Here is a 229,416-nt window from a genome sequence, read left to right as displayed (position 1 = left end):
TTGATGTGTGTGTGTGTATGTATGTAGCTATACTGTATGTACATATTCTGTGTGTTATTGGCATCTGTCACTACTGTGAACACATAATCTGACTGTTTATGGCCTCTAACAGGTGAGACACATTACGCGCTTTGCTTCAGCCAATCTCGAAGTGTGACTACCCAATAAATGAGTCATAGTGTTTCACCAGCTGTGGAAAAAGACAAGGCAGGAAAGAGGAAGAAGTGGGATAAGGAGAGCAGGTCCTTAGATGCTCAGATGGAAATTGTGACAATAATTTTTTTTAGCATCAGCGCTGACACCTCCTCACATCAGCTCCTTGACAGACCGACAGACCAACAGCTGGCCCGTCTGTCAACAGAGACAGAGTTTAGTGTGAGATGATAAAACGGATTAAACTCCAGCAATGTTGAACCGACGTGTTGTGAGAGTGAGGAATGCCCTGGTGCGAGAGTGCCTGGCTGAGCTCTTAGGAACCTTCGTCTTGCTGGTAAGTGACAATCAGGTTTTTAAGTTGCCTTTCGTAAAGGAACAGTTTCTAAAATATATAGATTACCACCCCATAGCACTTTTAACTGGTGTACAACTATCAAGTCACAGTGGGAGAAAGAACTAGAGGTATATTTTACCTGAGACCAATGGGAAAAGATTTTGCGATGTACAAACTACTGCAAATTGTGTGAGCTACAAAGTTATCCAGTTAAAAATATTATTTAGGTCTTATATAAATCCACAAAGATTATTTATGTGCGGTTGTATTTGTTGTTTAGTTGTTTGTGTTTGTGTATTTATATATGTGTGTAAGTATGCATATTTGTAAAATGTAAATACAATTAAAAAAAATATAAAAATTAATTTTGATGATCAATTAGAATATTACAACGGTGTTGGTAAAGTGGTCATGTCATCGTTTCACCGGCACTTTTTTCATCCAACTGTTTCCAAAAACTTTAACTGCCTTGGCATTTAAACGACTTGTTATGATACCATAACTCACTTTTATGTGACCTTGGCCTGAATATATAATAGAACAACGTTAATTAGTGATTAATAAGTCATAAAGTTTTATAAGATGTTTACTGCAGGTGTGGTTTTTATGAGATGAACACATACAATACATGTGTGTGTTTACCTCTTTTCATCTGTGGCCATTTAGATAAGAAGTGGACAGTTTCATTGCAAAGTTTACGATAATGAGAGGACATACACAAGATTGTTTCTTGTTTTCCGGACGTTTAAAATATTTCTCTTGACGTTTCGTGCCTCATGGGTTTTCTTTCCATCTTCTGTGAAGCTCTTTGGCTGCTCTGCTGCAGCCCAGGTAAAGACAAGCAGAGACACTAAAGGCCAGTTCCTCTCAGTCAACATGGCCTTCTCTGTGGGTGTGATGTCAGCTATGTACCTCACCAAGGGCATCACAGGTAAATTAAATGGAACTCAATACTATCACACAACCAAACTGGCAGCCTTGAAAGACGAACATACAGTGAAATGCAGCAGTATTCCGTTTTATGCCTCACACGCTGAGTTAAGACTTACTGCAGCGATTCAATGATCCGAGCACTCTAGATTTATCACACTGATATCTGGCGCTCTCTGAAAAGAGGCCTCGTCAATCTTTTCAAGGTCCTCAGTCTGATATATACCAGTTAGTTGACACACTATACGACCACAAATAATCTCATATTTAATTACCTTCCAATCTCTCTAACTGTAATTCACTTCTGTCTTCCTCCTTCCTGTCTTTGCTCTATCTCCTATTTTTCTCTGTAGGTGCTCATCTGAACCCGGCGGTGACTCTGAGTTTCTGTGTGTTGGGCCAGGTGCCCTGGGGAAGGCTGGTGCCCTACTCCCTCTGCCAGGTGCTGGGGGCTTATCTGGCATCAGGCCTCGTCTACCTAGTCTACTATGGTTTGTCTTTCTGGCACTTCAAACACTTTATCATTGACATAAAGATGGGTGATTAATTAAAGCAAGACCTTAATAAATGTGTGCAGAAATATAACAAATGCAGAAGCTTTTTACACATTTTCAGTCTCTTTGTTTTCTTGTTTTCTACATTCCTCCTGTGTCTGTCTCAGATGCTATAATGGAGTTTAGTGGAGGAGTATTGACTGTTTATGGCCCAAATGAGACAGCGTCTATATTTGCCACATATCCTTCAGAGTACATGACTTTGGGCAGGAGTTTCCTTGACCAGGTCAGTTGGAGGATTTCTGTAAACTTTAATCAGGACTTTAACAGCTGGTTCTTTACTCAACTCATACTTTGCTGTCGTATACTTGTTCATTTTATTAGGTAGTGGGCACTGGCATGCTGATGTTGTGCATCCTGGGTTTGAATGAAAAGAGGAACACCCCGGCTCCCTCAAAGCTGATTCCTGCTATAGTGGCAGCGATCGTCCTGGGGATCTCCATGTCAATGTCAGCCAACTGTGGTGGTGCAATAAATCCTGCTCGGGACCTGGGACCACGCCTCTTTACACTGACTGCAGGCTGGGGCACTGAGGTCTTCACGTAAGTATCTTATCAAGGGCACATGCCCACCACCAAACACATACAACTTTCCAAGTTGATAACCTAAGATTGCATATTTCTTATCAATCATTTTAGGGCCTGACTGATGGAGCTACACAATTCATTCATAATGTTCAAAATGACACTCTAGTGAGGACATTGTTTGCCATTCTTACAGTTCTTTCACCTTGTGTTTCTCACAAAATCACATATGTCAGGGGTTATCAGCAGCAGGATCAAAGGAACAAGTGTCAGCTTGTTACAGAACATCTTATTACGACCGAGTGTTTGTTCCACGATGCAACCCGTTGCTCTACCTCATGATCCCATGTTTTTACTCTGCCTCTACAGCTGTTAAATACTCTTTGTGCTTAACTATTATTAATGCTGCAGTAGTTGATTCTGGCCCACTAGGTGGCAGAATATCTCCAAAAAAGTGCCGGACAAATGGGAAAAACACACATCTCTAATATATGAATGCTTGCGAAGCTGTTTTGAGTAAGGTCTTAGGAAATAATTGCATACTTACACATATACAGCAGACAGAGAGCAATGTTGTCATCCCATCGCGTTGTGTTTCTGGCCACCTGACAGGTGCAAGTCCAATATTCAGTGTTTTTGTTTTTAATAGCAAACTACCACCAACTGCAAAAAATAGCTGCTTGCTAATATTATTTGATATTAGCAAGTAGCTAATTCAATATTGTTTCTGTATTTAACACTAAGTCAGTAGTTTGTTTTGTAGCTTTGTTTGGTGCCGGGCAGGTAGTGCACACAGCTTGTTTGCTGAAAATAGCTGCTTCTCCCTCTGGAAATGTGAAACCTGAACCAAAACATTGAGCTGAATGAGGCAAAAAAGCTCTGTAGAGCTGGAAGGCTGGGTAGTGGTTCTCTGTGTGTTTTTTAGCAATCCCTTTTATATTACACATTCAGTGTTAATATAAAAAATATTGATAAACGCCAATTTAAATAAACAAACTCTCATCTGAACTCTTTGTCTGCTCTCCAGGTGTTACAACTACTGGTTCTGGGTGCCCTTGGTGGCCCCACTTATCGGAGGTGTTATAGGTACTTTCATGTATTTGATCTTCATCCACTGGCACCTGCCTGACCCAGATCCCCCTGAGAGCCTCTCCACTCTCCCCACCATCAGTGACACAATCAAGCAGCCCAGCATCACGTGGGACAACGGAGTGGAGTTAAAGGCTGCACATCTCTAAGTGTTACTGTCATGAAAATATGTCATCATGACCAATACTGACAGTTAAAGATGGTTCTCTGGTTGTGAATTAGGATGGAGACAGAAAATTCTGAGCTTCGCCACTGTTGGTATCTGTCTTCTTCTGTTGGAGAAAAAAGAGGAATGTCTTATTTATTTACTGCATGCGTGAGCTTCTTTGACACAGCCAGTAGACTGGGGACAACTAGAGATATTGATTGTATTATAATGCTGTTTACATTGATGTCTGTATTGTTTATAATATTGATTTTTAAATTATATTACTGAGTTGTATGTACTTTTACTGAATATCATTATGACTATTGAGCATGTGTTAAACTGATTCAATGAAACTTTACCCTAAAAAAACCCTCTTATTTACAATTATTTTCAACTTAGTGTCCGCGGTCAGTCCAATATCCTTTTACATTTATAGGTGTACAAAATCAATATATATATATATATATATATATATATATATATATATATATATATATATATATATATATATATATATATATATATATATATATATATATGCACTATGAAGTGTTGATTTATTTCTCTATTATTTCTATAGAAAAATTACATTTCATTGCTTCAACCTAGTTGGTAGTGCACATGTTTATTGTTAAAGGTCTCTTAGGATGTTTACTGTACGTAAGAAGAAGAGGGTCAATTCAGGGAGCCACTACAGAATACACAAGTCTCCATTGTGAATATGTGAGTCCTCTCATCATTGTTTTAGATTGGTTTTGTCTCTTGAGTCCATCTGGAATACACTCAACAGAAGATTGTGAAATAGATTCATTACAGAGTAATGATGTGTTTGAACCTTTGAGGCCTGTTCACAAAGGTCAAGGCTGTATTGAATGGGTGGTCTGTATCATTGACAATATCACAAACCATGTGATAACAATTCACAAGCAATAATGGAACAAGAGAGCAGAAAACGACAAGACGACATGTCAATGTCAATGGTGTTTGGTAGCCTACTTTTTTCTCAAAATCATTTTTTTTAACCTGGTTTTATGTGATCTTTTTTATGAGACCATCTCTCCATCTCCCCTTCTTCCACCAGTAAAGGATTGTCATGTATGAGCATATAACTTATACTTATTATTTGAATTCTGATAGGGATCTATGGGCTACACAAAATCCTTGATCTAATATATAAAAATGATTTTGTTTACAATTTAATTGTTGAATCTTCAATGTGGTGTAGGTATAAGAATGTTTCAGTGATTATTGCATTATGTTGGGCATAATACAGATGTTGCAGTGAACAGATGCTGGAGCAGATAATGCTGACAAAGCAGTAGAGGTCAGTATGACACAAAAGGACATAAAAACAAGGCTATTAATAAATGGCAAGTGTGTGTTAAAAGGTGTTAAAGCAGTACATATCTTTATGTGTAGATAAAAACAGAAACATACATCATATATTTGAATGCTAAAACTGTTTTCTTTGTTTTTTATTAAAGTTGTGTTTCCAAACAGTGGGCATACAATACTAAGAAAACACCACCAGTGATGGAGAGCAAATGTCAGATCCTTAGTGAATGTTCTTTAAGGTCCATAGATGCGGGAGGTTCAGATGGAGGTGGAGAAGGAGCCGGAGGTGCAGCCCCTCCTCCCTCTTCTCCCCTGGCCGAAGCCAAACCCTCCTCCCTCACCTCGACACGGTGTCTCTAGCGCATCCCGGTGTCTCTACTTCACCCTCCCACCTCAGTGACCGCGTCCCATCACGGGGCCAACGTCCAGCTCAAGCCCGAAACCTCACCATGACCCCGGCGAGAGAAGCAACGAGGATGTCTCCACCAGAAACCTATTTATAACGCCAACTTGAAAAGGTAGGTGTCTGTTTCCTGAACTGTTGTAGCGGTAGTTAGCCGCCTCCATCATGCATGGCCAGCCGGGTTTGCCATGCAGTCCAGTACTTAATCAGCTGAAAAAATATTGATGTTTCTCTCGGTTTTCAATGTGGAGAGTTCAGCTCATATTACTGCGCCAAAGCAATGCGATTTACATTAAAGCTGCCCAGTTCATACAGTAGATATACAGTTCTTAGTTTCTGGGGATTTTAAACCTCTCTGTAGCCTGATATTCGTCAGAACATTTCCCAAAGTCAAAGTGAAAGTTAGACATGTCGTTGTGTACTAACCCCATCATCACCGCATGTCCTGTTATGTCTAATGGAGCATTTGGACTAATTGGGGTATAATTCAATTACATGATGACTTAACTTTGTGAGAGGCATTAAAGTATTTCATTATCTTCTTCCTTAAGAAAGTAACTATAGGGACCAACAGTAAACTTATAGTTAATTTTAACAAGATGTCCTGCCGATATAGCAACACAAAACTCCATTTGTATATTTTGGTAGTATATCAAAAGAGATTAAAAACTCTCCTTAAGAAAAACACAACTCTTAGAGTGCATAATGATTTCACTTTGTTAGAGTCATCCTTGTCTGTTGTTGTTTTAATTTATTGGTTGGCTTTCTTATGATAGTAGCAAGTATATTCTTTGGGTTCATGTAAATAGGATTTCATGTAGATATCATTGAAAAATATTCGGTTTTTTTTAGACGCAGATATTAACAAACCTGTAAAGAATCCTGAGGTTACATAGACAAACGTAATATTATGAGGACAGACGCATAAATGTGTGTTTTTCTGCTCAAGAAGACTTACACTTGCAGGGAAATGATATAATGACCTAACCAACTGACGACAGGAATATTATATATACAGTACATATATGCTTGTTTTTTGTAATGTTTGAGATGTGAGGAAGTGAGTTTCGGTGTTGCAGTTTACACATTTCATCAAGGATGTTTGCTGCTCCAAATCCTCGAAAACATCAGCCAGACTCCAGTGAGATAGATGGAGGGAATTCTCCACAAAGGGCAAGAAAGGTGCTCAGATATTCATTGTGTCCCCGGTTTGCCAGCTTTATTTCATAAGGGCACTGCAGGACTATAGGGTTATACAAGACGGCAGCCACATATGGAGAGCGAGAGATGTAACACCTAAAAGACTGGAGAGAGGCAAGAGGTCATGGCAAACTCTCATTCCCCAGTCTCTATTCGATTCATAAAGAGGTAGTGTACAGTGTAGAAAGTGAGTAGAAAGCATGCACTTAAAGAGAAGAGTGTATGACCGGGCATGAGACGATGCTGGAAACTGTAGCTGAAAGCTGATCGGCCCAACTCACATGGAGAGAGGCTGAGCGCTCTTTCTCAGGAGTATTGATTGGAAGTTTCGCTGCCTCGAGCCCCTGTCTGCCATACTGTTTGTACCTGCTATAGCATGCACTACAAACCAGAGGCTGGGATGTATAACACCTCGCCTCTGCAACCTCATCTCGCCCACCCTCATCTTCTTCCATTACTTAGCCGAGATAAAACAGTGAGCGAAAGCATCGAGGTGTGTAGTGTTAACAGCTCAGCATAAATGTTGGGAAAGTGAGAAGAGAAGATAAAAGTGCTGGGAAGAATACCGCTCCGTTACTCTCATCCACTGTAGGAGGAGACTGACAGTGGATCTGGCCCGAGCCACCAGTCCCCTGACACTGTGTGAGCCACAGAGACAGATGCAGCTCTCTGCTGAATGTCATTTCCTCATTATGGCTCTAACAGACCAGAGATCGTCTGGTGTGTGTGTGTGTGTGTGTGTGTGTGTGTGTGTGTGTCCTGTGGTTGAAATGCCTGATTGAGTTACTTTCTCTCTTCTATGAGAATATTTTTCACACCCCGAAAACAAAAAAAAGACATGAAATAAATAGAGTGCATCACTTGAATACAGGCACGAGCCCTGTTTGGTTTTAAATAAGTGAGTCAGAAGAAAATATATGTTCTGTTTCTCACTTCAACTGTCCTCGTTCCTCAGCACTCTTCACATTTAGTGCTGCTTCTCTTTTGCGTTCTTCATTTCCTCTTGTTTCCCTCTGCAGACAATCCCATGGGCCATAGTAGAAGGACGGCAGCAGAGTGGAGATGTTCAGAAAGAGGCCTCCTCCGGGTCAGTACCAGACACTCAACACACTAATCGTTTGTGCATTCAGGTAAACTAGTTTGGTGAGCGTCAGTGGTCCTGAAGGTTTGATGATGGTGAAAGAGGTGGGAGTATCTGTTGGTAGGAAAGCTCACAAAGCCTCTCAGAGTTTTGACTTTTACCTGGTGTTAATACGTGTTGTTAGTGAATGGATTGTTGTCAGATAGCACTTAAATGCACACAGGATGTACGGAGGATAGATTCTAATTTGATTTAAGGGTGTTCAGCGATGCATTAAGAGCATGCTGAGCAGACTATGCTTATTATATAGGCTTGTATGCTGTACATTGGTAGATGTCCAGATAAACAGTGTCATCTCTGCTGATGGATGAAAACATTGAATGGAGTTGCAATTTATCCCTGCTGATACTGCTGTGACCACCTTCTCTTCAGTTTTAAAAAGAAAAAGACAAAGACAACAGCATAACTTCATGTTTCAAATGCCTCACATGCCTCGTGTGTCTTTAAAAATGTAAACACCAGGGAAATATGCACATGTTACTGAAGAGTAAAGTTGACATGACAAGCTCAAATCAGATGTCAGAGAAGACTACAGACATACTGCATGATAATGCCAGTTGTAAATTTAATCTTGCAAAATCCAGTCAGTTTGGGTACAAGATGCACATTATTGCCAAGTGCAAATGGGACCACAGTTAGATGGTGATGGTCCTTTACGTAAGGTGCCCACGCAGAGTTGAAGGACAGAGCCTCATTTTCACTACACTAATTGGTCTGTGATTACCTGGGGGAATTAAGGCTGATTGGGACATATAGTGGGACAGTATAACTAAATAGGATTTATTTTCTTGGGTGATAAGTGAAAATCAAATTATTATTTTTTGCCGAGCCCTAGTTGTGAAACCGGGTTAAACCACACTAACTGAAATTGCATGCGGGGCGGTGTGTTTTTTAGCTGTTTAGCTGTTTTTGCTAGCTGGACTAACTTTAGCCTTGACCTCTTAACCCATCCCTAACTAATTATCTATAATAATCTATTGCCGTTTAGAATGCCACCATTGAGACAAAGTTTTGGACTTCAGACATTTTTACCTAAATTAAATGTGTTAAATACATTTTGGGGGAAGAGAACTAAGAGGAGGAGGAGGTTGTGACAGCGAGCAAAGGCATGCATGTTGATAGGCTACTGGATGTATTTATAACTTTTAGTAATAAGGTTTAACAGAAATGAACATGGAGCCTAATTCATAATGATGGAGAGAAAAAGGAAAATGTGCATGTGAAATTACATCAAAGTTTAAATTTGTAAATTGCCCTATAAATAGCTTATATTAGCCTAAATCAATATAAGGTGTGTTTTAGCAATCTTGCAAAGGTCCTGTCCCAAACACCAAAATGTTACAAAGAAACGTTTTTTTAATTTTAAACAAAAGGGCATGCCAGACCTGATTGGAGTATCATATAACCTTATTTCTTCCTCAAATTGATATTTGAAATAGCCTATCATGTGTTTGTGTTCTTTTTAAAAATAAGTAATCACCCTTAATTCGCCCTATCCAATTACATATCTGACTCTTACAGGTAGGCTTCCTGTCAATACTTAACATGGTGAATATGTCAGCCATATGTGCACCTGTAGAGCTGAGAATGGAAGCTTTAGCTCTCTCACCTTTTGTTAGTTAAGTATACTTATGCGCGTGTGTGTGTGTGTGTGTTAAATAAGTATTCAGCATATGTCCACAAAGCACGATCAGGGAATGCATATGAGAAGTGTGCGTAAAAGCGTGTGGTTGTCAATCTATAATGTATCTGCACGAGGCTCACCGCGCAGCACGTGCGCAGGCACCTGTCTGGCCCTGCCCACTGCAGTGCACCGTCTCCGTTAAAGCATGCAGGAAACTGGGCAAGTGCACGAGCCACTTTGGCTCTAAACGCCACAGCTATGCTGCAATGTGCTCATGCCTAAAGATCCAAAATGGCGGCCAGTTTCCTCATTCGGCGACTCGTCTGTAGGGTCCCTGCAGAACGGTTGCCGTGGTAACTGCAAACCAGAGCCTCTGTGGTTACGTAATGCTTACAGCGGACAGTGTCTGTGTTGTGGAAGAGACTGAAAAGATGACGATGCAGACTTTGCACATGGTGCGTCAGTTGATTGATGAGGCTGCTGTGCAGCAGAATTGATGAAACGCATTTTTTTTGTGTGTGCGTCATCGAGACAAAAACTTTACAACCTTTAGCTTAAGGATATAAATAAGTCTACAACCTACATGTTTTATAATCATATAACTCTTAAGCAGTCTGAGCCTATAGCGACAAATTCGACTGTAAAGTTGCTGAAAAAAATGACCTCAGTGTTTCTGCGGCAGGAGAGAGAGAGACAAAACAGAACAAATGAGTGTGAGTGCGTGCGTGCGCGCATGTGTGTGTGTTTGGGGAGGCGAGAGAGGAAGCTACAGAGAGGCAGGGATGGGACGGTGCGCAGTTAATCCAACTTGACTGAAGTTGGGACCTGAGCTTCATCCCCGCATCCTTGCGGAGATGCGGCGGTCATTGAAAGAGCGCACATTTGAACAATAATCTAGACGGTCACTGTTGGAAAAGTCAAGATGACAATACCGAAAGACATCCCGGAGAAATGGTTTCCACTCGTCCTTTCCCTTAAAAGAAAGAAACAGAAAGGACTAAATGGAGCCAAATCGAAAAAGAGGTGGACAGGTACGAGTTTGTGTGACAGTTAAGGCTGCGTTTAATTGACATTGTTATTATTATTATTGTGCCACAGTCTTCACTGTCATCATCATCATCATCATCGTCATCATCATGATCATCAGGAGGTTGTTGATTGCACAAACTGCATCTCAAATAAACATAATTCATCATCCTCATCCCAACTGAGTCCAAGTTTCATTCCTGCTTCTTCATCTCGCTGGCCCCATCTTTTACTAAACAGTTTTTATGTGTTTGTGTGTATACACTGCTTACACCTCAACATATTACATGGGTGCGTATTACAGACCTAATTGGCTTATACTATATTATAGCTTGTACTTATACTACATTGAACTTTTTCACTGTGTTTATTAGACATCAGCATCCAACATTAGTCAATTAAATAACAGGGAAATAACAATAATTCTCATTCTTCATACTCATAGTTACTGTTAAGTCTTCACTGCCACTCAGTGTTTTGGATCATTTTCTTCTGTTATCAGTTGTATATCCATATATTAAAAGACAACCTGTATAATGTGCCTCAAAGTTTTCAGCTGTTTTCCTGATGTTTAGAGCTGGTTATAAATCTGTGCATGTGTAAACAAAACGTGAGTTTATCTGAATCTGAATTTTGCGTAAATAAGTAGGATGATGTCCTTGTTGTCTCTGCTGGCTGAGACACCGATCAATCTTCCAGGCGCCAGCCTCCGCTGTCATTGCACTGCCTCATCTGTATCCTTATTCCTTTGCTTAACTATCACAAATCCCACTGGATGTGCACCTTGATTTGACCTCCAGCCCACCAGTCTGTCACTGTGTCACCCGCATTGTTTTCCAACTAATTAGATCATTGTGTATGTGTATGTGTGTGTGTGTGTGTGCGCATGCACGCGCATGACTGCAGACAATTCTACCATCCCATCTTCATCGAATTAAATCAGGCACAGTGAGTGATGATCACGTCTGTGCAGAAACTGATCCTGCCTTAGGTTCAGTCATGGCAATGACAACAGCATTTCCCATAGCTCAGATATCTCTTTGCTCATTATTGTGAGGGCTTCAGTCTTTGTCCACTGTGTTGTGAGAGTGTGCTGCTGCTTATGGACACATAAGGAGGTTGTGTGCTGTTGCACGTGTCCTTACATGTCCAACCATAGGGGGAAGAGTGTTAAAGAGACAGGAATGAAAGAAAGTGACTCAGTTAGTCATTCTGGTATTAAGTATTTTACTTTGAATCAATATTGATGTACTGCTTTATGTCCCAGTTGTTTATGGAAACCTTACCCTCACAGCAGAGTAAGCCTGCAACTGAAAATTTCTCAGTAATGGAGCTTTATAGATTTATACAGACTTGCTGTGTAGCAGCTACTCTGCGTCAGGGCTTCTAGTGCCCTTGAAGCTGTCAGAGACATTAAACACTTAATGGGCAGTTTGCTAAAGATGCTCATGCATTCAGCTTGGGTTGGTCAGCTTGCGCAGCTGGGACAGATACCGCCTGGTCCTGACATCAGATGCTCGGAAGCCTCAGTGTCTCTGTGCTTACCTTGTACAAGCATTGTGGCCTCTTCATGGAGGGTTGCAGGTTTTTTCGCTGCCTGTCAGACAGATCTGTCTGGTGAACACTTCCCCCAAAAAGCAACCTAATGACCTTCAGGTAGCTGGAGAGGTGCCAGAGGGAAAAGGAAAGAGGAGGTTTCAACAGAATAGACGTGTACTCACAAGATCAGACAAATCTGATATTGTTATGCTAATCAGAGTAGCAAGCTAAGCTAAGTTATCTACGGCAACAGAAAACACACAGTGAATATACATAAATGCACTAGAGATATACTGTATAGCTATAGAATACACAACATCAAGAATATATTAGAATACACTATAAATATAAATATAAAGAAACTAAAACAGCTAGAATAAATAATACCAACATAGGATAACATACTATAATAGTTAAAAACAAGACTATTCTAACTTATTTCTAAGAGGCCGATTATTTATTGTTAGTTACATAAAAATAATAATAGCAATACGTTGAATTTGTTTTACATCAGTGTGAGGAAGTACCTTGATTTGTCATGTAATTCGCATGCTTGTTAAGTTACAAATGGACTATAATATATAAACTAAAAGTATATTCATAGCAATATATAATATACAGTATATGAAATACATTACGTGTCAATATTGCAATATAACAAACACTGTGATAGTGTCCACTTATTTGGTTATTCTTGTCGTAACTCTAGTTAGGTATTAGCGCTTGATAGCAACTTAGAATGTTAAACACAGAGAGAAATAATTTGTGTTTTCTAAGTTATCTAATCCACTGTGACAACAGCCCAGCTGGTCTCAAGTCGTCTGGAGTTGTGACCAAATCTGTCTTGATCATAACCTGTAACAACAAAGAGGAGCGCTACGGTATCTCTTTAAGAGGTTTGTTTGGTAGAGCACAGACAAAGACAAGACCAGGCTTCACAGTGCTGCAGAAACAGGAAACCACATGGTCTTTGTTTAGTTGTGTGCATGTGATTATAAGGCCTCTGTTGTGTGATGTCCCTTCCTGTGGAGCCTCATTGCCTCTCAGTCAAAAGTGTGTTGAGGACTTTGTGGTTTCAGAGCTACAGTACGTCTTTGCAAAAGAGTGTGTGTGTGTGTGTGTGTGTGTGTGTGTGTGTGTGTGTGTGTGTGTGTGTGTGTGCGTGCATATGAACTGTGTACAGTCCTGTGCAAAACAGGCCAGTCATTTCATTTAAAAAGCAGTCTCATCAATATTAGAGGAGCCAGGCCTGGTGAAGGAGGAGGGGAACTCCTAAAATACCTTGCTTCAGCATAAACAGAAACCTAAAAACAGCAAGAGGATAAAGAGCAGGGTCAGGAGGGCAGACATTTCGCTGTTTTACTTCTATTCTCTGTAGATTTAAGTTATTGTTATGTTATTCTTCATCTGTGAATACCTGTAAAGGGTCTCGGTACTCCTGTTGACTCATACAGATGCACATCTGTGGTTTTGTGTTGCGTTTCTGCAGATCATTAAGAGACAGAGGCAGCAGATAATTAAAGATCTGACATAATCTGACGTGTGTGTGTGTGCGTGTGTGTCAGAATGATTGTGTCTGACCCATTACTAATAAAACAACCTCCAGCAGACTACTCCAGCTTCATTGATTAATACATATCTGCACAAACATAGTGGACTGTCTGTCTCCTTCACTCTCTTTCTCTGCAGGTCTCCGGAGGATTTAACTGTTGTGGTTATTAAGGATTTACAATTGGTCCCTTTATCCACTTTGACACACAGAGATGCAGTGCTTTCTGTATATTTCAGTTGTGATATCATCCTCTAATGACTGATTTGGTGCCTTGTTCCTTCAGAGGAGGAGAGGAAGGTCAGAGCCAATGACAGAGAGTACAACGAAAAGTTTCAGTACGCGGTAAGAACATTCTCTTGTCCATGATATAAATTATGTTCATAAAAGATGAGAGAACATTTTAATCTTTGAAGCAATTCAACTGAGATATTGTGAGAGTCCATATGATTGTTTCCCTCCTCCTCATCCAGAGTAACTGCATTATGACATCCAAGTACAACATTGTCACCTTTCTGCCCGTCAACTTGTTTGAGCAGTTCCAGGAAGTAGCCAACACCTACTTCCTTTTCCTGCTCATACTGCAGGTGAGTAGAGGAGGTCAAGGAGGGATGTAAAGAGGGATGTAAGCATGGGAGGGAGGGAGAAAGAGAGAGAGACAGTGTGTGTGTGTGAGTGCAGCTGGAACTTCAAAGGCTGAAGAGCTACTGGTTTTACATCTCTTAAGGACAGAGATGTGTCAGAAAGTGATAGTTGGTTTGAAACACGGAAATTCAATGAATGGTTGTAGTCAGTTGTACAACCTTATTGCTTCTACGCGTTGAGCGGTCTGTGTAGCTTGGGTGAGATGTGGTTGTCTCTGACTGCTTTGATGTCCCTTTTCAAACTAATCTGCAAACCCACCTTCTCTGTCTCTGTCTAGCTAATACCTCAGATCTCCTCCCTCTCCTGGTTCACTACCATTGTGCCTTTAGCTCTCGTGCTGACCATCACCGCAGTAAAGGATGCCACAGATGACTATGTGAGCATGTTTTCTGATCACCATATACTCACTTAATTTTGTGAAATCACACAGGGGCACCAGATTATTTATAGCAGAAACTCTTGAATATGGTCAGCTCGACTCGGCTCCTGAAAAGCTCATATTGATATTTGTCACCTGCAGTTTCGTCACAAGAGCGACAACCAAGTGAACAACCGTCAGTCTCAGGTCCTCATCCGTGGCTCGTGAGTTCCCTGTCATGCAATGGCAACTTAGTAAAGTTTTTCTTTGCAAGGTTTCCTAAATCGCAACAATTTCTTAGCTTCTCTAAGTCACTGGTTTCTCTCTGTTTCTCTGTTTCAGGCTACAGAATGAAAAGTGGATGAACGTTCGAGTGGGCGATATCGTCAAACTGGAAAACAAACAGTTCGTGGCAGTAAGTGTCTGTCCAACACATCGATATTACATGCACAAACACACACACACACACAGTGATCAGTATTCTTGCAGGGCCCATTTTAATTCAGACTACTTAAACAGTACAGTACTGATACTGATACAGTACAGTCTGTGCCTTATTAGGGGACGCTACCTACTGTTGTTAATTACTAACTTGTTTGCAGATGCAAATACTCTGTCAGTTCTATCATTACTGTGCCATCTGGGCCGTACTAATTATGTTCCTGTGCCGTCAGTGCAGTGGATGCTCTGATATTGTATCTTCTTTCAGGCTGACCTGCTCCTGTTGTCCAGCAGCGAACCTCATGGACTCTGTTACATTGAGACAGCCGAGCTGGATGGGTCAGAAAACACACCATATTTTACCATCGACTCACAGTACCTCACAATCTGCAGAAGAAACGGGACACGACATCTAAATCGCTGTGTGCTGTATTATCTTGCAGAGAGACCAATATGAAGGTTCGTCAGTCTGTCTCAGTGACATCTGAACTTGGAAACCAGAACAACTTGGCTTCATTCGACGGTGAGTCTTGAGAAAACTCCTCCTCTTATTTCGATTTATGGTTTGGTTCATCTTCCGCTCTTGATAATATATAGGTCAAGCAGGTTTCAGTGTTTAACTCAAACCTTATCCACCTTCACATCCTCGCACATGAACACAAAAAACCGCACACAAAATGTACACGCACACACACTTTCTCACTGCCGTCCCCTGCCAGCATTAAGCAACAGCCTATCATCTCTCGCCCACTAGTCTCACACAACGAAAGACTTGTATGTGAGCACAGCACAGCACGCCCACACCCACACAGACACCTCACCTGCTGTGGAAAATGCATTACTGCAAATCAACCCACACTTTATCAACTTACGAAAGGTGTGTGTTTCAGTCTTTGGGTGTGTGTTTATGTGTGTGACAACGGCCTGATGTCACATGCATGATTAATTCAACACTATATCATACAGCTATAGGAAAACAAACCTAATAATGTAATTGGATTTGGTGGACATCTATGATATAGCTTATGATTTATATTTGTGTGTGTGTGAAGGTGAGGTGGTGTGTGAACCCCCCAACAACAAGCTGGATCGTTTCTGTGGGACTCTGTACTGGAGAGACAAGAAATACACCCTGACGAACCAGAACATGCTGCTACGAGGATGCGTCCTCCGCAACACGGAGGCCTGCTACGGCCTGGTCATCTTCGCAGGTCGTGTGTGTCCGTGAATATTTGTGTGTGAAAGTATGTATATGATGTGAATAACAGGTCTAACTTTCCCCCGTTTTTTGTCTCAGGCCCAGATACCAAGCTAATGCAGAACAGCGGTCGCACCAAGTTTAAGCGTACGAGCATTGATCGCCTGATGAACACTCTGGTCCTCTGGGTAGGACACCCCAAACCTCTCACTTTCATGGCTCACACCGTCACTATTTCAGGATATGAGCTCAGTGGCTTGAATCTCGTTTCCTATATCTCCTCAGTCATTCTATCCTGATTTGGGTTCAACTGACTAAGAGATCCAAATGTAAGGTATGATTGTACTCCTGCTTACTCTGACTGTAACGTTTCTCCATCTGCATGTTTCTGTCAGATCTTTGGCTTCCTGGTGTGTATGGGTGTGATCCTGGCTGTGGGTAACGCAGTGTGGGAGAGAGAGGTTGGCTCCCTGTTTCAGAGCTATCTGCCCTGGGACCCCCCTGTGGACAACTTCCTGTTCTCGGCCTTCCTCTCCTTCTGGTCTTACGTCATCATTCTCAACACCGTGGTGCCTATCTCTCTGTATGTCAGGTGAGGAGAAGCCCAAGACATACTGTGCAAAAACAGCATTGTGTAGAAGAGCGATGAAAGACAAATATGAGTAATAGAAAACAGAACAGAAGCGGTATTAATGCTGATGTCTTAGCAGACTGTTGTTTCGACCAAATATTGTGTTTATTACACTGTTTCCTGTATTACATTACTGCTTATATTACACATTATTAAGCTTTATTTGACATTGTTTGTATATGTTGTCTACAGTGATTCCCTCTCAGGTAAGAGAGCTGCAGATGAAGCCCTAACAATTGTTTCCTATGCTCCCCCAGTTCCAAACCACTGCTGTGGTCCCTGCACCCCTGATCTAGTAGACTTAAAAGTTTTTGCACTCACTGCTTCCTGACTAGCGCATGGGTGTGTGACTAATTGCTCTGCGTGAGAATTTTTTTTTTGTCCTCTCTCTCTGTTGTCAAGGTGTACTTTACTGTTGTAATCATGTCCCTTTGTCACCTGTCTGTGTATCAGTGTGGAGGTAATAAGGCTGGGTCACAGCTACTTCATTAACTGGGACCAGGACATGTTCTGCTCACTGTGTAACACAGCAGCTGAGGCCAGGACCACCACTCTGAACGAGGAGCTGGGCCAGGTGGGCATCCACACTGACAATACTGCAGTCTGTGTGTGTGATATTGATATTTCACGCATGTTTATTGATCGTGTGCTCTGCCCATCCATCCCACAGTCATACTAGCACAAATGAAATGCACCTGCAGACTAAAAAGGATATAAATTCAGAGACGAGAACATATAATGGACTGAACGATGTTTCACTCTCCTGGGCTTATAGTTCATAATAAGTAGACAAAAAATCCCCGCCCTAAATCCATTTCATGCATCTCAATAAAGAATATATTTTTACCCTGATTACAAGTAAAAAAGATCTTTTTTTTTTATTTCAGAATATGAAAATGGTTTTAAAACATAGCTTTAATCTTATTTCTAGATTTACAATATATTATATTTTATTTTGTCTGTGTAATTTAAGATTCAGTGTAACAATTTAATGTTTCCTTTAGGTTGAATACATCTTCAGTGACAAGACTGGAACTCTCACTCAGAACATTATGAGCTTCAATAAGTGCTCCATCAATGGACAGACTTACGGTTAGTGCATCCACACACACACACACACACACACACACACACACACATATATACACTTGGTGGTCACTTTATTAGGTACACTTATATAGTCTATTGTAATTCAATACAACTGTTGTGCCATAAATTATACTTTATAATGTTCATTTTTAGATGAATTCAAGAAAAGAGTGCTGTTATGGACTACGTCCTTAATATTTACATACATTAGGGCTCCGAATATTAGAAACACCTCTGAATATACTGCAGTCCAGTACAACACCATCACTAACTATGACCTGAACGCTCTCGATGACACCTCTATGACAGCGTAAAAAAAACATTGGTCTCATAAGATCTGACTCTATGGACTTTTTGGCAGTGCAGTTGAATTGGATTGCATTCGATTGTACAGGTGTACCGTATAAAGTGGCCAATGTGTATAATCACCATACACACACCGACACAAAAAGTACACAACAAAGTCTTACACTTCTGTGTGTTGCTGTCAGGGGAAGGAACGGACCCGTTGGCACCTCAGCCAAAGGTAAGTAGCCATTACTTTTTTGTTTAACTGAAACACTCTTTCACACTCATTCATACACATGCATATGTGTGTACTGCTAGTTTATGGCATATTATCAGAGTCCCTGACTCGCTATTTATCTTCAGAGATTGGACTTCACCCTCTTCAACCCCCTGGCGGACCTGGACTTCTGTTTCTATGACGACACCCTGCTGGAATCAGTGAAAGTGGGAGACGCACACACTCACAAGTTTTTCCGCCTGCTATCCCTCTGCCACACCGTTATGAGTGAGGAGAAGAGCGAGGGTGAGCAAGGGAAGGGGAATGTGGGAGGTCAAATGGCGGCAAACATTGAAGCCAATCTGTATTTTCTCTCCCTTATTTATCATCATGTTATCGGTCTGCCTAGGAGAGCTGGTTTACAAGGCTCAATCGCCAGATGAGGGGGCTCTAGTGACAGCAGCTCGAAACTTCGGCTTTGTGTTTCGCTCCCGAACACCTGGGACGATAACTACGACAGAGATGGGACGACCTGTCACCTACACTCTGCTTGCCATACTGGACTTCAACAACATACGCAAGAGGATGTCTGTTATAGGTGTGCAGGGATCATCATGTTCAGTTTACAAAAAATATGTTTATTTTAAGTCAAGAAAAAGTGGGTAAGAAATATGATAAAATATAATAGATCTCATATTAATCTGGATGAAATAAGGTTTGAAGAATACTATCTGCAATTTAACCACTCTGTAGTTAAAGCATTTTCCACACACTATTTAGAGGGACTCTGGTGCGTAAAGTGTGTATTCTCCCTATTTTTCTCTTAAAAATGATTTTGCCTGAAGACTTTTCGTAAAACAACCTTACTCACGATAGGTTACAATGATGAGCACCTTGTTGCAGCAGAGAACACAATGTTGGGTGTACAGGGACTTAAATATTATGTGAAAATCACTTTAAATCTGGGGTCTTGGACGATTTGCACAATTCTTTCATACTTTGGCTGCCACTAACACAACGAGAACTGGCCTTTATTGCAGCGGACACATCTGATGAGTTGAGCTTTTTTTGTTCAAATCAAAAATATGTATTTAAACAGACAGGATATAGGCTATTAGTCATGTTGACATTTTATCCCTCAGTAAGGTTTCACTGTGTGTTCCTAAGATTGGTCTTGGCTGGAAAACTACCCAGAAATCACTGGTCATATATCACCCTGGCCTTAAACACCTTTGGTCTTGCCACAGTGCAGCGGGACCGTGAGGCACTGAGCTCACGTTTAAACCTCAACAGTCGGCTGATGTCATGACGTTTACTGAAGATGAAAAAGAGGAGGGTCTGAAGAATCTGATTATTTGAAGGTGATGGAAGAGTTGTGTGGATTTCTTGAAGTTTCTTGTCTTCATTGTACTCAGTGCGTAACCCAGAGGGTCGAATCCGTCTGTACTGTAAAGGAGCTGACACTGTGCTGCTGGAGAGACTCCACCCCTGTAACCAGGAACTGACCAATGTCACCTCTGACCACCTCAATGTGAGTAAACAAACAGGGATGGATGCATGGATGGAATTGTACTGCCATCTAGTGTCTCCAAACTTGGAAACAGCTCAAACAAGTATTTAATCATTTACTCAGATAAAGTATATCAACTTGACACGTGGCACACGCTGATATTTTTGACCTGTATTTGGACCTTGATAGTGAAATAGAGTGCCATCGACCTTTAAGACTTCATTGTTTCTCCCAATGTGTATCGTCGTGTCAGAATGTGTGTATGTGTTTATGTTTGCACATGCCTGTGTGTATACTGTGTATTTGGGTCTAGGAGTATGCAGCCGATGGATTGCGGACGCTGGCGCTGGCCTACAGGGACCTGTCAGAGGACGAGTGGGAGGCATGGTCAGAGAGCCACCGCTACGCTGACAAGGCCGTCAGCTGCAGAGAGGAACGACTGGCAGACGCTTATGAGCAGATAGAACAAGACATGATGGTTAGTGACTTGGCCTGAGAGAGTGTGCATCCATCCAACCAAGCTTCCTTCCGCAAACGGAATAAAAATAGCACTTTAAAAACAGAAACTTCAGGTTTCGTTGGATGTATCGTCTAAACTGGTGAGGGGAAATTCCTCTTTTTTACTGTAGCTAAACAACACATTTTCTCAGTGCAGGATGTTAATTCGCTGATTGTCGATTTAATGAGTTGAATTGATGGTAAGCCATTTCAAGTTGTTAGACAGAAATTGCATTTATGCACTACTTAAATTTCCGGCTGGTATGATAACTGGAATTAATGTGTGTGTGCCCGTGTGTCTAGCTCCTGGGTGCCACAGCTATAGAGGACAAGCTGCAGGAAGGCGTCCCAGAGACCATCGCTGTCCTCTCTCTGGCTAACATTAAGATCTGGGTTCTCACTGGAGACAAACAGGGTGAGACACGTACACTTTTCCACACACTTTCAGAGCTTACTTTGCACACTATTGTTTCAAAAACACCATTTGCAAAGCTCCACACAAACAAAGGGTAACTCAGCAGACCTGAAAAACACACAAAGCATGCAGGCAGTGAAATTAGATCACTTTTCTCACATTAAATGAAAATATTAGCATGTTCAGCTCAACCTTTGATCCATCTGAGCTATCAGTCTGTCTTTATCATGAATCTTCAACATGTTCAGCTAAAACGATGAACTGCACTTCAGTAACCCACTCCCTTTCTCTCACAGAGACAGCTGTCAACATAGGCTATTCCTGCAAGATGCTTACAGATGACATGACCGAGGTGTTCATCATCTGTGGACACACTGTCCAGAGCGTACGGCAGGAGCTCGGGTCAGTCTGTCTGTCTGTCTGTCTGTTTGTCTTTCTGTCTGTCTGTCTGGTGCCTCTCTACACTCTAGGATTAACACAGAACAAAAATAAGAAAAGGCAGGTGTTGACCAGAAAATAACTAAGAAGTACTGTATATGCATGATTGGAGTGAGTAGGTGAGGTAGCAGTTTCCCCAACTACTTTACATGACTTACTGAACAATATCCAGTGGTTAACCCAAGCTTTCATTCAGCCTCTGCAGTTAAATCAACACATTAAAACCACCAAGCTGGTTAGAAGTCTCTAAATGCACAGCCCTGCAAATGTACTGCCTCCTCCAAAATGTGTTGAGTCATAAAATAGTTAGTAGTTTAAATATGTAGATGTTCCTTTCACCAAGAAATAAATCTACCATCTTTAGTGTAAAACCAGCATATGTCAAAGATTTTCTCTTGTCAATGACGATGTCATTCAATGATGCTAGTGCTAGCGACAGACAGTACAACACATAACAAAGCATAATGACAAAATGTTCCTTAAAGTGCCAAATGTTTACCATTTAAGAGTCAAATAGCCTGAACATATATAGCAAAGAAACACATGACGCCATCTTTTTTTGTGAATGTGGCGGGCGGTGATACATAGCTGTAGGCCAGAGGCCTAAACATCACCAATAACTTCAGGGTCCTTATTTCTTCAACTAATGTTAGATTTGTTTTCTCAGCTGTGTCTGTTTTGCCAATCTCTCCTGTTTTCTCTTCAAACACAGGTTGTGTTTTGGTTCTGTCTTTTTGTCAAAGACAAGCCATGTTGATGTTGAGTTTGTTTGTCTTCCTCTCCAGGAGGGCGAGGGAAAGGATGATCGAGCTGTCAAGAACCCGAGATGGAGGGAAGGAGGAGGGGATGGAGGGATGTTTCATGGGTAACGGGTTCAGAGAAGGACAAGAAGGAGATGGTACGGGAGGAAGAGAAGGAGGGAAACAGCTGCAGTGCCCTCCTCCTTCCTCCAACCTCATGGACAACATCTCTGGAGAGTTTGCCCTCGTAATCAACGGACACAGTCTGGTATTAATAACACGCCCCCACACTCACATTTACACAAGTTAAACCGCCAACTCTCGTCAATGTCTAACTTGCGTCAACAAACCATATTCTTCTTAAATAACTTTTCTTCCACAGCTCCAACTCTGACCCGTTACCATTTACCCGTAAAACGTCTCGACTCTTTCTTGCTCTGTGATAGGCCCACGCACTAGAAGCAGACATGGAGACGGAGTTTGTGTCGACAGCGTGCGCGTGCAAAGCAGTGATCTGCTGCCGAGTCACCCCGCTGCAAAAAGCTCAGGTGGTGGAGCTCATCAAGAAACACAAGAAGGCCGTCACTCTGGCTATAGGAGACGGAGCTAATGACGTTAGCATGATCAAAAGTGAGTTGTGCAATCATGGAGGATAAGACTGAGAGGAAAGAGAGAAGTAGGGTTTGACCACGTCGATGTCAGTGTCTACCTTTAGGCAATGGAAAGTCTCAGCAGAAGTGTGGTAGAAGTTGTTTATCTACATGGTGTTACTAGTAGTGACGACGGTGGTGTGGAAATGTGTCTTACTTTCGGTGTGATGTCCTCATTAATTGAGGAACTAATTTCTTAGTGTCTTCAATGTGATTAGTGTCCTTTTAAACTTTTTACTGACCTGCAGGTTTACTCATTACGCTGTGCAGAAAAAAACATTTGTTCAAACCCACAAAACTTTGTTTTTACTTCTATTAGAAATCCTAAACATACCAAATATGTCAGACGGAACTTCGGGGAAATATGTTTAAAATTATAAACAAGACATCTTGAATATTTCCATTTGATGAAATTGTGCCGCCATACATTTATTTTTTTACTATTTCACTCAGTGCAAAGAGCAAATAGCTTCATTAACAGTTGCAACAAGGGGGCACAGAATGATACTAAGATGTTTTTGTAACAATAAAGCTGCTTAAAAGGGAAACAAACAGAGAGGTTTGGTTAAGCCATTGTTCTGTTTCTCTAAGTGTGTTTGAAATAGTCTGTGTTTTGTAATCGTTGCATCACCTTGTGTGTTTTTCCCCTTATGGATGTACGTCATGTGAACATGTATAAGTACATGTTTCTTCAAATTAATTTATGCACGTAAAAAGCAGAAATACAGCCAATTCAGCAGCGATGGGTGGGGTTGATTCACATCCTGTCATTTTAGCTTTTCATATCTGAAAAATAGCATTTGTTTTATTTGTCACTTTAGCTTTCTTTACGAAGGCATAATAATTGATTATTTATTAATTCTTTATAGATGATTTATTAGCTATTTTTATTTTTTAAATACACAACAAGCAACATGCACATTACATATACAAAGGGTTATTTTTTCCCCGCAGTAGGCCCTATTTTATCCACGTAAGTTCAAATGCTTTCTTTGTTTCTTATAGTTATTTGTCTTTCACTATTCACTATCAAAAACCCTACAAGAAAGCCAAAACAAAAGTCCAGTTTTTCCTAATTTATGTGGCTTACTTTTTAAAATCTCTTTCTCTCTCCACTCCTCCAGGTGCTCATATCGGAGTTGGTATCTCAGGTCAGGAGGGGATCCAGGCTGTGCTGGCCAGTGACTACTCCTTCTCCCAGTTCCGCTTCCTACAGCGCCTGCTGTTGGTGCACGGCCGCTGGTCCTACCTGCGCATGTGCCGCTTCCTCTGCTACTTCTTCTACAAGAACTTTGCCTTCACCATGGTGCACTTCTGGTTTGGCTTCTTCTGTGGCTTCTCTGCACAGGTCAGAGAGTAGAGCTCATGAGGACATCTTAATGTCAACAATCGGGTTCGGAAATTGTAATTATGATTTTCTCTTTGTCTGTGTTTTTGTGTCCATCTCCTCTCTCTTGTAGACCGTGTATGATCAGTACTTCATCACTCTCTACAACATTGTCTACACCTCCCTCCCTGTGCTGGCCATGGGGATATTTGACCAGGTCTGTTCAATCATAATGTGCATGTTGTATTCTTTCCATTAAATTGAAGAACACGCATGTAAGTGAATTCTCTGTTGCTGTATAAATTGTAATCAGCCACGACAACAGGACAATAATGATTGGTGAAGCTACATTTTTGCTTCACTAGAGTGAGATAACAGTGTTGGTCTGTTGGTTGGTCATTCCACCACTTGGGACCACACTGAAATATCTCAACAAGTTATTGGATGAACTGCCATAAAAGTTTGTACAATTCATGGTCCCCAGAGGATGAAGCTTACTGACTTAAAAAAATCTCCAGACTGCCCCTGTAGTGCCACAACAACTTAACTTTTCACCCAGTGCCATCATCAGGTTGAACTTTTAACTTTCATGAACAAATACCTCCAAACTAATGGTATTTCCATCAGTATCAGCTGTATTTTGTGTTAAGTGCTGCTAACATGCATGCCAAACCAAGATGGGGAACATGGTTCATGGTAAACATTATACCTTCTTGGCATTGGCATGTTAGCGTTGTTATTGTGAATATATTGGCATATATGTTGGTAAACTGTACATTCCAGGTACTTTTATAATTACGACCACAACCAGATAGAGGAAGTCCTCAAGGAGGCTGATGTTTACCTCAACCGTGTTAAGCACTAAACACTAAAATGGTGTTATTTAGTAAATGCAGCGCCTTACACATCTTCTCTTATTTTAGGATGTTCCTGACCAGAGAAGTCTGGAGTATCCTAAACTGTATGAGCCGGGGCAGCTCAACCTCCTCTTCAACAAGAGAGAGTTCTTCATCTGCATCGCCCAGGGCATCTACACGTCAGTGGTGCTGTTTTTTGTCCCCTGTGCAGTTCTGTCCGACGCCACTCAGAGCACCGGAGTGCCCCTCGCTGACTACCAGACCTTTGCAGTCACCACAGCAACAGCCCTGGTCATCGTGGTCAGCGTACAGGTGAGAGAGGCCTGTGCGGCTTTCGTCACAGCTTGCAACCTCAATGTTTAACTACTGTCTGTACCAGCATTGTGTATTAACTGTGTTGTTTTTTTGCATGTGTGTCTGTGTCTATGTAGATCGCTCTTGACACAGGCTTCTGGACTGTTATTAACCATGTGTTTGTGTGGGGCTCTCTGGGCCTCTTCTTCTCCATCATGCTCGCTCTGCACAGTCAGACCCTCTTCATGATCTTTCCCAATCAGTTCCACTTTGTAGGTCGGTCCCCTCTTCTTGTTGTTTGTCACACACGCAAACACTCACACACGGACAGACAGACTGACCAATACTTAATTGTTGTAGCCAATATAAAATATTTCGGAATATAAAATGCTTAAAAAAATGTATTTTCTAAGGATGCTTCACATTTGTCAAGTGAATTGTAATAGATTACACTGAGGGAGGATCATTTAGAAATGTCAATAAACCAGTATTACCAAATATATTTGTGTATTGCCTCTATAAAATATAATACTTTAATAATCTTTGCTGTAGTCACCTGCTGAAATCATTTCACGCCACCATATAGATCATCATGTAACGATGTTTAATATCTGTGTGTTCTTAGTATTTGTGAAATGCTGTAAACTCCTAAAACATATTTTCTAATGTTTGTTTGTTTGTGTGCGTTTGTGAGTACAGGTAGTGCCCAGAACACATTGTTGCAGCCAGTCGTGTGGTTAACTATTGCGCTGGCGACAGCAATATGCATAGTTCCAGTTTTGGCATTCCGCTTCCTTAAGGTGGACCTCAAACCTCAGCTCTCAGACACGGTGAGAAAACACACACAAACACAACGTTGTCTGACCCTGATGTGCCCATCTTCTTCTTTGCAACATGTGTCAATGTCTCGTCTTCGCAACAGGTCAGTTTGAAACTGGTCTCAGCTAATGATTAACTGCACGCGTACAAACAGTTCATCTGTGTGTGATGAAGAGTTCATGCTTACCGTCACTGGCCTCATGCACTGAAAGTACTCTGCAAATATTGACTTAATCAGTGTACCCTAATGACTCAAGTTACTTTATAGTATACGAGCTCAGTGTGTGGCCTCGTCAGTCAGTGTCTCAAGCCAGTGGGGCCTCCAACCAAACCTGCTGTGGTCGACATTATGTAGCAGTCAAAGACTGGTTCGGGACCCATCGGTGGGTTGCAGCTGATTTTATTGGGGTCCCCAAATTCATTTGCAGAATCTCTTCCATAGTCTTTTATTAAACATTTATATCTGCAATTCTTATAATTGTAGTACTTATAACATTGAATGTATTGTGAAAGGCCTGCGTACATTTGTTTGTTTTACTGAAGGTAGGAAATAAGAAGAATAATGTCGCTTGTTAACTGAATGTATTTATTTGGTCTAATTTATGAAGTGTTTACATGTGTATATGTTTAAAATAACAAATTCATAAAACAAAGTTGTGATTTATCAAACGTATATCTCTTTGAAATGGCTGGTTTACCTATTCTAGATAATAGGTAATAATAAAGGTGATGCCGAAATGGCAGTAACGTTCATTTAAGCACGAATCTGCTCTTCTCACGATTTATAGATGAGACCCAGGAAACACTGATATAACATAGGACTGAAAAATGTGCAGGAAACGAAATATAAGGCACATTGGTGGCAAAAGAGCAAAAACAGAAAAATAGAAGAATTTAGCAACTTTCAAGACATAACTTCCCTTTATGAGAAGTTCATTAGCTTAGCTTGGCTCAAAGAAGGAAAACAGTGCCAAACCACCGAAACTCAAACCTCTTGTCCATGATTCTTCTCCAGGTGCGCTACACTCAGCTGGTGCGGCAGAAGAAGCGAAAACCGGTAGATCGTAGCGAGGGAGGTGCCTGTCGTGGGTTGGGCAGTGTGTCAGAGGGCCGTCTGGGTGCTCGTGGCGGTTCTAGGAGGTCAGGCTACGCCTTTGCCCACCAGGAAGGATTTGGAGAGCTGATCACTTCAGGAAAGAACATGAGGCTCTCGTCTCTGGCCCTGGCCAACTTTGCCTCCAGACACAGCTCCGGCTGGATCGACACGCTCCGCAGGAAGAAACCTACGCACGCTCACACAACTCCCAGCGCCTCCGGGGAGAGCAGCCCAGCACCCAGTTGTGTGTCTGGGTCAGTTCCGGCGCTCTCAAACTCCTCCTCTGTTCTGGGCGGCTCACAAGATACACCCATCGAGGAGGAGACAGGTGCAGCACCAGCCCAAAATACACAGACTCTTCCCGCTTTATCCACACAAACCCCACCAGCTTCAGAAGACGCCACACCTCAGGGTTCAACCCAGGCCGTGGATGCTGGCATCCTTACCCCCGCAGCAGTGAGGTCCCGTGGGGGAGACTCACCTGGAGGCTGGACGATCACTCTGGGCTCCATGCAGGTGAGCTGCTGTTTTTTTTTTTTTAATTCATGCATCAATAACAGCACATCTAAAATCATACACATTGACACAACCGTTATTCTCTCCAACAGGAAGCTCTGTTTGGTTGGAAGGCTCGGGCCACTGCATCCAACAGCCCCCGCCCTCCCTCTGTTCCCATGGAAAGCAGCCAGATTGAATGAAACATTCAGAACGAATGGAGGAATACCTTGTTCACTACTGTCCATCACATGTTTGCACACACATATAGGATGTGTTGCGTGCTTTCCTGGAGAGATACTGAGACATAGAGAGCAGACTGTTGTAAAAAGCTGCCCAGTCAGTTTCCCAACTGAAGCTTCGTTAATAAGTCAAATAAATCTAAATCATAGGCAGAAGTGGCATGGACCTTGTCAAACTATAAATTGGGATTCAATGGTGATATACATGTTCCCACGCCATATGATTACTGTTCATGAATGACTAGAATATCATGAGATTTACAGTATTTCAATAAAGGAAATCAGCGGGTGCGGAAACAGGTAACTTCCTATTAATGATGTAAAAGATTGTTTCCACTTATAATTTCAAGTTAAGCCTCGCTCACAACCAAGCTCCCCTCAAAATCAACAATGGGTTGTATGAATGAGCTGAATAACAAGACTTTTAACCAGTGAAGTGCAGGCATTTTTTGTAAAGGTGTTTTTGTTCACGATAGTTCTCAGTGAGAACGGTGCTTTATGTTACAGGACACTGCAAAACTGGTGCAGGACTTGTGTCCTTTATCTCCCATTGATTTTGTCTTCCTTGTTATACCTTTACTTCAAATGTTTTCCTTTTCTTTTTGCATCATATTGATGTGTTTTATAATGGTCTAGTTGAGTTGCACTTTAAGCAAGCTGTCAGTGCTTTTTCTCCTCTTTGCAGGTTTTTTGTTTCGTTTTGGTCTGACAAAGGGCCAAATCATGTTGACAAACTGCCACAAGCTTACTTTAGGTTAGACCTTGGGCAAAGTGCAAAAGAAAAGGCAGTAACAGACTTGTCAAAACCGTCATTTCAATGAAGTGCTTTAAATTTGTCCATGCATAAAGGGAAGGTGTTTGTGGATGATTATGCCTTAACAATGCCTCCATTTTGGTCCTCTAAAGCTCTTCTGGTTCCTGATCTATCAATCAAGTACAACATCCCGTCTGTGTTGCAAATGCTACTGTGAATTACGGACCCTTACCCAAGTTGGAGTGAGATAATAAGTAGGTAGGGTAACCAGAGGAACAATATAAACGTGCTCCAGGATCAGTCCCTTCTATTGCAGTCTTCAACAAAGTAGCTTTTAGACTGAAAACACCACATTATGCTAATATGAGCTGCAGAGACAAGGACAGAAATGAATGTACTGTTGAACTGGTGGTCAATAAACTTGTCATCTTTCTTTCAAATGAGAGAATCAAACTGTGTCCATGCAAATGTTATTTCAAGTAGCAACCATAGTGTAAGGTAGAGATGACCACGCTGCTGTGGGCCATGAAATGAGGTGAAAAATAGCCGGCAGCTTTAAAAATGTTTGTACAATGCAACAACAAAAAAATTGACCTGTGGTACCTTGTGTGGCAAAATCACTCTTTAGTCGTCTAGTTTATCACGATGCACCATCATTTGTTATTGGCAAATATGAAAATATGTGTGGAAAGAGATATTTTGAGTACTTGTCAAGACTTGTCAATAAATGCAACTTGTTTACAACTCAATACTACAGAAAATCCATATACATTCCTACACTTACAGTATGTCATTAAAACCAAAGTGCACCATGTGTGACACAAAAAAATGAAGGATATCAAGAAGGGAACTTGAGTGTGACAGACTTCCTGAGTATGACCAGTTTTAGATATTAAAATTAAAATAGCAGGCCTATTTTCAGCTTTCACAGGGGTTTTATTTTGACGCTGGGTAGGATTTCCTCTTTAAAGTACTGAACAACGGGAAGAGAGCTGGGATTTCACAATAACGGGTCTTACTGACAGCAGACTGCTGCAACCAGAGGAAACCGGTAACTGTGCTTTAACAACCCCGTCTGTGCAGGAGGACCTTCAGTTGTTGTTGCTCGTGTGAAGAGATTGATGAGAACCACAATAATCTCCAACTGGTGCTGTTTGCACGTAAGTGATGGTGTGAGGACCCGGTGAGGGGAGACTCATGCGCAAACATGCGGGGTTTTCTCCCTTTGCTGTGCGTTCTGTGCGCCGCACAGGTCCAAGGCATTTTCGACGGAAAATGTCCGAGAAAAGGTAATAATCTTTGTGATTGATCCATCCTGCCATGTCAGTAAAAACAAGCCATGTTCTGACTTACTTTTAATTTATTACTTCAAAAGCAGATGTAAGGTGTTTTGTTCGCTTATGGGGTCATTATTGTCACCCACAAGAGTTATTCAGACTGTTGTCAATCACAGTAAATGGATCAAACCGTGCTCTGTAGCAGCCTGCTTTGTTTGCAGTGTAAGCACAGTGCTACATTGTTTCGCAAAAGTTGTTTATTTTTCGTATTTGACATATTTATAATATAGATCATTAAGAAATTATCTTTATTGTCATTCTGTGTTGTTTAACATCTAAATTGTTGTTTTGTAAAGCTTTTGTGGAAACTCAGATAAATGTTATTCATATTATTTGCTTAAAGTATTTACTCAGTTGTTATTTTCTCCAGATGTTCAGTTATTTTTTCTTAAAGGGAATAAAGTTCCTTTTACTTTGGTGTCAAAATATCTAATTATCCAGATTATTAATGCAGGTCAGACAAATGATGTATATACTATGTCAGGCAAATTCATATGTTAGAATATGTGTAAATGTATTAAACCTAAATCCTGTCCACACACAGTAGCAGATGTGTGGTTTTGCCTTCTCTCAGCTGCAGAGCCTCTAGTTATATCCATATCTTTAGGCTAGATAGACAGAGAACTGGGAAACTGGGAGTAAGGGAGAGAAAGTATGTTTGCAAGGCCAATGGACAGGAGGGTGTAAATACTTCTCAAGTCATAATTAATTGAGTTTTGAGTGCAATCCGAAAATCTGTGTAATGTCAGAAATGTAAATAAGTGAGAGGGCATGATATAAAAAGAAACAGTAAAGAAAAGATGACTCTTAAAACAGGAAGTTAAAAAAGAGTTGGTAGTTTTGGTTATGTAATGTTCTATCTGTGCCGTGCGGAGTCGACAGCAACCGATGCTCAAGAACTTGTCATTTTGTGCAAAATACTGTCTGAATGTACAGTAAAAAAAGTCTTTCCCACACATAGGTCAGAACAACCAGCACACCTGTTGATTTATAAACTCTATAAATTATGTTTGTTTTTCTGTCCAGACCCTCCCCCTGGTTTGTTGGTTGTATCTCCGGGCAGTAAGTTGGTTTTGACCTGCAGTGGTGGTGTGGAGGTGAACGGAGTGAAGGTCAGCATTCACACAAACAACAGAAGAGGGAGTTCTTTTAATGCAACCCCAACCACTGTAAACATTATAAGCAAAACTGGAGTTTTGATGAAAAGCAAAACACATACTGTGAAAACTCCTGTAAGTGAGGGATACCAGTCTAACTCAGAATCGTCAGGGGAAAGCAGAAGCCCTGGACGTACAGAGACAGGATATACAGCTTCTACCACCACTCACACAGTCCGGCCAACCAATGCGAGCAGACTGCTGAAGGTTGAATCCGACCGGGAGGCTGAGGAGATGGACGGCGTCGGCGATTATGAGGAAGAGGAGGGAGCGGAGGAAGGGAGCAGAGTAACAAGAGGCATAAAGTCAAGGCTACAGTGGAAGCGGAACGGTAGGACAGTGGGAAAAGGAGACGGAGACTGGGGTGAAATCACATTTGAGAGGAGTGGGGCTTCACTGTCTCTGTCCTCGGTAAGACTGACGGACTCTGGGAGGTACACCTGCCATCACAGAGGCAGAGAGAGGTTCTCCTTAAAGGTAAACGTTGCAGGTGAGTCAGAACAGCAGGCAATTGGATATTTATCCTTCGCTCTTTCATTTGTCCTAACATATCATGTTTTTCAAAACAAAAACCTTAGCATTAGCGTTAGGTTTTCTGTATAAAATACAGTTTTAGTAAGACGTTGCAAAGTGCATTATGCTACATATTCAGAATGTAAGTGTAAATGAAAGATGTAATGCATCAGTGTGACAATAAACTGAGTAATGATGTAGGGGTAGAACAATGAGATGCTACTTCACATTTAATGCTTTAATGCATACATGCTTATGGTATGGTGCCCTGCTTTTCTCTGTTTTACATTATTATTGATTCAATATTTTTGTGATTTGGATTGTTGGTTGGACAAAACAAATATTTAAAATTGACTTATTGGACTCTGAACAAGCATTATTGCCATTTTTTTATTGTTTTTAAAACCACTCATTAAATTGTAGTTGTAGTTGTCACTTTCGGTGATTGGTTGGTGGTTGATGTCGATATATTTAGTAAAGACAACAAATAACTAAGAGATGAATATACAGTACCACTGCATGTCTTCTTTATGTGTTAGATCCTCCAGAGAATCCCAGCCTGTCCTGCTACAAAAGGTCACCCAGCAGTAAGATTCGCTGTGAATGGGTGCCTCAGAAGCCCGTCACTGTATGGCCTAACTGTTACCTCTTACTCAATAAAAGGTAAGGACAGACACTAATACCACAACTACCCAATGAATAACTTGTACTTGTGTGTGGAGATAGTAAATACTACTTTACAAACAAACCTTTAACAACATTATAATCTATGATTGAGATGCAGTTTCTTTTCAGTCTCTGGGTCAACTGACCTGTCAATCACATCAGGTCTGTTAGCAGGTCTCAATTTCACATATACATAGATGTACAATAAATAATTTGAATTATTCTCCTTTGACACCTCGTCATGGTTTATCCCTCCTATACCATGCCATACATTTCAAACTAGAGCATTTGATGCTGCGTTGAATGATTTAGACTCCAAATTCAAAAGTTAACCAGAAATGATGACGTTTTGGGAAGAAAACTGCTAAAGTTTTGCAGTTGAGACATCTGAAATAGCTGAATGGAAGTGCCCGGAGAAGTTGATGTTTCAGAGAAAGCATTGAATGAAGTATTGGTTGAAATAAAAAAAAAATTGCGCTTTTATTAGACATGTGACAGTAGAGAAATGACAGGAAATGAGGGGAGAGGGAGCGAGAGAGTACTCAGCTGGACTACTAGACCACCTTGGCACCCCAGAAAAATACTACATATGGGGGGTGAACAAGGTTAAAACTACAACAGCAATACAAATCATGTTCTTTTTTTATCTCACCCATCTTCCTGTGAGTGAAACAGTTATTTCCTTGTTGTTCCTTCTCTCAGCCCGACAGATGCATTTCTTCGATCGCAGTGCTCATACTCATCTCGGCGCTCCCGCTGTTGGTGTGCTCTGGAGCACAATGAGGACGAGCAGAGAACCCTTCACACGGCCTACCTGTGTGTTACGAGCATCACGGGAAACGCCACCAGCGCCCTGGTGCACTTCCTACCTCTGGGCATTTGTAAGTTTGTGTGTCGAGCCGGGTGTGTGTCCGTGTCACGTGTGCGTTTGGTCTGATGGATAACGCTTACTATATTCCTTCCCGCTCCCTCAGTAAAGCCAGACCCTCCATCGTATGTGACAGTTCGACAGGAGGAGGGACAGGAGATGAGGATGACCGTCACCTGGGGTTTGCCGAACTCCTGGAAGCCCCAAGACAACTATTATGAACTAATCTACGAGATCAAATACCGACCTAATATATCCTCGTTATATCATGGGCAGGTGCGTGCTGGTGGACAAATGCTTTCTGAGCATGCACTGTCGGTGTGAGTGTGTTTACTTTTCACAGTTCAGTCGTAGTGTTCTGGCCTGAACAATAAGGTTTTCCTGGTTGCCTCTCTGTATGTGTCCATGTAGATACAGACGATAAAGAAGCGCTCCTACACTATCACTGATGCAATGCCTGGTGTTGAGTACTTGATACAGCTCAGAACCAAGGAAGAGTATGATGGTCAGTGGAGTGACTGGAGTAAACCTGTCTATGCCAGCAGTTGGTTATTCACGACAGGTAGGCACACATGCACACACTCATACATGTAGAAAGAAACGTGAACAAAATCAAGCCATTTCAAAATTGTGTCGTGCGTTTAGTTGAAGCTGTTGTTAGTGGAAACTTCAAATTAGCACTTTTTCTTGCTCAGGGGCCAGCAGGCAGAAAAAGTGTGTTATTGGTTTTAGAGACGTGGAAGTGATGTGGATTAGGGGAACCTGTAAATCATTGAGCTTTGCCACCTTCGTAATACATGACCCAGCCTGGACGCAGACAAAGGTAGCCATGACGACCTGAGCAGGAGGGCCTCCTGTTTCCTTCCCGTATGATTGGGTTTTCCAAAGAAGCTCATCATAATCACCCTCTCATACGTACCTACTTTTACTCCTTCCAACTGTGCTTAATATGCAGCTATATCACAGAAGCAATCATCAACAGAATATCTTTTCTCTTTAAAGAACTTTTCACTCTCAAAAACGTCTGTAGATCAAAACATTCGATGCTTAAATAAGTCTTGAATCCAAAGGTAATGATTTTTTAAAAACGAAACATGACTATATAAAAGAATTATACAATAACAGAACTCCGTCTAGATCAGTGGCTCCCAACCTTTTTTTCATGTGATGAGATGAAAGACTTTATTTTGTGTAGCAGAAATTGTTTATTTCTGGTTCCTGTCTTGCTGGTCTTTCTTGTGACCGCTTCCCAACCTCCAGATGTGAAACACTGGTCTAAACAAAGCATTATATACAATACAGTATGTTTTTACTGTTCATGAATGTTATATTGTCTAGATGAAGGGGCTGCCTTTCTGTTAAAATTGTTGATAACATGTCATCTGCATGGGTTTCTTTCTCCTCAGCTAAAGGGTCGTTCGGGAAGGATGATCTCTCTGCCACAATGGTGAGAGTCAAAGAGGCATTAGTGCTATACTGTAATATATATATGTAATACTGTACTATAATGCTGTACTCATTGTTGTCCTGCCTCCAGTATCTCACCACGTCTCTTGTGTTACTTTCTCTAACTTGCAGTTCCCAGTATACACAGACAACGAAGGCAGCTCCGATACAGATGATGATGTGTTTGATGGTAAGACAGCTAGCAGACAGTGAAACATGTTGGTTAATTTGTTCATGTGTGTGTGTGTGTGTGTGTGTGTGTGTGTGTGTGTGTGTGTGTGTGTGTGTGTGTGTGTGTGTGTGTGTGTGTGAGAGACGAGGGGGGAAAAGACGAGAGAGAGGGAACTCTTAAGTGTTGAGTGCTGAAAACCCCCTCTGCCCCACTGGGTTTCAACAGGAAGCCATGTCATCATAATAACTGAGGCTTAACAACGAAACAAGCCACAGGAAACATGGCTCAACACAAATCTCACACACACACACACACACACACACACACACACATTCAGTTACACCCATACACGTTGCATGGATGTTATTCAGCTCTATTAGGATTTCCCACTGTCTTCTCCTGTCTTTACTGCAGTTCCTGAACCAGTCGAAAGTGGTGCAGAGGTGTTACGTCATGTCATGTGGATATCTGGTTCACTTTCTCTCTTGTCGGTCATTTTGGCTGCCTACATATTCAGGTAAATTATATCTATTTCTATCTATATCGAAAATATAGTATTTCCTGCTGTACAACAAACATGGATACATTAATAACCAGTCGATGGATGTCCCAGTCTTCAAATCTCAGCAAATTATTTCAGTCAAATTTTCTTCTTTTCATTTCAGACACAAGGACAGATTTATGCCTAAACTCCAGAGACTGAGTGTCGTCATACAGTGTGATGACTCTCCGCGGCCTCAGCCTTCTGCACCAAGACCTCCAGAAGGACAGTCTCTGGTGACCTTTGCCCCTCCTCGTTACAAAAAAAACCCACAGAAGGAAGTGGAAGAAGGGGAAGACGAAAATAAAGAAGAACAGCGGCTGAAGGAGAGGGTAGAAGCCATGCACTTCAACAACACAAGTTATTTCTTTCTCCATAGGGACTCATGAGCAGGCAGGAAAGGGAATAAGACTAGCCAGTGTCACAGATGACTAAGGATAATGGACTTAAAATTGTTATCATTCTCCAATGAGCTTCTGTTGGAAACAAAAATTCTACTATTCTTTAACTAATACCTAAAATACCTCTCATAGACTTTTTGTTGCCTTTGTCTCAAAACCAGCCTTTTACCTGCTCTTTCTCAAGTCTGTGCCAAGTGTGTTGATGAACTGTAGACTAGATGTAGGCCTCATTATAGGCCTGCGTCAAGCATACCGCCTCATCTTCTGTTTGTATATAATTTCTATTAAGGTTTATCAAATATGTCACTTGCCTCCTGCTCTTTCTGTTTAAACATATTCTTTACAAGGTTTGACAAGAATTGCCAAAAGTTGCTGACAAAAGCACTGGTTGTTCATCAGCTGTCCTCCCTTTTAGACTGATTAGGCCAGGCTCATTGTCTTGTTTAAGGTTCTGTGTTGGCCCCTGAACTCCAGGTTGTAGGACTATTTACAGTACCTTGTAAAAATAACATCAACTGATAAGACACAGGCCTTAAGTTGGGTCCTGCTTTATTATCTGATCTTGAGCCTCTGTCTTGAAGGGAACCTCTGTGACAAAATATAGTTTTAAGACCTCCATTACCTTAGTTTTGTGTTTATGTGTCATATTGCAAAATTTATTTAATAAAATCAAATTACCACTCAGCAAATCGGGTGCTATGTTGCCTAGTATTCTAAACTGCACACATTGCACAGCGAAGGAGGAACATGGAGTTAATACAAACCCGAGCAGCATGTTGAGGTGGGATACAAAATGTCAAAAATCGAATTGGAATTTTAAACAGTTTTCAGTGTCTGTACAGCTAAATCTAAACAGGATTTAGCTGTACAGGAAGTAATTCATCAGCCAAAACCTCATCAAATATGATCGTTGTGGTCATATGTGGAATGTGATGGGGTATAATTAGAGAAGTTAATGAAATGAGTTAGTGATGAAACTTCACTTCAGCCACCGTGGTGGTTTACCGCTCTTGCAATACTACAGAAAAAAAATCAAAAAGTTGAAGGATTCTTGAGTTTTTTTAAGAGGCTCTAAGTAGACAAAACAGTGCTGTTTATACCTGCCATGCGATTCTCAAATGATTCCTGCTTCAAGACGTGGATTCAGTTCAATTACGACACAATAATATACTGGGAGCTATTGTCCTGTCACATGCTGCCACCTCGCGGACGCAGCCATTATTGATGGAGGTCGTTTCCATAGCAGCACTTCTGCCCAAACCGTATCAAACGTTTGCCGGTCAGCGGACACAGTACGGTAAAGAATTAGACGAACACAGATGATGGCTGGAAATGGAGCTTTAGCGAAACTGGACGTCGGAGTATTAAGTGCTGAGCAGCAAGAGAAGCTGCGACGCTTCAAGGTAACACCGCTAACGAGAGAGCCGCAGCTTGATCTGCATGCTGTTGATCAGCGATCCTTAAAATGCATTTTCTCATGATTGTCAGATCAGAACGAGAGTCGACAACGAGACGTATTTGAGATCGCACCCAGAAGTAGAGGTATTGATAGGGGGCTTTCTAAGGTAACGTCAGCTAGATCAACTTCTTTTGCTTTTAGACAATAAAAAGGCTCGTGGTGTGCGTGTTGGTGAACTTTACTATTGCTAGTTGTGTTGGAGACTGAGATCCTGATGTCACACAGACGTAAGCTTGCTCTCATGGACAGATAACACTTAACCAAACCAAGGCCAGCCTTTATAAGCACATGTAAATGAGCCTAATCTTGTTTCTCCTCCTAATGAGCGTGGTGGCATCCTTAATTAGTTGTATTTAATAGTATTGTCTGATAAAAGACACCAGCAAGTAAACAATATAGGCAACCTAAAGAGAATTACAGATAGTTACAGTATTACTATATTTAGGCTACATTTGTGATAAAGAGGATTTCCCCTTTGGAAAGTTATATTACAAAGATCTCAGGTACAAAATATAACAAGACTAGAACAATTACATGATTAAACAAAATATGAATTAAAGCCTAAATATTTCAAATAAAGGTTTGTGTCTGAAAAGATGTAAACTGAGCTTGACATGCACATATCGTCAGGCAAACGATTCCATGTAGTTCTAACTTATCTCCGCTTGCTTTTGGAATACATTTAGCTCTGAGTTTTCCTGGTGAACATGAGCTTGTCTTTTTCTTTTATTTGTTTGTATTTTCAAGGATGATAAAAGGTCTGAGTTTGTCTGTATGTGCAGCCAGTTGTTTCTAGAAAAAATGCCATACTTTAAAAAGCCTATTCCAAGCTGCTCATACTTTAGTTGTACAGTTACTATTTGTATTTTCTGTCCTCCTCCTCATAGAGATGTAATTCTTAAAAGGCCCGCTGATATCCGTGAGTTTGCTGCAGGTAAGTTGCACACACACACACACACACACACACACACACACACACACACACATAATGTTTCGTATGTCACATGTTTGGGTATGATATCATTTTATTGTGCTGTCCCATGAAAAGACAACAATCCTTTGATCGTTTAGTTTGTTTTTTTCCACACAGAAATAAGTTCCTCAAGCTTTGGCTATACAGAAAATACTAAAGTGAACAACTGTTTTAGCATTATTTTTCTGAGCTTTTTTATTAATTCAAATGTTGGGCATTTTTAAAGCTTTACTCAAATTGAATAGGCATGAATGGGAGTGTGGTTGAGTGCCACTGACATCAGAAAGTACGAGAGATCGACAAAGTCATTGTTCGATTTTGTTTATTCGTGGGATTTGTTGACAAGAAGAAACATAAAACAATACCATAAAAATACTGTTAACACACAAGCTTGATATCACCCACTAACCAGTGTCAATGGGCTTTTTCAGATCACTTCTCCAACCCAAATCTTCATGTGGTTATTGGCTCCAAAGTGGAAGGAAACATGGAGTGAAACAAACCCAACAGTCACGCTGCTTCTCCTTTGTGTCTTTGTCTGTACAGAGCAACACACGGATGGACTCTATTTTAGAAACGACAAAGACACTCATACATTTGCTTCAGTCCACTAATTGCTCAGTTGACAACATTATTGTCAGATTTCCAATCACGCATCATACACAAATCAAAAATGTGTACATGGAAAATATAGGCAAACTTGTAAATGTGTACATAGATATTGGCTGTAAGTGTTTTGATTTAAAAGCTGGAAATAAAAATGTATTTAAAAAAAACAACTCCTTAAGTATTTCTTTCTTTTGTGACATGCAGTATTATATTTTCCTGCCAGTTCTACTGTAGTGCTGTCTTTTTTCTCTCTCTCACTCACTCACTCACACACACACACACACACACACACACACACACACACACACACAGACATAATTAAATAAGATGCACCTACTTCAGGAGAACAGGTTACCACCCAGCCTACTCACATTAGATGTGAGAGAGGCAGAGGAACAACACGCACATCTTTACTTTTCTGTTTTTAAATTGCATTGTTTTAAGATTCTACCTGGTAGCGGACGCAGATTATGTAAGTAAAAAGTAATTTGTACATAAATCAATACGTTCTTTGTTTCCCTTTTCAGTCTGTGTGATGCGTTGATAGTTTCCGGTATGTAATTATGTTGAAGCCATTACTTTGCTTAAACGTACAGGTATAAATGTGTTTTTGTGTTTTATTTAATTTTTTTAAATTCTTGATATATGTGATTATATAGCCAGCACATAAAACATTGGGCACTAAAACCTTATCAATTTTTATTTTTACTCTACCATTTTTGGTAATCGCGTATTTTTAAATGAGAAGTCAAATCAATGGAGAGCAAACAAATTGAAAGCAAAGAAGCAACATGCAAATGTTTGAGAGGGAGCTCCAATATGTGAGAGACCATGTTGAATTCAAAGTTTGTGTTTATGCAAAAGTGATGGCGGAAGAGACCAGAAGCAGGCAAGCACATCATGTACTTTTCCAAACATGTTTTTCACAGCATGTTATCCTCCAAAGTCCATGGAGCCTCCTGTAAGATGGGTAACAAGGGTGGTAACTAGATCACAAATCCTCAGAGGAGGAAGCTTGTCATAAAACTGGAGGTGGTTTGCATGGAGACAGGTTCCATAACAACTAGAGACTGAATAACAAAACTGAATAAGTTTCTGTTATGGAAAGAAATACATCGTTACATAATGCAAAGAATACAAAAGTCAAAATGACTGGTAATATGTGTTGACATGAATAACTTCTTTGAATTCTGTCCTCATGTTCAACAGACAGGCAGGCAGGTCTTTTCACCATGGCCCCGAAAGGAGGAACATTTTTCCTTCTCCTCATTGTGGCCTGTGCAGCCTTGGGTAAGCAACACCATTACATTGATGGTCTTAAGAAATGCAAGCCCAAATGTATGCATGTTGTTAATGTGTGTCTTTTCATAATTATTCATTAAGCTATACCACCAGATGGGATGCCTAAAAATAAACGTGACTTCAGAGACATGGCCAAAAAACTGGTATGTCATTTCTTGAAATACTTGTTAGCTTTGAAGGGGATTCTTATTTTCAAGTAAAGCTTTCATTGTCAAAGAGAAGAGATTTTATGCGCACACACACACACACACACATTCTAGTTTTACAACTGTATGGCCTACTTGTTGCATATCAGAACCTTCATCATCACCAGGCTTTTCAGGTCCATGAACACTTTGTGCCTTTCATCTTAATTGTTTTTTAAAGATCACAGCTTCTTGTCAGCATCTACCATCAGTCTATGAAACTTTTTTTTGTTCATATACTGTATATAAAGTATATAGAAAACCCCAAAAGTACTGTAATTAAGTCTTGTTCACATGTTTTTTCAGTTCAATAAGTTTTTCTAACCATTAACAGAGAGTAAGTTAAAGAATTACATATCATACCTTAACGATGACCCTGATGTCTGTCTTTTTTTCATCAGATGAGGAAGTGCCAGACTAAGGGTGAGGGAACTTTCTCTCTCTCTCTCTCTCTCTCTGTCTCTCTCTTCCTCTGAGAGAGAGAGATTCATAACGCAAGACACAATAATACATGGCAAATAATCAGACCAGTCCTGATGTTGTTTAACTGTGCAACATATAAATATGGAGGGTTTCTCTGTTACAGGATACCCCGCGCCTGAGATAATGCAGCTGAAAACTGTCTTCAATAACAAGTAATTCTGTGTCTGTGTGCGGGTCCCTGTTCTGTCTGGTTGATTTCCCGAAGAGGCAGAAAATGTCAGATGTTCAAATGTTTAGGTGCCTTTTTATGAATATACATGTATTGGCTCCTGACCAAAGTGTAGGAAGCAGAGGGCTGCTAAGAAAAGTGAAAATGGATGATTAAAGGCTAAAATTAATCAGAAAATTAAAACGCAACACTTAATATTTAAAACCATTTCTACTGACCAAACAACTGTTTCCACTTTCAATCCTCTTTCAGTGACTTGCCTATGACAGACATAAACTCTGAGCAATCTGACACCCTCCTACCTACTTTTCTCAATGTCCTGCATTCTGTTTCTACCGACGAAGAAATGGTGCGAATACACACACACACACACACACACACTCAAGCACTTAAACCACTGTCAGTAATTATTGATTATTGGTTATTTTCGGAGCATTCCAATTGTTATCTTACTGGTTTATGGGTCATTATATTTATTATTTGTTTAACTGCACCTCTTAGCCAGAAGACATTAGTTGTCTATTTTTTCTCTATCTCGTTTAGACAACCAAGATGTGGAATTTCAAGAATCTTCCAACCATGCTCAAGCTGATGAGGAACTCCTCTGTCAGTACTCCAGACCACACTAATGCCAAGATCTTGAGAAAATAAAACCTAATCCATTAGCTAATGCAGCTTTCTGGCCCTCTATTGATTCCTGCAATCTCTCTCACTCACCCAGGTGGCATCTGCATGTTACATGCAAGCATTTGTGGCTCCTCTGTGCTGGGCGACTTTGACCTCACGGAGTGAAAACAACATGACTTCAGACGAGTATGACACACTGCTCTCGGCTGCCAAACCTGCGCTGCGGAATATGCCTTTTAACCTTCCCACTGACGTAGGAAGACGCCAAAACCTGAAAAAAATGTGAGTGTGCCATTATGTAATTACTTCCTCTGCTGTCTCTCAGCAGCTTTTCCTAAAATTGTAAAATTGGTCGTTGGTTCCAGGATGAAGGTGCTGATGGAGGTGCATGATCCCATGTCTAAAGACCAAAGGACTCGGGTGGTAAGATGGGTGAAAGAGCAGATCACACAGCAGTACTTCAACTGTACAATGAGGCCACCATCTGACCCAAGATCAAGTAAGAAATTAGTTAAGACCATCAGAAACCATTCTCTACGATAAAGTCAAGTCAAACATTCTGATATATTTATCATTAACTATTCATGAGAAAATCTGATTAATTCATACTCCTATGTGAAACAGATAAAAGATGAAAAATAACAGAGACTGGAAAAGCGGGAGGTAGACGAGCCTCTCGTATGTAGATCCTACAAAGCAAGTGGACAATTGTGTCATTAAAAAACCTTTTTTTTAAATTAAGCAGGAGAAAATCTGTGATAAGAGCAAGGACAAAGGACAATGGGGGATTGTTTGTGTCACAGAAACGCTGCATCTTTTGTGTGCGTTTCTTAGACACAGTAAGTATGCTTGCAAATGTATTTGTTTAGATGGGACTTAGATGTAGGGAATCATGCAAATCAAAGATAATATCAAGTGCTACAGGAAGGGGACAGTCTCCAGCACTGGTGACAATAAACACTCATCAGTACAGCAAACAGCCAAATCTTACCCGGCCATAAATCCTGAATGGGTTGGTGTGACGCCTTGTTTCCTGCCTCTTTCCTGTTGTCACTTTTCTGTTAAGTATGAATGTGACTTGTAACAGCCTCATTTACTCTGTAGTGCTGATGAAGAGCTGCAAACCTTTACTGGAATGGCTGAACTTGGAAGCGTTGACCATGATGGGACCTTACGTCTCCCGTTTAGCAACAAAAGACGTTGATTCTTCTCCCAGAGAACAGGTTAGATGGTGTGCAGAGAAGGATGAAGAGCCAATGCAACCAGCAGCAAAGGACACGATTTTAATTTGTAGCTCTGTTGCTTTGTTTCCTTCATTTTCTCCTCTAGCTGTGTGAATTTTTCCGCTCAGCCCAGTTCACATCCGCTATGAATATGACCTCTAAGATCAATCCAAGCCTGGGCAAGAAGTTTCTCCAAAGATTTCAAGAGTGCTTCCGTGGAAAGAAGGAGTTTGCTGAGAATGTGGACAAGTATTTATGCATGAATGTGCTTTACAGTTAAAAACTAATGACAAACTTAAAACATAAAGACTCTGTATCCGAATCTAGATCTATACTTACATAACTTGTTTTCTAGGTTCAGGTTTTTCTGTCTTTCCCATGTCATGTCATTTCTTGGTAAAACTGAAGAGGACAGATGAAACCTTCCACTCACTGTTTACCCTGAATGTGGGAGCTTTAGGGTTTTTTTTTAAGGAAGAAAGGTCTTAACAGCTAAGAGAGAAATCATGATACATACATACAGTCACTCATTATATGACAGAGAATGGGACATTAGTATTATGATAATTCTGTATATAAGTGAATGTACTCAACATTATAGAGAGCTGATTCAATTTCAAGGTTTAAATAATTACTACTTATCCACTTCCTCGTCAGGCTCGGCATACTGGCCTGTCATTTTTCCGCTGCTCCAGACTTGACTCCTGACATCAGCAGGAAACTCCTCTCTGAGCTTAACAACTGCGATGACTTCAGCAACCCCAAGATCAAACAGGTAGCAATTACTTGCTTAAACTTACCCAAACTTCAACCCATGGCCCCCTCGGCCAGAACAGAAGTAACATTTTCTTTTTCTTTTGTCTTCTTACCCTCTGCTGACTAAAGCTGAAGACGACTCTTGTCAAGTCTGTGATGTCAAATACAAACAGCACTGAAGCACTTGGCAAGCTGGGCATAAGTGTTGCCTTGCTGTCTCCCAAACAGCTGTCTGAGATTCCTGACAAACCACTCAAAGAATTACTCAAAAATGTGGGATCCACCGTCCAATGGACACGGGGCCAGCAGCACACCCTGTCCAAGAAATTGCTTTGCAATAACGGGAGCTTGCATGACTGCTGGAAGTCTGGCGCTCTTATGCGCTCACTTCCTCGCTATCTTCAGTCAGTTGCAGGTGGTTTGCCAAGCAGTGTGCTCAAGAACGTCAAGAACATACTGCCTGATAAAGAGGGCCTGAGCAACATGTGCATGCAGATGACAAAGGGGCAGCTGATGGCTATGCTGCAGGGGGTGAGTAAGGAGAGAGCAGCAGGAATTACTTTATTTATTACCACCAGCTATGACTCTGATGCCTACAGATTTATATGAAAATCCAACTCTCATTCTCAAATAAACAGTGATTTTGTTCATATATGTGATTTAATTTAGAAACACTGTGACTCAGAGATGGTGCGGAAGTTGTCCGGCCGTTTGCTTCACAGGCTTTCTCTAAACAAACTGGACAAAGCAAACATCTCTTTGGACCAAGTGGTGGATACAAATTGGTCTCAGCCACAGGTAATGTCCCTGAATACCTCCTCTGTCAACAGCAACGACCTATTAACACATTTCATTACACATTTTCAACATATTTTGAATTATCTGTCTTATTATTGTTGTTCTTAAAACATTCACTATAAACCAATGTGGATTACAGTTACTTTCCTAATGTATCTGTTAATTGTTAGTTAAGTAATGAGTTGTATGTACTAAAAATTGGTGCAATCTTTCCGACTTATAGGCAGCTCTCTTTGCAAAAAACATGATGCACGATGGAAAGAAGTTTCATTGGTAAGATACAGCAGTGAACAAAAAGCAGAACTTCCAATCAATACAATGCAATACAAAAGCCTTACAATAATACGGCTAAATTGTTTCTGTTGTGACTGGCAAGAGGTGTTAATTCAAATTCGTGGTCATTTTCAAGATCATCAAAGCAAACGATGATCTCTAGTATGTCTCTATAACATTGAACATTGGTCATCAACTGAGCAAGTAACATTGTCAATCCTCTAAAACATCTTTGATTATCATATATGAAATTATTATATATAAGATTAACACTGAAAAAAACAGTGTCTCCATGTTGAGAAAACAATGACACTTGACTTAAATCATCACTTCTGACATGTAGTAGAAAAAAGCTCGTTAGCTTTACCAAATTCCCGTTTAATGCAGGCATATGTATTGTTTCAGTTATTTGCATGCTCTTGTTAGTTTGTACATTTTTGCCATTTGCCTAACATGCTTACATACTAAACATTATTGGCCGAGACAGGAAGCTACATTCAGTCTTTCAGGGAGTAACCGCTGAGATGATAGACGACGTAGCGGACAATGATATGCAAGACATGGCTCAGGCCATAACAGAGACTCCGCACTGGCTCTCCAAAGCGCAGGTATGTATTTACTCACACATAAAGTATGTACACAGATATGTAGATTAATTATTTTTAGAGTATACCAATTGACAACAAATATACCTTTTCAGGCAGGATGGGCAGCCAGAAAGCTTTTTGCAACTAAGGAGAAAGAGAGAGTTGACTATTTCAAAAACGTCACTGTGGAGGAGATGAACAACATTCCCACATACTTACTTCTTCACCTGCCGTAAAGAAAGTAGTTTCTCTAACACACTTTATCTTAAAATCCATACCAAAATGTAACAGCTCTCTATGTCATTTACACTGTCCCAGGCCTAGGAAGGTGGGGGATTTGCCTGACTCTGTGTGTCCCGTCTTACTTGAGAAGATAGAAGAGGCCAACCTGAGTTCATTGCCTCATCGTTCCCCTTCTCGCCCCGCACTCACCCAGAGAGCTCTGCTTTGCCTGGCCGAAGTACACGCAAGGATACAGACGGGTGATAAGTTAAAGGAAAAAGCTAACAACAACTATCTCATCAAGGTGCTGAATCATCTAGAGCTATTAGAGCGGCAAAAATGCTCCTTGGCGTAGATGGTCCAAGTTTCCTGAACTCTGCCAAAATATATTTCCTCATTTGGTGTTTTAATGTCCAACACATTGGTCCAAAATGTTTCATAGGTGTTCAATTTGGAATTATTTATTATTCACTTTTTCCTTTAAATTGTCAACTGCTCCACACCTATTATTGTAACATTTTGAGTCTATCGCGTGAACATCAGCCTAAGATATTCACTATGTATTTGCAGGGGCCAGACCTATCTGGACTGACAAATGAGACTGTGTCCAAGCTTGGACCGCTTTTATGTGAGCTTCAGCCTTTCCAACTGCTCCAAATGGCCCCAGATGTCCTCAAGTTCAGCCTCCAGGAAATGGCTTCCTGCCAGCACATTCCTCAGCGCCACAGGGCAGATATAATTCAGCTGGTCGCGCAGACTTTTGGGTAGGACAGTTTCCCTGTGGACGCCTGAGTAGCTGCAGAGAAAGCAAGAGTCATGCATTTTTTTTAAATCTTTTGCAGGGATCCATCTAATTGGACAGCTGAGACTATGGAAACACTGGGTCCTCTCCTCCTTTTGGATGACAATGCCACATCTGCTCTGCCCTATAAGGTGTGTATCTTTTGTCTTAACCATCACATGTCATCTGACCACTGATGCAGCTCATAATGTTCCACATTTTTATCAATACATCACTCAAAACCAAGAGGGAGTTCAGCACCGCACTCTTCTTGTCGCAATAATTTGTGCATGTATTTCTTATAATACCGTTTTCTTTATTGTTTCCCTCTCTGTCTGTGTCAGCCCTGGATGAAGGACGTTCTCTATTTCCTGAAGTCGGGCATGCGCCCCTCAAAAGCCCTGGGGAAAAAAATCTTCGATCTCACCACCACATCAAATGCAGCATGTAAAAAGAGACTTAGTGATACCGCGCAAAAAAATGGTGCACTGTACTTTTCTATTTCTCACCTGCTATGCGTTTCTCTCTTGTCTCTCTCAGCCACCAGTAATGATGATGAAGAAGTCACTGTGGTGTTGATTGAAGAACTTGGAATGAACAACGTCTACTGGAAACCTGCACAGCTGGCTCAGATGTCAGACACAACCTTCCTCGCTACTTTAGAAACACTTGGGGCTGTGTCCGACTACGGGGCAGACCAACTGGCCGTGCTCAGTAAAAAAGCAACTGAGGTACAATAGAGGCACTGATCCTGGTTCTGTTCATTCAGTGAACAGAGGACTCCTCTGGTGCATTGATATAGGGAGAAAGTCAATTTATAATTTTTTCTTGTTCTAACATTTCATGGGGTTTTCATTCTTTTGGTTTGATTGTGGAGGTTGGCAGTGAGGTCACCACAATGAGGGACTGTAGGAACACTATTTTGGAGGGCAGCTGAACCTTAACTTTTTAACAAAATTTTGAAAAAAATCTCTCCCACACCCTCCCTCCTAATATCTAAAAAAGAATGTGTTTAATCATCGAAACTGAAAGTGCATGAAGAATATAATGAATATAAATTCAAGTTCAAAACGTATTCAAAATGTGAATCAAGAACTTTTTTTATGCTGTCATTGCATGTTTTGATATAGACACCCAGCATTTTGTGTTCATCACAATCATTTTCTGATTAAAAGCTTGATTCACTTGATTGTTTCTGTGTGTTTCTGCAGGTATTGGGCCCAGTGTCACAGATGACTGAGAGTGTGGTGATACAGATGGGATGCATAACTCGGGGCTTCTCCAATGCAGACCTGGAGAAGCTCCCCTTCTCACTCGACACTCTGGAGGAAATTGCCAAATGTGGCTGGAAGGAACCACAGGTGAAGAATAAAACCAGCTTCATATGTTCATGACTGCTACTCGTGAATGTATGAAGAAAACAGGAAACAGCGTTGGATCCAGGATCTCTCAGCGATTTTCAGCCTTCTTCCACATCTATGGGCCCCGTAGAGCATGCACACTAGCGTTTCCTTTAAGTCCGGCTCCCAGCTCCCGTCAACCTTGTTCACAGGCTCAGTCACATAAACCGAGGGAGAAAAATAATTCTGGATTTGCCTTCATAGTTAGTTTGCCTTCATAGTTAGTTATACAACTTTTAGGACCTTATGATTCAAATAAGGGCTATTCAAGTGTTCGTACTGGAAAGTTGAAAGTTGAAAATATCCGTTGATTTACATCCATCTCTTTCCAAATATATAAGTCTATTGGAAAAAGTATTTTTGGGACCCAGAAGTTGTAATTCCACCAGTTTGCCACTATGTACAAATTTGCTTCCAACCCTGGTGCTCTTCCTGGGGGCTTGCTACGACTCGTATACTGATTACCATGATGTTCACTAATCAAGATAACCTGTCTCAATAGATGGAGGCGGTGTGGAAGGGTGTTGCTTTATATAACAACCTGACAGTGCAGCAGCTGGATGCTGCAGACATGGTAGCACTGAGCCAGTTCATCTGTGGCCTAAACTCCAGCGAGTTCGGACAGCTCAGCGTCACCGCCTTCAAGTTTGTGCACCATACAGAACTCACTACTAGTAACTTTAGATCAGTCAAGAGAGAGATACAAAAATATTATATTATACAAACTCTGTATTTCTCTCATGCACCTCCACCATATGTTTTAATCTCTGGTCTTAACGTCCAATTTGTAGACTATTAACCAAAAGAATTCTGGAAGCTTAAATAGTTTTGAACCAAATATGGTTTCACAATCAAAGGTGAAATTTCTTTCAAGCTTTTTGTTAAGTTCACAAAGTATGCATTCTTTAGAGAAGAATCAAATATTTGTACTATGTCATGATGTGTCTGTGTGTGTCACAGGGACGCTGTGGGCTCAATGGATGGTGTTCAATGCTCCTACAAGGCTGCACAACAGTTGAAAAATCTTGCTGTGTCTGCATTTGGAGAACCCAACACCTGGACTGAAGCACAAGTGTCTGAGCTGGGCAACATCGTTGGTTAGGCAATCACCTCTACTCTGTGTTCTTTGCACACAAAACCCAAGTGTATTATTCTCCGGAAGTACTGTAAATTGTTGGCTGGTGCAGAAACTCGTTTTCGTTCTCGTTCTGTGTCGAGCAGCTTTTAACAAATATACTGACAAGCTGTTTCCGTCTCCCTCAGGTGGGTTGGATTCAGCTGAGTTGGCTTCTTTAGACCCGGCTGTCTTCTCATTTATCAGCAGGTCCTGCATCCGGCACATACGACACTGGGCTGTAAGTAACTTTCTCAAACTTTTGTTCTTGATTTCTATCGTCTTTCAGCTTGGAGCCAAATCTAGTTAAGTACATTTTATCAAGTACTATACTTAAGTCGAGATATTTGGACTTAACAATAGTCTTTTTAATTTTTTATTTATGACTATGATTTATATATACTATCCTCTGACTTTTTCTTGACAAACTATACAATTGCTTTTTCCTAGATTCATTACTATGACTTTTTCATGACTTTTTTGACATACTATACTGTATTCTTTTTTCAACATACTGTACAAAATATACTATGACTTGTTCATGACTTTTTCCAACATACTATACTATGACTTTTTTCTGACTTACTATACCATTACTTTTTTGTATGACTTTTTGTATGACTTTTTTTGTCATATTACACTATGACACTACTTTTTTCGACATACATTTTTTATGACTTTCATTAAATATACTTTACTATGAATTAAACTATAGGCCTACAATGACTGATTTTTTTTCCGACATAAATATACTATTTTTTTACATGCTATGACATTTTATGACTCTAAAGACATAATATAGTCTGCCCTTTTACTACAACTTTAAAAATAAATCTGTATATAATTTTTAATACAAAATATTCAACTTTAAAAAACGGGATGTGTTGTTTAGTAAAGAAAAAGAAATCTTGCTCGTATCCAGTAATCTTAATAGGATTGTATTTCTATGCTATTAAAGTGATTTTGGTTCTGTTTCCCCCCTCAGGCTCTCTCAGTTACTCAGTTGAAAGCTCTTGGACCCGACAACGCTGCAATGGTAACCAGTGAACAGCGAGCTTCCCTGAGTGATGAGCAGCTGGCCGCACTTGAAAGTGCTTTGACCGGGTCACCTGACCAAACACGGCAATCTGGCATCTCAGGTAACAACATACATGTCCGCTGCTGTAAATTCATTCAGTGGTAGAAAATAGTGCGTTTATGTAAGACCCCATCCTTCATAGTAAGAAAATAGGTTTTCATGGACTTTCAAGGCTCAGTGAGAAATTCTTTGCATTCAGTCTTCATATCGCTCTCGTGCAGGTACTCCATCGCTGAATGTTGAGGGGATCTCAGCTCTCATCAAGCCCTTTCTGTTACTCTTCATGGGGTTCCTGCTGCTGTGAGAACAGAAAGCCACCACATCCAACTGCAAAACCTAGCGGGGCTTTAAGCTAACCACACACCCGGCCTTATTAACATTAGGTGCTCTTGTGACATTTAACTCTTCAAGTTTGTTATTTGTGATGAAGACATGTTTTTCATAGATAAGCTAAGTCTGAGATAACTTGTGTGAGCATAGGAGTGTGCCTATTCTAAACATGAAGTGCATAATCATATGATCTGTTAATCTGTGTAAGGAATCTCTATTATTGCTTTTAAGTACTCTGTCACTAGAATGAAGAGGAATATTTGTGTCTTTATTTGACACTGCACTGACAAATGAAAAGTGATTCAACTCAATAAAGAATATTGATATATACGTACTCAGTTACTGTTTAAATGGTATTTGACGACAAAAACAAGTTAAAATAAGACAATGTGCCAGTTTTTTTTTTTTATTTGTTTTTTTTTTAAACCTTTGGATATAAATCATCTTTTCAATGCAAGAACAGAAAAGTTAAATAGAACAACGAGTGTTCAAGCATTGGATAATCTCCTGAGAAAGTGAGCAGAAACAGGTCACTGATGACAACAGATCATAAAAACTAAAACTCAGACGGGGATGCATAGGCTCAGTCAATTGATCCTGTGGACATGAAAAAAAGTGCCACTGAATCAAAACACATCCTCTATTAACATATCCTCTCAGATCTCTTTGTATCAAGCAACTATTTAGTTTAACAGTTCTGAAATTAAACAGATTTCTTTCTGTGTTGATATGGAAGCTAAGTTTACACATCAAGAACAACCTGCTGACAGTCACTGAGCTATGCTGCAACATCAGATTTTCAACAGTGCAAAGCATGAAAACTAATTTAAAGTACAGAGTTCAACATGTTCTTCAAAACATCAGAAAAGCACAAGGAACAGACATCATCGCATACGTACTGATCTTTTGTCTCATAAAACAACATTTAGAAAACGCATCACAGAGAAGGAATAACTCACTTAATCCAATGTTCATTAACATTCATTCAGTTTTCTCCATTAACAACAAATTGTTTACACTTCAGGTTTTTGCTGACCATTGCCCAAAGCAAAGTTGAAAATTAAATTGAAAGTTATTGGTCACTGTAATACTGGCAGTGAAGACATTCCTTCACAATATGATGAACTATGGGGGTAAATCCAGGGATCATTCTGTGAAGAAATATATTCAGAAATTTAGTTTCAGCAATCTGAGTTAGACAAATGAAGTGGGTCCAAAATTTGTCTTTTTAGGACCAAATTTCACATTTGTATAGAAGCCAATGACTGCTTTTGGAGGTGGCAATCAATATACATTGTTATTGTACGTTTCTGAAAATGGCAATAAAAAAAGTATACATATTTAAAGGTAACCGAGTTAACATTCTAAACCGCTGCAATGCTCATTTAAGAATATGTAATAAAAAATAATAAAAAGGACTTTGCAGAAAAATACCTGGGTTGCCGTTCATACGTCTCCTCAGTAAGATGAAAATATAGAAATCAAAACAGACACATTCCATCACTGACTATCAACATTTAATGAAACATCCGTCATCATCACAGTAGGCTCACAGCGACTAGTCAGACTAGCTGTTCACCGACAAAGAAGCAGCTCTAATCCTGTTAGTCATCACTACTGACCACAGAAATGCAGCATCAGATCCTGAGTGTCAAGTAAAAGGTTAATCTCATCCTCACCAGTAAAAATCACATCTGATTGTTTTACAATCTATTCACATGGGAACTCTGTTATATCACCTCTCTTTGGTTTAATTCTTGCAAAAGACTGCTAACCCACTCTTTGATAACAAGTCGACAGTATATAAGGCACGTGTAAATATTCTGTCATCACCAACCGACAGTGCTCTTAGCCATGTATTTAGGGATTTTTGCCGGCGTTCCTTGCATTGATAAAAGCCATACCGTGAGTTCTGAAGTGCGTAGTCAGATCTGTTGCCTTTTCGAATTGTTTGTCACACACCCTGCAGGCCAGTGTGCCCTCCTCTTCCCTCCCCTGAGCTATGGAGGATTGAGAGGCGGGTGATGCTGGTGCCGAACCGTCCAGGGAACTCTTATACTCGTGGTTCCTGTTGGTACCAGGGGAAGGTGCTGGGTGCATGCTGATGGATTGCTGGTTATCAGTGGATGCGTCTCTCACTTTGTGGGTGATGAAGCGATGGCGTGACAGGGCAGAGGTGGATGTGAAGCAGGCGCCACACTGTAGACACTGCTGACCGCCGTTGCCGCCCTCTGTCCCTCCTCGTCGGTGCTGGCCGATATGCTCCAGGAACAATGCCTGGTCCTCTGTGGTGAAGCCACAGGGGGAGCAGCGGAACCCAGACTCGAAGGGGGCAGAGGAGTAGGTCCGCAACTTCTTCACTGGACTCACTCCATCAGTGGACTCGTCTTCCTGCTCCATCCTCACAGCAACTTTCCGTCTCCGGCAAGACCCCAAACTACCGTCCTGTTCTGAGGAACTGTCGGCCTCATCTCTGCCTCCCTGCGACCAGAGGAAATCAAGCTGCAGTTAACAACATCTTAGTTCAAATAGTTTCCTGTTTGACTTCTGGAAAAGAGAAGAGTGGCTTACTATCGGTGTGTTCTTGCTCCCTGGGTCCATGCTGTGTCTTTGCTGAACATGTTTCTCCAACATTGCTCTGCTGCTGAATGTTTTCTTACCCTCGCTGCAGAACCTACACACACACGATTTATTAACTTGATGTAGTCATCATTTTTGGACCATCGCCTATTTCAGGAATCCCAGTTAAAGTAAGGCTGACATTTTTATTTATTATTATATAAGCATTACCCCTAAAATCACAAATAGCCCATGGAATAAGGAATAATTAAAAAATAGTTTAGTCCGTCATAAAAAAGGCATAAAATGTCGTAGTATAGTAGGTCATATATAAATATATAAATGCTATAAACAAATCATAGTACATTATGCCAAAACAAGTCAGAAACAAAACAGAGTATTCCATAAAATTTCATATAAATAACATTTAAAAAGTCATAGTTTAGTATGCAAAAATATGTAATAAAGAGTAGAGTATTCCATGAACTTTCATAGTATAGTATGCTATAACAATGCCATTAAGAAATCATAGTGTATTATGCCAAAAAAACAAACAAGTCATAGAGTATTCCATAAAATGTCATAGCATGTCGTATAAAAAAGTCTGAGTATAGTATGCCAAAAGAAAAGGTAAGTATGACGCTCTTATAGAGGAGGTTCTCTTTCACTCTCTCCCCCCTTCTCTATGTGTGTCTTTGTAAGCGCATATACACTATGCATGCAGGCCCCACTGGAGTCTAAGCTGAAGGACTTTCTGGTGAACCCACATGGTTTCATCTGATTTTGCACGAAATCCGGTGGCACCAATGACCAGCATTAAGAATAGCTACATATAAACAGCCCGATGGTCTTGTTTACTTATGTAGGTCATATAGAGTCATCAGTATTAAATTACGACTGTTCCATAACCCGTGTTGTGAATCTAGGGTTGGCTTTAACCCGCTGACGAGCCCCGTACACCTTGTTAAACCAGGGAGGAAGGGCCAACTTTAAAAAGTGGTGTTTACAAAAAGCAACTGACAAATCCTACTCATACTCACGACCTGAAATCAGTGAGGTCACCACCTGGGTGTTATAAACAGAAATGCTCTTGATAATAGTTTCAACTTTTGGACAAAGTGCCAGCAAATTCAACTGCGTCACAATCAGGATAAGGAATGCAGAATTTGAGATACTCACTCGCAGCGGAAGCGGTTCATGACTTTGTGTTTGTCTCTGATGTGACGTCTCATACTGGAGGTGGTGGTGAAGGAGCTCTCACACTTGTTGCAAGGAAACTTCTTCAGATTCTACATAACAAACACAAAAACATCTATTCATTTATAGCTGTATCTAAAAACTAAATCTATTCAGTCAAATGAGACATCTTTGACAGCAGGGGGTATGGCGGACTTCCAGACCTTGCTATGTTGCTCAGCCATGTGGGTAATGTAGTCTTCCCGGTCTGTGTAGCGTGCATGGCAAGGTGCACACTTCCATCCGGAGGGGGTCTTCATCCTCTCCGTCTTCACCTTCTCTTCATCCAGCCACTCCTCTCCATCTGAGCTCTCCAACTTCACTGAAGGCCGTGAATGAGAGGAAGCAGCTGGAGGTGACGGCAACTCTTGTTTCAACGAGGGAGTCTTATGTGTCTGAGGAACAGAAGAAGAAAAAAAAAAGAGTGGCATTATAAGGCTGTCTTAACACTAACTGAATCAAATTAGACACAATGTAAGCATACAGGTACCTTGAAATGATCCAAAAGGGAATTCCTCTGAGAAAACAACTTGGTGCACTCAGGGCATTTAAACACATGCACCTTTTGATTGGTTAGATGAGTGTCAAAGTGGACGTGCAGCAGAGACTTGTTTGTAAAAACTGTGTCGCACATGACACATTTATATATTGACCTGTAAAAAGGATAAAGAACGGTGTTAATTAATTGAGAGGAAACATTTATTTTCATGAGTTAAAGCACATCTGTGTGTGTGTGTGTGTGTGTGTATTGTAATATATACATGGTCTGTCCTTCAGTGAGCGTTGGATGTTGGGCACTGATGTGGTTCTGTATGCTGGGAGCAGATTTAAAAGCCATAGGACAGTTAGGGCACTTGTGGAACATATCACAATGAGCCTGTTGAATGTGAGCCTTCACCGAGTTAAGCCCCCCAAAGACTACCAGGCAACTGGAACATCTGCAGAGAGAGAAAGAGTTGTTAAATGGCAAGAGGAAAGAGGGGGAAACACGGGCATGTAAACAGAACTCCTGTGGCTACAACAACGACATCACACCTGTATCCAATGCGTCGTGCAAAGTGTAAGCAGGTCTCGTTAAGGTGCGTTTGAAATAGCGGCTGCTTGGCCGTGCCCCCACACTCTGGGCAGACGTGTGGAGGACAGCCTTGGTGGATGCGTTGATGAGCTGCTGCACTGCAGCTGTTGGGCAGAAGCATGGGAGGAGAACACTCTGTGCATGACTAGAGAACAACAGAAAAAACAAAGGAATTAAGTTAATTCTCCTATTGTTGGAAAACAAATTTAAAAACAAATGTCCTCACACTGAAAGGGACTCACAGAGGTTTGTGCTGGTTGGATTTCTTGGAAATGCGCGGCCACTTCTTCTTTGCTATGGAACTGAGCCTGACACTCAGAACATGTATTACTGATGTGCTGCACTGTGTCGGCTTTCTTCTTGGACACTGCTTGATGTGGCATCGGTGCTGGGGTGGCCGATGATGGTCCTGAACAGGGTGACAAAAGAGAAGGAGAGAGGAATCAATGAGGAGTATACAAAGAGAGACATAACCACACATACGAATAACATCCCAAAAAAGGAACAGTTAAGCAACAGTGCTGAGACAGATGTTAACCAACCAGTTGCCTTGGGTTCCTGGTGGCCAATCATCTGCTCCATCGGAACAGGTTTCATGATCAGGTGTGAACACTGCATGATCAGGCCTCTCTCCTTGTGTTCTCTGGCGTGTAACAGCAGGCTGCACTTGTTGTAGAAGGCTAACCGCTTGGCGCAGTGATTACAGGTCACCTCGATCCTCAGCGAGCGGCGATCGTAGTGCCGCGCCAAGCTCTGCTTCAACGCAAAAGCGTCGCCGCACTCCAAACAGCGGTAGCCCTGCACGGGATCAGACGTTCATCTTCTTAGATATTGACATTATTATTAAATAGAGCTACGTGAAACACTGCTGTGAGCTCGTCATGTCAAATTAAGACCAATGAAGCCTCGTTCTGTTGGAGGAACGCTGCCTGCAAGGATCATTATGTTACAATGAAAACAATTTACCTGTGACACTGTTCATAATGCAATATCAGATACTGCACACATTCTCTTCCCTTTTATTGCTTTTTTTATTTAAATAAATGAAAACCAACAGTCCAAAATCCCCAAAAATTCAGTTAACGAACATATATTCTAATAAATAGTTGTTTCAGCACTGTTCACAATGACAGCTTACCTGTGCAGGTAGAGGAAGGCCCCACTCTGCAGGAAGAGGTGAGCTCAGGTCTGGTTTATAACTGGGCAGGAGGTTCTTGTTGTTGAGGATCTTATTGAAAGCTTCCACCAGGTTGGTCTGAGTCTTGGATATGATCGCCCCGGTGCTGTTAACTATGGAGGCTGGTCTGCTGCTACCATGAGGCGTAAGCAAAGGTGAAGGAAGTGTCATCCCACTGTTCAGAGCTTTATGACCCAGGCTGCGAGGGTTGATCCCACCCGGGCTGACTCTCGGAGTGGAGACGGAGATGGTGGGCAGTGCTGCAGTTTTGGTGATGCTAACAGCTGTCGGGGAAACTTTAGACTTGGTGTCCACTGCGGTTTTGTCTTTGACCGTACTGGCACCTTCCAGCGTTGCGGCACAGGCATCCTGGAGTATCGCCATTGCAGGCAACTGAGATTGCTGTGATAACTCCCTCTTGGATCTTGTGTTGTGACGTTCTGGTGAAGGTTTTGAACTATTCGCCCCCTTGGGAATGGCTCTTTTTTTAGGGGCAACACCCGTCACAGTCCTTGTGACGCTACCTGTAGGCATTTTGATTTTAACTTTGAGGGGACGCAATTGAGATGAAAATGTGTCTGCAGCGCTAGCAGACCCAGGATCGTCAGTGCCAGCACCACAGCTCTCCTCGTTTGAATTTTCCCCATCTCCGGCCACCTTTTCACTCAGCTCCTCAGGGTCACCTGGCCTGTCCTCTTCTTTGGGCTCACCTTCCATGAGCTCCTCTTCGTGACCTAAGTCCTTGTGGTTTGCCGTTGCTTGGGCCGTATCAGGGCTTCTGCATCTCTTGGGGATTACAAAACCTGTCTCACTGGGCGGTGGGCTCTCAGGTGAGTCCCTTTCATCAATCACATGCTCTGGGTATTTCTCCTCTTGGACTGATGCAGAGCCCGCGCTGAGAGAGGGGAGGCAGTCCTGGAGGCTCTGTGGTTGAGGAGCTGTGGAGGCACAACTGAGGGTGGTAGGTTGCCCTTGCTCCTCAAGTTTGGGTTTAGGTTTTGCAGGTGCCAGAGAAGGCAGAGGACGATGAGAGACAAGACAGGGATGGGATTCAGGAGACGCAAGAAGTTCAGACTGTATTTTTGCTCTGTATTTAAATTTGGGAGGGGAGGACATTACAGATTCTGGACTCTCCTGGATCACAAGCGGACTTCCTAAGTCAGGCTCCGAGTCATCGTCATCTGAGTGCATAACATGTTTAATTACAGCCTTAATACTCCCATTTTGTGGTGAAGGGGAGGACGATGGATTACTGAAGAGACAAGTTTCCTCCTTCTCAGGTGAGTGACGAGTAAGGTGAGGACTGACTGAGTGTAGGGAAGGGGGAGTTGAGGAGTTAGGACCAGCCCTAGTCGAAGACTGGAGGTAGGGGAGGGGCTTCGGACTGGTTATGGCATCAGTCGCATGTTGGACTAATCTAACCTCAGCTCCTTTAACGCTTTTACTCTCAGTAGCATTCAGTGTGGACCTCAATGGTGAACAAGGGTGCCATGGCTCTGTGTTGGACTGTCCCTGGTCCCTGGGGACAGATCCCTCAAAGCCATTGGCAATCTGTGGCTCCACGGGGGCATCAGCAGCCATTTGTGGACCAAGTTGTGAGGTGAGGTCACCCACTGTGACTGTGACATCACTGTGAGACTTCTCCTCCTCTTCCAAAGACTCAGATCGTACTGTGTTCTTCACAATAACACTGACCACGGGGAGGTCACTGTGTGAGGCAGGAGGGCAGGGAAAGCATGAAGGAGACCCACTCTCTCCATCATCTGAATTAGTCCCCACCTCATCCCGTTCCTCCTCTGGACTTGATTGAATGGCCTCTTTGGCATCAATGTCAGGAATGTCAAAAGCTGCCAGCAAATCATCAAAATCAGGGGTCTTCATGTCCCCCATTGCCAGCACAAGGCTCGAGACCTATCGGGGCAACACACGAGTCAGAACAACGTTACATATTAACGGTAGCTTAATCGTGACACGTTGACACAGTTGGACTGCGACAGCTATACTTGTATCTAATTGAAACAAAATATGTGACAGATGTTATCACAAAAGGGTCGCGATTGTCTGGTTAAATAAAAAGAATAGTTGGTTATTCTGCTCCAGACTACAGATAAACAGGTCTAAAGAAACAAGAAAGTCGCCGTTTCGCCTGTCAAACTTAACTGTGGTGTTGCAACAAGTGGGTCCTTCTGCTAACAGCTAACGTTAGCTAAACGTTAGCATTTAACTAGCTGGCCGTGCTAACGACAAATAGCCAACTTTCCTCACGTAACGTTCGTCAAAAACTACAATTAGCTAGAACAGTGCAACACTCAGCTAATGCGGTCCCAATATATAATACTTCATGCGTGTTGTATTTGCTCTAGCTGAAGCTAACATTAGCTTCTATTTAATTTGAATTACCTGCTAACGTTAGTTTGCAAAGTTGGTTCCTGACTTTCTTCTCGGACGCATAAATCCCTCGTCAACACATTGTGCGACAGTGACTTCCCAGGTGCCTCAAAAAGGTTGTCCACAACATTAAAGCGCTGTCATTCAAAAACATTCGTAAAAATTAACAATTTAAACACTATTTCATGAAGAACTTTTCCAATACGAACTGAACATTCTGCACTTTTCTCTACAATCCGTGACTTTTGGAGAGTGGTGGTAGAAGCTCTCCTATATTACGTACAATTACAAAAGCAATGGCATCAAAACATATTTAAACTACCAGAAGTAAAAGTACTCATTTGGTAGAATTTACCTTTTTTTTACTGTTTTGTGATTATTGGTGTATTAATGGGCACGTCACTACAGGCTCAATTTATTTATTATTGATATATTTATTTGACTATTACCGGACATGGGGTGACAGAGCCTTCTCCATATCTGCCCCCTCCCTCTGGAACTCTCTCCCCAAACACATCCGAGACTGCACTGAACTTTCCATATTCAAATCTCAAATGAAAACCCACCTGTTCAAAACTGCTTTTAATGTGACCACTATTGTGTATTTTATGTTTTTAGTGTATTGCTTTTATATATGATGATTTTAATGTAAAGTGTCTTTGAGTTTTATGAAAAGCGCTATATAAATAAAATGTATTATTATTATTATTATTATATCTTTTAATCTGAATCTGGAGAGTGACTGGTACTTTTGGTTATCAAAGAAATTTAGTTGAGTAAAAAGTACAATATCTGCCTCTGATGCAGTGATTACAAGTATAAAGTAACAGAAAATGGAAATTACAGGTACCTACAAATTGCATTTAAATACAGAATTTATGTAAATGTTCTTATTTCTACTGGTTTTGGTATTATGAATCGATAAATCTAGAAAGATGTATGTACATTTTAGTACTTGCTGACACGCTGTTATTATAACATTTGATTTGTGGTCTCACATACTATAGTAACACGACTGCAGATTATTATTAAATAATTCTGCAAGAAAAACACATTAATAAAACTGTATTCATCTGCTTTTTAAGTTACATACTAAATATAAGTTATACACTGATGATACTTCTCATTCGAAGTACCTGTGATGTTTGTAAACATTAATGCACATCCATTGAAATTAAATTAAATTGATAAGTAGGTGTACAAATTAAACTGTAAATAAATTTCAAGTACCACCTTGTATTATGTCAATTTATTGAGGACATCTGCCTTCTTACTGAGTAGTTATATTACAAAAGATTCAAAAGAAAGCATTTCTGCTTGACACAAAAAATGAAATCAGAATAGGCCTTTAACCTTAAGTTGAAAAAAAGCAAACATTGTTTCCAGTTTACACAGCCTGTACACAGCCACATAAACAAAATGGTACCTGTACGGAGGAGGGTAATAATGTAACTGTGAATAACACATGCGGTGCAATTCTCTGGTCTTTTTTTATTCATATCATATATTAAGTTCTTCTTTAGGTGTTCATTTCTTTTTCTCCTCGTCCTTCTTGTTGTCGGGTTTAGAGCCCGTCTGGGAAGCCAGGGAGCCCATGGCGCTACGGATGGCCTCGTTGTTTGGGTCGACTCCGGGAAGGTTTTCCAGGACGCTCTGAAGAAACTCTGGATCCTGCATAACATCATAGTCCTCTTCATCCTGGACAAAGAAAATGACATATTGTAAAGATTACCACGCACATTTCAATCTGGTGAAAAAGACAAATGAGAACTAATAAAGGCTTGTGCGTACCTTAGCCTTGCTGGTGTCAGCTCCTGTGTCCATGTCCTCTGCAAGAAAAATGGAACAGAAATGTTGTTCGATTAGGAAAAATGGGGTTTATGGACAACTGTGGTCATTTTTAACCTGGATTGATGATGTGCAAAATAATTATTGCCAAAGGTATTGCATCCGTGTGTCTTATCTTAAGTAACGAGAGCAATACCATGCTTGTACTCTCATGCTGCATTTAGTTTGAATAGAGAACTTTGTAAATATGGACCTTAAACTGTAACAAACTGCTCTTGCCAACTGTTGCCAAAAGTCATTAATCACAAGTAAGATATGTGGGAATGTTTTCCAATACAATTTATCATGCCAGGTGTAGTAGAGTAATGAATTGTATTCGAGTGCCAGTACAAACAAGCCAATAACCCTTACAGTAGCATCTCCAGGTAATCATTAACCAAATTGGCAGTTAGATATATACACTTCTACAATCAATCATACCTTTTGTAATAAAAGGTTGACATTCCATGGCTTATTTCAGATTCTGAGATACAAATAGTACAAGTAAAACACATAAAGGACACCCACCAACTACAAAACAAAACGTTCTGCTTCCTCTAACATGCCGTGAACATGATTTTATATTGTTGATGTGATGCATACTGAATCTCAGCTTGTATTAGAAGTTATCAATTCTCCTAGTAAGGGAAATTCAGAAAAGTCAAAATCCGTGTTTAACCTGCTCCTTCTCCCTGCATGGACATCTGCAAAGCATAGGCAATCTGTTCATCCTCAGTCATGCGGCTGAAGTCTGGTAGAGCAGGTGTGGCTGACTCTGTTTGGGGAACGGACATCTTCAACAGGGCATCATCAGACTCTGCAACAGAAAGAGAGAAAACACACTATGTGAACTCACTCAAAGTGGGAGCAATATATCCTCTACTGAAAGAAGATGGGCAGAAATTGGCATCTATGATGGCAAATCAAGTTGTTGGACATTTTTCTCACCATCTGCAGCAGGAGAGGCAATACCAGCTTCAGTAGATGTGACAGCGGCTCTGCGAGATTCATCCTCCTGTCGTTGTCTCTGCTCCTCCATAGACACTCTCAGAGCCTAGAGAGAAGAGAGGAAGAAATCAGCAGGTAGCATAATGCCACACACATACACTGAAGACGACAGATTAAAAATGTGGTGTAGAAGGTAGTGGGGGAAAAAAACAGCAGTTTGGACGAATAATCCAGAAGATTTTAGAGTCAAAAGACAAGAGAAGTTGTAAGTTCAATAAACTACACAAACAGTGACCCATTTTTACCCACTTTCCCCTCGCTTACCAAGGCAAGCTCTGGGTCTGCACTGGGATCCACTCCAAACTCAAAGTCACCAGCACCCAGGCCCAACACTGCACCTCCCTCTCCAGCCAGGATGGGTGAGGACAGCAGGGCATCAGCCAGACTGGGGCCTGGAGGAACAGTGACCAGGTGGGAGCCTGCTCCCTCTTTGCCATTCAGTGTGTTGATGAAGACCGTCAGCTTCTCTGTGTTCATCTCCTGCAGGGGTGAGAAAGAACGAGGGTCAGCACGTGGACCAGACAACAGCGTAAGAAATACATTAAGAACATTAGATATTCAAGATGAGTGGGAAAATACCTCCTCTCCAAAGTTAATGATATCCACATTGACCTTTTCCTTCTTTAGACGCTTTGCCATTTTGACGAGCTACAAGAAAACAAAAGTACTTCAGTGACACATACATATTTTATCAGAAGGCTGTAATGAAAAAAAAAATACTAACTCAGCTAGAACACCACACATTTAACTACACAGCTGCCCATTTCAATAATAATGTAGTTTACATTAATGACTTAGTCAGTCATTTCTTTAGATAAGCCAAGTGTGAATAATTATGTGTTCATATCAATTTGGTGCATACAGGTAGCCGTGTTTAAAGTTCACTCCGTAAGAGTCCGATGAGCAGCTTTTCCAAGATGTCGACCATCCCGTCCAAAGACAATCTCAATTGTCTGATATTGTTGAAAGTATCCTCCCTGGTTATAAATAACAAAATCCCAAATACATAAACACACGTTGACTTATTTCAGAACGTAGCTCACTTCTTTTTCGTTGTCCTCCACTGGGCTGCCAACAAACGCAATAATGCGCATCTTGTGGTTTTTGCCCTGTCTGTGCTTCAGTGCCAACTACAGAGAGAAACACAGCAAATTGGAAAAAATAAACTTTATGAACTGAAAAAAAAAAGGTTTTCTGTGACGAATAGGATGATGGATCTTTTCACCACAGACATTCTGGCATGTAAAGTACAGGTGTAATTAATAACATTTAGATGAGGCAGTTCTTTCACTGACACAATAAGTCCCATTGTTCCATAATTTGACTTTCCATATCTCTCCCAGCTCCGCTATTGGTTTTCCTGCAGGAGGAGCGGGAGAAGACTCACTTTGTAATGAAAGTCACAAACTCACGTGTGCAACCCTGATGCCGGTGCAGAAGCAGATATTTCCAATAGGCTGCACAGCATGCAGCTTGGACAGTATCCTGCCCGTGTCTGGAGTCAGTGTGGTCAGCACCTCACAGTTGCTGCACAGGGAGACACAACACGTGTGTTATTTTATCTAAATATTTTAGATGTCAGCACTCTCAGTCAAACACATTGCCTCTTACTTTGCCATGGTGATGAGGCCCACGTTGTTTTCGGGGTTGGTGCGGGTCTTGGAGTGACAGACCATATTAACTGCGTCCTGCTGAGCCTGCAGCCGGGTGGGCAGAAAGTCTCCATTGCGCATGTACTCACTATTGTCCACACTAAGAATGAAAAATAGTGTCAAGAATGTAAACAATGTAGAGTACACTGATTGGACTAATATTGGTTATAACCAACGTACATCTCTAATAGGTACTCTGTATAACATGTGAAGGGGTGGACACTGAAACAATCAGTTCATTAATCAATTCAATGATGGAAATGACTGCAAACAGTTTTCATAAGTGATTCCAGCTTCTCAAAAGTGAGGATTTGCTGCTTTACGTTGTATATTTTAGAGAAACACGTTGCTTTGGGAAAATGTCATAAGCATTTTAAACTTCTTTCTGACATTTAATAGACAAAATGATTAAACTGTCAACATATTTCACATGACGATCATTGTTGTAGCCCCAGTAAACACAATAACCTGATCTCATACAATGTAACTTTGAGTCCTGCAGTACTGCTACCTGTGAAAAAACATATTGTTTAACAAAACAGGTTTCTTAATATGTGTTCTCTCCCTGAATGTACCCAGAACTGAGAGACAGTGTCTATTTGTGATAGCTGACTATTGTTTGCTAGCTAATGCTAACGCGTTAAACAAGAGACATTTCATCAACTTGAGGCTCAATCTGAACTTAACAGCTAAATTCTCTTAAACGTAAAAGAGCAACTTCACACAGGCTAGCGTTAGTAATCATATAACTTGTTAAAGTGCATAACGTGACTAAACAGCCCTTTGTTAGCTGTGTGGAGGAAGCTCCTCCCGGCTAACTTTAGCTAGGTGATGGAGTGACTCAGGGAATAGCTTGAGCATCTTAACACAGACAAAACTAAATAAACGTACGAATGTTTCAGCCAAACGACGTAAAAAAGACGAATATTTATTTTTATCAAACAACAGCTCATTTTGAATAAAGTTACGCTTCTCCATTTATAACTTTAACCATATTTCTTATTCCTTACCAGACCATAGTACTTTCAAGCACCATCTTGATGTCCGTGGTTTACAACGTCATCGTGAGGGTTTATGGGTAATGGTGTTTTCTTTGTTTTTCTAAAAGAAAAAAAGAAAAACACCGTGTATTTCATACAATGTTAAATGTTAGGATGATCAACTATTTAAAAAAAGTTGGATACAATAAGCTCTAAAAGTTTGCTCTAATGCTCAAATATAATGACTAGCCTATAATGACATTATCCTCTATTTCTCTTGCTCTGTGAACCAGTGGTATGCTCACTCTCAAATGCCAAGGACACAAATGTAAAAGGGCCACCTACTGGACTGTGCATGCAACAACAGATATCAATGAGAATAATAAATAACAAAAGACACATGTGCATATGTGTACACAGTGCTATCACAGGTGTGTGCATGGAAGCAATAATGTAGGTGCCCTATGATAGAAAAAACTGCTTCCTTTGTAGGTAAAAAAAATAATCATGCAAGTGTCACATTAAGAAATAGTTCCACCCTTGATTTATTCTCCACTTGGGAAATAGTACACAGTCTTCCATGATGAAGCAGATCAAACATCCTTAAACTGGGGCATCCAGGACAAGATGCTGACACGGATAAGTCACAAGGTAACGGATAATCGAAACATCTTAGACCTAATAGTTCCACCGTCTTCAAAACAAGGGATTGATGCTTTACTTTTTTTTTCTTCAAACCTAAAATTTTTCTCATTCATTTTCAAGCATGTGATCCTTTATGTTTTTTGTTGATTTGTTTGAATTCACTGTTATAATACAAATAACCAATTTAATGAAGTGACATTTACTGAAAACACTGTCTAAATTCACTTCCCTTTGTAAAAACTAAAACAAAGAAAAACATATAGTACTTGAAACATGCAGATGCTGCGAATGCTGCAAAAACTGTTAACTATTCTAACTAATAGGCCAACTAAAATATTGACATTTTGAAATCTCAGATGGAGAAACTCTTACTTTTGATGGTGATGTTTGCAACATGTTGAGCACCCCGAGGTATGTCAACCTTTCGTCAAAGAACAAAGCTTTGTGCAGAAGTTTGTGTTCACACAGTAGCAGTTAAATCACATCTCTTCAATACTTATGTTTGTCTCAATCACAGAACATTTTAGTTCATGTAGTCAGTATTCTTGCTCACTCTCCACCGCTGAAATAATTTCTTGGTTAGCTTTTCAACCTTTGCAGATTTATCAATCAAAGTCTTTGTCTTCCCCAAGCAGACCGATATAGATCATATGAATCTCAAACCAAATTCAGCTCTGTGACCCGCTGTCTCTGGTGACTGGTTTTGTCATAAGAAAGCGTCTATATTCATTTTAATGTTTGAAGAACTGTTTGCCCCAGATCTCACCAGGAGCAACGGGCTCTTCTCTTTGTCTACTCCCACGCACAGCAATGACTTTGTGCTCTATAAGATCAACTCAGAGAATGTCATAAGAATGCATGTCTGCAAGGGGTACAGACGTCCTGATGCTGCTATTTGCTCCAAACACCTGGCACTCTTTGTGCACCACCTGGCGCTCTGACAATATGTTGGCTCAGCTGTGAGTGGACCATCAAGAGATTCATCCAATCTGGGCCCATTACTGGAGCACCCATCACCATCCTGGGCCAAGAGCAGGAGTCCGTGTGGCGGGGGTTTGGATGAGAATCAATCATTCATCGATACGATTACTAAGGTCCACATGTAGGACTACGTCATCCCCACCGCTGATATCAAACGCTATATCGATGGCATGTACTTCACTCCAGGCAATGTGTTCAAATGATGAGCTCTGGAGTATGAAACAAGGCAGGTTTTGGTGGATGGGGAGTCTGATCTTATGTAACAGAGCGTAAGACATTGAATTAATGAGACAAAACGCAAATCAAACGCATTATACTCTCTCAAGATGATTAGTCTCTTCAGATACTTAAAAGATGGTAGTCCATTTAGTAAACATGCACTATTATTCACAAACCCGTAGCTGGATAACACATTCAAAAATGGACCAAAACAAAGATTTAGAAAATATGTTTAATCCTTTAAAATCAAACATGAAAACATCACCACCACATAACTGAAACATGGCAGGAGGGACAGGCAGCACATATTGCATGAGAAGGCATTTCCGTGACTCCTATGTACATATACACATTTTATACACAGTAAAAATATAGTAATTGAAGCATTATAGGACAACCAGCAATGTTGGCTCGTAAGCCTTGAGAAACATTCATGTAGAAAAAGTTTGGGAGATTAAGAACCCAGAATCATGGTGGAGCGAATATATCCATATTACAATCTGAACCTTCAAATATAAAAAGTGAAATTGTCAATAGTCTCCCTTCGTAGGCAATACACGCTATAAAGTTTCAGACATTCTGTCAGTATACAGTAAAGTTACAATCATCTAAAAGGTACATAATACAACTTTTATCATTCCAGCCTGCAGCAATCATATTAATAAATATACTTCTTAGAACTGAACTGTGGCAGAGTTTGTGGTTTGTATATATATTGCATTACTTCAAATATCTTGTAGTGTCCGCACTGAGTGCACCGCCCTCAAAGCACCGTAGGATGTTTCTATTGTGCCATGGTGAAGTACACAACAACTGCGACAGAACTGGTCTGCATCCGGCAATTACTTAGTACCACCCATCAAACAAAAGAAAACTACATAAAACCTCAAAAACAAGGGGACACAAAACATAATCTGGATTTTTCTAATGACAACGAATTTCCTGGAGTTTTTTCTTTGGTGGCCGTTTGACTCTCAACCAACTAAATACAACTTTAAATTGACCTGTTTGAAATAATCAACATATTACACTTCAGCATATTATCAGAAACAACACATTTCAAGTACATGATCCTACTTACACAAAGGGAAACCACAACTGTAGTCAATTTAAACTGAATTTCACAGGAATGTGGAGTTAAATCTTGAAACGTCTCAGGCCAAAAAGTAAACGGATTCTTCGATAAAGAAACAATAAATTGATGTCAGATACAGCTTATCAGACGAGAAATGATGTAGCAAAAACAGACATCCAGTTTAAAAATAAATCCTTAAAAACACAGGTCAACCCAGTGTTATTACCATGTACAACGTATCAGTCCAAGCAGGTATCAAGGAGTGTCTGATTTCATTTTCATGTCAACTGCACTGGATCCTGAACAATCGCAGGAACTCCCCACTCTCTTCTTTGGTGCCACGACTGGCTTATGATACAAAAGACTCAGTCCTAAATCATCAGCTTAACACGAGTAGTTTTTCCTTTCTTCTATATTCACAACTCACATTTCCCCTTCTCCCTCTCTGCTGCATAGACCAAATGTGCCTCCAACACATAAATAGTAATACCTTAAATGAGATGTCTAAGATCTAGAGTGTTGCTACAGTCACTTTGTAGTGATTTGAATTTCTGTATTAGAAATACCTTGTGGGGTAAAAAGCTTTCTGCAGCTTGTTTAGTGCCTTAAATAACCACATCATAAACACAAAAAACATTTTGTGAAAACAAAGCACAATTGTTATGAACAGCCAAGTAAAAGCTGAGATAGACTACATACAAAAAAAAAAGTACAAATATTAGTTATACACATGGTTATTAATTGGTCCAAGAGCAGATGTGGGCGGGAGTCACTTCTGTAACCAGCAGAAATGACTAATAAAGAGATAAGACATCCTTACTGTCCGACATCCGGAGAGTTAACAGGATTATCTGAGCTGATGAAACACAGCGACTGAGCACTCGGCATACACATAACCAAAATGTGTTGTATTCAAATCTGAAATTCTTTTTAAGCCCCGACTGTTGGTCCAGACATACAAATGGCAGTTTGACCACTTCAGCTGTAGTGATAAGGCAGGTTTCTCTGTGTGACCACAACACTAACCTATACAAAATGTCAGTTATACGTCACATGTTAGGGAAGGGACATAAATGTAAAAGGCACGGACATGACAGACGAATGACAGCAGCTGGAAAGTATTAATATTCTACGAGCTTAATACCATGACTTCATTTAACAGCATCTACTGGCCGGCAATGCTGCCGGCAGCTCTTCTCTCTGTATACATTTATAGCACATATGGTCACATCAGAGGGGGAGATTTTCCAGGTTGTACAAATGTGGTCTGCTATGTTAATAAGACACATTCTATATAAGAAAAACATTGTAGTGTACATTCAGCAGTGGCAAGATCCAGCTGGACCTTTTGCAGCACCACTGAGGCTTCCAGCAGAATAACTTAGAACATGAAACAAAATGGCCGTATAGGTCTGGTTGAACCCATTCCTCCGCTGTTTTCAAAATCCAATTCCAAACAAATACTGTTCATCCACAATCAGTAAGAAGAAATGCATACACGATTGCAGAGTCAACAGCAGCAAGTGTTGATTTGAACGAGGACCGCTCAGAGCGCTTCTGCTCATGAGTGACGAGGGGGGAAATGGAAGTGCGGTGACGGGAACACTTCAGCGTGAACCCAATTAGACTCCGCATGAACACAGAGGCAAATATTCACTCCTACAAATGCAGGCAATCCCCTTTATGTGCTCTTAAGTGGGTGCGTTCCCGCTGAAACGCCGTCCGTGTCGTCTCCCAATCGCTTCATGCAGCGAAACACAATGACGTCTCTTTGTGGATAACTTGACTGCCTTCACCATCCACTGGGGAATGGGGCTTGGGCTTTTAACAATATACAACTAATTATTTTGTGTATTATGTCATTGAAGCATCCTTCATTTTGTGAACGTGAAGTAAAATGTTTTTTTGAGATTAGAGAAGAGCTGCAAATTCAGGGCCATTAGTCTTTTCTTTCCGTCCAGGTGTATATAACGACAGTTGGGCTTCGGGATGTCGATGGCTGGGAAAGCAAAAGCCTTCCGCATATCATCTTCTTCTTGATCTTCCCCTCGACTATTTAGCAATGACTCTTTAGCCTGACTTCCGCCCACCTCGGCTCGTCCAGAAACGTCTCGTCTTCAAATATCTATTTTCTACTGTGAAGATGAAACGAACGTCAATACCAGGAAATGTACAACTAATACTTCCCGATTTAAAATAAGGTCAGAAATAATCGGCATTATCCTATGTAAGATTTAAACGTTTAGACTTACAAAACTGATGTTGGTCTCAGGGATGATGTCAGAGAGTGAAATTGCATCTTCGTTTCCAGACAGGTTGCCCGAATTATCGACCGCCCCTTCTGCCTCCAGACTGGAACAGAGAAAAGGGAATTCATGCAAAAATAACACAAGCAAGAAAAGAATATATATATTTTTCAGTCTGTAATTTTATGACCCATCATTGCCTTCTGTACCTTTGATGGTCAACCTCTGTGTTTGCCGATTTGTGCACCTCCACCCCTACAGACCTGCGGGAAAATAGTCAGAGCAAAGACACTTCAAACAGAGCGTGAAAGTAAGGTGGAAGAAAACAGTCACGCATTATTAACTTGGTGATGCTTTACCATAGGGGAGGAGAGGTGGAGGCGACTCCTGTGCTGCCTAGTGACGAGGTGGACAGGTTGGCCTCATAGTCAGAAGGGTTTTCTCCCAGCGGAGGGGTCCTCGGAACAAGATCTGGTCTGCCCAACTGCACACCTAAGAACAAAGTACCATTCAGAAACCAAATGTCAACACCAGTATCTCCAATCTGAGCACAAATGTGACGACAATAGATCTACTTGATGTTCTCACCACTGTCTGCCTCTGAATCTGTGCTTTTAAAGTGGCTGTGGTAGACTAGTCTGCCGTCAACAGCTGACTGTCCTGTTGAGTGGGAGAGCGAGGTGGGAGCTCCCAGGGTGGGGGCCCTCCTAAGACCTCCCTGACCTCCGCCACGACTCTTCTTAGATGGAGATGGTTTTACTGCGGAAGATGGAGGACAATGATCAATACGGGCACCTAGAGTTTTCACCCCTGGGATTTCTATCCAGGCAATTAACTTCGGTGCGTTTGAAAATACACACATATGCATACTTACGTGGAATTTTCTTGAACGCCGTGTTGCACATGAATTGCTGGAAACGATCTGCATAGAAGCCAGGTCTGTGAACTGAAACTGTGTCCTAAAATGGTAAAACAGAAACGGAGCCATGAGATCGTCAAGTCTAAATGCACTCAAAAGCAAACAGCAGTATCTACTACTTCATTTTATGTTTGTTAACAATTACCGATAAGTCTGATAAGAAAAAGGCCTTTTATCAGTCACTTAGCAAAATGATTTTTCTGTCAATCGACTAATCAATTAATTGACTAACCGTTCCAGTTCTGCATTATTTACTGCAATTATAGCCATGAGTGATATATATATATAGTACTCTTTGTCATTCTGCTCAGTTTCTCTGCTTAACAACACTTTGTTTAGCTTTACAGAACATTTAGTGTGTAGGCGCTTACCCCATCATGGACTAAGGCCTTCCAGGAGTGCTCCAACTTCTTAATAAACCTAAATAATAAGACATCATTAAACTAATTACTGGGAGTTACATAAATGGGTGATGTAGGTGGGAAGCTTGTCAGGGAATTAAGAACAAATGTTGAAACAGGGAACTGATTCGGCTGCTGTGAACAAACCTGTAGGACTGGAGAATGTCAATGATGCCGATGTAGATCAGCAGCCTCTCTCCTTTAGTATTACGGGATGGAATACCGCCCATGCTGAAAGGAGAAGGCCAGAGAAAAACCAGCGGATCATTTAATTGTCATGTCCCAGTCACAAATGACAACACACGACAGATAAACACGGGTTGAAAGACTCACTGATCTTCCGAATCCAAAGCTCCCTTCCCTCGAGCCTCCCCCTGAATGGACTCCATGGCTGTACAGTACAGACTTTTCTGAATTTGTGGCCGGCGCTGATCTGGGGTCACTGCTCCCTCCGACCCCCCACTGTCACCCGAGTTTCCGCCGCTACGTTCTCGCTCTCGACTGGCCTGGTCCATGTTGTGGATGCTCATCAACAGACTGTAATCCATGATCTTGAAACTCTGCAAGAGCTACATAAGACATAGAAATGCAATAAATGCACTTGCACAGTTGTAGAGACACAATGGAAATAAAAACTACACAGAGCGGACATGGTAATTGAGATACCAGAGAAGATAATAAATGTGTGGTGAGAAGTCCATTTATACCACAGTAGCGTAAATTGAAGTGGGTTGGAAAAGCATAGTAACAGTGACCACAAAGACAGATTAGCCTCTAATGGAAAGTGATATTTAAAAATTCGAAGCAGCCTCTGTTACATAAGTTGTTTGGCGTGTGAAGGCACAATGATAATGTATTCTGCTGGTGTACAATCTGAGCTTGTTTAGGATTTTTACACTTGCGCGTATTGTAACGATGCATGTCCTGTAATCCCCTGTGGGCTGAGAGGCTTGAATAACAATCACGTCAACGAGAAACAAGTGTCTCTGTGACTCACCAAACAGTCCCTCTGAATCGTCTTGCACAGGGCATTGTAGTTGTCTGCTTCCAGCAGCAGACCGTCAGGCAAGTCCTGGATAAAGTCCAGGTCTTTGTGAATGGGAACAGCCTTTTCCCTCTCCTTAAGGGAAGCTCGTCTCTTATAGGTGGAGCCCTTCAGGTCGTATTTGAGGTGCATGGGGATGTTCCGAGGCAGAAGATTGTTCATCACTACGATGCGGATATTCTTGCCTCCTGCCTGAACGCAATAGAGTCCGTAGAACTTGGGCAGCAGGGTGCGCTTGTTTTGGTTTATGTTCTGGAAGGGAGTAGGAATATGGAAACAGATATATGACACACTTCAATTTAAAATAAATGATTAGTAGTCTCACTCTCATAATAACTACAGTTGATGCAATAAAATTCACTCATATTGAACATGCATGATGATTACACTCGCACACTCAAGGCTCACCATGAAGTATCCCGGCAGGAGTTTCTGGAGGAACTCTGCCTCTTTGTGTTGAACAGTCTTGATGATGAACTCGTCATCACTGGAGACATAGAAGAGGGACCCGCTGGCTCCGGGGTTAGACAACTCGATCAGTGGCTCGTTACACAGAGAATACTTCAAGAAGAAGCGGAGTCTGCATTAGTATCCAATTGAAACAAAGCAAATATGTTGGCATATCCAGAGCTCTAATTTAACTAAACCAGTGGTTCTTAACGGGAAGTTGAGTATTTTTTTAATTGACTGTTTAAAATACTTTTAATGGTACTACCTATAGGCCACTTCATATTAACAACGACAGACTTCTGACAGCGACTCGATTGCTTAAGTTACTTTGTTGGCATAGTTAGACCACGGAGAAATGTAGTGATTTGTAATCAGTGGGAGTGTGAAATTCTGATATTACAAAACAGCCAGCTTTGAAAGAATCAAAAGAAAAAACCCAAAAGCAGGAAATATGACAAAAAAGTATTTTGATTAAGGCTGTACTCAGACCTGTGATGGCAGGGATCCATCACCGTGTCAACAATTTGTGGTCATGTGTTGCCGCTGATTTGTAAACAAGACACAAATGATCGCAGATAGGGGCGTGAAGATTAACTGATACAGCTTTGGAAAATCGACACAAGAGTCTTAGGTACGGCTAAATGGATACAAAACCCTGAATCCTTGAGAGGGAAAGATGTACACGCCTAATTGCAGGCATTACTAGATTGGCAAAACTGGGAGCCTCACAATTTAGGTGACAGTGTTCATCCTCAGAAGGGGGCACAGGTTTAAACCTCTGAACTAAACCATTCTACAAAAGAAAGACTAAAACAGTGATTAAAGGCATCACATAGTTAACATGGCAGTGTGTGTTTGGTGTAAGTACTGACCAGGTAGTCATCTGGCCGAATGCCAAAGAGCTCTCTGAAGTAACGAAAGGCAATAGGAGCGTAGGTCTTAAAGCGAAAGTCACTGTAGTGGTGAGCAGGAGTCAGGTTACTGCCTTCACTGAAAACACACGAGAAAGAGACCCAAAGGCAATAAAACTACATGAAATCAAAAAACACAAATTCATAATGTTTTTTCGACTACAACTTCAGTTCCCAACCTGGGGAAGAAGATGCTTTCGACCACCACGAAGTCCTGCATGAGAACGTCCCTCTCCGCCTTTTGGCTTAAGCTGCCAACTGTGTGAGTGATGCCCAACTGGATGGCACCTTTTAGGGCCGATGACGTGGTCTAGAGGGGTCAGAGAGGAAAAGACAGTAAGCGCTGGAACACACTCGATTTTACCTTGCTGTTTCTTTCACTATCTAGTGAGAGGAATCCCCCAAACTAATTTTAGACTATGCACACCAAACCTTTACACTGTTCATCAATGCTGCTTAGTGCTGTGGGTGTCAAAAAAGCACTGGTGTCACCACAACCCCCACCCTGTTCTAACCTTTTTATAGGTGGTCTCTCCTGTGGTGGTCTCAACCCCCCGGTGTCCGATGGTCTTCTTCATACTCTGAGTTGTGCCTGAAGAACCCGGCAGCTGAGGAGACGGACGGAGAAAAAAAATGTAAATATGGCGTCTGGCGTGTGTGTTTGTGAACACAGAAGACAAAGAGCAAGCTGTATGTAAACACCTTCACATGACAACCATATCCTGAGACGTTGCTGAACTCTCAACTTGTGTGGAGGAAGTAGGGAGCGAAACCAATGTCAGTTGGCCTGGCTCCATTTATGTGTGACTGATACCATTGTGTCTACTGCAATTAAATAAGTACCAAAGAAATTGACGTTAATTTGTAATCTTTCATTGACAACATTTCTGACTTCCTTACCTCTGAAGGGGCCATTCTTCGGATGCCACTGGTCCCTTAAGACAGAAAAACAAGTTAAAGTGGGATTCACAATGTGAGAAAGACACTGAATCTCGAGAACCGAAAAAGGAAAAACACGAAAGCCTTAAGGAACGGCTAGTTCTCTTGTTCAGACTTAACTTCATGAGGCCTGAATGTCAACCCATGCAGTCAGTGTAAATTTGATGCTTGCAATTATTTGAAAATACATTACGTTCACAGCTATTGAAATGGAAGAATTTGTTAATGACTGTTTAAGAAACCCTGTGCTGGTTAATTAGCAGGGCTATTTCCAGTACTGGCTGATGACTCTGAGCCAAGACCTAAATATGGCCACAGTAACTTGCCCGACTGCTGCCCTCGATACACCAGCTCTACGTGAACTGGAACTACTTCTCCCCTGAGCTGGCTGCTCCAGATTCATCTGGTCCCTGAAGATGTGTGTCTTCACTCACAACCTCCTTCTGCAAAACTACAACGTATAGCTCTGTTTGTAGCATCTCACAATAACTTTGCATTCTTTGCAATGCATCATCCTGGGCAGGCATGATAACAACCACAGCACACAGTAGTTTTGTAAGAAAGGCACACACTCAACATGATTCCCCTTATATAAACTTGCTGTTTAAACTCGCCCACTCTGCAAGCACCTCTAGCCTGTAACCAATGGCAACATGTACTTCAATGCTGCAGTGTCATAGGTCAATATACACAAAAAAAAAGGATGTTGGGAAGATTACACACCTGCAATAACAATCCCGTGTGTGGAAATGAAGCTACGCCCAGCAAATTAATTTCCAGAATGAGTGGACACTTCCCAAGAAAGGTGGGCGTGTTAATAATAAGACAGACTCACTGAATGCCATGCATGTCTTCTCAGTTAACACACGGCAATCCTCAAACAATGAGCATCATTCTGTCCACGTTCCCTCTCTCATTATGTAAAACATCACACTATATCATTACTACTCATGCAGTTTCTGCTTACTCGCAAAAGAACACTCGCACAGACCCATGCGAGTACCTCGCTGAAACGCTCTCCTCCAGAACTGAGTCCTAATATCTGTGGAGTAGGAAACGGTCAGCCTCAACGGCTTAATCTAGTAAACAAGCAACACTGAACACGTTTACTGACGGTGTACGGGTACGAGAAAATGTGTTTCATGTAGAGCTGAAAAGATCCATCAATTCAAGGAAAATTATACAAATAATTTTTGTAATTTTTAGTCTGCTCAAGCTTCATAAATATGAGAATTCATATCTTTGGGTTTTGGACTGATGGTCCAAAAACAAAACGATGCCTTTGGCTATCTTTTACTATTTTCTGCCATCTTATTAAAGACAAAACAGTTAATTGATTGATAAAGGAAATAATTAGCGGATTAACCGATAATGAGAATAATCATCAGCCGCATTACTCATTTCATCACATTGACTTTTTTTTTCAAGAGCCAAAGTTGAACTAGATAACACACACACACACACACACACACACACACACACACACACACACACACACACACACACACACACACACACACACACACACACACACACACACACACACACACACACACACACACACACACACTGCAGCAGATTCTGGGTAGGAATTACCCAACTCAACCCAATTACGTTAAGAATGACTTTAGCTCATCAGCCTTACAACAATAGGCAAACCATCTGTTCCTCTCTGTATATTAAACAACTCCCTGCCAGCCCCATTCACTTGTAGCCTGCAGCCTACACAAGGCAATAATATGGGACACGCGCACTCTCCTAACATCATTCACTGCCTATGAAGACTCCAGAAATATACTGGTTCTTGCCCCGATGAGAAAACAAGGCCAATACGGGCTAGTATTCCAGATACCACATTATGTTACTGTCACTCAACTCTGTGTGTGTGTGTGTGTGTGTGTGTGTGTGTGTATTTGACAGATCGCTGTATCTTGTATTTGTACACTCTGGCTCTCAGCCATGTGAGAGACACTATTTTTAATTCACTGATTCAGACTGGGTGGTTACCAAAGGCAGAGCAACTCCTCTATACACAGAGAAGCTCATAAGTGGCACACAACTTAATGGATTAGCAGGATGCAACCTCCCCATTAGCTGTCCTGTCTACAATATAAGACACATCAACTCACATCACCACCACCCATCTGTGTGGGCACTGAAAACTGAGACAGACCAGTTCATGAGGGACTCACCATACAGAGATCTGACATTAGAGATCCTAGATCAGCTGAATAAGGATAGCAGAATGGTTTAAGCCTGTTTATTAACTAGATAATGATGACAAGCATGTGTAATTGGTTTTAAGAATGTAGGAAATCAATAAGATCAATATTTGCTTTGATATCAAATCACCTCGACTGTGAAACTTTGGAAAGTAAACTAACTGACATGGTGCTTGTGCTGGAGGTACAAAATGGAAAATGGATTTGTCTGCTGGCTTTACCACAAACCTGGACAGACAGAGGAAGAGGAGGGGTATAAGGACGACTAGGGGATAACAGCTAGTTTCCATAGATGTAAAGACCCATTTCAAACAGCAGCCACTTAGCGCGCCCCATATTTAGGAAACAACGGACCGTTATCTATTTGAGCTCATATCCTCCTCCTCCGGCTAACTCATTAGCATAGAAACTACAACAAAATTGCCGGCTTGCCAACGTGGTCCGGGGAATTATTTCTTTACTAAGTTATTCATCCCAATATATAATTTGATGTAAATACTGGCGGCTAGCTAACTAACGTGATTAATACCAACACCAACTAAGGTTCATCAACAAGGCAGCTAAACAAGCTAAACCAGCTAGCCATCGCCTGATTCATTTGTTAGGTTTGAAAGCCTCGATGCTAATTAGCTAACTGGCTAACCGGGGGACATGAGAAAGCCAGTCACCGAGTCAAGACGTTATCATCGCGACAAAATGCCACATAGTTATGTTTGTACGTTCGTTGTAAGACAACAAAGGAGGAAGATTTATCATTTAGATACCTGTCGGGGCTGTTGATCCACAGTCTGCTGTTTCAGCAGTCGCCATTACGATTTGACTGTTCTCATCCCAGACAGTTGAGTTCTGATGCTCGTGCCGCAGCCGCACGACAGCGCCCCCAGTGGACGCACGTGTAACAGTTTCAGTTTCAGCTTTACTGTAATACTACAAATAATCATTTATTTACACCAAACTTTTTAAGTATAGAATAACAGGCGATCTTATTCCAGTAGTTTTGAATATTTAATTTACAATGTGATATGTTTTAACTATTTAATTAATAATCTTACCAAAGAAGCTGGACTATATTTTCAAATGTGTTTATTCGGTGTTATGCTTCAGTTTTATCCATAATACCTTGTTTGAGTTACATTATGTATAGTTTATATCTTTATATTTTTAGTCTGTCTTTACATGTCATTGTCCTAAGCTTGATTGAATCTGTGTTACCTGTATGTTGTTTATGTGAAATATCATCAAACCAAATCATTTATAGTTTTATAGTTTTCATCTAATGTCACTATGCAGACGTTAAAAATCATGAGTTGCAATGTTAAACGGCAACATCTTTCAAATGTCCACCTAATAGACGCCCTTTCATTACATATTTCATTGACTTATTTGTGTTCAACCCATTAACATTTGCTTCCCAAAAACTCGTCATCAACTTTTTAACATGTCAACTCATTGTAGCCTCCCAGGCACACCAGTGCACACTTAAACGAACAACACAAGCCTTGCATGTAAGATGAAAGTAAACCACACGGCAGGTACATTTAAAAACATTTTTATTAGAACTTTTGTAGATATGACCACCACAAAACCATACGAAGAAGAGAACTGATCTTGCAGCTTCAACTGAATCAATAAAATGCATTCATACTCAAATATATAATGAGCAGCCTATAACAAATAATGGTAAAGTGACACAGACAACAGTCTGTTTTCCAAACTAAGCATTTATCAATATTTTTGTTTCACTATAAATCTATTCTTGTGATAACAATGCTTCTAATGTGATCTCAGATGTAAAAAAAAAAAAGAAGCCAATAACATTGGCAGTCAGAAGCCTATAAAGCTAGAATTTTGACCACATTTTCTTACAGACTTCTAATTGTTCCTGTTCAGTGATCTGAGGTCAACTATGCTGCTAGCTTGCCATTGCCCTGAAATGCCCAGTGCCAGTAGGGTCAGCAGCAAAAGGTCATAAGTGTTTAGGAGAGAGGGCACCTCTTCTTCTTCTTCTTTTGGGGTGAGACGGTGGTTGCTTTGGAGATGGCATCCATGATCATTTTGGAGAAACACTGTGCAGACTCTTGTGAAGATCTGCGGCAACAGCGATGGATAGCTAAAAGAGAAGCCTTCCTTGAGTAACACACCCGTGCTATTTCCTCAAGCTGATTTCATGGAGAAAGAACAAGATGACAAACAAATGAGTAATAGCATTAGAAAATCTGAATATTGGGTTAAAAGCAATAGCTCCTAAACTTTCATTTTCAAATATTCCATTTGAAATTTTCCCAGCCCAAACTTTGTCTTCTGATTTGTCCACCTAGATTTTTGTACAGACTCACTTCCTTTTTAACTCACCTCCTGCTCAAAACAAGCAGTCTTGGATTCTTCAGAGAGGGGGCAGCATTGGTTCACAAAGCGCTTGAGAGGAAAATCAACAGGGAACCTAAAGCACATTGACGTCGTTACTGTTTCTAACTTGACATTGTGCACAGATTGTGACCATGTGTTAAGATCCATGACAACACTCATAACACAGAGAACGTTGTGAATAAGTGGCGACAGCACATTTCATAAGAGATATTCAATTGTTTTCTTTGACAGAAAAAAAGAAGGAAAAGAGAAAAGAGAAACTGTACCAAACAAAAAAAGAACATGAAAGAGGAAGAGAATGAAGGAAAAACACAGACAGATGTCGGAAGTTGGGTCTTACTTCTTCTTGACAATCTTGTGAGTGTCACAGATGTTGTGAAGTGAGAGCTCTTCAGTGGCAGAGGTCATGTTATAATGTGGGTCAGGAGAAGCATCTTGGAAACAGTTGTAACGATCAATTGACAAATCGCCGAAACAACAGAAGAAATCCACCTGTCCACCGTTCTTGTCAACACAATACTTGTTCAGCTCTTCACGCCACTAAAATACAAAAGGACAAAGGACATGGGAAGACAACAACAATGACTAAATTAAGCAAAATATGTAAGTATGTAGGTTTTTTTCCTTACCTTCTGATCAGCACAGTTGAGCACACCCTGCTTCTTTTTGCAGCACTGTTTGAATCCCTTTTCTATACGATTAATGGTCTTTGCCTGACGAGCCAGCCATTCGTACCCGACACCTGTCAGGCAATTTATTTTATAGAGGGGGCGCTGTTTCCGGTCACGACACAGTGTCTCAATTGTGTCAGCGGTGGGTCGTCCAGGAGGAAAGCTCATGTTAACTTTCTGGGGAGCAGATGGTTTCTTCTCTATCTTTCTTCTGTTTCCTCTGACCCCCAGCGAAGTCATCACTGTCCTGTAAAGTATGAGGCATAAGGTCAGAGCCAAACCTGACCTGCTTCAGCCTCTAGGATGCATTTACTGTAGCACAAAGGAATTGTGTTTTGCAATGTGATGTGCTCTATGCTTTGATTCATTAAAGGATAGGTTGGCCTTACATTTGCCTTATTGTCATCAAATCCCATGAAAAGACCCAAACCAATGTCTTAGGTTGCATTCATCTGAATAGGACCACTACACTGATGCAGCTGGCTCAATGCAGACGGTTCCAGCAAAAACAAAATTATACATATTTTGTGTTGTGGTGTCTGATAAGCCTTCAAACTTATGGATCAGTCAACTGGACCTCCTGGGTCACATTTCATTGTCTCGCTGGTAACTGAAGAACCACAATATTTTCTGATTTCCCAACCCTATCTCTTTCAGACCCGTTTCCAACTGAAGATGTAACTCACAAAAATATATATTGTTAAAAGAAGGCATGGTAATAGAAGCTGGGCACAGCAGGTTTTAGCAAATGTTATTCAAAGAAGGGTATATTGTGCATTTGTTTGGTACTATTTTCAGCAGTGGATTTATACACATTTGGTGCTCTAGTGATTATTTACAGCTCCAGGACAATGTATGTGGAATTGACTCAAAATAAACTAATGTCAATGGTCATTGTAAGGAAGGAAAATATCGGCCAGTAAAATAGTGTGGCCCATTAACACTTTTAATAGTTTCCTGAAAAAAAAAGTGTCAAAATGTTTGTCTTTGTATGGGATTTATTGACCATAAGAAAAGTATACAATTTTGCAGGTCATATTCTTCAAGACATTAGCAGGTGTTAAAGCAACTTATTAAAAGCTGGAACTAATTTTGTCCTCTGAATAAGAGCATACATGTTAAGTTCCATTTGGCAACTGTTAGGTGGAAATGTAGAAATATCATAGAAACTTTGTGATGCTACTTAACCAAGACTAGATTGTCAATATCAACATTTTTATTGGTGCTCATTTGACATCTTTCCATGCATAAACTACCTCTGGCAAGTGTTAGGGTCAAAGCTGAAGTTCTCCTTAGCGGGAAGCGGTGGCACCGGTAGCTCCTCTGTTGCCTCGTAGTTTGGGTTTGGCGCGTCGTTTTGGAAACAGTTCAGCACGTCGTTGCCCCTCAGTTTGCAGCAGTGATAAATACGATGCTTTATTGATACGTCTTCTTCACAGAAGGATTGGACTGACAGCTCCCACTGAAGTTGGCACAAAACAATAACACAGATACAGGGTGTATGCATTAAATCATTTGATACTGATATGAAGTCTGCATGCCTGAGGCTGCATGTTGAGTGATTTGCCACCTGCAATTATGTAGATTATTTTAAGACACACTGAACCAAATCTGGAAAACAAACAGTGTAAGAGGGACGTAAGACAATGCTTAAAATCTGAAGAATTTGAGACATGTTGTTTGGTTGCCTTCAGTCAGCTCCACTGGTGCTCATGCCAAGGCCTGTCTGATATGTCACGCTGGGCTGCATATAATGAACTTATCAACTGGGAGTGCCAAAGGCCTTTTAACAATGTTTAAAAAATGCAAGTACCATCATCTCAGCAATGCGAAGAATGTTTCATGCCCCTTTCATGCTTGGGGTAAGACAAAACATGCACAAAAAATACAGTGCTTGACTTGAGTATATGACACAAGGTCTGCTACATTACAGCGTGAGGAATTAAGTTATTATGAATGTAAAGTTACAAAGGTTTGCAATAATATAACATCTATGATAGCCTTCCTCCACATGAGGTGGATAACATTAAATGTATCTTGATATTTACCATTAAATCATTTTGGTTTGGGATCAAATTGTATCTCCACAGTGCATACTCTCACTGTGTCTCTCATCATGCTTCTTTAGAAAGTAATTATGTTGAGACTAATGAGAAGAGGCTGCAAAAACATAATCAACAAAGTGGAATGAACCAAGAAGAGCAGAAATAGAGGCAGAAGATACACAATGTCATATCATCATTTTATATTTATACAGAGTAAGAAAGTGCTGAATCGGCTATAGGAGCTGTTGTGAAAACTTACTGCCTGTGTGGCGCAACACAGCGTCACTTCCCTCTCCCACGTCTGGTTCCCTTTGCAGCATGTGCGAAACCAGGACTCGGCCATATTGACAGCACTGGCCCTCTCCTTCTCATAGCCAAAGCCAGAAACAGGAAAGTAAGACGTTGGGTAGGTGGGACGATGTTCTCCATTGAGACAGATGGCTTGGAGATTGTCGGAGGTCGGTCGCCCGAGAGGGAACTGAACTGGGTAGTTCAAAATGGGAGGACCACCAAAGGAACGAGGCACAAAACTCGGACGACCTTAGACGAAAAGACAGGAATCATACTGTTATTTGGTACTTTTACAACAGTAGCACAGATGAAGTTAATGAAAACTCTAAAGAAAGAGAGGAACATAGATATGAACGTCCTCTAGGTGTCAAGACTCCCGGTCTATAGATTATATTACTAAACAGTACTTTTCAAGTGTTTTCTTTATATAATTGCTGCTTTATTTTACAGGATTCAGGGGAGTAAAACAGCTCCATCGTTTTGTCAAAACAAGAAGAAGAAAATAAGTAAGAACATTAATAGTACCCTTTGGATCAGGAATGTATGCCACCGGTTTCTGCAACATGTAGGAATCTGGGTGTTCCATCTCTGAAAGACAGGTTTTCAAAACAATGATTTACAAAAAAAGTTATTCAAAGAAGGGTATATTGTGCATTTGTTTACTATTTTCAGCAGGGGATTTATACACATTTGGTGCTCTAGTGATTATTTACAGCTCCAGGACAATGTATGTGGAATTGACTCAAAATAAACTAATGTCAATGGTCATTGTAAGGAAGGAAAATATCGGCCAGTAAAATAGTGTGGCCAATTAACACTTTTAATAGTTTCCGGATAAAAAGATGTGTCAAAATGTTTGTCTTTCGATGGGATTTATTGACCATAAGAAAAGTATATAATTTTGCAGGGCATATTCTTCAAGGCATTAGCAGGTGTTAAAGCAACTTATTAAAAGCTGAAACTGATTTTGTCCTCTGAATAAGAGCATAAATGTTAAGTTCCATTTGGCAACTGTTGGAAATGTAGATGTGTTTTCTTTATATAATTGCTCCTTTATTTTACAGAATTTAGGGGAGTAAGACAGAAAAGAGGAAGCAGATAGATAGATAGATAGATAGATGGATGTATAGATGAATAGATAGATAGATGGATGGATGGATGGATGGATGGATGGATGGATGGATGGATGTATAGATGTGTAGATAGATAGATAGATAGATGCTTACCTCTGTCATTCGTGCTTTCAAACTGTTCTGGTGGGGACATCATTACCAGCTCTCGGAAGGCTATGAAAAAAGAGAAAACAATATGTGACAAATGTTTCATGTGGACATGCAGCTCCGTCGTTTTGTCAAAACAAGAAGAAGAAAATAAGTAAGAACATTAATAGTACCCTTTGGATCAGGAAAGTATGCCACCTCTTTCTGCAACATGGAGGAATCTGGGTGTTCCATCTCTGAAAGACACAGGTTTTTAAAACAATGATTTACAAAAAAAGTTATTCAAAGAAGGGTATATTGTGCATTTGTTTGGTACTATTTTCAGCAGTGGATTTATACACATTTGGTGCTATAGTGATTATTTACAGCTCCAGGACAATGTATGTGGAATTGACTCAAAATAAACTAATGTCAATGGTCATTGTAAGGAAGGAAAATATCGGCCAGTAAAATAGTGTGGCCAATTAACACTTTTAATAGTTTCCGGACAAAAAGATGTGTCAAAATGTTTGTCTTTCGATGGGATTTATTGACCATAAGAAAAATATATAATTTTGCAGGGCATATTCTTCAAGGCATTAGCAGGTGTTAAAGCAACTTATTAAAAGCTGAAACTGATTTTGTCCTCTGAATAAGAGCATAAATGTTAAGTTCCATTTGGCAACTGTTGGAAATGTAGATGTGTTTTCTTTATATAATTGCTCCTTTATTTTACAGAATTTAGGGGAGTAAGACAGAAAAGAGGAAGCAGATAGATAGATAGATAGATAGATAGATAGATAGATAGATAGATAGATAGATAGATAGATGGATGTATAGATGAATAGATGAAAAGATGTATAGATAGATGGATGGATGGATGGATGGATGGATGGATGTATAGATGTGTAGATAGATAGATAGATAGATGCTTACCTCTGTCATTCGTGCTTTCAAACTGTTCTGGTGGGGACATCATTACCAGCTCTGGGAAGGCTATGAAAAAAGAGAAAACAATATGTGACAAATGTTTCATGTGGACATGCAGCTCCGTCGTTTTGTCAAAACAAGAAGAAGAAAATAAGTAAGAACATTAATACCAGAGACAGAAATACTTGCGTTGTATTGAACCTGACCTCAGGTACATCAACCATAGTCATGCATAACCTACAATCTTATCCTAACCTTAAGGGAATCTCTAGTGATTTAGTATGTCACTCAAGCGCCACAGAAGACATTAAACAGTTATTTAAAAAAACGAAGTATTCCTTGTGACAAGCAATCTGAACTTCATGCGTAAAATGAGTAGAGAGCTCCTTAAACCTCAATCTCAAACTGAAGTCCTAACCCTTAAAATAGCGTCTTGAAGTAGAGAGAAGGGTCAAATGCCACTCTGAACACTCTAAAATTCTAATTGGTCCTTGCAGAGATACTGCACTAGCATGTGAACACACGCACCTTGCATTTTGTCAAAGGTGACCTCACGCTGCTCCCAGTCGTGGTCATCTGGAAAATTGTACACACAAAGAGAGAAAGGCAGAAAGCCAGACAAAGTTATACAAGTCTTAAAGCACTAATTCGATTGAGAGACAGCCAGTGGTGAAATAAGTATTCCTTTACTTAAGTAACAGCAGCAATATTACAGAGTATAAACACACTCCATTATAAGTAAAAGTCCTACATTTAAAATATTGTAAAATTTGGAAGTATTATCAGAAAAATGTACTCACAGTATTAAAAGTCAGTAAGTACTCATTATACTGCCAGTGTTGCATCATTGAATATTACACCCTATATTTGTTTCACAATATTACTTTTAATGATATTAATGTTGCTGGTTGGGGTGGAGCTAATTTGTAAGACATCATATTCTATTACCTCATATGCAAAATCATAATCTGCAAAGTAGATGTAACTATGAAATAAACGGAGCAATAAGTAAGCCTATTTGCTTTTGAAATGTAGTGAAGTAGAAATAACATAACATACAAATATTCAAGTTAAGCATTAGTAGGCTACCTGAAAGTTGTACTTCGGTAATCAATTAGTTAGATTTCATCACTGGAGACATAAGAACAGTCATGCTCGGTAAAGGTATATAAAAGTCCTTTAAAGTCAGTTTGCTATGGGATTAATGTCAGGAGGGTCCACAGGCGAAATAAACGCACTTAGTCTGACGAGAACAAAAATGGAGTCAGCCAAGAAGCAAACACAACAATTTCTGACAACAACAAAAATAAGTGTGGAAATAACAGAATAACAGTACGAACCATTGGATGCTGAGCTCAGTAAAATGAAGACAAACGCGGTGGAGCAGACTAGAGCCCCAGACGACCCCATTATAAACGTGGTAGTGTCGGTCCTGAGCTGTTCGTCCCGCTATTGCTTCTGACTGTCCTGGCACAGTGAACAGAGGCCGCCCAGGAAAACACGCTCGGCGGGGCTGCGCTCAGACGGGCCCGGTAATTGGTCCAACGGAGGCTGCTGTGCTGTCCGTCTGTGAATGCGAAACCCCGCATAAACAGATTTTATGGTTGTTGTGGGGTTTCAGGGGGGATGAGGCGGAGAGAGGAAAAGAGGGAGTGGAGGAAGTTTTTTCAACATGACTCATAGGTGATCTGTTAAAATGCTGGGAAAGATAAATTCATCTGTAGTGAAAGGTCATCGAGCCTGAGCGCATGTGTGAACACGAATCTCATTTCAATCTTTTTTTATTCAGACATTTAAGCAATTGTCTCTTCACTCATTGCTCTGCCATTAAGCCCAATTAGCATCGATTGGAAAAGTAATCATTTGACTAATTGCACGATTATGTCACGTGGGATTGAAAGTGAGTTATTGTCATTATTATTAGTAGTAGTAATAGTATTATAAATATTTCTTATAAGATAGTTTACAGTCCTCAACAGTTTGTATTAAGTAAGTGAGCAATATCCAAGCTAGAAAATAAACAGATATACATGTCTATTAACAATCTAATTGTATTCCAAATGTTGGAATTCCCCTTTAACAAAGATATGCTATTTTATTCTGCCCTATACTCACCAAGGTTGTAAATGCATTTTTAAAGGATCAAACAAAGGAAACTGTTACTATTTACCATGAATCATATGTTTACTTGGCCTTAAAACCATGACATATGGATGTGGACATGCATGTGGATAAAGGTTCCTATATGTCAAAATAACTGATTGATTACAGTTTTACCAAACTCTTTCACAGTTTGAGATCTGAAAGGGAATACTTCAGCGATTTTGTATTGCAATCCCATGGACTGTGAATATTTAAAAAATAATTATTTTGAATTATTTTAATCAAAGCAGCAGAGCCTGATAAACCCTGTCAAGTATAGGTCAATAAAAGACAGGATTCAACATTTGTCATATTGCAACACAGTATTGCATTTGACCCTCCCTTCCTGGTAAATGCTCATGTCTTTCAAACTGCACACATGTTTGTGACACAGGATTTTTGCCAAAGAAATTGTAGTCCTCCCATCTGAACAGGTTTTGTTTTTTCAGACTTAAGACTTTAAACTGGATGTGTAAAATTAGAGGAGTGCTCTTTTAAATAGTAGAACCTTTTTTGATAACTAGGATTTAGTAAAACATTGAAAAATGTATCAATATAAAGATAATGCTGTTTTGTTACCTCGATCTGAATTTTGTCCGTGTTGGTGAGTAAATGTTTGCTTGTCAAGAGAGAGAGATATGAAAGTCCTTAAATTCCTTGTTATCTCACACTGGGTTTGACCCAGGGTTATTGTGACCTCACAGATTCCAGTCTAAACAGTAACCTCTTCACTATCCCTCCCACCGTGTTCTCGTGAAAAAAAAGAAGACACAAAAGCCAAATCAGAACAGAGAAGAACTCCCTGTGTAGCTGTGAACTGTAATGTAGAGTTTCCACAGTTTTTTTCTCTATAGGCCACAGTTTAAACTGGAAAGAGTATCCTGCCTTTGCTGCTCTCCCCACAGCTCTTTCATTTCCCATCATAAACAGTAGATTAGGATCAAAGTTTGCAGTTGGTGGTGGTGAGTCCGGAAACCGTACAGAAGTGTTTGTCCCGGGTAAAAATTCCCCCGAGAGGTCGGAGAGCAAACAAAACACAGTGCTGTAGTTTTCCAACATGAGAGAGAGAGAACATCACAACAAGCAGTGTTTACCTGATCTGATGTCTTTCCAAACCAAACTGAAATATGAAAACAAAAACTACTGAATGTAGAAAGTTGCTTTCAGCAAACTTTCTCACACAGGAGATAAAAACACAACTAGCTTTCTAGTGTAAGTACATTTGACATAAAGTCTTTGTGGCTTTTCATAGGAAAATGTCATATTTACCACATCCAATTGAGTCTTTTAATTTGCTTCCTCTTAACTTGGTTAGCAACAGTTTTTTGTCTATGACAACCTGACAACTTTCCACTGCCAGAGTCTGCTGAAGGGTCACCCACAATGACTAACATTTCCTTTGTTTTGAATGCATCAGCAACAACTCTACAGTACGGTGCAGGGACTATGCTAGGATCTTCTTATATGCTACTGAGAATGATAAATCATGCTTATCACTTGTGAGCTATGTCTGCTACAATTAAACTGTGTTTTGTTGAGTTAAGGACATTTCTTATCGTACCATAACAGGATCTCTTTCTTTCAATCTTGCATGTCTCAGTCTTACACAACTGTTTATATTATACAATCAAATAAAGTTACCACATCTGCTTGGTATCGCAGCCTCAGCAGTTTATTAGCAGATTTACATTGAGTTATGTTCATTATAATCTCAGCCATTCCAGCAACAGAGAGGACTACATCCGGATATACAGTACTTAATGCTGAAACATCTCATTGTTTCCAATTTACTCATGGCTTTATTCAGAGATATGTTAAGAAAGCAAAACATATGCAAGTTAATCTGGAAAAAAAGGGAAAGTTTGCACACAGAGGAAGAGACTTCTACTGCGTCTCTCACATTTTTTATAAAATTTCTACTATTAATGCAACATATTTTCAAAGCTCAAAAGATATAAAAAGCCTGTGAGGATATATTCAAACACAGAGGATAACATTTAAGAGGTACTGCTGCTTTGTCTGATTTATTCGTCAATCTGACAACATCAACCTGAGGAGAGACATTTCTCTAGACATACAGATGCAAAGAGGCAGGTTGTCTACTATGGATGTGTTTAATTGATACACACCAATATTTCATGTTTTGTCGGGAATACTTGTTATGCAATATATTAAAGACACACTTAAATGTGTTTTTGAGCTGTAAACTAAATAATGTGACTGTACTGTGAAGAAGCACATCAATGCTGGATTTAATTGGGTGTGCACATATGTTTATTATTCTGATTGCTTAATGTTGCTATTTTGCTCCTGGAATGTGATGTTTACTTCTCAAGGGGAGACGTGTGGTAATAACCTTCTTGCTTTTTCGGCTCTGCCAAAAGAATTTTGTGTGGCTTTTTATATCTTACTTTTCTATCTAGCTTCGTCCAGGACCATCTGCAAAGTCACCTTTTAACTCTACAGGAGGTCCGCATTTTAAACTCCAAAGAAAGATTTTGGATGGACTTACATTTTAAGTTTCAATTGACAACGATCGGTACCCTGCGTCTTTGAATTTCTATGTCCAAACGCACTGCGACACACATTTACTGTGACTCACAATAGCACGTATCCAGAGAAAATGAATGCTGTGCCTCACTGACAAGGAGCTGTCAAACAACAACAACAAAATGCATGTTTCCCTGGAATAATAAAAATAGGTTTAAGCTATCAAAATATTAAAATTCATGTTTGACACAATCTACCAAAAAGCTCTTTTGTCATTTATTTGAATTATTAGAAAAATAGATTCTGTCAGGATATAATGAAGAGACTTAAAATAACATGTGTGTATGACTTTGCGTATACTGGTTAATCATCATTGAGTGGTCCCCGGCAGCAGCTCTGCCTCAGAGGCGAACAGCTCCTTGTAGAGTGGAGGGAACAGCGAGTGAGCAGTGAGCGGATAACGCTGACTGAACCAGTGCAGCTTCTCCATATGCAGACTGCATAGTGAACGCAACACTGACATCCTCTGGTACAGCTGCAGGGAGAACACAAACAAAGTTAGAAATATGCTGTCTGCAGTGAGGAACATGCAGGTAAAAGCATAATGTGTTTGGATAGAGTAAATAAAGAGAAAGTATCTGCTCTGTACTGAGACATGTACCTTGGGCATTAGACTTTCTTGGTTGTCTCGGTGTAGAATGTGTGTGAGTCCAAACTCCACGCTTCTTTGCACTCGCTGAACTCTGCCTCTGTCCTCCAGACACGGACGATCTGCACAGAAAGACAAAAAAATAAGCTAATTTGTTTTAAAACCTTACCATACACTCAAATCATTCAACAATCATGTGAATAGTCCTGGCTCACTGTGTGGCCTGTTATATTACCTTGTCTGCCACTGGGGGGGCAGAGAGGCTAATTGTGTGGGAATGAATGAATGAATAAAATATGATGGAACATTTTATAGTTTTGATTCAAATGGAAAGCTGAGAAGCTTCTTCAAAAAGCAGTATTTTCAAAAATGTTAACGTTTTGGTCTTAAAGATGATCATGACACTGACACAGACTAGATAAAGCTATAAATAACCATCAAAGTAAATCTGACACGTGGACCAGGGTAAATCCCGCAGAACAAGGAAAGAAAAATCTGCTTCGTAAAGTTAAACAAAATTAAGTGGATGTTGCCTGATTGAGATTGCAAAGCATGTTGCTTGTCCTGCTGGTAATCAACTCCTGCTATAGTGTCTTCCCACTATTTTATGTAAATGAATAACATGCAACATAATGGAGGCACAGGTGAGTTGATCTTACCTGTGTTGATCAGCACGAGAGCACTGAAGAGAGCAATCTGCTGCTCCGTAAGCTTTAGATCACACATACCGTGAGCAAAGTCAAACACCGCTGTGATTAAATCACCACAGGCTGCAAGACAACAAACCACAGAGCATTGATAAAGCACCATATTTATGTATTCTGCTCACTGCACGAATGGTTTCAGAACTGCCTTTGCGTGTAGAGAAATCCTCACCCAAAGACTTGAAGACTTCAGCTCCAGCAAATTTCCCATCAAAGAAGATGGTGTTGTTCTCAGTGTTGAAAAAGCGACTCATCCTGACCAGAACTACCTCCATCGAGCCTGAGGGAGGAGGGGGGGGGGGGGGAGAATGCGTTAAAAGAAGGTAAAACAGAGAATAAAAGCATGTTAGATTATGATTGACGGTGACTTTTTGTAAGTGACAGGTAAACTCACCAGTCTTCAGGAGAGCGATCTGGTCGTTCTGGTTGAGCAAACGGAAACCTGGGATGTGTTTTGCAAACTCCACCACATACTGCACGGCATCAGTCAGTCGGATAGCGCAGTGCTGCCACATCTCATCCACCGACTGGGAGAGAAAATATATTGAAGGGTGAGTGTATTTGAACATAACATTTAAATCAACCCAAATAGAGACTCAATTATTTTACTCATCACACATAAAGTCATCCTCACTGTCCAGTCTACTGATCTTTGCTTGGAGGTAGCACAGCATGTTTCTGTATTGTATCTATTTGTCAAATGCAATTAAATATTATAACATATGTGCTGCTGAGAAGCATTAGCTTCATATGTGATCAAAGAGGAAGAAGAAGAGGAGAGGGAAAATGACAGTTTCTCTGTTTAATGAATCAAATGTAGCCTCAAGATCATTTGAAATGACGTGTTTTCTTTTAAGGGCACACAAATGTGAGAGGGAGTCTGAGAACCAGAAAACAGTGGTCAGGTTATACTTTGCTCTGGTAGGCTTGGATCTCCTCTCTGCTGAGCAGCTTCCATCTGAGAGCCTGCAGCTCCTCCACTCTGTACTTGCTGGTCTCTCTGTGGGAACGCACAATGCTGGCACACAGCTCATCTGAAAATAAAAAAGAAACACTTGTAAATATTTATATTCAACACACCATTTTTCACGTTAGCCCACCGTGCTGTTTGCTCACCTATATTCCTCAGAGAGTGAGGATAGAGGCTGTAAGAATCCTCCACGGGGTTGTAGGGATGAATCCCCACAAGATCATGAGATGGCTGTCTGGAGTCAAACCCTGACATGAGGAATAAAGAAGAGAAATGAGAAATAAGCAGAAAAGGACAACGTACACAAGTGTGATGTGTGTACACACATGAGAGCCGTACCTCTTATGTCAAGGTGTCCGCTGTTGTCCCCCCTCGCCTGGGATCTCGATGTGGGAGACACACCGGAGCCTCGGTAGATCATACCCGACACCTGCGACTCGTTCGGGGAGCAGACCAGGTAAGGGTGAACATCAGCGGTGTAGGACAGCAGCTCGGCCTCCCCGGTGAAAGAGTAGGTTGAGGCCATGGGCTGAAGGAGCTGTGGGGAGCGGTCTTGACGGGCCTTGGTGGAGAAGGACAAGAGAGACTGGGCCTCTCCCTGAAGCTGCTGCTGCTGCTGCTGCTGCTGCTGCTGCTGTCGATGTCTCTCCACTTCAGCAATCAGAGAGTCACGCTGACGTTTGGACATCCGTCCGAACTTCACAGCTGAGGAGGACAAAAACATGAACACAAGAAAATAAACAAATGCTGTGAGTGGAGTATATATTTTGTCTGTCGGTCTGCATGTCGGTGTGTTTGTGTCTCACCATCTCTGCTCATGCCCTTTGCTAAGCACTTCTGCAGGCGGCAGTGTTGGCAGCGGTTGCGGCTGGCTCTGTCGATCTGACAGTTGTTCTGCCTGGAGCAGGAGTAGGATACGGTAGGCAGCTGGCTGCGCCGGAAGAATCCCTGAGGGTTAGGGTTAGTATGGCATGATTAACAAAGCCCAACAGAAACTGGATTTTTAAGGCAAATACCAAATACTGACATTTACGACTTACGAACACGTGATAATCGACAGGGTTGTATTATTTAAGATCGGTCTTGGTCTCAAGACTTTTCGACCGCATGTTTACTCTCGGTCTCCGTCTCAGACAAAGAGGACTCAAGATTTTATATCAAGACCGGTCAAGACCACAACTGTGGGGATATCTCTAAATTGCCTGTGCATTGTCTAATTTATTTGGTGACATCATTACTGTGATTGCTCAAAAGAAAACAAAAGAAAATCCCCACACGTAAAATTCACCTCTGCAATGCCTTCTGATTATTTTATCAAGATATTTCTCATGGTACACTTATACACTGAGTGAAGACCAAGACTGGACCAGTGTGAGTCCCACACTGCATGACACACTTACAATAAAATGTGGAACATGCAAAGCATAAGCACTCCTCAAATTTACATGCAATATATATATATGACAATATACAGTAAGAGGTGAATGAAAACAAATCTTTATTTGTTTTCTGTGGGTGTTTTTATGGGAATGTGGATCATTCACAGCTTGAGGAGTGACGATGGGCTTGTGGGACTCACACTAGTCTGGTCCTGGTCTTGACTTGGTCTCAACCCATTCAAAGTCTTGGTCTAGTTTCTAGTCGAGCAAAATTATGAAATGCTCCTTTAATACCGATAAGTCTTGTGTGTGTGTGTTTGTACAGTGTGTGTTGGATGCGGTCATCTCACCTTGCAGCCCTCACAAGTGATGACTCCATAATGCACTCCAGAGGACTTATCCCCGCAGATCTTACATGGAATAACCTCAATCTGGGCTAAACAAACACAGGAGTAAAAGCAGTGTTAACATTTTCAAGTGCATTCCACATCTACTTTCCTCCACGCGGGTACCACTTCACACTCACTCAGATAGCACACCAGGAGGGACGAAGCTACTGAGCCAACTCGATCTTCAGTATCATTCATGCAGTAGCTGAACAGCATATGAAAAGCTAAAATTTCTCAATGAAATTAAACAGTGCAATAGTTCATGTTCTTGGAATAACATTGAAGAATTCCACATGCTGTCTGTTTCATAAAATCATTTTAATATCCATGAAAACATCAGCGCACAGCTTCTCACAGTTGAAGTAACATAAGCCAACACGCATCAGAATGACACATTATATTTTTACCAAAAGAAGTCATCTGAGCAATTCCCACTGTGAGAACTTCTGCTGTACTTCCCCCTTAAACATCTATCAATTGCTGTGTGACCAGAGTGAACCAAAGGTATTTTCCTCTCAAACACCTCCTGCCTTAATAATAATGAAGAAAATAACATCAAATACGGCAAGGAGAGGAGTCTTCTGAGGACGTGGAATATTTGCAAATGGAGAAAGGCGAAGAATATGAAGGTGTCAACCTCAGAGTCCTTTCAAGTGGTTGACTGGCTTCTCTTCCACTCTGACTGTCCCTCTTTCATGTCAATTCTTTCTTTGTGAATCCATCTCTGTCTCGCTCATAAAGGACACAGCTGCCAGTAATGCACTCTCTCTAGCTTCATCACTGCCAGTAACGGCCCACCCCCCTCTCACCTCCCCCCCTTCGTGCCCCTGATCTCTGGGAGCTCTCACGCCCCTCAATCTTTTGCTTAGTGGCGATTTTTGTCAGAATCAGATGTTATTTGATGCATTAAAGTACCAGAGAAGTCTAAAAGTCTGTGTTGGTGACAGGTGTGAACAGTTTTATAGTATGTCCTGACAAACATATCTCCAATAAAATGATAGAGTACTGTGTATAATTACTTGATATAATGAATTTATAGTAATATAGAATGACACACAACCAGAAAGAACAGCTTATAGCATTGCCATTCTTTACTAGATAATCTCCTTTTATCTATTCCTGTCATCTTCTCTCTTCCTTCCACAAATGCACATACGGCGTGTGATTCTTTTCGGCGAGACAAGCTCTTACGTCTGATACACAAGTATTTGCATTTCCGTGCATAACTGTGTCAGATTTTCTCACGAGTGTGTGTTAGTGTGTCAGTGTGTGCCCTCTTTATCTAGTGCCACAGGGATTACCTGAAGGCTCCCGAGGAGGACAGCCGGTCTGAGGTAAAATACACTTTTTTAAATGCACACGTAGAGTACAATGTGTAACGAAGCACAAACACTCATGAGAGTTTGCTGCTTCTACCAATAGCTGATTGATTGACCTCAAGATTCCCCATGATAAAGATTCGAGTATTTCACAAATACAAGAAGTTACGGACACTCCAATATGACTGGATGATTTGGTTCAAATAAACACAGCAGAAGCATTTCCTGCAAGCTAAACATCATATACGGTATATGATAAAATATCATTTAAAGTTACTGAGCTGTGACTATGATTGTATTTTTTTCTGTCGCGCAAGATAGGCGGAGGGAACATGAGTGGTCTCTGGTTTTTTTTCTCACTATTTCACTTCTGATTATTAACCTCAAACAACAGGAAGTCCACCGTGACCCACAACCTTTCACTAATCACACACGTACTTACACACACACACACACACACAGACAGACAGACACACACACACACACACATTCATCACATATACCGCTCGTCCATAGCTCTGATAATTCTTAATATATCAACCTAACTACAGAGCGCGGTATCTAAAGCAGTATCAAGTTAAATCATGAATTATTTTTGGGCCTTTTTATACTTGCAAAAAAAAAAAAAACACCTGCAAAAGAGGGAATCTACATCACGACACCAGTATATGTAAGTGGAAATTAACTTAAGAGCGGACAATACTGAAGCTCTTGTGAGCTTTTTTTTTATGTCTTACATTGTTATCTACAGCCACAGGCTTAGATCAATCACACCCAGCATCTCCTGGTGTGTGAGACAGATGGAGAGATAAAATACTGAACTAAACCACCTTTATTTCTTCCATTAGTGTCTCTGTCAGTGACAGAGAAGAGTTATTGTGTCTAGCAGCCAATACAGACAAAAAAAAGACTTGGAGTGCAGGGAGCACTCCTGAGGACCTTCTTTGACTCTGTGGTGGCATCAGCCATTTTTTATGACTTAACAAACTTATCAAGAAGGCCAGCAGTGTGCTGGGGTGTCCACTGGATACGGTGGAAGTGGTGGGAGACAGGAGGATGAGGGCTAAGCTATCATCCCCGATGGACAACACCTCCCACCCCATGCAGGACGCCCTAGCAGGTCTGTGCAGCTCCTTCAGCTACAGGTTGATTCACCCCCCGCTGTGTGAGGGAGAGGTACCGCAGGTCCTTCCTTCCTGCCGCTGTCAAACAATACTTGTTTTGATCTTGTTTTTACTATGTCTCTTGTTTGCACTATCCACTATGCTGCTGTAATCCTGTAAATGTCCCCACTGCAGGACTAATGAAGGATTATCTTATCTTATCTTATCTTACATGTAAAGATTAATCTAAATTAGCTTCTTCTTTTTTTTACTGGCAAATGCCTAAAGCAGATATTGGTTTACCCTCATGTGGCATCTCTGCTCAGCTGCTCAGGTTATGAGCCAATTAATAATGTTAAACATATATCTTTACTATAGATCTTGTGTGCTCATGTGCTCAATCATTAATGAAGAAATATTTTAGCTTTTCAGTGTGCTTTATCCAAGCAACGCTATTTACTTTTGTTGCATCATGACTTACAGTATGTCTTGACTAACATTCAACATTTTATATTTCCACTACGTTCTAGTAACAACGTACAGTATGAAACCAACCATAAATGCACCACATAAAGCTATATTTCCATATTCATACTGAAGTGAGATCATTTAAACAAAACAACCACTCCAATCAATCCTAAAATTGATTTTGTGTGAGATGATGTTATCAAGTGAAGATGTTTGAGTACAGTAGATGAGCAGTGGTGGAAATGTTCTGGTTTGTCTGTCAAAATAAAAGAGCGCCACCTCCCACGCTTCCGCATACGAGACGCCGTGGACTGATTTATGTCTTTTGATCAGGATTTAGAGTTATCAATGGCTTAAAAAGTACATTTATCATTGTCGTCATATACAACGGAAGCTTCCGTGTATAAAAGCAAATAGACATTGCGAAACATTCACAGGTTTCTTGTGAGTTTAATGACTTCCTGCTGAATGCTGGACAATAACTTTGGTTCTCAATTTTTGTGATTCTTAAGCTTGTTGACAAGACAAAGTAAAGTGAGCTACCTCCTAATATGATAAATCACACTGAACAAGCCTGAAAAGGCAAAAAAGAGTCATTAATATATGTATGACCTTAAATATACTGAAAAAAGCCGGAGAAAGAAAAACATAAAGAAAGTTTTGATCTCTGGATTTCAACCTAGAAAGAGTGTATTTCAGTACGCTCACCACTTTCGTGTCAAACGGTGTGCGTGTTTGTGCGTGTGGGTGGTGGGGTGGCTGAGGTCATGTGTGGACGATCTCTTGCCTAAAATCACTCCGTCAGCAGTCTGTTCTTAGACTGTAAACGGACAAAAAATCTAAAAAACTTTCCTCTGACGGAAGCTTCGGTACATGCGTAAGCAAGAGTGCAAACAAAGTTTGTATGCAGCTCACACCCTCACACTCACACACACACACACACACACACATACGCTACTTACACACAGTGATGAAAATATCAACTACTAGAGCTTTGGCATCTGAATGCAGATGCCAAAGTTTTCAAACAACACGTTATTAAACCCGGGTTAGGAGGAATGTCATTTAACTGATCTACAACATCCCTGCAAGTTAAATGTTTTAATAATGTGTGTACCATGATTGAAAATAGTTTAGATATTTATTTTACTTATTATTATTAATAATAAAGACAACTTTTTTTAAGTTAGTGTCGCAAGTAATTCATATAAATTATACTTTAAAGATTTGAATTTAAAAACTTGCTGAGGCAAGACGTTTAAAATATTCATCATTACTTGCGTAACAACCACAATCTATTTTATATTGTTAAAAAATATATATGGGGGGTAAAGTAGAATATGTCATCTTTGTAGTTAACAAAATAAAATAGCATCATATCTAAAATGCATGCTTTTCTCAATCAAAAATAATCATTCAAAATCCAACTTTAGATTCATTGGTCCTGCCGTGCAAAGCAGAAAAAGATCTCTCTGACTTACTGACACAAAATTAAAATAAGCAATAATTCATTTATTTTAAAAGCCATGATTTCTAACTGTATTTAATGATCTTTAACAAAACCTTACAAAAAGAGAAAGAAACACATTAGTGCAAATCATGACAAACTAGGGTATTTTAATAAGAACTATTTCTTACCACTCGTCTGTATTGAATACTTTGTTACTTGACATTTCTGGTTACATTTATTGCAACGCTGACTGCAGATTTAAAGGTGTTAAATACCTTTACGCTTCAAACTGTGTTGGTTGTCACATTTATGTGAGAACTACTGAGTTTCATTCATTATTTGACACCAACAAAGTGAGAGCAACTAACCACAATACCTTATCTGAGAAAATGTGAACTAACAAAGCTAATCTGAACATCAATTAGCACCAGATTAACCATATTTTACTTTGAAGTGCAGGCTGAATTTGGGGGTGTTTGAAAGAAGTAATGTTTTGACAGTTGCAAAGTGTATGAATCAGCCCAAGTGTTCTTTTACCATATTTTGGGGCGAATGTGTCACCTGCGATTTTCATGTTAGCTTTGATCTAAAGCCAACCGCTTTTGCCGCTTTGGAAGTGCTGCACAGAGGCACAAGGAAATCCTTTCTGATAAAGAAACTGTATAACAATTTACGTAGGAATCCCCCCGAACAGAACAACAAAGCCATATGACATTTGTGTGTGCGTCAATTCTGACGGCATCAAGCCCACTGTAAGATTGAAACCAATGAATTAGATGAATATATGTTCATTGATGAAGTGAAGACACAAAAAGTTCTGTTTTCGGCAATGGGAGCCTTCTCTCTCTTTCATGCACACATCATCCACACACAGCTGCAGGGCTGAGATATGCTATATCTAGGCGCCATCTAAAAAGCAGCTGCGGATCTGTGTGTGCTTGTGCATCTACACGTGTGTGTGTGTGTGTGTTTGCAGGTTGCAAGAGAGAACAAGTGTGTAAGCAACTTGCATGGAGAAGATTATTCATTTCTTATTGTTTCTTCCCTTCTGCGTGTTGTGTGTTTTTATTCTATTCATTTTAAATTAATTCGTATAACAAATGTGATTTTCTTTTATCATTTTCACGATCACATTTTCACAATAATATCAGCATTTCCTCTGCAACCTGTCTATTGTATGTGTGTGAAGTTAGTCCATTCAAACTGATGCACTGCGGTTGTGAAGCATCCTGTTTTCCTGTCTCTTTCGTTTTTACTTTGATTACAATTCGGTGAAAGTGTTTGCAAACAAGTTTGTAACATTTCAAATGTAATTTTAGAACCTGGTCCCTTGGGCCTTAATAAGTTTCATGTGTTAATTATATTACTTATCACGAAAATATGATGAGTCTAAACAAAACATGTTTTGCAGCAAACTCAAAATGTATGGAATTTGTTTAAAAACAATATACATTTTAACTTATTGCACTCTGGTTCTCAACATCTTACATCAGCTCAGCGTTCTGAGGTGTACGTGGGAGGGAGAGAGTGAAGAAATATCTGAGACATGATTCAAATCTTAAATGCATCAAAGGAAGCTCAAAATTGAGTCATGTAACCAAAATCCTAAAACTGAAACACATATATTGATGTGAACATACACAACAGTCAGCCAATCAAGAACTCTGGAGAGACCCAATTACGTTTCAAAACAAATAAGAACATCTGCCTTCATTAAGGGTACTTTAAACAAGTTGAAACATCAAATTAAACATTCAAATTAGTTTGACGTCAGTGCAAAATTGTCACACTTTGAACTTTTTGTTTCACTGTTCAACCTAGTGTTACATCAAAAATGAAAAATAGAAACCTGAACTGAAAAACTGCCTTAAACCTAAAAGTGACAATATTGGTCCGGATAACAATACGATGCATCAGAAGCATCACTTCACAGTCATACAATCACTTTCAATAAATTCTACAATCAGGGTTGATGAAGAGAAACTTTGAACACTAACATACAATTGATCTAATTGATAAAATATCTTTGATTAGACTGCCCACACACGTATACACACACTTACATGCGCACACACACAGACACGCCAAAAAAAACTTCATCCCTACCTCGCATCATCCTCACTCCTCCACTTGTCTCAGACGTTTGTCCCACTTTCACAAACTCACTTGTCCTCTCACTTTGTCTAACAATACTTTCTTTTGACACACTTTTTCGCACCGTCTATCCTTTCAGTCTGTCTTCTGTCTTTTTTCGTTCTTCCTTCAGCGAGCCGTGTCTGGTGCTCACTGCAGCTCTAAGCACACTTATTCAGACTTTTGAGTAACAGTCACCGCCTCACCTTCCTTGTTAGCGTGTGTGTGTGTGTGTGTGTGTGTGTGTGTGTGTGTGTGTGTGAGACGGAGAGAGAGAGAGGAGGCAGAGAGAGAGGAGACAGAGAAAGAAAGGGGGGGGGGGGGGGGGGGCTGTCCCCTGCCCTGGCTTCTTTCTCAAGGTACTTTTTCCTTATTCCTTTGTTGTTATCGTTCACCCCCTCACTCTTCACCACACGTTAAAAAAATCTGCTTTATAGTGTCTGGCACCTTTAGGACTCTCTCTGAGAATTTTAACTAAACTATTTTCAACAGGAATAAGCTAAGTAAGTTACAAAAATATTTCAGTAAAGTAAGATTTATATACTGTTACTCACACATGAGTGTAATTGAAGTTGTCTTGTTGATGTTTATGATGCACATGGTTGTTTATTTACACTGGCAGAAATAAGATAAAAGTATTGAGATAAGCAGAAAAAACATTCTTTTACAGTACTCTCCTATAACTGAATTATCTAAATTGTACTTATCTAAATGTGCAAATGTTTTGCCGGCAAAATGTACTTAAAGTGTACTTAAAGTAAAGGAATGGCCCCCATCACAGCACGTTATCACATTAATGGATTATTATTAATGCTGCATTAAGATGTGAGCAGCATTTTGATGTTGCAGCTGGTCACGGTGGATTTTAACTACTTTGAATACTGTTGTGTCGTTTAATCTATAACAATGCATCATAGTTTGTTTGGTGATCATATGTTTGCATGTAAACTCTTCAAAGTCAGATTAATGTAGAAAAATATTTCCATGTTGAATGTAGTCGAGTAGAAAAAGAAAGTATCAGCAAATGGAAATACTCGGGTACAGTACAAGAGCCTCAAAACGTATAGTTAAGTGCAGAGTATGTACAGTATACATAACACCTGACTGATGCACCGAACAACACAAGACTACCATGGCTATCTTCAATACGTACATGTGCTCTCACTCACAAGCAACAATCACAAGAATCATCATTGTTTATGATCAATATGTTTATCGTCACACCGCTCAACACAAAGGTTGGCGTGTGTTACACAGCTTCTCGACGCTTGATAACACACCCAGGTGTGCTAAAGTTGTGGCAGAAAGTGTTAAACCAAAGAAGTTAAAAAAAGATGAGACGTTATCTCTGTCATCTGCATTCAGATGCCAAAGCCCTGGTAGTTGATATTTTCGTCACTGTGTGTGTGTGTGTGTGTGTGTGTATGTGTGTGTGTGTGTGTGTGTGTGTGTGTGTGTGTGTGTGTGTGTGTGTGTGTGTGAGGGGTGCAGCACAGGTGCAACACACAGCACACACACTGTGTTGCTAATGCAGCGACACTACACAGTGTTTGTGTGTGTGTGTGTGTGTGTTTGGTGTCTTGCTTGTCTTGTACAGGTGCAATGTTGTATGTTCACTAACTATGAAGTCAACCGCAATGCATGCACAAATATCTAGCACAAACACAAGCAATGTCATTACCACATTCAGACACACATACATGCCAACACAACATATTTCGTAAAGCACTTACTCAAATGAGTCTTCTTGGACACAACTCCTCCTGAGGGAGAAGAAATGTTGTTAGTGATTCAAAACTACACAACACTTACTGTGAACCTAGGTTTCACTACAAGCTGCACTAAATATGTGCATCTGGGTGAATATTTTAGAAACAGAAACACAACATGCAGTGTATTCATGAGCTTTACAGACTACATTTAAACTCAGGCAAAACCCCAAATTCAACCCAGGACTAAACAGCACACTGGTACTTTTTAAAAAGGGTTTTTTAATCCTGCCAGTGGTAGAAAAAAGTTAAGTATATTTACTAAAGTACAGTACTCAATTACAGTTTTTACATGCAAATGTACCAAACAACTACAACACCACCAACTACAACACAAACGTACTGCTTACATGCTGATGCACCAATAATAATAGTTTGCTAATATATATAAACACTGCCGGTGGGGGTTCTGCATAATGAGTACTTTTATTTTTGAAGTACATTTTGTTGTCAATACTTCTGCTACTTCAGTAACATTTTAAATACAGGACTTTTGCTTATCCTAAAGTTTGTGTTTCTAAATGATCTGAATACTTCTTCCACCACTGAAACCTGCATTGTAGCAGGGTTAGCTTGGCAGTGACAGATCAAGTTTACAATTTTGTAAAATCATTGTGATGCTGTAACAAATGTAACAAAACATATTAAATATGCAAATTAGAATATAACTATGTAAAATCCTGAATATTATATACACAGGGTTCACTTTTAATCAGGGGAGTAAATACAATTTGCATGAAATGTGACAGAAACTAACCCGGGCTTCAAGTTACAGATTCAGCTGTGATAAACTCTTCGTTGTCAAATCCTTAGTGGCAGTTTGATACAGGGTTTTCAGAATGCACTACTTTTTTTTCAGTATTTTTTCCAATGTACAAAGGCCTGTGGTCAGATAAGAAGCCTTACTGATAGGTTAAATTAGAGGATTCCTATTTACAATGCTGCGTGTCTATGTTATGTTCGTGTGACTCTTCGGCACCCATGCCCACACACACACACACACACACACACACACACACACACACACACAGACAGACACACACACTCACACACACACATATGCACACACTCACAGGAGATAAAGGCAGAGAAGGTGGGTGTCTGTGAAGCAATAGGTCCTCTTTTTTTCTGCCTGTTTGACCGCAATTGTGAGAAAGTCTGAATTGCAGTGAGTGTGAGTAAACGGGCGGAGGGACGATTCTGAAACAAGGGGTTTATTTCTGGAGTTGTATGTGTGTGTGTGTGTGTGACAGAGAGGTTTGAAAGCAGCCGAGATAAGTATCAATGGAAGACGTAGAGCCAGCCGGTCTTTGTCTGACACCATCAGTCCCTCTGTGGTTTCCACTGTTTTCCTCCCCTCATCAAATCAGTTTTGCTTCATAAGCAGAAAGCATGGAATGAAAGCAGAGCATTGCACACACAGGCGGAAAATGTGAAGACATTTTAACACTAACTGTGCAAATGGTTGAAGGGGACTGCTAAATAAAATGTATAAGATTCATCTTCAATGAAATCATGCTTTAAAAGGAACTTTTAAGGTAAATATAAGCATAATTTCCAAATCAAAAGCAATACATTTTCTTTTATTCTTTGATGGGATTTAAATGTTTCCAAAGTTAAAATGTTAAATACATAAGCATTGTGTTAATATGGTTTCAACGGAGCGTAAGGACTGATTGTCCTTCTTTTCATTAGACAGTTATAGAAATGCACAAATCTAAATTATCATCTGATTACCAAATTATAAAGCAGGTTTTATGGATATATTTATTTCTGTATTGTTATTTGCATATATATATTATTCTTGTTTAAAAGTTTCTACTTGTGTATATAGATTATTTTGTTTCTTCCATATGTATTTATCTGTGTAATGTGTTTTTTATTACTGTTTTATAAATATTTCCTCTTATCTAATATCTAATTACTTGCTTACTTATAATTAATGTTATGTTTGTTAAGATTGTTTTGGGGGGATTGGAGGGATGTTGTTTGTGGATGTTGGTTCTGTTTAATTGAAAATGAAAACCAATGAACAATATGTCAGAAAAAAAGCTGTTGCTTGATGGTTGTTTAAAGTCATGAACTTGTCAACAGAAATGAGCCAGGGTAAGTGATTTAAAGTAACCTGCAAAATACAGAATTCCAGGCTAAATTCATGTCATTTTTTAAATTTGGTAAAAAATAATAATCTAACGTGATCACCAACATCGGTCTCTGTACAAACTAAATGTGACACAGCATGTACAAATTTAACAACTTGTCATCCAGGCCAAAAACCCACCACCATGTCCACACACGGACACACATACACACGGACACAAACAAACTATACAAGACTACATGATTACAGAGGCACAAATTGAAACAGCACTCATCAGTCAAAACCTTACTAACGTCCCTACACTGACATCTAAGCTGACTGCTGAAGTGACAGTTGCTGCGTTACATAACAGCACTGAAGACCACTGAACCCAGAGAGTAGGTCGACTCCTTCGCCTGAATACAAAACCATGAGACATAATACAAAATGTACATATATTAAAGTCAGATTAGCTACTCCATTACCTTCTTAATAATCTTCAACCTTATGTCAATGTAAAATAATGTAGAAGAAGTGAAAAAGGCAGATAGTGTTTAAGTCTATGACAATCTGTATAATTAACATAAGTAAATCCGAAAGAATTTGACTTATTTACAATATAATGAAATTAGTCAATATATGATACCATACTGAATAATTTAAACCGAAACACACATGTGTAAACTCAATTAAAGCCGGCCTGATGAAGCTGGTTTGGATGTTTGTCCAGTTTAGACTAGGTTGTTGACTAAAATGAACAGTAGAGTGCTGCATGGTGCATGGCTGAGTGTTTTTGAAGGCCAAACCCAGAAGTTAGCATTGCACTGGCTCCCAAGACAAAAACCAAATGGGATTGTTTCTTTGGATTTTGGATTACCAGGAGAGGTTGGAAGGAGACGTAGGATGGAAGGATATACAAAAATGTGATAAAATAAAAGCAGGATTCACAGTTTTGAGGTGAATTAAAAGGATATTTTGGAGTTTTTTTTAAAAGAAAGCAATTCATTTCTGTATGATGTAAGCATGTTGGCCTATAAGTGACTGACTGAATGTTTAAAAATGACTTTGAGGAGTTTCAAAATACATTTGTAGAAAGGCCAAATATGGTTGTGATTTTTGTAACCGAAAGTATTTTTGGTCCATAAGTTAAGATTTATTGCAAGAAATGATCATGCTTGATATCACTTTGGTTTAGAGAAAGATTCTACTGGCTGACACTATTGTGTCAATAAACACCAATACATTCACAAATGACTGCAGAATAACATAGAGAGTATGTAGAGAAAATAATCGGACCCACAACAGATCCCTGAGGGACACCACAGACAGCAATTGAACCAATAATGAACAGTAGCAGAGTTTTAACCTGGCAGGAGGAAATGCAATGTGGAGCAGTACCAAAGACTCAAACCCAGCGCTAAAGAATAGTGAGAAGACACCCACAACCGCCACTAAAACCAAGACATTTGTCACCTTAAGAAGGGCTATATCAGCAGTATGAAAAACTGTACGACCACACTGAAACTCTCTTAAACCAGATTGAAACGCCATTACAGCAGTTCCAGTATCTGAAGTTAGCTGATGCTGCTCTTTTAAGAAAAAATGTAACCACTAAATCTTTATCCTCTGTATCGTTATTGTTATCGTTAAGGTTGTTGAAATGGTCTTTTTTTCACTCCGTCTGACAATATTGTGCATTGTGTTCCAGCTCCAGCTGTTTTGAGCATCATTTAGACAAGATTCCTAAAAATTGATTTCAGTCATATCTGGTATATTCCAAATATAAAAACTCACTTTCTTTTCTTCACTCTGCACTCTATACCCATTGGTGAAGGGTTAGGATGTAAACTCTAGCAAAAGGTGTCGAATGAGAGTAAGGTGTGCAGTGTGTTTCTGTGGCAGAACGACAAGGTGTCTTATCTCAAGTGACAGTCAACAGTTTGATTTTAGCCTGGAAGAGGCTTTGAATAGTAAAGCATTGACCAAAAACGGAAGCAAAAATAAGAACTAATCCTTAAGGATTACTCCGGCTTACTGCCATTCTTACCCACTCACAGCACCTTAACCACACTCCATGAAAGGGATGAGGGGGGTTAATGGGGATGGATGAGAGGGGAGGGAAAGAAGATAATAGTGAACACTTGTCAAAGGGAAGACAGATACTCAGTGAAGGAAAGGTGAGCAGTACATGAGATAAAGAGTGTGAGGGAGGAGATAGATGTGGGTGGGAGTGGGCAAAGCATGGCATGCTGAGAGACAATTGGCTTAATTTGTGTTACTGAGAGAACGACATAAAGACAAAAAATAACACAATAGAATGTAAATATGAGACTAAAAATAAACTATAAGTAGCTCAAGCAAGTTGCATAATACTTGTAGAGGCACAACAGTTCAAACAAGCTGCAGAATAAAAGCTCAGTGATGGATCCTCTTACCTCTTTTGAGGGGGCTGTCAGCGGGGGACACGTCGGGCTCCTCATATTCCATTACTCTCCTGTCAAAACACTGGGTGGCCCTACACACACAGACACACAGACACACAGACACACAGTCAAACGACAGTCGGTTTTGAACTCCACCTGTCGCCATAAGACTTAGACGTTAACGTGACAAAACTCGAGCTCATACCTGTTGGTTGTTCTAGCGCCCGGGCCGGCGCAGGCATTTGACAACATGCACTGCCATCTCGCCTAATTCCTGTCCTTACAGCGGGTCCCAAAACTCAGTCGCCATCCCCTCTCTGTCTGCCTCCCTTTGTTAACACAGCACACCTCCTCTTGTGGGGTTGTTTTGAAATAATTGAATTCCCCCCGAGGCAGCAGCAGAGAGGAGAGAGTGCAGCTGGACCGGCCGGCCGTTCACAAGCCGTGCGCCTCGGTCTTTCCCCCAACCCTCCCTCCCTCCCTCCCTGCGCTCTCTGTGCGCCCTGGCCGTCCCAGGCTGGAGAGAGTTATGTCACCGGCCGTTACGTAATAGCAGCGGATCGGGTTTTGCTTTGTAGTGCTCAGTTGACAAATGTAATCCCATGTTGCTGTCACAAATTTCCGCCACACTAATCGAGAATATCCAATGCATAGAGGAAACATTAAACTCCAATGCAGGTTTGGCCTTTCACTTCATATTGAACAAACCTACTTCCACAAAATCTCTCTTCATATGCTGGTATAACTCTTGCGGTTTGTTATGACCACCTGCAGGACTCTGTACATGCAATTGGAGGGGGATTGTTCTAATAATGGTATGCAATACTTCATTTTATCAGCGGTAGGAAATCAACTACAGACACAAAGAAAACGATGAATAATCGATGTCTTCTCGGTTTACAACATTGTGCTAAATGCTCCTTTAAGACAATACACTGGGTCCAGACACACATGCTGAATAGTCATTGGTTGCATTTACTCAAGTGTTGTGGGCTTACTAAAGTACAACGTTGAGGTATTCTTATTTTACTTTATATTTCTACCTCACCACATTTCTGGAGGAAATATTGTACTTTATACAGCTAGAGTTACTAGTTACTAAGATAAAACCCCTTAAAATATGATGAATTCAAAGTAGTTCAAATCTGTTCCACCTCAACATTAAAATGGTTAAATTTGTATGCATTAATAATGTTACTGTGTGCAATGTATGAGTTACTGCTACATACTTTCAGTTAAGTAAGATTTTGAATATAGGACTTTTAATTGTATGTATTTTTCCCGTGTCGTAATGCTAGTTTAAGTAAAGGATCTAACACTTATACCTCTTCAAGCACTGCAACACGCTAAGAGTCAATCAAGTAATCCACAGCTACTCTGTCCAATGAAGAGCATGCCTGTTTAATTAAAGCTGTTGGTGACCATAGAGGCGGTGGAGAGGGCCCACAAAAATCCAGTATGATAGGTCATGCAATAAATACTTCAAAAAACATGACCATTACCAGAGCCCAGTCATTTCTCTAAGCTGCTCATGAGTCACCAAATCCTCACAAGAGAGCGGTGAAGTGGAAATGTTTAGTATTTTTTACTTGATTGACATTCACAGTTGCCTCTGATTAATTTTCTGTAAAATGACTAATTGATAACTGTTTCGACACAATATAGTCTGTTGTTAAAGAAATGGACCCATAGTAATATTTATTCCTGGATGCCAATGCTCCGATGCCAAAGGTGACAATCAAAAAGATAACTGCCTCACTATTCTGTCAGGTGATTCCACTTTTAGCAGGAATTTAGATCAAAGGTCAAAAAAAGCTTTCCAAGCATTATCTAAAGTAAAATCACTTCTGGAAGTGCTACAGTAGACAGAGCTTGCTGCAGGTGGTTTTAACTGAAAGTTGAAAACAACTGCCCCCACGCACTTCCTCAAACCCAACTTGACCACATGAGCCTTCAGGGGAGAAGAAGAAACTGCTGGTGTTCATTTGTCCTGCATCCGCCGCCACCACACACACATTACTAAGGTACACAAACTAGCATTTCCATCTGCACTTTTACTGAGGTTAAAGATGTGAGGGGCCCTCAGAAGACCACCAGGCCTGTACTGTGATGAGCCCATACACTCAGAAACCACACATCAGACAAAACAGTGTGAGAACTGAAGTTATTGCGTGCAGGGTTCACTATACTCATAACCAATGATTTACTGAAAACAAACACTTTCAGCAGCATTGGCTAACAAGCAACACTTTTATGTATATTAAATGGATGTAATAGGAATAGGAATTTGTAAGTGTCACATTAATTTAAGGATTATTCAGAGCGTATTAGCCATTTACTTAAACATCACATAAAAGAGTAATATTAACAAATGCCAGAGACTATTATAAGCTGCATTTCAAAAACGTCAGTGGATTTTAACAGTTAATAATTTACCGATATAACAAGTAGTGACTGAACAGAACAGCAAACATTAATATAACTGATACATTTCAAGCTCCTTTTTACTAGAATCCAGCGTAATTAATTGACATGCTTGATGAACACCAACATCAGATGCTACTGTCTCTGGAGTTGCAACTCTGTCATCTGATAGTTTGTAAATAATCAAGAGGAGGGGGGCTTTGCTCCGAGTTGTGAGTAGTTGCTGGCTGTTTGTTTAGGTGACAACAAAATGCAGTTAAAAATGGTCGGATAAGTAAAAACACATTGGGATGTTAAATTTGCAGAATGAAACAACTCCCTCTTACAGAAAATATAAACTAAACTATTTTCTCTTTTTGTAATTTGTTTTTGTTCCACGATGTAGAGATATTAACATAACATTCACATTTAGATGTTTCATAGTCCAATATAAAAATCAAAGAATGTAGTGTCTTCAACATATAGGCAGTGCAGTATATGTTTAACCCAAAATAGTGCTCACTTATTCACTTTTTCAGCATCGTGGTCCGCAGTAGCTGCCTGAGCAGCACACATCTCTGTGATGTGGACAGGGTTACTTTTTACGGCATATCGCGGAGACGCCTCAGTCATTTTTGATTGTGGAAAATGTTCAAAGTGTCACGAGTTGCGTGAGACAAACCAGCGTGTGAACAAAATGACAACTGCTATGATTTTGGGTTTGGAACCCCTTGTGTCTCCATTTGAAGTCATGATATTCTCATGACATGTAAATTCCCACCCCGTATTCAAATACAACCACATCCACCACATGGTGGGGTAACAGTTAACAACCCACACCTGAACATCTAAATTAAGACTAGTTAGAAGCCTGAAAGTCTGGTTAGCTGACATGTAGAAAAGTAGATCTCCTTGATTGCACCAATGTATCAAAGTGACAGCTAATTTCTTTATTTATTCATCCTCTATGTGCACAACTTAAAGAGAGACAAAAAACAGCACATGACATTCTGCATTCATCTGTTTGTTTCTACAAAATCCTGACCCAAATATAGCAATATCAGTGTCAAGCAAACCTTACTACTGTATGATGTTGGTTATATTAGCGGTCAAACCCTGATCAGGGGATTAATTATAAACAAAACATTTACAATAATATGTTTGATATAAAAAAAAACGTATCACACCAAGAGAAACTTTAAATGTTATTTTAATTGTAAGTGCAACACATCCAACTCAAGTCTTTTTCTAATGTTCAGAAGCAAATTTCTAATGTTCTAATGTTATTAATCAAAATTAAAAAAACAATGCAATTTTTATTCCCTGCTGCAAACAATTCAACTTGTTGACAAACAAATAAGCACATGCTTTGCTTAAATCATATAATACCAATAGGTAAGGCTTTATTGTAGGAAATCAAATATTCACTTCAGTACACTTTGAGCAATACTCTCACGTCCTAAGGCACCAGTGTTACTTAAAACCACAAATATTGTATAAGTTACAATAAATAAAACCTAACATTTACTTTGCTGAATAATGCTTAGATATGTACCGTCTATGTGTTAGTAACACGAAGCAGAGGTAGTTACGTAAAGGAATTTCATTACTAATAACATATTAAAGTGTAGAGAGCGTATAAGTATTAGGATATGAATGTATCTGATATCACCTTGCAAATAAGCGCACACACACTCCCCAAAAAACACTCCAAACCAATAACGCGCGCGCACACACACACTGTGGCCTCAGGTTGCCGACAGTGTTTGGGGAGATGGCAGTCTGGTGTGTTTGTGTCACGATCCCAGTAGTAGGTTGCTGAAACTGATTGACACGAACAGCGCTGCATATGAGGCATGAAAGAAAAGAGGACAATGACAATACAGAAGGTTGACGAGCAGAGACGTGACCAACCACAATCTTTCACACCGACATGGCTCATCAGACATGTTATGCGTGTAAAAATGTACCTGTTGTTTCTGTGTGCAGTTTGGAGCCATCGCTGCTGGTCACTTTGGATGTAATAAATATTTTTTTGCCTTCTTTCTTATCCAGAGAGGATTCAAGCAACAAGGTGCTTCCCAGTGGGATAGGCCTGGGAACAAGACAAGTGTTTGTCAGTGTAAACTGGACATAAATGATAATAGTCATACAGTACAACATACAACATATGCCCATAAGGCCGAACAGACACGCAGACCCTGACTGCTCATCCTAAATATACATTAAAACTGAAGTAAGACAATTAGGGTATAATCCTAAATACAGAGTGTTATAGACGCAAAGGTCTTCAAAATGTACAAAAAACTATTGTCATTACACTAACCAATGAAAAGGTGGCATATTCAGTATATTTAAACAAAGCTACAAACATTAATTCTGCTGGACCATATATGTCATAAAACTGAATCTACAAACACAACTTAATTAAAGTCTAAAAATATGTTCTTTCTGTACTTGCGGTAGTTGATGTTGAGGTTGGCAGTCACAACAGGTCCAGACAGTATGAGAGCGAGAGCCCCCATCACAGTGTCGATCATGGTGGCTATTGCCCCCCCGTGGACATGTCTGGAAATACACATAAGTTCTATTAGACACCAAATACAAAGTCTAAAAGGTGCAGTTTTGTAAGTTCTGAAGATTTAAAGATAGCCTTTTTCTTTTTTTATTATTATTTGGAGGCATTTTGCCTTTATTGGAAAGCTGATAATAAAGAGACAGACAGGAAATGTGGGGAGAGATTGAGAGGTATGACATGCAACAAAGGCTTTGAATCTTTTAAAACAATAAAATGTAAAAATACCTTCAAGGTAATATTATTGTGTTGTATGGAGTACATTTAAGTATGAACAGTATGTAAAAATACAACAAACACATCCATTTAAAACACAACCAACATGAACAGTTATCTCACCCTGGCGGCCCCTCCAGTAGGTGTCCAGCCTGGAAAATACCCACACACTTCTGCTCCTCTCGATTGAAAAATAAAACATACTCAAATGCTACCCCCGGGTCTCCGGTGTTCCGGGTAAAAATACGAGCTTTTGACTGGATTATCTTATTAAGATAAACTCCACCTGATGGGAAAACACACAAGTGAACTGTCAGCAGCTTATCATCATCATAAGGGGGGAAAAAACATCAGAAGTACCGGTGCATTTACAGATTTCTATGTGTTCATATCAGCACATACCTAGTTCCAATCTTTATTCTGGTTTAAAATATACTATGTAATATAATTCTACGATACCTTGACAAACATGGAAGTCATATTGCTTCACTGGTCATATATAGCTGGCTGATACAGTAGAATCTGTGTACGGCTTTAAGTTACATGATAGTTATGCCTTCAATTGCACCATTGTGGTGTTTTGCTCAAACCTGCAATAACTATTTTTTTTTGCCAATTGGGAGCAGCAGAAACAACATGTGACATTTCATCACCTTTAAAGTTAATATGGCTAACATGTTAAAACAGTCGCTTATTTAGAGATCCAGCAGTTGCAGACTTTTATTCATTAGTCATTTATTTGGAGTCATGTTTTTGGCCACATGCATGTCCAATATTCACTCAAGCTTCTTTTCACTGAAAACTGCTGCAGCCAAAAACGACGCCATGAGAGTGAAGAGAGTGGACCAAATGAACAATTTGATACATCGGTATTATAAAATCATTGAGCATAGCCTTTGAAAAGTTGTTAAAGTACAAAAAAAAAACGTTTAAATCGAGTATGGGATAATATCAGGTGATAAGTCATGTTCAATTTAAACAATAAAATACAACAGTCAAATAATGCAGTTTACCCTCTTGTCCCATCATTTTGCTTATATTCTATTTCATGGCCAAAACAAACAAGCAGAAAGACAGACAGTGAGACAAACGTCACAGTCTGCACGTTTACCTGGAGCATACTTGAGGACGCGATTGTAGCTCGGCAGTCTCCGCCACGGCCCTTCCTGTTTCTCTCCTCCTTCCATCTCGACCTCACACTGGCTGTTATAATGTTTATACAGCCGCATCATTTCTGAACCCCAGGAAGAGTTCGGCAAGCTGAAGTCCCGGGACTTGGAGAAACAGGACGATGGCAGCCCCTGATGAACAAGGAAATCCTTTACAACAACACTGTGAAACTGGGTCTGGGTCTAGCAAGCTCTGGGCAAAGTTAGTGGTGGGACTGTGTGGGTCATACGATGCATGTCATACACTGGAGGTGTGGTTTGAAACCATTATCTTGTCAAGCACCACTCTCTGAAATATAGCTTAAAATCCTTGTAGTTCTGCTCGTAGAATTAAGTTTACTTACTTGTTTTTGAACGTTAAATGTATTTTTTTCAATGTACAAAAATAGGAGTTTATAGAAAGATTTGTCTACATTTGCTTGATCTACATATTAATATGATGCAAAAATGTGTCTTAATTTATCAGTAGTTGTAGATCGAGTAGGGTATTTTTATCAGTGTACAATTTATGGCTGAATTGTTTCTGAACTGTGTTTTGCATTGCATGAGGTGTTTCCCAAAAAAAAAGAATCAAAACAGATCGTTGCTACCTACCAACATGGTCCTGACTGAACCGCTGGTGGACGGGTGAATGAGTTGAGACTGGACAGACGAGAGTGAGCCGAGGCGTTGAACGCCCTTGCATATTCGACCGAGGCTCCATGCCATTTGTACACTTTAAAGTGACGAGGATGGAGGACAACGTGCCTGTACTCTGAGGTAACGTTGGCTAACGAAAGTCAAACGCTTTTGCGAGCTAACGTTTGCTAGCACCGTATCAAAGTATTATCGCTTTAATAAACACTGATAAACCGTATACGCATATGCTATATAGTCTACCTTAAGCATGTTCAACACATGTTACTGTTTCGCTACCTCGAACAAATAGGAATGCAACGAGCGATACACTGTGATGTTTTACCGGTGACTTTCAAGTGTCGGAAGACAAGCAGCTGCTAACAGAATGACAACTTCCGGGCACAAGAGTAGGTCACGTGGTGTGCACCTTGCACTCTGATTGGTATCAACCTGTTCTTCAGGGCAAATACCTTCTTCACAAATGAAAGATTTGTGAAGGTGAAACCCGGCATTACATCCATTTGTAACTATATGGATTCTTACATCAAGATTGTTCATCACAAAACACTAAAGCGCTGAGGACTTGTGATCTACCTCAGCAATATAGTGTTTTAAGTTGAGATGCGTTATTTTATTTTATAATTTTACTGTATGTATTTTCCCATATTCACCCCTGCTAGTGTTGTATTCATTTTATTTGACTATATATGTCTATATATCACTCCCTGGCAGTGTTATGTGTATATTTTCCATGTCTCTAACCCAGGCAATGTTGAACTTTCTATTGTAATGTACTGTATGTTTACTGTGCTCCTTATTGTTAATCAATAAAGCACTGAACAAAATAATGGTGGTGGAGGAGAGCTGGGTTCACATGGCAACAATAAGTTTCTTTATTACAGTTTTTTTTACATGCATTTCTCAAAACGGAGCTCACACAGGCATCACAACTGCAGTCATTGTGGACTTCACTGTGGATAACATCTCAATGCTTTGACACAAAATGCATTTCATGACAAAATATTTCATGAGGAACAATTTCACTCAACACCAGCTAAATTAAATATGACTGTGGAAGACACGGTTATTGTTCATCAAAAGTGTCACCTACTACTTAACCCACTTACAGTATGCTATTTCCCAGAAAGGTGTCTAGCACTCTGAAGGCCTAGAGTGCTCAGACTTAGACCGGCTGCACCAAGACTGAATATATTTATAGATTGAGCTGAAGCGGTAGGACAGGAAGTGGGAGCGAAACTATGCACAGAGGTTGATCTTAATCATGACTGAAAATTGCAAAAAGCCTGTCAGTATCTTTAGTTCTGCACTAGGGGGAGGTAGAGGAACATGGCATTTAAATGCTATCATTTACTATATTTTGATTTCTGATGAATACAAGAACATAACGTGTCATGAATTTGGGCTCATTACATTCATTTTCAAATTGTCCATCCCCAGACGGACAAGAGTGAGCTTTTTAATTAACTGACAGTTTTCACACTCCAACATGTGATTTGAGGGTTTTTACAGAAAGGATAAGCAATTCAAGGGGTTATATTTGGTGAACAAATTCTTCCACAGACACAAGGCCTTGGAAATTAAACAGATGCCCATTTACTTTTGGGGTTGCTGGTAGTCACTAATGTTTCATCAGGAGGCAGGTCAACAAAAAAAATACCATATGCCTCAGACTGGCTAGCTCAGGTGCTACACAATGTAGCTTTACCAAGTCAGGGGAAGCTGAAGATACACGAAAAAGTCAATTTATTTGTGAAGGACTGTAATCCCAAATAACTGACAGTGTTTTACAGAGAAAATAATGCATCATAGATCTAACCGATACACAATCACATTACAAAATGATATAAAACTATACACCATATTTCCTCATTCCCTATTTCTGTGCCATTTGTCCAATGAATGAATGTATAAACAGTGTGTTTTTTCTCTAAATCAACATAGGACTTTCTCATAAGGAATGAACAGAGCCATACTCACATCTGTGATAGTACAAAATCTATCCTAATTTGCATGGCATGCTTCTTTTATTAAAAGTTCACATTCAATGTTGAGGGTTTCTGAGTTAACTTTATTTTGGAGCTTCAGGGATTCCACACAGCTTCCTGCGAAATGGAGAAAAGGAAAAAAAGAATGTTACTTTGTTGTCCAGAGTCCTAATAAGATAAGGTTTCCTTACATCTTTAGTTTTACAGCCATACTATGTGGTTCTGCTCTGTAATGATATTGGTTTTGACTGTTGAAACTCTGATGTTCTGGACCACATATCTCAAGATGCAAGTCGGCATTTCTGATCTTACCTTGCTTCCTCCTTAGTTGTATCTGCAAAGACACAAATAGCTTTGTCTCTATCCAAAATCTGTTTTTTCAAATTCTGAATGTCCCCTTCAGCCTTGGTTTTAGCCACTTGGTGATCCGCTGAGGAAATGTATAACAGAGAGAAACAATGTTAAAAAATGTCTGTATTCAATAAACAATAAAAGAGTAAAAGTGGGAGTTGCTTTTGCTAAGCTCAGTGAATAAAACGAATGAACCGTGTGGAGCCCTGTAGGTTAGTGCTGGCACAACTAGTTCTACTGGTTTCTAATTGTCAGTACACAAGATTGACAGATCTCAGCAGCTCCAAACGAACCTCTGTCTTTTAAAAGGCCAATAGAAAGCCTGACTAACTTGTGTAGAGACACATTATAGTTTGTCACATTCTCTTATCTGGCTCAACTTAGAATTGACCAATATTAGTGTACATAAGCTCACTTTAACGACATGCCCAGAGCTGATACCAGACCAGAGGTGAAACACAAAGCTGCCTTACCTTTGACTTTAACAATGGCTTCTCCCGTGCTTGCCTTCTTCTTCTGAGCATTTTCCTGATAAAGGCACAGGTGAAAGTATTTGTCAGCAGTTACAGAAGGTACAATGGCAACATAAATCAAATATTTAGATTTAACAGAATACTGAGCGGATCCTGACACGCCAACCCCACACAGTCAAATAGTATCATGTGCATCAGGAAGAGTGATACTTTCCTGTCAGTAATGGTATAATTGTAGTGAATGTTAAATAACTCCAATTGTGAGTAAAACCACGGATGCGTGTCTGTGTGTCCCTTACCGCGTCCGTGCTACAAGTCTGCAGAGCTTTAGTCAGGTCCTGTGCTGATTTTACACTTTCTTCCTTCCTTTTCCTCAGCTCATCTACCTTGGTGTTGACGGACACCAACTCCGTCTTCATGGCCTTGTCCTTGGTTTTCAATTCGTTAATGGACTCCTCTTTCATCCTGACCTCTGCATAAGATTCCACGATGCGGGTTTTCAAATCATGAAGTTTGAACTCCTGGTCCACGGCCAGGTAAATCATTCCAACCATCACAGTCACACTGAGGCTGACCAAAACAATCACGAGCTTCATCCTGATCGAGACGAGGAATAGATTGGATCAACGTGGGAACAAGTGGTGGTCAGTCGTTGTTCATTCCAGGTATCTTTCAAACCGTGTGCCCTCCAGGCTCCTTCGCTCAGTGAGACACTAGTGTCTGCTGTACCTGCTCCACCTGCTCAACAGGATGGGCGGGGCGACACACGTATTTTCTCCCTGCGCTCTTTCGGGAATAGATTTAAGCCACGATCACTTTGCTTCCTGATATCTTATAATGCCACATACTGCTTAGTTTTAAGAACAAGTTAATGATTTACAAATAAGCAACAATAAACGATGTGATAGCCTACCATTTGTAAAATATCAAAACATTTGTTTTCGTAGACTGTGTATATTGACTCAATCTCCTCCTTAAATAATTACGATTGATATGTGCTCGTTTTATGTTTTATTATGACACCTTTTTGGTTTGTTGAACTGTGACTCTAATCATACCTGAAGCACATTTACTCTATTGTACTTGAGTACAAGTTTGAGATATGTGCTTAACCGTTTTTTGCCATTTTTTAAGTACTTTTAATTTCGATATTTAATTACCAATACTTCAATACTTTTACTTAAGTAAAGATTCGATTTTCCCCCTTGTAACTGAGTTTATAAGTCAAAGTCGTACACTTTATTTATTTTGGGTTTGTGGTGTTGTATTCACTGTTAAAATGAGGTAGCCTATTACACAAATTATTTGTCATATCAGCTTCAGCTTATCAACAGACGCATAGTAATAAAACACAAGCTTGCCTGCTTACATACACAGGACTATTTGTGAGGACATTACAAGCACCGGGTGAAAGCAGAGCGTATACCTGTTCTCGCTGCCGTAAAAGAAGAGGGCGTGTTTCCAATGACACAATAGAGCAGCTCATACCCAACTCATGTGAACGTCCAATCGGACAGCGCAGGTGAGTCGGGCACCTTGGTTGATTTTAATTTGGCAAACGTAGAGAAGTGTAACCAGGGAGACACGGATAGCAGCCTTGTGTTCAGATTTAGCACTTGCCGAAGTTTTTCCATCATCAAGTATAAACAGCTCACACAGCTATGAGGGTCCAATGTGTGCTACCTGTGACATTAGTCATCTCCGTCGCTCTGGTGGGGATCATGAAAATACGGAAATTGCAGCACGACAAAGACGAAAGAGAGAACAAGTTTCAGGATATCAAGCTGCGGGTGACCAACGATGTGCTGCAAGGCTATGAGAGTATGGCGGTGGAGACGGAAAGCCTCATGCGGAAGACCCAAACTGAGCAGAAAGCGCTGGAGGAAGAAACGGTCAAGCTCGAGGCCGAAGCAATTGCGGCAAAGGGTAGATCGGACATCTGCGAGTCGGGCCAGGTGAGGAGAAACTGAGAGACACAAGCAAAGAGAGTGTATGAATAGTTTTGCGATTCCTTGCGAAAGTTATGTGGGATTTAGTTTACACAGAGAGCCATGTAGTAGGCTGTGTCATCTTAACAATGAATTCAAAGCTCACGGTTGAAAGAGGAATATGAACTTGAGGGGTTACATAAACTATAAAAAAAAGCTAAATTCAAATCTTTATATATGATTAGACTTGTTCTGCCAGTGAAACCCAAAGAACACACATAACCGGTTAGGAAGGAATTCATTATCACCACCCAGGCTTGTCTTGTAGCTATTATCAGAGCAGGGACTGACTATAGACCTATAGACACAAGTAAACTTCAGCAATAGTGTACTTTTTTCCTGCATTACTGTATAATTTGTAAACTATTTATTGTTGAAATTATTAAAACTAATCTACTATCCCTGCCTGTATATGCAGGCCTTCGCCTTCAGGATTCCATAGGCCATTTTCCTTATTTTACTACATACTTATTTTTGCTATAATACTACAGATATAACAGTGTTTTTTTATTTTAGAACAAAACAATTATTTTATGAATTGGAAATAGGACTTGTCTATGCCCCTGTCACCCCGTACTGAAATTTGGGTCCTGTGCATAGATGGGTTTTTTATTCATATTTCTAAAAACTAAACTTCTTAAAAGGGCAATACATGCATGAATATGTGTATCACATAAAATAAATGTTCCTCTGCTCGGTTGTCTCACATAGCCAGTAGTATCTCTGGAGGAAGACGAAGTAGTTCTTTGAATCAGAAATCAGAAATCAGAATTTGCATTTACATACGTTTTCCATAATTTCCACTTATTTACTGCCCTTTATGAACCATCTCTGCAGATCTAATGGCCTCACAGTGGATCAAGGTGATTCCTCAGTGTTGCTCAGAGCATCTAAGTAAAACATCATCATAAAAAAGATTTTTTTAGGGCACAGAAAATGGTGTAATGTGTAAGGAACCGATAACATGTTGGGAGAAATAAGCTTGAGACGTGACTTCACAAGACTTCATTAAAACATAAAGTATATCCTTATAGGCTACTTGATCACGTAATACTGAGGAATAATGATAAGACTGTGTTGTGTGCAGATCCGGTATATGTTATGAAAGAAGCATTCAAATATTTACTTAAGAAGTCAAAAGGATGTGGCTGCATCAAAGTCGAAGATGTGCAGATGCAGGATTTTAGTCTGTGTAGAGAAGATTTCTCCAACAAACTGAAGTTTGCGTCGCTGACATTCTCGTTTCTACTTGCAGAAATCTGTGACAGATGAGCTGACATCACTAGAGACGGAATTAAAAAAACTCCAAGGTAGGCGCCGATTTATGTGCCTCAATGCCAAAAAGTGGTCATGTATTCAATATCTGAGAGAGGACACAAAGAAACCTTTCCCTCTTTTTCTGAGCACCGGTGCTGATTCAAATGCATTCAAATTGATTTCTCTTCCAGTTGAAAAAAAGGAACTTCAAGAAATGCTCCTAATTCCTTTTAATTTGTAACACTTAAAATTCCACTTGTCATATGATAATACCTACAGATGAATTTGAGAAGGAGAAGACCAACTTGAAAACAGAATCGGATACACTGAACCAGCAACTAGCAGCAAAGAGCGCAGTGTGTGGCTTTTTGAAAGCAGGATCAACCCCAGCAAGGTATTATTAATACTTTACTCGACTTATTATAACGTAAAAACTTTACAAAACAATATATATATATTGATAATGATAACCACTGTATGCATTCACTGCATTTTCTATTGTTTAACTTTTTTTTTTAAAGCCAGCTGTGTGGCATCGTAGAGGCCCCGAAACCAGAGGAACCAAAGGCAGAGGCCCCCAAACCAGAGGAGCCAAAGGCAGAGGCCCCCAAACCAGAGGAGCCAAAGGCAGAGGCCCCCAAACCAGAGGAACCAAAGGCAGAGGCCCCCAAACCAGAGGAACCAAAGGCAGAGGCCCCCAAACCAGAGGAACCAAAGGCAGAGGCCCCCAAACCAGAGGAACCAAAGGCAGAGGCCCCCAAACCAGAGGAACCAAAGGCAGAGGCCCCAAAACCAGAGGAACCAAAGGCAGAGGCCCCAAAACCAGAGGAACCAAAGGCAGAGGCCCCCAAACCAGAGGAACCAAAGGCAGAGGCCCCAAAACCAGAAGAATCAAAGGCAGAGGTCCCCAAACCATGAAAACCAAAGGGTTAGGCCCCCAAACCAGAAGAACCAAAGGCTTAGGCCCCTAAACAGAAAGCACCTAAGAAGAGATGAGATGTTTCAACCTGTGTTTTCACAGCACATTGCTTCACTGGGCCAGTATGAGCATCAAGTAGGACTTGGTTCATGACTGGGATGTTAATGAATATTCCATCTTTTTTTGTTTTTATGCAACAAAATGAGGATTTAAGTAACATTTTGATGTGGACATATGTTTTTGTGTTGGTGCACTATTTTTTGTTATAAACAGATTGTGTACTAATGTAAATATTTTTGCACTGGCCAGATTCAAGAGTTCTCTCACATTTGTTGGAAATTAAAGGCAATTAGAGGATTGATTTATACAAAGCTTTCTTTGCGTCATGTTGTCTGTCGCTTGGTTTTCTTTCTCAGCAGCAACAGTGTTTGTCTGCCATAATTCAGTTATAAATGCACAGCTGTAAGCCAATGTTGTTTTAAAAAATTGGGGTGATATGGATACAGTAACTTGTCATTAATGTACACACTTTGAGTTTAACTTAAATAAAAACATTTTCATTGACGACTATTAAAAATACGCAGCTTCTCTTGATTAACTGTGGTATTCATAGTGGCAGTGGTGGAAAACATATTAAAATCTTCTACTTAGGTAAAAGTAGAAATGCCAAGATTTAAAAATTCCTTCATTGCAAAAGCACAGAAGTATTATCTGCAAAATGGACTTCTGAAAAGTTAATGTACTCATTATGTAGGGCAACCCTTTCCAAGCAATATGTTCTTGTATTACATTAATGTACAAACAGCATTAAAATGTTTTTTACTATTTTATATTCTTTTGTGTAATTATATCTTATATGTATACATCTATTTTTTGAAATCCATTATATTCTTTAAGATGATTATATCAATTGTATTGTAAATGTGAAAAGGGAACTTGTTTGTTCTTTGAAGGTTGCCTTAAAATGTAACCAAACAGGAATTATTCTGGAGCATTCTGGTAAGATTGTAAGATCTACACTGCCACTGCACATGCATCATGTCGTTTCTGGATCACTTTGTCAGAATGCTCCTCTCAGTCATAAACACACTGTACTGGCTTTTGAGCTTAATGAACGTGAGCTTGTCAAATACTTGCCCACAAACATGTGTCTTGGTTGCACAAGTCATGATTAGTGTGTGCAAATTCTGTCTATGTGTGTGTGTGTGTGTGAGAGAGAGAGAGAGAGATAATAAAGCTAAATCTATCATATGATGGTCAAGTATCTTTATCACCAATAAACCCCGAAGATCTTTATGCAGAGTTATTTGACTGAATGTAAATAGGGGATGCTGGGAAATACAAATAAGTCTGAACCAGGAAGAGAAAAAGCAAGGGACAAAATTCACCTCTGTCTGTTTAACTTGCACTCCAGCTGTACCTGTTATTCATCTTTTGTTGCTGTACATTATGCTTTTCTGGCCTTTACTTTTAAGCTTTTTTTCCCCCTCTGTTAGATAATTCCTCCAACGCTGAAAACACAGAAATAGGTATTGAATAATCGTTGTTAACCTTGTCTGCCTCTCTCTTTCTTAGTGACCCTGCCTCAGGGTACGTGTGTGTGCGCGTGCGTGTGTGTGTGTGTGTGTGTGTGTGAGAAAGAGAGAGAGAGAGAGAGACCAGAGCACTGACCAATCAGAGAACACAAAGCCTTTGTCTGTCTGTCCCTATAAACTTCACTCTGTTATCCCGGTGAAGCTCTGGCTGTGCAGATTGTATTCTGGCTGATCCTAAAGCTTCATCATGTATTTAGAGCTTTCAATAAAATGTTGTGCCTGAGTAGTTATTTTGTGAATTATATTTGAAACCTAACAAAACAGAACAATCTTGATCATAGAAAAAATACTGAAAATGCACTTTTGTTTAGTTGTGCATTTTTAGTTTATGGATTAATTCCAGAACAGCAGCTTTGAAAAGTGTTCCTGGTGGATAATTAGCATATGTTTATCGTTCTGGAACATTTTCAACACAAATTCAACAATACAGGGTTCATAACATTAAAGCTACTAGGAACTTTCATTTTGTGATGATTATGACGGTTCCTGTGGACCAAAGTGGTAGTGTTTCGGCCCTGGTTCTCCCGTGACTTCCTTTCCTACAGCTGGTCCAGCAATATGGCCTGGGCTTCCAGCAGCGTGGTGGCGGTGTTAGCTGCAGGTCGAAGGCGGCAGCGAAGCCAGATCTGGGCGTCCACGGCAGGCTGGTTGCTGCCAGAGGCAACACTGAAGTCTGAGCCAAAGGAGCTACATGATATCATCTTATTTTGGGTGGAATCCGACCCGGTGGCATCGATGACAAGCATTGAGAATAACTAGAAATAACCAATCTTCTCGCTGATGGTCTAGTTTACTTACTTTAGTTTAAATGTAGGTGATATAGAGACATCAGTAATAATTTGAGACTGTTTCATAACCAGTTAAAAGTTCCTCAGAGTAACTTTAAGTTAGTTTGTACTGCAGGGCAGTTGTATTCATTATAGGTTGAACAGGTGTTTATTTTATTTTGACCACCTGAATGGTGCCAGATTAATTATATTTGATTTATTTAAGCAGCATAATATTGGATTAATATATAGTGGCCATGACGGTATTCTAATGTCCTGCATGATCTGATTTATATTGTCATTTATGTTCAATGTTTTAAATTATTCCAGTGAAGGGTCTTTTTGTATTTGTGGTCAAATTCGTTGTGTGATCTAATTGTGTAATGATGTAATTCCCTGTTGTTATCAGATTGTTTCTATCAAGAGCAAAACTTTTGTCATACTTAAATATTCAAATTCTGAAATTCAACCTTTTCCAATTTCAAATGAGATATTATTGTTTTTTTAAGTTGATGTTTTAATGCTGTATCCTGACACACAATTGGATGTCAAAATATATTCATAAACTGATTAATACATCATGCTCCAACAACTTTATATGTTCAAACTGAAACTAGCTTATAGACTTATTTGAAGATTTTGATCTTTGGACCTTTAACAGCAGAAACGATGATAACTTCGACGCTTGGACTGAATCAGAGGGAAGTTATTTTGCTGTGTGTATTTTAGAAGGAGTGACTCGGACTGTTGAAAGACTTACAACATTAGACAAAATATAAATGGTTAATTATTTTCAATCCACATTTAGTTTCTTTTTTAATCCTTTTGCCCTGTCATCTCTCACTTTGCCTCACACTTGCCTTCCATCTGTTGGAGATTAAAATACTCGCCCCAGGCTCACAATTAGGCAATCAGAGGGCTATCATTCCGCCCCAATAGGCTCACAAGGTCAGCTCATACCAGGAGAGGATACAGAGACGGCAGAGGAGGGACTGATGTCATAAACGAGGGCTGCTGTTCATGAAATGTACAGTCTAATCTTACAACATAGCATACAATAGACCGTTGTGTTAAAAATAGTCTGACGCTGACATTGTTTGATGTTTGCAAACAAAGGAATTACATGATGGTTATATATAACTCATATAACTCATATAATTCAAATACACAATCAATGCCCATTCTCACAATGTACTTCTTATCAGCTCCACCTCTGCTTCTTTTTATTTTAAAGTGCTGTAGTCTTCAAAAACCACCATATATTGCAGATGATGTGAAGTCAGCATATTAATAATTGTGTCCATCCTGTCGGAGATACCAATGTAACCTCACACACACAAAACAGCAGGTTTGACAATAACTCACACACTTTTATACCAAATATCAATGATGGAAGAAGTATTGCAACAATTTATTTAAGTAAAAGTACAGAAATATTAGCAGCAACATACACTTTAAGTGCACAACAATAAAAATAGCTGATGCTGAAACAGGATGGCATTCACATTTACACATTTCATTTCTGTTTTTGTTACGCTTCTCTCTGCTACGCAACACTCTTTTTTTATTTTCCTTTTCATCCAATAAAAAGATTCAATAAACATCATTGTAAAGAATTATTATAAAAAACACTGTAACTACATTTGATACATGCGTGCATCCCTTTATAAAGGTCGTCTTTTGAGATATCAGCCATATGATAGTAACAAGATACAACTATTGACAATGAAGTGACCGCCATGTCCTCCCTACAGGCAATAACTGAAAGTTATTTGACTTTGCATCTGCGGTCATGTGTGTGTGTGTGTGTGTTTGTGCATTCGTGGGAGCTCACAGTAGGATGGACATCACATCTATTGATCAGGCTAATGTGGGGAGGAAAGGCTGCAGGCCATAGTAGCTGATCAATATACCTCTAATTACATGGGACACCGAGTGTGTGTGTCTCACAGCATTGTATATAAACGCTGCCCCACTGAGGAATAACTCATACACACAGATCATAGCTCACATTCACAGTTAGTTATGAATCACTTTTTTAATCACTTTTTTAAAGGCACACACACTTAAAGTAAACACGTTTTTTACTTGTTTTACCAAGATTTTTCACTGACAGTACACAGGGACGCTGTGTGTGCATATAGGGAATTGGTAAGTATCCTCATATTTGTATTTGTGTGTGAAGTTGGAGTTTACCTCTACTCTGTTTTCCCTCAACCCCATCATCCCTGAAGCCAATAGTCACCGATAAGTGATCTCAAATGCCAACAGAATCTCTTATTCCTGTTGTGTGTGACTCCCTCCCTCAACACCTTTCCTTTGTCAAATCCCTCTTATGTTGGACTGGTTCTTCAGGTCTTTGTCCATTATATTGTACTCATTGCACACTTTCTATGGAATAGTTTGTGAACTACATTCAGTCTGAAACAAACTAACTGACTGTGTGATGTTTCCTGTATTTATCTGTTCCCTCATTCATTCTCGCTGCATTGTCTCTCTTATCTACAGGCTTTTCCAGCCTGCTGAGGCTCCGACTGGCTGGAAGCTGTGTGATATGTTTGATATTCGGTTGTTCTTGTGCTTCATTGTGTCAACTAAATATCAGACATATTCCAACAGAGTCTGGCATTGACTTCTGACCTGTGTTGTACCTCTGAAAAAAAGACCCATGAAGTAAAGATGTTCAGGTAAATGGTTTTGGATGGTAAACTTTACCCAATAGGTGTATTATCTTCTATTGCTACATATTGTAGAATATCATTGTTATGTTTACTTGTATTCCTTCAGTTTAATAGCAGTTTCTTTAATTAAAATCTGTGAAGAAAGTTTGAAAATACATTACTAGTGTTGTGGTGCTTTAGCTAAATGTAAAAAATAAAACATTAACAATGATTTATTGTATATTAAAATTATTGTTATGTTGTCAATAAAAGAGTTTTGTTTTTAAAAGTCCTTCAACATCAACTTCAATGTTTGCACATTCTTTCATTCGCTCTTTCAAACACACCCATATACACATTGATGACAGATGAGGGTAAGTACATCCTGCTATGTGAGCAAACAGGTGTGTTTACTGGCACAATGCAGGTTTGTGACATCAGAAAGACAACTGACAGCAGCCTTTGTTATTTCAGTCCTGCTTTATTCTGTCTACTGACTAAAGTCTTTTATCGATAACGCTTACATTTGTATTACCTCACTGCTCTCCATGAGACTTTTTTGCTTCTTTTTCAGTAAGAATGTACAAGGAATGTTTTTTATGTCACCATCTGTGATGAGGATATACAGTAAATAAAGCCTGATTGAATATTAATATTGACTTTCTCCACATCTCGGATTCACACCCTATTGCATCAGGCGTAGCGAGCGAAATGCTTCAGATACTATTTTTATACTTAAATTAACTGAGGGAATGTGCTTTTGGACTTTTGGCTAATGAAATGTCCTCCCTCCCAGTCAATGAATTCTCCAAAGGGCATTTTATTATGTAATAATCCGATTTTCTAAGGAAGCGTAATAAGCTACATCCTATTGTGCACAAGCCTGTGAGAGCACTGGCTGGAAAAATCAGTGGCACTGATGTGAGAGATAAAATGCTTTTTAATCAAATCAGTTACTGTATAAGAGTACACTTTGTGAAAACGCAGCCAACAGGCGGGTACCACATATGCACAGAGCTACATTGTAATGTAAATCCCAGGCCATTGAAGGATTGTCACGGGACAACAATTGTGAAACAGGATAGACAGGTCGGGGTGCACTGAAACCATCTGAGACAAAACACATCAATACATCAGAACAGCACAGGGAGGGAAGATGTCAGGAAGATGTGTTTGTTGCAGCCCTAAGACGTCTAGTTTGAGTGCATGACCACGTGTGCGTGTCAATGTCACTCATCTGAGTCACATTTGAGGATAAAGTTCAGGTTTGATTTTAAACCCGTGGTTCCTGTTTTGGATGATTGTCAAAAGTGTATCCTTGGTTGGGTGTCACTGCAGATAGGTTGAGGTTACAAAAATCCCCTAATAAAATCTCCTAAAAGTGACAAACAAATCTGTGGGTGTGTGGGTGCGCGTGTGCGTGAGTGTGCATGTGAGAGAGCGCGTGGTTATGTCCACATGAGCGCATGTTATCCGAGAACTCAGAGTGGTTTGTTCAAACAACTAAAAGCACAAAGACACTGAAACCCATCCTCCAACACAAAATAACCTCCAACTTAACCAAGAAATTCTTAAATATCATGCCCGCTCTCCTGCTCCTGACAAAAACTCAAAAACATACTAAAAGAGACCTGTAACAGGAACATTTTATTTAATTTCAGTAAATCCAGTAAAGCAACATTTGCTTGATGATTCATTAACAACATGATATGAAATTGAATTAAGCAACTGATGCGCATCAATGAATTTGATCATTAGTCGGCTGTAAGAGAAAGACAATTATTAAGGACTACAATAGAAGCAATAAAAGATTTTAACAATGAAAACAATAACTGGGCCTTTTTCAAATGAGCTTTTCAGTCATTTTTTTTGGATGTCACAATAAAATATGTTTACATGTGGCTGGATGTTGAGCATGGGTCAAGGGGTCACACTGTGTGTAGGACAATAGGCCACTGGCTAGCTGTCCTATGGATGGTGTCACCAGTGAGATCTCCTGATAAGGTCAAATGGCACCCCATGAGACAAATGTTATCTGAAAGGGTGCACACTGTATACTCTAGGGCAATGTCTGTGAAGCAGCACAAGAGGGAATGACGAACATTGTTTTAATAATGCTTGTATGAGTGGGTGTTTGTGTGTCTGTACACTGTATGTGTGCGTGCAGATAGAAGGTAATTAATGAGTGTGGGGGGGGGGGGGGGGGGGGGGGGTTGACAAATAGCAATGAAGAAAGTAGAGATAAAGACATGCTGGTTCAGTATAAATATTTGAGCCCACAGGGAGAGAGAGCATCAGTTCAAGAGTGGCACTGAAGAGGAGAAGGAGAGAGCCGAAAGGGGAAACGAGGAAATAAAAAAACAACAAGAGGGTGAATGAAAGCTTGAGGAACAGAAAGAGAAGAAAGTGAAGGTTTTTATTTTACATTGTTGAAACTTTGAAATTGGTAAGACTAACAATCTGACATTTTTCTCAATGGGTTATTGTGTTTTTTGGTGTATTTTCTACCTTGTGCGGTGCTTCTTTTTAGAAATGGCAGACAGAGCAAGAGGAGTACTTTTGGCTTTGCTGTTGTTCCTGAGTGCCAGTGTGCCGTGTTTCTCTGTGTATAACAGCGGCGAGTGCTTCTTCAACACTAAAGGTGCAGTAAGTGTGTGTGTGTGGACATATTGATTCCTATAGGCTTGTATGTGTACATGTGGCCAGGTAAGAAGTAATTCATTCATATTTTTGAGGTACCCATACTTTACTTTTATGCTACTTTATACTTCTCCACTATATTTCAGAGGCCATAATTGTACTTTTTATAATTATCTTGTTGTCTATGAAATACAATGCCTATTTAGATCATTAACAACCCAACAATTAAGTGGTCAACATTAGTTCGACCCAGATCTGCTGCAGCATTTAAATGATACTTAACGCATCATTAATAATAAAACTATAATATAACATGAATAATTATTTTACAGTATTCCTCGTACCACTGCTTGTACATATGTATATACTTCCACTTAAACTTTAATGTAGGACTTTTACTTTTGCGCAAGTAAATCCACTGCTGCATATGTCACAATAACTGATATTTTAAATTGTCAGGGAGCTGTGTACACATGGGGAAGTTGTACGGGATAGGAGAGAGCTGGATAACCAGTGACTGTTACCAGTGTGTCTGCATGGAGCCTTTTGGAGTAGGATGCTGTGACCAGTGAGTTTGTTTTAAATTCACAATCACCCCCAAAACTCATTTGGATGAGTTTACATATAACTTTGTTATACTACACCACATTCTACATTTACAAATTACATATAACTCTGATCTTTCTTTACAGTGGATCTGACCCTGTGGACTACCCAGACTGGTGCGAGGTCATCCGCAAACCTGACTCTTGCACGAGTGTTGTAGTGATGAGAGTCAATCACAAACTACCATGCCTCAGACCAGCTGCAGGTCAACCTTGGAAATCTGACAATGATCCTTTATTTTGAGTTCAGCAATTAATGAAAAATAGCAATATAGCAATGTGTGACGTTAATTTTGGATTTAATAAATGAAGATCAGGCGTTTTATTTTATCTCAGGGTTTGTCAGGGACTAAACTATGTTGAATTTTGTTAAAAAATCTTTAAATAACTATAGGAATTATCTGTTAACTCTCTTGATGTATAATTCACATTTTAAAATTGTGTCGTGTATGTTTGTTGTTGATGACTCTGTCTGAATTGTTTCTGGTTCATGTTTTAAAATTTAATTAAAATGTACTGTATATCTAATTTAAGCTATGTATAATTTCTGGTTTTGTTAAATGTGATATATGTTATTTACCAATTTACTACAACTGTCATTTGTTTTATTACTTCCTTGTTGAGCAACAATTGAGCAATGTCATACAGATAGGGAATTCACCCCAAAACAGAATATATATTGTGATGTTCCAAACATATTTTGCAGTTCAATAAATATCTGCAAACATATAGAAGACTTCATGTCACTTTAGGTGGAATTCAGAGCATCAAGACTGGAAGAGACGATTAGGTGACATTTTTAGCTCATTGACACAGAAATTACTCTTAATCAAATCACTGAGGCTCGGTGATTTGTAGCAATTACATCAAAATAATTACAAATTTTTAATTGTTATTCCATTATCCACAGGTCATGATTTATATACAGATAGCATCACCAGGACATACTTATCGGTCTGCTGTTCAACTCAAATAGTTTTGTTCAAAACAAAACAGAGCAATACAATTTCAGAATAATGTACATTGTAATGAAATTATTAGTTTATGAATGCCACCCAAGGGGGATTAAGTCTTATCTTAACCAAAAATAGTACATTATAATTTATTTGTTGATTGCATTTTGTATTGTCTGAATCTGCAAAGTAACTAAAGTTATCAGTTAAATGTAAAAAGTACAATATTTGCTTTTGAATTGTAGTGGAGAAAATGTATAAAGAAGCATGAACTGCTAATACTCAAGTAAAGTACAAGTACCTCAAATTGTACTTTGGGAGTGTACAGTACTTGAGTAAATGTTCTTTTCACCACTTTTCCTCTTTGATTTATTTTCTCTTGTAGAGCACAAGTGAGTGTTAGTTACAATATGACCAAGCCTATTACCTTTCATTTCTGCAGAAATGTACAATATTACTTTAATTACAAAGATTAATTCTAATCTGCAATAGATTCACGAACCCCTGATGAATGAGGGTTTATACTTTTATTTTGAAAAGAGAGCGGTGGCGCAGAGTTTACACGTCACACTTAATAAGCGCGCTGAGTGTGTCCACCTTGTTGATAAGTTGTAAATGGACTGCCTGACTTTAAATGTTGCTTTACCTCTGACTTACTAGTGGTTTGCATACATTAAAAAGCAACAAGAAACAATACAATGTGGATACTGACACCCCTGGAGCCTGGAGGTAACTGGTTCTCTCGTGGTTGATATTTTTGACGCTAGCTTAACAAATAACGTTAGCTCGCGGGTGAAGTTAGCTGTGTTATTGAGTGCGTGATCAAAACCACTAGCAGCTAATACTAAAGGCAGAACATGAACTGATCTTAACTGATCGAAATGTAAGTGAATACGGGATTTGGTACAAGGGTCTGATGAACTTTTGGTTTGCCAAGTGATTATACTGCAGTTATAAGTTAGTACATGTTTTCATTATATGGCAAACACAACGGTACACGTGCAGTTTAATGTTGCCTAAACATGCCACTGGGGGATGGATTGTTCAAAATTGAACTTAAATTGATTGATTTGTTTACCTGAGTGTCCTACACCAAATGGCGCCCAGGGCGTACACAGATACTGGACAGCAACAGCATCCAGCGGGGCCACGTGACCAGACATAACACACACGCACACACACATACTACAATTGGTTTTCTACAATTGTAAACTGAATGTCTTTGCTTTTTGGACTGACTTAAGATTGGACTCTTAAATACTTTTATTTGGCAGATTAATTGATGTTGTAACTAACATAATTGAGCTTTTTCCATTGCATTTTGCTTCTTGGTTTAAGTAATGCAGTTTTGGAAATTGACGACACTGATCTAGTGTTTGAGCTCATTCACATACAAACAGCCACTGCTGCAGAATGGCCATGCATGCGGACAATCAAGAGCAAATTGGACTTCAGTGTCTGGATTTTAACAACCAGCGTTAGCCGCCCCGATCTACCAGCTCACATTATTGATATATATATATATAACTCAATATTGTGGTATTTATTTTGTCATTATTGGCCTGCTCTGGCACATAGTGAAACAGATTCATGCAATGAGGATTAACATCCATGACAAAAAGTCACACATGTAGTATTCTTTTCCACCACAGTTGGGTTGTCTGTTTGTGATCTCTACATTAGAAGGTCCATATCATGCCTCCTGTCACTCACAGGTGAGACCCACTATCTCCTCTCCAGTAAAGAGTATGTGGTGGGGCGCAAGAACTGTGACATAATCCTACCCAACGACCAGTCCATCAGCAGGGCTCACGCTCATCTCACTGCTACTGATCAGGTAAGAGGAAGAACTGTTGTACAGTATTTATGTCTTTACTTTCCTCTGTAGTTTGACAACCCTCCAGACAGGTTAGAAGTTAAAATGATCTTTTGAGAATCAAACGCTCACCTCCCCTCGGCTCTAAAGTTGAATGTTATGATCGTACAATTATTAACAGAGGAAGTGTCCAGCCGGAGTACAATGTATTACCGAAAAGAAGAAGTAAAAGCTCCATAGAAATTGCTCAAAGCAATGCATCAACATAATCCAGAAGTGGATTATGTTGATGCATTGCTTTGAGCAATTTTGTTGATCCATCCACTCAGTATGTAATACTGTATTACCATGCAGGTCTGTGCAATAACGATGCATACAGTTTGTATACTAGCCTCATATTAGTGTGAATATTTTGCAGGATTATCAAGTTATTCATTTGACTACATCAACAAACCCAGTATTGTCCCAAAGAGATGAGATTTAATTTGGTGTGGGGGCACGTCTGCTCAGAAGGTGGTGCTATGGCTTCATTCCAGCAGGACTGAAACAAAACACTCGATAGTTCACCCGGCTCCGACTAATAGTTGCTTCTGCACTGCCACAGTTTGTAGCTCATTAACCTTGTTGTTATTGCATATTAAAGCCAACCCCTCTAACATAGATTTTCTTTTCATCCATATTTATCAGCATCCTCTGGGTTTTCTGTCCTGTTTACTTTGTGCACTTTGATTCTTCAGTTCATAATCTTACTGGACCATAAGAGGATCTAAAAGTAATTATCTATCTGTCAATACTCAGAAGAATCAAGATTTCTTCTTATTTTTAGTTCTGGATGTCACATGTTTAGCATGTCGACGCGGCTTTATTCCTCGCCACATTTTCTTACACTTAAGATTAAATAGATTTTCCAGGCCTCGGATACATTTCCATTTTAGGCTTATTTGAAAGGATGGATTTCTTGTTGAGACGTGAATAACTGAACAGAAAGATGTAGGACGGTTCGTTTGACTGATGGACACTTTCACGAGTTGCTCTTATGAATTATATTCCTAGACGCTGACTTTAAGAGACACCTCCAAGTACGGCTCATCTGTCAACAGCCAGTGCTTGACAGAGAACACGCCAGTGGACCTAAAGTCAGGAGACAATGTTATATTTGGGGTTTTTCAGAGCAAATTCAGGTAAGTTACTGAAACAAAACCTGGTTAGTTATGTTTTACATCACATAGTCTCTAAGTCTGGCATCATTTTTTACTTTTAATTGCACTCGCATGTCACACCTAGTTGTATTTCTCCTTAAACTTAGAGAATGCTCAATGTAATGTCTTGCATATGAATTTCACGTTGCATCATGAATCTCGTTACTTCTTTATCTCAGTGTGGACCACCAGAAGCCAGTGGTGTGTTCATCATGTTTGGACGTTGATGGCAAGGCGTCGCTCTCTCAGGCCCTGTTGGCTTTGGGTGGGAAGCTGGTCAACACCTGGACTCATGACTGCACCCACCTGGCCATGCCCTCTGCTAAAGTCACCATCAAGGTCACAAAACAGACTTTTGTATTCTCATTAGGTGGTTGAATGGGATGTGTTCATCTCTGAATATGTCTTTGATGTGCTTCCTCTTTTCTTAATTAGACTATTTCTGCTCTGCTGTGCTGTCGTCTCATCGTGAAGCCGGAGTTCTTCACTGAGTTCAGCAAAGCCGTTGAGCAGAAACTACCGCCTCCTAAAGCTGAGAGGTACAAAACAATTCATCCTTATTTCTACACATTCATACTTCGAATGAGCCGAACACCAGAGGCCACACTCAAGCAAACATTATCTTGCTAAGTGCTGCACATTGTTTTTAAGGTTCCTCCCTGAGATCGATGAGCCCAGCTTGAGTAAAGAGGATGTTAACCTTGCAGCGATTCCAGTTCGCAAACAGCTCTTCAGTGGAAAGACCTTCGTATTTCTCAATGCCAAACAAGTATGTCTACTTCTTTCTTTGTGATGACCTAATATTGTTGTCATACTCTTCAAGCCACTAGGCCACAGAAGAGCAGGGTTTCAGGTGATCCGTTTATATAATAAGGCTGGTGTGTTTCTTAAGCACCACAGCACCACAGAGAGGATGTACGTGTATTATTATTATAATAGTTATTATTATTGTTATCTCTAGCAGAGCAATCTCTGCTCGCTGTAAATTGTTTGCATTCCTGCTATAAAAAGCCAGCTGAAATGTAAATTGTAGTCGACAATTATCACATTATGAGTGAATGTTTCTACATTTTCCAAGCTTGAAGTTGCAAGTGTACATGAGTACAACTGCATTATAGAATATCCTCTGGAACAAATGCTTTTACAATAACTAAAATATTTATGGACCGCTCAAAGGCTTTAGCCTTCAATCAGACTGACATGAGGGGAAATATCAAGTAATGTTATTGTCAGTAGACACACAGTCCCTCCTGTGTCCTTGATCTGCTATTCTGATAAACAATCAATAATGTATGTATGTATGTATGTATGTATGTATGTATGTATGTAATCAATCCCTGCTCTTTATGTTGTTTGCAGCTCAAGCGCCTGAGTACAGCAGTACATTTTGGAGGTGGCAAGAGCCAGCTGCTTGAGGAAGGCTCTTTGCCCCGGGACCTGCTGGAGTCTCCACAGAGCTGTGTGGTCAATGTTATGACAGGCAACTCCCAAACTCTGCTTCCTTCCTCTACCACAGAGTGGGCAAACTCTGTGAAGAACATTGTTCTAAGGTTTGCACAAACTCCTGTAGAAAAGCACTTACGAGTGTGTTTTGCCGATTTTATTTGTCAAAGCGATGATTTGTGAACACTGTAAAACTCTCTCTGGCATTTGTCCTTTTTCCGCTGACACAGAAACGGCCTCAGAGTCATCCCGGAGTCAGAAATTGGTTTGGCTGCCATCTATGCTTCCTGTGATAGGTACTGCAATCCATCCAGTCCAACACCAGACGCAGGTGGGTGACCAGACAGAAAAGCACTGAATGCTGTCGTTTTTAAATACATTTTATGCTATTTTATTTGTTTATCTTTCTCTTTGATTTGTTTCTGTGTTTGTTTCTGTTTTAGAGTCGGCACCAAGAGTGGCACCCAGAATCCCGAGTGCTTCGCTGTCGCAGAGCGTGGCGGTGGAAGAGACTGTGCTGCCTGCAGCATCTCAGAACATCACAGCGTATGCCGTTAACACAGAGCCGTCACACGGGTACTGACGAGCACACACCAGACACGCGTCTTTTCTGTGTTAAAGTTGTCCAAACTCTTCATTTTTGAAAAGGCTTTCTGATGTGTGTAATTGTACTTGTTTATCAGGACAGAGCTGTGTGAAGGTACAGGGGTGATGGCGGTCGGGGAGACTCCTGAGAGGCAGCTAAACCAGACCAGCAGCCGGCTCCGTGGATCCAGACCTGATGCTAAGAAGACGACCACTCAGTGCGTCGTGCCTGATACAATGAGCTTATCATTCAACACGGTAGAGAACACGGACTCGCAGACGATGAAGTCCAAACCGACAGGTGGATGCACCGATCTGTCTTTTTTTTTATCTCTTGATACCTGAAGTCTTAAATTGAAACTGATTGGATTTTGATCTGTAACATAACATGAAGGTTTACTGTGTTCTACACATAATTTTGTTTAAATTAGGTCAATTAAACAACAGACACAGTTTAGAGTTCCTCCCTCTTTTTCAACACTATACTTAGGCTCTAACAGATTTTAAATACATTGTTTGTTGCTATTACAAATAATATAACGGCCTTGATTAGGAAAAAGTGTGCAATTTGGATCAATCACACCCATCCCGTACATATCCATTAGCCTAGTACAGAGTGTTTGTGTTGATACCGATCTGATGTGTTGAACTGGTGTATCCCCACAATGTGTTTGGCTCTATATGTCAGATATTGTGTGAAATATACTGAATAGCTATTCAGTAACTTATTACATAGTTATTTAGTGAGCCTAAGAAGTGCTGGTAGGTGGATTGTGTTACATTTGGACAGAGCCAGGTTAGCTGTTTCCAGTCATTATGCTAAGCAAAGCTAGTGCAATGCAGGCGCTGGTGACAGATATGAGAGTAGTTTCAATCTTCTTATCTGCCTCTCAGCAAGTAAGCAATTCACTCGTGATCGGAGCATCAGCTTCATGCTTGTAATGCTTTAACCAATCAATCAATACGTTTGCAGGTTCAGGTGCAGGCAGCAGTGGCATCAGGTCCCAGCCAGCCCTTCCCAGGACCAACGATGGCACGAAGACATTTCTACACAAGCAATCTCCTCAGAAACAGAAAGTCTCTGCACAAGCTTCCCCACAGAAACAATCAACTCTGACCACATTCTTCCAAACTGTCAACAAGAAAAGGTAAACATCTGCTCTTTAAAATAGGTAGAGGCATAGCATGTTGGTACGAATGTAGTGCATTAACTGTACAACTGATTTACCCCAATGCCAATAAACATGCTTTGAGTGGCAACAATATAAGATTGAAGTCTTATCTTATCCTTCTCTTTGTCTTCCTGTCATCAAGGCCTTTGGAGGAAGAGCTCTCCTCTGTCGTGTCGGAGCCAAAACGGCCTTCACTGGAATCATCCTCGCGTTCGGACAGAGCCCCTGTGGCAACATCCCAGACTCCACTGGGGTCCGCAGCTGATCTTTTTGTAGGACGGTCAGAGGCTCAGTCAGACAGGGTCTCCCACGCTGTCCAGGAGGAGCCACGTCGTAGAAAGAGAAAGGAGATGGAAGCAGAGATACAAATGGATGAACTAGAGTCTATTATGTCTGAGGATATGGACTTCTTCGATGAGCAACCGTCAGGGACTCAAGGCCAGCCAGCACAGCTTATAACGCTCAGTTCAACCGAACAGAAACAAAGTTTAAATACTGTGGAGGCTTCGTCTTCAAGCAAGAGGCAACGGGTGCACCTAGAAGACGATGTAAAGAACCAGAGGCCACAGGCGGGCCTGGAAAAAGACAAGAAGCAAAAATCTGACCAGCATATCGTCGCCATCAAGACGGAGCCGGTTCATCTCTTAGATTACAAGACGACTAATAATGAGTCCAGCACACGTCCAGAGGTGTCGTCTGCCAGTACAAGTAAAGACATACAGCCTTTTGACGATGATGAGGCGTCTTTCATTGAGGTGAGGATTCGCTGTGTGTTATTTTATTCATCCAGTAAACTGACTCGGCACACATGATTGCTTCACTGCTCAGTTTTCACTGTTACCAGACATTTTCACCCTTTTATTCCTACAGGACTTAGAATTACTCAAAGTAGATATCTGCCAGCCTAAAGAAGAGACTAAGACTCCTCTGAAACCAGTTTCAATAAAACAGGAGGTCCAGGTAAGTTCTGTTATAAAGCTCTTACTGTTAAAGTTTGCTCTTTCTCAATATGCTATATTTTCTAGCTGTAACTAGATGCTTTATTCACTACATACATATATTCATTTGTGAAAGTTGGCCTTCCCGTGTTCAGTGGTTCTAAAGCTTGGGACAGATGGGAACCATTTGACACATCAAAGTCAGTAGATGCACTATTTCCCGTGGTTGCAAGCCAACAGTATTAGATGTAACCTCAAACATTTTGATGTGGCTCCAGCTTCAATCTCAGAGCATCAACTCAATATTCAGTGTTTATAAGAGTGGCTCAACGATGTATTTATTGGGCTTTGTTGACACTTAAAATCTCCCATATGCAATGTAATCTGTAACCAAATAATAACCAAATTCAAAAGATCCTTGTTGTTGTAAATGTTTATTTATGTTATGCATTTATGTCTTAAAACTGGCATTATGTTATGCTATTCTTTATCTCTTAAATGATGGTATTGGCCTCAAGGATCCAGTGTTTGTCAGCTACCACTCAGGATTCACAGGAGATTGTGTATGAACTGCCTGAACACCAGGTTGTTTTTGTAAAATCTGCAATCCCTTTAGTTGTCTTGAGTTGTTTCTCATTAATTAAAACAAGGAATATTAGCTGTCCATCAGACAAAAGTGACTTATTAATGTGCTGTTTTGCAGGAGTCAAAGATTGATGAAGATCTTCCTAAAAAGCTGGTGTTAGTGGAGTTTAGATCTCTGACTGTGACCGCCCCTCCCAAAACCAAACCACAGAGGATGCAGAACAACAGCTACGCAAAGAACTTCAAATGCTTCCGGAAGGTCAGATTGAATACGATGCAATTTACACGACAGATACAGCACAGGGAGCCGTGTGTAGGATTTTGTGGCATCTAGCAGTGAGGTTTGAGAAGTGAATACCCCAAAATCAATACCCGTGGATGGCGGCTCTCTTTTCCTTTTTTTTTTTTTTTTTAAATGATCCCTTTTTTTGTCTCCAATGACGGGATACAATACAGTATGCTCAAAATCGGAAAAAAATTTCCAATAAAGTTTGCCTAATGTACAGAATAATATTCTTTCTTCGTATAAACACGCTTGTGTGCTTGTGACAGATCTGCGTGCCGGGTGTAGAGGCCTCACCCCACGTCATCGGAGGACCTGATCTACTGGTTCACAGCAGGGGCAAAAACACTGATCTGGATGAATGGCTGAAAGATGCAGTTCAGGTACTATTGTCTCTCTGACTCGCTTATCTGTCTGTGATCCGTCTGAGGCTTGCTTACATAAGTTGAGCCTTTTGTTTGTTTCAGGATGAGCGTCAGAGCAGACGGGACGAGAGTGTGGGAGATGACCTCTTTAGGTGAGAAACTGAATCCCATGTTCTGTAAGATGTGTAGGGACTGTGTTACCCCCTTAACTTAAACCCCCTATGAATCTAGTACAATAAGAAAAGCCAAACCATTTCATCTTACCTCTGTTTTGTTGTCAGGCCAACTTTTACAAGTAAAACAGTGGCTCATTCTTTTATGTATCATGCTGATTTTATTGATCATTAGTGATGATTTGGGACCATCCTGCAGCTTTAGTTACTTTTATTTGTTACCGCTGTCTTGAAAAAGAGACAACCCTCGGCATGACTTACTTTATGTAGTATAGGGGAGGTCAAAAATATTAAACGCCATCCAAAATGTTGACCGAGAATAAACACCAGCACGGCAGCAGCATTCATTTGCTGTCAATTAACAAGCAGCAATATCATGATGATGTCAAAAGAAAGGTTGTAAATAGAAAGTAATGAGAAAAATAATGAATTTATATACTTTAAAAAATAATTGAAAGACAGAATATAATCCATAACCAATTTAACCCAAATAGTGATAAATATCAAAGTATCGACAGTTTATGTTGTCGCGCTACGTTAGTATAATGTCATCTTCTTTGTGTTTATTGTTTGGCCAGAAGGGTGCAGGTTCTTGTCTCTTTGCCGATAGCATCCTCTCTGATTTAGACCTCATGGGAGGTTAGGAAAGAACCACAATATGTGTACTAAGTGGTTTGTTTCTCTTGGACATTAAAATAAAACCTTTTTAAAAACCTTTTAAACTGAGTCTCTTGTCGTAGACGTGTCTGGTTCCAGTAAATATGCTGAAGCCTCAGTCATTTACAATCAGGTGGAGACGTTCTATAATTAACTGAGAGTTATGTATGTGAGGTCGCTGTAGCTTCCGTTCAACCAATCACAACGTAGAGTTTATTTCCTGTCACAGCGGTTGCCAGGGTAACAGAGGTGACGTAAGCTGTCGCTGCCGTGTTTTCGTTGACTAAGCAGAAAAGAGACAGTCCAAACTGTTTGATCACTGATTCATGCTCAGTCAGTCAGTCATCCAGGGAACAGACTCTGCTGCTAAGAAAACAATCTGCTATTTATTAATTTTTTTTTGGGTCTAAACAAAGTTTGCAGACGTGGTTTACAGGAGGCCTGTTTGCTTTAAGCTGTTCAAACACCATCCTCGTTTTACAGCGCTTAATTTGCAATGTTTTATGGTTTGTTCAAAATGCCTCTAAGGACATTGAGGAATGATCCACGAGGAATGTTAACAGCCCATCCTGACATGGACGGACCTGTAAGATAACATCTTTTGTGTGTCTTTAGGTACAACCCCACCAAACAAAGCAGGAGAAGATGAAACGCCGTCATCTTAACGTCCTATGGAGGGAATTCATTTCAACAGGCACAGGAAGTTTGTCAAGCTCCATCATCAAAGTATAAAAAGGACTCCAGATTTAATTCGATAGAGGACGCCTGATATCTGCACTTCAACTATAACTGCTTTATAACTGCTAAGATGATCAGACATATCTTCCAGTGTTGTGTCTTGCTGTTCTTCCTGTTCTTTCTATATATAATGTACGTAATGAAGCCACTGACAGCCAACAATGTAACAAAACAGTCTCATGTTCAGAGATTTTTGTCAAAGTTTTATTCGTCAATAATAATAATAAAAAATGCGCCATACAAAACATTAAAAACTCTTCAGTTGTACAAGAGAGCGTTCAAATTCTACATGCTGAAAGCAGCTATTCCTCAAGACCAAATGTGTCCCCTGCTTTTAGCTGAACTAGGAACTGAAGAGAGATTCCGGTTGCTGCTTCTCGAACAATCTCCGATGAGCCTACAGGCACTTCTACAGATCTGAAACTGTTCAGATGAGTCGTCGTCATGCCAGAACATTTATGGGCCGTTCTGTGCGGATAGTTGAAGCCCACCCGTCTATTCATATTCAAGGCAAGTGCCGCGTATGAGTTGAGAGTGTTGACTAAGCAGTTGACATGAATTGTGCTGTAAATAAACGGGCAGCAGAGTGTCAAAAGGAAGGAGGCTGGCCTTTAAACAATTCTTCTCTCTAAATTGCCATGCGTTTATTTAGCGTATTACTTAATGAGTAAAACCAAATGTTCTACTCGGTACTCGCAAGTTGCTTTCTAAAATCCATACAAATCTGTACTAAAATGTGACGTATGCGAATGGACACACAATAAACCTGTTGGTGCTTCATTAAGCGAGCAGGTTGCTCTTGGAGTTGAAAGTGGTGGACAGAAGTGTCCGACTGTGATCATATTTTTAATTTTCCTTTTTAGTAAATTCAAAACGGTAATAATTGGTTATCTTAAATAGTTATCTCCTCTTCTGAGTCACCCAGTCTCTGCAGTCCTTACATGTACTTTTACATCCGAAGTCTCTCCGAGCACTTTTCTGTCCTTTGCTTACAGCAGCTGCTGCGAGGCAATATTTCATGCCTGCATGCATATACTTAATATTCATATCAAAACAATATTCAGAAGTCAGTGAAAAAAGCATCAAAGAATAATTCAGCTGAAATGTAATAATTAACACGAGAAACATTTTCACTAGTCAACCGTTATGATTACCAAAAAATTCAGTAATGTGTTAAACTTCTAACTTTGTTAGTGTAAAAAGTAATATAACTACAGTAACGTGTTATTTACGTAATACATTACCCCCCCCTACCCCCACCACACTCACACACATTAATTCAGAGTACCATATTGCATTGAAGAAAAAAATGAAAATCTCATGTTACAATAAACAAACCATGAGTTGTGCAAAGAGCAGCACACAAACAGATTATGCGTACTGCATAGGAAGGAAGGAAGGAAGGAAGGAGAATAGAGAGGAAAGGGAGAATGTATTGCTACTGTTTCTGCTCACAACCTGTCTAAACCGTTATTTGACACTTCACAAAACAATACTGGCTGTTTGTTGTGAAGCTGTACTAAAGAAAATGGAAGAAGAATTTTATATACACACATGTAGAGTTGGGCATTATGAAAAAACAAAATATCTCATTTTGATCATGTGATTTGGGAAATCAACTGCGTTGGTGTATCACAAATGGTTTTGGGAGAAGTTTGACTGTAATTTCTATGTAGTGTTAAGTTAACAAAGTTGTGTGCCATGTTTTCTCAATATTAAGATAAACATGATATTACTACAGTGATGGACAATAACTAACTGACATATTGCCCAGTCATGCACACAGGTAGATTGAATAGTTGTAAGATGGAGTTTAGCTGTTTGCCTTCAAGGAGAAAGCTACAACATGCTAAAAAACAAATTGCACAATGTAATTCTAACAATACAAAGAGGATGCTAAGATTTGGTTTGCTAAGATTTGGTTTGCTAAAATTATAAAAAAGTAAATAATTTAGTTGGTATGAAGTGTGTCTTTCTGTTTTGTCTTTTTAAAAAGCCTGTTCTCTTCATGTGCATCTATATTGGTTTAGATTCAGATGAGCTGCCACTAACTGGCCAAAATCAAGATGACAAGAAAATGTGCAGCAGATTGTGAAGGCAAGAATTGTATAACTTTGTTTTAGTCATAATGTAATTGTTAATTTAAAGGACCACACTGGTGTTTCCTGTTTTATACCATTTTTCTAATATTTCTTTTACCGCTAAAGAACCCTCTCATTGAACACCATGCCCATCTATATTCTGTCTAAACGTATCTTTGTGGGGTAACACAATTAAAAGCATGGTTTCATTTGATGAGAGGTTTCCATGTCTCAGAAGTCAAAGTCGGCTGCCAAATGAAAAAACATTCTCAATCTTTCTGGAAAAAAGAAAAAGCAAGCATTATCATCGGTGAAAAAGACGATGTGCATTTAGTTTTCTCTTGTGCCACAAAGTTAGCTTTTGTTATGAATATAAATCTAGTACCATCTGACGATGTTCATATTGTATGGAAATAAATTAAAGAAGAAAAATGTAAAACACCAGAGTGATCCTTTAATGATCATATATTTTTGCCAGGATACTTGAATCCAAACAGTAGAATTGGGTTTCCAAGAATACATTCAGATCTGCAGGTGAAATTGTTTGCATAGAAAGCTTTTCAGTAGCACTATAACCAAACCAACTTTTTCTAACTTTTTTAGGTATATGGCTTCAACTACCAACAATGGCAGCTAAACAAAGAATCCTCTGAAGTTAAAGAAAAATGTTAGGCTCAGAATAATCAGGAACATTAAGATTGCTTAGCCATGAACTTGTTGGGTCACACGTTCTGAGATAAAGCTTGTGTGCGTCCAATATGGCAATTACTCACCATTCCAGTTTGGAGTTCGGATGATCGTAACTTTGAAAGCGGGACCACAGATTGCTCTGCGAGTGTCAGTCACTTCCACAGCTATAGCTGTAAGTTGCATGGAGAATGAGCGCAATGGCCTCTACTTTTAACTGCTGTTAGTAAATGGATTGAAAGACACATGGTGAACGAATAAATAGCCCTGATGAAAATAAGGTCCCATTCAGTTGTGAGGTTACAGATTTACTAGAAAACATTGGGACATGGTAGCTTGGACTTCTGGGTACTTCTTATGAAGTCAGACAAGACTCTTGAAAGCTGTCTTTTGTTTCTTTAGAAACTAATTAGCGTACATCCACTGTCTTTTTGGTCTCAGAGAGTTGTAAGCCTTAGCTTTGATGAGAGAAAACAACTGCCTAAATGATTAAAACATTAAAACTCTTGTTTTCCCCTTCAACTTTTATATCAGTTGGTGAGAGAGCTGGAAATCTGTTTCCTACGACCTTCGTGTATTGCTCTTTTCTCCAACATGTTTTCAAATGAAGTTATTCCCTCCATTGCTGATGAGCGTCCCTTTCTTCTTGAGTCTCTTCAGCAGACACGAGGCGATGCCTAAAGCGCCACCCTTCAAAAAGCGAACAAAGTTGTCTCCCACCAACGGGCCCATGGCAAACAGACCTGGCTCCTTGGTACACTCAAAAGTGTAGGGATGGATGTCAATGGGGTTCTGCGTGCAGGAGATGGGTTTTGTTGGATCCTGACCCAGGTACTGGCCCTGGCCCTTCAAGAAAAACAAGTTTGGGTTTGTCCCGATCAGCACTAGAGCCATGGAGATCTTGAATGCCTTGAGGGAGTTGTTCCCCTGCAGCAAACACTTCATGTCAGACTGGAAGGACACCAAGCAGTGTTCAGGGAAACTGGTGTAGTCAGGAAACAGGCTGACGCTGCCATTACCAGCCATGTTACCTGCGGCAAGTTGGGGCTTTGGGCACATCTTGGCACACACTGAAGAGGCAATACTTACTGCCTGGGGTCTATTTAAAGCAGAGGAGGGAGCCACGTTTGTGTAGGTCTGAGAACACATCATGTGGTAGACTTTGTGGTACTCCGGGTACAGGGTCTTGGGCAGCTGTTTGAAGATGAGGTCTGAGTCGTCTACGCTCTTACGAAAGACATGCAGCACTCTGATGTGGCTGTTACAAGCGCACAGAACTGCATCGGCAGTACTTAAACCGGCACCTACAATTAAAACCGGATCAGAGTTCATATCCAGTTTTCTCTGGCTTACGGCCAAACCCAGGTCTGAGATGCTGTGGAATACAAATGGTAGGTCCTCCCCCTCTGCGCCTAATCGAACTGGCGAATCGGACGCACCAGTGGCCAGTACTACATTCTCAGCAAACAGAGAGAAGGGCACATGAGTGTTGTTCTGCACCTGCTGGTATCCCCTTACTTCCCAGAGAGCCCCCCCTCCTCCATTATTTAGACACTCAACTCCATTTCCCTCAAACCCTTCTCCCACCCCTCCATCTCCTTGATCACTGTGCCTATTTTCCAGACCTTCCGCCTCGTGCCCCCGGCAGAGTTTCTGGACAGAGGTCACGTAGGTGTTGTCAACAAAATTATTTTGAAGGCCCTTTAGCTTCACATAGTTACGGTAATAGGATGAGATCTCCTCTGGGGTGGCTCTGTCACTGGTTACATCCCTAGAGAGAAGAGATAGATGGTGAGGAAAGTGGTAGCAGAGAACTGAGACTTTAGCCATGTCTTTGCTGTCAACCTCTCTCAATACCTGTGTTTCCCGTTGGTCAAGTCCCTGTAGTTAACCCCGGGAAGCTCCATCCAGATGCCAAGACTAATAGTGAGCATTGAGCCCTCCATTGCCTGAGGGGGGAAAAAGAAGGGTAGGGGAGAATGCAAAGTCAGAGAACAAAACGATTGATAGAGAAATATGGATAGGTACAAGAGTACAGCAGACTAAACCATGTATCTTACATGCCAAGCACCTCCAGGCGTTGCCCTCCCCAGCACCAGATGTGGGATGTGTTGCTTCTTGTCCCTCCTCCACTGAAGGACAGGGGGGAACTCGTAGCCAAAGTCAGCATTGGGGTGCAGAAGTGTGTCAAAAAGCACAGCTACAGGGTTCCTTGACCTCCCCTCGAGACCTTCACTTAAATATTCCAGATCCTGCAAAAAACAAGTTATTATCATGACACACCTGAGTGACTGTGATCCTATGTGCAAGGAATTAATGGGTGTTTTTACCTGTTCAGTGATGGATAGGTGCTTGGTCTCCTGCAGTTTCCTGTAAAGTATTGGGTTTGGGTGCACAGCTGCTGTATCTAGGTAGGGCTTGTGTCCACTCAGCAGGTAGGACAAACAAATGCCTGATGGGCCGTTACCTGAAAACAGATCCAGGTTTGGGTGGATTAGCATCACAAAGGATCTCCATTAAGTTAGATAAAGAAAATTGCTTTTAATGTTTTATGTCTGCAGGATTTGGGCTAAATTGGAGTAACAACATGAAACCCTTAAAGGTCAAGAGGTTAAGAGCAAAATATTTACCGATGATAACCACAGGGAAAGTGGGTGGGTGCTCTTGTGGCAGAGTGGTCTCTTCCAGAAGAGGCATGGCTGCAGCCTGGGCCAGAGCCGGCACTGAAGAGGAATGATAGAAATGAGAAGAAAGTTACAGACATTTCTGTAGCTATCTATTTGATACTCTACTAAAAGCAAAGGCTCATTTGTGCTTTGAACACGTTCAAACCGGCTTGCTATCTTTGTGTCTGCCAATGGTGTTGTTGTTATTTCATGTTAGCTTAGATCCTGTCTCCATCCACCATCATCAGCTGACTCACACACCGAACGCGAGGAAAAAACGTTATTCATCCTGTTATTGTGCTTCCACACACAGCCATGACCCTCACGCCACAACACAACGTGCCCCCTGCTTTTCTCTTTGCTGTCCCGCCAACGTCCACACCCCCCCTGTCCTATCAAACATGGCCTGCGGCGAGGCTAGTCTCTGTAAACCCTGGTGCCGCTTCCCCAACAAAAGGGAATTCTAATCAGATTTATATAGGCTTGGGTCTGTTTGTAAAACGTTGCCATTGAGCATGTGTAGTGTGTGTTTGTGTGTTACGCGACAGTGCCATTGTGTGCCCGCCGGGCAGCAAATCCCCCCTGATCACTCCTCCGAGTGGGCTCTAATCCCACTGGGCCTGTTTATGTCTTTACCGCCCCTTTCACCAGCAGCAGGGTGAGAATGTGGTCCTGGCATATTGACAGAGCTCCTCCTCCTCTCATACCCATCCGCCACTACCACACACACACACACACACACACACACACACACACACACACACACTCATAGACAATCCCGCCAAAACTTTACCCACCTGCCACAGCAAACAGTGCCCACTTGCCCCAGATTCATAGTTCATACTATCCAAAACACTGCCCACACCGCCTTTGTCTTACATCCGAAAACTCTGGCTCACTTCCCTTAAAACCCCCATGTCTCCCTGCTACTAATAAAGTCTGTCTCATTTCACAAGCACCCCTCCCTCCCTCACTCCCTGTCTGACCTGTGTCTGTAAACTATTGTCTTTGGTCGTTGGCGTGTTTACCCTTTTCATTGAAAGCACTGGGATTCAACACATTGACTGCCCTGTATGGAGAATGTCGTGCCCCCCAGTTGGCAGGCTGATACTGGTATTTCCATTCCACTGGTCAATTTGACAAACCCCACAGTGTTTACAGTCACAACTGTTTTTTTGCTTGAATTTTAAATCATTTTAACTGCACACTTTTAAATCAGTATGTACCAAAATAAAACTCTCTTACTGTAAGTGGATTTCAGGAGATCCCATCTAATCCACATGCTACTGTTTACTGTTAATACTGTTGTAGCACCATGTTGTTTCACAATAAGATTTGATATTTTTTGAGATAATGGTGACAAATGCAGAATGAATTAATTAGCATACGTTTCTGTACTTTGTGTGCTTTTTGTCATTTGATTAAGCTGTTTTTAATACCAAAGTAATACACAGTTAAAACGCATATCATCCGAGCTACGTGGGAGGAAAACACTACATCCATAGCTAAAATATGAGACTAATAGAAATGTTGACTTCACTGTCGTTGCTAGTATTTTGGTTTGTTGGCTTCCTGCACTTGCATGCGCCTACATGTGCGCGTTGTGCCGCATGTGTGGAGAGGACAGACTATACTTTTCTAGAACATAGAGTCCGGAGTATGTGGAAGTATATGGCAAACAGATTAAACTAAATGACACACATTTGACGTTTAGAGTTGTCCATGGAATGCTTGAAAATTGCAATGCCTTTCAATCAGGTTTGCTCTTTTTTTTCTGATTTAGTACAGGGTCTGTTTGAAAGGTGCGTTTGATTTCCGCAGTCCTACAGCTACACTCTCATCTTTGCAACTTGTGCTAATTTGCATGGAGCAGCCTGCAGGTCAGTTACAAAACTTCAAACCAGCTCGATATTGTATATATTATATATATTTGACCTGTGTGTGGTTGTTGCTGCAGTAGTAGCTACTGGAGAAACTGGATGATGTAGCAGTCTGATTCAGCGCCATACACATCATCCTTATGGGTTAAAACCTCCCATCATATACTCTTGACTCCGAGCAGCGGTCCTTGCAGCCTGCATCCAATAAGACACAAGGAGCACATGCGGCAAGCGGCTATGTCACCATTATTGCATAATTTAGGTCAAACGCACACTCACGGGCATCCGCAATACTTGTCCAAGAACACGATCTCTTACCTCGTTGTGATGTATCTCTGTATGTCCCAGTTGCGTCCTGTTATCACGACCCACGGCTGCGTTTGTATAAATAGACGGACACCGGTGGGAGGAACTGTCCGGGCTCTTTCATGAGATAATAAGCCAACCTCTTTCTCTCTCTCGTCATCTCTCTCACACACACACACACACACACACACACACACACACACACACGCGCGCGCGCGCGCGCACACAGAGACAGACACACACTTACCTCAGTGCAGTTAAATCCAAACAGATGTGGTTTATTCAGGTCGGACCAGCCTGTAAATGATAGACCCAGAGGTAGATCTTATCTGTGTCTTGATGGCAGAGCGTGAGTGAGAGAGAAAACGGGTGTTTTTTGTCTTCTCCTGCGCATCTCTGCACCGGCAGGCGTGCGCGCGTTCACGGAGAAAGACGGAAGATCAGAGCATCTCCCAGCATCCTCACAGCATCCTCACAGCATCCTCACAGCGCCGTCGACACTCTGCTGTTCAATGAGTGGGCTTGACGTGGAGAGCTTCATTGTTAAGAAATACATTGCCCAAATCTCAGTAATGCTCAGGACAATATTGTTTCGGCCCATAAAATAAAACCCTGCTAGCTGATACGGAAAAATAAAGATCCTGTAAGTCATCATAATGAGAAACCTTCTCAAAATAGTGACTTATTATCTCATAATTATAGTATCTCAAAATTATGACTGAGATGCTAAGTCATGATATGGAAATGGACTTCCATAGATATGCTTTCTCACAATATTAAAGTGTTGGACACAATTAACAACACATTAGTGCTGTTGCTGTTCTCAGAAGACTGGTAGTGAGGCTAAAGCTGAAATATGTCCAACGGTTGAAAATGGTTCATCCTCTGAAGAGCATAAATGTGCTCAATAAACTTCATAGAAGTCCTTCGTACAAGTGATGATTTGACCTTATGGTGGTGCTACTTTTTTTGATGACAGGTCAGGGGATCATCCTTTGTGGACGATGAATATCAACAACAAAATCTGTGTCTCACTCTGGATGTGTTAGAATAACAACTGATGCATGTTGCAATCCTCAGGTTCCACTGTTTCTGGAGCAAAAACTACAAGAAGTATAGTGTGTGTTAAAAATGTAGCTTTTATTCTTTGTCAATGAGAATGTTGCGTATTTTATCTTACACCAAGTTAATTACTTAAGTTCGAACTGACATAGTGGGGGGACTAAATGACAGGAATATCTTACAATGTAATGCAATCCAATGTATTAGTGTCAGTGACGTTTCTTGTGATTGGCAGAGACTTTAAAAGGCAATGGTCATAGAGTACATTTGTAAATGACCCCACCTACTTCATCAGCCAGGTAATAAGGCAAAAAATTGACTGAAGGGATTCAGAGGTGAGTTTCTACTCATGGAAATCTGTCAAACCTGTGTCACTCATCCTAAAATAGTTATAGTAGCTGCAATGTTATTGATGATGATGCAGTTGCTGGTCTAACTTGAACTAAATTACCTACTTAAAATGTTTTCATATCCAAGTGCTTTGAATGTTTTCATCATAAAATGCCCCTTAGGGAAACTTACAAGTTTATGTTTGTGTAAGTAAGTAAGTAAGTCATGTTGTTTGTTGAGGCTATGCCCCAATGTGCGTTACATATTTTGAAGCTTTTACCACAGACTGCTGAATACGTACTCTGTTGTATACTCTTCCCTTGCAAGCAAATAAATGGATAAAAGACAACTTTGAATCTTTTATTTATTTATTCTTTCATAGTTATTGATTTGTGAACAAAACTCTCTTCTCCCGATTAATTTAGAAATCTTCCATCACAGTAAACAAAACAACCTACCTTTAGTTAATGTAGATATTTCCCAACTTAAAGCACTTTTATTTGTTGGGTAGCTGATTCTGACAGAGCAGCTGATAAACACAACTTGTAGCCATATATTTAAAATATTAGGTAAAGGAAAGGTGCTGTTAATCTAGGTATTCTGTATTTGCAGGAGCTACATCCTCACGTTTTGGTGTAACTCTTTGTTTATATGCAAAAAAGGACCAAGGTCCCAGCTGCTGTCACACACCCCTGCGGAGTCCCGCCTCCTTTACCTCATGATCCAATGAACAGAGAGGAATCCAACGCTTCCGGTCCTTCACACAAACACATGTCGACTAGCCGTTAGCTCGGTCAACAACACAAACAAGTGGCAATAAACGCCGCTGAAGATGGTCCAGTTAAGTAGAATCTGCTTCCGGAAAGTAAGTATTGAGGCAGACGTCATTTTAATCTCATGAAGACAATTCAACACTGTCTGTCTATAGTGTTATAGTCTGTTCACTGCTACAACCGTAGCAGTGACATTGGCTGACAAGCTAGCTGATAGCTGGTCAACACATCAACACTGTCTCACTTGGTGTGTGTGTGTGTGTGTGTGTGTGTGTGTGTGTGTGATGATCTCTAGCTCGTATACTCTTGATATGATCCAACCCATCTGTGACTGAACAGTATAAGGATGAACTAGCATTACTGTTGGCTGACTGACATGTTAGTTTGATGTAAAATGCATTAACAACAAGGAATTTAAAATGTACACGTTTGTGTCATCCCTGACATTTGGTTGAGTAATCATTTTTTTTAAATATAAGTTATGAATAATAAATGTTTGACAAAACCATCCCAGTTCAAGGTCCACTTACTAGCTTTTCCCCCCCCTGAGCTTTCAACCGTCATAGATGGATTTGTTGATGGATTTGTTTCTCACCCGTGTTGGTTTAAGATTTAAGAATGAAGCATTTTTGAGCTTTGAAATAAAAGTCTTTCAAAACAATCCCATAATACAATTGAAGCACCAGAAAGTGCAAAACAAAACAAAACAAAAAGTGGACCTTGATTTGGGATTGTTTTTTTTTTTCTTTATCAGATTTTTAGAGATGGACAGCATGGAATCATTCATTTTTTAGGTAACAATAGCTTTTACTTCAAAACAATTAAGTTATAAGAATGTCATACTCAATATTAGTACGATAATCTAACATATCCAAGTGTCATTTATATGTAAAGTTTTGTCTTTTATCTGAACCCTGAGTCTGTAATAAAGTTTGATTTGATTCACAGAGGGATGGGGAGATGAAAAGAAAAAAAACGTTATCAAATGTAGTCATATCTCTTCCTCCCAGTCTTCTGTCTCTATCACTAATCACTCTTTTCTGCCTCCTGCAGTATGGTAACTTTGTGGATAACCTCCGTCTGTACGTCCGTGGAGGCGGTGGGGGTATGGGTCTACCCCGTCTTGGGGGAATTGGAGGGAACGGGGGAGATGTTTGGGTGGTGGCTACAAAGAACATGGCTTTAAAGAGGATCAAGGACAAGTACCCCCACAAACGATTTGTAGGTGGACCCGGAGCCAACAGCAGGTTTGCTTTTACAAATACAAGTCAGAATATCTCTTATTAATGGTTATTATTATTATTGGCTAGCATTGAGATGTTTTGTGTGTAAGTGTGTGTGCATTTTATTTATCCACAGTGTCCGAGCACTGAAAGGAGAGAGGGGGACGGACAAGGAGGTCTTGGCTCCTGTTGGTATCACAGTCACCACAGATGATGGCAAAATAGTTGGTATGCCAGACTTCTTTTTAATACCTCCCCCCGTTGTGTACAACGCATGGTCAGAGTATAGTCGGCGCTACAATGTTACACTTTATTTTCTTATTGAAGCCTTTAAGGTTGTATGTTTATGGGGTAAAGTACATCATTTGGGCCTAAAACGTGGAGTATCTATAATCAAATGGGAGTAGCATAGCCAGCTGATGTTGCAGTAGAAACTCAAATCTTTTCAACCCCTCTCCCTCCAAGGGGACCTGAATAATGAGGGGGATCGTCTGAAGGTGGCGAAAGGAGGACCAGGAGGCTCCTTCCGCTCTGCTTTTGAGCCCAGTAAGGGCCAGACCAAACACATAAGGCTGGACCTCAAACTTATCGCTGACCTGGGCCTTGTCGGGTGAGAGCAGGAATACACATAAACATGATGGTATGTTTCAGTGGAGACTCGAATGTTTTTCTTAAATATCCGATATCTTGGTGCTGATTCACCATCAGGTTCCCAAATGCAGGAAAGTCTTCTCTTCTGACTGCCATGTCTAATGCCACGCCTCAGATTGCCGACTACGCTTGTGAGTACATAATACAACACACATGTGCAAACTGTGCTTTTGTGATCTTATTTCTACGTGTATTGCTGTCTGAATTGTTTTTTATTGAGTGGCATTTCTAAAATCTTAATTCCACAGTCACAACTTTGAAGCCGGAGATCGGCAAACTGATGTATGAAGATTACAAACAGGTATTTCAATGCATTTTAGTGTATTTTCCTTTCACTGTCCATTTAATTGATTTCTTGTGGGTGGTTTCCCCTCATTGAGTGTGTTCTAATTTTGACTTTTTGTAGATTTCTGTTGCTGATCTCCCAGGCCTGATCGAAGGAGCTCACATAAACAAAGGCATGGGTCACAAGTTCCTAAAACATGTTGAGAGGACCAAGCAGCTTCTGTTTGTGGTACGTAGTAACAGAAAGTACACAAGCTGACACCTACGATATATGTTTGATTACAGTCAGAATCACGAGCTGATGATGTTGATGATGGAGTTTGATTTGGTTGTGCTTTGTCTGGCTGCAGGTAGATGTTTGCGGTTTCCAGCTGGCAAGTAAAACAGAGTTTAGGACGCCCTTTGAAGCTGTTCAACTTCTCACCAAGGTGAGAGTGATATTGCGAAAGACTCAAAGTGTATCCTGTGATTTTCACAATAAAGTTCTAATTTGTAGCTGTTCTTCTTACCATTCTTTTTTTTTTTTTTACGACTTGACTCCGGATCCTTCCGCCTCATGCAAACCATTTATTTACCTTCTACATCATCTCCTTCTCTTCTCTCGCCGTGGCCTCAAGGAGTTGGAGTTGTACAAAGAGGAGCTCGTATCGAAGCCTGCTCTGCTGGTGGTGAACAAAATGGACCTGCCCGACGCTGAGGACAACCTAGCAGAGCTGAAGGAGCAACTACAAAACCCAGATGGTAAATCTGATGGATTCTTCACTATTTTATTAATTACCTTAAATTAAATTATGTATTTAAAGATGGACTCTTTTGCACTAGACCATGTCTAGACCCAATGGATCCACCTCCATTTAAGCAAAAGCTTTCTCAATTTGTATACACACACACATACATTTGGCTCTGGGTTGACACATCAGTAACACGGTTAAAATGCACAACATGGTTTTGCGTCTTGTTTGACATTTTTAATTTAATTGCCAAATCATACTTAAGGTTCTCCCTGCTCCCTCTCATTCAGTCAGTTGCTTTTTTTCAGAATAAGTTCATAATCCAAGCCCAGAGAAACCGAAGCTTGTAACAGGGCAGTAATACATACGGGACTGTTGGTTTCCTTCCTGCAGAGTTCTCTCATCTGCTGCCTGATAACATGATACCGAAGAGCTGCATAACCTTCAGACACATAGTTCCTGTCTCGGCCTCCACTGGGTTTGGTGTCGACCGTTTGAAAAGGTGCATCCGGGAATCGCTTGATGAAGATGCAGCAATGGCAACTAAAGACATCCATCAAGACAGACTGCAGGCTCTGAGGCACCACTCACATGTGCATTTGTGATGTACACGGGCGACATGTAACTCAACATGTAGGTCTTCGGGACCTACAGTGTACGATGATGGATGACACATTATTAAAACTAGAACTTTAATGGCTGGTAAAAAGCATCCACTGAGAAACACCTGTGAAACTGTGCAGCAAACTGTCCATAGAAGTGACGGAGGATGACTTTGTCACTGACCTTCAATGTTATGAGGCGCAACAAGTTCCGCATGAGTTGATCTTTGCTGCAAATGGTCCCTTGTTTGGTAAGAATGTCAGTTTTCCAGTATTGTGTTTCTTTTCCTCTGTAAGTTAAAGTAAAATCTGAAGTTATTAGAAATGTCAGCAGACGATTTGATAAAAGTTGTATTTTGTAATAAATATATAACAATACTGAATGATTTAAGAAGAAAATCTATGGGGATTGGTTTTGCATCATTAGTATGTACAGCATACAGGTAAAAGATAAAGAAAGTAATTGCAGTATTTAGATCTGAACTTGTACATGTGGGTTTTTTTCAAAGTTCCTGCAGCAGAGTGCTGATGGGACCACATGGAGGAGACTGGGTTGGGTTGTACATGAGTACATTCTCTATACTATGACTTTATTTTGGCGTTTTGATGACATCGCTCTGATGTTTATTTTACACACGATACTATGAGTTTTTTCAACATGATATACCATAATTTCTTTTGACTTTTTTCGACGTTCTATATTATTATTTTTCACTATACTGACTTTTTTATGACTTTTTTTCTTTAAACTATACTTAAAGACTTTTTTTCAAATGTGTTACTGCAAGTTAATAAACACGTTTGCTGACATTTGTTTTGCTGCTGTTAATATTAACTGTCTTGATTGATTTCCTCTGCCTTAGGATATATATATATAGATATATGTATGTATATATAGATATATGTATATATCTATAGATATATGTATATGTATATATATATAACTGCGACTCTCTTGACTTGCAAAATTATGTTTTGTATTTACAAACATCCTATGTGTAATTCATGGCACTATTCAAACGGGATGAAAACATATTTATCTTTCAGCTTTGACTATCACACATATTTATTCCAAAATAAGGCCAGTGGAGGACATCGCACACGGAGGGACTTCGTAATGCAAAACAATTAAAGTCAGTTTTCCAATAAACCTGTTTCTTTTCCTGAAAAGTCAGATCTGAAGTTATTACAAATGTCAGCATAGACAGATGTGTTGATGAAAGTTTTATTTTATATTAAATATATTACAATACTGAATGATTAAAAGAAAAAAATATGGGGATTGATTTTTGCATTATCAGTCTGTACAGCATTCAGGCAAAATTAAAAAATAAAGATAAAAAAAGACAGCAACTGCAGTATTTAGATTTGAACTAGTACATGTGGGTTTTTTCAAAGTTCCTGCAGCAGAGTGCTGATGTGTCTGGCAGAATGGGACCACATGGTTGAGACTGGGTGGTACATGAATACATTCGAGTCTCTGGCCAGATGGAGACAGACGGCTTATCTGAGGGGATGTTTTGCCAGAGTGGTCCTGTTGTGATCCGTCAGTCCGACCGTGCGCAGGCAGACGCAGCAGATATGTTCGGAGGATTGACTGCAGTCCAGGTGGTCCCATCCTGAGCGGAGAGTCCTCATAGTGCAATGTACATAACACCAGGAGAAATGTTTCGCTGTTGCACAGTATTATGATGTTAAAATTATTACTCAAAGCTCTGAGATAATGCTCTCCGCAAGCCTTGGTGTAGCCCAGGAAGATGACTGGGCCACTCGACACTGACAAACACTTTAAGACCAAAGCAAAGAAGAAAGCTCTGGTAGAAGGCAAATCATGAGCCCATATAGATCTCATTCACAACATTACGTGTGTCCAAACCTTATATGATACAGATTAGCACATGCCAAAGGAACGACTGCTTCTATTGGCCCTCAGGACAAATGTGTTTAAAAAAATGGTCTCCATTCAAACTCATCAACACACATAATTACAATAATGCACTTAATTACTGTTTGAATCGTTGCTGTACATAACGCTGAGAAAGAAGTGAACATTACAAAAGTACTTAATAAAAAAAGATAATAGTAGCAACATTAGTCCAATACTGTGAAGATCGTATTAACTATACAGTCCTAACGCATACATGAATTACAAATGAATACGTGCCCACACCGGAACAACAACTAAACAACAGTAAAATGACTTAACAGGAGGCCTTAAGACAACAATTTCTACACAAGGTAGAACAATGAGTTGTAACTGTACAAAGGACTTGCTTTTGGGGAGTGAGATGGGAGCAGTTTCCAAGAAAATCAACCTTAAATAGCTACACTGGCTTCACATCAGCACTAAAAGTCCATTCTCAATCATTTTTAAACATCCTGCCATAAATTGCCCCGACTTTGCTGACAAGCAGTGTAGTCTGTGGAACACGAACCCATTTAGACGACAGCAAAGAGGCAATGGGGGGGAAAAGTCTTTCAGTGACATGCTTGTTTCCCGTTATGGTCTCACAAATAGCCTACCAGAGAAATAAAATCATTTGATTATAGAACTGTCATGCTGTTGGTCTTCACAAGCTTAAACAGCAAGCACTGTACAGCATAGTTAATCATTTACAAGGCTAAATATCTCAATCATTACGGCTAAATCCAAAATGCACATTTCCATCAGTTTCCAGGTTCCTCGCACAAGTAAGGTAATTAACTGCACTCAAGTTATTCTTGTTCTCACATTCATCTGAGCGACTTCATGTGCTGCCACAGTGACAATGGGAGCACACTGGTCCCCAACACCCGAATGTAGAATCAAGGGGGAACTAACATCTTAATATTATCAATTTGAAATTTCCAAAAACCACCATGGGTGAAAAGTGGCAACTACAACTATCTACAACTACACCAAACACATAAAACTATTTAAATTTTCCTAAATAATACTCATCAACAACCGCTTCCAGCAGCATCTTTAATGTGCCATGATCAACATTTGTATCAATACTTCCCTCAGTCATTACTGGATGTCTGTGTATTTCCCCCAGAGATGGATGGAAACTAGTGTTAAGATAATATAAAAACACGTTTACATTCTGCTGTGGATGGAAAAAGCTATAGAGTTCACAGTCACACAGGAAAAAGCCAGAGGGATAGAAACAGACAGAAGAACGAGTGCGGGGTCTCCTACGCTGATCTACAGAGATCCGCTTCTGCCTACGACACAATGCGGCAGGAAGAGAATTCTCAATCTTTTCCTCTTTCAAAGTAAAAGCAAAAACATACTCTGTGTGTGTTTTTACTGTACATATTTACACACGCACAAACATACTGAAGGGAGGAAGGGCAGGACGGGGTCAGGTTGGGTCCATGTCATGGGTTATGGGCATTAACTGGTGATACAATATGGGTTACCTATAGTGGTGAGAAAGCATTTAAGCCTACAGAAGGTATTAAAATCACTGCCCCCTCGCATGCTTTCTTCTCAGATTGGACCACTGTTCTTCTTGTCTTTTCAGTAGGAGGAGGTTGCTGATAAACAGGGTTGACTCATGCATACAGTGTTGGAGTTTCTACAGTGATTCACGTGCGTCAAAATGATCCAACAAATCCAGAGATGCAGTGTGATACGATGACCTGCTCCTGGTTTCTTCTTGCTAGAAACAACTAGCAGGGGGGGGGGGGGTATGAAGAGAGGATGTAAAGGTGGTGCAGATGTTTGAGGACAGGTAAAGGGGTTGGAGTAGAGGGGGTTTCCAGTCCTATAGTTGAGGCCTGAGCAGACAGGAACAGCTCAGTCTGAGCTCCAGCTGTTCTGGAGTGGATGTGGAGATGGTTTCTCCGCCGGCACTCTGCATTGTCTTGTAGAGATCTGCTGAATGAAGCCGTCTGGCAAGACAGCCTCGGAGATGCTTGTACACACTCACTCACACACACCTTTGCCTATTTCCACTCCAGTGGGGGGCTCTCTCTCTCTCTTTCTCTTAAATCGCTTAGAGTCAATTTTGTTTCATTTTTATGTTTTTCATTCATAGAAAAGGAGAGACGAGTGTAGTTCCTTGAGGACTGGGTGGGTAAGAAGGCTGTTATATTGAAGTCTCCCACAGCTGAGGAGATGAAGAAGAATGGAAAAGCACAGAAAAGAGAAAGGGGTGGGGAGGAGAAAATGGAAGAAAAGACTTTAGTCACTTCACTTTCTATTTACATAGATTTGGTTCTTTAAATCATGATCTTCATTAGCAGTATTCAGTAACCTTCAGTGTTCATAGTTTAGACTTTATAAAGCCATGAACACACTGCACTAGTTCTCATGTAGTGTGTCATAGTAAAAGACAACTGATGCAGCTGACTATCTAATCTATAATCGAATTGATACTTGCCCTGGCGCTCTGCCTGTTGGCTTTCCTCTGGTCATCGGGGAGAGGGGGCATGGGGTACGGGTATCTCCTGCTGGATGCAATAGATCCAGTAGAGGAAGTGGGAGACTTGGCGGGGGATAGCGTCCTGAGGAAAAAGACGAGGTGACATTATTAAAATATTGCCTCTTATGTTGGTTTGGGATTCAGTTGGCCAAAGACACAGATGGATAAATGAGGCGAAATTCAGGAGCTCTGTGACTTTGGGCAACATCCTCCTTGAGCTGCTCAAATGATTCATCTTCCTACAGAGAGAGGTTGATCTTAAAAGCTCATTCTGCTGTTCACCAAAAGCACAGAGACGGACAGATCATGTAATCTGTTAAAAAACATGAACGAGTGTTCAGCTCTTAGGGGCAACCTCTGCACACAACATGTAGCTCTGCACACAGCAGTACACGATTCCCAGCAGCGGTGTGGGCATCGTCACAGTTTCCTGACACTCACATGCTATATCCTGCCACAGCATTACTTCGTCTTCATCAACGGGCACTGGCACACAAACAGACGATAGTTTGCTGAAAATCACCTTCAGCCACTATTAAAACACATGCTGTTAAAGGTAACTTCTGTGTGTGATGTTCTCAGTGTGTGCATGTTTAAATGAGGAATGCTGGGAGCAGTGAGTGTGATGGGGTGACTGGGACGGCAGACCAGACCGGAGCCGGGTGAGAACGACAGACTGAGAGAATCAGAGGGAGAGCTCTTGTCAAGTGAAAGCACAGAGAGCCTGCCCCATATACAGTAGCTTGTTTACACCGCTGCTGTGTAGTGATCGGAAATATCTGGATCGGTCAAAGTAGTGGAGGGAGCAGGTGGACCACTGGGTCCACAAGCATTTTATTCTCACAATGAATTCCCACATTCAAAATTGTTTACAATATTATGACTTTCACGAGTGATTCCCTGAAATGCTTTGGCTATCATTTTCTAAGTATTAAGGCTTTTTTTAGGCTCGATGGATAGCAGTCCACCACTTTGGTCCAGGCCAAAATATATAAGAATTCAGATGAAATCTTATACAGACATTCATGTCCTACGGACTTTGGTTATCCCCTGACTTTTCCTCTTGAGGTTTACATTTGTGGTTTGAGTGAGAGGATTATTGGATTGATTGCCGGTACAAACATTCATGTCCAACTCAGGATTATTGTAACCACTTTAGTTAACACTTAACTCATCAGGTCAAAATTACAAAGTGTCCAATTGGTTTATGACCAAAAGCCTTTAAAACAATTGAATCAGACTCAGCTGTATTTTGTATGTAGTGCTGATTAGTAAATTGTGCATGCTAACATGCTAAACTAAGATGGTTAACCTGGTAAACATTATAATTGGTAAACAGCACTCTGGGCACGATCAGAGTGGTGGCTTACATTTCGCCACAGCAGCACAGTGAGGATGTCAGCGCAGCACTCAAAATGTTTGGCCCTGCAGTGACATCACAGTGATGCGAACGCACATGAGGTCACTGGGAGCGAGGCAGGGCCGACACACAGACACTTACTGACAGAACAACACGCAACATGCAGAGGCAACATGAGGCCGAGGGGGAGAAGCAAAGAAGGGCAGAAGGAGAAATTAGGAATAACACGAGTGTACTATAATTGTCACAATAGCACAGACAGTAAGAGTCATTCTCTTGTTCAGAATAATTTGCTAGAAATAAAAATCTGCAAAGTAACGTGCAGTTGATCAGAAATGAATGAATGTCTTCACTAAAACTAAAAGGAAGAATGACATAAAATATAATAAATTATAATGTAAATCAGAAAAACTTTAAAAAATACTCAGCAGCAACCCCTTTTTCAAGTCACAACATGCCAGCTGCTGATAACTTTTCTTCTGAGATTTTACTTTTAAAATGTCCAGATTTGAGCTTGTAACCTTCCTTGACTAAGCCACAAATCAAACCAAAAGTGAGGGGGTCTCTAGACAAGCGTGTAGGGGTACAGGTCTGAGGTAATACCTAAGGTAAGGTCCTTGAGTGTTTCTATTCACATCTTCTACCCATTTAGTTACATCATATAATTCTTTGAAGCGAGGGGTTAAATACCTGTGGGAAGGGGAAGGGGGTGATGGACACAATACAAGGAGGGGGAGAAGAGAGAAAAGGAAGGAAGGAAAAGAAATTGAAAAGGACAGAAAATCTCCAGAAATATGCAAGTGTAGGGGGGGGGGGGAAGAGAAGATATTTTAGGAAAGCAGAGCAGAGCAAAGATATCTTGAACAAACTGAGAAAATGGTGAGAGGATGACGGACAGACCTGTGTGTGGTTTCAGATGGAAATCACAAACAGCTGTGTTGTGTGTTTGAGGCTCAGTTGCTTATTGATTACATGTAACATCATTCCAGGCAGTTAGCAGTCAGTCTCATGCTTGCAATGAGAACAGGTGCACTGCAGACAATATCAACACAAGGACGTTCAAACCCACAAACAAACCAACCAACACGCCAGGCTGGGAGACCACTGTTCATTCACAGTACACAGGTATATACAGTATGCAAATACTTGTTCACACGTGAGGGATGAGTAAAGTTTAAAAGATGCATAGGTGCGGTGCAGTCTCACAAGCCAGACAAGAGCAACGAGTTCCCACTGCAGGAGACAACGTGATCTCACTGTCTTGCGACTCACTTGCAAGGCTCAGTGCAACATACTCTTTATACCTCTCTCTATCGCTGATAAAACATTTGAGAGAAGTATTTCCTCCATAGTTGATAAGTTTTTTTTTTGTTTTTTTTACAGCTAAACCACACCTTTAACGGATAAGGACAGTATCATTCTTTAGTTTCTTATTGTCAACAAGTGAAATATAAAAAAACATGAAATAAATTCATCCTGCTGCTGTAATGGTACAGTTTCTCACTAGAATTAATAAAGTTAATAAAGTCTCTATCTCTTTCTTTCTGCTGTAAACACTCTTGAGCGTACCAAACCTGTATTAATCCACAGGTGAAAATAGTTGCCAACAAATACATTACTTGCTCGTGAGTATATTTAGCCTTTTTTAATGATAGATGATTTACACATTCAGTAGGAACAAGTGGGCTTGTCGCTGAGTACCAGAGACAAGGTAGTCAGTAAGTGCTCAGAGCCTGACTTAACATTTCTTGTTTTGATCTTTTCATGGTATTTGTTCACACCGGCTTCATCCATTAAAAAAACAGTTAAGTCTTTTTCCCACTAGAGCTTCTCCTTATCTGCACATCCCATTACAATGTGTTTTGACCTCACGACATGACCACCTTGCCAGAACTTACTCTGTGGAGTTGGAGCGAGCACGGAACTTCTTTCCTTTCAGTTTCTTACGATTACCGCTCAGATTTCCTAGACAGAAACAGAACATAAACACACACTTTAAATAAAAGCATAAACAATGTAGAATATTAACTGGGTGTGATGTTTAATGGAAGAGAGTACACGTAGGAGTAGGGCAACAATGTGTATCTTCCCCCAAAACAAATGGAAGCAGGCAGCCCTCCTGTGGTTAATTTGTGCGTTACCTTGCCATGAGTTGCTCCTCGGTCGCCCATTTTCACAGATGTCAGAGATGTGTTTGGCATCTGGGATTCTGTCGCTCCACGAGTGGGATAGTCCATTAGATCTACACACACACACACACACATATGCACAACGGACAGAATATCATCAGTTCATCGTCTTTATAAGCTGCTACAATGCTGTTCTGTTCCTGTTGCATTAGCAGAGCAGTGGGAAACATTGAATACGAAGATACTATCGCAGCAGATTGGTAACATAAAGAGCTATTAAACAATTTCATGGCAGCCGAATGAGACACGATATGAGAAATGGAGTAGTGAGGGATTTTCTGCTCAATTATCCATTAGCAAAACATTTTGATTTAACTTCAAAATGTTCACAGAAAGCGACATATAATGAAAGCCATGATAGTAACAAAGCATGACATGAACACGCCAATGATTAAGAGTACCCAACACACACACACACACACACACACAATTGCCAGTTGATGAATGAGTGATGATGAGATGGCACACCTGAAGCCAAACAGTGAGATGTTCTGAGAAATGGATGGGAAGGAGGGGGTGAAGGACAGGGCGCAAATCTGCAGATGCGACAGGCAGGCTGACCTCTTCTTGGAGCTGCAGCCAGAGTTTGTACTGACACCTGGAGGCATGTCACTGTAAAAGGAGTCGGCATCCCCAGGCTTTGTTACATAGTCACCTGGGGCCAATTGCCTGGAAATACAGAAGAATGCTTTTAGATACGAAATCACAGTGCAAATGGAAAAAGATTCCCTACAGTTACTAGTTACCTTTCAGTTTAAGATTGTGTGTACAAAACATACAGTAGTATCGGCCTGTAAAATATCATGGTAAAGAATAAACTGCCCCAAAACATATTACATTAGCTCCTCTCAACCAAATGCAATAATAAAATGCTTGCGACACACTGATGCATCTGTAACAATACTCTAATAACGTAATATACATAATGGCACAACACTGTGGGTGGGGCTGTTTTGCATAATGCACATGTTCACATTTGATACTTTACGTACATTTTGATGATAGTACTTTTACTTTAGTAAAATTGTACCAGAGTAAATAATACTCCTATTGATACTTTTACTTAAGTGACGGATGCGAGTACTTCTTCCATCACTGGTCTTTTTCAGGTCAGCATAATATTTTCCTCCTACAGCTGATTTGTAATGTAGATGCACTGGGTTTAGGATCATTTAAGAGAAAGAGGACTGTTGCAATCAAATATATATATATATATCATCAGACTTAGTTGTATGCAAAAATAAAAACATCATTTACAGAACACTAACTCTCAAAATATGTCATGTAAAATCTACATAAATGGAGCACAATGAATTTAGAGTTTGAAGTGAGCAAACCGGCAGAATCTTCGGTGAACTTCAGACTCAACATAGCATCTCTGCTTGTAGCTCCTGTGAAGAGAAGTACGAGTATCCTCAGTCCAACAGTAATATCACTTTTGTTAAATGTATTTCATAATAAAAAGCAACCTTGTTGACTTGTGACCCCTCAAAATAAAGCAATATCTACTCGCTACCCTTGTCAATTATTGTGTAATTCACAGGAAAAAGAAGATACAACTGGCTGGCTGCAGGAACACTCACTTGTAACACCAGGCTGTCGTAGCCAGTATGAGGGCGAGGACGAGGATGGAACCTGTGATGGCCCCGATGATGATGTTGGTACTGCTGATACCTGAGACAGAGGGAGAGAAGAGAGTGGGGAGGCAAAATTGTGTTAATTGAATGTGTGTCTCTTGTTTCCCCGAAATCGTGTGGACACAAGGGGATACACAAACCACAAAACACTGCAGCAGAACACAAAAACACAGTACACTTAGCAGGAAAAGTGTAGACGGGGAACAAGGGGGACAGGACTGAGAACAACCAAACTGCTGTCAGCCCTCAGCACGACTCTGAGGGGAACTTACATGTGCAGTAGGTTCCCATTCAGGATAACATTACAGACTGCTTGATTTTTAACTGAATAATGGTCAGAATTAGCCGACTGAGGTGCAGCTGAAGTTGAGGTGAGAGAGGAAATGGACCAGGAAATGACATCAAAGACAGAACAGATACAATGAAAAGGAACTCAAATCTGACCTCAAGTCACTCCGTCAAAGACATCAGCCTGTCGACAAAGAATGAGTGTGAAAATAATGACAAACAAAAAGAATGACATGCATGGTTCAGTGAATACAAATGCAGCTGGTTTTAATGAGCAGGCATGAAACCTGACACGCTAAAACGAAACAAAAAAGAAAAGCTTCAAAATAAAAATGTGTGAATGGGATCGGTGAAGGGGAGGGAGCTCAACAGAAGAAATGAAAGCGATGAAGTGGGGTGGAAAGAGTTGAGAGCTATGGGAAGCACAGAAGAACGGATGGAGAGGAAGGAAAAAAGGTCCAAACATGTGAGATGAAGAGAGGAATGGATAGAGGCAACAAACAATTATGTTAACGTCTCCTACCTGAGACTGAAGCAGTGGGTCCGGCCACAAGAGAACTGAGAGGAGATGTCGAGTTACAGTCCTCTCCTTCCCATCCCAGGTAACACACACACTTCAGCTCACTACTGCACACCTTGAGCAAACAAAAGAGAAAAGTTCAAAACTAATTTGCTTTGAACAGTGTTAACCATTCAGAGCTTCTTAATACTCTGGATGATAAAGTACTAAAGTATACCCAACTTAAATTCACGCAACAACACAATAGCTAAAATGGTTGCACACTTGTTCTGTATGTTAATGTGTGTTTGTTTGAGTCTGTGTTCACTCTGTGTGTACCCCGTGTCCCGAGCAGACGATCTTGTCAGTGGTCCCGGGACAGGTGCTGAAGTTTAACTGTTGGATGGGGAGACATTTGTGATTAAAACAGATGCTGTCTGTCCCGCAGGCGGTCCCATCCTCGACGTATCCCAGGTCAGTGTCTCCATCGATCAGCACGTGAGCCCCGCTGAACAACAAAACACACCTGAGTCACTCACACAGCACTTAACATGAGAGACACTTTTATTCTAGTTGAACAGTAAATGTTGCCTTTGCTGCGCTCAGTGTCTTTAACAGCTGGAAATACAGAACTAGGGAACAAAACTAGTCCCAAAATAAAAGATCTTTTTTAGGCTGATTTGCACTGTGAGCATTGAAAGATGTGTTCTTCCTCAATGATGTGTACCTGCACTCAAGAGAAGCACTGTGCCGGGCGACTGAGAAAGAGGTCATCCCTCCCTGCAGCTCTCCCAGTCGCGGGGCAGGTGAGATGTTGGAGCACAGCAGGTACCCGCAGTGAACATCCCTGAAGCACAAAGATGTAACCAAACATTACGGAGCGTAAAATAAGATGATGATAATAAAATTGCACAGGATTCAGTCGCAGAAAGGATTCACTCACTGTTTGTTACACTGGATCCAGGTGTCCTTGTCCTTCCCACAGTTGCCTTTCTCTGTCCCTTCAATGTTTAACTTCTCGTAACAGAACTTGTCAGCCGCTGTTGCCTCTGGGGAGACACAACACGAAGATCATTAATATCTACAGCTTAAGACGTTTATCTCTAGTAAAGGTCTTGTAATAGAAATGCATGTGGTCTTTTGCAGATTTGACAAAATATAATTCAATTTGCACATAGGAATATTCCACTTACTCTCGCCCCAAATGTACTTGCACTGTCTGTCTTTGGTTTTGCACCTTCCATTGAAGCAGCGACCCTGCAGGGAGAAATATAGAGTCAGAAAAGTCAACTCTGCAGAGTCACAGAGTTTTTAAATGTAAAGTATCTCAATATCTCACCTGGTCCTTTTCACATGTGTAGCCATCCATCTTGTGCACATTTGGTGGACACTGCAAATAACAAAGAAACCCTTAGAGATTCTGTGATGCACTGAATAACTTTATAGTTCCGGTTGCAGAAAACTGAGGGAAGTCAATGCTCACCTGGCTGGAATTGCCTGTGCAGTTTTCTGGGATGTCGCAGCCGTTCACTGAATCTCTGCACACAACTCCCATGAACTCCATCTGTAAGAGCACACAATCAAAGAAGTGAGTGTTTGTAATTAGGTTTTTGTGTCAGAGGAACAGGGCCTTAATCAAGAATTGTCAAGCCTCTGCACAGTTGGTGGTCTCTCTCTCTGTTGTATTGACCTCCCAAACTACTATTAGTCCATCTATGACGAGTCTGTGTACCCATCCACAACTAGACTACATTCATTTAATCATTCAATCATTTTGAGATATTTGAAAGCCTTTGAAGGCTGTCATAACCATCTCAATTGTGGTCAATTGTAAAGGAAAGATTGAAGAGGATATTTTTGGTTTATTGTCCAAAAAACAAGCTGAAACTTATTGTCACTTCTTCCAGGTGGCCTCAGATTTTAAAGTAGCATCCGTTTTCCTTGTTTGCTGTTTCACAAACCAGAGTATACAATGAAAGTAAATTCAAGTGGAGATTGCCACGTGAGGACCAAAAAAGGCATAGTCTTTAGGGGCTCCTCCTTCAGCTTGGTGCCATGAGTAGTTAGTACATCTGTTTTACCCAAAACGACACCCCAGCGGAGGATGAAAGGTGTAGTTGGGCCCTGTTTTGTACCTGGCATTTGTTGCAGCAGAGTCCATTGCTACACTTGGAGCCTTGGGTCAGAGTGCACTTGTTGCAGCAGGCCTCCCCCTCGCTGGCACACTCCTAAACAGACAGACAGACAGACAGACAGAAACTGCTCTCAGTTGTCTTCCTTTAATTTCATGTTAAGTTGTTCTATGTAAGACATTATCTCATCTAACATTATAATCTATTCAAACAGAAGTCTCTCTGGACAAACTCTATAATTGTGCAATCATCAGTGTGCATGCAGCGCCTTGATTTCTCCAATGACATTACTTCATTACTTTAAATTACTTCTTATTAGTCTGACACAGAAGGTGGTCTTGTTGTTGGGTAATTAGCCCACCACTTGGACCTTGGATTAACCCTAAATTAACCCTTTAGGGCAGTACATCTCAGCATCCAGTCATCTACAGTACTGCAGTTTACCGCTGGGCTGCCACAGTCACACTCCTCTCCTGGCTCCATGAAGCCATTTCCACACACCGGAGGGTCCAAAAGCTGAGGGGAAGAAGGTCAGAATTCATTTTCAAACTACTAAGAGGACACATGTATGTATATGAGCATAGACGGATTACTGAACGGGCCTACTGGGCAGAGGCTCGGGGGCCCAATAGGTTAGGAGGCCCCACAGTCTCTGTTTGAAGTTACTGCTCACATTTCTTGTTGGGAAGTCACAAATACACACAAAATGATCTCAAAGAGATGCAATACTACCAAAGAGAGGTACAAAATGACCAAAACAAGATACAAAACAACAAAAAAGATCACAAAAAAAGATCACAAAGAGACACGACTACCAAAAGATGCAAAACGACTACCAGGAGATGCAAAAGGACTATTACGGGATGCAAAACCTCAACAAAGAAATGCAATACAACCAAAGAGACACGAAACAACTACAAGGGGAAGCAAGAGTGAGGGGCCTTTACATGTCTGTGCCCAGGGGCCCATGGATCCGTCCATGTATATGACTGCATTTGTGTGAGTGTGACGTACCTTCAGAGGTTTGTTGAACAAACAGGCTCCTCCACCGCTGTTTAGAAAGGTATGGTACTCCTCCACGTTGCAGTCAGAGAACCTCTTGGGCAGGTAGAAACTGTTCAACACAACCACAGCATATTATGCTGTTACCGTGGATACAGTACAGAGAGCATTTTCAGATAATACTGGGACAAACACAAAGTACAGGACAAACTGGAAAAAATATAGTTTTTGACATTTCTGCCCACAAAAATTGATATTTCATACCTCACATTTAATTTCAGTGCAGCATACAATGCCATGTCAGGTTTGTCATTTCTAATAAAGTTTGTATTTCTTACACTGTACCATGAATATTTCAGATTTTACCACAGGTTTACCATACTCACAGTTCAGAGGAGATCCTTACTACAACATGGAGGTAGATATAGAGTAGAGCTAAGACTGTGAGGATCACAGGGAGATATGTGGAAGATGTGGAATGGATTCTAAAATGCATTTATGAATTTGGCATAGAAATGAACTATTGTGGATGACTCACAAAAACATTTATTATTGCATTATCATGTGATACTAAAATGATCACATCAATATTCAACAAATTCTCACGAAATACACAGAACAGAAATCAAACGCATCAACTCTTGCTCAGTGTGATTGCTTCGATTCACTTACAGTAACAATATAAATAATCCAGCTATATGATACATTCACCAGAAGCCCAAACTACTTCTGAGGTACTTGAGCAAATTTGTCACAATCAAATGTCCTGTTTCCATTCCGATGCTTTTGATGACATCGACCTAAACCTAAGCAGTGTTTAAACATCATCTTACTGCTGCGCCATCAGTCACTGATGTTTAGCTCGTATGCCTCTGGTAGTGTGGCTCATCAGGAGACAATGCAATAATAGACATATTCTGTGAGAGGTTGTCATTGTTTGATATGAAATGTGGATAAATGAAGCCACGTACAGGGATAATAGTTGTATAAGGAGCCAGTAATGACGCTTTGATGATGGGTGAAGCACACTACAATATTTCAGGTAGATTTAATCAAGTTTAAAGTTGTCCCAACTCTCACAGAGATTTGCATCTTTGAATTAAAAATTTGCACCAGTGCTTACTCTTATCAAAATCTTGTAGTGTTTATCCCCATTTAAACAGTAATAAGGGGTAAAACGAAGATGAAACGTGCTTAAATGATTCACTGATCACCAGGAGAAGTACAATCTTTGCCATGGGGAATAATAGTATTAATCAGCCCACAATTAATAATATCTTTAACTGTGCAATACTGATTTAACAGATGTTTTGTGCAATAATTCAACTGTGCAATACAATTTACTCTGGCATTAATACAGTTTTTTATCTATATTATACATCTAAACTAATACTCTTATATATTTGTACTATTCCTGCATTTTTACAAGTTTTTACACACCATAATACATCACATTTTACAGCATTATTATTATTTATGCTGTTGTGGTATACATATTATAATGTGTATCTCTTACTTCTAGTTTACCATATTTATTGCTGTTATATTGTAGAATAATGCACATATTTTTTATATATAATTACATGAATTCCAAAAGATTAAAACACAGATACTAATGTATTATTTGCCTATGGTTTGTAGATTTCTTTCATAAAGTACATGAAGCACCTTGTGTTTCCAGAAAAAGATTCACAATCATTTCTTTCTTTCTTCTTTCATTCACAGTCAGTCTATCACCTCCGAGTGGCTTTTAGGAGGCAAGGCAGTGTCTGAATCACACTGAACCACAATCATTCACCTCACTGTATGTCTTTATTACAGACTATTTGAGTTAATTAAATCAGAAAATAAATCTATTTTTTTCAATATAGCACTCTCTATAATCATATTTTGTCCAAGTTTGTTCATGGCAAAAATCTATTGTTTCATGAGAATATAACAGAAAGGAAATACAAGTAAAAATAAATATATATAGAACAATTATAAATCCTAACTCGACCGCAATGCATGTTCAAACAATATGTGCATACAAACATATGAAAAGACACACACGCACGCACGCACGCACGCACGCACGCACGCACGCACGCACACACGCACACACGCACACACGCACACACGCACACACGCACACACGCACACACGCACACACACACACACACGCACACACACACACACACACACACACACACACACACACACACACACACACACACACACACACAGCAGCTAAACCTTGTGAGAAATACAGTTAGTAGTAGTAGTCAGGTTAGGTCGATCAGACATGCAAGTGCTGAGGAATAAAAAGAAACGTCCGTCAATGGACATGACTGAGGGTTGCTCATTGAATACAAGTGTCTGAAATACCATTGAGTTGATTTTAGTGAATACAGATCTGGGCCAGGTCCATTCACAGGTGACGGTCTCATAAGAGCGCAGAGTCACCTGTCCTCTGTCATGTGACCACATGACATTAGAGCAGCATTATTACGATAACCAATAGAGCAGCACCTGGACGAGGAGTGTTAGGGGAGTGCACTGCCGTTACAGTGAGATGAGGTAGTTAAATATTGGCCTAGGATGAGAATGACATTGCAGACTGTTTCAATCGGTTAGAGATGGACAAAAAAAACTGATGAAAAGTCCTGACTTTCAAAGCGCAGGAGGGAGAAGGAGCCTGTCAATAAATTAGAATAATTAAATCAATAAAATGTTCTTGGCTGATCAGACAGTGACATCCAAAAACTGAAGAATACACATGAAGTACATGTGAAATTGGACAAAATGATTATAAAAAATACAGTCAGTGTATAATAAAAGGACATCAAACTGTATTTTTTCATATCATTTGAATCAAAAAGAGAAGCTGGGGCCACAGCAGCTGTCGTGCTGTTGGATGAGATCGGAAAGGTTGTGATGACTGACAACCCCTCCGAGGCAGCCGGTTGGTTCAAAACAGCACAGGCAACGTTCTAGCCAAGCTTCAGCTCACCTGCTGTCCCATTCGGGATAGAGGGGGAACGCGAGAAGTATTTAAGAAGAGGGGTATATATATTCACACATACACACAGGTCGCAGAGACACAACACACAGTCACATCCGTATGCTCGCAGAAATCCTCCGCAGTACAAACACTGCTGATGTACACTAAGACAAACACTGTCGTGAAACACAAGACATACACAGACTGATTTATCACCTGTTTTCTAATCTTAGCAAGCAACAGATTATATAATACATTACTGCGGAGAGAGGCCCAATGAAGTTATATAAACAACCATATGAAACATTCACATAGGCTGACACCTGGTGGTGAATTATCAAACTACATGACACTCCAGTGGATGGAAATATTGATATCAGCATATTTTTAAAAAATGTCATATTTACAAATTTTTAATGAACACATTAAATAGTTGATACAATTATCTAGACCTACATCATTTGTAACACATACACTTGTTACTAACATGGTTTGTGTGTGTGATGTGATCTTGATGTGATCGTCACTGTGCGTATATGTTTTAACTGTGACGTCGAAAAAAGGACTGTAGATGAAGATGAGCTGTAAGCTAACTCTGGTACAATACATGAAATGGTAACATTTGTGTTTAATATTGTAAATGGTCCTTTACAAATAAAATAAACCTGCTACAAACAAACTTCCAAAAGATAATAAAATATGATTATGCTTTGAGATACATAGTAGAATATTTTCTAGTTAAAATGAATAATGTCCACAATCCAAATTCAACGACTTTTACAACAGATTTCATTTAACTCTTTGGTGACAATACCCATCCACTCAAAATAGAAAATGAATTCTTGAGCAAACAAATATGCAATATTCTTTGGGAAAAGTGTGATGTTAGCATTATAGCCAATGTACAACATGGTATCCAACTCTAATTTTGTGATTAAAATATACTGGAAAAACTCTGTGTAACAACTGCTCACTGACACGATGTTTTAATCCCAGTCAGATTTTCGTCAGACAATTAGTTGGGAAAACTCTCGTCTGTTTTCTGTAGTGGCTTTAAGGTTATGAATTGATTAGGGAATGTTCTGTAAAAGTCACTTACCCAACATCATCCATGATACAGCCCGACCAATGGTCATCACACTTGCACTCGCCTGGAAATGAAAAAAAACAACACACATCAACATCTTGCCATTGCATAGAAACGAGCCTTAAAAATGAGCTGGAAAAGTAAGAAATAAAGGAGTCATTAAAGTTTAACTGTGTACCATTGAGGATCCTCTTCTTGTCAGAGAAGATGCCAACGTTCTGTCCAAGAGACTGAGCGAGGGTTATGGCCATCTCATCTGTTTTCCCGTACTGATGAAGAGGCAGAAAGGCGAGAGAGAGAGAGAGAGAGAGAGAGAGAGAGAGAGAGAGAGAAACAGCAGGAACCAGAAAATAAACAGAATATCAGATAAGTCTGAAAAAATAAAGTGTTATAAAGGATCTTACAAAGGCATCCCACTCAAAGCTAACAAAAAACTTTGGATTAATTAATCAAATGGAATAACAGACACTAAATGCCTATAAACTGAAACTGAGGAATATAACAGAAATAAATGCACAGTATTGACAAGAAAAAGAAATTCTCATTTAATAACATAAATAAGAGAACATGCTAATGTTGTTCTATGAGGAGAAAATAACTCATGATCGTACTCCACATTGCCTACACCCTCTATCTAATGGCCAGTAAACTGACTGTAATTTTGGAGGTTTTGAAAATCTATAATTTGTAGTTTGAGGCTCACCTCATTGACTCCCCCTCCTTTAGTCAGAGCGCAAACGCCTCCCATATAGGAAGCTCCACCCCAACTGCTATGGAAACGATTCCCTCTGTTAAGAAAATAAAGTTATGCGTTTAATAAAAAAAGATTCCGAGCACACATAGAACATCATTTTAAGTATTCAAACTTACGAGAAGAGGTGAACAGAGTCGCATTTCTCCTTGATGAAGTCTTTTCGATACTTCATGAACTCCTTCAGCGTCACCATGGGGTCGTCGTCAATGTTGAACTTACTGTCGGCTGACCATGTTTCCATCGCAACCAGCACAATCCGGGTATTAAGCTGTTCCTTGAAAATCTGGAGAATTAATAGTAGATTTAATATAGCTAAGTTATACTGACATGGCGTGATTGATATTAAAAGTGACGAGCACGCTTCATATTCATCAACATCTTCAGCTGTCTGCTGCAAAAGCAGCATTCAAACAGTCAGTGTGATCAGTGTCCCGCCACCAGACAGCAGCACATTACAGGCAGCCAGACGAAGTCAATAAGGGTAACAGTCTGAAGGACATACTGTAGAGGGAGCAAACTGGCAAATAATAATGTTTGCTTTCATAAAATGGAAATCTATTGGGGTACTGAGCCAGACAAACACTGGAGAAGAGGCCAAGAGCAAAGCTTTATTTGTTTAAGCCGAATGCCAGTAGTATCAAAACAAAGCTGTTCCCAATCCAGCCGTTAAAACCTCAACCTATAACTCCATTCAGCCAGAACTTGAGAGGCGGGTTTCATTTTTTTAAGTTATTATTATTGTGCAGAGGATGTAATATTTTTCATCAAGATGGAAATACCTTGAAAGCAGGAGTAAGTGTTGTTAACAACTTTCTGAGTTCCAAATATCACTGGGGATTTATTTTTCAGAAAATCGGATGTTTGGTTTTAAAAATCACAGAATGAGCATTAAAGATAAATAACAGGAGCCATCACTTTTCCCCCAAACTAAATGTATTTGTTGATCATGAACTCAGGGTCGGGTCCATGTCATGAGATGACAACTGAGCAAATTAGATCTGTGAGATGTGGTTAAAAAAACCTAGAAAGTGGATTTCAAGTTAAAAGATTTGTATTGTTTTTTCTTATACCCTTATATGCACATGTCCATCAAATGGAAGGGAATGTACCATTTACTTTACAGTAAAGGCTAGTTGGTTTGGGAATGATCACTGTGTCAATCAGCATTCATGGTGACAGATGCTTCTGCATGTGACACTCTGTAGTGGGTGGACATTGGTTTAGGAAAGGGGCCGTAACTGTGACAATTCCTTTTACTGATATGGACACGTTTTACTGACTACAAACTATCTCAAGTTATCTCATGACACTTTTCCTTTAGAGCAGGTGCAAACTGTACTCTTTAATTTGAAGAAACCCAATATTCCCCCATGAGCAATCAGTGTGGCTGCGGCAAGAACAAACTCTCCTTTAACGGGAAGAAACCTCAAGCAGAACCAGGCTCTGGGCGGCCACCTGCCTCGACCGGTTAATTCTGTATATGTATACCCACAGTAACTTATAGGTAATTGCTATAATATTTATCATGCTGCCACTGTGAATGTGGCCTCAGTGCTGCGGTGTTTTGTATATGTATACCCATTGTAACTTATTTGTGATTGCTATAATAGTCATCATATCTGATGACAATGTGAATGTGGCCTCAGTGCTGTGGCAGGATGGCATACACTTGGGGAAAAAAGGCAACTATACTCTCGCATGGAAATCAATGTGTACGTCCCAAACAGAGTCTGCTTCATATGATCTTCTTCAAGGACGTGACAAAAAAGCATGACCTTTCCCCAGCCTATCAGCTTACAGGCATGACTCTGTGGCAGGTCAGATTTCAGTAGCACAGCAAACAAATGTGTCAAATAATGAAACACTGAAATATCTGCCTCCGTACTGTTGGGATACCACTGCTGTTTCAGTCCTCTGAAAACTCATGACTGGCTGGTTAATGGCTGCACGCAGCACATTATGGGCCAGGAGAGGTTTTAAATGTAAAGAGTGAGGTTGGTTAAATGAGAAATCAGTTCAATGTATACCCGGAAGTGCTTGTGGCAAGCTTTCCAAGAAGTGGATCAATACAATTCTTACCATGTCAGCCATATTGACGACTGACTTCGCATAGTTATTCGTGTGTCCAACGGAAAGCCGATGCTTCTTGTACTGAAGAGAGAGACAGAGAGAGGGACAGACAGGAAACAATTCATTTTCGGTAATTTAAATGTGTAAAAGGAGCCAGTGTCTGCGCATTTGATCGCTCCAAATATCACCTTTTTTGTGTATAAAACATTTCCGTCCCTGGGGATTTTAGTCGGGGCCATTTGGATCAAAACTGTCTGGTTTATGCACAATGAAGGTAGTATTTGGAGTTATAGAATTAACAATTTTACGGTATACAGTCTATCATAATTGTACAACCATACCAGATCTACTTACCATTAAATGGTCATTGATCACCATCAACTCAATGTATTTGATCTCATCGTCTACATTGCGTGACTCATGTGGAGACTGAGAAGAAACAACACAGTTTGCCAGTTTCAAAATAAAAACAGACAGACAGACACCGTTTTCTCAGTTTTCTTCAACCAAGACATTTTTACATCATTGACAATTTCAGAACAGCACACACAGCAAACCCAAAGATCAACTCTTGTCTCATGCGTCACCAAGAAAAGAAACGACAGATCAATAAGGAGGATCTTTGCAAAGCTAAATCAGGTTTGTCTTTATTCCAAATAAAGATGAGAGCAGCTGAGGGCTGAGGGACCGACAGCTGCAGACATCTGACTGTGTCTGAGAAGAGACGAGGAAGCAGCATACTCACAAGGTAAATATTTCATGAAAAAAAAAAGAAAAAGAGAGAAGGGTGGGGAGCTGTTGTGTGGGAGGAGAGTGAGGAAACAGCGCTCTCTCTTTATCCTTATGAATTTACATAAAACATACGGGCAGGGAAACAGCAGGAGAATCAGGTTTGGACAAACAGCATCCAGAGCATAATTATCTCTCTATCTTACACTCAAGTCAACATGAGTCCATCAGCTGCCATCTGCTAATGATGATCTCACAAATAGGCCTGCAGAGGAGTCATACCTGTCTCTTTTTTCTCCTGTGAACAACTCTTGACCCGGGAAATGGAGGACTGGGAAAAGGCGGCTCTGGAAAATCACCTAGAAAACAGAAACATCAATAAATGAAAATGTATTACACTACTTTTTATAAATATTAATCACATTAAATTCCTTCTTATGACTTGAGTCATCATCTTACCACTGAGGAGATCATTAAATCCCTCATGCCCTGCAGATTTATAGATCATGTGAATGCGGACATCTCCCTAAAAGACACAAAAAGCAGAATCAGTGACACAGATCACAGCCAAAAGTGTGTTATGGGGGTCAAGCAGCTATATGTTCCAGTTCACCTGAAGTGAAATGATACTATATGTCCATGCTGCCTGTTTGATTCTGTCTAATCTGTACTGATCTGCACCCTATGTTGATTTGGTTGATTTTCATTTTTGTATATTGCACCCTGTAAACATGCCCGAGTGGCCATGGAGGCAAATGAAGAGTTCAGGAGGCCACATAGACATTTACTACAGTCAAGTCTAATCACTTTGTCACTGACTGCAGTTGTCTGTTTGTTGGCAGGGAGAACAACAGGACCAGCTTTGTGTCCTAGCTGTACACATGGCTCCCAGCATCCACAGTCCCACAATAAATACATACAATAAACATGTGTGTTCCTTGACTCTATCACACCCTATCTTGCACACTATCCGTGGTCTAAGTAACGGCGGTGCGTCGTTACACACCCACGCACAAAAAGTTCAGGGGAGACAAATAATTGGACAAAAACACATACTATCATATGGTTGGTATAGAAACAAACATCAAAAAGGATTTGGACAGAATATTGGTCGACCTCTGTTGCCTCACAAAATACTTTGCATCTACTGAACCAGAATGTCAGCAGCAGACCAACTTATATGTTTTGCATCGTAGGCTACGGTTTAGGGATTTATATATTTATTTAATTTATTTGTACCTATTTCTGGACAATTGTACATTATTATTTATCCTCTTGTATTGTATTTGCTCACTCGATTATTGTAACTACTTTTATCTTTCAATTTGTATGTCAAATTTGATCGACCCTGTGATTTTAATGCTCTGCACGCATGCGTAAACCACCTGTGAGACAACACTGAGGGCTGCAGTATACCAGATTGTACTTCAGGAAAAGGGTCTGGTTTGGTTTGGATCAGGTTTGGACCGAGTGTGTGAAGAATACCGGGCTGAAATGACACTGCCTTCGACCTAAACACGACCTAACAGCTGGAAATATAAGGTATGTGTCAATGTTTAATGTAGTTGTCGTGTTTGAGCTTCACAATGAGGGATTCCGGGACGCAACAGGTTGTTGTAATGCTAAGTTATTAGCTACCAGCTAGCTAGTTGGCTAATTTAACGTTAGCGTGAAATGCTCAGTCAGCAGCCTATTCGTAAACATTCCGTGGTTATCATTTCATATGTTGACGGTAGATTTTAGTGAACTAAACTGTTGATATATGCAGCCATTAATCCGTTCATAACGGTACGTGTCTCCAGTTAGCGATGAGCCAACGGGCTAAAAGAGCTAACGCTAAAGTTAGCTAACCTAACGTTATTATAAGTTAGCTAACCTAATGTTATAATAAGTTAGCTAAGCTAGTTGATGAAAACCACCCAGACAGACGTCGTCTGGCAAGCCGTTGCGTGTCATAATAACTTCATAAATGCCTGTTTTTGTTCGGTTATCGTGTAATGTTGATCACAAAATTGGATTTCAGTATAATACCAGGTGTTAGTATAATTATGATGTCATGGTATTAGTCAGTGTATTATACACAGTTATATTGGGATAATGCAGTCATCGGTGACCTCTGTAGTTAAGTTACCATGATGACTGCATAACAAATAACAGTACTTTACATGTGTAAACAAGATGAAAACACAAGGCAACTAAAAATAGAAACCAGTGAACCTTAAATACTCCATTACTGACTGGAAGCCAGTGAAGAGAAGCCAGAGCAGTGGTGATATGATCTGTCTCTTGCTGCTGCGTTTTATATCATCTGAAGATATGAGATATTGCAAATATCTAGACGTGATTGTATTAACGACACATAGGAGTTTTCACACAGCCATGGTCAGTCACTGTTGTCACACAAAGAGACCTTAAACATCTAATTCAACTGCTCATTGTTTAGCTGCATAGTGTATGTAATGCACTGCCGTATAGACACTCTTGCAACTGCAACCTCAGCTTCCAAGTCATTCCCACTCTGTTTGCTAATGAAATGAGAGCATTGTTTCTCGGGGACGGCAGATATTGGGTCAACTACGCTGTGGTGCATAGAAATACAGGGGGGTTGCCCATTGCTAGGTCAGTCTGTGGCACAGTTAGCTTACTTCAGTAGTAATGGGGCCATTAGGAGAAGCTTGTTCAACAATAACTTTTTCCTTTAATCAGGAGTTCTGTGTAAAGAACTGCAGTCACATAATGGCCCCACTGCATTGACCGGTCACTTCTTTCTGTCTGACTTCCTGTCATTATCTGTTCAAACAGGAACTCTCCTCGTGGCCTCGGTTCCTGTCAGCACCACCATGTCGTGCCGGGACATCCACGCCACCAACGCTTTTGCCTTCCTCGTTGCCTTTGTGTCTGTGGGAGGGATTGCTGTGGCAGCATTGATCCCACAGTGGCGCATAACGAGACTCGTCACTTTCAATCGTAATGCCAAGAATATCAGCGTGTATGATGGGCTGTGGGCTAAATGTGTAAAACAGGACGGCTATTCCGGATGTTACTACTACGATTCAGAGGTATTACTTTGATACATTTGCTCTCCTCTGCTCATGCTTTTTCTGTCCTAAATGATCCTAACAGAAACCATGTCTTCTCATGTTTCCAGTGGTACTCTAAAGTGGACCAGCTGGATCTGCGGCTTCTGCAGTTCTGTCTGCCTACAGGCCTGCTGTTCGGCTCTCTAGCCTTGCTGCTGTGCATGGCAGGAATGTGTAAGACCTGCTGCTGCTCAGACAAGCCTGAACCGGACATTAAGACCATCAGATTCCTGGTCAACAATGCAGGCTGTCACCTGGTGGCAGGGACGTTCTTGTTCCTAGGCGGAGCTATCGCCATCGCACCCTCAGTGTGGTTCCTGTTCCGCACCAAGGAAATGAACATCAGATATGATAACATTTTCTCTGATGGCTTTGCTGTGTATGTATCTATAGGCTGCTCTGGAGGACTTATGCTGGCCGCCCTGCTGATGTTCATGTGGTACTGCATGTGTAAGAAGTTGCCTTCACCTTTCTGGTTGCCACTACCCTCCATGCCTACCTCTCTGTCCACTCAGCCTCTCACTGCCAACGGATATCCTCCTTCCCCAGTTTATGGTCCTCAGCCCTTCCCACCACAGCCCTTCCCTCCCACAGTTATCGACGCCCAGCCGTATGTGACCTCTCAGGGCTATGCGCAAAGTGTGATCGCCCCTGCACCAACACAGATGTACATGACTCAGATTTCTGCTCCAGATGGGTATGGTTCAGAGGTGGGAGGGACCCAGGCCTACAGCTACGCTCCCTCACAGAGTTATGCTCCTTCGCAGGGCTACGCTCCATCTCAGGGCTACGCTCCATCTCAGGGCTACGCATCCACCTACGCAGGCCACCGCTACTCCTCCCGCTCACGGATGTCTGCCATAGAGATCGACATCCCCGTGCTGACACAGGGACAGTAAGAGAAAAGCTGCTGATAACGTCAGCACATTAAAAGCTTCTGTCCATGAGTGTCCATGAAGATCACCACTGATGAAACTAGTAGAGTATAATAGATGAAAGTTAATAATATGAGAGCTAGTTACAGCTAGAGTCAGTCAGTAAATTGCTGATTGTAGAAGATGAAACCCAGTTAAAAGAATCCTGGGATTATGAAGGATGAGCTTTTCTTAAAAACGAAGATATCACTGGTGTAAACACTGTATTCAGCTTAGTATTGTATAAAGGAAAGAATGGATTGCCTGCCAATACCTGAAAGACATTTCAACCAACTAGCCTTTTTCACTGTTTTACCAGCAGAGAATGACCACAAACGATGGCGCCTAACTTGCTGATGTGGCCAATGGACCAATGTACTAGATGCAAGCAAATTGTTACTAGCATTTAGTATGTGGCTGAATATAAATTACCACTCTTGCTTTTAGATTAAAGAAGCCCTGATGCTGGCTGCCAAAAGGCTACTGACAGCTTGTCAGTTATTCTGTTACCTTTGTTTATGTTGGACACGTATTTATACTCAAATGATTTGTCACTTTTGTCTGTGTAAAGCCTTCAGTATAGAAGTCTAATGTTATCACTACTGTACATTACTTAGAATTCTGTGGTTCTGAATGAACAACTAACTGACTCACCTGTTAATATCTTTTGTGTTTGTTCTGTAACATGAATTGTTTATGTCACTCCTGGGAGGAGCGGCTGTTGAAGTTTTTAATGCACTAATTGTGTGAATACTGTGCCAGTTTACATTGCCTTTGTTCACTGACTTTGTTTTAGCCTTGAGTATTTTCTAACATATTACTTAATCATTTATTGCAACATACTTTTCCGAAGTGTTAACGTCTAAATAACTATGGCACTAAGACATGTATCACTACATTTTAATTATGAACAGTAATCTTAAAACAACACTAACAGGAATGAGAGTGCTGTTCATCAACATGTCTGCTGATAATTAAAACTTTTGCCAACTTAGCTGGAAGTGTATTGCTGGTCAGTGGTGGGACAGTTTTACTTTACAGTTTGAACCTTTTGCATAACGAGCACTGATCGACAATTCTTTGAAGTCTAATGCATTCATCTTATTCAACAATGTTGAGGTCAAATGTTTTTCTACACTGTCATCTTTTGTTTTTATTAAAACATAAATCCAAGTATATATGTGTGTGTGCCTGTTTATGTGCCGGGGTAACAACAATAAATAAATAGACGCACAATAGATCTCCTTGTACTGGAATAATTAATGTGAGTATGTTGTCCGTCCTCACTCATCTGGCAAAAGACTAAGAGGAGAAACAGCAACATTTCAGTCAGACTGGATTACAAACTGGAAAAGAGAGCCAGCTCATATCTGCTCAGGTGATGGTTCCAGCAAGTTGTCTCCACAGTAACAGTTCAATTGATCAGTTGTTTTGACTAAATCAATGGCTGGTGAGGTTCTGGTTTCCCAGAAATGTATTTCCATAAAATGTTATACTTCCTTCTGTAATCTCTTCGTGATGACTTGATTCGCTGAGGGATATTAAAGTTATCCAGATGTCGGTCTGCAGTGATGCCGAGGCTACGTTTACAGCTTACACCTACAACCTCCACATCAGCTAAAGTCACACAATCATCATATTTTCTCACTAAGGAAGGCCAAGTTACCAAATGTAGAGCACAAATCCACAATTTCGCAGACAAATATACAACATAGACCTACATGCAACTAATTACTTTTATCATCAATTCCTCCAGAAATGATACAGCTTCGCCTTTGTTTGGAGCAAGATTTTAGTTGAAATGTGCACTTTACTCTGAGACTAGAACCTCTTTGGCAGTTGCCCTGAACTTTGATCTGCTCTGTGCGTAAATATTTAGGTTATCACATCAGACTCCAGAACAAAACTATAGCCAATTATAAACGGTGAGCACTCTATTAAAATGAATCTTTTAGCACTGCAGTGTTTTGTCTTTATCTTTGATGTAGTCCTAGCGGACTGAGCATCTGAGTTAACAGCCACCAGTCTAAACTGCAGCAGCCATAATTGGAGCTAACTCCTGCTTTGATGTCACACGTTCATGTTGACTGAGAATTTAGTGGCTGATGATTAATAAGACCATATGACATAGATGCCTTTGTATTATTTGTAGCATATACACAGTGCATCAATCTTGAATTAACTGTTGTAATAAAGCATTTTCTGGACCAGAGTCTTCTTTGTTCCCAAGATCCTCACTCCCATCTTACAAATCACAGCATATAGACTCTGCAGGGAGTGTGCAGTGATGGAGATTTAGGGTCTAAACACAGATGGCTTTCATATGTCGTGCTACAAAGAGACGGGGTGGAGCCTAGGTTGCCAGGGGAGATGGTACATCAGACACAGACTACTGGCTCATGAATATAAAGCAGGGAGGGGTAGCGTGATTTTCATTATTGCTCTCGGTCTGCATGTGTGAATGAACTGGTCCAGGTTTAGCAACATGAGTTTGGCTTGAGGCCACAGGGAGACCCCCTTTTTTAAAATCCCAATCTAACTCACTCTGAGCTTCATTCCCAGCTTGAGCTAGGATCAAAAAAATCCTCCTCTTGGCACCTAATACGAACAACCCCCCCCCACCCACACACACACACACACACACACACACACACACACACCCTGCAACCTGTCACCACCCCCACCAACACACCCCTTACTTCATCCTTCACTCCCTCATCCTCGGTTATCCTCCCAGATTTGGGAATATTTGATATATATATATGATAAAAAATAATTTAAGAAACTGAGAAAACCAGGAGAATAGTTTCCATCAACACCACTGACGATTATTTAGTATTAGTGTGCACGCTATCTGGTGGGATTATACTTCATTTGAACACACTACATGCAAAAATCCTGCTTAGAATTAGTATGTAGTATAGATTTGGGACAAGCTGCTAATTTTGTTGTTTGATAAACGACTTAAGCCATTAATCGATTCTCAAAATACTGCTTTGTCTTTGTTTTCTGAACTCACAGTCACTGCAATATCAACAAAACGCAGCACTATGCTTTTCTCAGTCCCCACTGAAAGTGAATAGTCAGATCTGTTGGGATGTAGCCGCAGGGGCCCTGAGGTGCAGGTGGGGTTGGGAAGGTGTCCAAAAAAAACAAGAGGGCTAAACATATGGTGTTTTCTGCAAATGCAAGTCAGCATCGCACATACTCAAGTTGTCTGCATGTTCACGCTCACACAAACAGTTGCACACTAAAGATTGTAACATTTACATGTATCAGCCTCATAGCCCCCGGGTATGTCACGTTCTTATGTCAACTTTAATTTTCGCGCTCTGCATTGCTCACAACTGTAGTCTACTTGTTCAGAACCCCATTTACACAAGACAATAATACTTTAAAACCAGTTCCGCTGCATAAGGTGACATGAGCAGCTGGTTCAGGACAGACTTAGCCAATGTCCTGCATTACTTTTTCTGCCTTGGCAGAAGAAGATCAGATGGATTCACCATATGGTCGAGACAGGGTGTGTGTGTGTGTGTGTGTGTGTGTGTGTGTGTTGGTACACAGGGTACATGAGGAGCACTTAGGTTTGTGCAGCAAACATCTGTGTGACAAAAATAAGAGCGGGCGGCTTGCAGACCAAGCAGACTGTCAAAAGAGACAAAGAGATATTTAGAGGGTGAAATAGAGAAAGAGATCAACCGAGAGGAGCCCAGAGATGCAGAGAGGGAGAGACAGTCACAGTGGACCATCGCCCGCAGGGAGCAGACATCCAGAGCTCGGCGCTGACAAACTGACAGCCATTGCTGGGCTCGGGGGAAGCTCTGTCCCCGGCAATGTCATGCAGACAGGATTCCCTCACCTAAAATGCCAAAACCATCGCTAGCAACGGAGCTATGTGCCAAATATTTTTCATAAACCACCTCAGTACTTATACCACGGTACAGACAATTATGTTTTATATAATTTACAGTATTTGAGAAGCCAGTTGAGTTCTGGTATTTTACAACTAAATGCTGAAACTGAATGTTATCACACTTGGAGAGGAAGAGCAAATGTGTCCAATGTGTAGAGGTGGAACAAGTATTTCAATCCTTCACTGGAGCAAAAGTTGTAATACCACAATAATAAATGATGCATTAATATCTAAGTAGCATTTTAGCACTGTAGCTGACCAAGGTGTTGGGTGGTTTAACTTATAATAATCGCATTTGATGATAAGATCATATGTTTTGTTTGTAAAATCTGCAACTGCAAAGTAACTAAAGCTGTCAGATAAACGTGAACGATGAAGGAGAAAGTAGCAACATTTAGGCTTGTAGCATTAAAGTTCTTCTTCTAATTAGAGCAATCAATTTATAATGGTGTACATTAACATACCGGATGTCACCTGAATTTATGTCTTTCCTTTGGCTTTGTATATGTGCTCCACAATATGTCTTCCTTTATTTTCTATATTTGATATGTGGCAGTGTTTTGGCCTAATGTTTGGCATGACACACACAGAAAAACTAAACTAGTGGAGAATCTCTTCCAATCTTTATGTGCATTTTACGTCACTGGGCCTGTGTGAATGACCAAAGAAAGGCTTCCAAGATACTGTATCTCTGAAGGCGAGTGCTGCAGCAATATTCTGAGTTAAGATCTCTCTCTCTCTCTCTCTCTCTCTCTCTCTCTCTCTCTCTCTCTCTCTCTCTCTCTCTCTCTCTCTCTCTCTCTCTCTCTCTCTCTCTCTCTCTCTCTCTCTCTCTCTCTCTCTCTCTCTCTCTCTCTCTCTCTCTCTCTCTCCGCTTGAATAATTCAGTCTCTCCAGAAAACGCTGGAGAGGAATGATGAAGGCAGAGACGAAGAAGAGGCCAGATGAGGAGGGAGTCAAAGAAGAAGCGGAGGAGAGGAGAAAGCCGTGACATATGTGAAGTAAACCTGGTGGGCTGAACCATCGTTGTTTGTCATTCTTTCTCTTGCTTTATCTTTTTTTTATCAATCTTTCACATTCTGAATATTCTGTTGCTTTAACTTACATTTTCTTTCCATATTGTATAACTGTGATATAGCAACTGACATTACAAACCAATTAGTTCCTCTTGTTTTGAAGTTTTTCTGCAGGAGATACAATGACAATCAAATTGCCTATAATTTACCAACAATTTGGTGTTTTTTGCTAAGCTCATCCTCCCTCTCTGTACCTGCATCATTCTCATCCCTTTTTTCTCAGTTAGCAATCCTATTTTCAGCCTTCTATTTTCCCTTTACATCCGTCCATCCTCTTCATTTCCTCTCCTATCCATTCTTTCAATGCCGTTGGCACTAAAACTGTCATATGGGAATGAATCTTAAGTAGCTGTGTGCCAGCTACCAACTACCAACACCCAAAGGTGCACATACACACATACACAAACCCCTGACCTCTCTTATCTTGTCTCTTTTCGTCCCTTACTGATTAACACTAGAAACAGTGGACGTTTTAATTAGAGCAGAAAAGACACGCACACAGTATCAGCGGCTTGTTCTTTCACTCTCATGCTCAAGGCGTCTTTAGACAATCTCAGATCTGTCCTTTTGCTGCGAGCATAAGGCCTGTAATTGTTATTTTCGAATTGGCTGTAGACTTTTCTGCTGTCTGTTGGCTTTGTTAGCCAGCAAATCTCTCTGTCCTGAGACCTGCGGGCCACACTCACGGCTCATTAGAAAAAGTAGCGACAACTGGTGTGTGATCTGTAACTGACTCTGATTTATTCCAAAGCTCCTCTCAGGACTATAAATGACCTGCGTGAATCCTGTAATATCAGGTGAACTATTCTCACCATTTATGTGCGGCACACACAGTCCTGTAGCACAGTGATTTCCAGTCAGGTACAAAAAATGAAAGATTTCGGAGCAGCTCAGCTAGTTTGAAAAAGTAGAAATCATGATTTGAATAAATTTGTGTTTAGAAGGAAAACAAATACACAAAATAGTCGTAGTATGCATGCAAATTTAACTAAACCTACTGACAAACCAGCCTAACGAAGCCTAAACATTGCAGATTAAAGGATAACTATAATATAAGACTTCCTTTTTTTTTTTTTTTTTTCACCTTTATTATAAAAGCCTTCAGGACGTTACTCAATTTTGAATGAAATAATGGTGCAACAACATCTGTAATAATCAACAGGGCTGAGAGGCAGCTGGACATGACAAGATGAAACGATGAACGAAGAGAAAACTGATAAAACCGTCAAGAGGATTCATCACCAGCTCCTATAGAGTACATATACGTTCCCGTGAAGAGTACTTACATTGCTGTTGCCCTGTCCTCCAGGTTCAATCATGTAGGTGTGATTGCCATCGAAAAACATCCCACTGAAAAACAAAGGGAGAGGAAAGCACATATCAACACCAGTTGTTGTTGTTTTATTCATCACTATATAGAATAATGCATCTGAATTCAACTCCTCCTCAGCCACCAGTGTGATAGACAAGCCATTTCAATGCTTGCCCAGGGGCTTTTATTGTATTATTATCATTTGTCAGAATAATAATAACTGTAGTGCACTCCTACAAGGTGCAGTTTTGGACAGAATCCTCTGCTGTCCTGCTCTATTTGGCCCATGTACAGCTTAGGAGGGGTGGAGGGTAATACTAAACAAAAGGCCATCCAATCATCTCAGAGATTCTCCCCACCCAGCAAAACTTAAAGGTCACCTACGGACTTTATCTCTGGAACAATAACTACGAGTTTAAACTGGTTGACCAATGACTAAGAAACCTGTGAAATGAGTGCAGTTTAGCACAAAATAGGTGCAAATCATGATGGTTCTTTCCAACATTTATTGGAAAATGTAATGATTTCATATGCAATTCAAATCTCTAAATGCATTCATCACATAAAGGTATGGGAGAAAGAGGCCACAACACACACACACACACACACACACACACACACACACACACACACACACACACACACACACACACACACACACACACACACACACACACACACACACACACACACACACATCATTTTGATCATGCAATCATTTTAAAAAGTCAGAGATCAATTTCTTATTTAGCAGCCGGGACAAGGTCTTCTCGTCTCTGTGCACCTGCGTGTGCGCATGTCCACAGTAATGGACGTCATCCATTAATTAACTTTATCTGAAGCTTTTAAGAGATTGGTCGGGTCAAACTGTAAAGTCATGAAGGTAAACACTGCAGGAACACGCAATCTGTCTCATTCTTCCCACTGCCTTTTTTCTACCTCTTTCTGGCCTTCAACACACAGAAATCACCTTCAGCACACTCTCTTTGTCCAGGTCCAACATTGCACTTAAAGCAGATTACACACACAGAAAAAGAACACAACACAGATACAAATGTGTATTACTTTTTAAACTTTTTGGTCTGTTTGTGGTCTACTTAGTGTTTTATTTTCCCTGTATTGTTTTGTATGTCCTTTCAATATATTTTGAAATTGTGAAATTTAATACTATAAATATTATATTTTACAAAAAGAAAGTTTAGCAGCATGTAAAATGTAACACTTATTGAAGTTCACAAAATAAAGTTGTGGTGCTGATTTTAGCTGCCTTTTTTATATATTTCTTTTTGCAATTAGTGATGAGATCCAACATGAGAACAATTTTTATGCCAAACAGTTTGGTTATTTCATGAGAAATTTGTATGTTTGTGTTTTAAGTCTGCGCCCCTCTTATTGGTTTGAAATGGGCGGGACTCCGTTGGAAAAAATATTGTGCATAACGCAATATTGTATCAAATAACGTGAAAGGGATCGCTCATAGTATTGAACCTACAGAGAATTATCACCTGAATCTGCAGCTTCCCTCGCATTTAGTCCGTTTTCGCGTTTTGGTTCACTCTTAAGCTTTTAAGTAACACTTTATCATTTTGCACTAGTGGCAACATCCAAAGTGTCCCACATGAAGCCAGTTGTTGTTCTAAAAGCAGATTTTAACTGGCTCAACATTTGAACTTTTCTGGGATATGATGTAATGTTCAGGCTGATCATTTCCTAATCAGTATGAGGTTTTGCGTTTCAGTCACAAATGTAAAACATGGAGGATGCTCTAAACAGGAACCTGAGTCAATGGTTAACTGTCTGCTGAGAGCACTATCCATACTGTTAATACCCTATTGTATTGCAGAGTAAAGTTTCTCTGTTTGCGCGTGTGTGTGTGTGCGTGTGCGTGTGTGTGTGTGTGTGTGTGTGTGTGTAAGAGAAAGGGAGAGGGAGAGAGAAAGAGGAGAGAGCAGGATGTATATTACAGTAAACACCTGACTCAGCATAAGGGAAATACTCTGCCTCTAATGTCTAACCCCTCGATACCACTGTACACTCCCTGAACTCCCTTGCTCTTACCGTCTCTCATCCACCTACACATGTACACACACAAACACACAACTTAGTTTGCATTGGTTTGCAAAAAGAAGTCTGATTGTACAGAAGTCAATGAGAAAATGACCCTACTTCTCACAGTGAACATTTTAAGCATAAGTTTATGATCTCACTTGCTAGTTTCACATTTAGTTTCATACAACATGATGTTCATTTGGTAGATTATAGTCCCATTTAGAGTAAAATAGATGATAAAGCTGGGCATGCTTTTGGGCGTGGCTATCTTATGATTGACAGGACAGGACTTCTCCGGTCTGGGGGTTGTCCATATCTTTGTCCAACAACTTTAACACTTTCAAAGTGCGTTTTCAGTTTATGAAAGTAAATTGTAACAACTGAAATTTTGTCCCTAAAAATGTCTTATTTAGCGTTCAGTTGTACTTAGCTCCACCCTCTTGTGTTACTTCTGGTTCCAAAAAGCTAATATGGCGACGGCCAAAAACCAAAATGCCAAACTCAAGGCTTCAAAACCAATGGGTGACTTTACTTTGACTACGTCCACTTCCTATTTACAGTCTACTTTCACATTATATCCTAATCTGTCCTATATATGACAATGTACTGCATGTGCAACACATTCACCTTGTTTGGGTTTGATTAATTCATGCCCTACTTTTCATTATTTAGTGTGCGGCACGACATAATTTGCTGTGCTGACACATTTCCCAACATGATCCCACAATCACATGAAATATGCAAACGTTATTAAAAGCCCAAGCTTATTTTAGCTTATTCAGCAAGTATCAATCTCATTTCACCCACTTGCCTTAATTAGATGAATTTATTTCTCTGCACTGATTATTTTGTTTTGGACGTTACGTTAAAATAGAATTTACTGGACTGAATCAAGCTCTGATGAGGCGTAATTGATCGAGAATGAAAGGGATAAAGTGATGAAATAGTGTTTACTGTAAACAATGTGACGATGTGAATGAATACAAGGCTTCCTGTTAATAAATGAGCAATAGATTAAACTGACAAGAAGCTTCTTCCAGGACTGTACTTTTCTCTTCACTTGTTTACAGCAATAATGTTATAAATTCTTTCTTTCCTTTTTTGTGCAATTACTTTTTAAGAAACCTAAATAATTAACGTAAAAACAAAAACAAACAGCGAGAGCAAAATATACCATACTATGTGTTAAATGTCTGAGGTTTGGCTGTGGGTTTTTTAATCTTACAGTATGTTCACAGTTTTGGGAAAATACTGTTTCCTTTCAGCAAATGTGTGGACGCAACTGTGAAAAAACGTATTTTATGTGCATGATTATTCATAGGTGCCAATTTATGCAAGTTTTGTATTAATCGCATACAATGACATTCAGTAACACAGGATATATTTTTGCCTCTCTTCTCTTCACACACACACACACACACACACACACACACACACACACACACACACACACACACACACACACACACACACACACACACACACACACACACACACACACACACACACACACACACACACACACACACACACACACACACACACACACACACACAGCGCACAAGCATTCCTCCCAGCAGGCCTGGTTTCTGACCCATCCCTCTGCTTTAGAGCACAAACTCTAAAAATACCAGCGCTGAGAAGAGAAGAAGCCTGAGCAGCACCTGTCAGCACGAATGATAACCTGTGCAACGAAAAATGCAGAGAGACAGAGAAGGGCTGTCTCAAACTAATTACATTGACCTAATGAATAAACGGGAGCATTGGCCGATTACCTGGACACACAGAGGCAGCAATGTTGGCTGAGAAACACGCACACATGTAAATTCACATAATATTTGTACTTACTACAATCCGTGACAGGTTGAGACAGCCACAAAGGAGTGAGGAATGTCTCTGACCTTCCCCTGATAGTAGCAGTGCTCTCCTCCCTGTGAGCAAAACACAAACACTCACAGATTAAGATCATACACATGGCTGCCTCCTAAAATGTCCCATGCACTCAGACAGAGACCGAAACATCTCACTTGCTGCTTTCATTACCACGTTCCATCAGAGTGATCAATCACACAGAATTAATTTGCTGACAAGTGCAAGTATGATTTGGTGTAGACGTGCGCGTGTACTGTATGTTTATTTGTGGGGTACATACACACACTTTGAGATTAACCAATTCACATCCTACCATCTGTGTGTTAACCCCTTCTGTGCCTTCTTTGTCCTCCATCCCAACTTATACCCACAATAGGAAGCCACATCAACAGTCTCTAGTTTTTCCATCTTGTCATAACTCTGTCTTTGCTCTCTATCTCCGTCTGTCTTTTTGTGTGTGTGTGTTTCTTCCCTTATCTGCCAGCGTAAACACAGATTTATTTTCTATAGACGTGTATGATGTCTAAGTGTCTAAGTGCTCTGCAGGCCATCTCTTCCTGGTCCATTTCTCGCTGCCTAACAGCCATTAGGCAGGAAGCCGGTCTCCCTGAGGAGACGCAGCTTTTATCAGAGGATCAATTTCTGCCCTACAGTTTGATGCTATGCACAGCAACGCACTGCTTCGTCCACCTCTACCTCCAGCTCTCTCTGTGGATTTTAAAACCCATGCCCGGCTCATGTGTTTGTGCGAGGAGGCATGTATGTGTTTGTTGCGGTTGGTAAACTACATGACCAAAAGTAAGTGAAAACCAGAACTACAGGCGTAACGGTAATGACTTTCAACCAGATTCGGAACAGGAATTTGCTCCCATTCAGCCATGAGAGCAGTAGTGATGTGATGCTGCTACAAGGCCTGGTTTGCAGTCGGCGTTCCAACTCATCCCGAAGCTGTTGGATGGGTTTGAAATTTGGGCTTTGTGCAGGCTAGCCAAATTCTTCGATTCTAAACACGGGAAAAAACATTCTTCATGAACTGGCTTTATCATGGAGATATTTTCATGCTGAAACAGGAAAGGGTGTACCCCTGTACAATTAAGTTAAGATTTCCCTTACAGGAACTTTTAGAAATACACTTTCTTGCCGAGAGTTAGAGGAGACAATGGATGCAACTCATGTTTGTGTGTAAAGCAGCTGGTTAGCTTAGCTTAGCATAGCATAGCGACTGGAAACAGTTTGCCTGCTCTGTCCAAAGGAAACCAGATTTGCCTACCAGACCCCAGAATGCTCACTAATAATATATTACATCTTATTTGGAGTCTTGTCATCACCAAGAGGTTTTTAGGCAACCAGTGGAAACTCCAGAAAATGTATCTGTAGTCTTAATGCTAAGCTGAGCTAACCATCTCCGTGGCTTTATATTTACCATACAGACAACTCTCAGCAGGAGATTATATTTGTGTATTTCACAAAATGCCAAACTATTCCTTTAAGGTCCTTTAAGGAGAGTGAGAGAGAGAGAGAGAGAGAGAGAGAGAGAGGCTGGGTAAAGAAACGTAGAGCGAGTGTGCGATAAAGAGACAGTGAAGGCTATTTATAAGTGATGCTGTGCTCTACTATCCCAGCGTCTCTCCTCCCCCTGTCGCCCTGAACCTTCTGCTCCACTTCTCATCTAAGCAAGAAACACCCAAAACCCAGCCAGTGACGTGGGTACATCCTAAGAGTGTGTGTGTGTGTGTGTGTGTTGCTAAATTGGTCTGATCTGTGATCTCCTTAGACTCATATAAGAGTATCTAATCATCTAATCTGGACAACAGAATGGACAATGAAAAGGTGATGGTCAGAAAGTTGGTAAACAAATAGGACACTTTGCCCTCTGAAAGTTTGGTAATTAGATAAAGCAGAGGAATAAAGAAATTACACAAATATGTATCATATTTTACTATTCATGAGACAGAAAGTGTGTACATACATAAGTGGACATGGAGTTTATTTGTGCATGTCATACTATTTATAGAGGTACTCGCGTACTCCATCAATACTTTGTTATCCTCTCTGGGTGGATCATTGTGAGCAGGGCTGAAGATTAATGAGCAGGACTGCTGATTGCAGTTTCCATATTAAGCTCAATAGACCCACTCTATGAACAAACACTCAAAGTACTCAATAACAAAAGCAAGTATTATTACATCATCATATCGTTCAGAGATGTAATCTATCCAGTGTGTGGAGTTTTAAATGGTATATATGGTGTTTATAGGTTGATTATAACTTCTTTATACTGTTTGATACTTACATGGTTATATTGTTCATTTAAAATGTTGAAGACAAAGGGTTGTGATAAATGTCATTATATTTATGTTATATAAATTGCAGCTTTACTATGTACGTATAATGCTATGCTACACTGATGATGATGATTAATTTGCATTGTACCCTGCACACAAAAAACAAATTACAAAATAAAAGTCCTGCCCTGCATTCATTGCAGTAAACTAACTGTGGACAGAAAGCAAGAACTGCAACCACATTTAGCAGTACAGCATGTGATACCTGTATCACCTAAGAACAACATGAACAGAGAGGATTCTGAGGTGGCCCTTTACGAACAGCTGCTGTGTTACAATGGCTTTTGACCTCTACTGTGTGTAACAAACAGCAGCTTGTCTCATATTAACCTCCCTGAACAGCAGCCATTAATAAAGTGGCAAAGTGCCTCTTGTTCTTTCCACTACCTAAAACAGAAAGCATTACAACATCATTTTCAGACAGAGTTCATTCTGGATCTTCATCTACAAGGTGAATTAATTCCATAATTACAAGTGACTAGATCACACTATATGTGGTGTAATGATTTGGATCCCTCTCTGTAAAGTATCTAATATCACACTAATCTGCTTCTTAGCTTATAAAATCCTGACCATTATAATCCCCTCACTTAAGTGATATAACATGACGCCTCAGTGGTTGTCCTGTAACTGAAGTCCAGATTTCAGAGGATTATCTCAGCAATCTTAATTTCATGTCAGTGGAAGGTTTAGGCCACTTTGACCCCCTGAACAAAGACTGGATGGGCTGTGATTGTTCCGTGTGATTCAGCCACTGTGCTGTGTCGACTATCGTCAAACGTACCCCATCGCGGCATCGTCTGTCTCTAACGTCTCTAAACTGAACCCTGCTACTTTATACACCTGGTACTAACATGTGATGTGTGTATGGATATGTTATCTTGATAGATCTAACACTTCTCAACATACATGGCACATCCCACGTCAATGGAAACAATGCTGCTGTAAGGGGTTGTCTGTAGCTTTCTGTCTCCTAAGTGGGCATGTTTGATTTTTTTGTCCATGTTTTGTCCAGTCACCCATTTACACATCCAGCAGAAAAGGAGCAACATCAGCAATCACTGGGAGTTGTGTTTCTGTCCACTTAAACAAATGTCATTCTAATACTCTCTCTCCTTTTAGCTCGGCAATACGGCTTTTAGCTGCCAAATGCTCCACTGGGTTTGTTCACCAGCTAGTTGCTAACTTTGTCTGTCTGCTTTGCTGTTTTGTGGGTTAGGGTTTTCAATGTCACGATCACGGCACCATTAAAACACCGTAGCTTTCCTTCTGACTGCAAATAGTTCAATAATGAAAGAGTGAGTGAGCAAGAGGAGAGATGATTTGCAGAATCTTACACTGGTGACGACAGTCTTCCCTTTCTCTGACAAATGCCTCTCCACGTACCCTGATGACAGCAGATCACTGGGAACAGAGAGGAAATTAAAAAAAAAAAGAGAATTAAAGTTAGAAAATTTGTGATTTTCATTCAAGTGTCACTCAGATATGCAGACGTGCTTGTATTTTAAAGGATGATTGTATTCAGTCTTGGCAGCACAAAGCTTCAGAGCACCAGCCCGGCTAATTATGACCAGCGTACAGGGACAGGGCTATTTCCAGCACATAAACTCACACAAACACAATTATACATATCCAGCCTTCTAGCAAATGGCTGTTGTGTGTGTGTGTGTGTGTGTGTGTGTGTGTGTGCGTCTGTGTGTCTATCCGAGGAATGAAGGACAAATGAAGATCAGTAAGTAGTAAAACAAGTGACACAGGCAGAATAGAAAAGAGGCAGGAAATAAATTGAGAGAGCAAGGAAGAGAAAGAGTGGCATAAATAAGAGGAAATCAGTCTGTGTGTGCTTTCTCAGCAGAGCTGGACCCAAGAATCCCAACGGAAATACACACTGCAGGCCCAATCTGAGACAGAGATGTATGAGCTATGGTGCACACAAAGCGCATGCACCCACACACACACAGGAATGCGGCATATGAATGGGGATTTGCCCCTTCTTCAGACTATTTTAAGTTCTCAATTATGTGGCCTGAACATGGACACACATACTCGCATACATAAACAAAAAGCAGTGTAGGAGTGGGTTTTTATTACTTTATATTTACATTCAGTGAGCGGTGCCAGAGCCAACGGTAATCTGAGGCTCGTAGACACACAAACACACACTCACTCACTCACACACATAATGCATATGCTAAGAACCAGTAAAGCCAACATTGTACCAAAGAAAGCCGTATAGAAATCAAACAGTAGGCTACAATCAGCATAACAAAACAACCAGAGAGCCATCAATCAACTCCAATTTCCTGTCAACATCGACAAGTAGATGGGATGAATTTTCACCTTGTTAACCAACCAAACACACCAGCCTCATTCTCAGTGTCAATTTATCAGTGTCAAATAAACAGTCTGGAAAGTTCGACGTCACTGCATTAATTAAGCTGTATGAAATAAATAAAATTGGAGAAACAGATAAAAACCTATAGTTTAAGCTAGGAGATGACATCTTTAATTGTATTTCTGTTGATAGGATCCACTGAAGAAAAGAAAAAAAGAAATCAAGAGACTCATTTAACACTGCTTAATCAATTAGTTGATCAACAGAAAATTGATCAGCAAGTATTTTAATAGTGGTTTAATTGTTTAAGCATGTATGAAAAACATTTCATGATTCCATGCTCTTATTGATGAGAGTGTGCTGCTTGCTGTACATTATTGTAAACATTTTTTTTGGTGTTCTGAATTGTTGCTGGACAAAACATAAAACGATTTTGTCACCTTCGGACAGAGCCAGGCCATATGCTAACCTGAGCTAAGCTAACCAGCTTATCTATTGTATCTTTGACAAAAGGACAGACTGTTGAAAGCAAAGACAAATCGCTGTAATGGATCATAATAAGACCGATGGTCGGAAATTGTTTCGCGTTTGAAAGCAGACACGTTTTTCAAATGATATCTGAGCATTTTTTTTCAGGAAGGTTTTCCAAAGATGACATACCAGATATTATTAAAGTGAAACCCCTGACATCAACTTGCACACACACACACACACACACACAAACAAAGGAGGCTGCTTTCTAAGATGACTAATGGGCAGTTTTCTGCAGCAATAAAAAAAAAAATGCAGGGAAAGAGGAGAGAGAGTGAGGTAAAATGGAAAGAGGGAGAGAATCGCTGTCGAGGAGGGAATAATGAGACAGGCGAAAGGAAAGAGCCGGTGAAAGTTAAAAGAGGATGTGAATACAGAGATCAGGGCCCTAACAGAAATCCCATCATGCAATACCATGACGCTCCCTCCTGAAAAGAACCCTGTATGTGTAAAACAGGCAACCCCCATTGTACACACTCCACACCATCCAACCTCAGATCACACTTCACCGCTGACTTTCAACAACATCCTGCAAATTAAACACGCCACAAACTCCCGAAAACGCAAGTTACAGTTTATCAACATTTTTGCTTCAAAAACAAATCGCTGTCAAAATATTCACACGCTCCTGTGATGAAGACGTTCTGTGAGTGCATGAGAGTCCCTGGGTCACAGGCGCGCGCTGTTAGCCTTTGTTCTGCTGGGATGTGTGTTTAAGATTCAGAGCTTGTGATCTTTATCCGGCCCCACGCTGAGCCCAGACAGGGGAAGCAAGCGAGGAGCATACTGAGGCAGCAAGGCAGCCACACGGGCCTCTAATGGAGGACGCTGATAACAGATTTCAGCTTTAATTGTTATGGGATTTAAATAATTTATTTGACAGACAATGGCGTGAAACCCAGCCTCGACCCCCTCCCCCACGCTGACACACACATAAAAAAAGAGAGACTACCCCTCGTCTTTCTGTTAACATGCGTACACGCTATGTATGAATGCATAACTGAGAGAGACCTCTTGGACTCTAGCTTCACAACAAAATGACAGAAATTCAAACAGACTTACTCTCATGCGCAGTTTGTATGTGCTCGATCTGTCTGTGGACATAAATGCTGCAAACCTTCAACATAAATGATGATCAGAGGGAGGCGGTTTGTAAAACGAAGCTGAGGACTTCATTAATAAGAATAAACAGAAAAAAAGCAATGAGGGAAAACAGAAATATAAGCAGTTCATAAATGTAATAAATTATCACATCATTACAAGAGCTTGAAGTAACAGATTTCTGGCCTATGGCATCTGGCACCTAAAGGTGTCAGACCAGATGTGTGGCTGAAACGGAGCCGAAGGGAACAGCACACACATCTCCTGTTCATTTTGTCTGTTACTCTCATTATCTCAGCTCATTGCTTCTCTAAATTGTCTGCTCATCCTCCACTGTACTGGAGGAGAGTTTTCATGGCTCCGTCGCCGCGGCAACATCTGTTTGAGAGCTGGCGTCCAGCTGTCAATCAGGCCTGGAGGAGATTTCAGAGATGGATCTGCAGACGCTCCACTTTCAGCTTACAACATTTCATAGCCAACCTAGCACGGCCATTTACATAGTAATCACATCCCTCTTATGCTTTTTTTACACTTCAGTCAGCGCGCGCGCACACACACACACAAAATCACAATCACAATCTCTCTCTCTCACACACACACACACACACACACACACACACACACACACACACACACACACACACACACACACACACACACACACACACACACACACACACACACACACACACACACACACACACACACACACACACACACACACACACACACGCACACACGCACACAGTCCGTCTGGTTGTCAGTCACATCCTCCTTCCTTTTAAAGCATTTTGTGAGTTGCTCTGGGTGAAGAATCTGCTGTGGCAACCCAGTTTGATCTCCTGAAGGGAATCATGCACACAAACCAAGTTTCCGTGTGGCCTAAAATTCCTCTCACGATCTGTGTCGCCAGGCACCGCCATGACACTGGGATGAAAAACAGCACAAAAAGGACAGATTGGCAGGACTAATGTTTAAGTGAGTGAGTGCGAGAGAATTGGCACAAGTTTTGGGGCAGCATGCTTTTCATTGCTTTCAGGCTGGCCAATCTAGTGCCTTTCAAAGACTCTTCTACACCCAAAGCACACAAATATAAGCAGATATAATTTAGTCAGATTCGTCCACACACGCAAACACTGTAGTCATCAAATGGACTTCTGCTCCATATATGGATTTATTGTCATTTAACCGAGTAGTAAAAGGGCACCGGCACACAAAAGACTGAACATGTGCTGTGTCAGGCGTCCGTAATGAGGATGGGGGAGTGCTGAGGAAATAGACGGGAGAAGTGCGTAAGAGAATATATGGAGGGGGTGGGGGGGGGGGGGGGTGTTAAGATGGAAAGGTGGATAAGTGAAATAAGGAGAAGGAAGGAGACAAAAGAGTGTGTGTGTGTGTGTGTGTGTGTGTGTGTGTGTGTGTGTGTGGGGGGGGGGGGGGGTGTTTCTCTTTGGGGAAAGCTGCAGCTGCTTTCACCTGCCCACCACCCCATTCTCCAGCCTCATCCTCTCTCCCACTGAGGCCTCATTAAAGGTCTCCAGGCTATAATTCATTCACTGTCCAATCACTTATCAGTCATGCAATTCCACCAGCACACTGACTGGGATCCTACCTCTTATTGCACAGGGAATACTAACGCTCACAAAAAAATAAAAATATTGAGGGGAAAAAAAGAGAGGGAAGAATCAAGCAGGACGCTTATATTCCCATTCTCTGCTATCTTGGTTCCATTCTGCAGTTGGGTTCATAGCACGCACCGTACAAGCCCAATAGAGTTGACTCCTGAATTATGCAGTGGCCGGGGATGTTGTAGGCACGAGGGAGAACATGCACATCTATATCAACATGTGGATTGTTAGTGAACTCCACGCCACGTAAACAGGGTCAACAGTGACAGACTTTTGGAGCCCTGTACACTTGGGTCCAAGTAGTTATGACTTGTTTACTTTTTATGTTCAGCTGATAAGATAGCCCTAACATGATTCTGTGTCTGTGGGTAAATTTGCTCTCCATCTATCCACTGACTCCATCAGACTTTGTGCAGTGGTAAAATAGTTAATCTCTTGACGGTAAACCATCATTTCGATTGATTTTTATTCAGTATGACACAGGAAAAGGAGTAATCTATAAGAGACAATAGTCTTTAGAGAGGCATTAGTATCTTTGCCTGCTGAGAGAACAACAGTCTTTCCTTCTGTCCCTGTCTTCAGCAAGAATCGGCTGCTGGATCTCTCTTTGTCTCCACTAATCCTGCAAACTGCATCGAGACGGCTCGACCGAGGGGGGGGAGGAAATAAATGAATATAAGGAGATAGGGAGGAAGAATGATGGAGCATAAAAGAGGAGGCTGGTAATTCAACGCTTGACATCCTGCAAAGACTACAAACACAAACCCTTCACATTTTTAAGGATGGAGATGTCCACCACTTTTGTTCAAACTGAAATATCTCTATTACTGGATGGATTGCAATGACATTTTGTACAGACATTCATTTTGCCTAGATGATGAATCCTAATGACTTTGGTGATTCCCTGACTTTTCCTCTAACACCACAATGAGGTTGGCAATTGTGGTTTTACTGCATCAACTATATGTTGCGGCACTCCGCACACCCGGGACTGGATCCCGGTATGGGTGACAGACTGCTGCACGGCGTGTTCCCACTGTAGGACACTGGGTGCTGCGTCACCTTTCGTTGGACTGACGAGGCTACTAGTGACACATTATGCACTCACAAGGTTCATTCCCATCCAGTCAAGACATTAAAAGAGAGCCATTTGATTTGTTTATCTCAGACTGCTTCCGCCTCATATAAACTGGGTATATGAGTTTTGTATTACGGCTTGATTTGAAAAATGTGACCCTGAATTCAACACTGTTTATCTGTCCTCAAAAATGCCTAAATATCTCCTGCAGACCAGGGCTTCTGAAGTGTGACATGTCTTTACTAAACATATTCACACACTGTTACTACAAACATCCATGCTGCTATTTGTTCTTCTAAATTGACCCTGCTCGCCTCCATATAATTAATCTGTATCCACCTTCCTGACACACACCACAAACTCAGACAAACATGCACTCACTCCCTTATATTACCGGGACATACTGTATACTCACAGTCCTGGTTGTGACACTGAGCCACTTAGCAAACACAATCTGTAATATACGGTTTGTGAGCATTGCATTTTCTTACAGACACACTCACAAACATAATTCCCAATGTGATAGCTAAAGCTATGTGCTAAAGTGTGTGCATGTGTGTGTGTGTGTGTGTGTGTGTGTGTGTGTGTGCGTGTGTGTGTGTGATCAGCCAACACATAGATCAGAGAGAGAAGCACAGCCTGAGGCGATAGAAAAGAACAGAAGAAAGTAGGAGATAGGGATGAGGAGAGGAGAGAGGAGAAGGAGAGGTAGCCGGGACTATTTTCTTTTCAGGGTACTCCTTTCAAGTACCTACCTCCCTCGAGCCTGCACACCCACTGACACACACACACATCCATACACACTATATCACTCCCTATCTCCTGCACTTACTTAACCCACCCACCAAGACGCAAGGGTGCATGAAGGACATCCACACGTCTCTCTCTGTCCTCTTCTTTCTCTTCATCCTTAACTATTTCTCTCTCTCTCTCACACACACTCCCCTCTGTTTTTCTCATTAAGTCCACAGTAAATCAGATCACGCCTCTCTGCAATAAATTACAGAACTGGGAACTGAGGTAAAACACAGATGGAGGTGGAAATGGAGGAGAAGAGTGGAGTTGGGTTGTATCAATGTCAGGATGCAGGGAGCGAGACATGGGTGGATGATAAATTTTCTTGGAATGGGACATGAGAAAGACTTAAATCACATACGGAGATGTAAGGCTGCATGCACATGTACGTACAAGCGACAAATGCATAAATACACATGCACAGATAACACCACAACATCAGCACCTTTCACGGTCCAAGGCAGCCTATATGCCTACACACTTTATAGGCATCTAATGGCCAAAGTCCACTCAAATTAGGACAAAGTCGTGAAGTCAACATGGACATGACATCAGTTGTATGTCATTTTGATGGGCTTATTTTTATTGTTGGGTAAAAAATATTTTTTGAACCAGCGACTCCTCCCACTATGCAGCTCAAAAACAAGTAGGAGGAGATATTTTGTTCGTCATAGTTCGTGAAATAAAAATCTTGATCATTTTGTGCAAAGACAGTTAGATGACTTTAGAGCACTTTGATGGGCAAGAAACTCCCACAGTTCAATCATCGATGCAAAAAATGAGCAAGATGTTGGAAATATCTGGTTCTTTGATAATAGAAATATAAACAATATTAATTAATATTAATAATAACGTCAAGCTAATGTACTGATACAACACAGAGTAAGCTAGTTGAACTTGCTGTAAGCAGACATTTTAATTCAATATCTGCGGCTTGTGTGCTGGTGTTGGGTCATGTCACCGCATACAAAATGTGATTATGTTTTCCCAGCTTTGAGAAGTTGTTTGTAGACGGCGTGAACTGGTCAGGACCGGCACCTTTGACTTGAGTTTTCTACAGCGGCAATATCCACCAGAAGTTAAAAGACAAACAAACTTTAAAAATGTTGCTTAAGGTCAATACCAGGTTGTTAAACCTGCAAAAAGAGAAACAATAATGTCTTTCTTTTCTTATTCAAGGTACCCTGTGGAGGTTTTGACCACTAGTGGCACTATGTAGTTGATTTAGTTTTTATGAGTGAGTCCCCTTTTTGTTTGTATTATGGACTTGCACAGAGACACACACATGCGAGTAAGCAACTGACGCAATTCATAGTCCTGACGCAGTTTTCACGCTGTTGCTGATCTGATCTGATAGTAGCACGCAAAGAAAGATGAATGTGCCGTCAAAGGAAAGGAAGAAGGCGACTAGCTAGCAAACATTGATGAAACAATCCTTGTTTTAAAATTTAAAAATAAAAAGCAGCTTTGCAAAAAAGCATTTTGGTGAAAAACAGTGCACATAACTTTGTTTGAAAGTAAGTTTGACATCAAGAGGGATTCTGACAGATTACCCGTGTGGTCACACTACCACTGTGTCATTGAGGATTCACTCACACTGATCAAGGCAGCAGGTGAAATGAAAGTAAGGATGCAACGAATTAATGCAAAAAGGTGCTAGATAGAGCACTTTAAAGGTGATCCAAAACTTATTAAATTAATTTAAAATTTAAAAACAGAGTGAGCGAAATTAAAGAAATTTGCCTTTCTTTGTTTGCCCAATTCTCTTTGTTTTCCTCCTCTCTAGTATTGATCCCCTCTTTTTCCATCTGAGCCTCATTTCTTTCACTCCAGTCTTGTTATCTCTAATTAAAACAACACTTAACGTTCCTCTTCTGCACCTGAGCCCCAACAAGACGACACTCACAAAGACTCTGCAGCAGCTTTTCACATCATATTGACAACTGCAATGGTAATAACAACCCTCTTCACACACACACACACACACACACACACACACACACACACACACACACACACACACACACACACACACACACACACACACACACACACACACACACACACACACACACACACACACACACACACACACACACACACACACACACACACACACACACACACACACACATCAAACCATTGAACCATGGGATGTTTGGTTAGTTTCTTGCCTAACAGGCAGTTAGAGGGACCACGTGGTTATATCAGTGCTGTATCCCCTCCAACCCCCACGAACACCATCATGGAGCACGAACACAGCCTTCCTTCACAAAAATGAACAACGCATTTAGCATTTGTGTGCATGCAGGGAAAGCTGACACAACAAAGTGGTATAAATAATAATACACTGAGTGTCAACATGGCACATGAGGAGAGGGAGAAGCCCTCTTCTCTTAATGCTGCTGCAGCGGATTATTTCAACACTGAAGAGGTGATGAAACTCTTTAGTCCCAGTTGGACCCGTCCATCTGGTTTTCTCTGCACTGCATTGTCACACATACATAAACTACATACTGGCAGAACTTAGAAAGACAGAAACTATGCAGTTTATTGAACATGTGCTTTGAATAAGATAGAATAGGCTTTCCGATGAATGGGGTGAATATATATGATCAATAGTAGCTGATAGGAACGAGCCTGGTCAATGTTTTGTTCAACAACACAATGACTTCTGGCAGGGCAAAAATTCAATATTATCATTTAATTAACTTTCAATAGATTTGTATCATCACATTGTGATCAAATCATGTTAATCTGTTGCAAAAACAAGCAAGCTCTAATTGTGATTTAAAACGTAGAGATGTTTACTATCATTTTGGGGGACATTACAAATTTGATAATAAACGTATCTATATATATTTTACAGATCTGGCGATCAAATCAACTAATCAATTAGTCGACAAAATTGTATGAGTGTTAGTTGATTGATAATTTCTCTGGTTGAGGACAGCCCTAGTGTCACCTGAATATTTCCCTTTCAATTCACAGAAACCACACACGAACACACATACACTCTCTCACACACACACACACACACACACACACACACACACACACACACACACACACACACACACACACACACACACACACACACACACACACACACACACACACACACACACACACACACACACACACACACACACACACACACCTCTTTAATCTTAAAGCAACATCTATTATTCAGCAAGAGCAGGTGGGACGGGCGGGGCAAAGGGGTAGTAGGGGCATGGCTGAACGGAGAGTGAGTGTGGAGGGTGGGGCAATCAAGGGTGGAGACGTGTGTGTGTGTGTGTAGGTGTGTGTGTGTATTGGGGTTGTGGGAGATTTTAAAAAAGAGGCAACCCCCATCCTGTGCACATTTTCAGCTAACTCAAGCCCATGAATGGTAAATTGTAGCAGGCCGCTGGAAGACAAAGACAGAGGGGGAGGAAAGACCCCATGACCCACCAACCCCCTCCTGACTTCCTCTCTATAGACTGTCACACTTCAGATGGGTGACTAATGTCAACATTTTGCTCCTGAAAGAACTAACGACTGAACATTACCATACTTGATTATTCTCACCATACAGAACATTTTGTCCAATTGTTTCCCAAAATCCCCTAATTTTTTTGTCTCCTCTCAAGGGTTTACCCTGCCTCTTGTGCAGTGAATGCTTGGATAGGCAGCCTGCATGACCCTGAAGAGAAAATTCATCGAAGGACGGATGGATAGATGCTTAAAAATGAAATGTCTGTTATCATGTGATAATATATTTTTTGAAAAACAATTACTGTCATAATTACTGTCATATAATAGGTCAGCCCATCTAAGTTGCGCCAAGGCCGAAGTTGTCGCTAACCCACTTAACGTTGATCAGCAGGTCGCAAGCAAGACACAGGAAGTTAGCTTGGGTCTTGAGGAATTGTAACATTTCTTTAAACTAATTAAGTGTACACATATGGCACTGCTACGTTCACAGCTTTAATGTTACTGCTAATTTCAACAATTAAAACGCAAAAAAATGCACAGCAGCAGAGTCAGTCATTGACCAAAATGAGAGAACTCAGTTTTGATACTGGAGGCCAAAAGAAAACTGTTGGCCCATTCAGCTAAAAAGCCTCCTACTCCTGCACCCACGCACACACATCAACTGGGTTTAATCTGTCTGGCATGAAAGCTATCTGTAAACAAAATCAGTGTGGCTGTCAAGCGGGGGATCAGTTCACAGAGGAGTGTGGTAGAGGATGATGATGATGAGAGAGGAGGGCAGCAAGAAGAGGAATCTGGGGTGGAGTCATTGAGACACAGAGGGAAACTGGAGCTCTGCCTTACTGAGAAGCCAAAAAAACAAAACATGCCCACAACTTAAACAATACCAATCACGATATACACAGGGCTCCAAGTAAGGACTATTTTCATTATTGATTTATCTGTTGATTTTCTTTTTCTTTTTTTTCTTTTCACAATTTCTTGTTCCATCCAAAAACTCAAAGATATTCAATTTGCAATGATGTAAAAAAAGAGAAGCAGCGGATATTCACAATTGAAAAGCTGAATCCACAAAATCTTGCATGATTAATCATTTAATTGATTCTCAAAATAGATTCAGAATAATTTCCTGTCAATTGACTGATCAATTAATCGACTAATTCTTTAATTTCTTAATATCACAGTTTCCTATAGCATCAGTTTGCTTGTTTTACCAACATTACGAAATCTAAAGCTATTCATTTTATGATCAAATAAAACAAAGAAAAGCAGCAAATCCTCACACATGAGAAGCTGGAACTAGGAAATGTTTGATATTGTTGTTTGTTAGTTTTTCTTTGTACTGGTTTATTGTTTCAGCCCTACCAAATAAAAACAGATGAATGTCACGCAGTACAATGCTCTGTTGCACTGATCTCAGTCTCTCATTCTTATTCAGAACCACACGTGTCAAACTGTTGCCCGGAGCTGTCTGGATGGAGGCTACTTCACTCTGTGGAAAAGCTAAAAACCGGATTTCATTTAAGAGTTTCCTTTCCATCTACATTCTGATGGACCTTCAGCATCACATCCAGTGAAGAAATGATGGAAAACGGTTGCTGTAAGCACACAATGTCACACGCACGAATAATGACTCAATGTCAAAAACTCGGCATCAAACCAAGCGCTGATGAAAGTGTACGTACATGTGCGACAGCTTCTGCATACATGTATGCGTTTGTGTGTGTGTGTGTGTGTGTGTGTGAGTGTGTGTGCGTGCGGACGACACGTTTCTATTCATGACTGGTTGATGTGTCACGCAGTGAGCTGCAGGCTTCACACAAACATATCCTCTAAATGTGGGAATTCCTGTGATGTAACGTTTCTCTCAGTAGGGGAGTGACTTCCGCTGTGAAGAGCAGGCAGCATCACTGTATGTGTGTTTACAGGCTTTTTTTGTTGTTTTGTTTAGGGGCTAAATGAGACAAACAAGCCACGGTCTCAAAGAGGGAAACAGAAACAAAACAAACACAGAGAGGTTTAGAGAGAAGGATGGCAAAAAGGGTGATTTTTAAAAAGTGTTGGGAGAGAGAGACAGAGGGCGAGTGGAAAAAAAGGAGAGAAAGTTGCTTGTTTCCATCAGCAGTGCTGTGATCAATATCTATGTCTGACAGGGCAGTGCTCCAGCCTTTACCGTAAATCACTTCCTATTATGATGGAGCCTCTAAATCATACACACACACACAATAACTGACCTGCTGCGAGCGAACACACACACACACACACACACACACACACACACACACACACACACACACACACACACACACACACACACACACACACACACACACACACACACACACACACACACACACACACACACACACACACACACACACACACACACACTTATATTCGTTCAAACAAATGCCCTCTTCAGCACACACTAGTACTAGATATTTATGACCTAAGAGTACATTATCAAAAACAGGCAACACACAGCAATACGAGAGCAGGAACATATTGACTCTGTCCAGCAGAACCAAACTTGCCCAACTTAAGCTCGATTAACATAATGTGTGCTTGGGGAAGTGTTGCTCAGGCCCAAGAGAATGACGTATGACTCCTGCTGGGATCATTTCAACAAGCATGTGAATGTTTATGGACATTTAGGGAATAAAAGGGAATCCATCTTCATTTAATCAAAAATCATTTTGTGATTGTCAACTAAGCCACAGCATTTTTTATTTTTTTTTATTAAGCAAGTGGCAAATTAAAGGTACCTACACATCTGCAATGAAGACGTCAACCAGACAGTTATAACAAGAGATTGGTGGATAGTCAGCAAGCCACATAGACAGATTTAAGAATCCAATACTCACTGGTTCAGTTCCACATCCAAGAGGAATTTTCTGCCAAAAGCGTCGACTTGAAAGCTTGCTTGGGCCACATGGTTCACCTAAAAAAGGCAGAGACGACAGGTTATCTTCTATAACTAACGACACTTATTATCATATTCATGGATCAATTCATCATGATATGCAAGGATCAATTCTCCTCTACATTGATGGATGGCTGCATTGTCTTTTTCAGCACCAATCACCAGTGAGGATAAGGGTGTTTTAATTAAGCCATCAAGGTCTCTCTTCTTCATCTGAATTTCTGCAAAGGATCTCACGCAACACTTGAGCCACAAATATGAAATACAATTACACACACTTATGTAAACACGCATATATTATTTTTATCCTGCTGACCATTCATTTCTGTTTACCAGACTGGGTTTGTAACAGTTCCACTGAAGCATATTTTTTACTGGCAGCATTGATATGTATACACAGAAACATACAAAGGCACAGTCTTTTCTGACTGCATGTGCTGCGTGTGATTGATTTGGCTGGAGGAGGGTCTGATTCATTCCCAGCTCTGGACACATGTGGTACAGGCTTCATTACACACCCTTGGTCAATGAGAACTCCTCACAATCATTCCTGTGCAGGTCCAGAGGTGTCCCAGAGGTGTCCCAGCCAAAACACAGCACACCCTCCCCCAGACTCGGCCCGAGGGCTACCTTCATTACAAACCAGACACTGCATGACAACGAGAGGAGGTGGGGGGGGTGGGGCTGTTTTTTTTATTTTCATTTGAGGAGGTGCCTGTGTGCTCACCCAAGGACGACCTGAGCCTCTGAGGTCCCCACTGACCACAGACTATTGTTTGTAGGCGTGTGTCTGTGCGTGGTCAATGCATATATGTGCGGGTAAGAGGGTGTGTGTGTGTGAGCACGGCACAAAGGGCAATCCCTTTCCATGGCACACTTGTGATGAAATCCAATCTGGCAGATTGGATCCATGATGGGAGGAGGTACCAGTAATTGTGTTTAATGAAAGTGCATCCCAGCTTGACTGAGCTGGGCCAATATTCTGAAGCCAGCACTGACTCTTCTTACATTGATTTCTGAGTTATAGCAGGCCGGACTTTCCACTCACGACTGTCAAAGTATGAGTGTAAGTGCTATCAATGCACTGCACGCAGACTGAGAGGCGGGAAGGCAAACAGACAAACCAACACACACAGATTCCACTTAAAGTTTGTTTTGCCACCACTTTGCTGAACTCCACATTGCTCAATCAGCGGTGAAACTGAAAATAGGCAACGCAACAGAAGTCTATAAATAACCTGCTGTGTGTCACACATTGTCAGAACTATTTGACAGATTTGTTTTTAGGCTGTTGATCTAAAAACAGCCAAATAACTGATCCAACTTCGTGCACGGATGTTTGCGGACCAGATTCAACTCTCTCTGGAGAATAAGAGACTCAGAACATCAGAACTCAAATCAAAGCACCCGTCTCCTCCTCCTCCTCCTCCTGCCCTGGATCTAATCCTGACTTTAAATGTTTATTTTATAGCTTAATCAGAACTTTGAGGCTGTTACTGATTGCCCGTTATTTTTAATAATCATGAGCTGACTCAATACATTTTTTGGAGTAATATAAACATCTCCTGAGCTGTAAGCTCAGGAATAACACGCTTATCATCACCGGCTTCAGCGAAGGAAATTGACTTAAAATATGAAAATATGAGGTTTCAGGCATGATTTGGCATGCCTGGCATGCAAATGTTTTTAAGAATCTGTGTAGGAATTAAAAAAGTTCTGTAGCTCTGCAGAAGTCAGTTTTTCTCCTCGCTTTAAATTTGTTCCGCGACAAACCTGTGATTGAGGTTAGTATCGGCTTCAAAAGGAAAATATCAAAATGATATCTAATGGCAGATGGTTCCTGCTTGTTAACCCATTGGGCTGCAGCTCCGTCGGAGGTGTGAGAGAGACAAAGGGTTAACACCTCCCTGCCTGCTGCCATCTGTAGCCCTCTCCACTCTCTGAGCCCTGAATAGGCTGGCCTACACAAACCTGAGCCGCACAAATTAAAAACGCACGACAGGCTTGCCCAATGCTAATTGACTCATCTCTTGAAGCAAACCCAGCAGAAATGCTGCTCCACAGAACTGAGTCAGTGAACACAGTTACAGCTGATTATGATTATTGCTGCAACGTATCATTATAACTATGTGGACGTCTTTCATTGTTAAACAATGTTGTGTTGCTGATTGGGTTTAGATAATCACAAACAGCTTTCTGCATACTTTGTTACATGGTGACTTTAGTGGGAGGCCATGTCCAAACTAATTTTAACCCATTCATTGCACGCTTTACCTACAAGCCAACAGTGTTCTCCTTGTTCCAAACACTGGCTACATTGCAAAATAATGGGAAATAACCGTGAACATATGTATATTCTTATTTGAATGAATGAATTATCTTGGAAATCAATCCCTCTTTGGAAAAACACATTTCCTGCAGATTATCACAGTCATCCTCAGATATTCAGCTAGTACAGCAAAAAAGATAATGAATTGAGGCAATATTGATATTTCACAGTTAAAAGAAACTGATAATATATCAGTGAAAAGTTGAACATTAACACATTAAAGAAAACAACATTTTTGACAAGGAAATTTGGCTATTACAGATTTGCGAACAGATGTACCAAGGTGGGACAACACCTAAATAAACTTTAAAGTCACTGCCCTTTGGTGGACAGGCTATGCAACGGCGACACGGTTTCTAAATTAACTTAAAATAGTGTAACTTTAACATTTCTCTAACTTCTTGGTTCATATCGGCTCTCCTATACACAGATAATGCTTTTTATCTGCGAGAAGCTGAATTCTGCTGATAAAATCGTGCACCACGATGTATCAATCGAGCTCCAACAGTTCATCTCTGGCGAGTTTCATTGATGACTAAAGTGAAAAATGCTGCTTAATGGGTGTCGGTGAGGCAGCTGCTGGGACAGCAACCCAGCTGGACACATAGGATGCAAGTTATCACTAAATAATGAATCCTCATTGTTGGCCAGATGACTACAGCTGATTCACTTCAGTAAATGTGCAGTGTTGACAGAGTAACAATTGAGGACCAATCAATGTGCTGAAAATGTAATAGCAGTTCAAAGATCGAGTGATCCGTTTCGGTTTTTTTTGCATATGAAGGCAGTGATGACCCATGTAGCACCCGCAGACAGTCTAATTAGAGTGCCCTGTTCCTGCCTAAATGTTTCAAGCTTATTTTGTTTTGCTTGTAATTAATTCTCTGAGGAGAAGGGCAGAGGAGGAGACGAACCAATGCAACATATAAACACGCAGGAAACAGAGAGCAGCGCATATACACACACAGCCTCCAAGCGGACACGCTAGAAAACACGGTGTGGGCTACCTGTGTGGAGCCGGAGCTGGCTTTAACCCGGGTGCTGAGCTCATCCTCGGTGATCTGGCTGTGGTTGTGCCTGCTGTAGAGCAGGCGGAGAGGCACCGTGTCCTCCTTCCCGACAAACCTGCCTGCATCACGAAGAGCCTTCAAGCTCGACAAGGCGTCTCCTGCACAGAGAGGAAAACACCGATTTCATCACCCGTCTGTCCCTCCGTGCGGGAAACAGTTACACATTCAATCACAAATAGCGCCATCTGAAATGTCGATTGGTCCCATTTCCTTTGATAAACACGAAACAGCTACAGGCTACATATTCGAGATGGAGACCATGAAGTAGCCGAAGCTATAACACACAAAACAAACAAACACGGGCCCATTAATGGTGATGTAACGCTTTGTTTACGGGATCATAATTAATGTAATATCTAAAATAGCATCAGTTACCATTTTGGGCATTAGGGCTGCTCTGCTGACCGACGTGCATCAATCCACAGACGCACAAAAGGGAAATCCACCATCGCGGGCGCATCATCAGCATTCTCTCTCTCTCTCTCTTGTTGGAAATTACAAAACAATGCGGTATTCCAGGAGCAGGCTCTCGGGGTCCTGCCTTCGCTAGGGGAGCTTGAAGCCTGGGCTGGTCGTCTGGTTAGCGCAGTCCCTCTGGTTAGGGGCCATCGGGTTCCTTACGAGTCTGAACGCCGAGCGCGTCTGAGCGCACCGACACCCCGCGGATCAGCAGTACGGAGGAGGCGTGGAGGAGAGAGACAGGGAGGGGGAGGGATGTATGGGAGGAGAGGACTGGGGACACCTCCTTAAAACACATCAATATCCAGCGGCTCACTGCAGAAACGCCTAATGCATAAATATGAGCGCGCTGTGGAGACGGGATGGTGAAAAGCTGCGGGCCCGGTCCTCCGCCGACTGGGTTGATATCATCGCTCGCCTCTTCCACCTTCGTCCATGTTTAATTCGTTCAGGAGCGCCATTCCTGTCCAAAATCAGCCTTTTTATTATCGTCATGAGTCACTCCATCACTTGTTGTCAAAACGGGAAAATTAATAAATCCCTAGTGTCTGGTGATATTGTTTTCGTGGATGTTTTATAAATGTTGTCCCTATATGGCACAATTGATCGCTTAATTCCTGTCATATTTTCCAGTTCTGCCAAAACAACAACCAGGAACATGTTTAGAAAGACCTACACAGATGACTAAACCTGGTGTGGACTTGCTCCTGAAGCTGATCACATGCTAATGTGGCTCTGGGAAAGAGTTCAACAGAAGATATTAATGCCATTTCATGTTTATAATGGATCGAAAACAACCAACGAACATGATGTGAAAACTTAATTTCCCCCATTGTTTTCATTTGTTCAATGCACCTTATAATAAACAAACTCCTGTACACTGCAGTTCAAAAGTTTGGATTCGGCGTATGCATGCCGTTCATGTTTTAAAGAAAAACGGATTTCCAAAACATGCAGAGCCCAGTTGCAACGTGTTGTGGTTCGATAATGGTAGAGGGTCACTTGTGCTTTTTGTGTACTGGAAAACAAATTCAAAATCCAAGTTCCAACATAATTCTCCCCCGTCATGCAACACTATGGGGACATCAAATAAACAAGGTTTAATTATGTAATTCTTCCGTTTAAAATGAAAATAATACACCTTAACAGAGGATTCTAAACCTTTGAACGGTATAATGACAAACTTATCCAGAAGGTCTGTGGTGTGTTCGGTTTGCATGTTGTCCCCGTGTCTGTGTGGTTTCTTCTTCCCACCAGTTTAAAGACATGTAAGCGGATTGAAGGCTCTAAATTTGCAGTAACGGTGCAAACATTTGAGTGTGAATAGTTGTCTGTGCGAGTCAGTAGGTGTATAGACTCAGGCCCCGGCCGCCCTGATCAAAGATAAGCGTGTATAGATAATGGATGGAGAAGGAAAAAATGATGCGCATTCAGTTTCACCTTTGCCAGTTTATTTGTGCTGTGCTTGTACCTCGGAACACGTTGTTGCTCAAGTCTTTTTCTGAAAGCCAGTGGCACAGAGACTCCCATTTGATCCAGAGCACCACTTAGAGAGCAGTGTGGGAGAACAAGGCCACTATGCTAATGCACCAGATGCAGGGAGAAGTGCACTTAGGAAGAATCCTAAAATGTCATATATAATATCAAGTACCACACATACAATACATATGCAACCATATGTAAACAATCAGTTCTCAATGTCTGGAAGATTCAAACCACCTTTCTCCAGACTACTGTGTAAAATATTATTAATAAAGCTGCCTTTTTTTTAATAAGATGCTACCTTTCCCGCCCGCAACAGTATTCAGTGGAAACGACCGCATAGAAACTAAACGTACAAATATATTCACACAGTGGAATTTCATAGATTTTCATTTGGCAATAAAAAGGTTTCAAAATTTGTCAAAGTAAAATGCATGTCTAGAAGGCGGCCTCTTTAATACTTTTTTTTTTGGGGTGTTTTTTCTGCAGGTGGCCTTGTATTGTTCATGGCGTCTAGAAATGTTCTCTATAAAACTACGTTTTAGAGTTGAAGTTAGAGGCTGAACTTGATTTCTGTCTAAAACTGAAGAATGTTATGGAATCATTTCAGGACTAAAGCGACTTAGACCGGTTGTGGGCAAATACTGAATAATTCAGTCCACAATAAATTTGCAAAATATGATGAAAACCTATTTTTTCTTCACAAAATAGATTGCTTTTACCTGGATTCAATTCTGTAAAAGGTAATTATGCTGGTTTACCTCTTTCAGGTTTTATATCTTATACAATGCTAAATACCAAATCCACACATCATAGCTGCCCTTCATCTGACTCACTCTGCTGTCTTCGAACTGCAGAAGAATCTAGTGGCTTGTAGAGTCCACGGCACAGACTGTGGCATGTTTCAATAATAATCCAGTTCATGTCTCCCTCACTAGTCCTCAAACCCCAGAAATTCCACATCCATGTCATCAGTTGACTGAAACAGGTCCCAGAGCTTCAGCATGAAGTTGTCTGGAATGTCTCTCTGCTTTACGCTTTCAACGCGTGTGTCCACTTTCCGTCTCTTGCGTTTATAAACTCTCACCCTCCTCTGTATTTTCCGCAGCGGAGAGAAGCTGTGTGAAGGAAGACTTTCTTCTTCTTCTCTTTCTGAGAGGTCGTTTCCAGTCATTTTGTCAACCGATATGTTTCCGTCGTGAACAGCCTCACACACTGAGGAACCCTGCTTCCCATCAGACTCCTCTTGTTGATTTGTTATGACATTAAGACATTTTAAGGAAGCTTCATTCTGGACAATCACATTATGGGAGCAGGAGGTTGAGCTGTTCACGTCTGGAGTTGTTGTTGTTTGGTCCACCTTGTTGACCGGAGTAACTCTGGAGGGAATAGAGGCAACACATTCACCTCTAGAGGGGGCTGTTTCCAGCCTGGGCTCGGGAATTTGAGCCTGCTCAGCTTTTTGAGAGCAAGAAGTCAAAGAATTCTTTCTGCACGGCTGTTTACGTGCAAGAGATTTGTGCTTGGATCTGTCTGGGTGAGTGTAATGGCTCCTCCTCTCTCTCGGACTCAGAGGAGTGGAACCAGTGACTGATCCTATTTGTAAAGTGTGTGCCGAGTGAGATCCCTCATCGACAGTCCGATGCTGCTCTTCTTCTTTAATAATCTCCGTGTTATCGAGATCTCCCTCGTGTCTTTGCACAGTCGTCCCAAACGGTCCCGGAGCCATCAGAACAGAGGAAACACTGCATTTAGGTCTAAACAGGAATCAAAGAAAAGGTTTTGTGAGTAGAGTGGAATAGAAAGATAAAAAGGTCAAAAACACATTTATCTACATGTGAACATTTAATGTTGATGAACGTTTTAGAAGGAATGTGGACAAGTTACCCTTTAGCTTTTGTTTGGATGAGGAAGTTGCAGTGCAGAGTTGAAACCAGTTTGTCCACCACCGAGTATTTGTCACTCTTGGAGAAAGCCTTGTGACGCTCACTCTTTAGATGCTGAACAAAAATACAACAAATCACAGTAGCATTAGAATTGTAACACATTTATGCACAAGGACTAGATGCACTGTTGTAACGCTAATTTACTAACCCTGTATGAATATATCGTAATAAACAGCTTTGTACAAGACTACATATAATCTGGAATTCTTTTGATTTAATAGGATGCCATACATACAGTATATCACTCTAGTCTGTGTTAAAAACTGAATTACTAGCATCAGCAGTTATAAACGAGAACTTAACACTGTGTGCAAGACCTGGTCATTGCACATGACCAAATACCGCCAAAATAATGTCTAAACACATCTTTGATGATTAGGTATTCAAAGAAAATTGTGGTTAATTCAAACAAATAAGGTGAAATATAATCACATTTAATAAGAATAGCTCCATATAGTCATTCAAAATAAAGACATAAAAGGTAGGTCTGCTCATGAATCTTCATATTGGCCCTTCAGTATAAGTTATTGTTTGGTATTGCATTGACAGTTCTCACTTTTACATGCGGTAACTCACCGTTGTGACGTTCTCATATTTGATCATACAGCACTCGCAGTAGCCGCCTCGCTTCTTGTCTTTGTTCTTCTTTCGGCCGTTTGCGAGCTCTTCACTGGCCGAGGCTTTTGCACCTCTGATCCCAGAGGTTGCACAAATAAAACCAAACTAAGGTGAAAACAGTCTGGATTGTAGACATTTTGATGAATTTCATTCAGTCTTGATGGGTGGCTCTAAGAGTACCAACTTCAAATTGTGCGGACAAGCACTTTTCAAACCCACAGACCCTTAAATTCTACTCAAGATCCCAAAGTTTCAAAAGATACAAAATGTGTCAGACTGATTTACACATAAATGTGTAGAAATGTATGCTGGAATAAAGTTTTGATTGATTGATTGATTGATTGATTTGCAAACAGTGTAGACATTTGTAAAAAACAACATTGTAAACAGTGTGGAAAAATGTAAGTAGTTACTTTATTTTCCACAATGTTGAGTTAGTTTCTTTCTTCACCACACCGTATTAATTAAAAACAGAGCAACACTATTAACCGAGAACAGACGTCATTAACAGAACTTCAATAAACAACATAACTGTAAAAGATATAGATTACTGAAAAATACAAAGAGAGCTGGGTGCAAAAGTTAGTTAGTAAAACTAACTTTGCCCCTGAGAGTAATCTTAGGTGGGATTTGGTGGTTAAAATGTATTTTTAAAAAATTCAAAATACACCGTTTTTGTGAACTTGTGACATACTGACCACATTAAATTAGCTGAAAGCACAGCAGAGAAGAATCAACATACCTGCGTCCCGGCTGTTTGTTTCCAGGAAGAAGCTTGTCGTCGACACAGAAGGGAGTACAGGGAGGAAGCGTCTTCAGGTTGAACTCGGGCATGTTCGGCATGGTGAGGTAGATTGGTCGGTAATGTCTGTGGAAGGGGAAAGAACCAGAACAGAGTCAATAGATGTCGTAAACAACTCAAAGACAGTGCAGCTTCGTTTAGTCTTCTGTCTCTTACCTGCTTGAATCCTCCACCTTGACGAAAGGTTTAGTGATTCGCCCTCCTGGAACAAACATCATTCATAGTCCATTTAAAGTTGAGCATATTTACAAAGCATCAAAAACAATGGAACACATTTCTACCGAAAAGAAATAAAAGACTGGTTAAAAACAATATTACATTTACCTCTGCATTTCTGAAAGCCTTGCTTTACTGACGACTCAGCTTTGACCTATAAAGAATAAGCATTTAAAAACACAATTTTACAACGTTAAACCAATCATTTTTAGGATAACAATCCCATAATGTGATTCAATCTTTACAAAAACTCATTTAAGAATTTGAACCCGTAAACCTACACTTGTTTTGACGGCAGTGGTAGCAGCACACCGGCTGCTGACAATCTTTTTTTTCTTCTTAACATATGCGATTATATCTGAAAGTGACATAAAAGATCATTATTTTCATTTATACATTAAAATGAATAAAACGGTTTTATCAGCTTGTTACGTTATCAACAGCATACCATCTATGTAGAGGATTTTCACCCCCCACTCCAGAGCATTTGACAGGATCTTGTTCATTTTCACCCTCTCCTAAAAGCAAACAAATGTGTATAAGCACAGAGAAGACACACGGCAGTTAAAGTTCCTCACTAAACTCAGTCTTCATCTAACAAACCTGCTCTTTCACCACTTTCTCCACCAAAGACTTCCCTCGACTTGGAACAAACTGAAAGACAAAAAAAGAAAATCTATGATATTAATACTTAGTGAAAATGATCAAGAAGGGAATTGCACAGGCTAGATGTGAAATAGACCTAATAGACCTAAAAACATGTCAGCACTACAGCTGATGAATGAAAGTGAACTCACGGTGTCTGTTTGGCCCTGAGACTTGCTTCTGATGGTGTCCCGGTTTGATCGGGGGGGAGGTGAACTTGGGCCAGAGTTCGGGCTGGGAACAGGAGAGTCCTGTCTGATGCAGTGCACATATCTAGCCTCCCTCTTGTTGGACACCAGATATTTGATTTCCTTACTGAAGAACTTTTCAACAGTCTGAGTGACAAACGAGAGAAAACAGGATCGTCTTTTTAGAGAAAGCTTTAAGACTTTTAGAACAGTTCATTCCAGAATAACAACTGCAAACACAGAGGGAACCAATCTAAATACATGTTTAGTACTAATCGAAATGTGTCCATGACAGAGTTTTGAAAACTGTCGAGCACAGAAGCTGGCATTGAATATCCTCCGAGTCTGATTTGTAATCTAATTTACTCAGATATTTTCTCTGCCACTAATATTTCAAAATGTCAACCAATACCCAGCACTTCTATCGTATTGCAATCATCATAAATAGTATCATAACGAAGAAAAAATAAACCTTGGTAAGTCTGGTAAGTGCAGCGACACAAGAAGAACGTTTAAAAAAAATAAAAATATATACAGAGTTCAAAATAGTTTTAAAAAAAAGGAAACTATGCAAGAGCAACTAAAGACAAGATGTTAAACCATTATTGTCCTGTAACAATGCTACCAAACAGAGGAGAAAGCTGGGTGAATCCTGGAGGAAATATAACATTACTTGTTGTGAATAACTCTGTAACTTCATGGATATGTCGAGCTGGTACAGGAGAAATGACAAAGATTCGAACCTTTTCTGAAAGCCACAAAAATAGGAAAAATGTGTGTTTTTTTCTCACCCCTCCCAGGTCTTTGATGTCACTCTCCAATGTCTCTGCTATCCTGTTTGAAGGCAGATCCAGGAAAAACACTTTCCCAGCAAAAGGTTTGACTTGAGCAGCAGAGGACACACATGTTGGCTTAGCTTGGCTCAGCATTGGTTTGTCACCAGTGCTGACTCCTTTCCCTGCAAAGTACAGTCACAGGATGCGGGAGGGAGATTGACGAGCCCCCTAAATATCAGCTGAAGAGCTTGAATAAGTGGTCACTACTCAATATAGTGATGAATCACTTTAAACCATTCATTATATTACTGATCAATGATCTAATCATTAAGTTGGCGTAACCCTTACGTTTCAAACGTAGCTAGCGTTAACTCGAAAACACGGAAACAGACTTTGGTTTTAAAAATAAAAGTTTAGTGTAACATGGTGGCGTTAACGTTAGTAAATAATAACATTAACGTACCTTGCCATTTGGGTCCTGTTTGTCTCTGGGTGCGTTTCGGCTTCATTTTATTCTCTTTCATTGAGATAATATGTTTGTATTGTCTTGAGTCAACATGGAAGTCCTTGTTTGTCCGCTGTGTGTAAACAAAGAAAGGGTTATTTACAAAGAGGGGCCTGAAAACGAATACATGAGCAGTGTAACGTACGTCTATAACTGTTAGTGCGCACTGCTCCCGTTACTAACATTTAACTGTAACTTACCGTCTTAACGTTAACATTAGTTATCGTTTCTCCGGCGGACAGCTTTGTCGGTTAACGTTAGCTGCTTTGCGCAACGTACGCTACATTATTTCGTGAGCTGAAATTTATAATAACAATAATGATGAAACGTTTGCTACAGCAAAGTATGCATTGGCAGGGTATTTTACAACTGTTAAGACACGCGCTAGTCAGTTTACAATTCACAAACACGTATCTTTCCCGCTTTAAATCCAATGGTGGAGGAGGTATGTGTTGCCATGTTTGACACTTTCTGGTCACGTAACCACTGTCACGTTTAAATGCATTAAGATCCCAGTTCATACTCACATCAGTTTTGTAAAAACATATAGTTCAGATTGTTTTTCTTAAAAAATAACTTTCCGTCTTTGGTGAACGCTTTCTGTCGTCCCTTCTGGTTTTACGGAAACTCTTCAACCCTGGCAACCTCAGAAATAAGTAAATGCTCTCTTTGAGTTTGAATGTGATGTTTCCACATTACTGTAAAAAAAAAAAAATAGATAACGTTACGTTAAAAATCTATAGCTAAAATAGTTTTTTTTACAACAACATTGTATACATTGTATGTGCAAATATTTAGTATGACCGTTATTGTATTTAATGCATCATACAATTAAGAAATTTCCAAGAATGTGCTCTGCTGAAACTAATACTGGAATGTACACCGAAATGTCATCATGTTACTAATATTGTATGGTCCGTTTGCTGAGTAAACTAAGCAGCGAGCTAAGGTTACAACCCCGAAGCATACACGTGTTTCCGATTGAACCTGTTTCAGGAAACTTTAAACCCTGAGAGTGATGTGCTTCTTAATGGGAGACTTCGTAGATGCTGGGGCGGTTTAGCGGTAAGTAGTTAGCTACCTTGGGTTGACCAGAGAGCTCTCTTCTCCCTGTAGGTTAATGTTACAACACCTGGGATGTTATAATAACGTTTTAACGTGTCAGTGACCGCTAATTGGCACCTTTGGCAAATACGGTTCTTGTTTACATGATGACTGTCATGCATATTATAAACACCGTGTCTTTGTTTTCTTTAAGAATACAGTATGAGTGGTCACAGTCCTGCTCCTCCAGCCTTGAATGGCATTACTCCACTTCAACAGATGGTGGCGTCCTGCTCCGGAGCCATCCTCACATCTGTGCTGGGTGAGATACTAGAGACTATTCATCTGTCGTGTGTAATGACAGTATTTCCCCTTTAGACTTGTGTTTTTCAAGCATTGGTGTATTACAAGTACAGAAGATTTACATTTTGTATTAAAAGACATCACATTTTCCAAAATTTGTAGTGTACCAAATTTTATACATGGAGGTTCATGTTACGTTTTCCTTTTTTCAGTTACACCTTTGGATGTCGTGAAGATCAGACTGCAATCACAGAAAAATCCCTTTCCCAAAGGTATTATGATCAAGTATGTCAAGTATTGTGTTTAATACAGTAAATATTAAATGACCACATACATTTCTGTCAATATCTTTCAGGGAAATGCTTTGTCTACTGCAATGGACTTATGGACCACATATGTGTCTGTGAAAACGGCAACTCCAAGGCCTGGTACAAAGCCCCCAGTCACTTCAATGGCACACTGGTAACCATTTCAGCTACCCATTCCACCAGTAACTCTTTACCAAATCAAATATAAAAGCTAGTCAGACAAGCACGTCTTCCCACACTGACTTCACACTCTGCGTCTCTGCAGGACGCCTTCGTCAAGATAGTACGCCATGATGGAATAAAGGCGTTATGGAGCGGTCTACCTCCGACCCTGTGAGTGAGAAGTCTTCTGTGTCTCTTTTATTCCCTTGCTGCACTTCATCCTCCCTGCTCTCCTCTTAGAGCCCAGTTACATAGAAAATGTGTTTGGTCGACAGTCATTTAGCCTGCAGCTGATGCGCTCATTGAGGGGGCTTTCATTTGAAGTTGTGCCAATTAGTGGCAAACCACCCCAGGTTGTCTTGTGGGCTTATTACCAAAGATTGATTTATGTTAAGTATTATCTTAATGGAATTTTCTTTAATGAATCACATTGCTAATTAATGTATTGGTGTTGCTTTTGTGGTTTAATTTCCCCTGCTTGGACTAATCTTGATTAAGGCATAATATATGGTTATTTTCCATGTGTGTTGTCTCCAGTGTGATGGCAGTCCCTGCTACAGTAATCTACTTTACGTGCTACGACCAGCTGTGTGCGGTGCTGAGGGTCAGGATGGGAGACTGCGCTCAGGAGGCTCCTCTTCTGGCAGGAGCTATCGCTAGAGGTGAGCTGACTGCTGTCCAGCTCTTTGTTATAATTGTCAACATCAATCACTGTTGATCGTCTGCATTCAATTATTCTTTAGAGAACGCAACATACCCCCTTCTTAGTCGAATAGGCGTTTCTGTGTCGTCAACTAGCATTTCTTAGTTAGTTGTTTTTCATGCTTTTTTTTAAACTTATTTCCAAGAAATGTCTGAACACATCTCTGGTAAACACAAGATTTAAACATGGGGATATTTAAGGGGATTTTTTTTTCAAATCAGTTTTACAGATATGTCGATTAAATCAACCAATCGATTAATCGATTAGTCGACAAAATCGTGTCAATCGACAAAGGATTTCTTTGGTCAAGGACAGCCCTAATATCTATTTAACAAAGAAACTACTTGGTGAAAAGGCATCTTTTGAGGAATTAGAGTTCCTTTCACCGTGGAGTATTTTAATATAATTAACATGCTCCACCATTTTTTTTTTTTTGTGTGTGTGTGTGTGTCAGTGGGTTCAGCGACAGTGATCAGCCCTCTGGAGCTGATCCGCACGAAGCTGCAGTCTCAGAAACAGTCGTACAGGGAGCTGACTGACTGCATCCGCTCTGCAGTGCGGACAGACGGCTGGCTGTCTCTGTGGCGAGGTTTGGGGCCCACACTCTACCGAGACGTGCCCTTTTCAGCCATGTACTGGTACAACTATGAGAAGGGCAAGAGCTGGCTGTGTGAACTATATAACACCAGAGAACCCACGTTTACAGTTACCTTCTTATCCGGAGCGGTGTCTGGCTCTGTAAGTGCATCAGCATTCAGCCTGTCACCCTGTAGAAACAGAACTCCACAGAAAATATCATTAATGAACATAAATAGTGATTTATACATATTTCCATCTCTTTCAGATCGCGTCCATTGTAACGTTACCTTTTGATGTCGTTAAAACGAGAAGGCAGCTGGAGCTGGGAGAGCTACAAGCAAAGAACTGTAATTATGTCGCTATTCTGTATTGTTATATTAATTAGTAAATGCTTTTGAAGATTACAAATGTCATCAAAACATCAGTGGATTCCCAACCAGGGGCACGTTTTAGGATTGGAATAGGATTGGGGTTTTTCAACATTAAAGCTACTTAAGGGAGGAAAAAAAGGAAAACTATAAATAAAGGGATTATAAATACGTTCAAATCCGCACATTTAGAACATGACAAGTGGTTTTGATGAAAAGGTACGTGAGCTCGTCTGAGAGGGCTGTGAGGTCCAGACAAACAGGTTGTTCTGACACTTAATCCGTTAAGTCCTTTGATGTTGACTGTTGTCTTTGTCTCATCAGTGTCCTGTCGGGTCTCCTCCTCCACCTTCAGCATGATGAGCAGGATTGTGACGCAGGACGGCTTTGGTGGACTGTTTGCAGGTAGATCCTCTCGTGATATTTAGTGAATCATTATATTAGACCTAACTACTTGGCATGTAATCGATCCTCTTATCTGTTGTCTCTCTGCCAGGTTTCCTCCCAAGGTTGATTAAAGTGGCCCCGGCTTGCGCCATTATGATCAGCACTTATGAATTTGGCAAAGCCTTTTTCCGCAAACGCAACCAGGAGAGGACACTCGGCCCACTGCAGACCAGTAACACCTGATAGTTTTCTAGTCATTTCTCTCCAAACCAGACACAAGTACCGCTCCACTGTACCTGGAGGGAAAAGGGTAATGTTGCCCAATTAAAAACACACAAGCCGAAATTGAAGTGAAAAAAAATAATGAACTACATGATCCATTTCTGCACTACAAGATTTATATGAAATTATTTTTATTAGTATTTATAATATTCTATGATTTTTATCATTGCGGCTACAAATTCTGTGCACACAACTGAAAATAAATAATGTTTTGTCTCATCAGTGTTCAAATCACATGCTTTCTGATGCATTTAACAGCCAGCAGATGGCAGCTACAGTTTTGTTAATAAGAAGTGATTCTTCAAATGTGGCTGTCTCACTGGGATCGTGTGCACTGCCTCAAGTCCTTACATAAGAGATGTAAAATTAATTTCATCAAGTCAGCGTATCCTCCCCCGACACAGAGAGAGGATCTCCATGTTTTTAAACTTCCATAACAATCCCCTGTGAATGTGAATGTGTGTGACAGAGAGACGAACACTAAACCTGTGCCAGTGTAAAGCCATGAGTGTTTTTCAGTTTGACAAGAGACTGTGGAAGAGGACTGTGACACGTCGACTTTTTGAAAATGTGACGTATTAAATATACATACCAGATCTTCTCTGGAGATTGTTTTCAGTCATTGACTTTATACAGGCATTCTCACCACACTTGTTTATTGTGGACAAGAAACTCAGATGTCACTATCAAATTCTCACTGTTTGGGTAAGCGTAGTTTATTCAAAATGTGGGATAAAAAGCAAACAAATCCAATAAAACATCTGCTGCATATCTGTGCAAATGACTGCTGGAATGAACTCAAAGGAAAGTCATGATTCAGTGTTGAGGTACACGGCTAGTAACCAATAATAAGAAACGTTTTACTGATATTAGGCAAAGCCACTTGTTTCTCGTTCTCAAAAAATATCTGTTGCAAGATATTCTTTACTGGGTCGTAACAGATCATTATTCAGAGTTTTAGGAAGGATCCGTTTGTGGTAACTAGCCATTAAAATACTGCATTTGAGTAATTAATGGGAATAATAACAGGAGTCTGTCTGATAAAGTGGAACATTGAAGTAAATCTAGAGGTAAATAGTGAATATTAATCGTGGGGATTAACACCTGAGAATAAAACATGTTGCACTGTATTATGCACGACATAAGAAACTGAGAAAACATTTACACCGTAAACAAAATGTGACAGCATTATGTAAATCATTTGATGACATGACAAAAATAGAGTTACATTCATCATAAATTAAAGATTAAAAAACAATTATATAAATGCAGTGGCAGCAGTAACGGCACAGAAAATAATAAAAGACACTTTCAACTGCAAGAAATAATTCATGGTGACGAGAGACTGACGGAGGCCATCAGTATTGTGTGTTTCCTCAGAACTCTGATCTGATCTACAGTCAGTGTTGTGAGCATGCTAAGCTCTCCTGGGAAACCTTTCAGTCTTTAGTTCAGCTGACTATTATTTTAATTTATTTCCTAAAATGGAAAAAAACGATTCTCCACAGACAAACAAACAACCAACACATCAAAATAATTTAAACACATTGATGAAGTAACAGCAGGAGATACTCTATAAAGACTCAGAGGTTGTTTCAGCTGAATTAATCAGACATTATTCAGCCTGATGGAGCTGCTTTTCAGTTTTAACACAATTTAAAGAACATGCTACACCAGATTCTCAACTTGCAAACCTGACTTCCATCTGTTAAAGCTCTGGGCTCAACATTCTGAAAATAAATGTCTACAAATCAATACCCCCTACATTGAGAAAAGTTCCTGGATTGTCCGGCCCTGGTGAAGATCTGTTTATTTAGCTCTGCGTTCATTACGAGGGGGTGAAGCCTGGACTGCTGATCTCTGTTGCAGGACTGGCCAAACACTCGCTGGACTTCAGGCTGGCCAAAGACTTGTAGCTGGTGACTGAGGTCAGGGAGCCACACAGACCTCTTAGAGATGGAGTTTCCTCTTTACCTGAATGACAAGATACACGTGATCAATGCTCGCATCCCCCCTCCGGGAGACTACTCTGCTCACTCGCAGAAGGAGACGTACCTTGGTGATGCCAGTGTGTGCCAGTCGGCCTGGCCTCCAGACTCAGTGTGTGTGACGGTTCAAGAGACGTCTGGGAGAGACTCATGTCTGCAGACAGCTGCTCCAGACTCTGGAAGCTTTTCCTGCAAATAGAGGATAGAGGATCAATAAACACATAACTAGTACTGCAACAACTAGTCAATCAACAGGAAAAAATTGAGTCCAAGCAACTTAAAAACAAAAAGCAAACATTTGGTGGTTCCAGATTCAAAGAATTGATTATTTGCTGGTTTTCTTAGTTCCTTATCAATGTAAATTTAATACCTTTTGGAAGATCAAGAATACAAAATCTGTATTTTATGTCTGTACAATAGCCAAAGTTGTTTGTGAACAATTAAATCATAAACGATAAATCATTTAGATTGAGCAATAATGGAAGTAATCATGAGTTGGAAGCTGGAGGATGTAAACTCATCTACATACTCCTCCCACTGGCCCCTTCTCTTCCTGTACAGCAGCGTGTCCAAGGCAACTGCGTTGGTATCCAAGGCGACAGGAGATGGCCACTGATTGGTCAGATGGGCGGTCAACTCTTGCCTGGACTGCAAATCATTGTTCTTCAGCACCGTCCTGAAGACAATAGACGTCCAGAGTCAGAGACAATTCCTTAAATTAATAAAGACTTCAAATAAAAAAAAAACAGGAGGGGAGTCATTAAATGCAGTAATTTAAGGCACAAATAACATAAAAAGGCTTGAACTGAGACCTACTCAAACTGTTTTTTGTCTGCGTTTTTATTCTTCTCGGGCAAAAAAGCTAAAAAGAAAAACTAGAAAAGTAAGAAAACGGTGTCACCATTACAGATACACATTTGTCCATAAAGAGCACTAGCAAGTTTATTTTTTTCAATATACAGTATAAAGTCCCACTACATATCTTGGGTCACAATTATTTATTAACCAAATTGAAGAGAGTTGTATAGCGATTTTTACAAACTGTCAGATCTCTACTCAGTTTGGACAATTGATGGAAATTCCTGCCGTCTCTTTTTTTCGGTAGGGATATATTACAGCTAAAAAACATTTTTATTTTATTTGTATACTTTTTTTAACAAGGCAATATAGTTTCATTGTAGCTTTAGTTTTTCTTAAGATATTGTTTTTATTTGGTTTCAGCTTACAATGTTTTTCACTGCTTATTTTTATTTTAGTTTCAGTATTGGCTGATGATAATAACCCTGCTCCAAACTGCCCCAGAAGCCCACACTATTACCTGCATATTTGACTGTGCAAATACTCTCTGACTCACATTGTCATTCTCAAAGTTTGTCTGTGTATTCACTGACTCTCGCTCTGTCGACGCTGCATGCCACGTTGCTTTTTGCATCGGAAAACATCCAATGACTCATCTCACCGACTTGAGACTGCAGCTTCATTTCCAGAGATTGTTACACAAATCCTCTTGACAGACTTTGTAACTTACAGTAAATTAGTGATGAAACAGAGGAAGGGTAGTTTCACTGATTAGAACATAAATTTAGAGACACAACACTGATGCAGCTTTTCCTCTTGGCTAAAAGCAGCGATTGATTCAACAACACACAAATAACAAACCACCTGCAACCTCCAGGCTTCTTGCTGTGTCCTGAATGTCAAACTCAAAGTCCTCTCCACCTCACCGTCAGTAACCTCACATGCACTGACAAACACACACACACGGAGCAGGATGAACTTACAGTTGGTCCTGTAGTTCCAGTACGATGTACTCAAGCTGTTCTTTCTCCAGTGCGTGGGAGAGGTGTGCGTCTTCTAGGCTCTGCTGAAGAGCTTTGTTATGAGACACAGCCTGTGACAGCTGGGCTTCTCGTAGACAGACCAGCTCTTCCAGGTAACCCTGAGACAAAGACACACACAAGCACATACACACTCTGTTTTCCATTTGTGTGTCTAATGCCATGAAGGCACTGCTGAATACACATCAGAGTTCTTTGCTTTGGCTCAAAGCAAAAGAAATAACCGTAGAGGACAGCTGTGGCAGCTCCATCATGTTGAATAACAGCTGATGCCAAACAGGGAGGAAACCTGTAATGACCATAACTAATATTAAACACACACATAATACCTTCTGCTCCAACGTCATTCGGTACTTCTGCTCAAAGCGTTTGCACTTGCTGACCAAGTTGCTCTGCTCTGTGAAGATGGAGGCAGCGGTGGCCATCTTGTCGGGGGTGCTGCTCTCACTGCCACTGCTCCCCAGAGTCCTCATCTCCTCCTCGTCGCTGCTGATGCTGCTGTCTGCACTGCACAGGGAAGCAGCGTGAGCCTCATACTAGCACACATCCAGCACAGCAGCGGGAGGTAAACAGCAGCCCGTGGGCCGAATCTGACAAAAAAAATATGTGCCCCCAACCCCCCGACCAAAGCTGAAGGCTCTCATAGTTAAAAATGTTACACTATTTTTCACAAATCCAACGCAGATAAAAATGTAAATAGAAGGATCATGTAAATCCCACTAAATAACAACCTTGTTGAGCCCTGCTTTAGAGTACACTGATGATGAACTGTGTGATTTGACCTCACGTACTTCTGAGTGAACTTCAAGTAAGGCGTGTAGTCGATCACAGCGGGGCAGCTGCCATCCAGACTCTCTCCTTTCAGACAGAAGCTAAAAGACAGGATGGAAAATCAGATCAACGCCTCCCAGATCTACAGCTTTAAAGTACTAAGTCCATATCTGCTGCACCAGTGATTATTTAGGTGTGTCCAATTAAAGGGGGTTGAATACTTATGCAACTTTGATCACTTTGTAGCGATCCGTTTTCTTTTTTTTATTGTCGTCAGCTTTCTGTAATTAATGTGCACGTCACAATAAAAACATGAAACTTGTTCAAAGACAATAAAGCATGAAAACTTCAATTTTCCTTTTAAGCTCCATTAACATGAAAGCCTTTTGGATCAGCCTTAACATTTTGAAAGGGATTGTTACTTTACCGATGACACCACAAATGCATTTCTTGCAGAGAAAGCTACACACGGACTGTGCAACGGGGAAGAATTAGCAGAATGTGATTGGTACCTGAAGTCGATGGTGTTGAGTCCAATGAGTGTGTCTGCTAACAGCCCCGCCTCCTCTCCCAGCATGATCGCTCCATCCTCGTAAAACCTCCTACAGTCAACACGTGAGAGCACATTATTGGTATTAATTCAACTCCTCTAGATCTAGTCAACTGGTGTGTGATAATTGAATGTTTAAGATTAAGTGTAAGAAGATCAAAATGATCCTGCAACATGCTGATGTTTCTAAATACGATTTTTATACTTGATGACCTGATCAAAAACATCATAATTGGGTTGAAGGGGAAACAGTGTGTGCAGTTTATGAGAACACATTTAGACCTCGTGGTTTTTAAGTCCTTCAGTGCAGATGAGATGTATTCTGATAATCTTTTCTCCATCAGAACCACTCTGATCCATGCCCGGCCCTGCAGAGACAAAGAAGTAACATTTAGTTAGTGGAAGCTCATAGAGTTCTTGACCTGTGTGTGTGTGTGTGTGTGTGTGTGTGTGTGTGTGTGTGTGTGTGTGTGTGTGTGTGTGTGTGTGTGTGTGTGTGTGTGTGTGTGCGCGCGTGTGTGTGTCTTGTTCTCACCTACAGCCTGACTGTAGAACAATGCTAGCTCCAATTGTTTCTGCAAAGTAATCTAAAACAACAAACGCCTGTGCCGCATGCGTGTGCTGATGTCAGGACAATTTTGGACTCATAGAAGATGTAGAGCTGTGCATCTACTGATTTATATATGTGTAATTATGGCTAAATTACACATTTATTTAATCAAATGCTCTGTTTGTATTTGACTTTCTGACATTTAGAGATCCACGTTATTTACTTCCTTGCTGCCTCGGGTAGTTAAATCTGATCCCCAGAATGTTTTATCCTCACTTTAGCTCTCGATGATCGCACATTCTCCATGCTCTCGATGCTTCGGATGCAATTATGAGGGACTTTGCTGCAGGCGGCTTTTAGGTAATCCCAGAAACTCCGAGGACTCTCATAGCCAAACCAAGTTGTCTGACCTGAGAGGGAAAAAAGACAGAAACAGAGGTTTGTACAAGCTTGAATCTGCATTTACGATGCTCTGAATTTTTAAGATGCACAAAGCAAGTTCGTACACGTTACTCAAATGGAAGTGGATCATAGTTGAAGGGTTTTTCACCCAGAAATTACATTTAAGTCACATAAAATGTGCAAGCATTGAACTTAAATTAAGTTTAGTGGCTGCTTGGGGTGGTAAAAATGTAATGAAAAGAGTTTAACTTTCTGTAAGTGGAGACCTCAAATATTGATCTTTAACAGGTCAGTATCTATACTATCGTGCAAGCATAATAAGAATACACTGCGTTTGATACTGAGAATATTCTCACACTAACTACACTCATCTCAATGAAGGGAAAATAAGATGCCCATTACTATCTAAACTTCACTGCAATTTCTGTATTAAAATTGTGCATATTTTTCGATTCTCTCTTCGTCCTGATGATTTGATTTGACGATTTAAAGACACATGAAACCACAAAGTCTGCTGCTCATTTCCTGCTGACGACCATTATCACAGATCAACCCCCCCCCCCCCCCCGCCCATGTTTCCTGTCAACTATCATCTATTAAAGTCAAAAAAACAATATGTCACTCTGCAGTATAAATATAACTCAGTTATGCATGTGGACGAGAAGAGGGTTGCTTACGTTTTTTACCTTTGAGTCGATGACTGAGGATGTGCTCCAGGATGGAAACAAAGTTAACAAACTCTGGAGATGCATCGTCTATCGTGTCAAAACAGGAGCGGTCCAGCAGAGTCTTCACTGAAAACCTGAGGCAAAAGAAGATGCACACACAATTTTACCAAAGCATGGAGCTTTATAGGCATTTACCAGGACGAAAGGTCAAAAGACACAACTGGTTGCATTATGGGAATAGTAGGAGACAGCGTTTCAGTTACACACACTAAAAAGTCTGAATATCTTGGCCCCTGCTTTTTGGAAGAGAGTATAAAAGTGTGAGGGATCTATCGACATTTTTCTACACTGACATCCAAGTGTGTCCAAAATATTTTCTTTATTACTGTCGGATGCCAGACTGAATGAGACAAAGACACACTCGGACTACCGGTAATGCACGTAAGAACAAACAAGCAAAAAGAAGAATCTTAATTGAGATAAAACAAACAACGTAAAAGGCACAGAAAATAAACACATACGGCCTACATCGTTGAAATAAGGCTTCGATTAATATCCTGTGATGAAACCAGTCATGATGAGCGGCCCTATGACATGTGCACCGACGACTCTGTCTAATCTGGTTTCAACTGATTAGACAGGAGAGTTAATGGACGAGGCTGCAATGTATGTATGTGTGTGTGTGTGTGCGTGTGTGTGTGTGTGTGTGCGCGTGTGGTGTAAATTCTGGCAAATTGTGTGTAGCCTTTAACGTCAGCTAAATAATCTGACTTCATCTCTCCCGTTGCTTAGCAGCAGGGTGACCATAGTGCGTGCTTCCAGCGACAGAAGACGGACAGATTTCATCTTATTTTCATGAATACGGGCAGATTTGAATCACATATCATGTATATTTACTTTCAGACACTTTGAAAAACAATTTCCTAATTTCCTCTCTGTGTAGAGTTTACTGCATTTCTCCTCTCGGGGATTTTTCAACATTCAAACAGTAAAAATCGAGGCCCTGGGACTTTCAGGCAACGTAAGAACCACAGAAATCCTGAAAAGTCGAGCATTTAAGTGACTTAATGTGCAAGCACCTCAGTGCTGAGGTGCTTGAAGTCGTGAGAACCCTGTTGCGAGTCGACAGACAACAATCATCAATGTTCCCTTTGAAAAAAATGGTAAATGATCAACCTTGTGCTTATGAATGAGAGATGTTACCAACAGGACACAATGGATTCACAAAATGTACATTTTAAACTCCTGACAACAAATGGTTATTCCCACAATCAGGACACCGTTTAAAGGCACCATTATTGTTGGCTGATTAGACTGCACAATGACAGATCTCCATTTTTCTCACAGAAGACATTTTGAGCACAGGTGTAAACAATACATGAACGATGGCTTATTTCCATTTAGGTTTATCAGGAAACTTGTGAAATGTGAATGTCCCTTTCTGGAGTTAGTGTTTGGTTTGTCCATTCTGAGCTACTGTATCGACATGGCGGCTCTGTGAAGAGGTCTGTTGGTAGATATAAAAGGCTCATTTTAACGTAATAAACGATTCTTACTTTCAGGTGATTATACACTAAAGAAAACATACTTATTCATTTTATATTCCATGTCTGCCAATAGATCCCCATAAATGATTTCATATTATTAGCAACACAACTGTGTCTGCTGCTGTGAAAAAGGTATTTTGTGGAGCTGTACAGACTTTACGTAGCCAACTGGTTTTCCCCCTGAGAGGACAAACAATCATATTTCATTCATTCAACTGCTTGGTTATATAACATCACACAGGCTCTTATAAAGCACTGCTGCTCTTCTCTTTAGCATGAAGTGTATGAAAACATGTCCTCGGTTCTTTACTGTGCATTCATCTGCACAACAGCTCTTAACCTGAAGCAGTGTTTTGGGTGTTTTCCTCCATGTAATTAAATGATGGAAGGTAAACATCCCCTCTGTTCTCCACTAGTGCACAAGAGTTTGATGACTCTGCTCTGCGTTTGATTATGGACAGTAAAATGACTTTTCTTTTCTGCATCTAGAGAACACGAGCTCTAAAAACAACCGGCATCGTTTCAATGGCAGGTGTGTAACCGTGTTGACGGCTACTGCAGCAGCTAGACTCTGCTTAGCTCTCACACGCGCTTGCAGCAGCAATCTACACTTTTCTTGAAGCTTCAACCCCCCCGACAAGCAGCAGCCTGCTGGCAGGCGAATCAATGCAAACTCCTGCTGTGCAGAAAAAGCACTGTTCAAACCCACTTAACTTTGAATCAAAGTGAAGATCCACCAGTTTCCAAAGATTCCAAATAAAGTACCAGTCTCAAATAATGCACAATACATCCACAATGTATATATATTCACTCAATGTTAAACATCATGTATAGTTTAAATAAAGAGCAGCAACAAGCCAATACAATATACAATTATGTTGTAATATGTTTTGTCTGACCAACAGTAAAAAGTCCCAAAGACGTATCATATACAACAAAGAGAAAAGCATCAAATCTTCACATTTGTAACCAGTGAATATTTGGCATTTTCGTTTAAAACAAATGACTGAGATGATTCATCAATCTGTCAGTCGATTCATCCGAATCATTTCAGCGCTATAAGATTCTGTCTCAGTGTGGAAGACAATGATTTTAACATTAAAAGGGAACAAAAGTAGATAATGTAACGTATTTAAGGCAGTCTTAAAGACTCTTCTTAAACCTTTCTTAAACCTCAGTAATAATTCATCTTCGGTTCATTCATTTTGCAAATCTGTCATCACGACTCTCTTCTCCCTCCTCCGCTTGTACCAATCAGCGAGTTGATGGCTGGTGAGGAGGCAGAAAGGACCCGAGTGGTCAGCAAGGAGCACCTGCATCTGATAACTCTCCCTTTATATCCGTTTCAAGTGACGTTAACGGAGGAAGGCGTACGAGCCAGTCACCGTCACACCTCAAACCTGAAACATGAATTTGTTCTCCTGTTAACTGAGCAGCTGGAACAGGTGATCTTCTGTCTCAAACGCACCACAGGTACTGTCAGTCAGTAACCTGACATCTGCCAGCAGCTCTGAGAGGACCACAAATCAATACTCGGAGCACTTTTTACTTCAGCTCACGAAGAGAGGAGGAGAAACAGGCAGAAGGCTAGTTTGTGCACACCTCAGCATCCGTCAGCCATGTTTCAAATGTATCAAAACAGCTTATCATTCATGAATCCATTGAGGAGTTTCAGGCAATAAAGTTAAAACAAAAATGCACTTAATATTTAGCCACTTGAATGATGTTCCTTGTCGTGTCAAGGGGAGTCTTTAAACCATAAATTAGGGAAATCGAAAAAGAAACATATTATATTTGCAGTTACATGAATAAAACAATTTGAAAAGATTATAATAATAATAATAATAATAATAATAATAATAAACAACATTTTACAAATTGTCTTTGGTAGCAACATTTAAATTGGGGTGGGGTGGAATTTGAACTCATGACCTGAGTATTTCTACAATTCTGGGCTTAATCCTACACTGAACTGATTATGAGGGTCATTATAAGTGAAATGTAATTGTGCGGGCTGCTGGTGGTGGGCGTGAATGTGTATTTGTGTGTTTGAGTGAGTGAAGGAGATGCATATAACAAAACACACATGAGAGAGGCATTCAGCAGGGGTCAGTCAGCTGACATTCTAATTTGTTCTATAATGATTGAATCTATTTCATTCAGAGCAGACACAGAATGGATTTATGCATTTGAATTCATATCTTGGAGACCCGGGGTTGCGGTCCTGCTACCCAAGCTAACCTCACACAAACGCCTATTCAATTATGAATAAACAAATCTGCCGTCAGACGCAGTTTTCATCCTCCTGGCATTAGAAGAAAAAACATTGTGAGGAATTCCCACCTGCACACCGTGAGCAGGTTCCTCCTCTCCACCACGGCGCTCCTGCCTGCTCCACGCCTGCGGATGACATGCAGCCCCACGCCAAGCGACGCCATCCCCGGTCCTTGTCCGGGCCGCTGCGAGGCGGAGGTGGTGCGCAGTGCCCGCTCCGCTCGCTCTGCACCAGGGTAGGTCAGGGCCAGCGGTCTCCGTCAGCCCGGAGGAATACACGCTGCTCAGCTGCAGGAGGGGCTGAACGCAAACCTAACCTGCAATGTAATAGGACTTCCCGTTGGTACTTTCAAAATAAAAGCTCAAACGTCAGACCAGCTGCCAATTTCTGACTCTAAATCGGTAATATAACAAAAAATGTAAAAAGTATAATGTAATATAACAAAAAGTAAGAATTGCAAACAACTTAAAAACCTTAGGCCAGCATAACTGAAAAACTAATTATTTTAAATGGCATTACACCAAAAATATAATTTTAATTCAAACTATGCAACACATGAATATATTTTTATTTTTAACATTTACAGACAATAAAATTGCAGTTGCCTGAATAAAAAAACATTAAAAATGCATGGACTTAACATGTCATGATCTATGTATCGTGCACCATATTTAGCTTTGTTCATATGTTCTGCTGCTATTC

The 229,416-nt window shown here is 40.5% G+C and overlaps 17 protein-coding genes and 1 pseudogene across 25 annotated transcripts; 8 read left to right on the top strand and 10 right to left on the bottom strand.

Annotated features, from left to right (window-relative positions):
• The first annotated feature begins 5,380 nt into the window (after positions 1 to 5,380).
• Positions 5,381 to 29,007, top strand: atp8b2 (ATPase phospholipid transporting 8B2). 5 transcript variants are annotated; one of them, XM_076108936.1, is made up of 30 exons: positions 5,381 to 5,588; positions 7,693 to 7,760; positions 13,839 to 13,897; positions 14,026 to 14,139; positions 14,475 to 14,573; positions 14,718 to 14,779; positions 14,898 to 14,970; positions 15,265 to 15,335; positions 15,440 to 15,519; positions 16,049 to 16,207; positions 16,294 to 16,382; positions 16,590 to 16,786; positions 17,279 to 17,399; positions 17,830 to 17,917; positions 18,406 to 18,440; positions 18,566 to 18,725; positions 18,829 to 19,017; positions 19,835 to 19,950; positions 20,243 to 20,407; positions 20,731 to 20,842; positions 21,139 to 21,244; positions 22,066 to 22,288; positions 22,467 to 22,650; positions 23,795 to 24,018; positions 24,131 to 24,214; positions 24,921 to 25,166; positions 25,286 to 25,424; positions 25,848 to 25,978; positions 26,983 to 27,579; positions 27,672 to 29,007. In XM_076108936.1, exons 2-30 carry the CDS (start codon positions 7,736 to 7,738, stop codon positions 27,759 to 27,761), a joined length of 4,038 nt encoding a protein of 1,345 aa, XP_075965051.1. In that variant the 5' UTR covers positions 5,381 to 5,588; positions 7,693 to 7,735; the 3' UTR covers positions 27,762 to 29,007. The 5 variants fall into 5 exon arrangements, with proteins under 5 accessions (XP_075965051.1, XP_075965054.1, XP_075965053.1 ...); XM_076108938.1 differs by lacking the exon at positions 5,381 to 5,588 and adding an exon at positions 7,486 to 7,571; XM_076108939.1 differs by lacking the exon at positions 14,026 to 14,139 and having other exon boundaries at positions 13,839 to 13,890; positions 14,527 to 14,573.
• Positions 29,008 to 29,438: 431 nt separating this feature from the next.
• Positions 29,439 to 38,866, top strand: il6r (interleukin 6 receptor). Of its 2 annotated transcripts, XM_076109202.1 has the most exons (12): positions 29,439 to 29,843; positions 30,918 to 31,538; positions 32,101 to 32,224; positions 32,930 to 33,108; positions 33,202 to 33,371; positions 33,507 to 33,657; positions 34,502 to 34,542; positions 34,674 to 34,731; positions 35,128 to 35,230; positions 35,379 to 35,586; positions 38,002 to 38,048; positions 38,519 to 38,866. In XM_076109202.1, exons 1-11 carry the CDS (start codon positions 29,762 to 29,764, stop codon positions 38,014 to 38,016), a joined length of 1,752 nt encoding a protein of 583 aa, XP_075965317.1. In that variant the 5' UTR covers positions 29,439 to 29,761; the 3' UTR covers positions 38,017 to 38,048; positions 38,519 to 38,866. The 2 variants fall into 2 exon arrangements, with proteins under 2 accessions (XP_075965317.1, XP_075965316.1); XM_076109201.1 differs by lacking the exons at positions 38,002 to 38,048; positions 38,519 to 38,866 and having other exon boundaries at positions 29,445 to 29,843; positions 35,379 to 36,344.
• Positions 38,867 to 39,928: 1,062 nt separating this feature from the next.
• On the top strand, positions 39,929 to 50,586 carry otoa (otoancorin). The gene is given in 27 exon segments (XM_076108956.1): positions 39,929 to 39,986; positions 40,080 to 40,141; positions 40,585 to 40,606; positions 40,770 to 40,846; positions 41,119 to 41,184; positions 41,379 to 41,441; positions 41,557 to 41,744; positions 41,828 to 41,961; positions 42,567 to 42,685; positions 42,792 to 42,934; positions 43,343 to 43,460; positions 43,571 to 43,987; positions 44,111 to 44,239; positions 44,463 to 44,512; positions 45,000 to 45,120; positions 45,213 to 45,331; positions 45,418 to 45,559; positions 45,892 to 46,085; positions 46,164 to 46,254; positions 46,447 to 46,549; positions 46,643 to 46,833; positions 47,314 to 47,463; positions 48,005 to 48,147; positions 48,463 to 48,599; positions 48,766 to 48,857; positions 49,602 to 49,755; positions 49,916 to 50,586. Coding segments are annotated over 27 exon segments (3,366 nt in total). The 3' UTR covers positions 49,999 to 50,586.
• On the bottom strand, positions 50,418 to 58,609 carry znf687a (zinc finger protein 687a). The gene is made up of 11 exons (XM_076108955.1): positions 58,472 to 58,609; positions 56,033 to 57,982; positions 55,437 to 55,692; positions 55,137 to 55,303; positions 54,855 to 55,039; positions 54,581 to 54,757; positions 54,310 to 54,472; positions 53,984 to 54,214; positions 53,763 to 53,872; positions 52,596 to 52,698; positions 50,418 to 52,505 (listed from the first exon to the last, which is right to left on the bottom strand). Exons 2-11 carry the CDS (start codon positions 57,959 to 57,961, stop codon positions 51,885 to 51,887), a joined length of 3,942 nt encoding a protein of 1,313 aa, XP_075965070.1. The 5' UTR covers positions 57,962 to 57,982; positions 58,472 to 58,609; the 3' UTR covers positions 50,418 to 51,884.
• A 1,084-nt stretch (positions 58,610 to 59,693) lies between these two features.
• On the bottom strand, positions 59,694 to 64,101 carry LOC142969187 (26S proteasome non-ATPase regulatory subunit 4-like). The gene is made up of 10 exons (XM_076108896.1): positions 63,957 to 64,101; positions 62,906 to 63,046; positions 62,707 to 62,821; positions 62,338 to 62,424; positions 61,874 to 61,942; positions 61,559 to 61,774; positions 61,235 to 61,340; positions 60,966 to 61,103; positions 60,251 to 60,288; positions 59,694 to 60,157 (listed from the first exon to the last, which is right to left on the bottom strand). Exons 1-10 carry the CDS (start codon positions 63,980 to 63,982, stop codon positions 59,987 to 59,989), a joined length of 1,107 nt encoding a protein of 368 aa, XP_075965011.1. The 5' UTR covers positions 63,983 to 64,101; the 3' UTR covers positions 59,694 to 59,986.
• Positions 64,102 to 64,927: 826 nt separating this feature from the next.
• Positions 64,928 to 65,815, top strand: LOC142969188 (C-reactive protein-like; annotated as a pseudogene).
• Positions 65,816 to 65,989: 174 nt separating this feature from the next.
• pip5k1ab (phosphatidylinositol-4-phosphate 5-kinase, type I, alpha, b) lies at positions 65,990 to 76,828 on the bottom strand. 2 transcript variants are annotated; one of them, XM_076108895.1, is made up of 16 exons: positions 76,744 to 76,828; positions 73,719 to 73,753; positions 73,334 to 73,426; positions 72,998 to 73,128; positions 72,780 to 72,897; positions 71,866 to 72,018; positions 71,410 to 71,709; positions 70,746 to 70,981; positions 70,560 to 70,643; positions 70,383 to 70,431; positions 69,967 to 70,051; positions 69,681 to 69,851; positions 69,452 to 69,584; positions 69,302 to 69,355; positions 69,099 to 69,198; positions 65,990 to 68,981 (listed from the first exon to the last, which is right to left on the bottom strand). In XM_076108895.1, exons 1-16 carry the CDS (start codon positions 76,787 to 76,789, stop codon positions 68,979 to 68,981), a joined length of 1,791 nt encoding a protein of 596 aa, XP_075965010.1. In that variant the 5' UTR covers positions 76,790 to 76,828; the 3' UTR covers positions 65,990 to 68,978. The 2 variants fall into 2 exon arrangements, with proteins under 2 accessions (XP_075965010.1, XP_075965009.1); XM_076108894.1 differs by having other exon boundaries at positions 65,990 to 68,978.
• A 684-nt stretch (positions 76,829 to 77,512) lies between these two features.
• Positions 77,513 to 85,061, bottom strand: ecm1b (extracellular matrix protein 1b). Its single transcript, XM_076109340.1, has 12 exons — positions 84,823 to 85,061; positions 84,011 to 84,058; positions 83,489 to 83,548; positions 82,747 to 82,809; positions 82,580 to 82,639; positions 81,879 to 81,941; positions 81,322 to 81,602; positions 80,274 to 80,479; positions 78,976 to 79,264; positions 78,687 to 78,886; positions 78,332 to 78,419; positions 77,513 to 78,138 (listed from the first exon to the last, which is right to left on the bottom strand). Exons 1-12 carry the CDS (start codon positions 84,890 to 84,892, stop codon positions 77,956 to 77,958), a joined length of 1,611 nt encoding a protein of 536 aa, XP_075965455.1. The 5' UTR covers positions 84,893 to 85,061; the 3' UTR covers positions 77,513 to 77,955.
• Positions 85,062 to 88,325: 3,264 nt separating this feature from the next.
• Positions 88,326 to 107,986, bottom strand: rorc (RAR-related orphan receptor C). The gene is made up of 13 exons (XM_076109683.1): positions 107,877 to 107,986; positions 104,963 to 105,042; positions 100,412 to 100,441; positions 92,167 to 92,252; positions 91,244 to 91,385; positions 90,777 to 91,142; positions 90,584 to 90,685; positions 90,380 to 90,501; positions 89,862 to 89,994; positions 89,640 to 89,747; positions 89,423 to 89,533; positions 88,776 to 88,885; positions 88,326 to 88,649 (listed from the first exon to the last, which is right to left on the bottom strand). The coding sequence occupies exons 1-13, from the start codon at positions 107,984 to 107,986 to the stop codon at positions 88,485 to 88,487; spliced, it is 1,665 nt and encodes a 554-aa protein (XP_075965798.1). The 3' UTR covers positions 88,326 to 88,484.
• Positions 107,987 to 108,545: 559 nt separating this feature from the next.
• On the bottom strand, positions 108,546 to 112,316 carry them4 (thioesterase superfamily member 4). The gene is made up of 6 exons (XM_076109174.1): positions 111,908 to 112,316; positions 111,256 to 111,445; positions 110,268 to 110,430; positions 109,811 to 109,921; positions 109,324 to 109,448; positions 108,546 to 109,196 (listed from the first exon to the last, which is right to left on the bottom strand). Exons 1-6 carry the CDS (start codon positions 112,019 to 112,021, stop codon positions 109,150 to 109,152), a joined length of 750 nt encoding a protein of 249 aa, XP_075965289.1. The 5' UTR covers positions 112,022 to 112,316; the 3' UTR covers positions 108,546 to 109,149.
• A 16,394-nt stretch (positions 112,317 to 128,710) lies between these two features.
• nbn (nibrin) lies at positions 128,711 to 140,018 on the top strand. Its single transcript, XM_076109294.1, has 17 exons — positions 128,711 to 128,874; positions 129,861 to 129,982; positions 131,015 to 131,142; positions 131,340 to 131,499; positions 131,596 to 131,699; positions 131,812 to 131,929; positions 132,520 to 132,710; positions 132,834 to 132,934; positions 133,047 to 133,179; positions 133,287 to 133,489; positions 134,162 to 134,336; positions 134,503 to 135,115; positions 135,231 to 135,320; positions 136,002 to 136,142; positions 136,436 to 136,549; positions 136,634 to 136,683; positions 137,977 to 140,018. The coding sequence occupies exons 1-17, from the start codon at positions 128,844 to 128,846 to the stop codon at positions 138,008 to 138,010; spliced, it is 2,508 nt and encodes an 835-aa protein (XP_075965409.1). The 5' UTR covers positions 128,711 to 128,843; the 3' UTR covers positions 138,011 to 140,018.
• Positions 140,019 to 141,467: 1,449 nt separating this feature from the next.
• osgin2 (oxidative stress induced growth inhibitor family member 2) lies at positions 141,468 to 143,641 on the bottom strand. The gene is made up of 5 exons (XM_076109535.1): positions 143,498 to 143,641; positions 143,198 to 143,334; positions 142,928 to 143,119; positions 142,725 to 142,816; positions 141,468 to 142,638 (listed from the first exon to the last, which is right to left on the bottom strand). Exons 1-5 carry the CDS (start codon positions 143,562 to 143,564, stop codon positions 141,468 to 141,470), a joined length of 1,659 nt encoding a protein of 552 aa, XP_075965650.1. The 5' UTR covers positions 143,565 to 143,641.
• A 4,213-nt stretch (positions 143,642 to 147,854) lies between these two features.
• gtpbp10 (GTP-binding protein 10 (putative)) lies at positions 147,855 to 152,186 on the top strand. 3 transcript variants are annotated; one of them, XM_076109512.1, is made up of 11 exons: positions 147,855 to 147,976; positions 148,639 to 148,678; positions 148,938 to 149,131; positions 149,244 to 149,335; positions 149,573 to 149,717; positions 149,816 to 149,889; positions 150,007 to 150,059; positions 150,165 to 150,272; positions 150,394 to 150,471; positions 150,661 to 150,784; positions 151,168 to 152,186. In XM_076109512.1, exons 3-11 carry the CDS (start codon positions 148,992 to 148,994, stop codon positions 151,377 to 151,379), a joined length of 1,026 nt encoding a protein of 341 aa, XP_075965627.1. In that variant the 5' UTR covers positions 147,855 to 147,976; positions 148,639 to 148,678; positions 148,938 to 148,991; the 3' UTR covers positions 151,380 to 152,186. The 3 variants fall into 3 exon arrangements, with proteins under 3 accessions (XP_075965627.1, XP_075965626.1, XP_075965628.1); XM_076109513.1 differs by having other exon boundaries at positions 147,874 to 147,976; positions 148,399 to 148,678; XM_076109511.1 differs by lacking the exon at positions 148,639 to 148,678 and having other exon boundaries at positions 147,860 to 147,976.
• A 3,266-nt stretch (positions 152,187 to 155,452) lies between these two features.
• On the bottom strand, positions 155,453 to 206,821 carry adam22 (ADAM metallopeptidase domain 22). Its single transcript, XM_076109255.1, has 31 exons — positions 206,728 to 206,821; positions 206,290 to 206,450; positions 202,895 to 202,971; positions 190,420 to 190,486; positions 186,714 to 186,796; positions 182,791 to 182,854; positions 172,978 to 173,044; positions 172,801 to 172,877; positions 172,144 to 172,218; positions 171,799 to 171,870; positions 169,836 to 170,002; positions 169,669 to 169,753; positions 169,144 to 169,234; positions 168,978 to 169,029; positions 164,908 to 165,007; positions 164,338 to 164,409; positions 163,897 to 163,989; positions 163,245 to 163,325; positions 163,101 to 163,151; positions 162,955 to 163,018; positions 162,705 to 162,810; positions 162,489 to 162,608; positions 162,101 to 162,269; positions 161,786 to 161,897; positions 160,921 to 161,011; positions 160,675 to 160,728; positions 159,806 to 160,006; positions 159,290 to 159,390; positions 159,047 to 159,113; positions 155,747 to 155,870; positions 155,453 to 155,473 (listed from the first exon to the last, which is right to left on the bottom strand). The coding sequence occupies exons 1-31, from the start codon at positions 206,819 to 206,821 to the stop codon at positions 155,453 to 155,455; spliced, it is 2,859 nt and encodes a 952-aa protein (XP_075965370.1).
• On the top strand, positions 173,915 to 177,688 carry cldn12 (claudin 12). The gene is made up of 4 exons (XM_076109256.1): positions 173,915 to 174,060; positions 175,321 to 175,577; positions 175,667 to 176,493; positions 176,835 to 177,688. Exons 2-4 carry the CDS (start codon positions 175,359 to 175,361, stop codon positions 176,839 to 176,841), a joined length of 1,053 nt encoding a protein of 350 aa, XP_075965371.1. The 5' UTR covers positions 173,915 to 174,060; positions 175,321 to 175,358; the 3' UTR covers positions 176,842 to 177,688.
• A 1,435-nt stretch (positions 206,822 to 208,256) lies between the features above and the next one.
• dbf4 (DBF4-CDC7 kinase regulatory subunit) lies at positions 208,257 to 214,733 on the bottom strand. Its single transcript, XM_076109494.1, has 13 exons — positions 214,190 to 214,733; positions 213,948 to 214,062; positions 213,500 to 213,666; positions 212,673 to 212,855; positions 212,479 to 212,529; positions 212,324 to 212,393; positions 212,157 to 212,233; positions 211,984 to 212,029; positions 211,816 to 211,861; positions 211,600 to 211,725; positions 210,816 to 210,930; positions 210,181 to 210,293; positions 208,257 to 210,050 (listed from the first exon to the last, which is right to left on the bottom strand). Exons 2-13 carry the CDS (start codon positions 214,006 to 214,008, stop codon positions 209,228 to 209,230), a joined length of 1,878 nt encoding a protein of 625 aa, XP_075965609.1. The 5' UTR covers positions 214,009 to 214,062; positions 214,190 to 214,733; the 3' UTR covers positions 208,257 to 209,227.
• Positions 214,734 to 214,861: 128 nt separating this feature from the next.
• slc25a40 (solute carrier family 25 member 40) lies at positions 214,862 to 218,730 on the top strand. Its single transcript, XM_076109495.1, has 10 exons — positions 214,862 to 215,054; positions 215,248 to 215,355; positions 215,549 to 215,608; positions 215,692 to 215,798; positions 215,910 to 215,977; positions 216,344 to 216,468; positions 216,964 to 217,247; positions 217,354 to 217,435; positions 217,781 to 217,861; positions 217,953 to 218,730. The coding sequence occupies exons 1-10, from the start codon at positions 215,036 to 215,038 to the stop codon at positions 218,084 to 218,086; spliced, it is 1,068 nt and encodes a 355-aa protein (XP_075965610.1). The 5' UTR covers positions 214,862 to 215,035; the 3' UTR covers positions 218,087 to 218,730.
• A 1,223-nt stretch (positions 218,731 to 219,953) lies between these two features.
• Positions 219,954 to 228,820, bottom strand: rundc3b (RUN domain containing 3b). The gene is given in 11 exon segments (XM_076109339.1): positions 219,954 to 220,161; positions 220,237 to 220,302; positions 220,643 to 220,789; positions 221,895 to 222,052; positions 222,281 to 222,458; positions 222,743 to 222,823; positions 223,235 to 223,321; positions 223,555 to 223,640; positions 224,099 to 224,232; positions 224,911 to 225,026; positions 228,783 to 228,820. Coding segments are annotated over 9 exon segments (1,041 nt in total). The 5' UTR covers positions 224,129 to 224,232; positions 224,911 to 225,026; positions 228,783 to 228,820.
• Positions 228,821 to 229,416: the final 596 nt, after the last annotated feature.

The sequence above is a fragment of the Anarhichas minor genome, unplaced genomic scaffold, assembly GCF_050575085.1.
Source record: "Anarhichas minor isolate MPS153535 unplaced genomic scaffold, ASM5057508v1 ptg000041l, whole genome shotgun sequence".
NCBI classification, from domain to species: domain Eukaryota; kingdom Metazoa; phylum Chordata; class Actinopteri; order Perciformes; family Anarhichadidae; genus Anarhichas; species Anarhichas minor.
This window is presented reverse-complemented; position numbering and strand designations above follow the sequence as displayed.

Excerpts from the sequence above, each read along its gene's own strand:
- atp8b2 (XM_076108941.1), top strand. The coding sequence starts at position 10,361 with ATGACAATACCGAAAGACATCCCGGAGAAATGGTTTCCACTCGTCCTT. Across the intron at positions 18,726-18,828 it reads GAGTGAGGAGAAGAGCGAGG|GAGAGCTGGTTTACAAGGCT; the intron begins GTGAGCAAGGGA and ends CGGTCTGCCTAG. Across the intron at positions 24,215-24,920 it reads CCATGGGGATATTTGACCAG|GATGTTCCTGACCAGAGAAG; the intron begins GTCTGTTCAATC and ends CTCTTATTTTAG.
- il6r (XM_076109201.1), top strand. The coding sequence starts at position 29,762 with ATGCGGGGTTTTCTCCCTTTGCTGTGCGTTCTGTGCGCCGCACAGGTC. Across the intron at positions 32,225-32,929 it reads TACCTCTTACTCAATAAAAG|CCCGACAGATGCATTTCTTC; the intron begins GTAAGGACAGAC and ends TCCTTCTCTCAG. Across the intron at positions 34,543-34,673 it reads ATGATCTCTCTGCCACAATG|TTCCCAGTATACACAGACAA; the intron begins GTGAGAGTCAAA and ends TCTAACTTGCAG.
- znf687a (XM_076108955.1), bottom strand. The coding sequence starts at position 57,961 with ATGGGGGACATGAAGACCCCTGATTTTGATGATTTGCTGGCAGCTTTT. Across the intron at positions 55,693-56,032 it reads GCCTTCCTCTACCTGCACAG|GGCTACCGCTGTTTGGAGTG; the intron begins GTAAGCTGTCAT and ends GATCCCGTGCAG. Across the intron at positions 54,215-54,309 it reads CCCTTTTGGATCATTTCAAG|ACACATAAGACTCCCTCGTT; the intron begins GTACCTGTATGC and ends TCTGTTCCTCAG.
- LOC142969187 (XM_076108896.1), bottom strand. The coding sequence starts at position 63,982 with ATGGTGCTTGAAAGTACTATGGTCTG. Across the intron at positions 62,822-62,905 it reads GGCCTCATCACCATGGCAAA|CAACTGTGAGGTGCTGACCA; the intron begins GTAAGAGGCAAT and ends CTCCCTGTGCAG. Across the intron at positions 61,104-61,234 it reads TGCCTCTCCTGCTGCAGATG|AGTCTGATGATGCCCTGTTG; the intron begins GTGAGAAAAATG and ends TTTCTGTTGCAG.
- pip5k1ab (XM_076108894.1), bottom strand. The coding sequence starts at position 76,789 with ATGGCGACTGCTGAAACAGCAGACTGTGGATCAACAGCCCCGACAG. Across the intron at positions 73,754-76,743 it reads TGGATCAACAGCCCCGACAG|GGACCAGTGGCATCCGAAGA; the intron begins GTATCTAAATGA and ends TTCTGTCTTAAG. Across the intron at positions 73,427-73,718 it reads GAAGAATGGCCCCTTCAGAG|CTGCCGGGTTCTTCAGGCAC; the intron begins GTAAGGAAGTCA and ends CCGTCTCCTCAG.
- ecm1b (XM_076109340.1), bottom strand. The coding sequence starts at position 84,892 with ATGGGGTCGTCTGGGGCTCTAGTCTGCTCCACCGCGTTTGTCTTCATT. Across the intron at positions 80,480-81,321 it reads TGTGTTGCGCCACACAGGCA|TGGGAGCTGTCAGTCCAATC; the intron begins GTAAGTTTTCAC and ends TGCCAACTTCAG. Across the intron at positions 79,265-80,273 it reads GACCCTAACACTTGCCAGAG|GACAGTGATGACTTCGCTGG; the intron begins GTAGTTTATGCA and ends CATACTTTACAG.
- rorc (XM_076109683.1), bottom strand. The coding sequence starts at position 107,986 with ATGACTGAGGCGTCTCCGCGATATGCCGTAAAAAGTAACCCTGTCCAC. Across the intron at positions 92,253-100,411 it reads GTCCAAGAAGACTCATTTGA|CCCAGATTGAGGTTATTCCA; the intron begins GTAAGTGCTTTA and ends GTGTTTGTTTAG. Across the intron at positions 89,995-90,379 it reads TCCAAGCCTACCAGAGCAAA|TCGGTGGATGAGATGTGGCA; the intron begins GTATAACCTGAC and ends TTTCTCTCCCAG.
- them4 (XM_076109174.1), bottom strand. The coding sequence starts at position 112,021 with ATGGCATGGAGCCTCGGTCGAATATGCAAGGGCGTTCAACGCCTCGGC. Across the intron at positions 111,446-111,907 it reads GTTCAGTCAGGACCATGTTG|GGGCTGCCATCGTCCTGTTT; the intron begins GTAGGTAGCAAC and ends CTTGTTCATCAG. Across the intron at positions 109,197-109,323 it reads ACTGCACACAGAAACAACAG|CGCTGTTCGTGTCAATCAGT; the intron begins GTACATTTTTAC and ends CCTCATATGCAG.
- nbn (XM_076109294.1), top strand. The coding sequence starts at position 128,844 with ATGTGGATACTGACACCCCTGGAGCCTGGAG. Across the intron at positions 133,490-134,161 it reads GATGAAGTCCAAACCGACAG|GTTCAGGTGCAGGCAGCAGT; the intron begins GTGGATGCACCG and ends ATACGTTTGCAG. Across the intron at positions 135,116-135,230 it reads ATGAGGCGTCTTTCATTGAG|GACTTAGAATTACTCAAAGT; the intron begins GTGAGGATTCGC and ends TTATTCCTACAG.
- osgin2 (XM_076109535.1), bottom strand. The coding sequence starts at position 143,564 with ATGCCTCTTCTGGAAGAGACCACTCTGCCACAAGAGCACCCACCCACT. Across the intron at positions 142,817-142,927 it reads CGCCTGGAGGTGCTTGGCAT|GCAATGGAGGGCTCAATGCT; the intron begins GTAAGATACATG and ends TTCCCCCCTCAG. Across the intron at positions 142,639-142,724 it reads TTGACCAACGGGAAACACAG|GGATGTAACCAGTGACAGAG; the intron begins GTATTGAGAGAG and ends TCTTCTCTCTAG.
- gtpbp10 (XM_076109511.1), top strand. The coding sequence starts at position 147,944 with ATGGTCCAGTTAAGTAGAATCTGCTTCCGGAAA. Across the intron at positions 149,336-149,572 it reads AGATGATGGCAAAATAGTTG|GGGACCTGAATAATGAGGGG; the intron begins GTATGCCAGACT and ends TCTCCCTCCAAG. Across the intron at positions 150,273-150,393 it reads CCAAGCAGCTTCTGTTTGTG|GTAGATGTTTGCGGTTTCCA; the intron begins GTACGTAGTAAC and ends GTCTGGCTGCAG.
- cldn12 (XM_076109256.1), top strand. The coding sequence starts at position 175,359 with ATGTCGTGCCGGGACATCCACGCCACCAACGCTTTTGCCTTCCTCGTT. Across the intron at positions 175,578-175,666 it reads GTTACTACTACGATTCAGAG|TGGTACTCTAAAGTGGACCA; the intron begins GTATTACTTTGA and ends TCATGTTTCCAG.
- adam22 (XM_076109255.1), bottom strand. The coding sequence starts at position 206,821 with ATGCTGATGATGCGCCCGCGATGGTGGATTTCCCTTTTGTGCGTCTGT. Across the intron at positions 182,855-186,713 it reads TCAACCTGTCACGGATTGTA|TGGGATGTTTTTCGATGGCA; the intron begins GTAAGTACAAAT and ends TTTGTTTTTCAG. Across the intron at positions 159,114-159,289 it reads GAGGAGCAACTCATGGCAAG|GAAATCTGAGCGGTAATCGT; the intron begins GTAACGCACAAA and ends GTTTCTGTCTAG.
- dbf4 (XM_076109494.1), bottom strand. The coding sequence starts at position 214,008 with ATGAAAGAGAATAAAATGAAGCCGAAACGCACCCAGAGACAAACAGGA. Across the intron at positions 210,294-210,815 it reads AATATGAGAACGTCACAACG|CATCTAAAGAGTGAGCGTCA; the intron begins GTGAGTTACCGC and ends ATTTTTGTTCAG. Across the intron at positions 210,051-210,180 it reads ATCCAAACAAAAGCTAAAGG|ACCTAAATGCAGTGTTTCCT; the intron begins GTAACTTGTCCA and ends ATTCCTGTTTAG.
- slc25a40 (XM_076109495.1), top strand. Across the intron at positions 215,609-215,691 it reads GAAAAATCCCTTTCCCAAAG|GGAAATGCTTTGTCTACTGC; the intron begins GTATTATGATCA and ends AATATCTTTCAG. Across the intron at positions 217,862-217,952 it reads CTTTGGTGGACTGTTTGCAG|GTTTCCTCCCAAGGTTGATT; the intron begins GTAGATCCTCTC and ends TCTCTCTGCCAG.